The 282,703-nt window shown below is 36.1% G+C and overlaps 19 protein-coding genes, 3 long non-coding RNA genes and 2 pseudogenes across 31 annotated transcripts; 17 read left to right on the plus strand and 7 right to left on the minus strand.

The window, feature by feature from the left end:
• The first annotated feature begins 3,961 nt into the window (after positions 1-3,961).
• LOC110631626 (galactinol synthase 1) lies at positions 3,962-5,780 on the plus strand. The gene is made up of 4 exons (XM_021779523.2): positions 3,962-4,431; positions 4,745-5,065; positions 5,207-5,341; positions 5,454-5,780. Exons 1-4 carry the CDS (start codon positions 4,093-4,095, stop codon positions 5,679-5,681), a joined length of 1,023 nt encoding a protein of 340 aa, XP_021635215.1. The 5' UTR covers positions 3,962-4,092; the 3' UTR covers positions 5,682-5,780.
• A 1,093-nt stretch (positions 5,781-6,873) lies between these two features.
• Positions 6,874-18,637, minus strand: LOC110631625 (type 2 DNA topoisomerase 6 subunit B-like). The gene is made up of 12 exons (XM_021779522.2): positions 18,485-18,637; positions 18,265-18,373; positions 18,082-18,165; positions 17,898-17,924; positions 17,565-17,673; positions 17,400-17,475; positions 17,259-17,279; positions 16,341-16,537; positions 8,759-8,906; positions 7,821-8,011; positions 7,574-7,703; positions 6,874-7,257 (listed from the first exon to the last, which is right to left on the minus strand). Exons 1-12 carry the CDS (start codon positions 18,521-18,523, stop codon positions 6,958-6,960), a joined length of 1,431 nt encoding a protein of 476 aa, XP_021635214.2. The 5' UTR covers positions 18,524-18,637; the 3' UTR covers positions 6,874-6,957.
• Positions 18,638-38,251: 19,614 nt separating this feature from the next.
• On the plus strand, positions 38,252-44,987 carry LOC110631643 (pantothenate kinase 1). Of its 5 annotated transcripts, none has more exons than XM_021779554.2 (11): positions 38,252-38,616; positions 38,906-39,115; positions 39,992-40,038; positions 40,530-40,646; positions 41,901-42,020; positions 42,129-42,223; positions 42,311-42,404; positions 42,557-42,688; positions 43,854-43,966; positions 44,448-44,547; positions 44,650-44,987. In XM_021779554.2, exons 1-11 carry the CDS (start codon positions 38,529-38,531, stop codon positions 44,668-44,670), a joined length of 1,137 nt encoding a protein of 378 aa, XP_021635246.2. In that variant the 5' UTR covers positions 38,252-38,528; the 3' UTR covers positions 44,671-44,987. The 5 variants fall into 5 exon arrangements, with proteins under 5 accessions (XP_021635246.2, XP_021635245.2, XP_021635244.2 ...); XM_021779553.2 differs by having other exon boundaries at positions 44,655-44,987; XM_021779552.2 differs by having other exon boundaries at positions 38,253-38,440; positions 38,499-38,616; positions 44,448-44,987.
• A 691-nt stretch (positions 44,988-45,678) lies between these two features.
• On the minus strand, positions 45,679-47,020 carry LOC110631652 (uncharacterized; the record flags this gene model as incomplete). The annotated part of the gene is made up of 2 exons (XM_058128985.1): positions 45,679-46,236; positions 46,871-47,020. Coding segments are annotated over 2 exons (471 nt in total), but the record flags the coding sequence as incomplete, so codon positions are not given.
• A 2,341-nt stretch (positions 47,021-49,361) lies between these two features.
• Positions 49,362-52,591, minus strand: LOC110631658 (probable nucleoredoxin 1). The gene is made up of 4 exons (XM_021779567.2): positions 52,309-52,591; positions 50,968-51,447; positions 50,386-50,865; positions 49,362-50,243 (listed from the first exon to the last, which is right to left on the minus strand). The coding sequence occupies exons 1-4, from the start codon at positions 52,399-52,401 to the stop codon at positions 49,569-49,571; spliced, it is 1,728 nt and encodes a 575-aa protein (XP_021635259.2). The 5' UTR covers positions 52,402-52,591; the 3' UTR covers positions 49,362-49,568.
• Positions 52,592-53,634: 1,043 nt separating this feature from the next.
• LOC110631654 (uncharacterized) lies at positions 53,635-56,583 on the plus strand. The gene is made up of 5 exons (XM_058128788.1): positions 53,635-54,330; positions 54,423-54,569; positions 54,937-55,107; positions 55,246-55,404; positions 56,026-56,583. The coding sequence occupies exons 1-5, from the start codon at positions 54,205-54,207 to the stop codon at positions 56,473-56,475; spliced, it is 1,053 nt and encodes a 350-aa protein (XP_057984771.1). The 5' UTR covers positions 53,635-54,204; the 3' UTR covers positions 56,476-56,583.
• Positions 56,584-57,670: 1,087 nt separating this feature from the next.
• On the plus strand, positions 57,671-59,011 carry LOC110631614 (glucan endo-1,3-beta-glucosidase-like). The gene is made up of 2 exons (XM_021779499.2): positions 57,671-57,779; positions 57,994-59,011. The coding sequence occupies exons 1-2, from the start codon at positions 57,695-57,697 to the stop codon at positions 58,953-58,955; spliced, it is 1,047 nt and encodes a 348-aa protein (XP_021635191.2). The 5' UTR covers positions 57,671-57,694; the 3' UTR covers positions 58,956-59,011.
• Positions 59,012-60,433: 1,422 nt separating this feature from the next.
• Positions 60,434-62,117, plus strand: LOC110631615 (1-aminocyclopropane-1-carboxylate oxidase homolog 1-like). The gene is made up of 3 exons (XM_021779500.2): positions 60,434-61,087; positions 61,322-61,643; positions 61,748-62,117. The coding sequence occupies exons 1-3, from the start codon at positions 60,561-60,563 to the stop codon at positions 61,997-61,999; spliced, it is 1,101 nt and encodes a 366-aa protein (XP_021635192.2). The 5' UTR covers positions 60,434-60,560; the 3' UTR covers positions 62,000-62,117.
• A 3,659-nt stretch (positions 62,118-65,776) lies between these two features.
• On the plus strand, positions 65,777-67,406 carry LOC110631670 (1-aminocyclopropane-1-carboxylate oxidase homolog 1). The gene is made up of 3 exons (XM_021779581.2): positions 65,777-66,391; positions 66,625-66,946; positions 67,048-67,406. The coding sequence occupies exons 1-3, from the start codon at positions 65,865-65,867 to the stop codon at positions 67,297-67,299; spliced, it is 1,101 nt and encodes a 366-aa protein (XP_021635273.2). The 5' UTR covers positions 65,777-65,864; the 3' UTR covers positions 67,300-67,406.
• A 151-nt stretch (positions 67,407-67,557) lies between these two features.
• On the plus strand, positions 67,558-69,295 carry LOC110631671 (uncharacterized). The gene has a single exon (XM_021779582.2). It carries the CDS (start codon positions 68,691-68,693, stop codon positions 69,123-69,125), a length of 435 nt encoding a protein of 144 aa, XP_021635274.2. The 5' UTR covers positions 67,558-68,690; the 3' UTR covers positions 69,126-69,295.
• A 756-nt stretch (positions 69,296-70,051) lies between these two features.
• Positions 70,052-74,154, minus strand: LOC110631620 (proline-rich receptor-like protein kinase PERK13; annotated as a pseudogene).
• A 1,345-nt stretch (positions 74,155-75,499) lies between these two features.
• Positions 75,500-78,557, plus strand: LOC110631619 (probable inactive poly [ADP-ribose] polymerase SRO2). Of its 2 annotated transcripts, none has more exons than XM_021779505.2 (6): positions 75,500-75,652; positions 75,856-76,355; positions 76,725-76,963; positions 77,051-77,190; positions 77,295-77,390; positions 78,246-78,557. In XM_021779505.2, exons 1-6 carry the CDS (start codon positions 75,629-75,631, stop codon positions 78,282-78,284), a joined length of 1,038 nt encoding a protein of 345 aa, XP_021635197.2. In that variant the 5' UTR covers positions 75,500-75,628; the 3' UTR covers positions 78,285-78,557. The 2 variants fall into 2 exon arrangements, with proteins under 2 accessions (XP_021635197.2, XP_021635199.2); XM_021779507.2 differs by lacking the exon at positions 78,246-78,557 and adding an exon at positions 77,763-77,909.
• Positions 78,558-78,855: 298 nt separating this feature from the next.
• On the minus strand, positions 78,856-176,181 carry LOC110631655 (serine/threonine-protein kinase BLUS1). The gene is given in 19 exon segments (XM_058128986.1): positions 78,856-79,045; positions 79,228-79,279; positions 79,358-79,419; positions 79,713-79,793; positions 79,885-80,004; positions 80,224-80,285; positions 80,364-80,413; positions 80,854-81,111; positions 81,323-81,405; positions 81,510-81,656; positions 81,800-81,868; positions 119,641-119,706; positions 119,803-119,973; positions 120,051-120,119; positions 120,588-120,669; positions 120,937-120,981; positions 121,117-121,241; positions 121,497-121,751; positions 175,228-176,181. Coding segments are annotated over 19 exon segments (2,004 nt in total). The 5' UTR covers positions 175,396-176,181; the 3' UTR covers positions 78,856-79,006.
• Positions 92,101-94,062, plus strand: LOC131169712 (uncharacterized). Its single transcript, XR_009140612.1, has 3 exons — positions 92,101-92,776; positions 93,219-93,277; positions 93,843-94,062. It is a non-coding gene; the product is annotated as an uncharacterized LOC131169712 (long non-coding RNA).
• A 277-nt stretch (positions 176,182-176,458) lies between the features above and the next one.
• Positions 176,459-180,803, plus strand: LOC131169713 (uncharacterized). The gene is made up of 4 exons (XR_009140613.1): positions 176,459-176,756; positions 178,312-180,404; positions 180,482-180,548; positions 180,632-180,803. It is a non-coding gene; the product is annotated as an uncharacterized LOC131169713 (long non-coding RNA).
• A 3,591-nt stretch (positions 180,804-184,394) lies between these two features.
• LOC110638859 (uncharacterized) lies at positions 184,395-185,728 on the plus strand. Its single transcript, XM_058128987.1, has one exon. It carries the CDS (start codon positions 184,641-184,643, stop codon positions 185,517-185,519), a length of 879 nt encoding a protein of 292 aa, XP_057984970.1. The 5' UTR covers positions 184,395-184,640; the 3' UTR covers positions 185,520-185,728.
• A 2,181-nt stretch (positions 185,729-187,909) lies between these two features.
• Positions 187,910-194,313, plus strand: LOC110638855 (carbonic anhydrase 2). 4 transcript variants are annotated; one of them, XM_058128988.1, is made up of 9 exons: positions 187,910-188,265; positions 190,395-190,465; positions 190,701-190,841; positions 191,726-191,774; positions 191,985-192,101; positions 192,313-192,366; positions 192,745-192,830; positions 193,352-193,461; positions 193,911-194,313. In XM_058128988.1, exons 1-9 carry the CDS (start codon positions 188,212-188,214, stop codon positions 194,069-194,071), a joined length of 843 nt encoding a protein of 280 aa, XP_057984971.1. In that variant the 5' UTR covers positions 187,910-188,211; the 3' UTR covers positions 194,072-194,313. The 4 variants fall into 4 exon arrangements, with proteins under 4 accessions (XP_057984971.1, XP_057984972.1, XP_057984973.1 ...); XM_058128989.1 differs by having other exon boundaries at positions 187,950-188,265; positions 190,398-190,465; XM_058128990.1 differs by lacking the exon at positions 187,910-188,265 and adding an exon at positions 189,782-189,972.
• A 1,623-nt stretch (positions 194,314-195,936) lies between these two features.
• Positions 195,937-198,178, minus strand: LOC110638856 (2-methylene-furan-3-one reductase). Its single transcript, XM_021789576.2, has 4 exons — positions 197,737-198,178; positions 197,212-197,535; positions 196,456-196,615; positions 195,937-196,277 (listed from the first exon to the last, which is right to left on the minus strand). Exons 1-4 carry the CDS (start codon positions 198,160-198,162, stop codon positions 196,012-196,014), a joined length of 1,176 nt encoding a protein of 391 aa, XP_021645268.2. The 5' UTR covers positions 198,163-198,178; the 3' UTR covers positions 195,937-196,011.
• A 1,028-nt stretch (positions 198,179-199,206) lies between these two features.
• On the plus strand, positions 199,207-201,388 carry LOC110638857 (uncharacterized protein At4g28440). The gene is made up of 3 exons (XM_021789577.2): positions 199,207-199,377; positions 200,240-200,473; positions 200,868-201,388. The coding sequence occupies exons 2-3, from the start codon at positions 200,251-200,253 to the stop codon at positions 201,056-201,058; spliced, it is 414 nt and encodes a 137-aa protein (XP_021645269.2). The 5' UTR covers positions 199,207-199,377; positions 200,240-200,250; the 3' UTR covers positions 201,059-201,388.
• Positions 201,389-217,292: 15,904 nt separating this feature from the next.
• On the minus strand, positions 217,293-218,638 carry LOC131169474 (uncharacterized). The gene is made up of 3 exons (XR_009140417.1): positions 218,553-218,638; positions 218,047-218,104; positions 217,293-217,473 (listed from the first exon to the last, which is right to left on the minus strand). It is a non-coding gene; the product is annotated as an uncharacterized LOC131169474 (long non-coding RNA).
• A 20,661-nt stretch (positions 218,639-239,299) lies between these two features.
• On the plus strand, positions 239,300-242,256 carry LOC110638830 (chalcone synthase 2-like; annotated as a pseudogene).
• Positions 242,257-249,675: 7,419 nt separating this feature from the next.
• LOC110638848 (polygalacturonase 1 beta-like protein 3) lies at positions 249,676-252,380 on the plus strand. 2 transcript variants are annotated; one of them, XM_021789559.2, is made up of 3 exons: positions 249,676-249,793; positions 249,968-250,196; positions 250,329-252,380. In XM_021789559.2, the coding sequence occupies exons 2-3, from the start codon at positions 250,131-250,133 to the stop codon at positions 252,150-252,152; spliced, it is 1,890 nt and encodes a 629-aa protein (XP_021645251.2). In that variant the 5' UTR covers positions 249,676-249,793; positions 249,968-250,130; the 3' UTR covers positions 252,153-252,380. The 2 variants fall into 2 exon arrangements, with proteins under 2 accessions (XP_021645251.2, XP_057984976.1); XM_058128993.1 differs by having other exon boundaries at positions 249,777-250,196.
• A 15,520-nt stretch (positions 252,381-267,900) lies between these two features.
• Positions 267,901-271,212, plus strand: LOC110638849 (uncharacterized). The gene is made up of 3 exons (XM_058128998.1): positions 267,901-268,169; positions 268,708-268,826; positions 270,978-271,212. Exons 1-3 carry the CDS (start codon positions 267,973-267,975, stop codon positions 270,995-270,997), a joined length of 336 nt encoding a protein of 111 aa, XP_057984981.1. The 5' UTR covers positions 267,901-267,972; the 3' UTR covers positions 270,998-271,212.
• A 1,454-nt stretch (positions 271,213-272,666) lies between these two features.
• LOC110638850 (uncharacterized) lies at positions 272,667-275,276 on the plus strand. The gene is made up of 4 exons (XM_021789563.2): positions 272,667-273,740; positions 273,907-274,098; positions 274,187-274,278; positions 274,374-275,276. The coding sequence occupies exons 1-4, from the start codon at positions 272,967-272,969 to the stop codon at positions 275,095-275,097; spliced, it is 1,782 nt and encodes a 593-aa protein (XP_021645255.2). The 5' UTR covers positions 272,667-272,966; the 3' UTR covers positions 275,098-275,276.
• Positions 275,277-282,703: the final 7,427 nt, after the last annotated feature.

The raw sequence follows: 282,703 nt of genomic DNA on the forward strand, positions 1-282,703 counted from the left end.
TGGTCATGTAAAGCGTAGACATACGGAGGCTCCAGTTAGACAAGTAGAGTACATTAGGTTAGATGATAGAAAGAAAAAAAGAGGTAGACCTAAATTGACTTGGAGGAGAGTAGTACAACATGATCTAGAAGCATTACACATTTCTAAGGATTTAACTCAAAATCGTTTAGAGTGGAGAAAGCGAATCCATATAGCTGATTCCAAATTTTTGAGATAAAAGCTTAGTTGAGTTAAACTGAGTTGTATTGCAAGTTTTTCTGTACTGTTGTGTGTAGCACAATTTAATATTTTTATATAATTTTTTATTATTTTTTTGTATGATATAATATTATTATAATATATTGATTATTATTATGATACTATAATAATTTTTCAATTTTTCATGACATGTTATATGTGTACTCATTATTTTTAAATTAATTTAATGAAAATAAAAGTATATCAATATAAATAAGAAATTATAGAGGTGAAATTTATTATAAAAAATTTATTGTTTAATATTTTTTTTATAATTGCAAGTATTTTATAAATATATAAATTTAATTATTTATTATTTTATTGATTTATATATTTTTGTGTTGAATTTCTTTAATGATAAAGTGATTGAGTTTATAAGAGTAATTAATTTTTAGAATTTTATAATTTTTTTAAAACATATATTATTAATGAAAAAAAAAATCTAAACTTTTTCTAACACTATTTAAAAGTTTATACATATAATAGTAAAATAAGTTTAATTTGGTATAATTTTAATACATATTATTCTTTTTTATTTTTAGTTATTTTTTATTCAATTTTTTAATTTTATTTGATAAAATTATCTTTTCACACCCATATTAACAAGTATTAATATTATTAATTTTATTTGATATATAATATTTTACATAATTTCATATTTTCTTATGATATGGAGAAAAATATTAAAAATAAAATTGAAGAAAATATGAAGAAAACATTAAAAATAAGATTAACAAATATATTAACATTAATATATTATTTATAAATAATAAATTAATAACTGAAAACTTATTTCTGTATAAAAAAAATAAAAAATCAATATAATAAAATAAAAAATATTGACATTAGTATATTATTATTTTTAATTGGGATAATTATAGAAAAAAATATTAACAATTATTCGGTTTACAATAAAATACTTTGTCAAATTAACTTATAACGTATTTTTAAATTAAATTTTTTATAATTATTTTTTTAAAAATAAATATCAAATTTTAATAAATAAAATTATTAAATTATATAATGCTTGTATTCAAACAAAGTAAAAAAGCAAAGTAAGGATGGTGGTGAGTGTGACGCAATGAAGTATTATGTTTTGGTTACCTTTACAAAAGTAATGGAAATGAAAAGCTACCAAATCCCATAATCAATGGAAGCTGTGTGGAGCCATTTATAATAGATTTGAAGGAAGCCAACAATAGCATAATATACCAGTGTGGCGTCTGCACAGTAAAAAGCTTAGAGAAAAGGGAGAATTAGTTATAAGAACACACACCAACGTCATAAAAGTTGACATTAAAATCTCCATTGATGCTTCTTCTAATTCAATTATGGTTATTAGCAATACAACTTAACTCAACTAAACTAAACTAAGTTTTTATCCCAAAAATTTGGGGTCGGCTATATGGATTCGCTTTCTCCACTCTAAACGATTTTGGATTAAATCCTCAGAAATTTGCAATGCTTTTAGGTCATGTTGTACTACTCTTCTCCAAGTCAATTTAGGCCTACCCCTTTTTTTCTTTCTATCCTCTAACCTAATGTGCTCTACTTGTCTAACTGAAGCCTTCGTATGTCTACACTTTACATGACTAAACCACCTCAATCTCCCTTCTTTCAACTTATCCTCAATTGGTACCACTCCTACTTTTTCTCTAATACTCTCATTACGGACTTTATCTAGTTTAGTATGGTCACTCATCCACCTTAACATTCTCATCTCTGCAACTCTTATCTTAGACGCAAACGACTCCTTCAATGCCCAACAATCACTACCATATAACATAGTCAGTCGTATGGCTGTATGGTAAAATTTTTCTTTCAACTTACTAGGAATCTTGCGATCACATAAAACTCCCGTGACACCTCTCCACTTCAACCATCCGGCTTTAATCCTATGACTAACATCCTCCTCACATCCCCCATCTACTTGAAGGACTGAGCCGAGATATTTAAAGTGATTATTTTGGGACAGTACCACTCCATCCAAACTAATTTCTTCCCTATCACCAGTTTGGTCTTCACTGAACGTGCAATGCATGTATTCTGTCTTCATTCTACTTAACTTAAAGCTCTTTGACTCTAGAGTACTTTTCCAAAGCTCTAGCTTTCTATTGACTCCTTCTCGCGTCTCATCTATCAAAATAATATAATCCGCAAATATCATGCACCAAGGAATACTCTCTTATATATGTTTCGTCAATTCATCTAAAACTAATGTGAAAAGGTAAGGGCTTGTAACTGATTCTTGGTGTAATCCAATTGAAATCAGAAAATCTCTTGTGTCTCCTCCCACTGTGCACACAATAGTAGTTGCTCCTTCATATATATCTTTCAACACTTGTATGTACCTAATAGATACCTTTTTTGTTCTAACACACTCCATAGAACATCTCTTGGAACATTATCATAAGCCTTCTGTAAATCAATAAAAACCATGTGTAAATCTTTCTTCATATCTCTATATTTCTCCATCAAGCTTCTAATGAGAAAGATCGCTTCCATAGTTGAACAACCGGGCATGAAGCCAAATTGATTGAGAGAGATAGAAGTATCATGACGTAGTCGATGCTCCACAACTCTCTCCCACAACTTCATAATATGGCTCATGAGTTTAATTCCCCTATAGTTCAAGCAACTCTGTATGTCTCCCTTATTTTTAAAAATAGGTACTAAAATATTCTTCCTCTATTCATCAGGCATTTTCTTTGAGTTTAGAATCTTATTAAAGAATTTAGTTAACCATGCCACTCCCATATTTCCCAAACACTTCCACACTTCAATTGATATTCTATCGGGTCTACAGGCTTTACCCACTTTCATTCTCTTCAATACTTCCTTACTTTTAAAGATCCAATCCTTCTAGTATAATTCACATTCTTTTCTATCGTTCTATAGTCTATATTCACGTTATTACCATTTTGACTATTATTAAAGAGATCATTAAAATAATTTCTCCATCTTTCTTTAATGTCCTCATCTTTCACCAACAATTTTCTTTCTTTATCCTTAATGCACCTTATTAGCAATATTTTATTAAAAATTATAAAATATTAAAGATCAAAATTAAATAATATAAAAATTATTAATAAAATTTGCATAAAGATAAAATTTTTAAAGAGACAAATAGTATTTTTTTTTAAAAAAAAAACTAAAATTTTTAGGGGCAATTTTTTTTTTTGAATAATATATTATTATGAGTAAAACTTAAATTTTCAAAACTACCCCAAGCTGTACTGTAGTTTACGTCTGCACTTCTAAATAGAGATAATATTTAGTTATCATATTGATGCGAAAAGTCGAATCGAGGTGAGACAATATCATATTTTCAAGTTAACCACAAAACTACTACTCTTAGCAGTAAATTGTTGCGTTTCACACTAAAGTTATGAGTGATATATATATATATATATATATATATATATATATATATATAAAATTTAGTGGCCTCATGAATTAATTGATTATGATCATAACCCATCAAATCTCAACCGTCCATTTTGTTGATAAGGCTAGATGAATATTAGCTGCATAAAAGAAAAGTGGTTTTCATTCATTTTTCTGTTCATGAGAAAATACGTACCATCCTAAAACAAAATTGATATATATTTTACAAGCCCTTGAAAGGGACCCAAACATGGAACTTTAATTTGAGTCTCATTTAGAATTCATTTGGCATGAATTTACTCCGCGTTTTACTTCTATTTAAGCAGTAAGTGTAGTATTGAAGAACTCAGGAATTAAAGGTTAGTAGGGTTGGCATCCTTTAGTGTTGCTAGTTTTTACTTTCCCAAAAATTCCTCTTAGCTTCTGCCTCAAAAATCCTCCATTGAACTCACAATAACCTATCTAACTATGGCCCCAGAAGTGCCTGTAGACGTGTTTTCAGGTTCAGGCAAGGTCTCGACCACCCTCAACACAGGCTACTCCAGGAGGGCCTTTGTGACTTTTTTAGCTGGCAATGGGGACTATATCAAAGGAGTGGTTGGTTTGGCTAAAGGTTTACGCAAGGTGAAGAGTGCATACCCTCTTGTGGTTGCAATCTTGGCTGATGTCCCTGAGGAGCATCGTCAAATCCTGAAGTCTCAAGGCTGCATAGTGCGTGAGATTGAGCCCATTTATCCACCTGAAAACCAGATTCAATTTGCCATGGCTTACTATGTTATCAACTATTCCAAGCTCAGAATCTGGAATGTAAGTAATATCATTAAAACATAGCAAAAATCATTCTTCTCTTATCTTGCACTACAAGACAAGCTCTCAATTGCTGGGTTCCCAATGCAATGATAGATTAATCATCCATTTCCTAATATGGGATTCGTATGAAACCTAAACCACCTGTGGTACTATACTGCTATATAAAGGTAGAGGACGAAATATATAGGGTTCACCACATGCACGTACCCCACAACTTAAATTTCTTTGGACCGGCTCTGTAATCATTTTGCAAAATGGCATTAATTAGAACAAATTATGCTTAATTAGTGTGTTGTACTTAATGTTACAGTTTGAGGAATACAGCAAAATGATGTATTTGGATGCGGATATCCAAGTGTTTGAGAATATAGACCATCTTTTCGACACTCCAGATGGCTACTTCTACGCAACTATGGATTGCTTCTGTGAGAAAACATGGAGCTATTCCCTTCAACACAAAATTGGGTACTGCCAGCAGTGCCCTGATAGAGTCCCATGGCCAGCAGACATGGGCTCTCCTCCTCCCTTGTACTTCAACGCTGGAATGTTTGTCTTCGAGCCTAGTCGTTTGACCTACGACAATCTTCTTCACGCTCTCAAGATCACCCCTCCGACACCCTTTGCAGAGCAAGTGAGTTATAGTTTATCCTAACCTAATCACCATTATAATTTTTAAAGACTGCACTATCACTAAGCTAATATATAGAGAGATAGAAGGACATTACAATGTAGTTCGTTAATTGGTTTCTTTGTGATGGAACAAACATGACAGGATTTCTTGAACATGTTCTTCGAGAAGACTTACAAGCCACTTCCTCTGGTTTACAACCTAGTTTTAGCCATGTTATGGCGCCATCCTGAGAACGTGGAGGTGGAAAAAGTGAAGGTGGCCCATTACTGTGCTGCTGTAAGTATTAAGATTAGTCTCATGCATGATCTCATTTCTTTGTTTAAATTCTTTGTTAATTTTATGCTAATCATTAGGCTTTGTTCTTTCATTATTCTGAATATATAAACAGGGCTCAAAACCGTGGAGGTATACTGGGAAGGAAGCTAACATGGACAGGGAGGACATCAAGATGCTAGTGAAAAAATGGTGGGATATATACAACGATGAGTCGCTTGATTACAAGCCCGAAAACTCAGTAGCAGCAGCAGCAGAAGATGAAACTTTCTCAAGGACATCCATTATGGCTTCCATGCCTGAGCCTGCCATTTCCTACATCCCTGCACCCTCTGCTGCTTGATAAATTTATAAGGAGAATATTTAAAAGTTTGGTGTAATCCTACCCTTTTCCTTTTTTCTTTGTTTTATATATAAAATAAATAGTTATATATACCTTTAATTTCTTTTTTCTTTTCCTTCTTTTTTTAAGGCTACTTAGCCTTTTTTTTCTCCCCTTGTGTTACCTAACTTCACACAAAATACTTATAAAGTGTGGACAAAAGAATGTATTACTTTTGTCTGGAATATATATTTGAGCAACTTTTATCTGTAGAAAGGAAATATTTATTAGATGTTCTCTACTGTACATTCCATGGCCAATTGTTTCCATCCTGTGAGTCCTGATATTTTCTTGGTATATTCTAGTGATATTACTTCTTAATTTGTTTTTTTTTTCGTAATATTAATTTTTAAAAAATTATTAATATCAAAATTTTCATTTTCTTATATTACAAAATAAACCCCCAACGCTCAACCACTCCTTAATCTGTGTTTGATTTCATTGCTTTCTGATATATTGTAGAATTTTTAAGACCATATGGTTATAAAAATTGGTGAGCCTTTCATAATCAGTAATAATGAAATGTAAAGCACTTGTAGCATTTTTTGTGTGACCTTGATGTGGATGGCTAGGGCTGGACCATCTTGCCACCAGCACATGACCGATCCCTATTGGTGATCATAGATTCCCGAATCGGGCCCGCTTAAGGAACGTTCCACATGTGAAAGAAGATACTGCCAATGAGGCTAAGAAAGAGAGCAATCCAAGTGGGAGTCTTAAAAAATTGACACATTCCACTCCGTTTGGTATTAAAGGCAACGGCCCAATGAATGGTGAAAAGATAGACGACCCAAGGAACAAGGGGAGACATCTGAGGTGAAATAAACCCACGTATCAATTAGACTAATTCTAAATGTTTATCCAAGGTATGAACGTATTTGCTATAGGTTCTTGCTTCTCCCAATACTAAATATGTGTATGAGATTCAAAGTTTATCCACAAATTATCCTATAATATGCAAGTATTATTAAGATAAACCAAAATCTCTGTTCTGAATGATGTTTGATTTAATTCTTGACACTTTCGTTACTAGTAAACATAAAGATTAATTTCCTTTTCATGCGAGGCTTTAACGCCAGACTATATTATTCACTTTTAAGATGCAGCGCCTCTTTCAATTCCATGCTGCTGATCTCAGAGAAAATCTTCAGTATGTGCTAACATATCTTTAATTGTAGGTGTCTCAGTAGTTGATAATAATATTCAATGTAAAATATATAATTGCTAATCCAAGTCACTAAAATTCATCCTCACCTTCGTATTCCTCATCTTGAAATTTTGAATTCCAACAGCGGTTGTCTTCAAAAAGAAGAGGTGCAGGTGCTACTGCCACTTCTTTGCTTCTCTGGGACTTCCTATCATTCATATCTATAACTGAAATGATCTTCTCCTTAATACTTTCTTCAACAGTTTCCTCTCCAATCTCTCTGGACTGCAAACCAAGAAGAGAAAAGCATTCTTTTTGGAAGTCTGAATCATTAGATGACAAGATGAGGCCCGCAATAGATCTTGCAAGGTCAGGGGCATAACTGCGAATCTGAGATTGAAAACAGTTGCAAACTTGAAGTCTAGTGTGGAGATAAAAATTACTAGATAAGAGATATTTTTCATTTTTGAAATGCCTAAACAGTAATTTTGAATATAAAAAACTAACTACATAATAAGACTTAATCCCTAATGTAATAGTATTCATTGCTTTGGTTGTAATAATATGAAAAAAATGACTTTGGAGTTTGCAAATGAAGGCCAAATGAAATTGAACATTTTATGTGCCTTTCTGTTTCTATAATAACCGTGCATTATGTAATGAATATGAGAGAGAGAGAGAGAGAGAGAGAGAGAGAGAGATTTACCTTGAGGGCATTTGCACTTACAAGAATTCCAGCATGTTTCTCTTTCAGATCATCCAATGCATGTTTAACTGCTCTTTTTATAAGACAACGATCAGTTTGAGTCCTAGACCTTGCTGGTGGTATTATGTCCTTGGCAAAAAGTCAAGAAAAATGTAGCAAACATGTAGGCACGTGTAGGAACACCAATTATGAATCTAAGACAAAGTGAAGATAATGAAGCATATATTTCAATAAAAATATTGGATATTGTTTGTTATAGCTGTGAAGGACCATGGTTAGACGAGTATGAGGTGGTAAGTTCTCCCATCCTAGCAAGTCACCTCCTCTATCCACAATGTTCCCTCCAGCCAAACCATAACTTTTCCAGTCAATGCTAGCCAATGCATTTAGGATTGATTCGGAAATTGTGCAAGGTTTGTAATCTTCAAAATATAATACCTAGAAATTAATGTAGCACGTCAACAAATGTATTTAAGAAAAGCAACAAATATTACAAACTTCAAAGTAATCACACATGCAACATTTATGTACCAAAAAGAGGGGGAAAAGAGGAAGCAATGCATCACTCAAGTCCCCAAAAACCGGAGACTGCCCCTCTTTGCAATGGAGGGAGTGATCAATTAGGTGTTAAGATTTACTAGCATTCCATAAATTTGGAGAAGAGATTGAGATAACTTGGGCATGTCTCCCTCAAGCCTTCTGTCTTCAGTTTTGGTTTTTTCTTGAAATCTGAGTCATCAAATTTCAGTTCATTGTTCACAGTTTAGAGTTGTAGAACCCCTATAGATCAAGAAAATCCATTTATGTTACAGCATTTGATGTTACAACAGCCAATATGCTTTCACACACATCTAAACATTAGACATTCTTTAAACAACCCATAAAAGTATGCTTAGAAGTCTCAAACACACAATATGAGAATGCTTACTTGCAGAGTCACATATGTTCTCAAAATCAGCTGATAATGTTAGGCCCAAAATAATGAAAACTAGAAATGATTGTCACATTTAATTTTCTCTATTTAGCACCACACATGCAGTATTAATTTAATTTTGCCAATCCCTCTCTTTAAAAACGGAACTTTCCTTTTGCTGAAACTTCTTATCAAAATATATCTGACAACATTATAAATAGAAAAAGAAAATCATAAAGAAGCAGGGGAAAAAAGAGGAAAATGATATAGACCTCTGTTTTTGAGATGCATTCCCTAAATGAAGGACAAGTTGGCTCTAACTCGCTTAATATAATTACCACTTCCATCATCAGCCCAGATCCAGAATTCTTATGGCTTTCCAGGCTGCATGCTGTTCCACTTCCAACCTTAAGATGCCCCCTAACAAGAAATTGAGAAAGGAAGTGAAACATCTCCGACATTGTTTAAGGCTACACTACCTACATCTTTATGATTACGCGTTCATTTTTTGCCCAAAAGAAATTTAAAAGGAAGGTTCAATATTGATAATAACCCTACTAAAAGCAAAGCAAAGCAATCCATCATCAGGAACACAAAATGTCAACAAAATAGAACTAAAAATAAGAAATTAAGACGAGACTAATTAAAATTAAATACATTCTCAACAAGGCAAACAGGAACAACAAACAGAACAAATACAGATACGAAAACAACAACCATACACCAAACAACAAATACATCAAAAGCAAAAAGAAGAGAACAACAAACCCGACAAACCCAACAAGAACAAGAACAAGAACAAGAACAAACCAACAAATCTCAACAAATTCAAGCACCCAGCAAAAGAAGGACTCTAAATAGGGGAAGGGACTGGGACTTGGTTGATCTCTTGTCACCATTCTTGAACATCAAACAAACTACCGTAAGATTTGAGATACATGCAAGTAACGATGATGGAAAGTAGAGAATGAAGAGTCAATGGCAAGTGGAGAACGATGAGTTGACGGGAACTAAAATGGCCTGATATTGCTTTGTCAGATTGTAGAAAGAGATGATTCTCTTTAATTTCAATTAATCTGTACATGGGTATATATATACAATTGATTCCTATAATTGTGTTCTACTAATTAGGAAAAAATACTAAATAAGAAATCCTAAATAGGAATACAGAATACAGAATATACAGAGAAATAATATAGTGATTGACTTTTTATAACACTCCCCCTCAAGTTGGAGCATAGATGTTAATCATGCCCAACTTGTTACAAATGTAGTCAATCCTAGCTCCATTCAGAGCTTTTGTGAAAATATCTGTTGTTGAATCTTTTCACGAATAAAGTGACAATCAATCTCAATATGTTTGGTCCGCTCATGAAACACCGAATTAGAAGCAATATAGAGAGCAGCTTGATTATCACACCACAATTTCGCAGGCAGAGAGGTCTTAAAACCTGTCTCATCTAGTAATTGAAGTATCCACATTACCTCACATACTGATTGTGCCATGACTCTGTATTCGGATTCAGCACTAGATCGAGAAACTATATTCTGCTTCTTGCTTCTCCAAGACACCAAATTTCCTCCAACAAAAACGCAATATCCAGTAGTTGACCTCCTGTCAACCTTAGATCCAGCCCAGTCGGCATCTGAAAAAATTCAACATTCAAATGCCCATGATTACCATATAGCAAACCTCTTCCTGGAGCGCTCTTCAGATAACACAAGATTTTTCCAAGGCTTCCCAATGAGCAACAGTTGGGGAAGACATAAACTGACTTATCACACTAACGGCATAAGCAATGTCAGGGCGAGTGACTGTAAGGTAGTTCAATTTTCCTACCAATCTCCTGTATCTCTCTGGATCTTCAAACAACTCACTATCCCCTGCTAACAGTTGTAAAGTTGGAGTCATTGGTGCACTACAAGGCTTAACACCTAATTTTCCTGTCTCTGTCAATAAATCAAGGACATATTTTCTTTGAGACAAGAAAATACCCTTCTTACTTCTCATAACTTCGATACCCAAGAAATACTTTAACAATCACAAGTCTTTGGTCTGAAACTGGGTTTGGAGGAAGGTTTTAAGAGATGAAATACCCGCAGAGTCACTCCCAGTGATGACAATGTCATCCACATAAACTACCAGGAGAATTAAACCAACCTCAGATTGCCTATAAAATACTGAGTGATCACACTTACTCTTTTGCATACCAAATTCCTGTACTGCTTCACTGAATCTCCCAAACCATGCCCTAGGACTTTGTTTCAAGCCATAAAGAGACTTCCGAAGCCTACAAACTTTACTCAACTCCCCCTGAGCAACAAACCCAGGTGGTTGCTCCATATACACCTCCTCCTGAAGATCACCATGAAGGAAAGCATTCTTGATATCCAATTGATGCAGGGGCCAATCATATGTAGCTGCTAAAGAGATAAACAAGCGAATAGAAGTAAGTTTAGCTACAGGAGAAAAAGTGTCAGAGTAATCAACCCATATGTCTGAGCATGTCCTTTTGCTACAAGGCGTACTTTTAACCTTAGCCACAGAACCATTAGGATTTACCTTTACTGTAAATACCCATTTGCAACCAATAGCTTTCTTACCAGTGGGTAAAGGCAATAGTTCCCATGTACCATTAGCATCTAAAGCCTCCATTTCCTCTTTCATAGCATCACACCATGGAGATGAGAGGCTCACCTCACACGGGTATAGGGAGGGATAGGAACAGAGTCTAAAGAAGTAACAAAACACCGAGAACAATAAGACAATTGATTATAAGAAACAAAAGAAGAGATAGGGTAAGTACATGAACGTTTACCTTTATGAAGAGCAATGGGTAAGTCTAGATCAGAATCATGATCAGTATGAGGTACAGGATCTCCCAACGAAGTAGCTGGTGGAGGATCTGAGTCAGGAATTTCCAATCTCCAGGAATAAACATGAACAACGGGAGGTCGAGTAGGTCTAGAGACAGAAGGAACAGGCTGTTGGAGAGGACTAGACATTGGTTGGACAGTATATATTAAGAGATCATCCTCCTCCCCCTGACTCTCATACACAGATGATTGAGAAAAAAATGGAGTGGACTCAAAAAATGTGACATCTGCAGAAATAAGATAACGATTAAGAGTAGGAGAAAAACAACGGTACCCTTTTTGAAGCCGGGAGTACCCAAGGAATACACATTTGAGAGATTTTGAATCCAATTTAGTAACCTGTGGACGAATATCACGCACAAAACAGGTACAACCAAAAATACAGGGTCCAATAGGGAATAAAGATTTTGCAGGAAACAAAGCAATATAAGGAATATCCCCATTAAGGACAAAAGGCGGCATACAATTGATCAAAAAATATGCCATAGAAACTACATCCGCCCAAAAGTGTTTAGGAACTTTCATCTAAAAAAGAAGAGTACGAGTTACCTCAAGAAAATGCCGATTTTTTCTTTCGGCCACGCTATTTTAGGATGGGGTATCCACACAGGAAGACTGATGAAGAATGCCATTTTATGTCATATAAGACTGAAATTGTGCTGAAAAGTATTCTTTGGCATTGTCACTTCTTAATATGCGCACAGAAATATTAAATTGAGTTTTGATTTTATTACAAAAGGCACAAAAGATAGAAAACAACTCAGAACGATCTTCATTAAATATAACCAGGTAACACGAGAGTAATCATCAACAAAAGTAACAAAATAACGAAATCCAGTTTTAGAAGTAACAGAATAAGGACCCCAAACATCAGAATGAACTAACTCAAAAGGGAATGAAGCCCGTTTATTGACTCTAGACACAGAAGGCAAACGATGATGTTTTGCAAATTGACACGACTCACATTCTAGTGCTGATAAAGACTGAAATTGAGGACACAACTTCTTCATGGTAGACAAAGAAGGATGACCCAATCTACAATGAGCTTCAAGAGGTGTTAAGGTACTGGAGCAAACAAACGATCATGTACATGATTTTCCGAATGTAGAGACCACGACTAGCGTCCTCTACCAATAATCATTTCGTAAGATCCTGAAACAAACACCGGTCGGAAAAAGGAAACAGAACAATTTAAGGTACGAGTAAATTTACTAACAAAAGTAGATTAAAAGAGAATTTTGGTAGACACAAAGCAGAAGACAAAGAAATTAACGAAGTCGGGTTTCAGCCTAACCCATGACACAAGAAGTAGAACCATCACTAAAGTAATGAGAGGAAGTGAGATTAGACCAAAAGCGGATAGAAGACTAGAATTACCTATCATGTGATCTATCGCACTGTAATCAATAACCCATTTGGATGAGGAAGACACAAGGCATGTAGTGGATTTACTCACTCAACATCGCAGATGACAAGGAACCGGTAGGCTTTAGAGATACCGACATCGGGAAAATTGTGCAAAATTCTCTGTAGATATCAAAATAGTTTTCTCGGAGGAAGATCTCAGAGAATTCTCTCACGCATATTTGCCATCTGTGATCGCTGATTTTTCCTCTAAAGTTGCGGACAATTATATTTTGTATGGCCAGGCTCATGACAATAATAACAAATAACTCCTCTTGAGTCCTGATTAGAACTAGCCTCTCCATTACGCTGACATTACGTTGTCCATAATTCCTCATCTACTTCCTCTTCTATTACTTTGTTGTCCATTTGGATTACTGGCTAATAAGAGCACTACCGGCTAGTGTGTGAAGATTGGGTACTCTGCATTTAAGGACCCGTGTGAATGTTTCATGCAAAGAGAAAATCTCGAATCGATAGAATCGAGATTTAGCGATCTCATACTCTGAAGGAAGGCCTACAAGAAAACTCATAATGACCATTGCTCGTTCTCTGGCCTGCTGAACTTTCACATCAGGACTAAAAGGCAACAATACATTAAGTTCCTCATATACCCGTTTAAAATCCATAAAATAAGCCGTGAGAGACTTATCCTCTTTCTCAGCACGGTAAAATGCCTTATAAACATCATAAATACGGGAGATATTCCCTTTACCGAATCTGAGAAAATCTAAGTAATCCATCAATTCCTTAACAAATTCACAGTGATTAATTAAACTAATTACCTCACTATGAATCGAGTTCCGAAGCTGTAAAAACAACCGAGCATCCTCCCTTAGCCAAATTTGTCATGTATTATCAGTGGGTGGATCTTTAGTAAGGTGATCATCCTTATCAATGCTACGCAAATAGACCCTAACAGTCTTACTCCACTCCAGCTAATTCGAACCATTAAGTTTGTGTTCCGTGATTTTAGTCATCACCGGAATCACATCAGAAATAACATTCTTATTGTCTGCCATTTGTTGAGACAAAGAAAACTAACCGAAACGCTAATCTAAAGTGCTTATAGCAGCAAAATAACCCAAAATCACAAATCAAGCAAATACCGAAATAGGATCTGAGAGCCAAACCTTAGAAGTCCTTTAATGGTGTACTGGATCAGGCAACAGCACACAGTGGTGGAATGAGTGGTTGAGGCGACGCCGGCGATGTTGATCGGGGTCGAAACGGCCGGTTGGCGGCCAAAGTCTCTCCTGAGCTAGGTGGTGAGAACAAATAGTCATCCTAGATTGATGACCTGCTCTAATACCATGTAGAAAGAGATGATTCTCCTTAATTTCAATTAATCTGTACATGGGTATATATATACAATTGATTCCTATAATTATGTTCTACTAATTAGGAAGAAATCCTAAATAGGAATACAGAATACAGAATATACAGAGAAATAATATAGTGATTGACTTTCTATAACAGTCAGAAATTAGAAGGACTGGGAGAGAAAAGAAACAGCTTGTTTGGGAGGAAATTTTTTGACGTAAGATATGAGTTTTAAAAGTACCATGCTTGTTTGGGAGGAAATTTTTGGAAGTTTCAAAACCTCTAAAATCCTCACTTTTTCAACCCACCAAATTGGTAGGTTAAGGAGGCTTTGATACTTTGCCTTTCATTACCTTATTTTAAAAAGCCTCCATACACTCCATCCAAACACACTGTAAGAGGAAGGGAGAAAGAAGAGCTGAAACTGAGGAAGAGAACAAACTGAAAGGGAGCAGCCGGCTGTGAGAAAATAGGCACACACACAGATGAAAACAGCCACATTTTAAGTAAACCTTCGGTTCGGTTTGGTTTTTTTACTGAATTAACTGAACCAAAAAACCCAAATTTTTCTAAAATTAAAACCAAAACTGAACTGAACAACTTAAAAATCAACCAAAAACAAAATTAGATTGGTTCGGTTCAGTTTTTTTTGTTATAACCAAACTTTGCTCAGCCCTAAATTCAACATCTACACAAAAAAAAAAAAATCCATGCTCCATGTTAGTTAGAAAAAATGATGCCATGACCTACAGTCCATGGTAACCAAAAGAATTTGGGATGCAAATTTGTAACAGGAACAGGAATGTAGACAAATACAGGGCAGCAAATGCTGATGGTACATACATACTCATCAAAATTGACTCATACTGGTATCTCAAGTCACTGGATTTACTCACGACATTTGCAGAGTTGTATGCAATGCAAATATTGAAGCATAAAACTTTTAATTCTGAATCATAAAATCATTAATGTATATTAACTGAGATGTGAACCATCACACCAACTTATTAGTGAATGCAGCGGAGTCCCATTATGAGCAAGAAGCTTGCATGGATGGACTAAAAGCTTACCAAGTTGAGAAGCATGACTTGCAATTGTGATTTAACCTATGTCCATGCTTTAAAACATAATCTTCAAGGCCTGACTTCAGACACTCAACGCTTGAAGTTGAAAAAGTTAAGTGATTGCTCTCATTTGCTAGAAAGACCTTTTCATATTGTGATCCAGGGACATCCTCACATCCAGCCACCAGTTCAAATGCAACATTCTGGGAAAAAAATTGAAGCTGATCAGAGATGCAGCACCACAATTTACTGTAATAGATGGCAAAATTTTCCGTGCACCTAAAAGACAATGCAACTATTTTTTACTATCTCATCTCTTTAGGTATTGAATTTTGATGATTAACACTTATATGTGTCAAATAAGATTAAACCTTCTAGTAAGCCTTCCCCATAACCTCTGTGCATATATTTAGTTCTGTCATTGCAATTTTGCAGTCTTTGAGATAAATTACTATCTCTTTTGGCCCATTGATTCAAGCCTTATGTCCAAACTATGTAATATTCAGGTGTTCACTCTTCCATTTTATTTGTCCAAAAGAAATTTATGACTAATCTTTCATCAAGTGACGTTCAGATCAATTAAAAGCATAAAGCCATAAGTGTGAATTTTAATGGCAATATAAACTATCATAGGTCATCACTTAATATAAATCACAATTGGATGCCAATGCCACATCAAATTTTTCTAAAATTAAAACCAAAACTGAACTGAACAACTTAAAAATCAACCAAAAACAAAATTAGATTGGTTCGGTTCAGTTTTTTTTGTTATAACCAAACTTTGCTCAGCCCTAAATTCAACATCTACACAAAAAAAAAAAAATCCATGCTCCATGTTAGTTAGAAAAAATGATGCCATGACCTACAGTCCATGGTAACCAAAAGAATTTGGGATGCAAATTTGTAACAGGAACAGGAATGTAGACAAATACAGGGCAGCAAATGCTGATGGTACATACATACTCATCAAAATTGACTCATACTGGTATCTCAAGTCACTGGATTTACTCACGACATTTGCAGAGTTGTATGCAATGCAAATATTGAAGCATAAAACTTTTAATTCTGAATCATAAAATCATTAATGTATATTAACTGAGATGTGAACCATCACACCAACTTATTAGTGAATGCAGCGGAGTCCCATTATGAGCAAGAAGCTTGCATGGATGGACTAAAAGCTTACCAAGTTGAGAAGCATGACTTGCAATTGTGATTTAACCTATGTCCATGCTTTAAAACATAATCTTCAAGGCCTGACTTCAGACACTCAACGCTTGAAGTTGAAAAAGTTAAGTGATTGCTCTCATTTGCTAGAAAGACCTTTTCATATTGTGATCCAGGGACATCCTCACATCCAGCCACCAGTTCAAATGCAACATTCTGGGAAAAAAATTGAAGCTGATCAGAGATGCAGCACCACAATTTACTGTAATAGATGGCAAAATTTTCCGTGCACCTAAAAGACAATGCAACTATTTTTTACTATCTCATCTCTTTAGGTATTGAATTTTGATGATTAACACTTATATGTGTCAAATAAGATTAAACCTTCTAGTAAGCCTTCCCCATAACCTCTGTGCATATATTTAGTTCTGTCATTGCAATTTTGCAGTCTTTGAGATAAATTACTATCTCTTTTGGCCCATTGATTCAAGCCTTATGTCCAAACTATGTAATATTCAGGTGTTCACTCTTCCATTTTATTTGTCCAAAAGAAATTTATGACTAATCTTTCATCAAGTGACGTTCAGATCAATTAAAAGCATAAAGCCATAAGTGTGAATTTTAATGGCAATATAAACTATCATAGGTCATCACTTAATATAAATCACAATTGGATGCCAATGCCACATCAGCATATTTTGAATTTAAAAAAAGCGGGAGTGGGAGGTAAATGATCAAAGTGGCTAAGAAATCAGCTTGCTTGAGTACTTTCAATATAGACATATCCTCCCCCCATCAAACCCACCAAAAAATAAATAAATAAATAAACCCATAAAGAAACATGCCTTCAGCTCCATTAACAAATTCCCTGAGAGAAATAAGACAACTAAACACAAATCATTAAAAACAGAGCATTAGAGTTGTAAGTTCAACTTACAGGTATCTTTAGAATGAGAACCTGCAAAAGAAATAAGAAGAAATTTGAGGTAAACAGGGATCCATAATTACTCTTAGAAAATATAATTAAAATATTCAAGTAAACATGAGATACAAAGTCCTCAAAGTACAGCCAGCAAACCTTTTGAAAGAAATCATTGATCTCTGCAGTTAAAACATCAATGCTCTCAGAAATGGACAGACATACTTCAGTTCCACTGGAGAGGAGTATCGTACCAAATATCTCAGTTGGGATAACGAAAACTCAATAACCTGAAAAACTCAGTAGCTAAAGAATGTTTGATGCCTGAATTTTACGCCATTCTTAGGATTTGAAGGTAGCCGAGTCAGTCTTCTGCCAGAAATGGTTTCTCTTAAATTTAAAAGAAAATGATGCACCTCATTATCACAAAAGCCTGCAATCCCCATAGAAAATGGTAGCCAGAAGTGAAAATTAAATAAGAAGAAGAATATGCATCATCAATTAAATCATACCTTTTGCTAGTAGACCATTAACTGTGATAGAAAATAACCTCCCTAGGAAGGGAAGGAAAAAGAAAGAGAAGAATATATGCCACACTTATTCAGCAACTCTATGGGTTCTAATCACTACAATATTATCATTCTTATGAGAACTTACTGGTAGTTGTGGCAGAGAGCAACCCATCTGCACCAGAAGGATTAACGTCAAACAATCAATTAAAATTTAAAATGAACCGGTACAAACTGAAATGGATTTGATGTTCTTTACAATGAGAAAAGAGATTTACATTTTTTTTTTCTTAAAATTATAACTACAATGATTCAGAAATGTGGCTGTTTACCCCATTTTTCCACGCCAATGCCTTCCCAGGAGCACCTCAGGTTCTGAAACTCTTCCAAGCTGCTCCCAATACCAGTATCAGAAACTGCAAATAATAAACAAAAATGAATCGCCAGAAATTGGAGAAAAATGCTCATAACGTTGAAATTAAAACCAAAAATCAAACAGATGGACGGCATTTTACTTGAAATCCGAATGATGGGAGGATCGGAAGCTGGAGAAGATTTGAGAACAACAGATAGTCTACAAATATGTTCAGACACACGGCATCTTTGAAATGCAGATGAAATCAACTGCAAATTACATGAAATTTCGGCTTTAAAATTGTTAAAATAATAGAAGAAGAAGAAGAAGAAGAAGAAGAATAAGAAACGAGAGTGAAGTGATAGTGATTTTGAACTGACGTGAAAACAGAGCTTTGAAACTGAAGAAGAAATATCCATCGGAGAAATTAGTGGGGACTGGGGAGCTAAACCAAAGCGACAACAATTACATAATTTTTCAGAATTAAGGACTTTCTTTTAATAATTAATTATATTTTATTTGTATCATGAAAATATTGAATAATTTTGTTTTTATAAAAAAAAATATATATTAATAATAAATTAAATAAATAATAAAATTAAAAAATAATATTTAAAAAGGATGAGCTGTCATGATAATAGTGAAACAATGCCCAATCAAATGAAATTTAAATTTTTTTATTCCATTTACATACAAAAAAATTTAAATATAATAAATAAAAATAAATTAATTATAATTTATTAATAATAAATTATTATCTTAATAAAAATTTATAAATAATATTTAATTAATATTTATAAAAAAAATTACAATGAGAATTCAGCCTATTCAATCTATTCATTTTAAAATTTAATGAAACCAAATGTTCATTTTGTTTAGACAGAAAGCTAAATTAAATTAAATTAATAAATAAAATAAATTAGTTAATTAAGTTTTTATACATAATTTTAATCTTTGTTTAATTTAATATTTAATTATAAAAATTAAATTGAATTGTATTAAAAAAATAAAATTTAAATTAAAATGAATCGAATTAATTAAAATAATTGAAAAAAAAATCAATTTAAATCAAATAATGTTTATATATAAATTTAGCAATTAATTAGACTACTAGATTTTTTTTTTTTGCAAATATATTAGAATATTAATACAATAATTGAATATTTGACAACATAAGAAAATTTAGAAAAATTACAATGTATAATATATATCTACTAGTTTTTTATAATGAGAAGCTTCGTGCAGGTTTTTTTTTTTTTTTTTTTTAAGTGGACATCATTTGGGTTCAAAAGTTTAATATTTCACAAGGGAAACATATATAATTATAAGGACTCATATTATTAGATAAATCTACACTAATTTAAACGGTTGAATATAATATTTAATTTTTTTTATCGAAATATATTTATAGATTGCATTTAAAAGAGAGAGTTATTATAAATATGGGTATATAAACAAACAAAAATAACAACAAAAGGCCTCACAAAAACTAAGCCAAACAAGAAAAAAAAGCCATAACATAACCATAACCACCAAAGCCCCCTACTAAAAGTAAGGCCCAAAACCCAGTCAAGAGAACCCTAGGACTTGGTGGATCCGATTTGCATAGACCTGGAAGACAAAAAGGAAGCAGATATTCAGTTGCTAGCAATGTCGAAACCCATTATTAGTGCGTGGGATGAAGTAATCGAAGGAGATATCATGTAGAGGAAACCTCAAGCCATTGCCTAAAACAAAACCAATCAGAACTTCAAAGCAGCTAAAGGAGACCTCAGCAAAAACCAACAACACCCATACATCTCTATGCAGGTGACAAATGGGATAAGGTTAGAATTCCTGAAGTAATATAACTAGTAATCAAGATAAAACTAAGAAATAAAATGAAAGTTAAAGTTGATGATGAGATGGACATCCTTGAAGGAAAAAGGTGTAAGAGTGAAATAGGACTAAGATTAATGAATAAGTGCAGCAGGTTGAAAAGATATCAACAATAGTAGAAACAGGAAAAGGAAGTGGATAAGATTCAAAAGATAGGAAGAAAGCTTGGTAGAGCTAATTATAATGATGAAGATAAGAATGAATAGGTATGCTAGGAACACACTAAGAGATGTTTGAAACAAGTTATTATGAGATGATAGATTAAAGGAGTAGTGGAGCCTCGATCTAAGTGCCAATGTGTGAAAAGTAGGCCACATACTAAGAAGCTTTAGGAAGAAGTCTAGATATTTCTATTCCAGAGAAGGAGTGGGAAACGATAAAGTTGCACTAATTAGGTTGTCAGAGAATATAAACACTTTTGTCATATAAGAGAATAAACCCAGTTCGCTTTCTAATGTTGATAAATGGTACACTTAGCCCTTGGAGGGAACTCTACCTAACTAGTTATATAAGATGGACAAAGGTTGGTCTAAGTACCTTAGTAATGACACAAATAGATTGGAAATTTGAAGTATCATAAAAGTGAGAAGATACACAGATGCCAACCATTGAGGTCAAATGATAAGTAAAGATTTAGAATAAGATGCCTATGATAGGTGCTATAAAAAACATCTTATAGAACATTATAGGATAAAGAACATAAGTCCTGTCCTTGGAAAGAAGAAGGTTGAGAGGTAAGCGCCAAGGTTGATTGAAGTTATGAGACATCAAGTCAAGTATAGAGAGATATAGTGAATACTTGAGATGTCAGAAAAATGATCAATGAATAGCCAAGAGATAAGAGCATCTCTAGGAAGAGATGATGACAGTTAGGACACTATAGTAGAATCAGAGAGCAGTAGAATGTCATCTATAATATATGAAGAGTTTGAAGAATAAATGTTTTACTAATCTCTGTATAGCTGAAGGAGTAATGATTGCACTTGTTCTAATAATCTTCTTTTCCTTATCTCTTATTTATTCGAAAATTCGAGGACGAATTTTTCTTAAGGGGGAAAGAATGTAACAACCCAAAATTTTTAAATTATAAATAAAATGAAAAGGAAATATTATATTATTAATAATATAGGATTTATTTGAATTGATTTTAAAATAAAGGAAGATAATAATAATAAATAAATTAATAATAAATAATTTAATTAAAGTTAATTTATTAAATGAGAATAAAATAATTAAATTTTCCTAGATTATATTTATTTTATCATTACTAGAGTTTTATTAAACTTTAACATAATAAAATAATTTTGGACCTAATTGTAAACCTCTAAGAAATTGAGGGACTAATAGTATAATTAGAAGTTAAAAAACAGAAACCCCAAACGCAGTGCACAGGCCCCCCCCTCCCCACCTTTCTTTATCTCTCCTCGATTCCATTGTTCTCCCTCCCTTCTCCTTTGCTTCCGGCCACCACCCCCGCCACCCATCTTCGGCCAGTGTTTCCAACCACCACCCCCGACACTAGTGACCTCCGGCGATGCCCCGATGGCGAGCTCTCGCCGTGAAAACGTGAGGAAGGATGAGAGAGAGAAGCCGCGCGCCGTCGGAGCTTTGGGCCTCGATTCCCAGCATTTCCGACACCGGACGGCTGTAGTGCCACCAGCGTTCACCTCCTCATGACTTGGTGCACTTTTCCCTACCGATGGTGCTTCAAACCGTCGCCGGCAACCATAGTTCCAAGGAGAGAGAAAGAAGAGAGAGAAAGTTTTGGGCAGTGTGTAACACCCCTGATTTTATATATTATTATTGGGCTTCGTGTAGGTATCCTCAATTCGCGAAAATTTGACAGTTGTCCGGATCTGTGAATTTCCGGCCAGCCAGACTAGCTACCGGAAAAGTCTCCGAATTGGATCGAGGTTTTGGCTACCCCACCATTGTCAGGCATCCCGAGCGCGTTCCCGAAGTCGGAATCGGCAAAGGTAAACCCGAACCTTGTTTTTACGTAATTTTCTAGTGCTTAAATAGGATTAAAAATCCGTAAAATATTCGTGGTAGCTTAGAAAATTATGATTCTTTTTGCAATAGCTTAGTAATATTGCTAAGGACCGCGGGGCAAAGTTTTAGAATTTTTAGAGCTTATTTGGGCAGTTTTTGCAAAAATGGTCAATTATAAGGACTAAATTGAAATATTACATACTGTGATGGATGATTGATTTGATGGGCCCAGGAGGGGCTGTGTGATATGATTGAGCTGTGGATATATGGATTGTAAATATAGAAGTGTGTTTTGAGCCATTTTGCAGGTTGGGTAGGTCCTAGGTATAGGGGAGACTCTGCCAGATTTTCGGCACTACTTAGGACGTATTGATCTTTTTCTTTGTTTGTATTGAGTCAAATTTATTAAATGATTGTAATAAAATTGTCGTGAGCCGATGCCTTCTTCCTCCTCCGCTACCTCGGTGACCATCACAAGTCTGTGAGTAAAATATTAATTTTAATTGTAATTTCGATATTATTATATGTTCAGATGCCCATGCATCACTTATATGCATATATTTATGTAGTTAAACTCTAGGCACGATTTATGATGCATGATAACCATAAAGTGCCATGATGTTGTTGTGGTAATTTGGAGCAGCGTGCGTTGGCGTGCGTGATGTGGTGTGGACTATGGATAGACGGGTAGTCACGCTTGAGTAATTCAGGGACCCGATCCTTCGAGGGGTAGTCACGGCTTGAGTAATTTGGGACCCTCGATTTGGTTATTAAGTGGAAGTCCGAGCTTGAGTAATTACCGCACCAAAGTTGGATTTAAGAGAGTCAGATAGAGATCGCTCCCATATGTTATGATTGATACTACAGGTGTGTGAGCGCTCCAAATTACCGTTTTGATGTTATGATGTGAAAATGATGTTGATGTTGCATTTCACTCTACAGGTTGCATTATTTTTAGATAGTTATATATATTATTGTTAAATTTGATATTATACTCTCTGAGTCGAAAGATAACTCCTGTTCAAAAATTTTTACAGTCCACAGGAGGATACTTTTTGAGGTTAACTCGCTTTCTCCTCGCAGTCAATTATTACCGCTTGTATAAACTTGTTAAATCTTAGAATTTCCGCATGAGTTAGGAATGTTTATTTGATTTGGGTCCAGAACTAAATTATTATTTTTGGACCTGTAAACTTAATATTCTATGCATGTTGGATGGATTGGATGAGGGAGCTGAGCTCCCATTTATTTTTATGCTGATGAGTATGTGGAGGGTGAGCTGAGCTCCCCAATTGAGTATTTATTGTGTTTACAGGTCGGGTGAGTCGAAAACTCCCCGTTGGAAAGTCCATTTTATGGCCGGACTCTGTCCGTTTGTTTTCTTGAAATTGGGCCCAAATGGGCCTTAGAATTGGGTAAATGAACAGTTAGGCTTACTACGGGCCTCGGGGGCTTTAGGCTGGCCCAGGTCCTAGTGCCGGTCCGGCCCATAGGTTGGGTCGTGACAGATGTGGTATCAGAGCTTAGGCTCCAGATTCATAGGGAAAAATTATCTAAGTGTTGGGAAGAGTCTACTAGGAGTCACATGCGGAGTATAGGATTCTGTTTCATCTTTTCCTGTAATTCTTTGTTTCTAGATTCTACGTTATATCTCGGGAAATATAAGATTACCTCAGTTAGTGTCTTGATTTTCGTGGAGTACACAGAAATGTGAAATAGAGTTAGTAGACATGTGAGGTCTATCATGAGGATACGTACTCCAAGAAATGTTATATTTTTGTCTGTATGGGTTTAAATGGTGTGCCCATTTCGTGTAAGACACGAGTACATAAAAGTGAGTCTTAAAAGTACAGTTGCCCTAGATAAGGATGAGGATACCACTACTGGCAGTCATCAGTAGATGACCCAGTCAGAATAAGTTTGTGATAATAGAAGATTCAGGAGAGATAAGAAATTAGGAGACCTAGTCTGTCAGGACGTATCGTAGTAACTATACAATGTTCTCGATGTCTGCTCTGTAGTCGCAGACACTGCATCGACATGAGATTATTGTGTAGAGTCGCGTACTTCCTCAGTAGTGCTTATGATGAGGATGTTGCGAGAGTCTGCTTTGGTACAAGAATACCGCAATGAGTTTTATATCTGCAGAGGAGTTGGGAACTCCTGGTTAAGAGCCTAGAGCTAGAATATCGAAAGGTCACAGTTGGGTGGTAACTAGAGTCAGTGACTCAGTTACCCTAGCATGAGCTAGAGTTACAGTAAGAGTTGCCATCAGACCAGAGGTTTCGGACTAGTTGCAAAGTAAAGGTGACACCTATAGAGTGAGAATAGTATACTTTGTGTGTATCAGTATGGAATAAAGTACAACCCTACTACCTAGGGAAGGTCGAAACTATGAATTGATGATTTACGGAGCTATGATATAATAAATGAGACATTAATTTGACATGGTTTTGGGCAAGGTGGTAAATGTAGTACCTTTGTTGCAGCAAGTTATGGTATAGTCCTATCTTTTCAGAAGGGATCGAAAGTTATTACTAATAATGGTGACCAATAAAATAGTGTCCCAGATGGGACTGTAGAGTGTGGTAGAGAGTAGTTGGCTCGGGTATCCTGGAGAGGATACAAGTTCCATTATAGGAATCATATATAATCAGATCATGATGGATGTAAATCCTTTGAATTGGATGACAGGTTTGGGTGCCCGGAATCTTAAGTTTTGGGCTAGTTGAGTAAACATGGAAAATAATAATAATAATAATAATAATAATAATAATAATAATAATAATAATAATAATAATAATAATAATAATAAAATTACTGCAAAATTAGTTCTCGAGGTAGTAAGGGTATTATGTAAGCTAAAGGATAAGAATAGAGATCATACAATAAAAGTATGACTGTAATTTGCTGAGTTCCTTTCTAATTTCAAATTATTCAAAACAATAGTATAATCTAATTATAATAGTGTTAAGAGTAATAAATTAGCAAAGATAAATTATAGAAGGCCAATGGATAGAGAAAGTGCAGAATGAAAGTTTGGACAAGTGATTGTAGATACAATATAATCTAAATGCTAGTGGAAGTACTAGCTAGAGTGGTCAAAGGACCAAATCTGAGTAGCACAGATATGTGATAACGCGGTAGAGACTCTGAAAGATATAGTTAGCAGGTACAGCTGTCATGTTAGGAAGAAGAATGGAACCAGGAATAGAATAGTTAAGTTCTATTTTGGGTAAGACAAAAGAAATAAATGAAAGGACAATCTGAATGGCGCATAATAGAAGGAACAAAGTTAAGATATAGGGTAGGCTAAGTGTTATTCTTGGCAAGGTGAATGACAAGGATGGAGAACCCAAAATGGGACCATATTAGCAAGAATAGTGATGGAGGTATGGAATACAATAATAATGAGTAAATGTTAGAAGGTGTGCGATGGTATTGCGGACTACCTAAATAGGTAGAGAAAGAGAAGTTAGTAAGCAGTAAGTTGAATAAAAGTCACCTAAGGGATCAAATAGGTATGATGAGAGGAAAAGAATGATAGATAATGACACATAGGTTTTAGGTTAGACTTTTGAGATAGTGAGAAGGTAGTTAGAGGTTCGTTATGAATGTCAGCAAACATTTTTAGTGTGATCAACGTAATCACTTTGTAGTGAAGCAATAACGACAGGACAATAGTAGGGGTAGAACGAAAAGTGACAAGTCTGGATGGTTATAAATCACTAGAAAGTTCAAGGATCAAATTAATGACCCTAGATAAGGGTGGAATTAGTGTTGGAAGAATTTATTAGTGAGAGAAATCTTTCAGGAATCAACAAAAGTTAAGGGCACAATATAAACGATGATAGATATGAATCATAGGTCGAGTATAAGTAAAGTTAATAAATTAAAAAAAAAATATTATGGCAGAAGGACGATGGTACAAAGAAAGGGTTCATGCAGATGATACCTTATAGGTAGAGCACAATTGTGCTAGGAGATGATGAAATTTGAAGAGAAAGACTAAGAAACATAGGTTAAACATTATTATATGGACAATCGGGCGTAGTTGAATATAAGAGGATATTTTCTTTCTTTTCAAGTTTAGCTTGTGCTTTTGGTTCTAGAAGGTTATATAAGGAAAAGAAACAGAGACAAGGAGACCTAGTTATTGAGAGTTTGGTAGGCACAAATTCATACATAATTTCCTGATATGAGAATGACAGTAAGTGCATACCTAGTGTTAAGTATGAAAGGACGATCAGAGTAATGACAGGAGTTAAATTGAGTTAGCTACTAAGGCTTGCGACTGTTTTAAACTATGAGCTAGATGAAGTACTATTTATGGATGAGTTTCAATAGATGAAATTGTTCGATGGGTAATTTGAGGTTGAAGTTTAGAAAGCTATGGGCAGTATATATGATTATATTAAGGAGAATGAACACGTGAAGTATCTTATTTGGAATTAAGGCATGACACATATTTCCTACAGCCGTGTTAGTTCAGATGGAACTTATAGTTTATGGGGCTCATATTCATCCAGGATAAGCAATTTCCTACTAAGGCTGGTAGGGAATGATAATGTTCTGATAGTTAAGTTGGAAAAAAGGTGATACAAGAAAAATTTTCTATGGGTAATTATAAGTGTTACATAAGGTGAAGAATGTGCTGGTAGGAGTAAATCATAGGGTTAGAATTCTTGAAGTAATGAAACTAGTAATCAAGATAAGACTAAGAAATAAAAAGAAAGTTAAAGTTGATGATGGGATAGACATCTTTGAAGGAAAAGGTGTAAGGATGAGATAGGACTAAAATTAAGGAATAAGTACAGCAGGTTGAAAAGATACCAACAATACCAAAAATAGGAAAAGGGAAGTGGATAAGATGCAAAGGACAGAAAGAGAGCTCTATAGAGTCAGTTATAATGATGAGGATAAGGAGTGTCTAACCACTGCCCCTGTGTTGGCACTACCTGTGAGTGGTGAAGGATACACCGTGTATTGTGACGCCTCCAGAGTTGGCCTTGGGTGTGTTTTGATGCAGAATGGAAAGGTAGTGGCTTATGCTTCAAGGCAGCTGAAGAGGCATGAGCAGAACTACCCCACCCATGATTTGGAAATGGCGGCTGTAGTCTTTGCACTGAAAATCTGGAGACACTATCTCAGTATGGTGAAGTGTGCGAGATATACACCGACCAGAAGAGTAAAAAGTACATCTTCCAACAGATTAAATAAAACTTGAGACAGAGGAGATGGAGTGAGCTACACAAAGACTATGATTGCACCATCCAGAACCACCCTTGGAAGCCCAATGTTGTATAAGTTGCTTTGAGCAGGAAATCTACTGGCAGGTTCGCGCACATTTCAGCAGAGAAGAGACCGTTGATTCAGGAAGTACATGAGTTGATGGATCAAGGTTTAATCCTAGATCTTTCAGATGAGGGGGTATTGTTGGCTCACTTTTCAGTGAGGCCAGACTTGAGGGACAGAGTTAGAGTTTCCCAGCACAGAGACCAACAATTGATGAAGATCATAGAAAGAGTACAGCAAGGTGAAGGTGGTGAGTTTGGATTTGCCAATGATGGCGCCCTAGTGCATGGTTCTAGGATATGTGTGCCCGATGTGGACAACCTCAGGAATGAAATCATGCGAGAGGCACACTACACACTTTACAGTGTCCACCCAGGTTCCACCAAAATGTATCATGATGTGAAAGATAGCTACTGGTGGAATGGCATGAAGAGAGACATAGCAGACTTTGTGTCCAAGTGCTTGACTTGTCAGAAGGTGAAGTTTGAACACAAGATACCGTCTGTGAAGCTGAAATAGCTCCCTATCCCATATTTGAAGTGGTAAATGATTACTATGGATTTTGTGACTGGGTTGCCTCGTACCACGCGAGGATATGATTCGATATGGGTAATTGTAGACCGCTTAACTAAATCAGCTCACTTCTTGCCAGTGAAGATCACGTATTCTGTTGCACAGTATACCCGACTCTACACTCGAGAAATAGTCAGATTGCATGGAGTTCCTGCTTCCATAATATCCGAGAGGGCCCTGATTCACTTCTGGTTTTGGAGAAAGTTGCAGGAGGCACTTGGCACACAGTTGAACTTCAGTACGGCATTCCACCCTCGCATGCAGACAAATTGAAAGGACAATCCAAACATCGAAGACATGCTTCGCATGAGTGTTTTGGATTTTGGAGGTCAATGGGATGAGCGGCTAGCTTTGGTGGAGTTTGCCTACAACAACGATTATCACTCCAAAGATAGGGATGCCACCCTATGAGGCACTATATGGAAGAAAGTGTAGGTCTCCTCTGTGTTGGACGGAAATGGGGAAGCGAAGGTGCATGATGTAGACCTAGTGCAAGACACTTGAGGTAGTTCCTTTAATCGTGGAACGATCAAAAACAAATTTTCAAAGAGGCGTAAGAGTTATGCACCCAGACGGAGGGATGTGGAGTTTGCGTGGCGACTATGTATTCTGAAGGTTTCTCCAATGAAGGAGTCGTGAGATTTGGAAAGAAGGGCAAGTTGGCTCGGTATATTGGACCTTTTGAGGTTACTGATAGAGTTGGAGCAGTTGCCTACCGGTTGGAGCTACCACCCAACCTTTCTCACGTTCATCCCATGTTTCACATCTCCATGCTCAGGAAATACATTCCCGATCCTTCTCATGTACTACAACCAGATGTAATAGAGCTAAAAGAGAACTTGACATTTGAGGAGCAACTCAGAGCCATAGTGGACTACCAAGTGAGACAGCTGAGATCAAAACAGATCCCTATGGTTAAGGTTTTGTGGAGGAGCCAGTCAGTGGAAGAGTGCACCTGGGAGTCAGAACGGGACATGCGTAGCAAGTACCCTTATCTGTTCAATGTGCAATCATGTACTTTATTCTGCCTTGTGTAAAATTCGAGGACGAATTTTCTATAAGGGGGGGAGAATGTAACACCCCTGATTTTATATATTATTATTGGGCTTCGTGTAGGTATCCTCAATTCGCGAAAATTTGACAGTTGTCCGGATCTGTGAATTTCCGGCCAGACAGACTAGCTACCGGAAAAGTCTCCGAATTGGATCGAGGTTTTGGCTACCCCACCATTGTCAGGCATCCCGAGCGCGTTCCCGAAGTCGGAATCGGCAAAGGTAAACCCGAACCTTATTTTTACGTAATTTTCTAGTGCTTAAATATGATTAAAAATCTGTAAAATATTCTTGGTAGCTTAGAAAATTATGATTCTTTTTGCAATAGCTTAGTAATATTGCTAAGGACCGCGGGGCAAAGTTTTAGAATTTTTAGAGCTTATTTGGGCAGTTTTTGCAAAAATGGTCAATTATAAGGACTAAATTGAAATATTACATACTGTGATGGATGATTGATTTGATGGGCCCAGGAGGGGCTGTGTGATATGATTGAGCTGTGGATATATGGATTGTAAATATAGAAGTGTGTTTTGAGCCATTTTGCAGGTTGGGTAGGTCCTAGGTATAGGGGAGACTCTGCCAGATTTTCGGCACTACTTAGGACGTATTGGTCTTTTTCTTTGTTTGTATTGAGTCAAATTTATTAAATGATTGTAATAAAATTGTCAGGTGAGCCGGGACAGCCTTCTTCCTCCGCCCAGCCACCTCAGTGACCATCGTCAAGTCTGTGAGTAAAATATTAATTTTAATTGTAATTTCGATATTATTATATGTTCAGCATGCCCATGCATCACTTATATGCATATATTTATGTAGTTAAACTCTAGGCACGATTTATGATGCATGATAACTGTTAAAGTGCCATGATGTTATTGTGGTAATTTGGAGCAGTGTGCGTGCGTTGGCGTGCGTGTGATGTGGTGTGGACTATGGATAGGACGGGGTAGTCACGGCTTGAGTAATTCGCTGGGACCCGATCCTTCGAGGGGTAGTCACGGCTTGAGTAATTCGTTGGGACCCTCGATTTGGTTATTAAGTGGAAGTCCGAGCTTGAGTAATTCGGCACCAAAGTTGGATTTAAGAGAGTCAGATAGGGATCGGCTCCCATATGTTATGATTGATACTACAGGTGTGTGAGTGCTCCAAATTACCTTTTGATGTTATGATGTGAAAATGATGTTGATGTTGCATTTCACTCTACAGGTGCATTAGTTTTAGATAGTTATAGAGATTATGGTTAAAATTGATATTTTACTCTCGAGTCGAACGCTCACTCTGTTCAAAAATTTTTACAGCCACAGGAGGATACTTTTTGAGGTTAACTCGCTTTCTCCTCGCAGTCAATTATTACTGTTTGTATAAACTTGTTAAATCTTAGAATTTCCGCATGTGTTAGGAATGTTTATTTGATTTGGGTCTGTAAACTAAATTATTATTTTTGGACCTGTAAACTTAATATTCTATGCATGTTGGATGGATTGGATGAGGGAGCTGAGCTCCCATTTATTTTTATGCTGATGAGTATGTGGAGGGTGAGCTGAGCTCCCCAATTGAGTATTTATTGTGTTTACAGGTCGGGTGAGTCGAAAACTCCCCGTTGGAAAGTCCATTTTATGGCCGGACTCTGTCCGTTTGTTTTCTTGAAATTGGGCCCAAATGGGCCTTAGAATTGGGTAAATGAACAGTTAGGCTTACTACGGGCCTCGGGGGCTTTAGGCTGGCCCAGGTCCTAGTGCCGGTCCGGCCCATAGGTTGGGTCGTGACACAGTGGGCTTTTCGGCAAGTTTCCAGTCGATCCGACCGTCGGATCGGAAATCCAAGACCACCAATGGACTCGGGACGGCAAAATCTTCGAGATAGGACCGGTCCCGCTCCGATGGGACATCGTTTGAAAAAGGCGATAATCGAACGGTCCAAATCGCTTGGAGAGATTTTTGCACTTTTTCGATTTCTAAAATTTAAAAATAATTTTATGATAATTATTAACACAATTTGAACTTAATTTAGGTGCAATCGGATCGAGGATAGCTCACCGGCATCGGGACTGCATTTTCAGCCAGATCCGGCTGCCCGGCAGCCCGTCTCAGTACGTGGTCGATATTATAGTCAATCCTAGCATTTTCAAACGTTTTGGACGCGTTCCAGGTGTCAGAATTGTCATAGGTAAACTCGAACTCCAAGTTGCTCATTTTCTACTAATACCGATTTAGAATAAAATTCATAAAATATTCATGGGTAATTAGAAAATTACAATTCCTTTTGCGATTGCTTTATAACTTTATTAGGGACTGCAGGACAAAATTTTAGAATTTTTAGAGCTTGTTTGAATAGATTTTTACAAAATGTCAATCATCGGGACTAAAATATAATTTTTCAAATTTATGACTATTGTCTGATTTGGAGGGCCCAAGAGGGGCCATATGAAGTTGATGAGATGTGATTATGAAAATTGAGAATTTAGAAGTGTTTTTCGAGTTTTTTTGCAGGTTGGGTAGGTCTTAGGTATAAAGAAAACTCTGTCAAATTTCCGGTATGAATTAGGCTGTATGTTATCTCTTTAGAGTTTTATTTTGACTTAGTACTAATAAATTTATAATATAATTATTTAGGTGATCGATATCAGCTATTTTCCTCCATCCAGTAACCATAATAGTCTTCGGTGTACTGTGAGTAAAATATTAATTTTAATTATAATTTCGATATTATTATATGTTCAAGCATGTCCATGCATCACTTATAAATATGTATCTATGTAGTTAAACACTAGGCACATTTTATATTGCATTCATAATTGATGAAGTGCCATGGATGTTGTTTATGGTAATTTAAAGCAGTATGCGTGTGTTGGCGTGCGTATGGTATGATATTAGATATGGACAGGACGGGTAGACACAGCTTGAGAGACACTCACTGGGACTCCGTCCTTCATGGATAAGTCGGGTAGACAAGACTTGAGAGACACTTGCTGGGACCCCACATTTGGTTTATTAAGCGAAAGTCCGGTTTGAGAGATACTCGCTGGCAAAGGTTGGATTAAAAGGGCTGTATAGGGGATCAGCTCCCATATATGTACTATCTGTGTCACACCTTACCCCTCCGTAAGGCATAACATGATCCCATAGAATACTTAATGAACTATCGAACTTCACCTACCAATAACTCATTAAGTACCCTACAAGGGATTTTAAAACGATTTTCTTACATTCTGAAAGTGGTGAGCATTTTGATGAGAATTAAAAACCATTTATTCAAAGCTTTAATACTAGTAAAAATTTTTGTCCATTTTACTTTTGCCGCATTTTTTATAAAAATTTTGACAGAGTTCCCTCTGTATTTTGAGAAACCAGTTCTTCAAATACCTGAGAAAAACACTCCAAAAAATGTTTCACAACTCCCAACCTCCAATAATTCACAATTCAACTCAAATCAATTCATTCCAAAACAGTTCCACAATCCAAATCAAATTTGTCAACTCAGAATATTTAATGATTCCATTCACAAAACATAAAGCAGGAAATTCATATGTACAAATATTAAATTTACAGAAGAGAATCCAAAATAATATTATTACAATTTATTTACAACTGCTCAACTATATTGATACATACAATATTTTTATATTTACATCAAGATTATCTACAAGGGTATAAAATAATACCCGTACAAAATGATCAGAGTAGTCCTCGATTTAACAGCAGCTCACTCTGCTGCTTTCTCCTTGCTCTTATCTGCATGACAAAGAAATAAGCCATCACGAGTATAAATACTCAGTGGTGCACAATAAAAATTTAAAATGCAATAAATAAATCATTCATTGCCAAACACAATTCAAATGTTTCTCAGTCACATTTTGCAAATATCAAAGTCCATAATGATACCATTTTGTCAAATAATCCATTAAACACAGTTTAGTCAAACAATTTCATAAACACAGTGTTGCCAGAGTCATACACAACTTAAGTCATGACACAAAATTTTCGATCAATGCCGCGTTGTACACCACGACAAAGCAATCTACAACCCCATTAATCGAAATCAATGAGGGAGGTGGCTAGCTAGCTAATGAGTACTCATTCGATCTACAACCTCAACTAGCAAGTCAGAGAGGGAGGAAAATAAACGATCTCAACCCCATAAATGGAGGAGGAATAATAAGTAACTGTCATGCTAAGTGTGAATCAAAAATTCATTTCAAACATTTCATTCAAATATTGCATACAAAAATCAAATCAATTTCCAAAGTTACAATTTGATCACAAAGTGGCAACACAAAAATTCATAAATTAATAATGCGTACTAAATCAATTTTTCAAGGATAAAATGCTTAAATAGGGTTTATTGTGCACAAACCTCAAGCAAGTCGTCCCTTAGCCTCGACTCGGTTCCTCGGGTTCCTTCCCGATATTCTTTTCAGCTGAAACACACAATTTTACAATGTTTCAGTACTAGAACTTAACATAAATCCAAAATAAATTTAGCTTCACAATTACCTAGCTCTAACGTGCTAAATTCGACGTTCTTTAAGTTTTGTGTTTCGAGTTACTATTTACTACACTATTCAAGTCAAATAGTTGACTTTCTAAGGCTTAATAGGTATGAGAATTCCAACTTCACCCACATACCACATTTTGGTCACTAAACTTGTTGGTTTTGGTCATTTTCTCAAAGCTTAAGTCATTTTGGCAAAATTGCCAATTTTCGGTTTTGGTGCTCCAAAGTTGCACTATTCCATTGGTCAATCTACTGTTGGAATTTGGCAAAACTTCCTTCATAGAAAATGTTCCTTATTGTCTTAAGTGTATTCTCATTTTTGGATCACCCCAATCAGAGTTTTGTAGCTCAAGTTATAGCCAAAATACAGATTCGCTCACGCAATCGCTCATACTGCAACTATGGTTCTGGCAGGTTTTTGATCCAACTTTATTCAGTAATTTGATCAAGTTAAGTTCATAATTTGGTCTAACTTTCTCCATATGAAATGTTCTACTATGTCTTAGGTTTCCATTGGTTTAAGAATCACCTAAATCAGAGTTTTCTAGAGAGAGTTATAGCCATTCAAACATTACTGCTCAAATGGCAATCCTGCAGTTTTGTAGGTACAGTAACTCAACTTTGCTCAATAATTTGAATGGGTTAATGACATAATTTGGGTTGGTGTTCTTCATGAAAGTTTTAGATCTATATCTTATCTAATTGCTGGTAAAATTTCAGGTCAATTTGACCTGTCTAGCTCGAATTATGACCAAATGAACAGTTACTGTTCATTTGGTCAGTTTGGTGCAGTGGCAGCCTGCTCTCATTTCACTTTGGTCAATTGGTTCACCAAGTTTTAGTCAATTTTTGGCCATGGTTCCTTAATGAAAATTGTGCTATTTTATGTCTATTTTGATCTCCAATTGGTGGCATATCAATTAGGCTTGTAAAATTCCCGTTTTGGTCCTTCAAAGTAGGTTTGGTCATGCTGCCAGCAGCATGACCAATTGACCTACGAATTTGTCTTCCATTCTAACACTTCCCATACATTTCCTTTGGTCATTATTGACCATTTTTCAGTCCACAATTGGTCAAAGATATCATTTATACATTTCTCTAAAATTTGGTTCACAAACCCTTACATTCAAACCCTAACTCACTTAATTGTTACAATTAATCACATTTATGCATTTCCATCTTACTACTACACTCATGTAAGTTTACTAACACCTTTAATTCATTTCTAACACATCAAATTCTTATACATCCATGGGTGGCTGAAATTCACTAAAAGTCCCCCAACAATTGTTTCCTTTGATTTTTTGATTAAAATCTAAGTTAAATTAACTTAATACATGTGAATCAAAACCAAAATTTCAAAGTAAATTACTTACCTTCACTTGAATTCCAATTCTTCAATTTCACTCCCTTTTTCCTTTTCTTTTCTTCAAGTTTTTTCTTCTCCTTTTTACTCCCAAGTGATGTATCTAGGTCTAAGAGTGTGATTTTGAGTTGGAGTTTAAGAAATTTATGGGAAGAAACTAGAGAAAAGCAAGCTTTCTAAGTTCAAAAATGGTGGAAATGAAGAGAAAATGAGAGAGAGAAATGGGAGAGAGGGAGTGACGGGAATGGAGAAGTAAAAAATTTTTTTTTTTCTTTTATTTATTTTGGTTTATGGAAGACTACAAAAACTTAATTAATTAATTAAATTAATTAATTTATTTATGGCATTATGCATGAGGTCATGCATGATGTCATCACCTTTTTACCTTTTTCATTTTTCTCCTTTTTTTTTATTTTTCTATTAGTTCTTTAATTTAATTCTCGAGTCTGAAATTTTCTTTTCTCCGATTTTATTTGACAGTTAGGTCAAGAGTCAGCTCTCAGGGTCAATTGACCAAATTGCCCCTCGCCGGTTCATCCCGGTTTGCAAATAATTCCATATTTCTTCCGGCTCCCTGAACTAATTATTTGACTGGCTTAACAGTTTTTTTTCGTGATTTTCTCTTTTCCACTGTGTTCATAAGGGTCCTAAGGACAGCAACGTCACTTTTTACGGTTCGAAATTTGAGTTTAAAATGACTTCGCAGTCGTTCCCGAGGAGGTCACTCATCGCTGTGACTCTCGGCTCGTTTAACTTCTTATGTTCTGTTTTTCTTATTTATACTTAACTAATTGGAAATCACTAATTATTGGTGTTTATGGTTTCTCTAGTTGTCTTAAGTATGGTTCTAATCCCCTTAATTGTCCGGACCGACACCGGTCTCTGGAACAGTGAAATATACCAGGCTATACAAATATGGGTGTTACAATCTGAATATTACTGGGTGTGTGAGTGCTCCAAATTACCTTTTTACTGTTATGATGTGACTTGTATAAAAATTATGATAATGTTACATTTCATTCCACAGGGTGCATTAGTTTTAGATAACTATAGAAATTGTAATTAAAATTGGTATTTTACTCTTTGAGTCGAACGCTCACTCCTATTCACCTATTTTTCCAGGCTACAGAAGGAGTTCTTTTACAGAGCAACCTGCTTTCTTCCTTGCAAGTTTAACGTCGGTTATTTAATTTTTTTTATTATTTTTTTAAAATTTGAAATATAGAACTCCGCATGTATTAGCAATAGTATAGACCCTATTAGGAATTGTGTTAATTAAATTCTTAAGGTTAATAAATAAATATAATTTGAGTTTCTTATAATTATTGGGTTAAGTTTGCCGGAAATAAAATTATAATATTTTAATTTAAATTATTTTTATATGCATGTTGGGCCTAAATTATGGGTCTGGTTATGAATTTGAGAATAGTAAAACTTACTACGGGCCTCAGGGGCTTTATACCGGTGCAGGTCCTAGTGTCAGTCCGGCCCATAGATTGAGTCTTGACACAAGGATAGACCATCCCCTACCTAGAGAGGCGGAGGATAGTCACAGCTCAGCAAATGGAAGGGACCAAGTGCCCAAAAGCTAAAGACCAAACAGAGAGAAATTTCTCTCTAAAACTAGACAATAAAGTGTTTTCATATTATTTGATGCTGTTTGGTGGTTTCTTTTGTGTATGAATTTGCAACGCATGAAATAACATCAAGTGAACATACTTCATTAGTAGATACTTATCACTGATTTAATTTTATGAGTGTTTTTATAAAAATTATTAAACTTAAACTTTTTTTTTTCTATAAAACTCACTAAACTTCAATTCTATAATTTTAATTTTATTTCAAAAAGTTATTGTAACCTAAAATTAAAAGTTTTTTGTTTAACTTGTTAACTAGTTAACTATTTTACAAATAAAATTACTAATGAAAACGATGAGGGGTTTGATGGTAACACGAAATAATTTTATTTATAAAATAATTAGCAGATTAATCGAAAGACTTTTAATTTTTTTGTTACAATAATTTTTTTAAAAAATTCAATAAATTTTATAAAAAATTGAGTAATCACGTATAATATTCACTCGTTAATTAGTAAAAGCTAATCTCATGTGAAAAATAGTGAATGAGCTGAGAAAAGGAAACATATCCGATTGATGTCCTTTTATAGGTATCGAATGAAATTATATTAGAATTAAGAGTATAGTCATTGAAAATTTTTGTTTGGGATAAATAATAATTTGAGTGAGATTTAAAATCCAAATAAAATAGAATAGAGTTATTATTTAATTAAAAAATTAAGGCGAATATTATGATTTCAATAAGCATAACATATTATCATCCAAATCACAATATGATCCGAAATGTGAGATGTTTTGAGTTACAAACCCTTGCATAGTCTTCGCATCATAAATTTAAACATTTATTTTTATAGAATAAAATTTAGCTGAGGGAGGCTTCCAAATCGAGAGCCAGGACATATTAATGACGAATTAATTTTTTTTTTAAAGTCAATATATAAATAATAATAAAAAACATATTATTAAAAATTAAAAATATAATATTAATATCTATTAAAATTATGACTTAAAATCTTAATGAGATTTTAAATAGAAATTTTTTTTTAATTTAAGTGTAAAAAATATTTGTCAGTAGAATAAATGAATATTTTCTATAATAAATAAAACTCTTATTTTAGTATTATTTTTAAATTGAATGGATCTAATTAAATAAAAATTAAAAAAAATTAAATAAAAATTAAAAAAAATAAGTTATATAAATATTAATATTTTATATATTTATTTTAATTTTTATAATTTATACACTTACGCTGTACAATAATATCTTATAGTTAAATTCAACTATCATTACTCTATTGTTTGTCAAAGATCAACTGGCACATATCAAAGCCATCACGGGCCCCACTTATATAAGAATACTTCTCAATAATGTCAAACAACTACCATCCAACAAAACAATGCCAGCCCATTTCCCTTTTAATTTTTTTAACTGAGTAGTCAATAACATTTTATTTTTTTATTTTTGGAATATTATCATATTCTCAATTGTTACCCAAATTGACAATGATAATAAAATTAAAATAAATAATAATAATAATAAGTTATTTTTTGATTGATAGTTTATATAGTTATTTTTAAGTAATATGTATTTTATAAAACAACTAGCTTATAAAAAATTTATTAAATTAATAAAAATATTGATACTTTATTTTTTTATTAATAATATAATAAATATGATTAATATTAATACTAATAGTATTATATTTTTATTTTTAAAATAAATAATTCAATTCATTATTGTTAATATAATGTTTTAAAAATAAATAAAATGATTATTTTCTAAAATTAAATATTAAAATTTCAATAAAATTTATTTTTTTAAAAAGTAAATAATTATATTTTATTTAAAATAAAATAATAATAGGACCCCTTGGTAATAAATTTAAGGAAAGTGAAAGAAGAGAAGGTGAAGGACAAACCAATGGAAAATGAAAGAAAATAATTTTATAGAGCAGGACAAAAAATTGCACTTTTCCGTCGATAATTCATTCCTTTAGCATTGAATTCACGCAATTATTGTTCTGTTGACAAAAACTATGTCTTCTGCGGATGAGAACCCTCCATTTATATAGTGGGTCAGTGATGGATTAGATGATGGAAACGTGGAGAAGGGTAGTTTCAGTTTCTGGATTTTAATTTCAACTCTCTGTAATACTCTGAGAAGACACAGTTCAATTTTTTGACAGAAAGATAGAGGAAAATGGATCTAAGACACAATGAAATTGAAGGGAATTCAGAGCCCACCCAATCCCTTGGTCAAACATCTCATTTGGCCCTCGATATTGGAGGTGATCTTGTAGCTTCTATTACCTCTGATATAATTTTTTTTCCTTTAATTCAAGTTTAATTCACTTTTGCTTACTCTTTAACTCGAGTTCTTTATTGCATGGAATTTGGGTTCCTTCAACAATCAATTACTTGTCACATTCCTTTCTTCTCTATCTTTTTTTTTTTTTTTAATTCAGTAGTTGGAATATGAGGAGAAGCATTTAAGTGAAGTGAAAATGCATGATACTCTAGCTAAATGATCATTAGACTTGTGGTTTGTCCGCTATGATAACAAGCTCTTGCTTGTAGGATCTCTGATCAAGGTGGTTTATTTCTCAATAAGTAGAGATAATTGTATTGACCGTGAGCAGGAGAGCTCTGCAAATGATACCCTTGGATTTTCCAACGGTAATTGCAAGCATCCTATTCTTCAGGGAAGGCTCCATTTTGCAAAGTTTGAGACAAGCAAAATCAATGATTGCTTGGAGTTCATTAGTTCCAAGAAACTTCACCTTGGTGGTAAGTATTTTGTTTATGAGTTTTTTATTTATTGCGAATCTGGATGATATTTTCTAGCAGATGTCAAATTGTCAACATATTTGGATCCATTATTGGTTTGCTTTATACTTCATACAAGATGGTTTTTCAGTAGTTTCTTTTGGGCTGCGAATAACTCTACCTCAGCTTGGTAGAGTTTGTGTGGAATTCAAGAAGCTGAATCTGATCTTGATTTAGGCTCAACCAATCTTTTCAAGTTTGTTATATGTGCACTGGTCAGGCCCACTTTGTTAATGAGATCAAATTTGCTGGTTTTGTAGAACGATGCATCCATTGGATCTGCTTCAGGTTTCTAGATTTCTAATTTACTAATATAGCTGAGAATACTGTTGGTTATGCATGGCTATATCATCGGCCTTACTTCTAAGCTTGGGATTAGTTGGCAAATGAGCTTCTTAAATTCAGCCTAATAAGCTAGCACTTTGGTTTGGTTGCTTTTGGATCTGCAAACGTAATTTTTATACAACAATGGGAGTACCAGCATTTCTGGAGCTACCAAAAAAGGGTGGATTTTCAAATGGGAAAAAGAAAATATATTTCCAAAGTAGTTTGTGACATTTTTAGGGGTATTAGGAATTGGCAGGAGGACCCATTATATGTAAATGCATTTTTGTCAATATATATACTGCACTAAGTCTTTGGAAAAGTGTACCCTCTTATTAAACGAAAGTTAATTTTAAGAATTATTTCAGGCTTTAATAAAAAAATTACTTGCAATAACTTGGCGGATAACTCATTTTGTGGCTATTACTTAATAGAGTAATTTCACGTGCACACTTTTATGTGTATTCTTTTGGCTGCTGCTATTCATTTGCTTATAAATGAAGATGAATTCAGGTTTCCAGCATCATGAAAATCCTGGGAAGAACAAGAACTTCATTAAGGTATGGGTAACTTTTGGGTGTTGTCAAACTCTGATTTTTGAAGAAGCTGAAAGACTAGATGCTGTGTCTTATTTAGAAGCTAGGCCTTCTTGTCATAATATAAACAAAAATTAATTGATGAACAAACGTTTTTTTTTTTTTTTTTTTTTTTTTTTTTTTTTAACTGTTTGTTTGTTCCAATATTTGCTCTATCTACAAGCTCTGTTTTCCTTCTCGATTCTCAGTGTGATCATTGGCCTTTCAATTCCTTGTTTCATTGTATGCCATATTCAAACTAAATACCATGCCAAACTAGCGACAAAGTATTTCAGAAAATGTTAGTCAAAAGTATCTTTAGCTATTTGAGATCTATTAGTAAAATGAATATGAAATTTGGAAAATTGTTTAGTATTTTGTGTGTTAGCACAGTTATTTTATGTAAACATTTTTGTGCATATAGTATGGACTTTTAATGTATGCAAATCGTTTAATTAATTATTATTTATGAGAAGGCCACAGGTGGTGGGGCATACAAATTTACTGAACTTTTCAAAGAAAACCTTGGGATTGATCTTGACAAGGAAGATGAAATGGATTGTCTTGTGGCAGGAGCAAATTTTTTGCTTAAGGTGAGATCTTAAGCCACAAACATTTGGCATGAGCAAATTGGTAAATTTACTTTGAAAATTTTGAAGTCATCTTGGGGTGACAGGGTTTCCTGTCCCTTGTCTATCTTGATCCTTATGTTTCTTGTTAACTTCAATTGAATATGAACATCAATATATGTAGCCTGCATGCAATTTTCTAGAAAAGTTGTTTTGTAAATGAGATTTCTGTTTTTGTTGATAAAATTTTGTAGACTATGCATTTCTTCTGTAGTTCTTTTTTCTGCAAAAAACAAGAATACAGTTTTTTTTTTTTGCTTACATTTCTCCTCTGCACTATGGGTATTTCTGTTTATTAGTTGCGCAGGGAGTATTTGACTCACAATTGAGCATTGAATCAATTTTTTAATTGAACAATGTATCTAATCTTCAGAAACATTTGGTATGATTTGAATATCATTAATACATGCAGTTCCAGAATGCTGTTGAACCATTGGAAGACTAATCTTCAAGTCACATTATACATTAGGTGGCAATTTGATAAGGTGGTCTATTCTTTATTTTGGTAAAAATTGATAAGATAGTTATTCCTAGCATAAGAGTTGTCAAATCCATATCTCTTAGGAAATACTTTTTATTTATGAGAATATTTGTAATGGATCCTGTTCTAGGTTCTTATCTTTCAAAGAAGGTAAAGAAAGTAATATTTTTAAATTATTGTTCATATATTCATCATAAAAAAGGTCCAAAATTTCTGATTCTTGTTTCTCTTTTGTAATCCATTCATCTAAAAGAATAGTTAATGAGGATAGTAATAGTATGACACAGCTACCGTTGGTATAGTAATAGTATGACACAGCTACAGTTGGTGTTGGAAATTTTGTGTGTATAACTACGTCCCCACCTTGCCTTCCCTCTTCAAGCAAAAGAAAACTTTTCTTTTTGCGTGTGTGTGTTGCAGGTGGGAGGATGGTGTACTATACTTGTTCTGTACTACATGCATATGGCACTATCATAGCATTTTAATTTTTGTTACTATTCATTTATTAGATGATGATTTGAAATGAAGGGGTATTTGAATTTGATATTAATATTGTTCTTTTTTACATATGATTCTCCACTTGAAACATAAATTCAAATCCACTTTCATTTTAAATGCACATCTATCCAAACGAACCCTTTAATTTTTTATTGTCAATTTTCTAGAAAAACGAGTCTCAGTATTTTTTAGTTTATCTTAAAAATGTGTAACCTATATCGGGATTGTTCTTTGAGTAGGCAGTTCATCACGAAGCTTATACATACATAGATGGTCAGAAGGAATTTGTGCAGATTGACCAAAATGATCTGTACCCATACCTACTTGTGAATATAGGATCTGGTGTTAGCATGATAAAGGTACTCTTTATCAGATTAGATTAGTTTCATTCACAATGATTTATTTTGTATATCTAAACTTTCATCCTTTTCATATTTTAATATATGTTCAGGCTTGTGGTTATATAGGTGGATGGAGATGGCAAATTTGAGAGAGTTAGTGGAACAAATGTTGGAGGTGGCACGTTTTGGGGTTTGGGAAGGTTATTAACAAAATGCAAAAGGTAAATTGATTCTTTCCCTCTCCTTTGTCCAATTTAATATTCCCTCAGTGTGCAGTTTCTCATTGAGGGATGTAAATTTTTTCTTAGTTTTGATGAGTTGTTGGAGCTAAGTCATCAGGGAAATAACCGAGTGATAGACATGCTTGTCGGCGACATCTACGGTGGAATGGATTATTCAAAGGTATTAACTTTTGGGATGATGAGTTGTTGCTGATTCATATACTTTTGTTCATCATTTTGATGTGTTTGCTCAGGATTACAACAATCTCCTGCTTTCCTTGTTGTTTCCCATCTTATAATGCTTAACTGCATCATGTATTTATTATACGACAGATTGGCCTTTTATCAACAACTATTGCTTCCAGCTTTGGGAAGGCTGTTTCTGACAATAAAGAGCTTGAAGATTACAAACCTGAAGATGTCGCCCGATCTCTTCTTAGGATGATTTCAAATAATATTGGACAAGTAAGTGTCAGCAGGACAGGTCTTTTCTATACAATAGATTGAATATTTATGTTAGCAAGCCTGGTCTTCTGAGCTCTTTCTGGGAAAATGTTAATTCATTGTTGACATTAATATTCTATAAAGATATAAAGAAAACCTTTTTGCCCTACCATGTATACTGGAACTAGGTTGCCTATCCTAGTCATTTTGGTGCTTTTTTCATCTGTATAATGTGTTTCATTAGAAAAGTTTGATTCAAACCATCTTGGCCAATTCTTTTGTTTCTAGATTCCTTTTTGTTGTGCATAATGTCGGAAGTTAATTTTAAAAATTGACCCCATTTTCTTTAATGGTGTGGACATCACCTTGAGATGGACAATTGGACATATAGAATAGTTCAGGGCTGGAAGCCAAATCGAAATTGCAACTTGACATTTCCTTTTCCTGTGTTTTAGATGCACCATATTAAGGTTGCCTCCTCCTGCCTCCCTCCCTCTCTCCCTCTCTCTCTTAAATGGATTCAAAAATTTTGGTTCCATAATGATTTATTTTACTGTTCTGTGTTGATCGGTTGCTGAAGAGAGAACAAATTGGTCTGTTCTTTTTGTGTTTCTGGTCTTGATCATTACATATACTTGAAATAGAACCATGGAAAGACACTCGAAAACACAAATAGAAAATGCAACACTACTCTAAATTTCAATTTCAAGTTTAATCATTCAAGTTACCACCTAACATTAGAAGAGGTCTATATATGCTAATATAGGTATAGTAAAAATAACCCTAACCTTAATAACAAAGTCAGGTATCAAAACTACCCTAAATAGTTAAAATACTGAAAATTTACCCAAATGAACCATTTTTTAAAAATTCTTTATAAAATGTGTAGTCCTAAATTCCCTAACAAGTGGTAGTTGCATATATGTTGAACCTAAGAGACTCAGAATAAAAAAAAATCATCCCTAACAAGTGGTCCCATGTCAATATTTCTTTTCCTGCTTCTTTTGTTTTAGTCTAAGATTTTCCATTGTGCATATTTTGCTTTATAAAGTGATCCTTAATCTGTTACTGTCTTTCTCTCAGAGCATTAGTCAATGAAAAGTTTGGTTCATACCTTCTTGCATACTGTTTCTCATAGCTTTTTTTTTAAAAAATTTTTTTTATCTCTCTTCTTCGGTGCTTCCAGATCTCTTACTTGAATGCACTCCGATTTGGGCTCAAGAGGATATTTTTTGGAGGATTTTTCATACGGGGCCAACCTTATACCATGGACACAATTTCTGTTGCAGTTCATTTCTGGTAATTTTCTGGCACTGCATTCCTTGTGTTGACATCTAAATTGTAAAATATAGTTCTTTGGGAAGTTTCTTTGCATGTTTTGGCAGAGAGCAATGTCGAGCTGTAGAGAAGTTCAGGTGGATCTTAGAGTGCCTTCCATTATCTGTATTATTAGTACCCATCAGTATCGTTGTTGATGGAGTTGATACTAAAAGTTAAGAAATGAAAACTACTAATAGAAAACAACTTGGGAAATAAAGGCGCCACGAATAATGGTAAATGAAAAGTTAAAATGGAAAATCAAGTACCAATCATAGTGAATGAAAAATGAAATATCATGAAAGCATCCTGAAGTTTCCATGCATTCCTTTCACCTGTGAGTTTGTTTCATTTTCATATATATATATATATATGTTCTTTGCTAGCTACTCTCATGGCTTTCGTCTCAGATATCTTCTAAGATATGCTTTAACCATTTTCTTTTTCCTTTGAATTTACAAAGGTCTAAAGGGGAGGCAAAAGCAATGTTTTTACAGCATGAAGGATTTCTGGGAGCTCTAGGTGCATATGTGAGCTATGCAAAGCACAGCATTGATGATTTGGTATGTAATCAATCCATGCAACTGCCTGTCAGTGCATCATACACTGCAGATCCAAATTATAACCCACTAAATGGGGATTTTAATGATAATGAAAGTATACAGTGCAGTGTTTATGCAGCTTAACTTGGGCAGTGCCTTTCTTTCTTGCACTTGGGCATGAGTGAGAAATTGCTGGTAGCCAGAGCACCATGTGCAGGTTAGAAAAATTTGTAGAATGTGTACCATAGTTGAAACATGACAGGACTAATAATTTATATCAGAAAGATCATAAGACTGATACCGTTAAGTATCAGGGGAAGCATAAAAGAGATATTGAGGAGTCCAAATAAACCTTTTTTACTTTACCTGATTGCTTGTATAACATGTGTCTAGATTTTGTTGTAATTCACAACCATATTCTGTAGATTCAAATAAATCCTGTAACTCAATTGTTTAGTTAATCCGGTTTCTTCCATCATTGGATGTCTTTTCACATTCAATTATAAACTTCAACTCCTACGATTCCCAATTTTATCTGCAGTGTTCAATAGGTAATATACCAATCTAAAAACATTATTATGTCCATATACTGAGGTCAGATGCACTTGAGTATGGAGAAAATCTCGTCAGATTATGGCTGGTTATTGAAAGACTTTGTGTCTCACTGCCCAGGAGCAAAATAACTATAAGTGCTGTACCAAGATGCCTCCAACGGGATTTTGTTCTTCGTCCCATGTATGAGGAGGCCATGTATTTGAGTTTGACACATGGTCTTATTACCAAAAGGTTATCTGAATGGATTCTAATCTTACAGCGGTAAGCAAAAGTGTTGGCTGCCATCCATTTGGGACCGCAAGCAACTTGGTATTAACTTGGGTGATCCTGCTCTAGACATTTGGATGCCTTATGTTCAAGCATATTTAAGGAACTTAAATGCTTTACAATATTCTTATCACATAGCAAACGCAACATTAAAGAATAAAGAGGGATTGACCAATGACTTCGTGAAAGCCATATGCAAATACAGCAATAGAACAACTGAAAGTATCAGTGTTCCTCAATTGATATGAGCAGTGCACTTGCTCTAGCAGTTATATCAGCTGATTTCAAACATGGCTTACAGTTAATTGATACAACCTAAAAGTTGAAGAGTGGTGAAAAAGAACAACGATCTTTAGATAGATATAGATGTTTGATGAATATTGCTATCCAGTTCCAATATTACAAAAGAATACAGAACAAAACTAACAATTAATTAGATCATTCAGCAGTCAACAATCTTCTGTGATGCTTCTTTATATTTCTCCTATGCTGCGCCCATCTCTCTTTAATATCAGATGACTTGTCATTTCCTTGTTCATCGTATAAGTCCTGAGATGTTTTAGATCCTTAGGACCCTGCAGTACTGAAATCTCCCCCGATTCTGGCAGCTTCAGCAAGCAGATCATTTACAATCATTTCAGTGGTCCTAGAGGTGATTCCTATTAGATACCAGGAAATGGGTGGTGGTGGAACTAGTGCTGGCTGGATTAACTGCTCCAAGCTCAGCTTTGATCCTATTCTTCCTTTGCCTCCTGGACATGAATAGTAGTCTGCCCATGTTTTAGGTTTCAATGGATGGCAGAGACCTTCATCAATGAACACAAGTTCTGCTCTCCAGCATCCTTCAAATTTTTTGATGAAACCAGTCTTCGCTTGCTTGAATTTCATCTGTCAAGCAAATCATCAGTTATGGAAGAATCACCAATCTGCTACATTGAATTTTTCGGTGCTTAACATAACCAAGGCGATATAAAGTAAATTTACCAATATATGACCCCTGAATAAGACTTGGAGCCACAAAACTCAGAAGCAATGGTAAAAGATGAAGTTAGGATGAAAAATCAAATATCGATGAGGCAATGTACAATGTAATAAAAGATACTCTAACCCAATATGACTAGAAATAGAAGCATTATAAGGCCATGGAGAGAGGTATGTTCAGCCAGCCAAATTTCTGGAAATGAACTCCAAAAGAATAAATGAATCAGAGAATTTATTGCCAGCAAGGTAGCCAAAATGCACCCAATATAACAGGTACAAACCAAAACCAATATAATAAACTTCCAATTTGCACCCAGCCTCTGCTTTCCTACAACACACCCTTGTCTCTCAGCACTGAAATCATTAAGACCAGATCTGCTTCTTATGCTTAAGAAATTCTATGAACATATGAGGCTGATATAATAGAAAATGAAGAGGAAGAAAAAAAAAAAAGCTTTCCTCAGTGAGCAGAATTAAACACATGCTTCATATTATTTGTAGCAACAACAGCAATAGTGTAAAGAGAAATGCGAATCCTTACCGTAAGATCTTCTCTGTTCTGGTCGACTAAAACATGAACTGAAATGGTCCCAGACCACCAAAGAAATTTCCATACAGCTGATTGTTCCACTTCAACCACCTGCCTTGGACCCTCATCAAGCAGAACTTTCCTGGATATTACTTTTCTTTTTTCCCCTCAAATAAAAATAAAATTTTGATAAATGCTTAAAATTTCAAATAAATAGTCACAAGAATAACTATTGTGAAAAATAAAACAAATTACAAACAACTAAAAATAGAATCTTTTTTGACTATCTAATAATTTTTCTAAGGAATCACTTTGCTAATTGAAAAGAAAGAATACTCAACTCAACTCAACTCAACAAAGCTTTTATCCCAAAAATTTGGGGTCGGCTATATGGATTCGCTTTCTCCACTCTAAACAATTTTGGGTTAAATTGAAAAGAAGGAATAGAGAATGAAAATTTCAATTTTACCTTGATGTTTTTGAAGACTATCCTATTGTCAGGGTCAGTCACAGTATCATACACTGCAGCTGGAGGCAACCCAACATTAACTTTCACATTCAGGTTGCATAGAGAACCTTTTGGTACACTGACCTGCCAAGATAACATCAACTCCAAGTATATTGCGACTCAATCAACCCTAGGAGATAAGATGCAACATATTTTCCAGCCTATTCTTTTTCCCTCAATCCTGTGATCTGGGAATTATTATCATATATAACAATGTAAATATGCATCACACTCCATCTCACATCAGAATGTGCAAATAATGAAAAATGAAATGGTGTATGTACTGAGAAGAAAGTGTCTGAAAGTCCTTCAAGATTATCATGATCCATCCAAAAAGTTTCAAAGTGCTTTTTCTCTTACTATTGATTTATATTTCAAGCCAATTATCACCAGTTCTAAGAAAATCAAGTCTGTACAAAACAGCATATTTTCTTTGCTTAACTCTCCCATACCTTTATATCTGGAGGCTGATCAACCCATGTAGGATTTTCTCTCCAACTTTGTAATTGCCTCTCAAGATCAATCCTCAAAGTGGCAGATGATCCTTCTTCCTTCCTTACTGAGGTTGCTTGCTCTTTATCTTTTACTAATTTCCTGAGCTGTCACTGTAACAAAAATTAAATTTCACCTTTCTCCTCTAACTCCTAGATTCAATATTTTATTGTACAGTACTACAATAAAAATGACTAACCTTTAAACAATTTTGAAGCTTGTTTGGTAGCTGCACAAGAAATGATGGATCAATTGCCTTGTGTCTTCCATTTCTCATGCTACTGGGAGCACCCACACTTGTCCTTTCCACATCTGTCTTACAAATTAAAGTCTGAAATGAATGCAAAATGGGAGCTTATTTGATTTTCACCCATTAAAGTCTCAAATGAATGCAAAATGGGAGCTTATTTGATTTTGTTCTTTCTCTCTCTCTCTCTCTTATGTTTTACCAGAAGTAGATTTGTTGTTGAACTATACTACTCAAATTTCCAAAATTTTCTGCCAGAGTGCAGAAGGATGTATTATTGTAGAGGACAGAAAATACATTAGATAATCAGAACATATTCAAGATTGACTTGTATAATTAAATTAGTGAGAACAATCAAGGGCAGAACTATGAGTTAAAAGGACCAATTGAATTGCAGAATAACAAAATCTCCATTGAGTAGCAGAAAAATAAGTAAAGTTTTCAAGTGCATTTTGGTAAGTGAAACAATAAACTTGTGGGAATATACCTACAGCTCAATCTACTATTATAAGAATCAACTACCCAGTTAAAAAATTTCATAAAATAACTGTCTGGCAAAAATATGTAAGGGACTCTAATCAAATTATAGAGTCTTCAATTTCTAAGTCAAGCAAGCAATTGAACACCAAAAATCCTCAATTACATAGCAGCAAAACCCAGAAAGCAAGAATTAGAATAACAGCAGAAATTTAATGATGCTGAGAGAATGGATTCACTTACAGATGGGATCTAAAACCAAAAGAATATCCTTTAAACTGTGGAATCTTCAACCTCCTTCCTTCCTTTCCTTATTGAAGCCCTATTTCTTCTTGATAATCCAGAGGGTGGCCAGGCAAAGCAACGCCTAAAAAACTGTGTCCAGTGTCAAGTGCAGAAGTTCCCACCAGTTTATGTGGACCAAAAATCACAACTATTTGAAAATATCACAACTTTTTTAATCATTTTAATAAATTTACTTATAAATTAAAAATTATATTTTAATTCAAAAATTAAAAGTAAATGATCAAACTAAACAACCTATTAAATCTCAAGACCATGCTTGATTTCTTATCTTTGTTTCTTTTTCACATATTTGATTCCTTAACTTTTAATCTTTTATTTTCCCAAATCTGTCTATAAACAAAAATGAAAAAAAAGAAAAAAAATTGCATAAATAATTTAGCCCCATATGAAGCAATAACTTAATGAATATATATATATAAAACAATAATCTTGGCCTAATACTAGTGCTTTGATATAGAAGAGGAAGAAGGACATGAATTTTCAATGCAAATGATTTCATTGATAGGAACATAATACACATAATTAAATCTTCAGGGGATACCTCCAAGCATATGAACTGAGGTGTCTCTCAAAGATGATAATACAATAAAAAGAAAACAAGGAAAAGAAAAGACACACTTTAATACGTATAGATTAATTAATCTGTTGATCTCAGCTGAAGGCATTAAAACCCTGATTTCTCAGGCTTTGTAACAGACCTCCCCATCACAGTCCCATCCTTCTCCAGGTTTTGCTTCATCCTTTTCATCCTCCTTTCCATCATCTTTAGTTTCCTCACCTTCTTTCAGAGCACATTTTGGATGAAGATCAAAGTCACACTCTTCGCAGTAGAAGGACCAGATATTTCCTTCTTCACCACAACCATCACAATTATAAAATGTTCGACGAGAAGGTATTAACTCATGTTCCTCATGAAGTGCGTGCTTTATCTTCTCAGGCCACCCCTTTGCCATCTCCTCATATTTTGCTTCTACCTCCTTCAAATGCTCATCAGTGAAGGGATAAGCATCAGCACCATGAACCATAACAAGCATTCTGGCTTCTTTTGTGATAGTTCGCCCAGTTGGTCCAAGAGCTACGAGCATAGGTATACCTTGAACCTTGAATTTGTGATTCAAAGATGCCTTCCTCTCATCTCCAAAGGGAAGTGCCAACCATGGCATCTCTGAAAAGAATTTATCAAAAGAGGCTTGGTCCCCATCACTGGAGATGAAAATCACTTCAAATGCATCATCTTTTGCCTTAATCTCATGGTATGCCTTAATGAGTTTAGGCAGAAAGGCTCGACATGGAGGGCACCAATGTGCTGAGAAATAAAGGAGGATATTCTTCCCTACTAGATCAGACACCAGAATCTGAAATAGAAGATGGATGGCATCATTAGCCACAGAACAAAAGCTGGAAATTGAGAACCCCAAACTATGTGGGGCAAAAAATTAAAGGAGATTTATTTGATGGTGCTTGTATACAGTTGGCATTTAAAAAGTAGGACTTTACCTTTGCTCCATCTTTCCCAATGACAAAATTCTGGCCCCCAGAAACCAAAACCGATTCCAGGGTTTGGGCAGCTTCTCTTGCTTTCTCCATCTCTGCAAGCTTCGCAAACTTTTCGGGGGTGAATGGGTATGCCTGAATTCCATGTTCTTCAATGGCTTCAGCAACATTAGAATGGAGAGTTTTTCCATCTGGTCCAATAACAACCAGAGTGGGAAGAGTTGAGAGCTCAAAATACCGGACCAACTTCCCGCAGCACTTGTCCTTGAAAGGAATTGCTAACCAAGGCATGTTTCTGAAGGACAGCTGGAAAGCTTCTTCATCATCATCAAGTGAAATGAGCACAACCTCAAAGTCCTCTCCCTTTGCTTTTAATTTCTCATAAACTTCAGCAAGCTTTGGAATAAAATCATCACATGATTTGTATGAAGACAAAGAGAAATACAGGCCTACTGTCTTCCCTTCAAGTTCAGAGACAGGTACCTAACACATAAAAGGAAAAACAAAATCACCTCAGCTGAAAACTAACAGATATCAAACCATCTACATAAATAAAAGGATTTCAAATAACATCCTTGAGCTAACCTTCTTTCCATCAGGTGAAATTACGTAGTCACGAGAACGGAAGACCAAGATAGATCTCAAAGATTGATCCCTCCTGGCTGATTCTTCTTGCTCTTTTAGTTCTTTGATTTTTTCTGGTGTAAAAGGATAACCTTCAACTCCATACTCCCGAATGATTTCCACACCACTTTCACATGAAGCTTTACCATTTTCGTCAAGGATCACAAGGCAGGGTATTCCCTGCACCTTGAATAGCTCATCCAAGCGATTGCGTATCTCTGAATCAGAGAACGGGATTGCAAGCCATGGCATCTTTGAAAAATATGTTTTGAATGATTCATCATCTTCATCAGCTGAGATAAAAACAATCTCAAAGTCACCTTTTGGAGCAAGTTCATTGTAAGCCTCCACCAAAATTGGGGTGAATCGCTGACATGGGCCACACCATGATGCTGAAAAATATAAACCCAGCTTCTTCCCCTTCAAGCTGTCAATCTTAACCTGCAAAAGCAGAATTTGATGAATGACTCCTCAGTAATCCTAGTCATCCCAGCAACACGAACTAAAGCCACATCAATTAAACTATTTTGCTGCTTAAATGCAAGATATGCATTCACTGGTCAAATAAAATCAGGGCAAATTATGAAACCAACCTAAAAAAAAAAAAAAAAAGATGGTTTAATCCTAGGAAAACTGAGCCCATCTCCATGAAAACCAATTAATGCTTAAACTGATAGAATGATTAAACAAATGCTATAACTTTACACATAATTTTTACTCAAAATGATGTATAATCACTTTGAACTCTAGTACAGGTTTTCAAAGACACCATCTGAATTCTAAGCACAGTCCCCAATGCATTACACAGTTGAGAAAACCACCTAGCGTTCAACGTCCAAACTCTCCAGTTCAAAATTTCCCAATTCCACTTTGAATGTTATATCCGTGGCTAGAAATAATCGAACGTTCCAACTATCAATGATCAAGTCACCCCTCAAATAGCCATCGTCCTAAAACATCGAACAACAAGTAGAACTAAAACCAAACCCCTTCTTTCTAATCAATAAAATTCTGAATTTAGTAAGTTGGACTAAAGTTTTCGACACCGATAAGAACCCAAATCAATCAAACAGTAAATAATTGAAAAGATTGCTTCTGTTTTCACAGAAAATCATTATAAAGAAACCCATTAATCACCTCTTACAAAAATGAAAAAACACTCTTCAGGCAAGTAATCTCACGTAACAGAAACAAACCCAACAAAAACAAAGTCGAGTAGAAACTAAAAGGGTATCTCTTTCCAAACAATACCGACAGCAATAATCAATCAGACAAAAAGAATGAAAGGGTGAATCAACTGACATGATCACCGTTGTTCCGAATCAGGTAATCCCTCTCAGAAGAAGAAAGTAGAGAGGCAAAATCATGAGAATTGCCGTTAGCCACGTCTGCCATTGCAGTGAGTAGTGAGGGTTGGAGTGATTAGAAGTATAATGAAAATTGTTAGAGCTAGTTTGGCTGAAGGTGAAGCCATGCATATATAAGGATTTTTTTAACTTCGCCAAGAAGAAAGGTTGGCCAATTAGAGCTCTGCGTGAAAACTCCGTGTCTGGATTTGGTTGACAAGCCTCAACGACTTCCGTTGCTTCCAACCTTGTCCTTCGTTCGCTCCTTTTATATCTATTTACTTAATTTCTTTTTTTTTTTATTTGTTAATAATAATTTCAATTTTTATATTTTTTAATATTTATATATAAAAATTAAATAATGTGTTAAATTTGTTGGTAATTACTCATATTTTATTTTTTTAATTACTTTTATGTAAATTAAATTTTTTATTTCTTAAATTTTTTAATAATTTATATAATTAAAGAAATAATAATATTAAACTGAAATAATAATATTAAAGTAAATTAAAATTTATTAAATATATTATCTTAAAAAATTATTAAATAAATAGAAAGAAAAGATGGCAAGATTTTTAAATGCTCCATGTTATATCTTTTTAGAATGCTGCATGATAAGTTTTTGAAAAGTTTAATTAGCTAAATGCTCATGTTATGTATAATATATTTAAAATTTTAATTTTTATAATATAATTTTAAATTATTTTATTAATTTTGAGATATTTAATGAAATATTAAAAAATTAAAAAAATATTAAATAAAAAAAGTATAATTAAATAAATATTAATTAAATATAATTAATATGAAAGTTAACGTTGAAAATGGAAGGCGATTAGATATACGTAGCTTCAAATTAATTAAAATATTAATTATATGCATTGGGTTTGATTTTGGTTTGGAGATGGAGGTGTGCCTTTCTCTCATAAAATGATTTCCAATTCCACTAGGATCATGATACGTGCGTTCCCATCAGACGCATGATCTCAAGAATTTCCTTTTTTGTCAAAAGTTAATCGCTGCTTGTCATTTGCCACTTGACACAATTGAGCCGTCCTCTTCATAAAATTGGCGACGAGTAGCGATTTTTGGGCTCTGTTGTTTAGGGCCTGGACTGTTTGGGCTTTTTTATTGATAGTTAGAAGTCTTGAAAAGCAATTTTGGTGGAAGTTGCAATCAAAGAATTAATGTCATTGGCGTCAAGGGAAAGGAAGGAAGGAGGTTGAAGATTCCACAGTTTAAAGGTTATTCTTTTGGTTTTAGATCCCATCTGTAAGTGAATCCATTCTCTCAGCATTATTAAATTTCTGCTGTTATTCTAATTCTTGCTTTCTGGGTTTCGCTGCTATGTAATTGAGGATTTTTAGTGTTCAATTGCTTGCTTGACTTTGAAATTGAAGAGACTATAATTTGATTAGAGTCCCTTACATGTTTGTGTCAGACAGTTATTTTATGAAATTTTTTAACTGGGTAGTTGATTGTTATAATAGTAGATTGAGCAGTAGGTATATTCCCATAAGTTTTTTGTTTCACTTACCAAAATGCACTTGAAAACTCTATTATTTTTCTGCTACTCAATGGAGATTTTGTTATTCTGCAATTCAATTGGTCCTTTTCACTCATAGTTCTTCCCTTGATTGTTCTCACTAATTTAATTATACAAGTCAATCTTGAATATGTTCTGAGTATCTAATGTATTTTCTGTCCTCTATAATACATCCTTCTGCACTTTAGCAGAAAATTTTGGAAATTTGAGTAGTATAGTTCAACAACAAATCTACTTCTAGCACAACATAAAAGAGAGAGAGAGAACAAAATCAAATAAACTCCCATTTTGCATTCATTTCAGACTTTAATGGGTGAGACAGATGTGAAAAGGAGAAGTGTGGGTGCTCCCAGTAGCATGAGAAATGGAAGACACAAGGCAATTGATCCATCATTTCTTGTGCAGCTACCAAACAAGCTTCGAAATTGTTTAAAGGTTAGTCATTTTTATTGTAGGATTGTACAATGAAATATTGAATCGAGGAGTTAGAGGAGAAAGGTGAAATTCAATTTTTGTTACATACGCAGCTCAGGAAATTAGTAAAAGATAAAGAGGAAGCAACCTCAGTAAGGAAGGAAGAAGGATCATCTGCCACTTTGAGGATTGATCTTGAGAGGCAATTAAGAAGTTGGAGAGAAAATCCTTCATGGGTTGATCAGCCTCCAGAGATAAAGGTATGGGAGAGTGAAGCAAAGAAAATATGCCATTTTGTACAGACTTTATTTTCTTAGAACTGGTGATAATTGGCTTGAAATATAAATCAATAGTAAGAGAAAAAGCACTTTGAAACTTTTTGGATGGATCATGATAATCTTGAAGGACTTTCAGACACTTTCTTCTCACTGCATACACCATTTCATTTTTCATTATTTCCACATTCAGATGTGAGATGGAGTGCGATGCATATTACATTGTTATATATGATAATAATTCCCAGATCACAGGATTGAGGGAAAAAGAATAGGCTGGAAAATATGTTGCATCTTATCTCCTAGGGTTGATTGAGTCGCAATATACTTGGAGTTGATGTTATCTTGGCAGGTCAGTGTACCAAAAGTTTCTCTGTGCAACCTTAATGTGAAAGTTAATGTTGGGTTGCCTCCAGCTGCAGTGTATGATACAATGACTGACCCTGACAATAGAAGAGTTTTCAAAAACATCAAGGTAAAATTGAATTTCTCATTCTCTATTCTTTCTTTTCAATTAGCAAAGTGATTCCCTAGAAAAATTATTAGGTAGTCAAAAAAGTTTCTATTTTTAGTTGTTTGTTATTTGTTTTATTTTTCACAATAGTTATTCTTGTGACTATTTATTTGAAATTTTAAGCATTTCATCAAAATTTTATTTTGATTTGAGGGGAAAAAAAAAGTAATATCCAGGAAAGTTCTGCTTGATGAGGGTCCAAGGCAGGTGGTTGAAGTGGAACAATCAGCTGTATGGAAATTTCTTTGGTGGTCTGGGACCATTTCAGTTCATGTTTTAGTCAACCAGAACAGAGAAGATCTGACGGTAAGGATTCGCATTTCTCTTTACACTATTGTTGTTCTTGCTACAAATAATATGAAGCATGTGTTTAACTCTGCTCACTGAGGAAAGCTTATTTTTTTTCTCTTCATTGCCTATTATATCAGCCTCATATGTTCATAGAATTTCTTAAACATAAGAGGCAGATCTGGTCTTAATGATTTCAGTGCTCAGAGGCAAGGGTGTGTTATAGGAAAGCAGGGGCTGTGTGCGAATTGGAAGTTTATTATATTGGTTTTGGTTTGTACCTTTTATATCGGGTGCATTTTGGCTACCTTGCTGGCAATAAATTCTCTGATCCATTTATTCTTTTGGAGTTCATTTCCAGAAATTAGGAACATAGCTCTCTCCATAGCCTTATAACACTCCTATTTCTAGTCATATTGGTTTGAGTATCTTTTATTACATTGTACATTACCTCATCCATATTTTATTTTTCATCCTGTCTTCATCTTTTACCATTGCTCCTGAGTTTTGTGGCTCCAAGTCTTATTCAGAGGTCGTATATTGGTAAATTTACTTTATATCACCTTGGTTGTGTTAAACACAGAAAAATTCATTCTAGCAGATTGATGATTCTGCCATAACTAATGATTTGCTTGACAGATGAAATTCAAGCAAGTGAAAAGTGGTTTCATGAAAAAATTTGAAGGATGCTGGAGAGCAGAACTTGTGTTCATTGATGACGGTCTCTTTCATCCATTGAAACCTAAAACATGGGCAGACTATTATTCGTGTCCAGGAGGCAAACGAAGAATAGGATCAAAGCTGAGCTTGGAGCAGTTAATCCAGCCAGCACTAGTTCCACCACCACCCATCTCCTGGTATCTAATAGGAATCACCTCTAGGACCACTGAAATGATTGTAAATGATCTGCTTGCTGAAGCCGCCAAAATCAGGGGAGATTTCAGTACCGCAGGGTCCAAAGGATCTGAAACATCTCAGGACTTATACGATGAACAAGGAAATGACAAGTCATCTGATATTAAAGAGAGATGGGCGCCGCATAGGAGAAATGCAAAGAAGCATCACAGAAGATTGTTGAGTGCTGAATGATCTAATTAATTGTTAGTTTTGTTCTGTATTCTTTTGTAATATTGGAACTGGATAGCAATATTCATCAAACATCTATATCTAGCTAATGATCTTTGTTCTTTTTCACCACTCTTCAACTGTTAGGTTGTATCAATTAACTGTAAGCCCTGTTTGAAATCAGCTGATATAACTGTTAAAGCAAGCACACTGCTCATATCAATTGAGAACACTGATACTTTCAGCTATTCTATTGCTGCATTTGCATATGGCTTTCACAAAGTCATTGGTCAATCCCGGTTTCTCCTTTAATGTTGCGTTTGCTATGCTATAAGAATATTGTTAAGGCATTTAAGTTCCTTAAATATGCTTGAACATAAGGCATCCAAATGTCTAGAGCAGGATCACCTAAGTAAATACCCAGTTGCTTGCGGTCCCAAATGGATGGCAGCCAACACTTTTGCTTACCGCTGTAAGATTAGAATCCATTCATATGACCTCTTGGTAATCAAACCATGTGTCAAACTCAAATACGCGGCCTCCTCATACATGGGACGAAGAACAAAACCCTGTTGGAGGCATCTTGATACAGCAATTATAGTTATTTTAGATAATACTTAGTTAAAAAAATATATATTAGATAATACCATTTTTAGAAATGGACAAAAAAAATCTGCTAGAAAGATGATGGTGCCATTGTAAATTAACTCTCTGTAGTTGTTGTGGCTTCTGTTATTCATCCTTGAGACGAGAGGAGCTGGCCTTGACGCCAATGAGTTAACACTTTGATTGCAACTTCCGCCAAAATTGCATTTCAAGACTGCTAACTATTAATAAAAAAGCCCAAACAGTCTAGCCCCTACCCAACGGAGCCCAAAAATCGCCACGTGTCGCCAATTTAATGAAGAGGATGGCTCAATTGTCTCAAGTGGCAAATGACAAGCAGGAATAAACTTTGACAAAAAATGAAATTCTTTAGAACATGTGTCTACTGGGAACACACGTATCATGATTCTAATGGATTTGGAAATCATTTTATGAGAGAAAGCACACCTCCAACTCCAGACCAAAATTAAACCCAATACATATAATTAATATTTTAATTAATTTAAAGCCATATATATCCAATCACCTTCTATTTTCAACTTACTCTATACCTTCTATTTTATCACATAATATATATAAATCTTCACTCCATTTAAAATCTGGGTACATCTCAGATTTAGATTTCAAAATAACAACCATGCTCATGTGGATTCAACATTTCTTCTTTCTCTATCTGTTTCCACCGGCTTCCCTCCTCTTCATCATTCTTCCCAATTCAATAGGTAACAAAAGCTCTTTTCTTCTAAAAATTTTTATATAAACTTAGTGCACAAGATATAAATATATTGGATTCATGTATTTAATATATAGATTTACAGTAAATCAAGTCTAAATAAAAAAAAATTCTTAATTTTTTACAAATTTTAATCTAAATTCATAGATTTAAGTGTTCATATGATTTTAATCTTCCTTATGTGACTATGATAATATTTACAGTTGGTGCACCTGTTGGAATATGCTATGGACGTGTAGCGAGCAACCTCCCACCACCATCGACCGTTGTTAACCTTCTCAAGTCCAATGGCATCAATGACGTTCGCATTTTCGATGCTGATCCTGAAACACTACTGTCCTTTTCCGGCACTGGAATCAGCCTCATGGTTGGCGTCCCGAATGAAAGTCTCCCATCCCTTGCCAATGGCAATGCAGATACCTCTGCTCAATGGCTACAGTCCAATATCTTCGCCTACATTCCAGCCACCCAAGTGAAGTACATTGCGGTTGGCAATGAAGTGTTTCTCAAAGATCCGTTCTTCACTCCCTACGTAGTCCCTGCCTTGTTGAATCTTTATCATGCACTAGAGATTCTAAATCTAGGAAATAGTATCAAGTTATCTTCACCTCAAGCTGCTTCTGTGCTATCTAGTTCATATCCTCCATCATCAGGAATGTTCGATCCTTACCTTGAATCGGTTATAGTTCCTCTCTTGCAATTTCTATATGATAGTAGATCACCTTTCATGGTGAATGCGTATCCTTACATTAGCTACGTAAATAATTTGAAACATGTAGAACTAGACTATGCCTTGTTCAAAAGCAGAAATCCAATGCAGGATGGTGCATTAGAATACAGAAATCTTTTGGATGCGAGTGTTGATGCATTAGTGTATGCTATGGAGAGAGAAAGGTTTTCAGGAATTAAGGTGGTTGTGACGGAGACAGGGTGGCCGACGGCTGGTGGTGAAGCGGCAAGTGTGGAGAATGCATTGGCGTATAATAAGGAGGTGGTGAGAAGGGTGGTAAATGATGTTGGAACCCCAAAAAGGCCTAGGGAGGGGATGGAGGCATACTTGTTTAGTGTTTATGATGAGAATGGGAAAAATGGTGAGGATTATGAGAAACATTTTGGCATTTTTGGGCTTGATGGGAACAAGGTTTATGATCTCAGTTTCAGCTGATAATTTTATGTTATACAAGTAAATTATTAGGTATATCTACTATATGTGCACTTTTACTCACAAGTTTCATTTTTCTAATTTTATAATGTAATTTTTTTTTAAGTATTTAATATACTACTTCTTAATATAAACTAAATCTTTAGAAGTTTACAATTAATTTTTAAAATTTTAATATGCTAAAAAAACATCCCTTCTCTTATTCATCTACCTACAAATATGAAGGCTTATACACCTGAGTATGTGCACATAATTAATTAAAAAAATATAAATATGGAGTCTTCATACACTCAAGTGATAATTTAAAAAAAAAAATCATATTATTTTAACCTGCTTAAAGAAAAAAATATACATAATAATTTTAATTACATTTATATTAATTTTAAGAAATTTATTATTATTATTATTGTTAATCAAATCAATTAAGAGTTTTTATTTTTAATTAATTATAATCATTATATTAATTTTTTATTATTTTTTTCTTTTTAAAGTAATATATTAACTAATAATAATCAAAGTTAATTAGGATTTCTTTTTAATTATTCAAATATACAAGGGAAATAATTGTGATTATTCAAATATATGTGTTAAAATAGAAGGTATAGAGTAAGTTGAAAATGGAAGGTGATTAGATATATATGGCTTCAAACTAATTAAAATGTTAATTATATGTATTGGGTTTGATTTTGGTGTGGAGTTGGAGGTGTTCCTTTCTCTAATAAAATGATTTCCAAATCCATTAGGACCATGATACGTGTGTTCCCATTAGACACGTGTTCTCAAGAATTACATTTCCTGTCAGATTTATTGCTGCTTTTCATTTGCCAGTTGACACAATTGAGCCGTCCCCTTAATTAAATTGGCGAAGGATAGCGATTTTTGGGCTCTGTTGTTCAGAGCCTGGGCTGTTTGGGCTTTTTTATTGATGGTCAGCAGTCGTGCAAAGCAATTTTGGTGGAATTTGCAATCCAAGCGTCAATCCATTGGCGTCAAGGCAAGAGCATCTCATCTCAAGTAGGCGTGGGTAGTCGATTGAAATCAAATTAAATTGAATCAAATCATGAAAATTAAATTATATATTTTAAAAATTAAATTAAAAATAAATAAAAAATTAAATTAAACTAAATTATTTTATTTTGATTTGATTCGATTTAAATTGATTAGTTTTATTTTTAATTATTTTTTAAATTAAACTTGATTTTTAAATTATTTAATTTGATTTTTATCTTAATTTAAATCTACTAATCATTAATTAATGAAATTAAATAATTTATATATATATATATATATAATTACATATAATTCATAAATTTTCCATAAAAGTAAATCAATTTAAAAATCAATAAACATATTCGGTTCTGTTTGGTTTAACCAATTATTTCAAATTTCATTTAAGACAATTTAGCATGGGCCCTTCATATCGGAGGCACTTATCACTCAACATGTTGAAATCTACATATTTATATAATATTTGTATGTTCATCCATTTAATTCATCCTGATCCAAAGATATACCATTTATATTATTTTGTGGACCTTAAGGTTTCTTCTTGAATTATGAGTTGAACAGCTAGCCAGCATTTCAAGCTTGTCTCACTCAACAGACAAAATGGACTCTGCAATCAACTCTGGATATTGCCGAACAAGTGAACTAAAAGCTTTTGATGAAACGAAAGCTGGTGTTAAAGGACTTGTTGATGGCGGAATTATCAAAGTCCCTCGCATTTTCTATCGATTGCCTGATGATTTCGACAAAATTTCATGTGCTGAGACTGATTTTGGCGCCAGCTTCACTTTCCCTATCATAGACCTTGAAGGCGTCGATAAAGGTTCAATTTCTCGCAAGGAGATTATTGACAAAGTACGAAATGCTTCAGAGGACTGGGGATTTTTTGAAGTTGTTAATCATGGGATTCCTGCAAGTGTCCTGAAGGAGATGATGGATGGTGTCAATAGGTTTTTTGAGCAAGATATGGACATTAAAAAAGAATTCTTCTCTCGTGATTACACCCAAAAGGTCGTCTACAATAGTAACTTTGATTTGTACAGTTCACCATCAGCTAATTGGAGGGATACAGTCTTTGTTCAAACGGCTCCTGATCCTCCCAAGCCAGAAGAGTTGCCAGCCGCATGCAGGTAAGTAATTAAGCAGCACTAATTTTGCATTAGATTACCATTATTTCAATAATATCTAGGCTTGGAAATATCTCGGTTACAGCCACTTATCTACTTTAATTTCTTGCCTGCAATTAATGGGCAGCCAAGACTATTTCAGGTTCCTATTTCTTTTGCAAGTCTTTTATTATTTCTTGAAGTTTAACATAAACTGAACTTTGAAATGCTACGTCGTATTTTGAATTTTTTCTGCAGAGATGTACTAATGGAGTACTCCAAGGAAGTAATGAAATTAGGAAATTTATTGCTTGAATTGTTTTCGGAGGCTCTTGGTCTGAACCCAAACCACTTGAAAGACATGGATTGCAGTGAGGGGCTTGTAATTTTGGGGCATTACTATCCACCATGTCCCCAGCCAGAATTAACATTGGGCTCAAGCAGGCATGCGGACAGTGATTTCTTTACAGTGCTTCTACAAGACCATATTGGTGGTCTCCAAGTTCTCCATCAGAATCAGTGGATCGATGTCCCTCCTACGCCAGGGGCTCTAGTGGTTAACATTGGAGACCTTCTACAGGTAAGTCAACAACTGGTTATCCATTTCTAGTCCTGGAAGAGCAGATTTAAGTTTCCTTCAGCAAGGCATATGCTGAAAACCCTTTTTTTTTTTTTTGGGTTCAGCTCATAACAAACGACAAGTTCATAAGCGTGGAGCATAGGGTGGTGGCAAACCGTGTAGGACCAAGAATATCTGTGGCTAGCTTCTTTAGCACTACTCTGAAGCCAACATCAAGACTCTATGGTCCTATTAAAGAGTTGTTATCAGAAGGAAATCCTGCTAAGTATAGGGAAACCAGCGTGAGAGAGTACTCTGACCATTTCAAAACCAAAGGCATCGATGGGACTACCGCTTTGCTGAAATTCAAGCTTTGAAACTTAATTAGGAAATACAAAGAAGGAAATAGCATGATAAATCTGTTAAGAGAAATAAATGCGAAAGAATAAAGAGCCTTTTTATTGAATGAAAATAAATTTTTTATAGTGCTATTAATATCATGTACTTCACTTGGGTGGCTGGAATGTGGGCAAGGATTTTGGATTGTAGCCATTGAAGAGAGGTATTTGCATTGCCATTGGCAAGGGATGGGAGATTTTCATTTGGGACGCCAACCATGAGGCTGATTCCAGTGCCGGAAAAGGACAGTAGCGTTTCAGGATCAGCATCGAAAATGCTAACGTCGTTGACGCCATTGGACTTGAGAAGGTTAACAATGGTCGATGGTGGTGGGAGGTTGCTCGCTACACGTCCATAGCATATTCCAACAGGTGCACCAACTGTAAATATTATCATAGTCTAACGAGAAAGATTAAAATGACATGAACACTTAAATCAATGATAATTCGGATTTAAATAAATTTTTTTTTTATTTAGACCTAATTTATTATAGATCTACATATTAAACACATAAATCCCATATGTTTACATCTTGTGCACTGATATTAGATAAAAATTTTTAAAATGAAAGAGTTTTTGTTACCTATTGAATTAGGAAAAATGATGAAGAGGAGGGAAGCCGGTGGAATTAGATAGAGAAGGAAGAAATGTTGAATCCTCTTGAACATGATTGTTATTTTGGAATCTGAAACTGAGATCTACACAGATTTTAAATGGGGTGAAGATTTATATATATATTGTGTTAAAATAGAAGATATAGAGTAGGTTGAAAATGGAAGGTGATTAGATATATATGGCTTCGAACTAATTAAAATATTAATTATATGTATTGTGTTCGATTTTGGTCTGGAGTTGGAGGTGTTCCTTTCTCTCATAAAATGATTTCCAAATCCATTTGGATCATGATACGTGAATTCCCATTAGACACATGTTCTCAAGAATTTCATTTCTTGTCATGTTTATTGCTGCTTTTCATTTGCCACTTGACGCAATTGAGCCATCCCCTTCATTAAATTGGCGACGCGTAGCCATTTTTTGGCTCTGTTGTTTAGGGCCTGGACTGTTTGGGCAATTTTTATTGATGGTCAGCAGTCTTGCAAAGCAATTTTGGTGGAAGTTGCAGTCAAAGTGTTAACTCATTGGCGTCAAGGCCAGCGCATCTCATCTCCAGGATGAATAAGAGAAGCCACAACAACTGCAGAGAGTTAATTTACGATGGCACCATCATCTTTCTGGTAGGTTTTTTTTGTCCTTTTCTGGAAATGGTATTTATCTAATATATGGGTGAAAGTGATTATATTTTATGATATTCGAATCTGACGCAGCCTTGGGAAAAAAAACAAAGTAGTTGTTGGACTTGTGGAAATTACTTGCCCTGCGAACGACATTGATTAGAAGGGATAGCTAGGCTGAATTTTTTTCAAAAATGCACTTGTTGATTACTTGAGGAATTATCGCCGTAATACTGCATCAATAATTAGTAAAATTTATTTTATTTGTAAATAAATTTAATGATAAAATTTATTTATAAATTAATTTTTTTATTTGCTATATTTTATATTTAGAATAAATAAAATAAAATAAATAATATATAATAAGAAAATAAATAATTTTAAATTTTAAATTTATTTATAAAGTTTATCAATTTTAATGAAATTTAGTTTAGTTATAATAAATTTTATGAAATTGATTATTAAGAATTCTAAATGAATTTTTATTTAAACCAAACATTAAAATTTTAGAATTACAAATGAATTTTATAAAATTTGATGAAATTCATTTATATCAAAACACTACTTTAAAGAATTTGAGCTATTGAGCTCTTTTCTATTTATGGGCAAGAGAATATGAATTCAGCCAAAAGCTTATTTTTGCATCTCAACTTTTTGTCAATGTCTAGTTTTAGGGGGTATTTGATTCACCTGTTAAGTATAGCTGATAGCTGATAGACACTCAAATAAGTGAATTAGAGTATTTAACAAGCTTAAAAAAATAAAACTGCTGACGGACAACTGATATAGTACCCATCAGCTGCAGTTTGTATAGCTCTATTTTTAGAGCTATTTCTTATCAACTGATTTGGTTTTATTTTTTATTTTGACAATATTATTCTTTTTTATTTAACTTGAAAATTAATATTATTAATACTTTTATCTTTTTTATTTATAATTTTAACATTTTAATTAACATATTTCAATTTTGTTAAAATATTTTTTATTAATAACATAAAATATACAATATTTATTTATATCTAAATACTTAAAATTAATTATAAATTTTTTTTATTAACACTGCTTTATTATTTTATCTATATTTTTAAAGTTATTTATTTTTTGATATAATTATTTTCTAATTTCAATAATAAAATAAATGATATTATACCATAGATTAATAATTATATATTTATTTTAATAATATAATAAATAATATAATATATTAATTTAATAATTATATATTTAATTTAATAATAAAATAAATAATATAATAAATTTATAATTTTATATTTATTTAAATAATAAAATAAATTATATGATATATACCCTTATTAATCATTTCATATATCAACAGTAATAGTTAAATATAATTTTATCAAATACTTAATATAAATTAACTCTCATCAGCTATCAGTTGTATTTAACAGTTAGACTAAACAGGCCCTTACTCATTTTCTCAATTTACCCAAACCTTTTTATTTAAATTCAAATTTCTCCCTCCCCATTTAAGTGCATAGCCCGTGCCCAATCAAAAAAAATTTATTATTTTTTATTTTTTCATATTAAAATATTATTTTAATATTTTAATTTTATTAAAAATAATTCAAATATTTTATTTAATTAAATATCAATTTTGTTTTTGTTAATAAAAAAGAATTATTTTTTTAGGTAAATGATAATTTAGTCTCTGATATTTGGTAAAATCTATAGATTAGTCTTTATATTTTTTAAATCCACCTATTTAGTCATTGACATTTTAATAAATCTACAAAAATAGTTTCTAATGGGGCAAAATTAAATATTTATACAATTATAAATTTTTTATTTTACAAATTAAAAGTTTGTAAATTACATATTAAAATTTTTAACATAATTAATATAGTTAATTTTAAAAAATAAATATTAATTATAAAATTAACTATTTATTAAAATCTTAAGAAATAAATAGGTGGGTTTTAAAAATATAGAAACTAATATGTAGGTTTCGCCAAACCTTAATGAATAAATTGTAATTTATTCAATTTTTAAATAGGGATTATTTGTAATTAATCAAAACTTTTAAGGATCTTAAAGTAGTTATTATTTTATTTTTTTTGTAAAAAAAAGAATATTTTTAATTAGGTGCTTATTTGTTATTAACTAAAATTTTGAAGGATTGTAAAGTAATTAACCTATATTTTAATTAATTAATATTAAAAAAAAAAAACAACTGGCCAACATTGCGTGAAGTTCACTTTCATAGAGAAGGGTAAATTTGATTAAAAATCAAAAGATTTAGATAAATTAAACAAAAAAAATTAAAATTAGGTAAAATTATGCATTCAGATGCAAAAATCAACTTTGTTCCATTTGAATTCCCTGACTTTTGTGCCATCGATTATCTAAATAATAGGCGTGAATTCCAAATTCCATTGAAGACAATTTAGCATGGGCCCTTCATATTGGAGGCACTTATCAATCAACATGTTGAAATCTACATATTTATATAATATTTGTATGTTCATCCATTCAATTCATCCTGATCCAAAGATATACCATTTATATTATTTTGTGGACCTTAAATTTTCTTCTTGAATTATGAGTTGAACAACTAGCCAGCATTTCAAGCTTGTCTCACTCAACAGAAAAAATGGACTCTGCAATCAACTCTGGATATTGCCGAGCAAGTGAACTAAAAGCTTTTGATGAAACTAAAGCTGGTGTTAAAGGACTTGTTGATGGTGGAATTATCAAAGTCCCTCGCATTTTCTATCGACTGCCCGATGATTTGGACAAAATTTCATGTGCTGAGACTGATGTTGGCGCCAGCTTCACATTCCCTGTCATAGACCTTGAAGGCGTCGATAAAGGTTCAATTTCTCGCAAGGAGATTATTGACAAAGTACGAAATGCTTCAGAGGACTGGGGATTTTTTGAAGTTGTTAATCATGGGATTCCTGCAAGTGTCCTGAAGGAGATGATGGATGGTGTCAATAGGTTTTTCGAGCAAGATATGGACATTAAAAAAGAATTCTTCTCTCGTGATTACACCCAAAAGGTCGTCTACAATAGTAACTTTGATTTGTACAGTTCACCATCAGCTAATTGGAGGGATACAGTCTCTGTTCAAATGGCTCCTGATCCTCCCAAGCCAGAAGAGTTGCCAGCCGCATGCAGGTGAGTAATTAAGCAGCACTAATTTTGCATTAGATGACCATTATTTCAATAATATCTAGGCTTGGAAATATCTCGGTTACAGCCACTTATCTACTTTAATTTCTTGCCTGCAATTAATAGGCAGCCAAGACTACTTCAGGTTCCTATTTCTTTTGCAAGTTATTTATTATTTCTTGAAGTTAACATAAACTGAACTTTGAAATGCTATGTCGTATTTTGAATTTTTTCTGTAGAGATGTACTAATGGAGTACTCCAAGGAAGTAATGAAATTAGGAAATTTATTGCTTGAATTGTTTTCTGAGGCTCTTGGTCTGAACCCAAACCACTTGAAAGACATGGACTGCAGTGAGGGCCTTGTAATTTCGGCGCATTACTATCCACCATGTCCCCAGCCAGAATTAACATTGGGCTTAAACAAGCATGCAGACGGTGATTTCTGTACAGTGCTTCTACAAGACCATATTGGTGGTCTCCAAGTTCTCCATCAGAATCAGTGGATTGATGTCCCTCCCAGGCCAGGGGCTCTGGTGGTTAACATTGGAGACCTTCTACAGGTAAGTCAACAACTGGTTATCCATTTCTAGGTCTGGAGGGGCAGATCTAATTATCCTTCAGCAAGGCTCATGCTAAGAACAATTTTCTTTTTTGGGTTCAGCTCATAACAAACGACAAGTTCGTGAGCGTGGAGCATAGGGTGGTGGCAAACCGTGTAGGACCGAGAATATCTGTGGCTTGCTTCTTTAGCACAAATCTGAAGCCAACATCAAGACTCTATGGTCCTATTAAGGAGTTGTTATCAGAAGAGAATCCTCCTAAGTACAGGGAAACCACCGTGAGAGAGTACTCTGACCATTTCAAAACCAAAGGCCTAGATGGGACTTCTACTCTCCTGAAATTCAAGCTTTGAAACTTGATTAGGAAATACTGGAGACGGAAATTGCATGATAAAACTGTTAGAAAAATAAATGTTGAAGAGCAAAGAGTATTTTTATTAAATGAAAAGAAACTTTTTATGCAATCGACTCAAATACTAATTGAATGTGCCATTTATATTGTGCACCTCTCTCATAAAAAATTATATCCACCACAATCAATAGGAAGCTGCCAGCTAAAAAAGCTTGGCAGAGTTTGAGTGGCGGATATTCCAATATTCATACTATCAAGTCGCAAACTTAAAGTATTTTGAGGAATATCGTATCATACGTAATTTTTAATTCTCTGTAAATTATAGCTAGCAAAGGTTGTTAGGAAAAGGGACGAGAGCACCTCACTCTCTAAGTTTTGAGATAATAGATATTCAGATTGCGTATTCTTTTGAGAGGGCTCAAAATGCATTGGAATACCCACCAACCTATTGCTAACTACATTAATGTTCCAATCATACCAAAAAAAAAAAAAAAAATCAAAAGCAACGAGATCAAGCTCTGGGTCTGCCCATTCTTCCCGAATCCTTCTTTGGAAAAGCGAGGAATAAAGGCAACAATTAAACATGGAGTGACCCCATTTACCACATAAGTTTGTGGTTGAGTATACCAATGCAAGATTTCTTCTTACGCAAATCCCAATATTCAATCCATATTTTGTCTTTCTTAATTGCTGCTACACTGCAATTTGGACCAAAAATCCTGTTAGCAGAGCCAACATTTTGGCAGATTTTCCTTTCCTTTTTCTTTTTCTTTTTCTTTTCTTCTTTCATATTTACCATATCATTCATAATTTCATTTTCTTGGGTCTCATGAGCTAATAAAGTGTCAAGAACCTGTTAAAATGGCTGCTAGCCTGCACTTGCACCAAAATCCAAGGTAGTGTCCACAAAGATTTTTTTGCTTTTCTTCTTCCACTTCGATTCACATTCATATTATTGCTCAGCTTGTCTGCTGATTTAGTGACAACAAAAATTAAAACATACCCTTTTAAGTGTATATATAAGCAGTGCTTTTTCCATAAGCCTTTGCTTGTGTATATCCAAAGAGTCCGAATTCTCAATCTCTCATAACAAAGCAAAGGAAAGTGCCCCTTGTCCGCGGTAAAGAACACATAATATCTTTATTAAAGAGAGTCCTTCCCTTCAGTGAATTTCAAAAGCTACATACGCATTCACTTTGAAAACAACCCGATTATATATTAATTTGTGCATAACCTCATTTCAGGGCAATTTCTTGCTTGTGACCTGAGTCCACCTTAGTCTTTCCCTTGGTCTGCACTCCAAGAACATCACCTGCAAGCTCATATACTAAACCCAAACCGCAAACTCATTCATCTTTTCTCCCACACCTACCAAAACAAAAGAAAAAGAAAATGTCCATACAACCACAACAACAGCCTGTTGTCGTTTACCCCAACACCGTTACTGGGCAGCCACCACCGGCTTTCCACTCTCACTCAAATGGATCATTTGGGACTGTTTTTATAGTTCTTGCCATGATTAGTGTTATATCAGCTATTGCTTGTTGCCTTGGCAGGCTCTGCAACAAGCGTACTCAAGGCAACACACACAGTAAACCCAGTAAGCAGAGCCAGCCAAACCCTAATGTTCGCCCCAAAGAAAGGGGAAAGGAGAGGGAGAGGGGAAGAGAAAGAGAAGGAGACCTTGAGTTTGGGTTTGAGAAGGGATTCCCAAAAGGTAGGCCAGGTGGAAATGGAGATGGTAGAGGACACAAACCATCTGAAAATGGTCATATGAAAGCTGCAAGTTACACTGTTGATGCTGGCCATCTAAAGCCTGGTCCATAATTATAGATCATTATGATGGGTTATTTTCTTCATGTATGTTACTTTAATCTCTGTTGGTTGCCATTTCTATCAAAATCCTTTTTTTTTTCTTTCGCTTTTCGCTCTTATATATTTTTCTAGTTTCAACTACAGCTTGAAATGTGTAATTACTGAGATTTGATCAATTACAGTATTTTTTTTTTCTTTCTAAGTCATATGAAATGGTTATAACGAGAGATCTATTGTGCCACTTTGTTGGTCATAGACGGGAAGGGGTGCTTTCTATTGTAAGAAACCAAGCATGCTAAGTGAAGACACTTAACTAAAAGAAAGACTGATTATAGTCCGACGGATTGCAAAAATTTCAAATCAAATTAAAAGTTACAGTTTTTGAATTCTTCAAACTGAAATTAAATTGATAAAAGTGAATTAAATTAAACTGAAAAAATAATTTTCACAGTCCAAAAATTATAAAATTATGTATTTAGTTTTTTTTTACAAACTAAGAATTATAGTTATAAATTATATAAATTAAAAATCTTTTTTTTTTTCATTGGTCATTGTAATTATAAAATTATGTACTTAATTTTTTGCAATAAAAAATTTATAATAATAATTATACTTTAATAAATATTAGAAAAATTAAGGGTTATTATTATATAAATCAATATCACTTATCAAAATCAAATTAGCCACCTTCTAATGCAATAGAAAATATAATATTCAACCAAAATTTTCTCCCAAACCTAATTTACTTACTAATACATTAGAAGTTGAAAAAATATTTATACAAATATCACTAAAGCAATCTTTATCTTTTAAAAAATTATTTATATATACTTTATTTTTTGTATTTATTCTCAATTTATTTTTTATTCTTCATATAAAATTTTTTATATATTTATACGATTTCTTTTACAAACATTTCTCAAAATATTTTAAATAAATTAAATATAAATACAAAAATATTATATAATCATATTTGTATTTAGTTAAATAATATATCGACAATGATTATATCCACACAGCGCGAGTGAAAGTCTAGACACCTATGCACTAAAAACTGAATCCATCTTGCTCTAGTATCCCTGACTGATGGTATCAGTGATGCCAAAAAGAATAATATATAAAATTCTTGAGTTGGACTCACACTCTACAAGCTTGAAACTCCATTGCTCATTTGATCACTTGAAGCAGCTAAACACTGTAGTTAATTTTTAATTCCAAGTGCAGGTTCATTCAGGTATGGCCTCCTGTGGTGTTGCAGGTCTGATGCAGGTGTCTGTTGCCCCATCACCTTTACATATTCCGACGACTGCCTAAGTTGCCCTGAGCCCCTCCATATCTCTCGTCAACACCATCTCTTATGGGTTGAGTTTCCAACTCTGCACTTGTGAAATTCGAAATTGGCGGTCCATGGGATACTTCTCTTGAGCGGTATTCTCCACTGACTGTGTTGAATTCGGAGCTATCATCACTGCTAAAGGCCATCCTTCTGAATCTCTTAATCTCCTGATTGTACTGACCAGAATCATATGCAGTGCTTTGGCCATACTTCACACCATTAGTGAGATCAGACATTTCTTCACTGTCCAATGCTCTCACCACCTGCATAAGGGTAGACAAGAAAGTTTATTTTTTGCGAGTGTTCAATTTGATTATATTTCCCATAATTGCATTATCATTAAAATCAGCTGAAAGAGAATGAATCAGACAACTGACTCTTGAGGTTTTTAAAAAATTGTCACCTGCACCATTCGTGGCCGTTTTGGAGCAGAATGACGAACACAAGCAGTTGCTGTCTCGATCATCTTGAACATTTCGCTCTCCATGTAACGCTTTTCAAGCCTAGGATCAACTAATTCACCAAGATCACCAGTTTCAATTGCTTGAATGAGGTGTGGACGAGCCTGCCATCATCACGTTCAGAAGGAAATGAAGATATATATTACTTTTGGTAACTAGCCAAGGTCGATCTTGAAAAGGATAAAGGAAATTTCTTGCTCATACCCATTCAACCAAACTTTCTTCCCCCAAAGGCTGAGTTGGATCGACAGGTTTCCTTCCAGTTATAAGCTCTAGAAGTACAACTCCAAATGAATACACATCAGATCTATCTGTCAATTTTCCACTTGATGCATATTCTGGTGCCAAGTACCTGAAAGTCAAATTGAACGATAATAAAGACCTGGAAACTAGCGCATTGTTGACCCGTTGTTGTTTAAGTTACAATGGATTGATTGAACACAAATTTTTAGGACACCCTTTCTTGGAGAGGTTTTGTAGGGACAGCCAGTATGTCATGGAAACAGATAACAATTTTTGGGCTTAATTAACCTCATAAAATTAAACTTTCTGGCATGCTGTATGCCAAAGAGCTAAAGAAGATGGATCTCAAAATGTGAAAACAGGTGACAATAAAACAAAAGACATTGAATCTGAATGAACTCAGATGTTACACACAATCAAAACCTACCCAAATGTCCCCATGACTCGAGTTGATACATGGGTCTGAGACGTATCATTTAGCCTGGCAAGTCCAAAATCTGCTACCTGCAGTTAAAGCAGTTATACAATAATATTGCAGGACTGAAGAATACATAGTTAGAGAAACCAAATATTGAGTTGCAGGGGAAGAGGAAGAAAGCTGTGAACACTTGCCTGTGCTTCAAAGTTATCGTCCAACAGAATATTTGCCGACTTAATGTCTCTGTGAATGATTTTCGGATTACCTACAATTGGTCACAGAATGAAAAGAAATTAGTCATCATTATTTTTTAGACGTTCAATAAACTGTGTAATTAAAGTTTAAGAGCATATGCTTACTAAAATCTACCGTGATCTAGGTACATAAAGTGACTTGCACATTTAAACATGAATTGGAGTACTTACAATCTTCGTGCAAATACGCCAAGCCCTTTGCAGCACCTATAGCGATTTTGAGTCTTTTAGGCCAATCCAACACAGGCATTCCTTTTGCTGTTGGCACGTATAAGAATCACACAAGCATAAGAACTTAAAATTTTCTATAGACAAATGAAATAAACAATAAGAAAAGAAGAATGATCACCTTACCATGCAAATGATGCTCAAGAGTTTTGTTTGGAACATATTCATAGAGAAGCAAACGTTGATGATCACAGATGCAATAGCCCACTAATGAGACCAAATGCCGATGATGAACCCGACTAATTATCTCAACTTCAGCCTTAAATTCTCGGTCGCCCTGTCCACTACCTATCTTAAGCTGCTTGACAGCCACTGCTCTACCGTCCTGCACTTGCCCCTTGTAAACACATCCAAACCCACCCTCACCCACAATATTTTGACGAGAAAAACCGTTTGTCATTTCCATCACCTCTTCATAGCTGAAATGGGTCTTAGTACCCCCTATCATACCGGAATCTCCAATGTTGTTTTGACTCCCATAGCTATCTGGTGATTGTGAAATTTGCGAACCATATGAGTAATTTGGCTGGCCAGAGAAAGGTGAAAAATTTGGCAGCTCTCCGTAGTAATATCCATCTGCATTAAGAAAACGGAAGAAAGCCCACATTAAATCAGAATAAGTTACTAATTAAAACAATGGAGGAGCCTCAAAATGGACATAGACTTTACCTGTTTGCCCAGCAAAACTTTTAGGGGCCATGTAATGGGCTGCATAAGGATCATGTCTTTTCTTCCTGTTCCTCAAAGCAAAAAAGATTGCAACTACTGCAATGAGCACCGCACCCACCAGCACTGCACCAACCAATACATTGGTTGTGGTATTGTCAGTACCACTGGTGCTGGCCGTGTATGATTGTTTCGTAGTAGAGGGAGTTGAAGATGAATTTCCTGATGTTGAGGCCCTAGAGGCACTAGGACTAGTAGATTGTGTAGGAGGGGACGCAGTTGATGATGAAGTCACATTTGAATTTGATGATACAGTTGTCGCATTGGAAACTGGAGGAGGAGGAGCTATAAATTCTGTCGGTGGAGGTGGAGATTCTACCGCTCCTGGTGAAGCAGGTGGTGGAACAAATTCACTAGGGGGTGATGATTTTGTTGAGGATTTATCAGGAGGAGGAGGAGGAGGAGATGAGTGGCCAGATATAGGGGGCGACTCATTCTTTGCCGGGGTAGGAGGAGGAGGAGAAGAGGAAGATGATGGTGGTGGTGACAAATTGGGCGATGGAGATGGCGGTGGTGGTGAGGCTGCAGGAGGATGTGAATTTGTTGGAGGTGGCGGACTATGAGGAGGAGAGCTGGAAGGCGGAGGTGATGATGGTGGAGGTGAAGGAGGAGGAGAGCTTGAACTTGTTGGAGGTGATGGTGATGAACTATTCACCTCAGTGTTAGAAGGTGGAGACGCTGATACAAGACTTTCCAACAACGGCTCTGGTGGTGGGGCCGTTGAGCCTTTAGGTGGGAGTGAAGAATTTGTTACGGCTGACAAAGGAGGAATTTCTGAAGAACTCGGCGTCTCCGCCGAATCAGACATTATCCTTATGGAAACAAAAATTCTCCTTCCTTTTCTATTATCTCCCCTTTATTTAATTCAATGGGTTGTGTTTTCAGAATTCTCTCAATCGGTTTTCCACAAAATTTTCTGGGGTAAACAAATCTGCAAATGTTCTTCAAGTTTCCTTTATTGATTAAGAGAAAATGTATCCAAATCTGTCCAATCCAACCAAAACCAATCTACAGAAAACAAAAATCTTGAAACAACCAAAGAAAGAAATAATAAAAGGGTATGAAAATGTGTCTCCAAGAACAACAACACCACCACCACCACCACCTTCAGAAAGCTATCCTGCAAACCAAAAAAAAAAAAAAATCTGTTTTTTGAGTGTAATATTTGTTGGGTTTTCTTTCAGACTAATAATAGTTGATGGGTTTGGTTGATTGTGTGTTGTAAAAGTGTAATCTTTGTCTTCCACCCTCTCAATCTCTGTCTCTGTGTGTTTCCGTTGCTTGTAGCCACGATTTCCGTTATTTCCGTCGCTCGCCTTCTGTCCTTGAGTCTCGGGTTACCGCGAAGTTTGAAACGCGGCGTCTGTTGTTTTCGGGTAGAGGCCCAACAACCCGATTCCAGTTTTCTGTTTGGCCCAACTCAATGGCCATATCGGTTATAGAGCTGGCAACCGAAGGCCAACAAAATATTTATTTTATGTGATTTATTAAATTAAATATTTATATTAAAATATATAAAAAATTAATTAACATATTTATAAAGTATACGAATTTATATATAAATATTTAATTTAATAATATAAATTTATTTTCATATAAGTTTAAATTCTTTTATATGTGTACCCTTTTATGTTTTAATGCTCTTTTTTATTAATTAAATCATAAAATTCTCGTATATTAATAGCTTAATAAGTCTATAAAATGTCTTAGTAAATAAAAAAAATTAAATTAATAGCTGAATAATAATAATAATAATAATAATAATAATAATAATAATAATAATAATAATAATAATAATGGAAACCGTCTTATCCTTGCCCTCTAAATAAGGTTAATTACTTAACTCTTAATCTCAATATTAAATAGTATAATTAATTATATCAAAAAATAAAAGTATTGGTAATACAATTATATTTTATGACTTTATTTACAAAAGTTATTCACAAATCTAATAAAAAATTTAAAAATTGATTTTTTTTAATTAATTAAATAATAGAATATCTTTGAAAATAAAATTAATTAAATAAAAAAATTTAATAAGTTTGTATTCTAAAAATTTAGAAAATTATGTTTTGTTAGTCTAACTAAATGTTTTAAAAAAAATTAATAATTTATACTTTTTAAAATTTTTAAATAATAAAAATATTAAATTCTAAATAAAATACATTAAAAAAACCATATAAATCTAAATAATACATTCATCACTGACCTATTAACCTTCATCATCTTCTATTCAAGGAATCTATGCTTTTTCAAAATTAATTTATCATATCGTGCAATACATGCAATGGAAAAAGACAAAGAAAGAGGTTCTCCTAGTCTTCGAAAAATTTAATGTAATATCAAAAGTCGGTGTGGCAGAAGAAATAAAAGTAACATTTCTTAAAAAGGAAAACTTCCTCTTCTCACACAAAGCGCATGGATTTAGATACAACCTATAAGCTTGCATTCTAAGTAAGCCAAACACAATCTTTACACGTCCTCCTGACTAATTCTTTAATCATAATTAATTAATTTTAATTTTCTTATACGAAATTCCCATAACGCCCTCACGTTTTTCAGCTCTCTCTCTCCTTGTGTTTAGTCAATTGGGGTTATTTATGTAATTTCGACACCTTTTCAAAGAGCAAATTCAACCGGGTCAAGAAAGGCTTGGGACCGACTCCAAGCTCCATATTTGCAAATCCGATTACGTCTTGGATGAGCAACTGCCGCACGAAAAAGTATTCAACCGCCAGAAGAACAGCCAACTATAAATACCACACGAAAGAACGGTTTTTTATTCTTTACAAAATCTTGTTCTCCTCCTTTGTTCAATTCTTTTTTGCTTCTTTTATCACCAAGTAATCATGTCTTCCACCCTCATTCTCCAGGTAGCTTCTCTTCTTGATTCTTGATTTTTTCTCTTGTTTCTTTCTCCACTTGCTGGAACTTTTTTTTTTCTTGTTTTGTTGGCATTGTGGGATGTGGGATGTTTAGTTTTGGAGTTTCTTTAATGTTTTTTATGTGAATTTGGTTGATGGGGGGGTTTATTCGGTTTTTGATTTGTGTGGTTTCTGATTTCGACTGAACACAGAAGCAGAAAGTGCAAGTTTATATTGAAGATCGAGGGTCTGTGATAATTGACAATGATGAAGACAAAATTTTGGATGCTGATGCTGAAAACTGTGAGGCTCATTCGGGTTATAATAATAATATTAATGACAGTTTCGAGGATTTTACTCGCAATGGAATGGTCAAGATTGGAGAAGGAAGCGCTGAGCATGACTTAATCAAGAAGACATTGCTTGAGGGTCTTGGAACACATGCAAAGGACACTAGGATTGTTGCCATACACAAAAACTCAGTGTCTGGTTCAGCAGGGAAAGCTCGGTGGCTTACTTTCAGGATTTTTTCACAGGCGGTGGCTGAAAGGCGCTCTGGGAATGCTAATCTGCGGTTTGCTTGGTTTGGTGCTTCCAGAGAGGAGATTTGTCAAGTCATTTCCCATGGATTTAGTCAGTGCGGTGAAACTTCTAATGGTCAATCGCATGGTGTTGGCATTTCTCTTTCTCCTGCAAAATTTTCCATTGATAGGTAAATTTGATTTTATTAATGATACCATTCTCTAGGATTTTTAGAGTTATTGTTTATTTTTATGCTAAAAATTCTTGAATATTTATAAGGTGGTTGAATATGTTCTGGTGGTGCTCTGTTTGATTGCCAAGAAACTGTAGGAAAAGTGAAGAAACTGAAACTCAATAGGAATAAGAGATACAAATACAATAATCTCTAACCCAAATGTTCCTAATCATCTACTTTGGATTTGGGAGCAAATTGGGGTACAAACGTTGACCATATTGCAATCGCTGTACTTCTCCTCTGGTTTCTTGGCAACCAAACAACAGCAAAACTGGAACAAGAAAGTTAGATTGGTGATGATTTTACTTTCTTTGCATTTCACAGTGTGGCATCATCGGCTGTTGATGAAAATGGTCTAAGGCATATATTGTTATGCCGCGTAGTACTGGGAAAGATGGAAATGATTCCTGCAGGTTCCAAGCAATTTCAACCGAGTTCAACAGATTTCGATTCTGGTGTTGACGATATTGTAGAACCTAGAAGATTCATTGTGTGGAGTGCTTTCATGAATTCTCACATCTTCCCTAGTTATGTCATCAGTATTAAGGCCCCCTCCTTCAATTGTAAGCAAATTCAGTACTTCGAATCTTTAATTTATTTCTGCTTCCAATCTGAGGATGACCTTCTTTTGTTTGTGAATTATTGTTCAGGTTTGAAGAGAAATCAAGTGAGGCTCTCCAGAAGACCCACCTCACCATGGATGAGCTTTCCCGCTTTGTTGTCTATATTGTCTAAGTTTTTAGATCCTTCTCAGATGGCTTTGATTTTCAAATCTCATGATGACTTTAAAGTAAGTGTATTATATTATAATCATATCCATCTTTTTGCATCTATTTCTTGTCTTGGATATAGATATTAGATATGCTTATTTCTGCAAATATTTTCAATCTGCAGAAAAACAAAATTACAAGACTGCAACTAATCCGAAGGGTGAGGCAGATGACTGGAGACAAGCTCTTGATTGATATAATTAAATCTTGTAAAGAAAAGGTGTGACTTTCTGAATCAATTCACTAATTTAGTGGTCTCATTCAAATTTTAAGGTGTTTCGTCTGATTTATTCTTGTTTAAACCACAATTTTGAGCGAATTGGTGTACATGCTGGGCCATCTTAACAAGTAGATATCTTGATTTCTTAATAACATAATAGAAATACTAATAGAGGCAACTATCTGGCAGCCATTAATGTTCCGGTAGGAATATGAAAAGGGTAAAATGTTAAAAAAATGTAAAAGGTATAGCTGAAATCTTGAATTTTGGACGTCTGGTTAGGTTAGGTAGATGGAAAAGTATGACTAGGAAAATATTTCAGTAATTTCCTGCCTAAGCAATGTGTGTTCACAGAATTTACTACTTTGACAGGAAGTAAGCTAGTCTGCGTGAAAGAGAAGAACTGTGAGTTTTTTTCATTTATTATTGTAAAAGAGAACTGTTGAGATTCTTGCTATTAAGAACCCTACAATCTTGGAAATTCTCCAATATTGCAAGAGTCAAAATTTTTCCTGTGCACTGCCTGTTATTTATTTTACTCATTTCCTCTGAACGCTTATACCTACAAAACGATGAAAAATAGGGGGTTGGATTAACCGTTTTCAGATTATACCATTTCTTGAAATTAAAATAAATAAATAAAGAATCACTTTCACTTTTGCTATGGACCAGGGAATCCAATTGTTGAAAGAGATTTCCAAATGAAAGCAATATTTAACAGGAAAAAGAAAAGGCAAAGGAATAGAAATAAATTCCTTTGACAATGTGAACACGGAATCCACTAAATACCTTATGATGTTATGGTTCAGTTCTGTACTTCTCCAACTAAAAGATTGAAATCTTATTCTAATGCAGCTTGTGATCAGAACATCTAGCAGGGGCACCAAATATTGACATTCTTACAATCTGCAGCCAGCTTTTGTAGCAGCATCTAGAAGCAGCAGCAACAACTAAAACAAGAAGAAATGTGATATAGCTGACGGTGATAGCATTCTTTTAGAATGTTAGATGTTACAGCTAAGCTTTTTCCATAGTTTCAAACTTAAACCAGAAACTAAAAGCAGTTGTAAATCCCTTTTCCAGCAATTATGTCAATTTACAAGATTGTTTACTTGGACTTTATTCCAATTATCAATTTACAAGATCATTTGATTGGATTTTGGTTCAGGTTCCAGTTTATACCGTTGAATTCTTATTATCCTTTTTTTTTCAGTCACAAAAATGAATGGATTTGACTGCAGAATCAGATCCTACTTTGGTTGAAGAAGTGTTTTTGCCATTTTATCCTATTTAAACCTGTCATTGAATAATCTCCAAGAGATCTCTCACTGGCCCAACAAGAATATTAACAGTTACTTAAACAGGCCTCATTGAACCCACCAAATTCAGAATCTGCTTGCCAAGTACATAGTGATCAATTCAGATTTTCTGAGAACCTGAGAGGCCGAATACATAACATACAAACTTAAAATTGGAAAACTTATGGTTGAAACTTAAATTGGGTCTTCCGACCCTTTTTTCCTTTTGTAGCTTCTCACAAATATGATGGAGTATACATGCAGGGGATTCCTTTTTATACTTTGGGGCAGGTGAGGCGTAAAAATGGTCTGCTGCTCCTAGCCTTTGTTGAACAAAATGCTTAATTGTCCTTCCAGCTGTGTAACATCAGAATGGAACCTGTTATGATGAGATCTAAAGTTTTCAAGAACTCTAAGGACAAGTTACCACCTTCCAATTGATGCGTTTACTTGTCCTTTCCAAGGCATTGAATATTCAAAATTGAAGCAGTAAAGTGCAACACATGTTTCAAGCATACCTTTAAAGGAAGTAGACGTACCTCAGAATTTTTATTTTTCTGTTCCTGCAAGTCGTCAAGAAGCTGCCTAATCCTGGTATAGAAAAGCACAATAAACAATGAGAGAAAGAAATCAAACATTCTTTTAATGGGAAGGAAACATCTCACATACCTTAGTTGCATATTGATAATCTGAGATTGCAGTTCCCTTCCCCTTGCAGAAGCAGAAAGCATCTGCGATTGTGAAAGTTCAACCATGCCCGACAACAACAGAGCAAAATAAAAAAATAAAAAAAAATTAGAGAGAGAGAAGGAAAACATAATGCCGCAAGTGCCTCATTGTAATTCTCCCTTATTTTAAATGCCAACTTAAATTAGCTGGATGTTTTGTGTTGTAGGGAAAAAATGGCCACTTCCATATTTAATGTTTCAAGTCAATAAGGACCACACAACCTCCCACTTAAGTCTATAAGCAATTTCATCATGCAGACTGAAATTTTGCTTACGTTCAGAAGTATATATCATACCTGCAAGTACTCATTGCGGCTTGTGGCCTTCATAAAATCTGTTAGATTATCCACATATCTTATCAATCTTAAAGTTTGCTCCTGCCAGAAAGATTTGAGAATGACGAGAAATGCCAAAGCATGATGTTTATCAAACACAGCAACAGGAAAAAGAAAAAATTTCAACACACACCCTTTGCATAGTGTTCTGCTGCAATATTCGCTGCAACGAGGATAATAATGAAACAGATGTGCTTGTCATAGAATTCATGGATCCTCCAACAAATGAGTTAATTGACCCCATTGGACAACCCTGCAAGAAACAAAAAGTACCATTGCTTATATTGGTCAAACTACTAGCTAAAGAAAGGAAATCCCTTAAAAAAAATAACATTAAACCTTGGCTACTGATACGCTGAATTTTTTGCAAAAATATGCTAGCCCTCATTTTGTTTTCAGAAATGTTTCATTCTATGCAGTTCAAAAACCATAATTTCTGTTTTTGCATGTAATATATACCATACCAGCATACCTTTGGACTGGAATCTGCCAATGGGGCTTTGAACTGCTGGCTGCATTGAAAATCCTGATCACCTGATGTATTTTCACTAAATTAATAAACACAGCAAATTCTAGTGTTTGTGCAAACTAGCTAGAGTGCAAATATGTTACCAGATGGAGAACTACCGTTGTCCTTCTTCTGATGGTGTAAAAATTGATCACTGCACATAATGAACAACTGCATTATTAATTCTATTAATGATATCATCTCTCTGAAAATTTCAGTAGTTTTTACCATGCATATCCTTTTTTTTTTCGACATGACAAGGATAAAAGTAATAGAAATAAGAAGCAAAATATGGAGGCCTAATTTTCAGTGCTTAAATTCCAAGATTCACATAATTGGCAAATTTTAGCTTCATAAGCATGCTCGGATTAATAAAAACATGGCGGTGAGAAGAGCAGATGATGTGGAGCCTTCACACGCAGTATTTGCATGGCAATAAGGGAACATGAAATTAAACATCACAAGGGGAAAAAAAAGCATCCAAACACATACCCTAGTTCTGTATTAGATCTGTGTTTACGAGTTAATATGCATAAGTGGTTGAATTAGAAAGTCCATAAAGAAGCCAATAATGTTCTGGATTCTGGAACTCACATTTCACTGTCATAACTGACTTTATTTGGAGGAACGTCATTCTTTAATTGTACTGACCAACTGAAGGATGAACTTTCAGAATTTACATCGCGTGGTAGAGAGCTAAAAAACTTCAGATCATCACTTCCAAAGCTTCTAGTTCCTTTGTCATTGATTGATGATAATACCAACATGGAACCTTCACTAATTGAGTGGTTAGCTCCTTGCAGATCGAAACTATATCCGTTGACATTATCTGGATGACTATCAAAGTGGCCGCTGCAACAAGGGAATTGGCAATATAAATGAATACTTATACGCCATATTTGTTTAAGATGGACATTATTTATGTGTCATATTGAAAGAATGCCTTTAAGCATCGAACAATCGAACATGAAGCACAAAAATTATCCTCGAGGCAGTAAGCATATTTGAAATTGAGGATGATTATTAACTATCTGAATCCATGGGAAAGGAAAATTAGACGTACTTGAGCGCTTGTAGAGGACAAACGGGATAAGAAGCCAGTGAACTCTCAACAATTTGAACACTATTTCTCTCTTTTGAGCCATCCTGAAACCAATGGAAGGTAGACAGTAACCATCCAGATAGGAGCTCATGACTCAGAGGCTGAAACCATAGAGCAAGCTAAGTTCATTGTTAATACGTTATATTACCTCTGGCAAGAGGCTTGTTTTTTCAAAATTAGAATTATTTTCCCTTTGCATTGACAACCTATCTCCAAGTACAGCTAAATTATCTGATCCCCCCTGCTTGCTGCTCAAATCTCGATTAGCAGTTGAAATGCCATCATAATCCTGAATCTATATGTGAAGCAGTAATCTTGCAAGAGTAAGAACATCATCTGATTTGTTTACATACCATATCAAACCTAGTGGGGAAAAAAAAAGGAAAAAAAAAAAAAACTAGAACAAGGTATATAATTCAAAGGCATGAACCTACTTACAAGAGCAGCCTGTTTTTTCAAATCCTCCAGATCAAAATTCCATTCACTGATTCCTCGTATATACTCTTGCTGCAAAGTCAATAAGAGCTTAAATTACGTTAAAGTTCTATCCAGTTATGATTATTATTAATCTGGCTGATTTTTTTTTTTTTTTGTCACATATGCAAATTTTTTTTTTGTCACATATGCATGCTAGACTAGATAAAGTCCGTAACGAGAGTATTAGAGAAAAGGTAGGAGTTGTGACAATTGAAGATAAGTTGAGAGAAGGGAGATTGAGGTGGTTTGGTCATGTGAAGCGTAGACATACGGGAGTTCCAGTTAGACAAGTAGAGCACATTAGGTTAGAGGATAAAAGGAAAAAAAGGGGTAGACTTAAATTGACTTGGAAGAGAGTATTACAACATGACCTAAAAGCATTACACATTTCTGAGGATTTAACCCAAAATCAAAATCGTTCAGAGTGGAGAAAGCGAATCCATATAGCCGATCCCAAATTTTTGGGATAAAGGCTTAGTCGAGTTGAGTTGAGTTGAGTTTGGTCACATATGCAAATTTTGTGTTAGTTGATGTCAACAGAGAAGAGCATTGGTATGAGACTTCAAGTTATATCACTGCAGCATGGACAATAAATACTCAAAAAAAAAAATAAAAAAAAAAATATTTTAATTAGGTGGTGCACAAATGATTCACAGACCAGAGGCATTTGTAGATGTCAGCGTGTAGAAAGCTGCATAGATGTAACACCCTTGATTTTTTATATATTATTATTGGGCTTCGTGTAGGTATCCTCAATTCGCGGAAATTCGACAGTTGTTCGGATCTGTGAATTTCCGCATGACATCAACATCGGAAAAGTCTCCCAATTGGATCGAGGTTTTGGCTACCCCACCATTGTCAGGCATCCCGAGCGCGTTCCCGAAGTCGGAATCGGCAAAGGTAAACCCGAACCTTTCTTTTTACGTAATTTTCTAGTGCTTAAATAGGATTAAAAATCCATAAAATATTCGTGGTAGCTTAGAAAATTACGATTCTTTTTGCAATAGCTTAGTAATATTGCTAAGGACCGCGGGGCAAAGTTTTATAATTTTTAGAGCTTATTTGGGCAGTTTTTGCAAAAATGATCAATAATAAGGACTAAATTGAAATTTTGCGTATTGTGATGGATGACTGATTTGATGGGCCCAGGAGGGGCTGTGTGATATGATTGAACTGTTGATATATGGATTGTGAGTATAGAAGTGTGTTTTGAACCCTTTTGCAGGTTGGGTAGGTCCTAGGTATAGGGGAGACTCTGCCGGATTTTCGGCACGACTTAGGACGTAATTGGTCTTTTTCTTTGTTTGTATTGAGTCAGATTGTATTAAATAAATGTAATATGATTGTCAGGTGAGCCGGGACAGCCTTCTTCCTCCGCCCAGCCGCCATTGTAATTTGTCGTCAAGTCTGTGAGTAAAATATTAATTTTAATTGTAATTTCGATATTATTATATGTTCAGCATGCCCATGCATCACTTATATGCATATATTTATTTAGTTAAACTCTAGGCACGATTTATGTTGCATTCATAACTGTTAATATGCCATGGATGTTGTTGTGGTAATTTGGAGCAGTGTGCGTGCGTTGGCGTGCGTGTGATGTGGTGTGGACTATGGATAGGACGGGGTAGTCACGGCTTGAGTAATTCGCTGGGACCCGTTCCTTCGAGGGGTAGTCACGGCTTGAGTAATTCGCTGGGACCCTCGATTTGGTTATTAAGTGGAAGTCCGAGCTTGAGTAATTCGCTGGCACCAGGTTGGATTTAAGAGAGCTGTATAGGGGATCAGCTCCCATATGTTATGATTGATACTACAGGGTGTGTGAGTGCTCCAAATTACCTTTTTGATGTTATGATGTGAAAATGTTGTTTATGTTGCATTTCACTCTACAGGGTGCATTAGTTCAGATAGTTATAGAGATTATAGTTAAGATTGATATTTTACTCTCTGAGTCGAACGCTCACTCCTGTTCAAAAATTTTTACAGGCCACAGGAGGATATTTATTCTGGGTTAACCTGCTTTTATACTTCGCAGGTTGTTTATCGATATTTGTGTAATTTTATTTACTCCTAGAATTTCCTCATGTGTTAGCACTAATAATATGAATATGGTCTCTAATATTATATTCATGTTGGACCTGTAAACTTAATATTTTAAGTCTGTTTTGATGGATTGGATGAGGGAGCTGAGCTCCCATTTATTATTATGTTGATGAGTATGTGGAGGGTGAGCTGAGCTCCCCAATGGATGGTTTATTGTGTTTACAGGTCGGGTGAGTCGAAAACTCCCCGTTGGAAAGTCCATTTTATGGCCGGACTCTGTCCGTTTGTTTTCTTGAATTTGGGCCCAATGGGCCTTAGAGTTGGGTTAATGAACAGTTAGGCTTACTACGGGCCTCGGGGGCTTTAGGCTGGCCCAGGTCCTAGTGCTGGTCCGGCCCATAGGTTGGGTCGTGACAAATGTGGTATCAGAGCTTAGGCTCCAGATTCATAGGAAAAAATTATCTATGTGACACCCCTTACCCGTGTACAGTATACCCGAGTAAGTAATGCCACCTGGTGTACCGGCACACTCTAATATTCCTCAATTAATTTAGACAATGCTTTTGCATATAATTTATGAAATACAATTTATTTAAACCATTCATCAAAAGTATCATTCATTTAAGGTTCCGAAAATTTTAAAGAAAATCCGGCGGAGTACCGGCTAAAAATGGAGAAAACCGTTCTTCAGAACCTGTTAAAAACACTTCCAATAGACAAATTCATTCATTCTCAACTTCAATATCATCACAAAACTCAATATCAAGGTTTCAACAATTTTTCAGTTTCAGGTTTCAACAACCTTTTCATTTCTCAACATCCATTTCTCATATACAAGCAATAAATACATGCTCAAATCTTGCATTCATAGTCATAACTTTCGTTATTTACATAAACATCAAAATATATTACATGAGTTCAAATACATGTGAGAAAATACAAATCTGCTACAAAATATCAAAATGACAAAATGACACCTAGTGCCCTACCGATGCAATCGCAGTAGTGAGGTGACACAGACATCGAGCGTAATCGGATGGACTCACCCACCTGTGGTCTACTGGGCTCACGATCGGAATCTCCAGTACTCACGCGTGGCAAAGCAACGCGCTAAGCAATAATGCTTAGTGGTGCAATAATATAATAGAAGAAATTGGCAAGAAAATAAATGTGTATGCAAAGTGTATGCTTTCTTTGTTTGATTTTGGTATATTCATTAATTCATTAACTCTATTCACTTTTATTCATTTGGTTGCCCCAAGTAACCTACACTAGACGATCGGATCGATAACGGGTAAATCGCACCGGGTACCTAGTACCTCGGGCCGTCACACCATCGGTCACATACGTATCTCGGCAGGTAAAAGCGGCTAACAAGTCAGTAAATAATATCCGCACAAGGCCAAGTCTCAATACAAAGTCAGAATGGCTAAAAGCCATGAAATCACGAAATGGCATTTTTGCCATGTGCAGTACAGCTAACTGAACCCTATTGACATGCCAAACTATCCAAACCAATCTTGTTAGGTATACTAGGGCATTTGAAACTCTTAAATTTGTCAATTGTGAATTTCAATTTTTTTGGTGTTACTATTCATCATTGGTCAACAAAAATGTTGACTTTTAGAATAAAAATGTGTACATCAACTTTGGCACTCCCAACATACCACATTTGGTGTTTAAAACTTGTTGGCATTAAGTGTTTTTACCATTTCTAAGCATTAAACCAAAGGAGCAGATTTTTCAGATTTTGTACCATAATTTCACTGTTCCATTGGACACTGTTACTGTTGGAATTTGAAGAAATGTAAAACATAAAAGTTGTTCCTTATTTTGTCTAGTTGAATTTCTTTTTTTGAATCACTCCATTTGGAGTTTTGTAGCTCCAGATATGGCTCAAAAACCCAGGCTGTCCGGATATGCAGTCTGCAGAATTTTACCATATCTACAGTGCATGAACAGTGACTTGAGTCACTTGGTTGACTGGGTTCTGGCCATAATTTGGGGTAGGTTCCTTCATGAAAGTTGTTTTTCTATGTCTTAACTTGTTGCTGTAAAAATTTCAGACCAATTGACCAAATATACAGTGACTTATGGCCAAATGAACAGTTACTGTTCATTTGGTCAAATTCTGCAGAGGTAGTTTCAGGGTTCCGGATTGTGGCTGAGTTTTGACCCTTTTGCTTTGGTCTTTCGGGCATGGTTTCTTCAGCAAAAATGTGCCATTATAAGCCTAGTTTCATGTCCAATTGGCCAAACATCAATTGGACAAACACAGCCCAAGTTATGGCAGTGCAAAGGGACTGAAATTTCAGTCCCTATGCTGCTGTCCATAGGGCAGATTTCACCTCACTTTGCCATAGCATTTTTCAGTCCCATTTATGGTCAACATATCTAAAATGGTCACTAATTGACCATTACAATGTGCCCTAACAATTTCCTAAGCCAATTCACACTTTCACCTTTCCAAACCCTAATTTCCATATGAATTTTTCACAACATGCTTTAATTAACTATCTCTTTCAATAATCACATGCATACATGGTTTAATCTTGATATCTAGTCCACTTTAAGCCCATCAAAACACTCATACCTTTTCATTCAATAGGGCTGCCAAAACTTAGGGCATGGATAGACATAGATTTCATTCATTTTAGTTATAAATTCCTACTTATTCCAAGTCTCTAACATAGAATTTAAAAAGCTTTAATTGTATATATGCACTAACCTTGTTTGGGCAGAATTTTCCCAAGCAATTCCTTCACTTTCTTGGCTTTTCTTGGCTGCCAAAGGCTTTAGCAAGGTGCTAGGGCAAGTTTTAGTGAAGCTAGGTTAGGATTTTATGGTGAGACAAGGTAGGAAATCAAGCTTGCTTGATTGAGCTCCAATGGAGGGTGGAAGGAAGGGTTCACGTTTTTGGTGGAGAAGAAGGAGAAGAAGAGCAGCTGATTTTTGGTCCTCATTAGTCTTCATTTATCTCTTTAACTTGTTAGTCAAAGGATGGCTTATTTGTGATTGGTCCACATTTCCTTAATGACATCACTTTGAGGTCATAATTTGCATTTGTTGCATTTTTCTTTTCTTTCCTCCACTACTCATTTTCAATTTAATTTCTAGCAATATTTCTTCATATTTTATGTCATATTAATTATTTACTCAACTGGACAAGTCGGCCAAAAATCACCTCGGAAGGCGAAATGACCAAAATGCCCTCCGTTTGGCTTAACGGGTCAAAATCGTCTGTACCGATTGAAAAATTTTTCTAGGTATTTTCTTGGCATTCTAATGCCATGGGAACCTCAATTACCCTTCTCTGGAGTCCCAAAAATTATTTTATAATTTTTCCCCCGGGTCTAGGGCTCCTCGTTGCGAGAACCGCAACTTCCCTCCGGTGACCCATCGCTTGGGCACCGGCTCGTTTGACTCAGTTGTATTTTATTTCTAAAATTTTTACTAATTTTTTCTTATTAATATTTGAGTTAATTAGGGTTCCTAACTTTAGTTTAAATATTTTTCCGGACGTTCTAGCTGTCCGGACCGACACCAGTCACCGGAACAGTAGAATGTACGGAGTGGTTACCGGGAGGGTGTTACAATATAAGTGTTGGGAAGAGTCTACTAGGAGTCACATGCGGAGTATAGGATTCTGTTTCGTCTTTTCCTGTAATTCTTTGTTTCTAGATTCTACGTTATACCTCGGGAAATATAAGATTACCTCAGTTAGTGTCTTGATTTTCGTGGAGTACACAGAAATGTGAAATAGAGTTTGTAGACATGTGAGATCTATCATGAGGATACGTACTCCAAGAAATATTATATTTTTGTCAGTATGGGTTTAAATGGTGTGCCCATTTCGTGTAAGACACGAGTACATAAAAGTGAGTCTTAAAAGTACAGTTGCCCTAGATAAGGATGAGGATACCACTCACCGGCAACATCGTAGATGACCCAATGTAATAAGTTTGTGATAATAGAAGATTCAGGAGAGATAAGAAATTAGGAGACCTAGTCTGTTAGGACGTATCGTAGTAACTATACAATATTCTCGATGTCTGCTCTGTAAGCTGCAGATTACAGTACCGACATGAGATTATTGTGTAGAGCTGCGTGCATCCCCGTGGTGCTCCATAATGAGGGTGTTTGAGATGGCTTCTGTTTTGGTACAGTTATGCGCAACGAGTTCTATATTTGCAGAGGAGTTGGGAACTCTGGCTAAGAGTTTAGAGTTAGAATATTGAAAGGTCACGGTTGGGTGATAACTAGAGTCAGTGACTCAGTTACCCCAGCATGAGCTAGAGTTTCATCAAGAGTTGCCATCAGACCCGAGGTTTCGGACTAGTTGCAAAGTAAAGGTGACACTTATAGAGTGAGAATAGTATACCTTGTGTGTATCAGTATGGAATAAAGTACAACTCTACTACCTAGAGAAGGTCGAAACTATGAATTGATGATTTATAGAGCTATGATATGATAAAAGAGTCATTAACTTGACATGGTTCTGGCAAGGTGGTAGATGTAGTACCTTTGTTGCAGCAAGTTAGGATATAGTCCTATCTTTTCAGAATGGATCGAAGGTTATTACTGATAATGATGACTTATGGAATAGTGTCCCAGATGGGACTGTAGAGTGTGGTAGAGAGTAGTTGGCTCGGGTATCCTGGAGAGGATACAAGTTCCATTATAGGAATCATATATAATCAGATCACGATGGATGTAAATCCTTTGAATTGGATGACGGGTTTGGGTGCCCGAAATCTTAAGTTTTGGAATTGAGTAAACATGGAAAATAATAATAATAATAATAATAATAAAAATAATAATAAATAAAATTACTGCAGAATCAGTTCTCGAGGTAGTAAGGGTATTATGTAAGTTAAAGGATAAGAATAGAGATCATACAATAAAAGTATGACTGTAATTTGCTGAGTTCCTTTCTAATTTCAAATTATTCAAAACAATAGTATAATCTAATTATAATAGTGTTAAGAGTAATAAATTAGCGAAGATCAATCACAGAAGGCCAATGGATAAAGAAAGTGCAGAATGAAAGTTTGGGCAATTGATTGCAGATGCAATATAATCTAAATGCTAGTGGAAGTACTAGCTAGAGTGGTCAAAGGACCAAATCTGAGTAGCACAGACATATGATAACGCGATAGAGACTCTGAAAGATATAGTTAGCAAGTACAGCTATTATGTTAGGAAGAAGAATGGAACCAGGGATAGAATAGTCAAGTTCTATTTTGGGTAAGACAAAGGAAATAAATGAAAGGACAACCTAAAGAGCGCATAATAAAAGGAACAAAGTTAAGATATAGGATAGGCTAAGTGTTATTCTTGGCAAGGAGAATGACAAGGATGGAAAACCCAAAATGGGATCACATTAGTGAGAAAAGTGATGGAGGTATGGAATACAATAATAATGAGTAAATGTTAGAAGGTGTGCGATGGTATTGCGGACTACCTAAATAGGTAGAGAAAGAGAAGTTAGTAAGCAGTAAGTTGAATAAAAGTCAGTCTAAGGGATTAAATTAATGACCCTAGATAAGGGTGGAATTAGTGTTGGAAGAATTTATTAGTAAGGGAAATCTTTCAGGAATCAACAAAAGTTAAGGGCACAATAAAAACGATGATAGATATGAATCATAGGTCGAGTATAAGTAAAGTTAATAAATTATAAAATATTATGTCAAGAAGGAAAATGGTACGGTAAAGGGTTTATGCAGATGATAACTTATAGGTAGAGCATAATTGTGCTAGGAGATGATGAAATTTGGAGATAAAGACCAAGAAACTTAGGTGAAACGTTATAATATGACAATCGGGTGTAGTTGAATATAAGAGGATATTTTCTTTCTTTTCAAGTTTAGCTTGTGCTTTTGGTTCTAGAAGGTTATATAAGGAACAAAAGCGAGTCAATGAGACCTAGTTATTGAGAGTTTAGTAGGCACAAATTCATACATAATTTCCTGATATGAGAATGACAGTAAGTGCATACCTAGTATTAAGTATGAAAGGACGAACAGAGTAATGACAGGAGTTAAATTGAGTTAGCTACTAAGGCTTGCAACTGTTTTAAACTATGAGCTGGAGGAAGTACTATTTATGGTTGAGATTCAATAGATGAAATTGTTGCTGATGGGTAATTTGAGGTTGAAGTTTAGAAAGCTATGGGCAGTATATATGATTATATTAAGGAGAATGAACACGTGAAGTATCTTGTTTGGAATTAAGGCATGACACATATTTCCTACATCAGTGTTAGTTCAGATGGAACTTATAGTTTATGGGGCTCATATTCATCCAGGATAAGCAATTTCCTACTAAGGCTGATAGGGAATGATAATGTTCTGATAGTTAAGTTGGAAAAAAGGGGATACAAGAAAAAAAAAAATTTTCTATGGGTAATTATAAGTGTTACATAAGGTGAAGAATGTGCTGGTAGGAGTAAATCATAGGGTTAGAATTCTTGAAGTAATGAAACTAGTATTCAAGATAAGACTAAGAAATAAAAAGAAAGTTAAAGTTGATGATGGGATAGACATCTTTGAAGGAAAAGGTGTAAGGATGAGATAGGACTAAAATTAAGGAATAAGTACAGCAGGTTGAAATGATACCAACAATACCAAAAATATGAAAAGGGAAGTGGATAAGATGCAAAGGACAGGAAGAGAGCTCGATAGAGTCAGTTATAATGATGAGGATAAGGAGTGTCTAACCATTGCCCCTGTGTTAACACTACCTATGAGCGGTGAAGGATACACCGTGTACTGTGATGCCTCTAGAGTTGGCCTAGGGTGTGTTTTGATGCGGAATGGAAAAGTAGTGGCTTATGCTTCAAGGCAGCTGAAGAGGCATGAGCAGAACTATCCCACCCATGATTTGGAAATGGCGGCTGTAGTCTTTGCACTAAAAATCTGGAGACACTACCTGTATGGTGAAGTGTGCGAGATATACACCGACCATAAGAGTTTGAAGTACATCTTCCAACAGAGGGATTTAAACTTGAGACAGAGGAGATGGATGGAGCTTCTGGAAGACTATGATTGCCCCATCCAGTACCACCCTGGGAAGGCCAATGTAGTAGCAGATGCTTTAAGCAGAAAATCTTCTGGCAGTTTGGCGCACATTTCAGCAGAGATGATTACCTAGATCTTTCAGATGAGGGGGTATTGTTGGCTCACTTTTCAGTGAGGCCAGACTTGAGGGACAGAGTTAGAGTTTCCCAGCACAGAGACCAACAATTGATGAAGATTATAGAAAGAGTACAGCAAGGTGAAGGTGGTGAGTTCGGATTTGCCAATGATGGCGCCCTAGTGCAAGGTTCTAGGATATGTGTGCCCGATGTGGACAACCTCAGGAATGAAATCATGCGAGAGGCACACTACACACTGTACAGTGTTCCACCCAGGTTCCACCAAGATGTACCATGATGTGAAAGATAGCTATTGGTGGAATGGCATGAAGAGAGACATAGCAGACTTTGTGTCCAAGTGCTTGACTTGTCAGAAGGTGAAGTTTGAACACTAGAGACCGTCAGGGAAGTTGCAAGAGCTCCCTATCCCAGAATGGAAGTGGGAAATGATCACTATGGATTTTGTGACTGGGTTGCCTCGTACCACGCGAGGATATGATTCGATATGGGTAATTGTAGACCGCTTGACCAAATCAGCTCACTTCTTACCTGTAAAGACTACATACTCTGTGGCACAGTATGTCCGGCTCTACATTCGAGAAATAGTCAGATTGCATGGAGTTCCGGCTTCCATAATATCTGACAGAGGGCCCCAGTTCACTTCTCGGTTTTGGAGAAAGTTGCAGGAGGCACTTGGCACACAGTTGAACTTTAGTACGGCTTTCCACCCTCGCAGGCACAGACGGACGGTCGAAAGGACAATCCAAACATCGAAGACATGCTTCGCATGAGTGTTTTGGATTTTGGAGGTCAATGGGATGATCGGCTAGCTTTGGTGGAGTTTGCCTACAACAACGATTATCACTCCGAGATAGGAATGGCGCCTATGAGGCACTATATGGAAGAAAGTGTAGGTCTCCTCTGTGTTGGACAGAAATGGGGGAAGCGAAGGTGCATGATGTAAACTTAGTGCAGTACACTTCAGAGATAGTTCCTTTAATCGAGAGCAGTAGCTTGACTTTCGATGGCGAGAAAAGTTATGCGGACCCAGACGGAGGGATGTGGAGTTCTGATGGCGACTATGTATTCCTGAAGGTTTCTCCAATGAAGGGAGTCATGAGATTTGGAAAGAAGGGCAAGTTGGCACCTCGGTATATTGGACCTTTTGAGGTTACTGATAGAGTTGGAGCAGTTGCCTACCGGTTGGAGCTACCACCCAACCTCTCTCACGTTCATCCCGTGTTTCACATCTCCATGCTCAGGAAATACATTCCCGATTCTTCTCATGTACTACAGCCGGATGTGATAGAGCTAAAAGAGAACTTGACATTTGAGGAGCAACTTGTAGCCATAGTGGACTACCAAGTGAGACAGCTGAGATCAAAACAGATCCCTATGGTTAAGGTTTTGTGGAGGAGTCAGTTAGTGGAAGAGTGCACCTGGGAGTTAGAACGGGACATGCGTAGCAAGTACCCTTATCTGTTCAATGTATAATCATGTGCTTTATTCTGCCTTGTGTAAAATTCGAGGACGAATTTTCTGTAAGGGGGGAAGAATGTAACACCCCTGATTTTTTATATATTATTATTGGGCTTCGTGTAGGTATCCTCAATTCGCGGAAATTCGACAGTTGTTCAGATCTGTGAATTTCCGGCCAGACAGACCAGCTACCGGAAAAGTCTCCGAATTGGATCGAGGTTTTGGCTACCCCACCATTGTCAGGCATCCCGAGCGCGTTCCCGAAGTCGGAATCGGCAAAGGTAAACCCGAACCTTTCTTTTTACGTAATTTTCTAGTGCTTAAATAGGATTAAAAATCCATAAAATATTCGTGGTAGCTTAGAAAATTACGATTCTTTTTGCAATAGCTTAGTAATATTGCTAAGGACATGAGGCAAAGTTTTATAATTTTTAGAGCTTGTTTGGGCGGTTTTGCAAAAATGATCAATAAAAAGGACTAAATTGACATTATGCGTATAGAGATTGATCACTGAATTGATGGGCGGGAGGGCTGTGTGATATGATTGAGCTGATATATGGATTGTGAGTATAGAAGTGTGTTTTGAACCCTTTTGCAGGTTGGGTAGGTCCTAGGTATAGGGGAGACTCTGCCGGATTTTCGGCACGACTTAGGACGTAATTGGTCTTTTTCTTTGTTTGTATTGAGTCAGATTGTATTAAATAAATGTAATATGATTGTCAGGTGAGCCGGGACAGCCTTCTTCCTCCGCCCAGCCGCCATTGTAATTTGTCGTCAAGTCTGTGAGTAAAATATTAATTTTAATTGTAATTTCGATATTATTATATGTTCAGCATGCCCATGCATCACTTATATGCATATATTTATTTAGTTAAACTCTAGGCACGATTTATGTTGCATTCATAACTGTTAATATGCCATGGATGTTGTTGTGGTAATTTGGAGCAGTGTGCGTGCGTTGGCGTGCGTGTGATGTGGTGTGGACTATGGATAGGACGGGGTAGTCACGGCTTGAGTAATTCGCTGGGACCCGTTCCTTCGAGGGTAGTCACGGCTTGAGTAATTGGGACCCTCGATTTGGTTATTAAGTGGAAGTCCGAGCTTGAGTAATTCGGGCACGAGTTGGATTTAAGAGAGGCGTATGGGATCGGCTCCATATGTTATGATTGATACTACAGTGTTTGTGAGTGGTCCAAATTACATTTTTGATGTTAGGATGTGAATATGTTTTTTATGTTGAATTTCACTCTCTCAGTGCATTAGTTGAGATAGTTATAGAGATTATAGTTAAGATTGATATTTTACTCTCTCGAGTCGACGCTCACTCCTGTTCAAAAATTTTTACAGGCCACAGGAGGATATTTATTCTGGGTTAACCTGCTTTTATACTTCGCAGGTTGTTTATCGATATTTGTGTAATTTTATTTACTCCTAGAATTTCCGCATGTGTTAGCAGTAATTATTTGAATTTGGTCTGTAATATTATATTCATGTTGGACCTGTAAACTTAATATTTTAAGTCTGTTTTGATGGATTGGATGAGGAGTGAGCTCCCATTTATTATTAAGTTGATGAGTAAGTTGAGGGTGAGCTGAGCTACCCAATGGATGGTTTATTGTGTTTACAGGTCGGGTGAGTCGAAAACTCCCCGTTGGAAAGTCCATTTTATGGCCGGACTCTGTCCGTTTGTTTTCTTGAATTTGGGCCCAATGGGCCTTAGAGTTGGGTTAATGAACAGTTAGGCTTACTACGGGCCTCGGGGGCTTTAGGCTGGCCCAGGTCCTAGTGCCAGTCCGGCCCATAGGTTGGGTCGTGACAATAGATGGGAAATAACATTAGCCTGAAGCATATAACTACCTTTAGAAGTTTCGTCAGCCCCAAAAACAAAAGAAAGATCACTTCAGAAAAGCAATAATACCCAATATACATGGAGCACTGAGCACTGAATACCCTTATTTTGTGGTGAATATGTGCTTTGGGAAATAAGATGATAAAAAATTATATGATTATAAGATATTGGAGGCATGGAATTGAATTATTAATTCGTGGCATCATCTTGAAAAAATATATATATATATTTTTTGAGAAATTAATTTAATTAAATTTAAATAAATTTTTGTTTTGCTTAAATTTAATATAGGTAGTTCTTAAATGTACCTAATCAAGTTTAATTAAACTCCATAGGTCTAAGAAAATCTAATTAGTAATTTTAAATAGAACCCATTTAATTTATTTTCTGAAAATTAAAATAAGAAAATATCTTTTTCTCTATACCTCTCCCATACAAACTATCTCTCTCCCTTGGCCCTACTCTCTTTCTCACTCCCTATTGCTGCTGCCCCCTTTACTTCTCTCTCTATTGGTTGGAACACTTCACCCATATCCCAGTCTCACCTAAATTCTTCAATCCCAGTTGTTTAAGTTATCTAAACCTTATCACCCTAATACTCCAAACCCTATCACACCTCTTTCCCAAAATCCTATAAATACCCTACTGGGGTAGAGGGAAAAAAAGGGGACAGAGAAAAAAAAAAAAGAAAAGAGAAAAGAAAAAGAAACAAGGAAAAGGACGAAAAAAAAAAAGAGGAAAGATTGAGAATATTCAGGACTATTTAGAGATACCTTAGAGTTAAAGAAAAAATTTAGAGATATTCAGAAACTCTTTTAGTTCTTTCTTATTTCTTTTTTTTTTTTTTTCAAGAAGATTTTCATGCAACATTTCTTGAAGTTTGGTTTTTGTTCTTTTCTTTTCAAGATCTATGCCATGTAATATTTAATTTTATGCTCTTTGTCTTTTAATTTATCTTGCATGTTCATGTGAATCATGTAATCATGTTTAATTTGAGGAGATACACAACTATGTACATATTCAGTTTTCTATCTCTCATATTTTTATTATTTTTTGTTATTTTCTGAATCTGTAAAAATTTTATGAAAATTATATTCATATTCTTCACGAAATTCTATTAATTTTAGGCTCAAGAATCACTGAAAAAGGTTTTGTATTTTATAAGTTATGGCTGTTTAAACTTAGGGTTCCTGCAAAATCTGATTTGCAGTATACCCGACTTGTGAAGCCCATATCTCTCTTGTTTCTCAATAATTTTATATGAATCTGGTGTCTAAAATTGATTTCAGAATCTTATGAATCTTTTTCGATTGATTTTGCATTTATATTTATTGTGGTTAATGAGTTATGAATTTTACAAAAAAGTAATATGATTCTATTACTTAGAAAAGTTACTATTTATGTAGACCATTCGGCTAAGGTTTTGTTTGGTTTATAAATTTTATAATCTTGTATGATGTGCTAGCTGTCTTTTATAATTTTTTCATAATTTTTAGGTATGTCTAGCTATTTTTCAAAAATCAAATTTCTTACTACTGTCAATCTGCCAAAATCTAAAAATTGTATGTTTATGCATGTTCTTGTGTGTTATTGGATTCTAATTGATATTTGATCTATTTTTCTGTGTTCTTTTAATTTAAGAGGTGTTATGAAGTGTTTGAATCATGTTAGAAGACTTAGACCATTAGTTAGTTGTAGTTGATTAGGAATTTCAACCCTTTTAGGAGACAATAGTTAGAATCCAATGTGAATTGTTATTAGTATTTTCTTATTTTTGTTAGTTTCTTTATTTTTTTTATTACAAACAAAATTGGTAAGTAGCCCTAAGATAAGTACCAAAGAGGGCATTTGCGTGAAGCTTACATGTAGCTAAACGGGAGTAAGCCAGGGATATCAATGTCATATTAGAAGAGAAGACCCTTTTTAAGGGTAGTTTGCCCCAATGGCAACGGCAATTACTAATAAGTAAATAATCCTAAATTCCTAGAATAACCATTGAAATGAAACTATAGTAATAATAGGATTTTTATTTGGTAAATTAAAATTAACTTTGTTTTTAATTTAACTGATTTTTGCATGTAATTAATTAAAATAAATACTTTGTAAATTAAAATTAATTTTGTTTGTAAATTAAACTAACCTAGACATGTAAAATATGTAACACCCCTATGTTCAGTAGTTCTGTACATTCCATTGTTTCGATGATCAGTGTCTGCCCTGACAGTTGGGATGTGTAAAACCATATTTAAGTCACCTAGAAAATCCATAAATGAAAAATAACAACTAAATGAATATGAAATACAAATAAGAAAAATAAGGCATAATGGGTTAAATGAGCCGATGCCACAGCGATGGGTGACTGAACCGGAAAGTGACTGCGAGGTCAGTCGTTGCCCAATTTTCATGTGGGACACTGTGACACCCCAGGCCTAAGAATTATTGTGAAGCTAAGGGTAATATAAAAATTACATAAAAGAATCAAAAACTAATTCAAAAAATTGAATCAGGGTTTCGGAAGTAATATAGTACTATTAGTAAAACGGATTAGACCGGTCAAAGGCAATTTGGTCAATTCACCCTTAGAGATGACTCTTGGCCTAAATGTCCAACGAAATATAGGAAATTAATAGTTTGAAAAATAAATTAAAAGTGGAGAGGTTAATAAGAGAAAAGGGAAAGAAAAGAAATTGGAATAAAAGTTTTATGACATCATTAGGGTGAGGTAAGCATGACATCATAAATAATTATAATTTAATTAACCATTTTGGATAAGTATATAAAGTAGTAATTAGAAATAAAAAAAGAAAAAAAATTGGTCTTCATTTCTTCTTCTTGCCGTCCCTTCTCTGTCTCTCTTCCTCTCACTCTCACTTCCACCATTAAAGCTCATTTTGAGCTTGAATAACCACCAAAATTAGCCATTAATTTCCTAGTTTCTCAAATTAGACCTTGCTTTTGAGTCTTGAAAAGAAGATTAAGAGCAAGAAGAGTGGAAAATATTGAAGGAAAGAAAAGACTGAAGAATTGTCAAATTGAGGTAAGTGATCTTTAAGTCTTCTTTCTTCTTTTATCTTTAGAATTAAGTGAATTAAGTGTGGGATTGATGAAATTAATGAGGAAATCGAGGCAATTGTGCATGAACCCTATAACCCATTTTCGACTAGCCATAGAGGTTTATGAAATTGGTGTGTTTTAATTCAATTAAACTTATCTTCATGTTTAAGTGACTAAGGTTAAATGATTAGTATGCTTAGATTGAGTGAATTGTGTTAATTGTAAAGTTAGGGATTTTGGCCATTAGGGTTTTAGGGAAAAATTTGAAGATTTGGTGAATTGATACAGATTGACCTAATTGATGCTTAAATTGATCAATTGGTGTGGTTAAGAGTATGATTGAATGATTGAAATTGGAATTGAGTTGTGAATGGTAATGTCCAATTCTGGATAGCCTCACCATGGTCCACTCAAACGGCCATAAGTTGAATTATGTTGCTCCAATTGGTGTGAGGCCAATTAGAGATGAAAATTAAAACCCAAAGCAACAATTTTCATGGACAAACCTTTCTAAAAAATTGACTAAAAGTTGGTGTAAAATTTGGTTAAATTTGGATTAGGTACCCTACCACTGGGCAAAACTGACCATATGAATAGTTAATGTTCAAATGGTCATAACTTGGTGTAGAAAGGTTCAAATAATCTGATTTTTATACCATTGGAAAGCTATGATATAGTAGAAAACCTTTCATGAAGAACACAATTCCAAATTCTGATCATAACCAAATCAAATATCCAACCAAAGTTGGCTCACCAAATCTGCTAGAACCTAAAATTTGTCCAAAATTCTGGAATTGACCAATCCGGCCAGTTATGGTTAAATGGCCATAACTTGAGCTACAAAATTTCAAATGGAGTGATTCAAAAATGAAATTAAAGCTATTAAAGCTAAGACATAGAGAAACAACTTTGATGAAAGAAAGTTGGCCAAATTTCCACTGTACAAGGTTTAATGGAATAGTAGAACCAAGAGACCCAAAACTGAAATTTTAGAATTTCACTTAGGGAATTTGGAATTTCTTTGTAAACCAAAATATGGTATGTGGGAGTAATTAGAACTAATATACCTATTAAGTATGAAAAAGTCAACATTTTAGCCGATTGGTCAAATGAATAATAACCACAAATACACCTAATGCAAAGGATTCAAATGTATAAATCGTATTGGATAGATTAAGGTTATAAAAATTTTAATTGTCAGATTACTTATTAAAAGTGATTTAAATAAGTACTAAAACACTTTAAATTGTGCTTTTCAGTAGAACGAGACACTGGGAAGGATAAAGAAAAAGTGAGTCAAGGCCAAGAAGCGGCTCATTTGAGGTTTGTGCATAACAATTAACTTCTATTTGATTTTCGATTTGAATTTTTAATTGAATGATTTATGAAATTTATTTATGACTTCATGGATATTGAATAATTTGGTTGACAAAGAATTTTATGCTGTTAGCTCAAAATTTTGGGAAATTAAATTATATGTGAATTGATGGATATTTTGAGGTTTGGATAATTATTAAAATAGTTTGAAACCACAGTTTTCATGACTATTTGTTTGAATTCCTCACTAGCTTACCTAGTGAGATGAATTAGATTGTATTCCCTCTCTGGCTGAAGTGTTGAGGTGTGTGCTAGTTGAGAACGAATTGAATGAGTACTCATATAATTGTGCTAGCTAGCCTTGGTATTCCTCATTAGCCTTTGGCTAGTGGGATGAATTAGATATTGGAGTCATGATTAAGCTGTGTGATTTTTCAAAATTTATTTTGTGATTATGGAATAGAATTTGCTTTATTTAAGAAATTTTCTGGCTTTAGAAATAAAACATGATTCTATATGTGTTAATATTCAAATTGATTTACCTTGAAAAAAATTGTGATTAATTATTATATAAATTATTATTTTCTTTAAGTTGTACACTACTGAGTCTTTAGCTCAGCGATAGCTTTTTATTGCTATCACAGGTAGAGAGGTAGATAAAGCAGCAGAGTAGGCTACTTGTGACTTGAAATGACCAGCATTTTGAATTTTTACCGGGTATATAGATTATACCCTTGTAAATTTTATTTTGATGTATATGTCACTGTATGTATGTACATTAGACCCAAGCAGTTATATAATAAATTTTGTAAATTATTTTTTATTTGTGTAAGTACTGTAATATAAATTTTTTATTTTGTTTAATGAAATGCTCAGTTTATTTGAAATATTTTTTTATTATGAATTGCTTGAAATGGTGTTGAATTGAGAATTGATTGTGATAAGAATACTGGAGTTGGATTTTAATTGTATATTGGGAGTGTTTTATAGGTTTTTGAAGAACTATTTTTTTAAATTATAGATGGCACTCTACAGAATTTTCTGTAATATTTGTGGAGATTTTTAATTAATTACACCTTACAGAATGACACCTGCAGAGTTGAAAGAGTTGAAGGTGCAGTTACAAGAATTGCTTGATAAGGGCTTCATCCACCCTAGTGTGTCACCTTGGGAAGTGCTAGTGTTGTTTGTTAAGAAGAAAGATGGTACTCTCCATCTGTGTATCGACTACAGATAGTTGAATAAGATGACAATAAAGAATAGATATCCGTTGCCCTGCATAGATAATTTGTTTGATCAGTTGAAGGGTGCAGCTATATTCTCCAAAATTGATTTGAGATCGGGCTATTATTAGTTGAGGGTGCAAGAGCAGAGTATTCCAAAAACTGCTTTTAGAACTCGATATGTCCACTATGAGTTTCTGGTTATGCCATTCAGGTTAACCAATGCTCCAGCTGCTTTTATGGACATGATGAATACTATCTTCAGGCCATATCTATATCAGTTTGTGGTGGTTTTTATTGATGACATTTTAGTGTATTCAAAGAATGCAGAGGCGCATGATAGGCACCTGAGGGTTGTGTTACAGACTTTAAGGGAGAAACAATTGTATGCCAAGTTATCAAAGTGTGAATTTTGGCTAGAAGAAATTTCTTTCTTAGAGCATATTGTGTCAGCTCAGGGCATCAAGGTAGATCCCAGCAAGGTTGAAGCTATCCTTAATTGGAAGCCACCTAAGAATGTTATAGAAGTTTGCAGTTTTCTGGTTTAGCTGGATACTACCATCGTTTTGTTAAGGGATTTTCTATATTGGCATCTCCATTGACCAAGCTTGTCACGACCCAACCTATGGGCCGGACCGGCACTAGGACCTGGGCCAGCCTAAAGCCCCCGAGGCCCGTAGTAAGCCTAACTGTTCATTAACCCAACTCTAAGGCCCATTTGGGCCCAGTATCAAGAAAACAAACGGGCAGAGTCCGGCCATAAAATGGACTTTCCAACGGGGAGTTTTCGACTCACCCGACCTGTAAACACAATAAATACTCAATTGGGGAGCTCAGCTCACCCTCCACATACTCATATCCTCATAATAATAAATGGGAGCTCAGCTCCCTCATCCAATCCATCAAACATGCATATCATTATACGTTTACAGGTCCAACATGATAATAATATTACAGACCATAATCAATAAATACTTCTAACACATGCGGAAATTCTAGGAGTAAATAAAATTACACAAATATTGATAAACAACCTGCGAAGTAGAAAAGCAGGTTAACCCAGAATAAAATATCCTCCTGTGGCCTGTAAAAATTTTTAAAGCTGAGTGATCGTTCGTCTCAGAGAGTAAAATATCAATTTTAACCATAATCTCTATAACTATCTAAAACTAATGCACCCTGTAGAGTGAAATGCAACATCAACAACATTTTCACACCATAACATCAAAAAGGTAAATTTGGAGCACTCACGCACCCTGTAACATCAATCATAATATATGGGGTGATCCCTATCTGACTCTCTTAAATCCAACCTGGTGCCAGCGAAGAACTCAGCTCGGACTTCCACTTAATAACCAAATCGAGGGTCCCAGCGAAGAACTCAAGCCGTGACTACCTCTCGAAGGATCGGGTCCTAGCGAAGAACTCAAGCCGTGACTACCCGTCCTATCCATAGTCCACACCACATCACACGCACGCCAACGCACGCACACTGCTCCAAATTACCGCAACAACATTCATGGCACTTTAACAGTTATCAATGCAACATAAATCGTGCCTAGAGTTTAACTACATAATTATATGCATATAAGTGATGCATGGGCATGCTGAACATATAATAATATCGAAATTACAATTAAAATTAATATTTTACTCACAGACTTGACGACAATCACTGTGGCGGCTGGGCGGAGGAAGGAGGCTGTCCCGGCTCACCTGACAATTTTATTACAATCATTTAATAAATTTGACTCAATACAAACAAGGAAAAAGACCAATACGTCCTAAGTCGTGCCGAAAATCCGGCAGAGTTTCCCCTATACCTAGGACCTACCCAACCTGCAAAAGGGCTCAAAACAAACTTCTATATTCACAGTCCATATGTCCACAGCTCAATCATATCACACAGCCCCTCCTGGGCCCATCAAATCAATCATCCATCACAGTATGTAATATTTTAATTTAATCCTTATAATTGACCATTTTTGCAAAAACTGCCCAAATAAGCTCTAAAAATTCTAAAACTTTGCCCCGCGGTCCTTAGCAATATTACTAAGCTATTGCAAAAAGAATCATAATTTTCTAAGCTACCACGAATATTTTATGGATTTTTAATCCTATTTAAGCACTAGAAAATTACGAAAAAACAAGGTTCGGGTTTACCTTTGCCGATTCCGACTTCGGGAACGTGCTCAGGATGCCTAACAATGGTGGGGTAGCCAAAATCTCGATCAAATTCGGAGACTTTTCCGGTAGCTGGTCTGTCTGGCCGGAAATTCACAAATCCGGACAATTGTCGAATTTCCGCGAATTGAGGATACCTACACGAAGCCCAATAATAATATATAGAAAAATCAGGGGTGTTACATTCTTCCCCCCTTACAGAAAATTCGTCCTCGAATTTTACACAAGGCAGAATAAAGTACATGATTACACATTGAACAGATAAGGGTACTTGCTACGCATGTCCGTTCGACTCCAGTGCACTCTTCCACCGTGGCTCCTCCACAAAACCTTAACCATAGGGATCTGTTTTGATCTTAGCTGTCTCACTTGGTAGTACACTATGGCTACAGGTTGCTCCTCAAATGTCAAGTTCTCTTTTAGCTCTATTACATCTGGTTGTAGTACATGAGAAGGATCTGGAATGTATTTCCTGAGCATGGAGATGTGAAACACGGGATGAACATGAGAAAGGTTGGGTGGTAGCTCCAACCGGTAGGCAACTGCTCCAACTCTATCAGTAACCTCAAAAGGTCCAATATACCGAGGTGCCAACTTGCCCTTCTTTCCAAATCTCATGACTCCCTTCATTGGAGAAACCTTCAGGAATACATAGTCGCCCACTGCAAACTCCACATACCTCCGTGCAGGGTGCATAACTCTTACGCCTCTTTGAAAGTTTTGATCGTTCCTGATTAAAGGAACTATCTCTGAAGTGTACTGCACTAGGTTTACATCATGCACCTTCGCTTCCCCCATTTCTGTCCAACACAGAGGAGACCTACACTTTCTTCCATATAGTGCCTCATAGGGTGCCATTCCTATGCTGGAGTGATAACTGTTGTTGTAGGCAAACTCCACCAAAGCTAGCTGATCATCCCATTGACCTCCAAAATCCAAAACACTCATGCGAAGCATGTCTTCCAGTGTTTGGATTGTCCTTCAATTTGTCGTGCATGCGAGGGTGGAAAGCCGTACTGAAGTTCAACTGTGTGCCAAGTGCCTCCTGCAACTTTCTCCAAAATCGAGAAGTGAACTGGGGCCCTCTGTCAGATATTATGGAAGCTGGAACTCCATGCAATCTGACGATTTCTCAAATATAGAGTCGGGCGTACTGTGCAACAGAATATGTAGTCTTCACAGGCAAGAAATGAGCTGATTGGTTAGGCGGTCTACAATTACCCATATAGAATCATATCCTCGCGTGGTACGAGGCAACCCAGTCACAAAATCCATAGAAATCATTTCCCACTTCCATTCTGGGATAGGGAGCTCTTGCAACTTCCCTAACAGTCTCTGGTGTTCAAACTTCACCTTCTGACAAGTCAAGCACTTGGACACAAAGTCTGCTATGTCTCTCTTCATGCCATTCCACCAATAGCTATCTTTCACATCATGGTACATCTTGGTGGAACCTAGGTGGACATTGTACAGTGTATAGTGTGCCTCTCGCATGATTTCATCTCTGAGATTGTCCACATCGGGCACACATATCCTAGAACCTTGCACTAGGGCACCATCATTGGCAAATCCAAACTCACCACCTTCACCTTGCTGTACTCTTTCTATGATCTTCATTAATTGTTGGTCTCTGTGCTGGGAAACTCTAACTCTGTCCTGCAAGTCTGGCCTCACTGAAAAATAAGCCAACAATACCCCTTCATCTGAAAGATCTAGGATTAAACCTTGATCCATCAACTTATATACTTCCTGAATCAACGGTCTCTTCTCTGCTGAAATGTGCGCCAAACTGCCAGAAGATTTTCTGCTTAAAGCATCTGCTACTACATTGGCCTTCCCAGGGTGGTACTGGATGGTGCAATCATAGTCTTCCAGAAGCTCCATCCATCTCCTCTGTCTCAAGTTTAAATCCCTCTGTTGGAAGATGTACTTCAAACTCTTATGGTCGGTGTATATCTCGCACACTTCATCATACAGGTAGTGTCTCCAGATTTTTAGTGCAAAGACTACAACCGCCATTTCCAAATCATGGGTGGGATAGTTCTGCTCATGCCTCTTCAGCTGCCTTGAAGCATAAGCCACTACTTTTCCATTCCGCATCAAAACACACCCTAGGCCAACTCTGGGCGTCACGATTACCAGTGTATCCTTCACCGCTCATAGGTAGTGTTAACACAGGGGCAGTGGTTAGACACTCCTTATCCTCGTCATTATAACTGACTCTATCGAGCTCTCTTCCTGTCCTTTGCATCTTATCCACTTCTCTTTTCCTATTTTTTGGTATTGTTGGTATCTTTTCAACCTACTGTATTTATTCCTTAATTTTAGTCCTATCTCATCCTTACACCTTTTCCTTCAAAGACGTCTATCCCATCATCAACTTTAACTTTCTTTTTATTTCTTAGTCTTATCTTGATTACTAGTTCCATTACTTCGAAAATTCTAACCTTACGGCTTACTCCTGCCAGCACATTCTTCACCTTTTGTAACACTTATAATTAACATAGAAAATTCGTTTTTGTAACCACTTTCCCAACTTAACTATCAGAACATTATCATTCCCTACCAGCCTTAGTAGGAAATTACTCATCCTGGATGGATAGGAGCTCCAGAAACTATAAGTTCCATCTGAACTAACACGGCTGTGGGAAATGTGTGTCATGCCTTAATTCTAAATAAGATACTTCACGTGTTTATTCTCTTTAATATAATCACATATACTGCCCACAACTTTCCAAACTTCAACCTCAAATTACCCATTAGCAATAATTTCATCTATTGAAACTCATCCACAATTACTATTTCCTCTAGCTCATAGTTTAAAACAGTTGCAAGCCTTAGTGGCTAACTCAATTTAACTCCTGTCATTACTCTGTTTGTCCTTTCATACTTAATACTAGGTATGCACTTACTGTCATTCTCATATCAGGAAATTATGTATGAATTTGTGCCTACCAAACTCTCAATAACTAGGTCTCCTTGACTCAGTTTCTGTTCCTTATATAACCTTCTAGAACCAAAAGCACAAGCTAAACTTGAAAAGAAAGAAAATATCCTCTTATATTCAACTACACTCGATTGTCATATTATAACGTTTCACCTAAGTTTCTTGGTCTTTCTCTCCAAATTTCATCATCTCCTAGCACAATTATGCTCTACCTATAAGGTATCATCTGCATGAACCCTTTACCGTACCATTTTCCTTCTTGACATAATATTTTATAATTTATTAACTTTACTTATACTCGACCTATGATTCATATCTATCATCGTTTTTATTGTGCCCTTAACTTTTGTTGATTCCTGAAAGATTTCTCTCACTAATAAATTCTTCTAACACTAATTCCACCCTTATCTAGGGTCATTAATTTGATCCTTGAACTTTCTAGTGATTTATAACCATCCAGACTTGTCACTTTTCGTTCTACCCTACTATTGTCTGTCGTTATTGCTTCACTACAAAGTGATTACATTGATCACACTAAAAATGTTTGCCTGACATTCATAACGAACCTCTAACTACCTTCTCACTATCTCAAAAGTCTAACCTAAAACCTATGTGTCATTATCTATCATTCTTTTCCTCTCATCATACCTATTTGATCCCTTAGACTGACTTTTATTCAACTTACTGCTTACTAACTTCTCTTTCTCTACCTATTTAGGTAGTCCGCAATACCATCGCACACCTTCTAACATTTACTCATTATTATTGTATTCCATACCTCCATCACTTTTCTCACTAATGTGGTCCCATTTTGGGTTTTCCATCCTTGTCATTCTCCTTGCCAAGAATAACACTTAGCCTATCCTATATCTTAACTTTGTTCCTTTTATTATGCGCTCTTTAGGTTGTCCTTTCATTTATTTCCTTTGTCTTACCCAAAATAGAACTTGACTATTCTATCCCTGGTTCCATTCTTTTTCCTAACATAATAGCTGTACTTGCTAACTATATCTTTCAGAGTCTCTATCGCGTTATCATATGTCTGTGCTACTCAGATTTGGTCCTTTGACCACTCTAGCTAGTACTTCCACTAGCATTTAGATTATATTGCATCTGCAATCAATTGTCCAAACTTTCATTCTGCACTTTCTTTATCCATTGGCCTTCTGTGATTTATCTTCGCTAATTTATTACTCTTAACACTATTATAATTAGATTATACTATTGTTTTGAATAATTTGAAATTAGAAAGGAACTCAGCAAATTACAGTCATACTTTTATTGTATGATCTCTATTCTTATCCTTTAGCTTACATAATACCCTTACTACCTCGAGAACTAATTTTGCAATAATTTTATTATTATTATTATTATTATTATTATTATTATTATTATTATTATTATTATTATTATTATTATTATTATTATTATTTTCCATGTTTACTCAACTAGCCAAAACTTAAGATTCCGGGCACCCAAACCTGTCATCCAATTCAAAGGATTTACATCCATCATGATCTGATTATATATGATTCCTATAATGGAACTTGTATCCTCTCCAGGATACCCGAGCCAACTACTCTCTACCACACTCTACAGTCCCATCTGGGACACTATTCCATAAGTCATCATTATCAGTAATAACCTTCGATCCATTCTGAAAAGATAGGACTATATCCTAACTTGCTGCAACAAAGGTACTACATCTACCACCTTGCCAGAACCATGTCAAGTTAATGACTCTTTTATCATATCATAGCTCTATAAATCATCAATTCATAGTTTCGACCTTCTCTAGGTAGTAGAGTTGTACTTTATTCCATACTGATACACACAAGGTATATTATTCTCACTCTATAAGTGTCACCTTTACTTTGCAACTAGTCCGAAACCTGCAGTCCGATGGCAACTCTTGATGTAACTCTAGCTCATCTTTGAGGGTAGAGTCAACGACTCTAGTTATCACCCAACCGTGACCTTTCAATATTCTAACTCTAGACTCTTAGCAGAGTTCCCAACTCCTCTGCAAATATAGAACTCTGTTCGCATAAGCTGCCAAAAGCGAAGTCATCTCAAACACCCTCATTATGGAGCACCACGGGGATGCACGCAGCTCTACACAATAATCTCATGTCGATCTTAGTCTGCAGCTTACAGAGCAGACATCGAGAACATTGTATAGTTACTACGATACGTCCTGAAAGACTAGGTCTCATAATTTCTTATCTCTCCTGAATCTTCTATTATCACAAACTTATTCTAACTGGGTCATCTACTGATGACTGCCAGTAGTGGTATCCTCATCCTTATCTAGGGCAACTGTACTTTTAAGACTCACTTTTATGTACTCGTGCCTTACACGAAATGGGCACACCATTTAAACCCATACTGACAAAAATATAACATTTCTTGGAGTACGTATCCTCATGATAGACCTCACATGTCTACTAACTCTATTTCACATTTCTATGTACTCCACGAAAATCAAGACACTAACTGAGGTAATCTTATATTTCCCGAGGTATAACGTAGAATCTAGAAACAAAGAATTACAGGAAAAGACGAAACAGAATCCTATACTCCGCATGTGACTCCTAGCAGACTCTTCCCAACACTTAGATGATTTTTCCCTATGAATCTGGAGCCTAAGCTCTGATACCACATTTGTCACGACCCAACCTATGGGCCGGACCGGCACTAGGACCTGGGCCAGCCTAAAGCCCCCGAGGCCCGTAGTAAGCCTAACTGTTCATTAACCCAACTCTAAGGCCCATTTGGGCCCAGTATCAAGAAAACAAACGGACAGAGTCCGGCCATAAAATGGACTTTCCAACGGGGAGTTTTCGACTCACCCGACCTGTAAACACAATAAATACTCAATTGGGGAGCTCAGCTCACCCTCCACATACTCATATCCTCATAATAATAAATGGGAGCTCAGCTCCCTCATCCAATCCATCAAACATGCATATCATTATACGTTTACAGGTCCAACATGATAATAATATTACAGACCATAATCAATAAATACTTCTAACACATGCGGAAATTCTAGGAGTAAATAAAATTACACAAATATTGATAAACAACCTGCGAAGTAGAAAAGCAGGTTAACCCAGAATAAAATATCCTCCTGTGGCCTGTAAAAATTTTTGAACAGGAGTGAGCGTTCGACTCAGAGAGTAAAATATCAATTTTAACCATAATCTCTATAACTATCTAAAACTAATGCACCCTGTAGAGTGAAATGCAACATCAACAACATTTTCACATCATAACATCAAAAAGGTAAATTTGGAGCACTCACGCACCCTGTAACATCAATCATAATATATGGGAGCTGATCCCCTATACAGCTCTCTTAAATCCAACCTGGTGCCAGCGAAGAACTCAGCTCGGACTTCCACTTAATAACCAAATCGAGGTCCCAGCGAAGAACTCAAGCGTGACTACCCCTCGAAGGATCGGGTCAATGAAGAACTCAAGCCGTGACTTACGGTCCTATCCTTAGTCCACACCACATGACACGCTCGCCAACGCACGCACCGCTCCAAATTACCGCAACAATATTCATGGCACTTTATGATTATCAAGGCAACATAAATCGTGCCTAGAGTTTAACTTCATAATTAGATGCTTATAAGTGATGCATGGGCATGCTGACCATATAATAATATGGAAATTACAATTAATATTACTATTTTACTCACAGACTTGACGACAATCACCGTGTGGCCGGGCGGAGGAAGGAGGTCATCGCTCACCTGACAATTTTATTACAATCATTTAATAAATTTGACTCAATACAAACAAAGAAAAAGACCAATACGTCCTAAGTCGTGCCGAAAATCCGGCAGAGTTTTCCCTATACCTAGAACCTACCCAACCTGCAAAAGGGCTCAAAACACACTTCTATATTCACAGTCCATATGTCTACAGCTCAATCATATCACACAGCCCCTCCTGGGCCCATCAAATCAATCATCCATCACAGTATGTAATATTTTAATTTAATCCTTATAATTGACCATTTTTGCAAAAACTGCCCAAATAAGCTCTAAAAATTCTAAAACTTTGCCCCGCGGTCCTTAGCAATATTACTAAGCTATTGCAAAAAGAATCATAATTTTCTAAGCTACCACGAATATTTTATGGATTTTTAATCCTATTTAAGCACTAGAAAATTACGAAAAAACAAGGTTCGAGTTTACCTTTGCCGATTCCGACTTCGGAACGTGCTCAGGATGCCTAACAATGGTGGGGTAGCCAAAATCTCGATCAAATTCGGAGACTTTTCCGGTAGCTGGTCTGTCTGGCCGGAAATTCACAAATCCGGACAATTGTCGAATTTTCGCGAATTGAGGATACCTACACGAAGCCCAATAATAATATATAGAAAAATCAGGGGTGTTACAAAGCTGCTTCGGAAAGATGTGAAATTTCAGTGGACTGACAAATGTCAGCAGAGTTTTGATGAATTAAAGAGATGTTTGACTGAAGCTCCAGTCCTAACTTTACCTACTCCGGGTAAAGAATGCACTATTTATAGTGATGTTTCTCACAAATGGGTTAAGCTGTGTACTAATGCAATACCGAAATGTCATTACTTATGCATCTCGTCAGCTAAAACCCTATGAGAGAAACTACCCTACACATGACTTAGAGCTTGCAGCTATAATATTCGCTCTGAAGATCTGGAGACACTATTTGTATGGAGAGAAATACTACGTCTACACAAATCACAAGAGCTTGAAGTATTTGGGCACACAGAAAGAGCTAAATTTGAGACAGAGGATGTAGTTAGAACTGATAAAAGACTATGATTATTTGATAGACTACCAACTAGGGAAGGCAAATGTGGTCACTAATGCTTTGAGCTGTAAAACCATGGCTAGTTTAAAAGTTTCTCCTTTGTCTATGGTGCATGAATTAAAAGCATTGCATGCTAGTTTGGAGGTTAATGATGAGGGGTATATGAAAGTTACTTGGCAAGTGAAACCAGTATTGATAGAACAGATCCAAATGGTTGCACAAAGTGATGAAAAATATCAAAAATTGATGGAGGAAGCTCGGGATGGCAAAAAACCTAGATTTTCGAAGAATGATGATGGCTTACTGTTACACCAAAGCAGAATGTGTGTTCCAAATGATGTAGAATTGCGACAAATCATTATGAAGGAAGCACATGAGTCTCATTTTGTTATGCACCCTGGTGGAACCAAGATGCATAGAATCGTGAAAGAGCATTATTGGTGGAATGGGATGAAGAAAGATATATGTAATGGCTCGGCCCACTAGTGATATTGTCCACTCTGAGTCGAAGCCCTGACAGTTTTAAAACGCGTCAATAGGGGTTACGAACCACCAACTTATAAACCCAGCATCTCTCCCGTGTTTTGCCGATGTGGGATTTGCCTAGGGTGTTACAATCCACCCCCTTTATGGGACTCAGCGTCCTTGCTGAAGTATGCCCCACCATCGCTCAAGGTTGCACGCGGAGTGGCTCTGATACCACAAATATAATGGCCCGGCCCACTAGTGATATTGTTCGCTCTGGGCCTAAGCCCTCACAGTTTTAAAACGCGTTAATAGGGGTTACGAACCACTAACTTATAAACCCAACATTTCTCCCGTGTTTTGCCGATGTAGGATTTGCCTAGGGCGTTACAATATAGCAGAGTTTGTAGCTAAATGCTTAACTTGTTAGCAAGTAAAGGCAGAACATCAAGTGCCAGCTGGGTTGTTACACCCATTGCCAGTACTTGAGTGGAAATGAGAAAGAATCACAATGGACTTTGTGATGGGACTTCCAAGAGCATAGAATAATCATGACGCAATATGGGTCATTATGGACAGATTGACAAAGTCTGCATATTTTCTGCTAGTGAGAATGGATTATAGTTTGGATAGATTGGCTAAACTGTACCTGGATGAGATAGTGAGACTTCATAGGGTACCGATATCGATTGTGTCAAATAGAGATCCAAGATTCACTTCTAAATTCTAGGGTAGTTTGCAAAAAGCCCTAGGAACTAGATTAAACTTCATTACGGCATTCCATCCACAGACAGACGACCAGTCTGAGAGGGTGATTTAGATATTGGAGGATATGCTACGGGCTTTTGTGATTGAATTTGAAGGTAGTTGGGACACACACTTGCCTTTGATTGAGTTTGCTTACAAAAACAGTTACCAATCAAGCATCGGGATGCCTTCATATGAAGTTCTGTATGGTAGGAACTACAGAACTCCTCTGTGTTGGGATGAAGTGAGTGAAAGGAAGCTGATTGGTCCAAAGATTATTCAATAGACAGAGGAGAAGATTAAGCTTATCAGAGATCTACTCAAGGCTACATCAAACTGGCAGAAATCCTATATTGATTTAAAAATGAGGGATATTGAATATGCAGCAGGTGACAAGATATTCCTCAAGGTTTCTCCTTAGAATAAAATTATGAGATTTAGCAAAAAGAGGAAACTGAGTCCTCATTTTATTGGACCATATGAGATTCTGGAAAGAGTGGATCCTTTGGCATATAGATTGGCACTACCTCTAGAGCTAGAAAAGATATATAATGTCTTTTATGTGTCTATATTGAGGAGGTATAGATCAGACCTATCACATGTTCTACCTGTTGAGGAGATTGAGGTAAATCCAGACCTCACATATGAGGAAGAACCCATTGAGATTCTAACACATGAGGTGAAGCAGTTGAGAAATAAGCAGATATCATTGGTTAAGGTGCTATGGAACCATCACTTAGGCTAGGATGCTACTTGGGAGCGCGATGAGGATATGAGGAGGCAATACCCACAGCTATTTACAGACTAATATCAGGTAAAATTTCGGGATGAAATTTATTTTAATGGGGGGGGGGGGGAGAATTGTAACACCCCTATGTTCAGTAGTTCTTTACATTCCATTATTCCGATGACCAGTGTCTGCCCGGACAGTTGGGATATGTAAAACCATATTTAAGTCACCTAGAAAAGCCATACATGAAAAATAACAACAACTAAATGAAGATGAAATACAAATAAGAAAAACAAGGCATAATGGGTTAAATAAGCCAAGGCCACAGCGATGGGTGACCGAACCGGGAAGTGACTGCGATGTCAGTCGTTACGCAATTTTCGTGTGGGACACTGTGACACCCCAAGCCTAAGAATTATTGTGAAGCCAAGGGTAATATAAAAATCACAAAAAAGAATCAACCAGTTCGAAAAATTGAATCAGGGTTCCGGAAGTAATATAGTGCTATCTGTAAAATGGATCAGACCGGTCAGCGGCAATTTAGTCAATTCACCCTTAGAGATGGCTCTTGGCCTAAATGTCCAATGAAATATAGGAAATTAATAGTTTGAAAAATAAATTAAAAGTGGAGAGGTTAATGAAAGAAAAGGGAAAGAAAAGAAATTGGAATAAAAGTTTTATGACATCATTAGGGTGAGGTAAGCATGACATCATAAATAATTATAATTTAATTAACTATTTTGGATAAGTATATAAAGGAGTAATTAGAAATAAAAAAAGAAAAAAAAAATTGGTCTTCATTTCTTCTTCTTGCCGTCCCTTCTCTCTCTCTCTCTTCCTCTCACTCTCACTTCCACCATTAAAGCTCATTTTGAGCTTGAATAACCACCAAAATTAGCCATTAATTTCCTAGTTCCTCAAATTAAACCTTGCTTTTGAGTCTTGAAAAGAAGATTAGGAGCAAGAAGAGTGAAAAATATTAAAGGAAAGAAAAGATTGAAGAATTGTCAAATTGAGGTAAGTGATCTTTAAGTCTTCTTTCTTCTTTTATCTTTGGGAGTGAATTAAGTGTGGGATTGATGAAATTAATGAGGAAATAGAGGCAATTGTGCATGAACCCTAAAACCCATTTTCGGCCAGCTAAATGGTTTGAAACCACAGTTTTCATGACTATTTGTTTGAATTCCTCACTAGCTTACCTAGTGAGATGAATTGGATTGTATTCCCTTTCTGGCTGAAGTATTGAGGTGTGTGCCAGTTGAGGACAAATTGAATGAGTACTTATATAATTATGCTAGCTAGCCTTGGTATTCCTCATTAGCCTTTGGCTAGTGGGATGAATTGGATATTGGAGTCATGATTAAGCTATGTGATTTTTCAAATTTTATTTTGTGATTATGGAATGGAATTTGGTTTATTTAAGAAATTTTCTGGCTATAAAAATAAAGCATGATTCTATATGTGTTAATATTTAAATTGATTTACCTTGAAAAAAATTATGATTGATTGTTGTATAAATTATTATTTTCTTTAAGTTGTGCACCACTGGGTCTTTGGCTCAGCGATAGCTTTCTATTATTGTCGCAGGTAGAGAGATAGATAAAGCAGCAGAGTAGGTTGCTTGCAACTTGAAGTGACCATCATTTTGGATTTTTATTGGGTATATAGATTATACCGTTGTAAATTTTATTTTAATGTATATGTCACTATATGTATGTACATTAAACTCGAGCAGCTGTATAATAAATTTTGTAAATTATTTTTGATTTGTGTAAGTGTTGTAATATAAATCTTTTATTTTGTTTAATGAAATGCTCAGTTTATTTGAAATATTTTTTATTATGAATTGCTTGAGATGGTGTTGAATTGAGAATAAATTGTGATAAGAATACTAGAGTTGGATTTTAATTGTATACTGGGAGTGTTTTTATAGGTTTTTGAAAAACTGCTTTTTCAAATTATAAACGGCACTCTGCCGAATTTTCTGTAATATTTGCGGAGATTTTTAATTAATTAAAAATTAGATTTATGACTTAACTTCAATTAAAGGTTTTTAATACCTATTCAAAAGTATCCACCACTTTAAAAAGAAATGGAAATTGATTTAAAATCCCTAATAGTATATTTAATAGGTTATTGGTAGGTAAAGTTTGATAATTTATTAAGTATACTATGAGATCATGTTATGCCTTATGTAAGGATAAGGTGTGACATATTTTAGTGGTATCAGAGCTAGTTTTTAAAGCATATTTTGAACTGTGAAATTGAATATTTTTCTTTGATAAGTACAACTGCTCAATGTCATTGTCTGATACGTACTGTGTATTACATTATGAATATGAACTGATCGAGGGAAATTTCTTTGTGTTGTTTGTTCAGGAGGTAGAATACCCTCTAACTGACGATGGAAGAAGGGGATCGCTTAATTGAGCAATCAGTTGAAGCTGAAGCACAAGAGGAAGTCCTAGCTCTTCAGAATGTGAGTGGGTCAGCCACTTCAGCTCCTCCATTGTCACAATTTCCTACTCAGTTTACTCAGAAGATGGCTGCACTATTTCAATAAATAGCTAGAAACATGCCTACCCAAGCCCCAATGCAAACACCAGTAGTGCAACCGTAGCCTCCAGTCAGGCAATATGACAAGTTGATTAAGTATGGTGCTACTGAATTTAAGGGTACAGTGGACCCATTAGAAGCATAGCAATGGTTGGAGAGAATGGAAAGAGTGTTTAAGAAGCTGCACTGCACAGAAGAGTTGAAGTTTGAGTGCTCAATTTAACTTCTACAGGGGGATGCATATGACTGGTGGAAAACCATCCTCCATAGTTTGGTGGAACCCCCGGTATTGACATGGGATGACTTTCTCAGAGAGTTCAGACAGAAATATATCCCGGATGCGTATGTGGATATGAAGCTACAGGAATTCTTAAGATTGAAACAGGAGAGCAGAATAGTGGCAGAGTATGAAAGGGAATTTTCCTGCCTGAGACACTATGCTGGGAGTCTACTTACTACTAGTAGAGAAAGATGCAAAAGGTTTGAAGCCGGCTTGAAACCCAGTTTGAGAATGCAAGTAGTGGGGTTCAAACATGAAAACTTCTCTGAACTCATATCACAAGCACTGGAGCTAGAGAGGATTGAATCAGAAGGGGCACCTGAGAAAGAAAAGACAAAAAAAGAGAAGAGTGGGAAGCCAGTGGATCAGAATTCCAATGGCAATACTGGAAAGAGAAAGAACTTCAAAGGACAGAGCAGTAGAATGTCTGGTAGAGAGAGATTTTCAGGACAGAGACCCCCTCGATCTGATCAGAAGACGATCAGAAGTTCTTTCCCTCCACATCCTTGTGAGACTTGTGGTAGAAACCATGGTGGGGTATGCTACAAGGCTATCAGTGCTTGTTATAACTGCGGTGGTACAGGACATTTTGAGAAGGATTGCACTAGCCCCTGGGTATATAGATTATACCCTTATAAATTTTATTTTGATGTATATGTCACTGTATGTATGTACATTAGACGCGAGTAGTTATATAATAAATTTTGTAAATTATTTTTGATTTGTGTAAGTGTTGTAATATAAATCTTTTATTTTATTTAATGAAATGCTCAGTTTATTTGAAATATTTTTTTATTATGAATTGTTTGAAATGGTGTTGAATTGAGAATGGATTGTGATAAGAATATTGGAGTTGGATTTTAATTGTATATTGGGAGTACTTTTATAGGTTTTTGAAGAACTGTTTTTTAAAATTATAAACGGCACTCTGCCAAATTTTCTGTAATATTTGTAGAGATTTTTAATTAATTAAAAATTAGATTTATGACTTAACTTCAATTAAAGGTTTTTAATACCTGTTCAAAAGTATCCACCACTTTAAAAAGAAATGGAAATTGATTTAAAATCTTTAGTAATATATTTAATGTGTTATCAGAAGGCGAAGTTCAGTAATTCATTAGGTATACTACGGGATCATATTATGCCTTATGTAAGAATAAGGTGTGACATATTTTAGTGGTATCAGAACTAGTTTTTAAAGCATATTTTGAACTGTGAAATTGAATATTTTTCTTTGATAAGTACAACTGCTCAATGTTATTGTTTAATACATACTGTGTATTACATTATGAATATGAACTGACGAAGGGAAATCTCTTTGTGTTGTTTGTTCAGGAGGTAGAATACCCTCTAACTGATGATGGAAGAAGGGGATCACTCAGTTGAGCAATCAGTTGAAGCTGAGGCATAAGAGGAAGCCCCAGCTCTTAAGAATGTGAGTGGCTCAGCCACTCCAGCTCCTCCAATGCTGCAATTTTCTGCTCAGTTTACTCAGCAGATGGTTGCACTATTTTAACAAATGGCTGGAAACATGCCTACCCAAGCCCCAATGCAAACACCAGTAGTGCAACCGCAGCCTCCAGTCAGGCAATATGACAAGTTGATTAAGTATGGTGCTCCTGAATTTAAGGGTCCAGTGGACCCATTAGAAGCAGAGCAGTGGTTGGAGAGAATGGAAAGGGTGTTTAAGAAGCTACACTGCACAGAAGAGTTGAAGTTTGAGTGCTCAATTTCACTTCTACAAGGGGATGCGTATGACTGGTGGAAAACCATCCCCCATAGTTTGGTGGAACCCCCGGTATTGACATGGGATGACTTCCTCAGAGAGTTCAGACAGAAATATGTCCCGGATGCGTATGTGGATATGAAGCTGCAGGAATTCTTAAGTTTGAAATAGGGGAGCAGAACAGTGGTAGAGTATGAAAGGGAATTTTCCCGCCTGAGTCACTAGACTGGGAATCTACTTACTACTAGTGGAGAAAGATGTAAAAGGTTTGAAGCCAGCTTAAAGCCCAGTTTGAGAATGCAAGTAGTGGGGTTCAGACATGAAAACTTCTCTAAACTCATATCACAAGCACTGGAGCTAGATAGGATTGAATCAGAAGGGGCACCTGAGAAAGAAAAGATAAAAAAAGAGAAGAGTGGGAAGCCAGTGGATCAGAGTTCCAGTGGCAATACTGGAAAGAGAAAGAACTTCGGAGGATAGAGCAATAGGAAGTCTGGTAGAGGGAGATTATTGGGACAGAGATCCCCTCGATCTGATCAGCAGACGATCAAAAGTTCTTTCCCTCCACATCCCTATGAGCCTTGTGGTAGAAACCATGGTGGAGTATGCTACAAGGCTATCGGTGCTTGTTATAACTGCGGTGGTATGGGACATTTTGAGAAGGATTGCACCAGCTGGGTATATAGATTATACCCTTGTAAATTTTATTTTGATGTATATGTCAATGTATGTATATATATTAGACTCGAGTAGTTATATAATAAATTTTGTAAATTATTTTTTATTTGTGTAAGTGTTGTAATATAAATCTTTTATTTTGTTTAATGAAATGCTCAGTTTAATTGAAATATTTTTTATTATGAATTGCTTAAAAGGGGGGACAGAGGGAAAAAAAAAAAAGGGAAAGGAGGGAAAAAAGAGAGAGAGGAAAGATTCAGAAATATTCAGGGTTATTTAGAGGTACCTTAGAGCTATAAAAAAAAATTTAGAGATATTCAGAAACTCTTTTAGTTCTTCCTTATTTCTTTTCTTTTCTTTTATTCAAGAAGATTTTCATGCAAGATTTTTTGAAGGTTGGTTTTTGTTGTTTTCTTTTCAAGATCTATGCCATGTAATATTTAATTTTATACTCTTTGTCTTTTAATTTATCTTGTATGTTCATGTGAATTATGTAATCATATTTAATTTGAGGGCATACACAACTCTGTACATATTCAGTTTTCTATCTCTTATATTTTTATTATTTTTTGTTATTTTTTGAATCTGTAAAAATTTTAGAAAAATTATATTCATATTCTTCACGAAATTCTATTAATTTTAGGCTCAAGAATCACTAAAAAAAGTTTTGTATTTTATAAGTTATGGCTATTTGAAATTAGGGATCTTGTAAAATCCAATTTGTAGTATACTCGAATTGTAAAGCCATATCTCTCTTGTTTCTTAATAATTTTATGTGAATCTGGTATCTAAAATTAATTTCAGAATCTTATGAATCTTTTTCGATTGGTTTTGCATTTATATCTATTGTGGTTAATGAGTTATGAATTTTACAAAAAAGTAGTACGATTCTATCATTTAGAAAAGTTATGATTTATGTAGACCATTTGGCTAGAGTTTTGTTTGGTTTATAAATTTTATGATCTTCTATGATATGTTGGCTATCTTCTGTAAATTTTTCATGATTTTTAGGCATGTCTAACTATTTTTCAAAATCAAATTTCTTACTACTGTTAATCTGCCAAAATCTGAAAATTGTATATTTATGCATGTTCTTGTGTGTTATTGGGTTCTAATTGATATTTGATCTATTTTTCTGTGTTCTTTTAATTTAAGAGGTGTTATGAAGTGTTTGGATCATGTTAGGAGAATTAGACCATTAGTTAGTTGTAGTTGATTAGGAATTTTAACCCTTTTAGGAGACTATAGTTAGAATCCAATGTGAATTGTTATTAGTATTTTCTTTTTTTCTTTAGTTTCTTTATTTTTTTTATTACAAACAAATTTGATAAGTAGCCCTAAGGTAAGTACAAAAAAGGGCATTTGCATGGAGTTTACATGGAGCTAAACGAGAATAAGCCAGGGATATTATTGCCATGCTAGAAAAGAAGACCATTTTTTAAGGGTAGCTTGCCCCAATGGCAACTACAATTACTAAGAAGTAAGTAATCCTAAATTTCTAGAATAACCATTGGCATGAAATTGTAGTAATAATAAGATTTTTATTTGGTAAATTAAAATTAATTTTTTTTTTTAATTTAACTGACTTTTGCATGTAATTAATTTAAATAAATACTTTATAAATTAAAATTAATCTTGTTTGTTAATTAAACTAATATTGGCATGTAAAATAAATTTAATTTAATACTTGGTAATTGTAAAATAAATTTACATGTTAGAAATCTTTATTAGGTTGTGATTGTTTGGGCCTTATGTGATATTAGAATAAATTACACATGCATATGATTAATTTAGTTTAATTATCCTTATGGCAACTTGGTGAAAAATTAATTAATTAGGTTAAATAGAAACTTAGAGTTATTTGAAATTGAATTTGTTTGTAAATTAAATTCTCAATAATGAATTAATTTTAGTTATCTAGTAAATATTATTTAAATAATTAGCAATTCTATAGATAAGAATTACTTGCGCATGAAAATTGTTTGTAAACAACAACCCTTTTGTGAATTACTTGCATGTGTATGATTAGAATTGCATTTTTAGGATAAAATTTAATAGAGGAATAATAAACAATACTTCTAGAAACATTAGTAGAGAACTGGCACTCGAATTAATGAGGTTAGACTAGGCGTAAAGGGTGCCTAACACCTTCTCCTTACGTACCCACTATCCCGAACCTAGATATTGGGCTATGTTAATGATGGTTGTGGAAACTCTGCAAGGAGTTAGTTGCCATCCACGACCATCAGAAGAAACACTGAATATGTTCCAGTTATTACCCGGGTGGTGATTCCTGTTTATCTATGCCTTTGTGGCATAAATTCTTAGTACGGTGGTAGTATTATGGGAAGACGGTATTACCGGTGGTTTGATTCTATTAGAATTGTATAAATTGCATGTCTAAGAAATGTTGTCTAAGGAGGTGATACTCAAGTAAGAACATTGTGACTCCAACATCTTTGGCATTACCTGGTACATTTTATATAATTTTAGTGGATGATATTTTGTCTCACGACCTTCCTTCTTACAAGCACCATGTTCTTAAGAATTTTAAATAACTAAAATAAAGAGCATCACCTGCGATAATTGCTCTTTGTCCCCATGTACAGCTTTGTTTTGTGCTAGGAATTCAGAATCTTTCTCCTGAGCAAAGAACGCAAATCAGAAGATAAAGAATAAATCGATGCCAACTGCCTAAGTGACATGGAGACTGAACCAAACTTATGTGGTAGATTAGACCTTCAGCATCTTAAAACGATCTCCAGGTGGAAGAAGGCCATCAAGAATTGTCCGAGCAAAAAATTCATTTGACCGTGAATGCATAAAGAAACGATGCTTCAAAAGCTTCTCTTAGGAGGGATGTTTCTTTGGATCCTTGACCAAGCAAGCAGCCACTATTTCCTTAAATGACTACAAAGGAAATCCACTTTCAGAACTTCACATCGAATTTGTCATATTGCATGATGCTGCAGGCAGATTGTACATACCTTTGAAAACTTCTTGTCTCTTTCATAGTCGAGACCAAGTGGTGCATTTTGTAAGGTCATCAGTAACACCTGGAAAAAAAAGTGTAAAATTAAAAAATAAGCATACTAAAAGGAAATAAAAGAGTTTTAGCAGAAGGGCAGAGACTTCTAAAGTATCCATAATTAATGAAGTCATGACCTTAGACAATATAGGATGATAGGTGATCATCACTACCCACCATTCTACTGCTTGAGCAGGGTCCTAAGAGGTGTGATCTGGACAAAGCCCTCCCCCTCATCCTTAAGATGATGGCATGTGTGCCCTTAAGTAAAAAATTTTAAAGAAAAAACACTCCAGTAAATTACAGAAACTCCCCTTTTGGTATCCTCAAATTACATGGATTTCTCTTCTAATTTGAATAATCTCTGCAAGAGTCAAATTTTAGTAATACAATCTGTTTTTTTTCTTATTATTATAAACAATAATTCTAGTTGCTGTTTTAGCAGTCACAAATTGCTATTTTGGGTGCATCAATACCAGTTAAGGGGAAAGATTACCTTCATTGGTGGATACTTGGAAAATGGAGCATGACCATTAGCAAGTTCTAGAGCTGTAATTCCAAATAACCAAATGCCTGCTCTGTTTATATGATTGAAAGGACAAGATTAACTTCTTGAAGGGCAACATTTGCAAAACTTTAAATTCTTAAGAACTCAGCATTCCGCTTCAGTTTTTGCCACAAGTGGAATTAAAACACTTATAGCTGAGGGAATACCTGAAAATTACTTAGCTTAGCAAGAAAAATCAAAGAATAAACTAAAAATCAAGAAAACTGTAGATATTGGTTGTTATTAGTTCAAAATATAGTTAGAAATGAGTCCTATTGTGAATGAATGGCCCACTTACTTAAAGTCATATCCATGCAATTGCTGCATCACTTCAGGAGCCATCCTATGAAAGGGGTTAAAATTGATCGATAAAAAAACAAGTTGTCAGTAACAACCAAGAGTTTAAAATCAGAAATGAACAGATCAACAACTGATTAAATTTGAAGAATTAAATGGCAAGAATGTTATGGTAAGGTACCAGCATGGAGTTCCAACAAATGTAGTTCTTGAACGTTGTCTATCGCCAGTATCAAATATACTTGCTGAAACTCCGAAATCTCCCAACTTAACTGCACCCTTAGAGTCAATTAATATATTTCCAGCCTGCAGATAGCAGTTTAAAAATGTGAGATTAAGTATAAATCAAGCAGGAAAAAAGAAAGCACCAAGAACAATCTTTCAGCATTTCACAGCTGTCTGCAAAAATCACATATGCACAAAAATCAACAATTCTCTAGTGAATATGGGCATGGAAATTAAACAACTAGAAGTACAGACTAAAGAGCTTATCTTAATCTTAGATATCAGCCAAGGAAAAGAGAATTTAGGGACCAAAACCACCAAAACTTAATGGGATACCTTTACATCCCTATGAATGTGTCCTTGGGTGTGAAGATAAGCCAGAGCTTTGAGTATTTCATACAACACAGTAGCAATAACGGGCTGCTCAAAACCCTCTGGACAAACAGACTTCAATATGTGAAAACAGGATCCACCAGCCATGAAAGGCATCACAATCCATAGACTGCTACCAGAAATGAAAGAGCAATGTGCCCTCAACAAATTTGGATGACTTATCAAGCTCATGGTGTGTACTTCTCGACGAATATTGTCCTGCAAATTGTTGACCCCGTGTAGCTCAAAATGAGCATTGATTTTGATGATAACAAAACTTAAAGAGAATCTATCTAACCTAACCTTAAAGTGATGTGTAGATTCTTTGTCTTATGCATAAAGAACCTTTGAAGTTGTATCTAAGGAGAAAGGATACTCAAAGGTATTTCAAGACAAATCCAAAATGAGAAAAAGGCTATGGAAATCAAGACTCAAAGCAAAGGTATGAAAAGCATAGTGTTAGAGTCTTAGGTCTTTTTGTGAAAAAGAATAGATGAGAATTTAGTCATATGGAGCTAAAAAATGAAAATTTATTTTCTGATTACTTTTTCTCATCATAACCTTGAACACAACTGTCGACACCATATTTTGGCCGATCCCTAGAATCAATAAAAATTGAACAGCTAATCACGTTTCCGATCCCTCTTTGATAGACGGTCACATTTCCGATTCTCTCCTCACAAAGAATTGAATTAATGCTGAGTCCTCATATTCATCAGGGCCTCGCCGATCTCTCAAATCATTTACCGACCTCTCAAACCCGTTGTCAAATTTCCGGACCTGTCAAGTATATTCCTGATCTCTAAGATGAACTGGCACTAGATCTTTTCCTACCAGTTTTATTGCCGACCTCCTTTCCGAAAGTTTAACAGTTAAAGTTTGGGTTTGGTTTAATGAGGGTTCCGATCTTAAGTGTTCGAGTTAAATTTTCAATCAAGTTCCGTTCAGCATTTCCTCCCTACCGATCTCATGCTTAAAGTGCTTTCCGATCTCTCATACTTAGATTAATAATCACATTTAGTTTTTGTTTTGTTGTGCTCATGCAATCAAATACTTAGGCAATTCAAAGATTTTCCAATCACATCCATTCATTGAGCAAAGAGGCATTTCATTTCATGTCATAATTTGTACAAGTTATTCGGCTGGGGGATCGCCCCCAGCCTGATTTACATTCTGCTCACTCTCTCTCTCTTCCTCGCCCTCCTCCTCACTATCTTCACCATCGCCCCCGGGAGCCAGGTCGTCCATCCAAGAGAAGTCCTCTTCAGGATAGCGCTTTTTAAGTTCGGCCAAGAGATCCTTATGCGCATTCACATAGGCTCCGGCTATCCCTGTCACCATCTCTTCATCTTTCGCCTTAAGCTCCTCGTCTTTCTCCTTAAGCTCTTCGATGAGTTGGGCGACCTGAGCGGCTTCGTTGGCCTGAAGTGCCTGGACTTCTCTGAGAGCCCGTTCACTTTCAGCCAAGTCACGAGACCTCTCGGCCAGCTGGTCTTCATGGTACTTCGCCCGTCCCTCGACTTGAGATATATAATCCCGAGCGGATGAGAGTTGGGATCGGAGGGAAGCCAATTCCTGATTTTTCTTCCCGACCTCCTTACCCAGACGTTGAATCTTTTCCCGAATCATGGTCTGGTTCACCAGACACTCCACATTCAAGCTCATGGTTCGAGTCAAGATATCATCGAGACCATTCAGGATAGCTGTCCGATCCTCTTGAAAGAAGATGGTAGATCCCGTGACTTTGGCAAAATCGGGTTCTCCCTAACGATCGGTTATTCTTCAAGCGATCGGTCAAGATTCTGGCGCCACGAGAAGAGGTCCTCCCAGAAGATTGAGAAGGCTCCCTTTCCGTGCTTGGAATGACTGAGATAGGCGGGGGCTGTTCTTCCGATCTAGGAGGAGATCTGACAGCCTCAATGGTCGGCGGACCCGAAGGTTGAGACGGGTCTCTTTGCATCTCCCGTGTTCGTGGCCAGGGTGTTTGAAGACGTTCGAACGCTTCATCTCCTTTACTTTCCGAAGATCTCTTTGTCCTTCTTCCGCTTCCTAGAACCCTCACCACCCGCCATACCGCATGTAAAAGAGGTTAGTGAGATCGCTAAGGTCCCGAGGATCGAGATATAGAAAATACCAATGCCGAGGTCGAGAGCGGAAGTTCGCGATCTCGGCGGTGATCGATTGCATGGTCCAATGGTGCGATTCGCGATCACCGCATTTGGACAGAATATTTTAGAGTGGTGGCACGACTTTTCACTCCATCACTATCAAGCTTTCCTCTTGACTCGTGGTAAAGTGCTTGAGCGAGGCCCTTGGTACCACCACTACGAGGAAAGTCCTCAAAGCGGCTCGGATCTTTACTCCTCGGAATGAAGAACCGGTTCTTCCAATTCTTAAGGGATGAGGCGGTCGGAAAAGAGTCCGCAACGAGGCTTCGCCTAAAAGAACCGATGTTCGTCATCCTTTCGGCGAGTTAGTCCATGTAGCTCGGCGAACACACCTTAGCCGTAGGTCTGATTCCCTTAGCTCGGCATAGACCTCGGAAAGCAACCAAGATCCGCCACGAGTTGGGGTGGATTTGAACAATGGATATTCGGTGAAATTTTAGGACCTCCTTATAGAAATCGGCTAGAGGAACCTCGGGCCGGCCTTTAATCGTTCTTCGTACACCATGACCATGTCATCCTCTTCAAAAGAGTGATCGACACGAAGATCGCCATGGCACTTGATCACTCATATGAATCGGGACAAATATTGTATTCTTGAACAAGCGATTGCGGTCGGTTCCCGAAGAACCGATGGAAGCTCGTCTATAGGAAGGGTCTCTCCTTGAAGGTGGTGCAAGCCTTGATGGTATGACCCGACCAGGCACAGGCGAGACCCTAGGGGGTTTAGGTTGCACTGGGCCCGATCGCCTCTTCTTCATCGACGATGACCATGAGAACTGAATAGAAGGAGGGCTCGCGCTCTCGACCTTCTGCACCTCTCATTTTCAAGAAAAACAAAGAACTTAAACTAAAAAGAGGATTAAAGCCCTTACCGAGTCCGATCGGCGTCGGGAGAAAATGAGAGAACTTGAAGTTGTGAGCGAGGATTGAAAATGGAATGAGAGAACAAGCGGCTAACCCTCCCTATTTATACTAGTCCGAGCATTTAATGCTCGCGAGGTTCTAGGCAAGCATCGATTGGTGGGACTCGACAAATTTTCGACACTTCTCTCAAATATCCGAATGTTCAGAGATCGGTTAATTGGAGATCGGCATAATAAGTTAAATATTTTGAATAAAGGATCAGTTAAGTGTCATTCAGGTAAAGAACCAGATCGGATAACCACATTAGAGATCGGAAAATAATCAATGCAAAAATAATAAGATGATAACCGACAAAATAAAGTCTTTATTTTCAAAAGTTCGGATTACATCATTTGGGCGATCTCTAGGGATCGGATTACACTAACATTGGATCACATCATTTCTGTGATCTCTAGAGATCGGATTGCATTGAAGATAAAATACATCATTTGGGCGATCTCTAGGGATCAGACTACAATAAAGGTCTAACTACATCATTTGGGCAATCTCTAGAGATCTGATTACATTTCAGGATTACATCATTTGGGCGATCTCTAGAGACCGGTGGAACATCCTATCTAAAAGGCCTATGTCAAAGCCTAGTCTTGTGGCTGAATCAAAAGATGTGTTTGATCAGGAGACCGGCTATTGACATCGGACAGATGTACAGCTCAGATGGGGTGATTATGACTCCCATGAAGATGAGAGACATCGTCACCGATGTTACCACTCGAAACCGACCCGCTGTCGGAACACCCAATGTGGAGGAAAGACGCTGTCGGAACACCCAATGCGGTGAGAAGACGAATGAACTCAGTTGAGCGACTCAAGATCGGTACAACTGAGGTGCACAATCTGGTCGGTCAAATCGGTTCTCTCACCATCATAAGTTAAGGTCATGCGATCACCGGATCATAAATTTTCATCGGTGAGTAAAGGAGTCCATCGGAAAAGATCAAAGCCACGATTATAGCGAACTTCCACGGGCGGCTAGAAACAGGAAAGTAAGAAAAGAAGAGAGGAAAGTCGATGAAGAAAATGTCTCGTCAGCGGTATATATAGGGGAAATGGGCATTTAATGTTGGCGGAAAAGCAGCGGGCCTTGAGAATCGAGATGCAATTAATGCTTGGACCGAATCGGACTAATCAAAGGATAAAAGAGATCGGAGATAGGAGATCGGCATGAGAGATCGGAATAGGAGCTAGGGAGGGATCGGAAGACAAAAAGAATAAGACAAATCCCAATAACCGTCGTCGAGAATCGGTAGAGGTAGTTAAAGCGTGGCGACGAGATCTCCACCGCACGCCTAAGAATCGCACGCAATCTTGACAGTGCCGTGGTATGTCATGCGATCCTGTACATCCCAATCTCCACCGTTGATCTCACTTGTAAGGATGAATCCGAACCCTTGGATCAAAAGAGAAGACGACAATACCAGCGTTTTCACTCTTAGCCCTCAGTTGTTCCGACAAGAGGATTCAAGACCGTCAGTTAAAAGAGGAAAAGGACAAATATTCGGGAAGCGATCTCACCATTCGTTCTAATTCTCTTTAATTCCTGAACATCCGATCATGTACTTCAAAATCTTGACCCTCCATCTCCTCAAAATAAATCCCGACCCTTCATGGGAGCACCGATTCCTATAAATACTGCATGAAAAAGCTGCTCAAAGAGGGACAAAAATATAGACAAGAGGTCGCTATTATCGTGGAGGAACTCAAACTTCATTCGATTTGTTACTCTGCTGTTTTGTAGTAATCAAAAGACTTTTGAAACTAGTTTTTGAGTGTTTTCTTGGAAGGATTGTGAATACTGGAACTCTACATTTCCAGTTTGTTCATTATCCGTCATACTCGCCCTCTTTGCTTTCTTTTCTTCTCGCTCAAACTCAACTTCCTTCCACCGTTCTTACCCTGTTACCTTTTAGCTAAAGCATCTCTGGTTTCACGATAGACATCAACTCTCAGCTGGTTAATCCGCCATCTTCATCACTATTTACCACCTCATATTTATTTCAATGCATTTGGCTCCTCACAGACATCAACTCTCAGCCGATCAATCCGCCATCTTCATCACTATTTACCACCTCGCTTATTTCAATATATTTGGCTCCTCACGGTAAGAGTTCAAATTATCGTTTTATTAAGTATTTGCGTTTACTTTTCGCACTTTCTTTGTTCTCTTTACGCACGCGTTTGCTCTTAGTTTATTCTTAGCGAAAAATCTCAAAGAACGTTACTCTCGAATTATCTCTTTAGTGATCGGTCCATCATTTCACAATTTTCGTTATTTCAATACGAGCTTTTAGCTCCTAGTAGCGTGTAAGTGGTCGTGCAAAATATAGGTATCTCAACTTAAGGGCCTCTTTTACAAGAGAAAGTTTGAATGACACGTCAGAAAATAGCCAAACTATTAGGGTGACGTGAACGGAATCCGGCAAGATACCATGAAGAGGAATAAAACCAAAATAAACTAGACAGTAATGCATCGGACATTAATAGGTATGCGTGAAATGACTACATGGAAGGTCGGTAAATCAAGTTTAGTATTACCCATTTAGTCATAGGGTATCAAGAAACCTAACCTCCAAGATTTTTGAATGCCGAAACCTTAGTTTTAGGTTCTTCCGACATGTAGCTGAAATTGAAATTGAGATCGGCAAAGCCCCTCCTGTGCTCCTGCTAATCCGAAAGAGATCGGAGGAGAGTTCTTATCCTGGTCTCACTTAAAATACTTAAAAGAGGTCGGAGGAGAGTTCTTATCCGACCTCAATTCAAAATTTTTAATAAATATTTAAAAGAGATCGGAGGAGAGTTCTTATCAGGTTTCACTTAAAATTTTAATAAATAGAGATTGGAGGAGAGTTCTTATCCTGTCTCGACTTAAAATTTTAATAAATACTTAAAAGAGGTCGGAGGAGAGTTCTTATCCGATCCCAAATTAAAATCTCTAATAAATATTTAATAGGGATCGGAAGAGAGTCCTTATCCGATCCCCAACCAAAATTCTAATAGAAGATTGGAGGAGAGTTCTTATCCGATCTTCTAAATTAAACCTTAAATAAAACATTCCTTTTAAGTAAAATTAACATGCAAAAGTAATTCACTAAGGTTGTCTCATTTACTTATGTATCTGGGTGATCCTGATCGGTGAAAAATCAAACATTCCTTTTACCAAAAGGACTAACATTCCCATCCGAGCCCTTCTAACTAATTTATAAAGGACACAAAATTAAATCTACCTACCCTTATTAAGGGACGAGGTGGGGTGCCTAACACCTTCCCCACCCGTTTACGGACCCCGAACTTAGAATCTCTGTCTTGAAGTGGTTCCATTCTTTATTCATCTTCTCAAATGGTTTTCTTTAGTTCCCCTCAAAACTAAGGTGGCGACTCCTCACTCTTTCCCACTTCGGTGAGTGATCGTCCGGGCGACCGCAAAATCCCATTGCGACAGCTTGGCGACTCCACTGGGGATTATACCGACTTAACCCCGGTCTAGTGGTCCAAAATTAGGTTTAATTTTTGTCCGATCAAATTATAGTTAGATGGGCTCACTCGGCGTTGTCTTATATGTTAATTATTATTGCTGCTAACTATTTTGTTTTGCCTGTTCTATCTCCTCTGATTGCTCTTCATTTCAAAGAAAAAGAAAAGAAGAAAAAAATGGAAAAATAAAATCCCCCTGAATTGGGAAGAGGTAAAAGTGTCCCTTCACACACTGAACACTTACACAATGTCCTCACACACTATGGTCCTAACCCGGGCTTTCTTACCCTTTTAGGAAAATAGGAGGTCATGTAGCGGTGCAGTGGGTTTTACCCCGTTAGTATCCGTGAAGGCTTCTGCTCAAATTGAAACTTGTTCTATTTACCGTGATACCCGTGGAATTTTCCCGACAATATCATGGGGGTAGAATGGGGCTCTACTATTTACAGTAGGGGCAATTTGGGAACCTGTGGCTATTAGAAAAATTAGATCCTGAGCTAAACCGTCACGATAGCTGAAAGCCGTAGTAAACTGCCTCATAGGATAGAACTATCCAGATAGGTAGCGCTTACCCGGTATCAGGAGTCTCCCTATTATAGGACAAAAAGGGACATGTTTACTCTTACCTTGTTCTGCTTTGATTTCCTTTTGTTCATTTTATAAGGGTAATCTTGAATACTACTGAAACACCTACACATTTTCCTACTTTGATAAATGTGTATGTGTCACCTTGTCAACAGTATGATTCAAAATTACCCCAATTTATCTTGCTAACGAATTTTTTCCACAGGCATCACCAAAATAAGGTCTGTAAAAGGATAAGCATCATTTTTAACATGGCATCCTCGAGTCAGTCGGCAGAGGAAGTTTTTTTTAGACCAGAACAGAATGCTAAACCATTGTTGAACCTATGAGGCGGTTCGGGCCATGGTTTAGCAAAATTGTGAATGAATAGTATGACTCCCGTAGGAACCCCCTCGCTAGGGTTATGCAAAAAATTGAATGCGCCATATGGACAAGTACCATAAATGCGCATTCAATCCAGTCATTCACCGTCGGACTATCGAACGATGCCATGATAAAAGGGATGCAATTATCCCTCTGCAGATTTCGTCTTGGCTCTCAGATGCCATCGTATCCTTTGTCCACACCAGGACCCTTTTAATTTTTAATTCAAAATTCATTGAAAATTTTCCTTTTTACTCCCCCCAGAAAATCAAACATTACTTCAAACAAGGCAAGTCTGACCAAGCACGCGATTCAACCCCAGCGAGTGTACTTAATAAGATCTCGAACAAGAAAACTAATGGAAGATCAGGAACAAGTACAGAACCTACAGGGGCAAGTTTCTGAACTAAAAGACCAGGTTTCAGAACTTATGAAGCTGATGAAGGAGATGTCCCAAAATACGCCAGCTTCAGACCTTAACCTACTATTACCTCCTCCACCACCTCCAACAAATGATCCTCACCAAGCTTCAACTTCTTTTACCGTTCAATCCCCATCCGGACCCGGCCGATCCTTTGTCAATCCGGTCGTCATGACTAATGAACCTCCTTTCTCTTATTATCCAGCCATCCCGAATCTTTGAACCATCCCTTCGGTCCCGAGCCCTCCAATTCATTCGCCCTTCATTTCCCGGTTGGGATCACCTCACACAACAGGAGGATAAATTAAGATGAGAGAAAATGAGAAGCTGTCATCTCTGTAAGAGTGATTTAGAGCTATATAGTGACTGTATATGTATGGCTCATTTGAAGTGGCATCACTAAGATTGGTTCCCGATGTGGTGGTGCCGCCCAAATTCAAGGTCCCCGATTTTGACAAGTATCTGGGAATTCGGACTCGAATTCATTTGGCCACCTATATTGCCAAGATGTCCTCTATGACAGATGATGACAGACTGTTAATCCACTTCTTTCACGATATCCTCTCTGGAACAGCTCTTAGGTGGTGTGTTCAATTAGACAGGAGCAGACTGCGCTCATGGAAGGATTTAGCAGAGTCCTTTTAAGCAAGACAAATTTAATCGCAATGTGGCCCCACAAGAAGGGACCTCGAACTCAGTGCAGAGAGACAGGGAAGGCTTCAAAGAATATGCCCAAAGATGGAGAGAGAAAGCAGCGGAAATATACCCTCCAGTTATTGACAATGAGCTTTGCTCTCTCTTCATTGATACCTTGAAAGCTCCTTATTTCTACTTGATGATCGGGAACACCTCCAACAACTTTGCTAACATTATACAGACTGGGGAGAGAATTGAGGCAAATTTGAGACTAGGGGAGGTTACAGAAGTGGTAAGAGAAAATTCAGTGAAAAGTACGATAAATTCTGAGAAGAAAATGGAAGGGGAGGTGCACAATGTGATGTAACAAGCCTATCAACCATGCCCCCCCACAAAACCCCTACCGTTCTCGATTTTCTTCCCAAAACCTAATGGTAGCCAATTTTCCACCAAAATTTCTTCTTATCCAACCACAATAGGTCCCATAACCAATTGCTTACACTTCACGTCTGCCGACTCAAACAAATTAGTTCATCTAAATCACCCACTTCCCAATCCCGACCCACCACTGCCTATGCCCTTAAGCGAGATTTATTGTTACCTTTTGAGCATAAACCAGATAGTCCCCATACCACTCGACCTTTTACAATCCCTATATCCAATAAGGTGTGATCCAAATGCTCATTGTGAATACTATAGGGGGGGGGGGGGGCAATTGGTCACTCAACATACAATTGTGGAGCTTTCAAAGGTAAGGTACAGTCCCTTATCAGAAATGGGTGGTTGGAGATGGAAAGTGAAAGAGCAATTCCTAATGTTGAAATTAATCCATTGCCTAACCACGAAACTGGTAAAAGAGGCAATGTGCACATAATAGAATGCATAGGAGATGCGTTGGAACCAGAAATGCTGATTGTGCAAATAAAAAGAAATCAAGAGCTTGATACTTGGGGGGCAAAGGATATCCTTATACTTTTCTCTGAGTAATGAATATTTGGTTACCTACACTTGACCACTTTGTCCATGGTGTTAAGTGGTTTGTGAATGGACCTTCTCTCATGATTAAGTATTAGTAAGTTAATCGCGCATTTTTCCAAACTTTCATATCCGATTACTTCTTTTGTTTAGCCTTTTCTTTGCCTAATAAAACCACTTAATTCTCCTCTTGTAACCGCACCATTTCCAACCAATACATAATGATTCAATCAACTATGATATTCATGAAGTTAACTTTGAAGGACCAATAATTGCCCTGAATACTAGTGATTCTGATGAAGGGAAACTATGCCACGCAAGCTAACGAACACGATGGCTAAGAAAAACTGTATCGAGTATGTTTGAAAATGTCACAAGTGCTGTACATATGTTGGCTGGAAAAACGTCCCATGATCGATTGCAATGCGGGGCATCGATGTCATCGGAAGCCTCCGGGGTGATTCATCTTAATTCATCACCTTATCGGCCCCAAATGAACAACGCCATGGAAACTGTAAACAAGAATCTCAAATGAATGATCGAAAAGATGATTGATTAAAGCAACTCCATATTCGTTAGTATATGGCATGGAAGCAGTTTTGCCAATAAAGATGGAAATTCCTTCTCTGTGAATCTTAATGGAGAACAGAGCTAGATGAAATCGAATAGGTCAAAACAAGATTCGAAATCTACCATGGACGGTTATACCAAAGAAGAAAGGCCAGGGTGCTTGAATAAGAATGAACAATCTCGGGAGCTCCAACCAAGAGATCTTATATCGAAGGAAAATACTACAAAATGTGGGACTTGAAAAAAAAAAAAAAAATAAATAAATAAATAAATAAATGAGGGAAAGAGGGTGAAAACCCGAGAGGGTGAAAATTTATAAGGGCGCTCCTAGTAAAATGAGGGAAAGAGGGTGAAAACCCGAGAGGGCGCCTTCTGCAAAATGAGTGAAGGATGAAAACTCGAGAGAGCATCCTGAAAAAGTGAGTTATCGGGATTGAAAACCTCAAAGGATGCGCCTAGCAACATGAAGCCTTATTGAGAATGTAAAACGGAGTCAAAAGGTAGCAAGGGACCATGGCACAAGGATTCTTCTCAGACTATTAGTATTTGGGGCAATAAAGGGTCTAGAAAAGTTAATAAAGGAATTCGTGAGATTTCTCTTTCTTCCAAATTCATATCCTTATTCTTTGTTATTTTAAACCATATTTTTCTCATATTCCATCAGCCCATTTACCTTGGAACATGCGCTGTTAACTTGTTAATGCTTTATTATGAGTTAAGAATTTAAACACAGGTAACTTTATATACATTGCATTGAGAATTATAGGGAATGACTAAGCAGTGAACACACAACCTATTGATATGGGAAGTTGGGACTTGAACAAAAAAGAAGAAGAAGAAGAAGAAGAAGAAGAAAATGTAGGAATGAAAACCCGAAAGGGCGCTCCTAGTAAAATGTGTGAAAGAGGGTGAAAACCAGAGGGCGCTCAGAAATGAGTGAAGGATGAAAACCCAAAGGGCATCCCAAAAAGTGAGCTATCAAAAATAAAAAAAAACAAAAAAAAAAGCTAGGAGTGAAAACCCGAAGGGGCGCTTCTAGTCAAAAGGGCAAAAGGAAAGTGAAAACCCAAGGGCGCTTTTTGAGGAAAGTCAAGAACAGAAAAGGGGCATCCGAAGAAATGAGGTCGTAGGCCAAGTCTTGTAACTCGTCCTCCATTAATCATCGATTTTCGGGATCCTGTTAAGTACACTTCATCGGGGAAGAACTTCTTGTGTCGAGATTAGGTTTGCTTTGTAAGTTGATTTTAATTTCTTGCAATTTACATTTCCACCATCAACCTCTGGTTCCTTGATCTAAGTTGATTTTAATTTTCTGCAATTTAATTTTCTGCTATCAACCTCTGGTTCCTCGATCTAAGTTGATTTTAATTTTCTGCAATTTACATTTCATGCTATCAACCTCTGGTTCCTTGATCTAAGTTGATTTTAATTTCATGCAATTTACATTTCCTGCTATCAACCTCTGGTTCCTTGATCTAAGTTGATTTTAATTTCATGCAATTTTAATTCCTGCTATCAACCTCTGGTTCCTTGATCTAAGTTGATTTTAATTTTCTGCAATTTAATTTTCTGCTATCAACCTCTGGTTCCTCGATCTAAGTTGATTTTAATTTTCTGCAATTTACATTTCATGCTATCAACCTCTGGTTCCTTGATCTAAGTTGATTTTAATTTTCTGCAATTTAATTTTCTGCTATCAACCTCTGGTTCCTCGATCTAAGTTGATTTTAATTTTCTGCAATTTACATTTCATGCTATCAACCTCTGGTTCCTTGATCTAAGTTGATTTTAATTTCATGCAATTTACATTTCCTGCTATCAACCTCTGGTTCCTTGATCTAAGTTGATTTTAATTTCATGCAATTTTAATTCCTGTTATCAACCTCTGGTTCCTTGATCTAAGTTGATTTTAATTTCATGCAATTTACATTTCCTGCTATCAACCTCTGGTTCCTCGATCTAAGTTGATTTTAATTTTCTGCAATTTACATTTCATGCTATCAACCTCTGGTTCCTTGATCTAAGTTGATTTTAATTTCATGCAATTTACATTTCCACCATCAACCTCTGGTTCCTTGATCTAAGTTGATTTTAATTTCCTGCAATTTAAATTTCTGCTATCAACCTCTGGTTCCTTGATCTAAGTTGATTTTAAATTCCTGCAATTTTAATTTCATGCAATCAACCTCTGGTTCCTTGATCTAAGTTGATTTTAATTTCATGCAATTTTAATTCCTGTTATCAACCTCTGGTTCCTTGATCTAAGTTGATTTTAATTTCATGCAATTTACATTTCCTGCTATCAACCTCTGGTTCCTTGATCTAAGTTGATTTTAATTTCATGCAATTTTAATTCTTGTTATCAACCTCCGTTCCTTGATCTAAGTTGATTTTAATTTCATGCAATTTAAATTCTGTTATCAACCTCTGGTTCCTTGATCTAAGTTGATTTCATGCAATTTTAATTTCTGTTATCAACCTCTGGTTTCTAGATCCAAGTTGATTTTGATTTTCGAGGTCATTAACTTAGGTGTGCTTTAGTTCCCTAATTTCGAACACCTAATCGTCCAAAATATGAGTCTGAATCTTTACATAATTCATAAAATGAAATTTTTCCTTTAATAGAAATTATGTAAAGAGGGGCAGCTGTCGACACCATATTTTGGCCGATCCCTAGAATCAATAAAAATTGAACAGCTAATCACGTTTCCGATCCCTCTTTGATAGACGGTCACATTTCCGATTCTCTCCTCACAAAGAATTGAATTAATGCTGAGTCCTCATATTCATCAGGGCCTCGCCGATCTCTCAAATCATTTACCGACCTCTCAAACCCGTTGTCAAATTTCCGGACCTGTCAAGTATATTCCTGATCTCTAAGATGAACTGGCACTAGATCTTTTCCTACCAGTTTTATTGCCGACCTCCTTTCCGAAAGTTTAACAGTTAAAGTTTGGGTTTGGTTTAATGAGGGTTCCGATCTTAAGTGTTCGAGTTAAATTTTCAATCAAGTTCCGCTCAAGATTTCTCCCTACCGATCTCATGCTTAAAGTGCTTTCCGATCTCTCATACTTAGATTAATAATCACATTTAGTTTTTGTTTTGTTGTGCTCATGCAATCAAATACTTAGGCAATTCAAAGATTTTCCAATCACATCCATTCATTGAGCAAAGAGGCATTTCATTTCATGTCATAATTTGTACAAGTTATTCGGCTGGGGGATCGCCCCCAGCCTGATTTACATTCTGCTCACTCTCTCTCTCTTCCTCGCCCTCCTCCTCTCTATCTTCACCATCGCCCGGAGCCGTGTCGCCCATCCAAGAGAAGTCCTCTTCAGATAGCGCTTTAAGTTCGGCCAAGAGATCCTTATGCGCATTCACATAGGCTCCGCTATCCTCGCCACCATCTCTTCATCTTTCGCCTTAAGCTCCTCGCCTTTCTCCTTAAGCTCTTCGATGAGTTGGGCGACTGAGCGCAACCGTTGGCACAAGTGCCTGGACGTCTCTGAGAGCCCGTTCACTTTCAGCCAAGTCACGAGACCTCTCGGCCAGCTGGTCTTCATGGTACTTCGCCCGTCCCTCGACTTGAGATATATAATCCCGAGCGGATGAGAGTTGGGATCGGAGGGAAGCCAATTCCTGATTTTTCTTCCCGACCTCCTTACCCAGACGTTGAATCTTTTCCCGAATCATGGTCTGGTTCACCAGACACTCCACATTCAAGCTCATGGTTCGAGTCAAGATATCATCGAGACCATTCTGGGATAGCCTGTCCCGATCCTCTTGAAAGAAGATGGTAGATCCCAGGACTTTGGCAAAATCGGGGTTCTCCCTAACACCGGTTATTCTTCAAGCAATGGTCAAGATTCGAGCGCCACGAGAAGAGGTCCTCCCAAAAGATTGAGAAGGCTCCTTCCGTGCTTGGAATGATCGAGATAGGCGGGGTCGTTCTTCCGATCTAGGAGGAGATCTCGACACTCAATGGTCGGCGGACCAAGGTTGAGACGGTCTCTTTGCATCTCCCTGTGTTCGTGGATCGGGTGTTTGAAGACGTTCAACGCTTCATCTCCTTTACTTTCCTAAGATCTCTTTGTCCTTCTTCCGCTTCCTAGAACCTCACCACCCGCCATACCGCACGTAAAAGAGGTTAGTGAGATCGCTAAGGTCCCGAGGATCGAGATATAGAAAATACCAATGCCGAGGTCGAGAGCTAAGTTCGCGATCTCACGGTGATCGCTGCATGGTCCAATGGTGCATTCGGCCACCGCATTTGGACAGAATATTTTAGAGTGGTGGCTCGACTTTTCACTCCATCACTATCAAGCTTTCCTCTTGACTCGTGGTAAAGTGCTTCTGCAGGGCCCTTGGTACCACCAAACCACGAGGAAAGTCCTCAAAGCAGCTGATCTTTACTCCTCGTAATGAAGAACCGTTCTTCCAATTCTTAAGGGATGAGGGCAGATCGGAAAAGAGTCCGCAACGAGGCTTCGCTGAAAGAACCAGTGTTCGTCATCCTTTCGGCGAGTTAGTCTGTGTAGCTCGGCGAACACCTTAGCCGTAGGTCTGATTCCCTTAGCTCGGCATAGACCTCAGAAAGCAACCAAGATCCGCCACGAGTTGGGGTGGATTTGAACACTGGATATTCGTGAAATTTTAGGACCTCCTTATAGAAATCGGCTAGAGGGAACCTCGATCGCCTTTAATCGTTCTTCGTACACCATGACCATGTCATCCTCTTCAAAAGAGTGATCGACACGAAGATCGCCATGGCACTTGATCAGCTCATATGAATCAGGACAAATATTGTATTCTTGAACAAAAGATTGCAGATCGGATTCCCGAAGAACCGATGGAAGCTCGCCTATAGGAAGGGTCTCTCCTTGAAGGTGGTGCAAGCCTTGATGGTATGACCCGACTGGAGCAGAGACCCTAGGGGTTTAGGTTGCACGCTGGGCCCGATCGCTTCTTCTTCATCGACGATGACCATGAGAACTGAATAGAAGGAGGGCTCGCCGCTCTCGACCTTCTGCACCGCTCATTTTCAAGAAAAACAAAGAACTTAAACTAAAAAGAGGATTAAAGCCCTTACCGAGTCCGACGGGCGTGAGAAACCGGAGAAAATGAGAGAACTTCAAGTTGTGAGCAGGGATTGAAAATGGAATGAGAGAACAACCGCTAACCTCCCCTATTTATACTAGTCCGAGCATTTAATGCTCATGAGGTTCTAGGCAACGCATCGATTGGTGGGACTCGACAATGTTTCGACACTTCTCTCAAATATCCGAATGTTCAGAGATCGGTTAATTGGAGATCGGCATAATAAGTTAAATATTTTGAATAAAGGATCGCTAAGTGTCATTCGTAAAGAACCAGATCGGATAACCACATTAGAGATCGGAAAATAATCAATGCAAAAATAATAAGATGATAACCGACAAAATAAAGTCTTTATTTTCAAAAGTTCGGATTACATCATTTGGGCGATCTCTAGGGATCGGATTACACTAACATTGGATCACATCATTTCTGTGATCTCTAGAGATCGGATTGCATTGAAGATAAAATACATCATTTGGGCGATCTCTAGGGATCAGACTACAATAAAGGTCTAACTACATCATTTGGGCAATCTCTAGAGATCTGATTACATTTCAGGATTACATCATTTGGGCGATCTCTAGAGACCGGTGGAACATCCTATCTAAAAGGCCTATGTCAAAGCCTAGTCTTGTGGCTGAATCAAAAGATGTGTTTGATCAGGAGACCGGCTATTGACATCGGACAGATGTATGTACAAGATGGGGTGATTATGACTCCCATGAAGATGAGAGACATCGTCACCGATGTTACCACTCGAAACCGACCCGCTGTCGGAACACCCAATGTGGAGGAAAGACGCTGTCGGAACACCCAATGCGGTGAGAAGACGAATGAACTCAGTTGAGCGACTCAAGATCGGTACAACTGAGGTCTGCAATACAGATCGGTCAAATCCAGTTCTCTCACCATCATAAGTTAAGGTCATGCGATCACCGGGATCATAAATTTTCAGTCGGTGAGTAAAGGAGTCCATCGGAAAAAGATCAAAGCCACAGTTATAGCCAGAACTTCCACCGGAGCAGCTAGAACAGGGAAAGTAAGAAAAGAAGAGAGGAAAGTCAGATGAAGAAAATGTCTCCGTCGACAGGGGTATATATAGGGGAAATGGGCATTTAATGTCGAAGCGGAAACGGCGGACGCCGAGAATCGAGATGCAATTAATGCTTGGACCGAATCCGCTAATCAAAGGATAAAAGAGATCGGAGATAGGAGATTAGCATGAGAGATCGGAATAGGAGCTAGGGAGGGATCGGAAGACAAAAAGAATAAGACAAATCCCAATAACCGCCGCCGAATCGTGAGCCGAGGTAGTTAAAGCGTGGCACGAGATCTCCACCGCACGCCTAAGAATCGCCCGCACGCCGACAGTGCCGTGGTATGTCATGACACCCCAGACATCCCAATCTCCACCGTTGATCTCACTTGTAAGGATGAATCCGGAACCCTTGGATCAAAAGAGAAGACGACAATACCAGCGTTTTTCACTCTTAGCCCTCAGATTGTTCCGGACAAGAGGATTCAAGACCGTCAGATTAAAAGAGGAAAAGGACAAATATTCTGGGAAGCGATCTCAGCCATTCGTTCTGATTCTCTTTAATTCCTGAACATCCGATCATGTACTTCAAAATCTTGACCCTCCATCTCCCTCAAAATAAATCCTGACCCTTCATGGGGAGCACCCGATTCCTATAAATACCTGCATGAAAAACTGTTCAAAGAGGGACAAAAAATATAGACAAGAGGCTGCTATTATCGTGGAGGAACTCTGAAACTTCATTCAGTTTGTTACTCTGCTGTTTTGTAGTAATCAAAAAGACTTTTGAAACTAGTTTTCAGGAGTGTTTTCTTGGAAGGGATTGTGAATACTGGAACTCTACATTTCCAGTTTGTTCATTATCTGGTCATACTCTCGTCCTCTTTGCTTTCTTTTCTTCTGTTCAAACTCAACTTCCTTCCACCTGGTTCTTACCCGGTTACCTTTTAGCTAAAGCATCTCTCGGTTTCACGATAGACATCAACTCTCAGGCTGGTTAATCCGCCATCTTCATCACTATTTACCACCTCATATTTATTTCAATGCATTTGGCTCCTCACAGACATCAACTCTCAGGCTGATCAATCCGCCATCTTCATCACTATTTACCACCTCAGTTATTTCAATATATTTGGCTCCTCACAGGTAAGAGTTCAAATTATCGCTTTATTAAGTATTTGCGTTTACTTTTCGCACTTTCTTTGTTCTCTTTACGCACGGTTTGCTCTTAGTTTATTCTTAGCGAAAAATCTCAAAGAACGTTACTCTTGAATTATCTCTTTAGTGATCGGTCCATCATTTCACAATTTTCGTTATTTCAATACGAGCTTTTAGCTCCTAGTAGCGTGTAAGTGGTCGTGCAAAATATAGGTATTCTGAACTTAAGGGCCTCTTTTACAAGAGAAAGTTTGAATGACACGTCAGAAAATAGCCAAACTATTAGGCGACGTGAACGGAATCCGCAAGATACCATGAAGAGGAATAAAACCAAAATAAACTAGATGTAATGATCGGACATTAATAGGTATGCGTGAAATGACTACATGGAAGGTCAGTAAATCAAGTTTAGTATTACCCATTTAGTCATAGGGTATCAAGAAACCTAACCTCCAGCATTTTTGAATGCCGTAAACCTTAGTTTTAGGTTCTTCCGACATGTAGCTGAAATTGAAATTCGGAGATCGGCAAAGCCCTCCTGTGCTCCTCGCTAATCCGAAAGAGATCGGAGGAGAGTTCTTATCCTGGTCTCACTTAAAATACTTAAAAGAGGTCTGAGGAGAGTTCTTATCCGACCTCAATTCAAAATTTTTAATAAATATTTAAAAGAGATCTGAGGAGAGTTCTTATCCTGGTTTCACTTAAAATTTTAATAAATAGAGATTGGAGGAGAGTTCTTATCCTGGTCTCACTTAAAATTTTAATAAATACTTAAAAGAGGTCTGAGGAGAGTTCTTATCCGATCCCAAATTAAAATCTCTAATAAATATTTAATAGGATCTAAGAGAGTCCTTATCCGATCCCCAACCAAAATTCTAATAGAAGATTGGAGGAGAGTTCTTATCCGATCTTCTAAATTAAACTTTAAATAAAACATTCCTTTTTAAGTAAAATTAACATGCAAAAGTAATTCACTAAGGTTGTCTCATTTACTTATGTATCTGGGTGATCCTGATCGGTGAAAAATCAAACATTCCTTTTACCAAAAGGACTAACATTCCCATCCGAGCCCTTCTAACTAATTTATAAAGGACACAAAATTAAATCTACCTACCCTTATTAAGGGACGAGGTGGGGTGCCTAACACCTTCCCCACCCGTTTACGGACCCCGAACTTAGAATCTCTGTCTTGAAGTGGTTCCATTCTTTATTCATCTTCTCAAATGGTTTTCTTTAGTTCCCCTCAAAACTAAGGTGGCGACTCCTCACTCTTTCCCACTTCGGTGAGTGATCGTCCGGGCGACCGCAAAATCCCATTGCGACAGCTTGGCGACTCCACTGGGGATTATACCGACTTAACCCCGGTCTAGTGGTCCAAAATTAGGTTTAATTTTTGTCCGATCAAATTATAGTTAGATGGGCTCACTCGGCGTTGTCTTATATGTTAATTATTATTGCTGCTAACTATTTTGTTTTGCCTGTTCTATCTCCTACAGTGCTCTTCATTTCAAAGAAAAAGAAAAGAAGAAAAAAATGGAAAAATAAAATCCCCCTGAATTGGGAAGAGGTAAAAGTGTCCCTTCACACACTGAACACTTACACAATGTCCTCACACACTATGGTCCTAACCCGGGCTTTCTTACCCTTTTAGGAAAATAGGAGGGGGTCATGTAGCGGTACCCGTGGGTTTTACCCCGTTAGTATCCGTGAAGGCTTCTGCTCAAATTGAAACTTGTTCTATTTACCGTGATACCCGTGGAATTTTCCCGACAATATCATGGGGGTAGAATGGGGCTCTACTGTTTACAGTAGGGGCAATTTGGGAACCTGTGGCTATTAGAAAAATTAGATCCTGAGCTAAACCGTCACGATAGCTGAAAGCCGTAGTAAACTGCCTCATAGGATAGAACTATCCAGATAGGTAGCGCTTACCCGGTATCAGGAGTCTCCCTATTATAGGACAAAAAGGGACATGTTTACTCTTACCTTGTTCTGCTTTGATTTCCTTTTGTTCATTTTATAAGGGTAATCTTGAATACTACTGAAACACCTACACATTTTCCTACTTTGATAAATGTGTATGTGTCACCTTGTCAAGATGATTCAAAATTACCCCAATTTATCTTGCTAACGAATTTTTCCACAGGCATCACCAAAATAAGGTCTGAAAAGGATAAGCATCATTTTTAACATGGCATCCTCGAGTCACTACAGAGGAAGTTTTTAGACTGAGCAGAATGCTAAACCATTGTTGAACCTATGATGCTGTTCGGTCCATGGTTTAGCAAAAATGTAAATGAATAGTATGACTCCCGTAGGAACCCCCTCGCTAGGGTTATGCAAAAAATTGAATGCGCCATATGGACAAGTACCATAAATGCGCATTCAATCCAGTCATTCACCGTCGGACTATCGAACGATGCCATGATAAAAGGGATGCAATTATCCCTCTCAGATTTCGCCTTGGCTCTCGGATGCCATCGTATCCTTTGTCCACACCAGGACCCTTTTAATTTTTAATTCAAAATTCATTGAAAATTTTCCTTTTTACTCCCCCCAGAAAATCAAACATTACTTCAAACAAGGCAAGTCTGACCAAGCACGCGATTCAACCCCAGCGAGTGTACTTAATAAGATCTCGAACAAGAAAACTAATGGAAGATCAGGAACAAGTACAGAACCTACAGGGGCAAGTTTCTGAACTAAAAGACCAGGTTTCAGAACTTATGAAGCTGATGAAGGAGATGTCCCAAAATAAGCCAGCTTCAGACCTTAACCTACTATTACCTCCTCCACCACCTCCAACAAATGATCCTCACCAAGCTTCAACTTCTTTTACCTTTCAATCCCCCATCCCGGACCCGACAGTCACTGTCAATCCGGTCGTCATGACTAATGAACCTCCTTTCTCTTATTATCCAGCCATCCCGAATGCTGAACCATCCCTTTCGGTCCCGAGCCCTCCAATTCATTCTGCCCTTCATTTCCCAGTTGGGGGAGCACCTCACACAACAGGAGGAGAAAGTAAGATGAGAGAAAATGAGAAGTCATTCGCCTGGAAGAGATATTGAGAGCTATAGAGGGACTGAATATGTATGGCTCAGTTGAAGTGGCATCTCGAAGATTTGTTCCCTATGTGGTGGTGCCGCCAAATTCAAGGTCCCCGATTTTGACAAGTATACTGGGAATTCGGACCCTCGAATTCATTTGGCCACCTATATTGCCAAGATGTCCTCTATGACAGATGATGACAGACTGTTAATCCACTTCTTTCACGAGAGCCTCTCTGGAACAGCTCTGAGGTGGTGTGTTCAATTAGACAGAGTGCATCGCGCCTCCGAAGGATTTAGCCGAGGCCTTTTAAAGCAAGACAAATTTAATCGCGATGTGGCCCCACAAGAAGGGACCTCCGTAACTGCACAGAGACAGGGAAGGCTTCAATTAATACGCCCAAAGATGGAGAGAGAAAGCAGAGGAAATATACCCTCCTGTTATTGACAATGAGCTTTGCTCTCTTCATTGATACCTTGAAAGCTCCTTATTTCTACTTGATGATCGGGAACACCTCCAACAACTTTGCTAACATTATACAGACTGGGGAGAGAATTGAGGCAAATTTGAGACTAGGGGAGGTTACAGGAAGTGGTAAGAGAAAATTCAGTGAAAAGTACGATAAATTCTGAGAAGAAAATGGAAGGGGAGGTGCACAATGTGATGTAACAAGCCTATCAACCATGCCCCCCCACAAAACCCCTACCGTTCTCGATTTTCTTCCCAAAACCTAATGGTAGCCAATTTTCCACCAAAATTTCTTCTTATCCAACCACAATAGGTCCCATAACCAATTGCTTACACTTCACGTCTGCCGACTCAAACAAATTAGTTCATCTAAATCACCCACTTCCCAATCCCGACCCACCACTGCCTATGCCCTTAAGCGAGATTTATTGTTACCTTTTGAGCATAAACCAGATAGTCCCCATACCACTCGACCTTTTACAATCCCTATATCCAATAAGGTGTGATCCAAATGCTCATTGTGAATACTATAGGGGGGGGGGGCAATTGGTCACTCAACATACAATTGTGGAGCTTTCAAAGGTAAGGTACAGTCCCTTATCAGAAATGGGTGGTTGGAGATGGAAAGTGAAAGAGCAATTCCTAATGTTGAAATTAATCCATTGCCTAACCACGAAACTGGTAAAAGAGGCAATGTGCACATAATAGAATGCATAGGAGATGCGTTGGAACCAGAAATGCTGATTGTGCAAATAAAAAGAAATCAAGAGCTTGATACTTGGGGGGCAAAGGATATCCTTATACTTTTCTCTGAGTAATGAATATTTGGTTACCTACACTTGACCACTTTGTCCATGGTGTTAAGTGGTTTGTGAATGGACCTTCTCTCATGATTAAGTATTAGTAAGTTAATCGCGCATTTTTCCAAACTTTCATATCCGATTACTTCTTTTGTTTAGCCTTTTCTTTGCCTAATAAAACCACTTAATTCTCCTCTTGTAACCGCCCCATTTCCAACCAATACATAATGATTCAATCAACTATGATATTCATGAAGTTAACTTTGAAGGACCAATAATTGCCCTGAATACTAGTGATTCTGATGAAGGGAAACTATGCCACGCAAGCTAACGAACACGATGGCTAAGAAAATCAGACGAGTATGTTTGAAAATGTCACAAGTCTGTACATATGTTGGTGGAAAACGTCCCATGATCGATTGCAATGCGGGGCATCGATGTCATCGGAAGCCTCCGGGGTGATTCATCTTAATTCATCACCTTATCGGCCCCAAATGAACAACGCCATGGAAACTGTAAACAAGAATCTCAAATGAATGATCGAAAAGATGATTGATTAAAGCAACTCCATATTCGTTAGTATATGGCATGGAAGCAGTTTTGCCAATAAAGATGGAAATTCCTTCTCTGTGAATCTTAATGGAGAACAGAGCTAGATGAAATCGAATAGGTCAAAACAAGATTCGAAATCTACCATGGACGGTTATACCAAAGAAGAAAGGCCAGGGTGCTTGAATAAGAATGAACAATCTCGGGAGCTCCAACCAAGAGATCTTATATCGAAGGAAAATACTACAAAATGTGGGACTTGAAAAAAAAAAATAAATAAATAAATAAATAAATAAATGAGGGAAAGAGGGTGAAAACCCGAGAGGGTGAAAATTTATAAGGGCGCTCCTAGTAAAATGAGGGAAAGAGGGTGAAAACCCGAGAGGGCGCCTTCTGCAAAATGAGTGAAGGATGAAAACTCGAGAGAGCATCCTGAAAAAGTGAGTTATCGGGATTGAAAACCTCAAAGGATGCGCCTAGCAACATGAAGCCTTATTGAGAATGTAAAACGGAGTCAAAAGGTAGCAAGGGACCATGGCACAAGGATTCTTCTCAGACTATTAGTATTTGGGGCAATAAAGGGTCTAGAAAAGTTAATAAAGGAATTCGTGAGATTTCTCTTTCTTCCAAATTCATATCCTTATTCTTTGTTATTAAAAACCATATTTTTCTCATATTCCATCAGCCCATTTACCTTGGAACATGCGCTGTTAACTTGTTAATGCTTTATTATGAGTTAAGAATTTAAACACAGGTAACTTTATATACATTGCATTGAGAATTATAGGGAATGACTAAGCAGTGAACACACAACCTATTGATATGGGAAGTTGGGACTTGAACAAAAAAAAGAAGAAGAAGAAGAAGAAGAAGAAGAAAATGTAAGAATGAAAACCGGAAAGGGCGCTCCTAGTAAAATGTGTGAAAGAGGGTGAAAACCCGAGAGGGCGCTCAGAAATGTTTGAAGGTTGAAAACCCGAAAGGGCATCCTGAAAAAGTGAGCTATCAAAAAAAAAAAAAAAAAAAAAAAAAAAAACTAGGAGTGAAAACCCGAAAGGGCGCTTCTAGTCAAAAGGGCAAAAGGAAAGTGAAAACCCGCAAGGGCGCTTTTTGAGGAAAGTCAAGAACAGAAAAGGGGCATCCGAAGAAATGAGGTCGTAGGCCAAGTCTTGTAACTCGTCCTCCATTAATCATCGATTTTCGGGATCCTGTTAAGTACACTTCATCGGGGAAGAACTTCTTGTGTCGAGATTAGGTTTGCTTTGTAAGTTGATTTTAATTTCTTGCAATTTACATTTCCACCATCAACCTCTGGTTCCTTGATCTAAGTTGATTTTAATTTTCTGCAATTTAATTTTCTGCTATCAACCTCTGGTTCCTCGATCTAAGTTGATTTTAATTTTCTGCAATTTACATTTCATGCTATCAACCTCTGGTTCCTTGATCTAAGTTGATTTTAATTTCATGCAATTTACATTTCTGCTATCAACCTCTGGTTCCTTGATCTAAGTTGATTTTAATTTCATGCAATTTTAATTCCACAATCAACCTCTGGTTCCTTGATCTAAGTTGATTTTAATTTTCTGCAATTTAATTTTCTGCTATCAACCTCTGGTTCCTCGATCTAAGTTGATTTTAATTTTCTGCAATTTACATTTCATGCTATCAACCTCTGGTTCCTTGATCTAAGTTGATTTTAATTTTTACGCAATTTAATTTTACGCTATCAACCTCTGGTTCCTCGATCTAAGTTGATTTTAATTTTACGCAATTTACATTTCATGCTATCAACCTCTGGTTCCTTGATCTAAGTTGATTTTAATTTCATGCAATTTACATTTCTGCTATCAACCTCTGGTTACTTGATCTAAGTTGATTTTAATTTCAAGCAATTTTAATTCTGTTATCAACCTCTGGTTCCTTGATCTAAGTAGATTTTAATTTCATGCAATTTACATTTCCTGCTATCAACCTCTGGTTCCTCGATCTAAGTTGATTTTAATTTTCTGCAATTTACATTTCATGCTATCAACCTCTGGTTCCTTGATCTAAGTTGATTTTAATTTCATGCAATTTACATTTCCACCATCAACCTCTGGTTCCTTGATCTAAGTTGATTTTAATTTCCTGCAATTTAAATTTATGCTATCAACCTCTGGTTCCTTGATCTAAGTTGATTTTAAATTCCTGCAATTTTAATTTCATGCAATCAACCTCTGGTTCCTTGATCTAAGTTGATTTTAATTTCATGCAATTTTAATTCCTGTTATCAACCTCTGGTTCCTTGATCTAAGTTGATTTTAATTTCATGCAATTTACATTTCCTGCTATCAACCTCTGGTTCCTTGATCTAAGTTGATTTTAATTTCATGCAATTTTAATTCTTGTTATCAACCTCTGGTTCCTTGATCTAAGTTGATTTTAATTTCATGCAATTTAAATTCCTGTTATCAACCTCTGGTTCCTTGATCTAAGTTGATTTCATGCAATTTTAATTTCTGTTATCAACCTCTGGTTTCTAGATCCAAGTTGATTTTGATTTTCGAGGTCATTAACTTAGGTGTGCTTTAGTTCCCTAATTTCGAACACCTAATCGTCCAAAATATGAGTCTGAATCTTTACATAATTCCTATACGGAAATTTTTCCTTTAATAGAAATTATGTAAAGAGGGGCAGCTGTCGACACCATATTTTGGCCGATCCCTAGAATCAATAAAAATTGAACAGCTAATCACGTTTCCGATCCCTCTTTGATAGACGGTCACATTTCCGATTCTCTCCTCACAAAGAATTGAATTAATGCTGAGTCCTCATATTCATCAGGGCCTCGCCGATCTCTCAAATCATTTACCGACCTCTCAAACCCGTTGTCAAATTTCCGGACCTGTCAAGTATATTCCTGATCTCTAAGATGAACTGGCACTAGATCTTTTCCTACCAGTTTTATTGCCGACCTCCTTTCCGAAAGTTTAACAGTTAAAGTTTGGGTTTGGTTTAATGAGGGTTCCGATCTTAAGTGTTCGAGTTAAATTTTCAATCAAGTTCCGTTCAGCATTTCCTCCCTACCGATCTCATGCTTAAAGTGCTTTCCGATCTCTCATACTTAGATTAATAATCACATTTAGTTTTTGTTTTGTTGTGCTCATGCAATCAAATACTTAGGCAATTCAAAGATTTTCCAATCACATCCATTCATTGAGCAAAGAGGCATTTCATTTCATGTCATAATTTGTACAAGTTATTCGGCTGGGGGATCGCCCCCAGCCTGATTTACATTCTGCTCACTCTCTCTCTCTTCCTCGCCCTCCTCCTCACTATCTTCACCATCGCCCCAGGAGCAGTCGTCCATCCAAGAGAAGTCCTCTTGGGATAGCGCTTTTTAAGTTCGGCCAAGAGATCCTTATGCGCATTCACATAGGCTCCGGCTATCCCTGTCACCATCTCTTCATCTTTCGCCTTAAGCTCCTCGTCTTTCTCCTTAAGCTCTTCGATGAGTTGGGCGACCTGAGCGGCTTCGTTGGCCTGAAGTGCCTGGACTTCTCTGAGAGCCCGTTCACTTTCAGCCAAGTCACGAGACCTCTCGGCCAGCTGGTCTTCATGGTACTTCGCCGTCCCTCGACTTGAGATATATAATCCGGCGGATGAGAGTTGGGATCGGAGGAAGCCAATTCTGATTTTTCTTCCCGACCTCCTTACCCGGACGTTGAATCTTTTCCCGAATCATGGTGCGGTTCACGGACACTCCACATTCAAGCTCATGGTTCGAGTCAAGATATCATCGAGACCATTCAGGATAGCTGTCCCGATCCTCTTGAAAGAAGATGGTAGATCCCGGGACTTTGGCAAAATCGGGGTTCTCCCTAACGATCGGTTATTCTTCAAGCGATCGGTCGATGTCTGGCGCCACGAGAAGAGGTCCTCGAGAAGATTGAGAAGGCTCCCTTTCCGTGCTTGGAATGATCGAGATAGGCGGGTGTTCTTCCGATCTAGGAGGAGATCGCGGACCTCAATGGTCGCGGACCGAAGGTTGAGCAGGTCTCTTTGCATCTCCCGGGTTCGTGGCCGGGTGTTTGAAAGACGTTCGAACGCTTCATCTCCTTTACTTTCCGGAAGATCTCTTTGTCCTTCTTCCGCTTCCTAGAACCCTCACCACCCGCCATACACACGAGAAAAGAGGTTAGTGAGATCGCTAAGGTCCCGAGGCGAGATATAGAAAATACCAATGCCGAGTCGAGCGGAAGTTCGCGATCTCGGCGGTGATCGATTGCATGGTCCAATGGTGCGATTCGCGATCACCGCATTTGGGCAGAATATTTTAGAGTGGTGGCACGACTTTTCAGCTCCATCACTATCAAGCTTTCCTCTTGACTCGGGGTAAAGTGCTTGAGCGAGGGCCCTTGGTACCACCAGCTACGAGGAAAGTCCTCAAAGCAGCTCGGATCTTTACTCCTCAGAATGAAGAACCGGTTCTTCCAATTCTTAAGGGATGAGGCGGTCGGAAAAGAGTCATAGCGAGGCTTAGCTGAAAGAACCGATGTTCGTCATCCTTTCGCGAGTTAGTGCATGTAGCTCGGCGAACACCTTAGCCGTAGGTCTGATTCCCTTAGCTCGGCATAGACCTCAGAAAGCAACCAAGATCCGCCACGAGTTGGGGTGGATTTGAACAATGGATATTCGGTGAAATTTTAGGACCTCCTTATAGAAATCGGCTAGAGGGACCCTCAGACCGGCCTTTAAGCGTTCTTCGTACACCATGACCATGTCATCCTCTTCAAAAGAGTGATCGACACGAAGATCGCCATGGCACTTGATCGACTCATATGAATCGGGACAAATATTGTATTCTTGAACAAGCGATTGCGGTCAGATTCCCAAGAACCGATGGAAGCTCGTCTATAGGAAGGGTCTCTCCTTGAAGGTGGTGCAAGCCTTGATGGTATGACCGACCAGGCACAGGCGAGACCCTAGGGGTTTAGGTTGCCTGTTGGGCCCATTGCCTCTTCTTCATCAGACGATGACCATGAGAACTGAATAGAAGGAGGGCTCGCCGCTCTCGACCTTCGGCACGCTCATTTTCAAGAAAAACAAAGAACTTAAACTAAAAAGAGGATTAAAGCCCTTACCGAGTCGATCGGCGTCGGGCTGGAGAAAATGAGAGAACTTGAAGTTGTGAGCGAGGGATTGAAAATGGAATGAGAGAACAAGCGGCTAACCCTCCCCTATTTATACTAGTCAGGAGCATTTAATGCTCGCGAGGTTCTAAGCGCATCGATTGGTGGGACTCGGCAATGTTCGACACTTCTCTCAAATATCAGAATGTTCGAGATCGGTTAATTGGAGATCGGCATAATAAGTTAAATATTTTGAATAAAGGATCGGTTAAGTGTCATTCGGGTAAAGAACCGGATCGGATAACCACATTAGAGATCGGAAAATAATCAATGCAAAAATAATAAGATGATAGCAGACAAAATAAAGTCTTTATTTTCAAAAGTTCGGATTACATCATTTGGGCGATCTCTAGGGATCGGATTACACTAACATTGGATCACATCATTTACGTGATCTCTAGAGATCGGATTGCATTGAAGATAAAATACATCATTTGGGCGATCTCTAGGGATCAGACTACAATAAAGGTCTAACTACATCATTTGGGCAATCTCTAGAGATCTGATTACATTTCAGGATTACATCATTTGGGCGATCTCTAGAGGCGGTGGAACATCCTATCTAAAAGGCCTATGTCAAAGCCTAGTCTTGTGGTGAATCAAAAGATGTGTTTGATCGGAGGCCGGCTATTGACATCGGACGGATGTACGGCTCGGATGGGGTGATTATGACTCCCATGAAGATGAGAGACATCGTCACCGATGTTACCACTCGAAACCGACCATTGTCGGAACACCCAATGTGGAGGAAAGACGCCGGAACACCCAATGCGGTGAGAAGGCGAATGAACTTCGATTGGCGACTCAAGATCGGTACAAGCGAGGTGCACATATCTGGTCGGTCAAATCCCGTTCTCTCCCCATCATACGTTAAGGTCCTGCGATCACCGGGATCATAAATTTTCAGTCGGTGAGTAAAGGAGTCCATCGGAAAAAGATCAAAGCCACGATTATAGCGAACTTCCACCGGGCAGCTAGAAACGAGGAAAGTAAGAAAAGAAGAGAGGAAAGTCGGATGAAGAAAATGTCTCCGTCGACGGTATATATAGGGGAAATGGGCATTTAATGTCGGCGGAAAAGCAGCGGGCGCTTGAGAATCGAGATGCAATTAATGCTTGGACCGAATCGGACTAATCAAAGGATAAAGAGATCGGAGATAGGAGATTAGCATGAGAGATCGGAATAGGAGCTAGGGGAGGATCGGAAGACAAAAGAATAAGACAAATCCCAATAACCGTCGTCGAGAATCGGAGCCGAGGTAGTTAAAGCGTGGCGACGAGATCTCCACCGCGCCTAAGAATCGCGCTTAATCTTTGGCAGTGCGAGGTATGTCATGGCAGTCTGTACATCCCAATCTCCACCGTTGATCTCACTTGTAAGGATGAATCCGGAACCCTTGGATCAAAAGAGAAGACGACAATACCAGCGTTTTCACTCTTAGCCCTCAGTTGTTCGGACAAGAGGATTCAAGACCGTCAGTTAAAAGAGGAAAAGGACAAATATTACAGGAAGCGATCTCGACCATTCGTTCGATTCTCTTTAATTCTGAACATCCGATCATGTACTTCAAAATCTTGACCCTCCATCTCCTCAAAATAAATCCGACCCTTCATGGGAGCACCCGATTCCTATAAATACCGCATGAAAAAGCTGTTCAAAGAGGGACAAAAATATAGACAAGAGGTTGCTATTATCGTGGAGGAACTCGAAACTTCATTGATTTGTTACTCTGCTGTTTTGTAGTAATCAAAAGACTTTTGAAACTAGTTTTGAGTGTTTTCTTGGAAGGGATTGTGAATACTGGAACTCTACATTTCCAGTTTGTTCATTATCTGGTCATACTCTCGTCCTCTTTGCTTTCTTTTCTTCTGTTCAAACTCAACTTCCTTCCACCTGGTTCTTACCCGGTTACCTTTTAGCTAAAGCATCTCTCGGTTTCACGATAGACATCAACTCTCAGGCTGGTTAATCCGCCATCTTCATCACTATTTACCACCTCATATTTATTTCAATGCATTTGGCTCCTCACAGACATCAACTCTCAGGCTGATCAATCCGCCATCTTCATCACTATTTACCACCTCAGTTATTTCAATATATTTGGCTCCTCACAGGTAAGAGTTCAAATTACTGTTTTATTAAGTATTTGCGTTTACTTTTCGCACTTTCTTTGTTCTCTTTACGTACGCGGTTTGCTCTTAGTTTATTCTTAGCGAAAAAATCTCAAAGAACGTTACTCTCGAATTATCTCTTTAGTGATCGGTCCATCATTTCGTCAATTTTCGTTATTTCTGAATACGAGCTTTTAGCTCCTAGTAGCGTGTAAGTGGTCAGGCAAAATATAGGTATCTGCAACTTAAGGGCCTCTTTTACAAGAGAAAGTTTGAATGACACGTCAGGAAAATAGCCAAACTATTAGGCTGACGTGAACGGGAATCCGGCAAGATACCATGAAGAGGAATAAAACCAAAATAAACTAGACAGAACAGATCGGACATTAATAGGTATGCGTGAAATGACTACATGGAAGGTCGGTAAATCAAGTTTAGTATTACCCATTTAGTCATAGGGTATCAAGAAACCTAACCTCCAGCATTTTTGAATGCCAGAAACCTTAGTTTTAGGTTCTTCTGACATGTAGCTGAAATTGAAATTCGGGAGATCGGCAAAGCCCCTCCCAGGCTCCTGCTAATCCGAAAGAGATCGGAGGAGAGTTCTTATCCGGTCTCAGCTTAAAATACTTAAAAGAGGTCGGAGGAGAGTTCTTATCCGACCTCAATTCAAAATTTTTAATAAATATTTAAAAGAGATCGGAGGAGAGTTCTTATCCGGTTTCAGCTTAAAATTTTAATAAATAGAGATTGGAGGAGAGTTCTTATCCGGTCTCAGCTTAAAATTTTAATAAATACTTAAAAGAGGTCGGAGGAGAGTTCTTATCCGATCCCAAATTAAAATCTCTAATAAATATTTAATAGGGATCGGAAGAGAGTCCTTATCCGATCCCCAACCAAAATTCTAATAGAAGATTGGAGGAGAGTTCTTATCCGATCTTCTAAATTAAACTTTAAATAAAACATTCCTTTTTAAGTAAAATTAACATGCAAAAGTAATTCACTAAGGTTGTCTCATTTACTTATGTATGCAGGTGATCTGATCGGTGAAAAATCAAACATTCTTTTTACCAAAAGGACTAACATTCCCATCCGAGCCCTTCTAACTAATTTATAAAGGACACAAAATTAAATCTACCTACCCTTATTAAGGGACGAGGTGGGGTGCCTAACACCTTCCCCACCCGTTTACGGACCCCGAACTTAGAATCTCTGTCTTGAAGTGGTTCCATTCTTTATTCATCTTCTCAAATGGTTTTCTTTAGTTCCCCTCAAAACTAAGGTGGCGACTCCTCACTCTTTCCCACTTCGGTGAGTGATCGTCCGGGCGACCGCAAAATCCCATTGCGACAGCTTGGCGACTCCACTGGGGATTATACCGACTTAACCCCGGTCTAGTGGTCCAAAATTAGGTTTAATTTTTGTCCGATCAAATTATAGTTAGATGGGCTCACTCGGCGTTGTATTATATTTTAATTATTTTTGCTGATTTCTATTTTGTTTTGCCTGTTCTATCTCCTACAGTGCTCTTCATTTCAAAGAAAAAGAAAAGAAGAAAAAAATGGAAAAATAAAATCCCCCTGAATTGGGAAGAGGTAAAAGTGTCCCTTCACACACTGAACACTTACACAATGTCCTCACACACTATGGTCCTAACCCGGGCTTTCTTACCCTTTTAGGAAAATAGGAGGGGTCATGTAGCGGTACAGTGGGTTTTACCCGTTAGTATCCGTGAAGGCTTACGCTCAAATTGAAACTTGTTCTATTTACCGTGATACAGTGGAATTTTCCGACAATATCATGGGGGTAGAATGGGGCTCTACTATTTACAGTAGGGGCAATTTGGGAACCTGTGGCTATTAGAAAAATTAGATCCTGAGCTAAACCGTCACGATAGCTGAAAGCCGTAGTAAACTGCCTCATAGGATAGAACTATCCAGATAGGTAGCGCTTACCGTGTCGAGTCTCCTATTATAGGACAAAAGGGACATGTTTACTCTTACCTTGTTACCTTTGATTTCCTTTTGTTCATTTTATAAGGGTAATCTTGAATACTCTTTGAAACACCTACTAATTTTCCTACTTTGATAAATGTGTATGTGTCACCTTGTCAACAGTATAATTCTAAATTATCCGTATTTATCTTGCTAACGTGTTTTTCCACAGGCATCACCAAAATAAGGTGCAGTAAAAGGATAAGCATCATTTTTAACATGGCATCCTCAGTCGATCGTGAGAGGAAGTTTTTTAGACCAGAACAGAATGCTAAACCATATGAGGCGGTTCGGGCCATGGTTTAGCCAAATTGTGAATGAATAGTATGACTCCCGTAGGAACCCCCTCGCTAGGGTTATGCGAAAAATTGAATTCGCCATATGGACAAGTACCATAAATGCGCATTCAATCCGATCATTCACCGTCGGACTATCGAGCGATGCCATGATAAAGGGATGCAATTATCCCTCTGCGATTTCGTCTTGGCTCTCAGATGCCATCGTATCCTTTGTCCACACAAGGACCCTTTTAATTTTTAATTCAAAATTCATTGAAAATTTTCCTTTTTACTCCCCCCAGAAAATCAAACATTACTTCAAACAAGGCAAGTCTGACCAAGCACGCGATTCAACCCAGTAGTGTACTTAATAAGATCTCAAACAAGAAAACTAATGGAAGATCAGGAACAAGTACAGAACCTACAGGGGCAAGTTTCTGAACTAAAAGACCAGGTTTCAGAACTTATGAAGCTGATGAAGGAGATGTCCCAAAATAAGCCAGCTTCAGACCTTAACCTACTATTACCTCCTCCACCACCTCCAACAAATGATCCTCACCAAGCTTCAACTTCTTTTACCTTTCAATCCCCATCCGGACAGGCGATCCTTTGTCAATCCGGTCGTCATGACTAATGAACCTCCTTTCTCTTATAATCCAGCAATCCCGAATGCTGAACCATCCCTTTCGGTCCCGAGCCCTCCAATTCATTCTGCCCTTCATTTCCCAGTTGGGGGAGCACCTCACACAACAGGAGGAGAAAGTAAGATGAGAGAAAATGAGAAGCTGTCCGCTCTGGAAGAGAGATTGAGAGCTATAGAGGGCCTGAATATGTATGGCTCGATTGGCGTGGCATCACTAAGATTGGTTCCGATGTGGTGGTGCCGCCCAAATTCAAGGTCCCCGATTTTGACAAGTATACTGGGAATTCGGACCCTCGAATTCATTTGGCCACCTATATTGCCAAGATGTCCTCTATGACAGATGATGACAGACTGTTAATCCACTTCTTTCACGAGAGCCTCTCTGGAACAGCTCTGAGGTGGTGTGTTCAATTAGACAGGAGCAGACTGCGCTCCTGGAAGGATTTAGCCGAGGCCTTTTTAAAGCAGTACAAATTTAACTGCGATGTGGCCCCCACAAGAAGGGACCTCCAGAACCTGGTACAGAGAGACAGGGAAGGCTTCAAAGAATATGCCCAAAGATGGAGAGAAAGCGGAAATATACCCTCCAGTTATTGACAATGAGCTTTGCTCTCTCTTCATTGAGACCTTGAAAGCTCCTTATTTCTACTTGATGATCGGGAACACCTCCAACAACTTTGCTAACATTATACAGACTGGGGAGAGAATTGAGGCAAATTTGAGACTAGGGGAGGTTACAGGAAGTGGTAAGAGAAAATTCAGTGAAAAGTACGATAAATTCTGAGAAGAAAATGGAAGGGGAGGTGCACAATGTGATGTAACAAGCCTATCAACCATGCCCCCCCACAAAACCCCTACCGTTCTCGATTTTCTTCCCAAAACCTAATGGTAGCCAATTTTCCACCAAAATTTCTTCTTATCCAACCACAATAGGTCCCATAACCAATTGCTTACACTTCACGTCTGCCGACTCAAACAAATTAGTTCATCTAAATCACCCACTTCCCAATCCCGACCCACCACTGCCTATGCCCTTAAGCGAGATTTATTGTTACCTTTTGAGCATAAACCAGATAGTCCCCATACCACTCGACCTTTTACAATCCCTATATCCAATAAGGTGTGATCCAAATGCTCATTGTGAATACTATAGGGGGGCAATTGGTCACTCAACATACAATTGTGGAGCTTTCAAAGGTAAAATCTGATCCCTTATCGAAATGGGTGGTTGGAGATGGAAAGTGAAAGAGCAATTCCTAATGTTGAAATTAATCCATTGCCTAACCACGGCTGGTAAAAGAGGCAATGTGCACATAATAGAATGCATAGGAGATGCGTTGGAACCGAGAAATCTTGATTGTGCAAATAAAAAGAAATCAAGAGCTTGATACTTGGGGGGCAAAGGATATCCTTATACTTTTCTCTGAGTAATGAATATTTGGTTACCTACACTTGACCACTTTGTCCATGGTGTTAAGTGGTTTGTGAATGGACCTTCTCTCATGATTAAGTATTAGTAAGTTAATCGCGCATTTTTCCAAACTTTCATATCCGATTACTTCTTTTGTTTAGCCTTTTCTTTGCCTAATAAAACCACTTAATTCTCCTCTTGTAACCGCCCCATTTCCAACCAATACATAATGATTCAATCAACTATGATATTCATGAAGTTAACTTTGAAGGACCAATAATTGCCCTGAATACTAGTGATTCTGATGAAGGGAAACTATGCCACGCAAGCTAACGAACACGATGGCTAAGAAAAAGCGTATCAGTATGTTTGAAAATGTCACAAGTCTTTGTACATATGTTGGTGGAAAAACGTCCATGATCGATTGCAATGCGGGGCATCGATGTCATCGGAAGCCTCCGGGGTGATTCATCTTAATTCATCACCTTATCGGCCCCAAATGAACAACGCCATGGAAACTGTAAACAAGAATCTCAAATGAATGATCGAAAAGATGATTGATTAAAGCAACTCCATATTCGTTAGTATATGGCATGGAAGCAGTTTTGCCAATAAAGATGGAAATTCCTTCTCTGTGAATCTTAATGGAGAAACGAGCTAGATGAAATCGAATAGGTCAAAACAAGATTAAAATCTACCATGGACGGTTATACCAAAGAAGAAAGGCGAGTGCTTGAATAAGAATGAACAATCTCGGGAGCTCCAACCAAGAGATCTTATATCGAAGGAAAATACTACAAAATGTGGGACTTGAAAAAAAAAAAAAAATAAATAAATAAATAAATGAGGGAAAGAGGGTGAAAACCCGAGAGGGTGAAAATTTATAAGGGCGCTCCTAGTAAAATGAGGGAAAGAGGGTGAAAACCGAGAGGCGCATATACAAAATGAGTGAAGGATGAAAACTCGAGAGAGCATCCTGAAAAAGTGAGTTATCGGGATTGAAAACCTCAAAGGATGCCTAGCAACATGAAGCCTTATTGAGAATGTAAAGCGAGTCAAAAGGTAGCAAGGGACCATGGCACAAGGATTCTTCTCAGACTATTAGTATTTGGGGCAATAAAGGGTCTAGAAAAGTTAATAAAGGAATTCGTGAGATTTCTCTTTCTTCCAAATTCATATCCTTATTCTTTGTTATTAAAAACCATATTTTTCTCATATTCCATCAGCCCATTTACCTTGGAACATGCGCTGTTAACTTGTTAATGCTTTATTATGAGTTAAGAATTTAAACACAGGTAACTTTATATACATTGCATTGAGAATTATAGGGAATGACTAAGCAGTGAACACACAACCTATTGATATGGGAAGTTGGGACTTGAACAAAAAAAAGAAGAAGAAGAAGAAGAAGAAGAAGAAAATGTAAGAATGAAAACCGGAAAGGGCGCTCCTAGTAAAATGTGTGAAAGAGGGTGAAAACCCGAGAGGGCGCCTTCTGTAAAATGAGTGAAGGATGAAAACCCGAAAGGGCATCCTGAAAAAGTGAGCTATCAAAAAAAAAAAAAAAAAAAAAAAAAAAAAACTAGGAGTGAAAACCCGAAAGGGCGCTTCTAGTCAAAAGGGCAAAAGGAAAGTGAAAACCCGCAAGGGCGCTTTTTGAGGAAAGTCAAGAACAGAAAAGGGGCATCCGAAGAAATGAGGTCGTAGGCCAAGTCTTGTAACTCGTCCTCCATTAATCATCGATTTTCGGGATCCTGTTAAGTACACTTCATCGGGGAAGAACTTCTTGTGTCGAGATTAGGTTTGCTTTGTAAGTTGATTTTAATTTCTTGCAATTTACATTTCCACCATCAACCTCTGGTTCCTTGATCTAAGTTGATTTTAATTTTCTGCAATTTAATTTTCTGCTATCAACCTCTGGTTCCTCGATCTAAGTTGATTTTAATTTTCTGCAATTTACATTTCATGCTATCAACCTCTGGTTCCTTGATCTAAGTTGATTTTAATTTCATGCAATTTACATTTCCTGCTATCAACCTCTGGTTCCTTGATCTAAGTTGATTTTAATTTCATGCAATTTTAATTCCTGCTATCAACCTCTGGTTCCTTGATCTAAGTTGATTTTAATTTTCTGCAATTTAATTTTCTGCTATCAACCTCTGGTTCCTCGATCTAAGTTGATTTTAATTTTCTGCAATTTACATTTCATGCTATCAACCTCTGGTTCCTTGATCTAAGTTGATTTTAATTTTTACGCAATTTAATTTTTACGCTATCAACCTCTGGTTCCTCGATCTAAGTTGATTTTAATTTTCTGCAATTTACATTTCATGCTATCAACCTCTGGTTCCTTGATCTAAGTTGATTTTAATTTCATGCAATTTACATTTCCTGCTATCAACCTCTGGTTCCTTGATCTAAGTTGATTTTAATTTCATGCAATTTTAATTCCTGTTATCAACCTCTGGTTCCTTGATCTAAGTTGATTTTAATTTCATGCAATTTACATTTCCTGCTATCAACCTCTGGTTCCTCGATCTAAGTTGATTTTAATTTTCTGCAATTTACATTTCATGCTATCAACCTCTGGTTCCTTGATCTAAGTTGATTTTAATTTCATGCAATTTACATTTCCACCATCAACCTCTGGTTCCTTGATCTAAGTTGATTTTAATTTCCTGCAATTTAAATTTCTGCTATCAACCTCTGGTTCCTTGATCTAAGTTGATTTTAAATTCCTGCAATTTTAATTTCATGCAATCAACCTCTGGTTCCTTGATCTAAGTTGATTTTAATTTCATGCAATTTTAATTCCTGTTATCAACCTCTGGTTCCTTGATCTAAGTTGATTTTAATTTCATGCAATTTACATTTCCTGCTATCAACCTCTGGTTCCTTGATCTAAGTTGATTTTAATTTCATGCAATTTTAATTCTTGTTATCAACCTCTGGTTCCTTGATCTAAGTTGATTTTAATTTCATGCAATTTAAATTCCTGTTATCAACCTCTGGTTCCTTGATCTAAGTTGATTTCATGCAATTTTAATTTCTGTTATCAACCTCTGGTTTCTAGATCCAAGTTGATTTTGATTTTCGAGGTCATTAACTTAGGTGTGCTTTAGTTCCCTAATTTCGAACACCTAATCGTCCAAAATATGAGTCTGAATCTTTACATAATTCCTATACGGAAATTTTTCCTTTAATAGAAATTATGTAAAGAGGGGCAGCTGTCGACACCATATTTTGGCCGATCCCTAGAATCAATAAAAATTGAACAGCTAATCACGTTTCCGATCCCTCTTTGATAGACGGTCACATTTCCGATTCTCTCCTCACAAAGAATTGAATTAATGCTGAGTCCTCATATTCATCAGGGCCTCGCCGATCTCTCAAATCATTTACCGACCTCTCAAACCCGTTGTCAAATTTAGGACTGTCAAGTATATTCTGATCTCTAAGATGAAGCGGCACTAGATCTTTTCCTACGGTTTATTGCCGACCTCCTTTCCGAAAGTTTAACGATTAAAGTTTGGGTTTGGTTTAATGAGGGTTCCGATCTTAAGTGTTCGAGTTAAATTTTCAATCAAGTTAGATTCAGCATTTCCTCCCTACCGATCTCATGCTTAAAGTGCTTTCCGATCTCTCATACTTAGATTAATAATCACATTTAGTTTTTGTTTTGTTGTGCTCATGCAATCAAATACTTAGGCAATTCAAAGATTTTCCAATCACATGCATTCATTGAGCAAAGAGGCATTTCATTTCATGTCATAATTTGTACAAGTTATTGGTGAGGATCGCCCCGACTGATTGTCTGCTCACTCTCTCTCTCTTCCTCGCCCTCCTCCTCACTATCTTCACCATCGCCCCCGGGAGCCAGGTCGTCCATCCAAGAGAAGTCCTCTTCAGGATAGCGCTTTTTAAGTTCGGCCAAGAGATCCTTATGCGCATTCACATAGGCTCCGGCTATCCCTGTCACCATCTCTTCATCTTTCGCCTAAAGCTCAACGTCTTTATCCTTAAGCTCTTGATGAGTTGGGCGACTGGTAACCGTTGGCACGAAGTGCACGGACTTCTCTCGAGAGCCGTTCACTTTCAGCCAAGTCACGAGACCTCTCGGCGGTGGTCTTCATGGTACTTCGCCCGTCCCTCGACTTGAGATATATAATCCGGCGGATGAGAGTTGGGATCGGAGGAAGCCAATTCTGATTTTCTTCCCGACCTCCTTACCCGGACGTTGAATCTTTTCCCGAATCATGGTGCAGTTCACGGACACTCCACATTCAAGCTCATGGTTGAGTCAAGATATCATCGAGACCATTGCAGGATAACTGTCCGATCCTCTTGAAAGAAGATGGTAGATCCCAGGACTTTGGAAAAATCGGGTTTCTCACTAACGATCGGTTATTCTTCAAGCGATCGGTCGATGTCGGCGCCACGAGAAGAGGTCCTCCCGAGAAGATTGAGAAGGCTCCCTTTCCGTGCTTGGAATGGCCCGAGATAGGCGGGTGTTCTTCCGATCTAGGAGGAGATCTGACAGCCTCAATGGTCGGCGGACCCGAAGGTTGAGACAGGTCTCTTTGCATCTCCCCAGGTTCGTGACCGGGTGTTTGAAGACGTTCCGAACGCTTCATCTCCTTTACTTTCCGGAAGATCTCTTTGTCCTTCTTCCGCTTCCTAGAACCCTCACCACCCGCCATACACCGCACGAGAAAGAGGTTAGTGAGATCGCTAAGGTCTGAGGTGAGATATAGAAAATACCAATGCCGAGTCGAGAGCGGAAGTTCGCGATCTCGGCCGGTGATCGATTGCATGGTCAATGGTGCGATTCGCGATCACCGCATTTGGGCGAGAATATTTTAGGGTGGTGGCACGACTTTTCAGCTCCATCACTATCAAGCTTTCCTCTTGACTCGGGGTAAAGTGCTTGAGCGAGGGCCCTTGGTACCACCACTACGAGGAAAGTCCTCAAAGCGGCTCGGATCTTTACTCCTCGGAATGAAGAACCGGTTCTTCCAATTCTTAAGGGATGAGGCGGTCGGAAAAGAGTCCGCATAGCGAGGCTTCGCTGAAAGAACCGATGTTCGTCATCCTTTGTGAGTTAGTGCGTGTAGCTCGGCGAACACCTTAGCCGTAGGTCTGATTCCCTTAGCTCGGCATAGACCTCGGAAAGCAACCAAGATCCGCCACGAGTTGGGGTGGATTTGAACAATGGATATTCGGTGAAATTTTAGGACCTCCTTATAGAAATCGGCTAGAGGAACCTCGGGCCGGCCTTTAAGCGTTCTTCGTACACCATGACCATGTCATCCTCTTCAAAAGAGTGATCGACACGAAGATCGCCATGGCACTTGATCGGCTCATATGAATCGGGACAAATATTGTATTCTTGAACAAGCGATTGCGGTCAGATTCAGAAGAACCGATGGAAGCTCGTCTATAGGAAGGGTCTCTCTCCTTGAAGGTGGTGCAAGCCTTGATGGTATGACCCGACCAGACTGGAGCGAGACCCTAGGGGTTTAGGTTGCACTGTGGCCCGATCGCCTCTTCTTCATCGACAATGACCATGAGAACCGAATAGAAGGAGGGCTCGCTTCTCTCGACCTTCTGCACCGCTCATTTTCAAGAAAAACAAAGAACTTAAACTAAAAAGAGGATTAAAGCCCTTACCGAGTCCGATCGGCGTCGGGAACGGAGAAAATGAGAGAACTTGAAGTTGTGAGCGGGGATTGAAAATGGAATGTGAGAACAACGCTAACCCTCCCTATTTATACTAGTCCGAGCATTTAATGCTCGCGAGGTTCTAAGCGCATCGATTGGTGGGACTCGGCAATTTGTTCTGACACTTCTCTCAAATATCCGAATGTTCAGAGATCGGTTAATTGGAGATCGGCATAATAAGTTAAATATTTTGAATAAAGGATCAGTTAAGTGTCATTCAGGTAAAGAACCAGATCGGATAACCACATTAGAGATCGGAAAATAATCAATGCAAAAATAATAAGATGATAACCGACAAAATAAAGTCTTTATTTTCAAAAGTTCGGATTATATCATTTGGGCGATCTCTAGGGATCGGATTACACTAACATTGGATCACATCATTTCTGTGATCTCTAGAGATCGGATTGCATTGAAGATAAAATACATCATTTGGGCGATCTCTAGGGATCAGACTACAATAAAGGTCTAACTACATCATTTGGGCAATCTCTAGAGATCTGATTACATTTCAGGATTACATCATTTGGGCGATCTCTAGAGACCGGTGGAACATCCTATCTAAAGGCCTATGTCAAAGCCTAGTCTTGTGGTGAATCAAAAGATGTGTTTCATCAGAGACCGGCTATTGACATCGGACGGATGTACGGCTCGGATGGGGTGATTATGACTCCCATGAAGATGAGAGACATCGTCACCAATGTTACCACTCGAAACCGACCATTGTCGGAACACCCAATGTGGAGGAAAGACGCCGGAACACCCAATGCGGTGAGAAGGCGAATGAACTCGATTGAGCGACTCAAGATCGGTACAACCGAGGTCCGCAATCTGGTCGGTCAAATCCAGGTTCTCTCACCATCATAAGTTAAGGTCATGCGATCACCGGATCATAAATTTTCACGGTGAGTAAAGGAGTCCATCGGAAAAGATCAAAGCCACGATTATAGCGAACTTCCACCGGAGCAGCTAGAACAGGGAAAGTAAGAAAAGAAGAGAGGAAAGTCAGATGAAGAAAATGTCTCCGTCGACAGGGGTATATATAGGGGGAAATGGGCATTTAATGCTGAGCGGAAAACGAAGCGGACGCTTCGAGAATCGAGATGCAATTAATGCTTGGACCGAATCCAGACTAATCAAAGGATAAAAGAGATCGGGAGATAGGAGATTAGCATGAGAGATCGGAATAGGAGCTAGGGGAGGGATCGGAAGACAAAAAGAATAAGACAAATCCCAATAACCGTCGTCAGAATCAGAGCCGAGGTAGTTAAAGCGTGGCAGACGAGATCTCCACCGCACGCCTAAGAATCGCCCGTCTAATGACAGTGCCGGGTATGTCATGTGATCCTGTACATCCCAATCTCCACCGTTGATCTCACTTGTAAGGATGAATCCGGAACCCTTGGATCAAAAGAGAAGACGACAATACCAGCGTTTTTCACTCTTAGCCCTCAGATTGTTCCGGACAAGAGGATTCAAGACCGTCAGATTAAAAGAGGAAAAGGACAAATATTCTGGGAAGCGATCTCAGCCATTCGTTCTGATTCTCTTTAATTCCTGAACATCCGATCATGTACTTCAAAATCTTGACCCTCCATCTCCCTCAAAATAAATCCTGACCCTTCATGGGGAGCACCCGATTCCTATAAATACCTGCATGAAAAACTGTTCAAAGAGGGACAAAAAATATAGACAAGAGGCTGCTATTATCGTGGAGGAACTCTGAAACTTCATTCAGTTTGTTACTCTGCTGTTTTGTAGTAATCAAAAAGACTTTTGAAACTAGTTTTCAGGAGTGTTTTCTTGGAAGGGATTGTGAATACTGGAACTCTACATTTCCAGTTTGTTCATTATCTGGTCATACTCTCGTCCTCTTTGCTTTCTTTTCTTCTGTTCAAACTCAACTTCCTTCCACCTGGTTCTTACCCGGTTACCTTTTAGCTAAAGCATCTCTCGGTTTCACGATAGACATCAACTCTCAGGCTGGTTAATCCGCCATCTTCATCACTATTTACCACCTCATATTTATTTCAATGCATTTGGCTCCTCACAGACATCAACTCTCAGGCTGATCAATCCGCCATCTTCATCACTATTTACCACCTCAGTTATTTCAATATATTTGGCTCCTCACAGGTAAGAGTTCAAATTACTGTTTTATTAAGTATTTGCGTTTACTTTTCGCACTTTCTTTGTTCTCTTTACGTACGCGGTTTGCTCTTAGTTTATTCTTAGCGAAAAAATCTCAAAGAACGTTACTCTTGAATTATCTCTTTAGTGATCGGTCCATCATTTCGTCAATTTTCGTTATTTCTGAATACGAGCTTTTAGCTCCTAGTAGCGTGTAAGTGGTCAGGCAAAATATAGGTATCTGCAACTTAAGGGCCTCTTTTACAAGAGAAAGTTTGAATGACACGTCAGGAAAATAGCCAAACTATTAGGCTGACGTGAACGGGAATCCGGCAAGATACCATGAAGAGGAATAAAACCAAAATAAACTAGACAGAACAGATCGGACATTAATAGGTATGCGTGAAATGACTACATGGAAGGTCGGTAAATCAAGTTTAGTATTACCCATTTAGTCATAGGGTATCAAGAAACCTAACCTCCAGCATTTTTGAATGCCAGAAACCTTAGTTTTAGGTTCTTCGACATGTAGCTGAAATTGAAATTCGGAGATCGGCAAAGCCCTCCTGTGCTCCTGCTAATCCGAAAGAGATCGGAGGAGAGTTCTTATCCGGTCTCAGCTTAAAATACTTAAAAGAGGTCGGAGGAGAGTTCTTATCCGACCTCAATTCAAAATTTTTAATAAATATTTAAAAGAGATCGGAGGAGAGTTCTTATCCGGTTTCAGCTTAAAATTTTAATAAATAGAGATTGGAGGAGAGTTCTTATCCGGTCTCAGCTTAAAATTTTAATAAATACTTAAAAGAGGTCGGAGGAGAGTTCTTATCCGATCCCAAATTAAAATCTCTAATAAATATTTAATAGGGATCGGAAGAGAGTCCTTATCCGATCCCCAACCAAAATTCTAATAGAAGATTGGAGGAGAGTTCTTATCCGATCTTCTAAATTAAACTTTAAATAAAACATTCCTTTTTAAGTAAAATTAACATGCAAAAGTAATTCACTAAGGTTGTCTCATTTACTTATGTATCTGGGTGATCCTGATCGGTGAAAAATCAAACATTCCTTTTACCAAAAGGACTAACATTCCCATCCGAGCCCTTCTAACTAATTTATAAAGGACACAAAATTAAATCTACCTACCCTTATTAAGGGACGAGGTGGGGTGCCTAACACCTTCCCCACCCGTTTACGGACCCCGAACTTAGAATCTCTGTCTTGAAGTGGTTCCATTCTTTATTCATCTTCTCAAATGGTTTTCTTTAGTTCCCCTCAAAACTAAGGTGGCGACTCCTCACTCTTTCCCACTTCGGTGAGTGATCGTCCGGGCGACCGCAAAATCCCATTGCGACAACAACTATTGAAACATTTTTTAAAGGTCTAAATCATTTTGCATTGCAAGTTGAGACATGCAGCTATTGACTTAGTTTCCTAACTGGTTTGCTAAAATTTTTGGTTTGCTAATGTGTTTGCTAAAAACGTTAGTTTACTAACTAGTTTACTGACTGCTCCTAAAATTTCATTAGTTTGCTAATTTATCAGAGCTGCTCAACTTCGCACAAAAGGATAAAATAACGGCTATTTTGTCTTGGGCAGTGTGTATAACGTTCCAAAAGGGTTTCAAACGGTCTAAAATGATTTGGGACTATAAAACACATTCTCTACTTCATTTACATTTAATGAAAGCTTACATTTGAACTCCAACATTGATTTTTCATTTATTGCTTTCATTCAAGAGCTTTAAAAATTTTGAGCTACCATTGGCAAATCAACTCATCTCTTCTTTATAGTTTGATTTGTATTGAGTAAGAGTGAGTGTTGAAACATTGAATTGCATTCAAGAGAGGTTGTACAAGCACCTATTGAAGCTTGGGAGAGTTAGTGCTTGTGATTGCACTTGAGAAGGTTTCAAGCTACCTTGGTGTAAAAGCTTGGTGTTGAGAAATTGTAAAGGGCTTTTGGTCTCTTGCCTTCAAAAGAGCAAATAGTGGAGAGAAGACTCAAAGAGGGTTCTTTGAGAGAGTGGATGTAGGCTAGTTAAGCCGAACCACTATAAAAATCCTTGTGTTTGATCTCTCTATCCTTTACCCTTTTACTTATGTGCAATTTTAAATTTTTCTTCATATACATGATATTGAATGTTGGTTAAATAGATTGAGTTGATAAATTTGTGGACATATTAAGAGACTTGAGAAATCAATTGTATATTGTATGGTGCATGCCTTGTTAGATATTGCCATATACATTGATTGAGGGTTAAATTGCATCTTAGGAACACATTGTTGAAGCTCATATTGTTTTCATTACATATAGAGAAACACTTAGTTGAACATAGCCACAATTTTTCATTAGGCTACAAGCAAGGGCCGAAAAATTATTAAAGTCCAATTCACACCCCCCCCCCCCTCTTGGACTATTTTTGGGACAACAAATTGGTATCAGAGCCTGACTCTCTTGTTTAGGGTATTACAACCTTAGAGTGATCCATAATGGCTAGTTCATCTAGTAATACTGCCGGTATACCTGCACCTTTAGTTGAAGGCTACTCAATCACTAGACCACCACTTTTCAATGGCACTAATTATTCATTTTGGAAAGTAAGAATGAGAAATTTCATACAATCTGTAGATATTGATGCATGGAGAATTATTAAAAATGGTCCACATGTTCCTCAAAAGAATGGTACAGGAACTACAAAAGTTCCAAAACATGAAGATGAATATGATGACAATGATTGGAAGAAAATCTCTATAAATGCTAAAGCTATTAATATTTTGCATTGCTCACTTGACCTTAATGAATACAATCGTATTTCAGGATGTCAATCTGCTAAGGAAATTTGGGATAAGCTTGAAGTGACTTATGAAGGAACTGATGTTGTTAAAGAGTCCAAAGCAAACCTTCTTATTCGAGATTATGAGCTGTTTGAAATGAGGCCAGGAGAATCAATTGCGGATATGAGTACAAGGTTTACTGATCTTGTAAATCTTCTCAAAGCGCTTGGTAAAAAATTTGAGGAAGTTGAACTTGTGAAGAAAATTCTTAGATCACTTCCAAAGTCTTGGGAAGCAAAGACAACAGTTATCCAAGATACCAAAGATTTCAAAACATTCACCTATGATGAACTCATTGGTTCTCTCATTGCACATGAGATGGTATACAAGAAAGATGAAGTTGAAAATGAGCAAAAGAAGAAGAAAAGCATTGCTCTCAAGTCAAATAAGGATGAAGATAAGAAGAAAGGAGTTGCATTCAAAGTTGACTCAAGTGACAACTCAAGTGCTTCGAGTGAAGATGATGATGAAATGGCTATGCTTGCAAGAAAATTTAAAAGAGCTTTCAAGAAAGGAGGAAGCAAATACAAGAAATTCTTGAAAAAGTATACTCCCAAGGATAAACACTTCAGAGATTCAAAAGAAGAAATTGTATGTTATGAGTGTCACAAACCTGGACATATCAAGCCTAAATGTCCATTGCTCAAAAAGAAGATAGGAGCAAGAAAGCTATGAAAGTAGTATGGAGCAACAGTGAAGAATCTTCAAATGATGAATCAAGTGATAAAGAGGCTGCTCTTCTTTGTATGATGGCACTTGAAGAGAAAGTCGAAAGTTCACAAAAGGAAGAAGAAAGTGACAATGAGGTAAACTCTTATGAATCTCCTAATGTAGAAGAACTTGAACTTGCATTTGCTAGAGTATATGATGAGTATAGAAATTACAAGAGAAAGTGCACTAAAATGAATTTAGAGATTGAATCATTGAGATCACAAAATATTGCCATGTCCAATGTGTATAAAGAAAATGAATTTTACAAAGGACAAATTGCCATGTTTAAAGAACTAGATTTAGAGTTGAAAATCTCAAAAGATACTTGTGAAATGCTCATTGAGAAAAATAAAGTTCTTGAAACTAAAGTAGAGTCTTTGACAAATGATTTGGAAAAATTTACAAAAGGAAAAGAAACTCTAAATGTACTTCTTGGAAACCAAAGAATTTCGAGTGAAAAATATGGAATTGGTTTTGATGGTTTCATGAACTATGACAAGTACAAGAATCATTTCATTAAAGCATCTACATCTTCCTTGCCTAATGTTACATGCTATTATTGCAATAAAAGAGGTCATATGATTAGCTCTTGTGCATTTAGGAAAGGTCATCTTAAGGTAAAGAAGGTATGGGTACCAAAGGGAACCTTACCTAAGGTCACTAACCCCCAAGGACCCAAAGTTGCTTGGGTACCTAAAGCTAAATGATTAAATTTCAGGTTTGTTGCAAAGGGATGAAGGAAAGTGGAAAATGGTACATAGATAGTGGTTGTTCAAAGCACATGACTGGTGAAAAGGGCAAGTTTTCAAAAATCACAATGAAAGATGGAGGATACGTAAAATTTGGAGATAAAGGGAAAGGAAAAATAATTGGAAATGGCACAATAGGAAACAAACCTTGTATTGAAGATGTTTCACTTGTTGAAGGTTTGAAATACAACTTGCTAAGTGTAAGCCAACTCTGTGATAAAGGTTTTGAGGTAAAGTTTACTTCTTCTCCATGTACAATTAATAACTTAGATAATGATACATTGTTCATTGCAAATAGATCCAATAATGTTTACTTGCTTGACATGAATAATTTTGAAACTAATCATGGTACATGTCTAGTATCTCTTGATAACTCTAGTTACTTATGGCATAGAAGACTAGGTCATGCAAGCATGCATACACTCTCAAAATTGTCTAAGAAAGAACTTGTTAATGGTCTTCCTAAGATTAAGTATGAAAATGAATTTCAATGTAGAGCTTGTGCACTAGGAAAGCATACTAGAGCATCTTTTAAATCTAAAAATATTGTGTCTACCACTAGGCCATTAGAATTGCTTCATCTTGATTTATTTGGACCCGTAACTCCTACTAGTCTTGGTGGAAAGTCATATGCTTTAGTTATTGTTGATGACTATTCAAGATATACATGGACATTTTTCCTTGCTCACAAAGATGAAACTTTCGAAAAATTCACCTCTTTTAGTAAAATGGTTCAAAATGAAAAAGGCTTTTGCATCTCATCTATAAGAAGTGACCATGGAACTGAATTTGAAAATCATTTGTTTGAGAAATATTGTGATAAACATGGAATTAATCATAATTTTTCAGCTCCTAGAACACCACAACAAAATGGGGTAGTGGAAAGGAAAAATAGGACTTTGCAAGAAATGACTAGAACTATGTTGAGTGAAAATAATTTGCCAAAATACTTTTGGGCTGAAGCTGTTAATACATCTTGCTATGTGTTGAATAGAGTTTTAATTAGACCAATTTTGAAAAAGACCCCCTATGAGCTATGGAAAGGAAGGAAACCAAATATCTCATATTTCAAAGCATTTGGTTGTAAGTGCTATATTTTAAACAACAAGAAGGATAACTTAAAGAAATTTGATGCTAAATCCGATGAAAGAATCTTTCTTGGGTATTCAACAAAGAGCAAAGCCTATAGAGTGTTCAATAGAAGAACTTTGGTTATTGAGGAAACTATTCATGTTTTGTTTGATGAGACTAACCCTTCTATTAGAAGGAAAAATGCTTGTGATGATAATAATGAGCAGATTTTTGGAAAAGAAAATTCAATATCAAGTCAAGAAATAGAACAAGTTGATGACAAAGAAGATGAAACTCAAGGAGAAACTACAATAGATGTCCATGATGCCAATGAAGATCAAATTAATGAAGAAATGCCAAATTTGGAAGAATTACAAGTAAATGAGCCCCAACATGAAGATTTACCTAAAGAATGGAGATTCCATAGAAATCATCCTCAAGAAGACATTATTGATGATCCATCTCAGAGGATGATGACTAGAGCTCAATTGAGAAGATATTTTGGTAATGTTGCTTTTGTTTCACAAATTGAACCTAAATGTTTTGAAGATGCTCAAAATGATGAAAGTTGGATTATTGCTATGCAAGAAGAACTAAATCAATTTAAGAGAAATAAAGTTTGGAATTTAGTGCCTAAACCAAAAGATCATTCAATTATTGGTACTAAATGGGTTTTAGAAACAAAATGGATGAAAAAGGCAATGTTGTTAGGAACAAAGCTAGACTAGTGGCTCAAGGCTACAACTAAGAGGAAGGGATTGATTTTGATGAAACCTTTGCTCCGGTTGCTAGAATTGAGGCAATTAGGATGTTGTGTGCCTTTGCATGTTTCAAGGATTTTATGCTTTATCAAATGGATGTCAAGAGTGCATTTTTAAATGGTTATATTGATGAGGAAGTGTATGTTGCACAACCACCAGGCTTTGAAAATCATGAGCATCCAAATCATGTTTATAAACTCACTAGAGCTTTATATGGTTTAAAGCAAGCTCCTAGAGCATGGTATGAAAGGCTTAGTAAATTCCTTTTACAAAATGATTTTCAAAGAGGCAAAGTGGATACAACACTTTTTGTTAAGAAGCATCATGATGATATGCTCATTGTGCAAATTTATGTTGATGATATAATTTTTGGTGCTACTAACGAATCTCTTTGCAAGAAATTTTCTAAGATTATGCAGAATGAATTTGAAATGAGCATGATGGGTGAGCTCACATTCTTCCTTGGACTTCAAATTAAGCAAATGAAAGATGGCATCTTCATAAATCAATCAAAGTACATCAAGGATATGCTAAAGAAATTTAAAATGGAAGATTTGAAGAGCATGAACACTCCTATGAGTTCAACAATTAAAATGGACAGTGATGAAAAAGGTAAAGAAGTAGATACCAAGCTTTATAGAGGTATGATTGGCTCTCTTTTGTATCTCACTGCATCTAAGCCAGACATACACTTTAGTGTTTGCTTGTGTGCAAGATTTCAATCATGTCCAAAAGAATCTCATCTAAGTGCAGTTAAAAGGATTTTTAGGTATCTCATTGGCTCACAATCAATTGGTTTATGGTATCCAAAGTGTGAATCATTTAATCTTGTTAGCTATAGTGACTCTGATTTTGCTGGAAGTAGACTGGATAGAAAAAGTACTTCAGGTACTTGTCAATTTCTTGGTCTTGCACTAGTTTCTTGGCACAGTAAGAAACAAACTTCAGTAGCTTTATCCACAGTTGAGGCAGAATATATAGCTGCTGGTAGTTGTGTTGCTCAAATCTTATGGATGAAACAACAATTGGAAGATTTTGGTCTAAAATATAATCTTGTCCCAATTAGGTGTGACAACACTAGTGCCATAAACTTGGTCAAAAATCCAGTCCAACATTCAAGAACTAAACATATTGAGATCAGACATCATTTTATTAGAGATCATGTTCAAAATGGAAATATCAAAATTGAGTTTGTTACCTCTGAAAATCAACTTGCTGACATTTTTACAAAGCCTCTTAATGAAGAAACATTTTGTAGAATTAGAAGAGAAATTGGTATGTGTGAACTGTTTGTTTGAAATTTAATTCATAATAATTTCATGTTTTACATTTTGTTTAATATGTGAGTGAACTGCTGTAATATAAGTTTGCTAAGAAATCTTTAAAGAATATTAGCTAACTTGTTTGTGTACTCGTAAAATTAGTTTACTAAGTTGTATGCTAATATTGCGTCACGAAAATTAGTTTGCTATATCTTGTACTGTTCAAATTTCAAACCGAAAGGTGATTGTTCTTGAAATTTTTCTGCATGTCCAGCAATGCATTTATCTTTTCACATTTGATATCACATTCTCAGTGCTGTGTCAGTCATGTAAAAATGTTTATGTGTGCATATAGGGACAGATAAACTTGTTTGAAATATAGAATAAAATAAAATAAAAAGTAAGAAAACTGGTTCAGTTGAAAGTACAGTGACACTGAAAAGCGCGGGACTCAAGAGGACTTAAACCCTCTGCCACACGAAACCCACACGCGTTCTCTCTCTCCTCTGTTTCGATTTCCGACACCTCCCAAACCATACCCGATACCTCTATCCGGCGAAACATACCCTAACTCACCAAAAATCTCGAGTTTCCTTTCCTCTTCCTCTCTTCACTCACCGAACCATCATTACCCGATTTCATTTTTATTTCAATGGCTCGCACCAAACGAAAATCCCCTGTTGTTGCAGCTGCTTCATCTTCCTCGTCAGCCTCTGACGATGTTCCTGTCGCGGCATTGCGGAAGAAAATGAAAGGAAAGCAAAACGTGCTGAAATCAAAATCAGCTAGTGAGTCTTCTCACTCGTCCAAGGGTGTCGAATCCCCTAAATCGACGCCAGAAAAGAAAAAGACAGTACAGATCAAGGGATGGATGCCAAAAGAAAAATGGGTATCGAAAAACTTTCGGGTTCAGTGGATAAAGCACTGTTGGATTGCAAATTCATCAAATGGGAGAACTTTAATCAGGTAAACTTTCAATTTAAAGAGCTTTTTGAGTTTCAAGGATGGTTGGATGTATGTGAATGTGCGAATGAGTACTACCCTAGGCTTGTTCAAGAGTTTTATAGAACCATGAGAACTGTTGATGATAAGGATCGATTTGAAGTAATTTTAAATACAAATACATATAGTGTTTCTGTTGAACTGATAGCCACGGCTTTAAAATTGCCCAATGATGGAAATAGAATTTCCACACATAAGGATGTTGCTAGAGTAGCAGGATTCAATCTGGTTGAGTTTGAAAATGAGGTGTTCCCTGCTAACACTACCAAAAATGAGAAATCCACCAGTACCAAAGCCCTCCAGCATATCAAAATTATTCATAGTATGGTGAACTATGTGTTCTGTCCGAAATCTGGCAGTTATGGCTATTTGAGTCACTTGGACATGTGTATTATGTGGCACATTGTGAATAAAGTTAGGTTGAATTTAGCTTACTTAATTTTCAAAAACATGTGCAAAGCCTATGGGATTGGAAAACTGCCTTATGCACATTTGTTAACTGCTGTGTTTAAAGAGCTAAAGGTGAATGTCACTAAGGAAAGCTCTAGGGCTGACTTGATAGTGCTTAGAGAAATACATTCAGACACTGATGGGAGAAAAACAAGATTTGAAAAGGGTGGTTCCTCCTCTGCTAAGGTTGATTCTGCTTCTGCTAGTGAAGTTTTGAATGAAATTCAAGGGATAAAAGCTACTGTTAATGAACATTTTAGTTCAACAAATCAGTCCCTTGACATTCTCAGAAAGTTTGTGGATGTGGTTGACTACAAAGTGAGTCACTTGCTCACTCAAAATGAAGAATTGAAAAAGTTGATTATGGATCTTCAACAGGCCAAGGAAACTGGTGTTCCAACTAAAGTTGAGGCTGCTACTCAAGTCTCTGCTGATCAGGGAGAAAGCAACAAAGTTGATGAGTCTCCTGCTGCTATGGCACATGAAAGTGGCCAAGTAGCTGAACCTGACCTTGAACCTGCAGTGGAAACCCATGTTGAACATGCTGGTCACCAAGTCATTGAACCTGAGATTGGTACTACAGCTGATGTACCTACTGAGCTTGATGGCAAAAAGGTTGTAGAAGCTGAAAGTGAGTTACCAAAGGAAGGTGAAAAAGTTCTAGAATCTGAAAAAGTTGTTGAACCTCAAATTGCACGACCAGTTGAGCCAGCTGCTGCCCCTATGCAGCACCAGGAAACTTCTTTAAAAGATCACCAAGCTAGTGCTCAAACACAGCTATCTGCAGCTGCTGCCCCTGCAGCAAAGAAAGGTAAGAAAAGGTACAAGTCAACCGTGTCAAATCCATACCAGACCCTCGCTGCTGCTCTTCAACCACAATCTGAAGAAGATGAGTCCGAGAAAGATGATCAAGTGGCTGAACAAGCACCTCAGCCCCCTGTTATTAAACTCCCTAGGAAGAAAATGGTGCCTTCAAAATCCACTCGCAGAAGTAACAGACTTAAATAGCATCTCATCTGGATTTTTAGTTTACTGATTGCATATTTAGTTTACTACTCTATTTGCTGCTATTGGTTTTTAGTTTGCTACTGTCTATCTTACTGCATTTATATTCTGGCTCACATGATTCTTTTTGGGTACTTTCTCCTGTTTCCTTTTTTATTGATGACAAAAAGGGGGAGAATGGTTATGGATATGTGAATATGTGTTGATGACCATGAAAATATGGAAATGTGTTGATATATATATACTTGTGAAGTGTGGTGATATATATATGTGATGATACTTGTGTTGCTGGATATATGTTTATACTTGTGATTGATACTTGTGAAGTGTGAATATGTTTTATAGCATAATTTCAGGGGGAAGCTTATGTACAGAAAATGGATTTCTTGGATATTATGTGCATATATTTAGGGGGAGCATTTTCGGTATACTATACTTGGATTTACATACTCACATAAATTCTCACACACTTTTATTTTTGACTGATTGATTCAGTTGAGTTTTGTCATCATCAAAAAGGGGGAGATTGTTGACCCCGTGTAGCTCAAAATGAGCATTGATTTCGATGATAACAAAACTCAAAGAGAATCTATCTAACCTAACCTTAAAGTGATGTGTAGATTCTTTGTCTTATGCATAAAGAACCTTTGAAGTTGTATCTAAGGAGAAAGGATACTCAAAGGTATTTCAAGACAAATCCAAAATGAGAAAAAGGCTATGGAAATCAAGACTCAAAGCAAAGGTATGAAAAGCATAGTGTTAGAGTCTTAGGTCTTTTTGTGAAAAAGAATAGATGAGAATTTAGTCATATGGAGCTAAAAAATGAAAATTTATTTTCTGATTACTTTTTCTCATCATAACCTTGAACACAACTATTGAAACATTTTTTAAAGGTCTAAATCATTTTGCATTGCAAGTTGAGACATGCAGCTGTTGACTTAGTTTCCTAACTGGTTTGCTAAAATTTTCGGTTTGCTAATGTGTTTGCTAAAAACGTTAGTTTACTAACTAGTTTACTGACTGCTCCTAAAATTTCATTAGTTTGCTAATTTATCAGAGCTGCTCAACTTCGCACAAAAGGACAAAATAACGGCTATTTTGTCTTGGGCAGTGTGTATAACGTTCCAAAAGGGTTTCAAACGGTCTAAAATGATTTGGGACTATAAATACACATTCTCTACTTCATTTACATTTAATGAAAGCTTACATTTGAACTCCAACATTGATTTTTCATTTATTGCTTTCATTCAAGAGCTTTAAAAATTTTGAGCTACCATTGGCAAATCAACTCATCTCTTCTTTATAGTTTGATTTGTATTGAGTAAGAGTGAGTGTTGAAACATTGAATTGCATTCAAGAGAGGTTGTACAAGCACCTATTGAAGCTTGGGAGAGTTAGTGCTTGTGATTGCACTTGAGAAGGTTCCAAGCTACCTTGGTGTAAAAGCTTGGTGTTGAGAAATTGTAAAGTGCTTTTGGTCTCTTGCCTTCAAAAGAGCAAATAGTGGAGAGAAGACTCAAAGAGGGTTCTTTGAGAGAGTGGATGTAGGCTAGTTAAGCCGAACCACTATAAAAATCCTTGTGTTTGATCTCTCTATCCTTTACCCTTTTACTTATGTGCAATTTTAAATTTTTCTTCATATACATGATATTGAATGTTGGTTAAATAGATTGAGTTGATAAATTTGTGGACATATTAAGAGACTTGAAAAATCAATTGTATATTGTATGGTGCATGCCTTGTTAGATATTGCCATATACATTGATTGAGGGTTAAATTGCATCTTAGGAACACATTGTTGAAGCTCATATTGTTTTCATTACATATAGAGAAACACTTAGTTGAACATAGCCACAATTTTTCATTAGGCTACAAGCAAGGGCCGAAAAATTGTTAAAGTCCAATTCACCCCCCCCCCTCTTGGACTATTTTTGGGACAACAAAATGGTAATTGCATTCATCCGATTACAAAGAATTCAAAAGCTGCACCGATTAAGGGATTAATTAAACTGGGAATTACAACGAAACTGAAGCAACCCCACTTACACAAACCAACAGAAAGAAAGAAAGAAAAATGTTACTAGAGGAAGAGATGATAGATGAAGAAAGAAACCAAAAATACCAAGTCATTATTGCACCTCTCCAAGTCCAAAACCTTTATAGCAACAATTTCGTTAAGTGGAATACAGAGAGCCCTGTACACTGTGGCACTGACACCTTCACCAACTTCCTCGTACAGCTTGTAATCTTGTGAACTGAGTGGGAACCTTTTTGTTGGCCAATACTCCATTTTCTTGTCCTATAGCTGTGGAACGTCATCAAGAATTCCCTGCTCTTCAACAAACTATGAACAAAGACGGATACTTGAATATGTGTTGGAGGTAAATATAAACCCGAAAGAGTGTTTTAGTTAGGAGTGAAGGTGATGAAATCAATAAGTGTAGTTTAGTATACTCCACCATAGATGGCCCTTGACAGATGCTCTTAGAAAGGCTGCCCTGTCTTTATCAATAAGGCATGTTTTGGCATTGCATGATCCAATTCTTTAAAATTTTCCTCTGGCCTCTAGTGTAAAAGAAGAATATCGAGAGTCGAGAAATAGTGTCAGGTGGAGAGGTTTTGAGCAAATTATGAAGATCAACCAGCAATGTGAAATCAAAATCTGGAAGTGGAGAGGCATACACTTGAAACACATGAAGTTATCCATGAGAAGTGCATAATTGATTTCTACTCATGCAAAGTATACACATGAAGATGAAGTTGCTTTGCGTTGCAGCTGCAACTACAAGCCCTTGAGCACCAAAAAGAATGGAAGAACAAGATGAAGAGACACTTCAAGCGGCCTAATATGACAAGAGAAGCCGAAACCAATGATTAGTTGAAATTTGGATGTCACCTATATCAGACTCATTTAATGGGTTGACGGGCCGAAAGGCCTTATCTAAACCTGTCCCAGCCCATCAAAAGAATAGTGCAATTCTATTTTTAATTAAAAAATATGTTCTAAAACATGTCTGGATCCACATATTCTTCTGGCTTGACATCTTTGCTGGGATAGCTTGAAATTTTTTCTTTTCAAGTTATGATCCTACTTTCTATGTAATCTCAGTCTCTTAGGTAGGGTTGAGCACTATTTGGTTCAAATCGAATTAACTGAACTAAACCGTTCTACTTCGATAATTTAGTTCGGTTTTGAGTGTGATTAATTTCGATTCGATTTTATTTTTATGAAATTTCGATTATTTCGATTCGATTCAGTTTTAGTGGATAAAAAGTTCGGTTGAATCGAACCGAACCGAAATTCACCAAAACTATGCGTTTTGGCCTTGAGAGTTAGGGTTAACTTAAGTAATATTCTTCTTCTCCAGATCCAGAACAGGCGCCGCACCATTCCCCTCCTCCAATCCTCCTTGACAGTCGACACTCACCCTGTCACCCATTTGGTCGGGTCATCAACTCATCGTCGGTTCTCAATCCTCTCTCTTCGATCGGTCTTTAGTCTTCACGCTTCTCTTCTAAGATTATCAGTCCTCATCACGACATCAACGACGTTTATCACTATCGTCGGCTCACTCACTCAATCCTGCTGCCCGCTTGGAGTGCGTCTCTCGCTGTCCTTCTTCTTCTCCAATTCACCATCCAAAGTAGCCGGTAGGTTCAACTCTTCTCTGTGATAAATTCCTCAATCAATTTTTATGCAAAATGCAATGAATGTCTTATTGCCCATAAATTGTTGGATTGTGTGGGTTAAAGAAATGTAGTATCTTACATCTTGGAGCGCTGTGATTTGATGACTGTGTATTTACATTATTACATATGAGCAGGGTCTATTATTATTTTTTTTTTTCAATTACGTCTAAGGTCAATGTTTGTCTACATACAGGATAAAGCATCTTGGAAATATTATCAGAAAGCATACGATTTCTCTTAATGATTCTTTTCCAAAAGCATAAATGCTTTAAAGTAATGAACTTATATTAATTGGATATGGCAATTTTCTTGCAAATTTTGTATGTGGGATGTAGATAACTAGTTATTAATAGATTTCTTAGTACCGAGAAATATTTTCCTGTGTGATACTCATTAATGTCACTGTTTGTGTAACAATTGTTGGGACATATTTCTTGCTCAATGTTGACAATAATCACTGGCAGTGGACATCTTTTTTCTCTACTGCCTCGACAACCATTGATGTTTACTTATACTTAATATATTACTACTCCGTGAAGACTAAGATGCCAGGTTTCTTCCAAATAAGCTTCTATTTTGGATACACTTTGATGTTCTTTCTTGGTTTAGGAATCCTCTATGATAAGTTTTTTTTTTTCCTGATTAATTTTGTATTAATGCCTAAATGTTTTTGCCTTCTGTTGCTTGTTTGTTCAAACCTGACTTCTTTCATAACCTGTCTTGCTTTGCAAGGTTGCCAAGGTAAGCGAATATTATTCTCTTGTGGATTTGTTATTCATTTTGTTAGTTAATCTTTTTGCGCTTGTAGGGAGCAGGGGCTTTGATGTTTAATGTTAATAAAGTCTGCTAAGTTTATATGGACCATGATATGGTTCTTTGAGCCAAGTTATCACACTTCTCTAGTGACTTGCAAAAGCATGGTGATGCAATTAGTTGCTTGTGAATGGCAAATGACAATATTTACTTTATTGCCTAGTAAAGAGAATAATAGTTTTATCTTGGCCTGCTAGTCCCTGGGCAACGCATTCCTCAAAATAACTTAACAGAATTATCACTGGCTGGGGACAACATTTTTCCTTTTGAACTCTCAAAATTATTCTGCTCTAAGTTGATTAGCTTTAGGATTGTCTATAAACAGAAAATAAGTTTACAAAAAGTTATGTTATACAATGAAATTCAAAGAATATGGAACATCATTCTATTTTGTTTAGGTACATGGCAAATAGCATTGGTTGTTAACTTGTTGAAAATCTTGAGATGCTAGGGCTTTATACCTCCTATGTCCAAATGACTGGAAAAGGTGAGCATCACAGGCATTAAGAGAAAGCACCATATAATTATTGTATATGCATATATGATGAAGATCATTTTAATAACTTTTTTATGTGTGTGTATTTTTTTTTTTTTTTTTGCAATATGCAAAAGTGGCATTCAAAGTTTCTTTCCTTCATAAAATATAGTAAATGACATGTAATTGTGTATTATTGGTAATTGTATATTTTTATTTCATACGCAGGTTAATTTTTAAATCTTAAAAATGGCACAATAAGAAACAACAAATGATCCTCCTATCGAACATTCCCATCCAGCTCCATTTGCTTCAAGCCAAATTGAAGTCGACGAAGCAACTTCCAAAATGAAGAGGAAGGGCATGAAGCCAAGATCAGCTGTTTGGGATCACTTTACAAAGTTTGTTGATGGTAGTGGTGTACGAAAAGGCAAGTGTAATTACTGCTACAAAGAATTTTTTTTGTGACAAAAAAAAAATGGCACTACTGCACTTAGAAATCACATATTTGCATGTACAAAGAACCCACATAGTATGACTACTAGGCAATCACAATTGTCTTTACAACCACCTTCTAGTACACAAGAGGGAGAGGGAAGTCATTGTGGTATGCTAAATGCTTGGAGTTTTAATCAAGAGATGTCAAGACGGAGCCTAGCTAAAATGATAATTGTTGATGAGCTCCCATTTATGTTTGTAGAAGGGGAAGGGTTTAAGAAATTTATGAAAGATACACAACCTAGGTTTCGAATTCCATCTCGTTGGACAGTTTCAAAGGATTGTTATGATTTATACATGGAAGAAAGGAAAAAATTAAAGCATTATTTTCAAAAATCTAATCAAAGGGTTTGCATTACAACAGATACGTGGACTTCGTTGCAAAGAATCAATTATATGTGTATCAATGTACATTATATTAATGATAATTGGACATTGCATAAAAAAAATTCTCAATTTTTGTCCAATCACTAGTTATAAGGGTGATGATATTGGCATAGCAGTTGAGAGTTGTTTGCTAAATTGGGGAATTAAAAGAGTGTTTACAGTGACTGTTGATAATGCAAGTTCAAATGATGTTGTTATTGCCTATTTGAAAAAGAAAATAGTTGGTTGGGGATTTAGCATTTTAAATTGCTAGTACCTTCACATGAGATGCATTGCACACATAATTAACTTAGTTGTTGTTGATGGTTTTAAGGAAACTAGTATTTCGGTGAAAAGGGTTAGTGAAGCAGTGAGATATATTAGGCAATCTCCTGCAAGGTTGCAAAAATTTAAATCTTGTTGTGAGATGAAGGGGATTGAAAGTAAAAGTTCTTTATGCTTAAATGTGTGCACTAGGTGGAATTCCAATTATTTGATGTTAAATGCTGCACAGAAGTTTGAAAATGCATTTGATAGATATGCTACTGTAGATCCATGCTTTAAACTTGATCTTCAGTCAGGTGATGGTTTGCTAGATTGTTCGAATTGGAAAAATGTTAGGAGAGTTATAGATTTGTTGGGCCACTTTTATGATCTTACCTTGAGAATATCAGGATCTCGATATGTCACTTCTAATATATTTTTTAATGAGATCAGTTCTGTTGATTGTTTATTGCAAGAGTGGCAAGGGAGTAATGATGTGGAATTAGCATGTATGGGTGATAGGATGAAGGTGAAATTTGATAAATATTGGGGGGATCCTGACAAGATGAATAAAATAATTTATATTGCAGTGGTGGTTGATTCTCGATATAAGTTGGAATTTATGGAGTTTGCTCTTTCAACTGTGTATGGGAAAGAAAAGGGTATAGAATTGGCAAAGAAAATTAAATTGGCTGTATATGAGTTGTTTGATGAATATAAGAAAATATATCAAGTTGAACATGGATGTGGTAGTAGTGTAACTGGAAATACAAGTGAAAATAATGAAAGTGAAGGAGTTAAAAAAAAAAAATTAGGTTGAATTTGGGGGATCAATTCTTGAAGCATAAAATAGAGACTGGAGAAGCTAACAGCAAGTCTGACTTAGATTCCTATTTGAATGAGGACATTAAAGTGGTAGATGAAAAAGAAGAATTTAATATATTAAAGTAGTGGCAACTTAATTCTAGTATATTTCTCATCCTTTCAATCATGGTAAGAGATATATTGGCCTATATCCACAGTTGCTTCAAAATCAGCCTTTAGCACTGGAGGTAGAGTACTTGATCCTTTTATGAGTTTTTTAACTCCTAAAATTGTTGAAGCCTTAATATGTGAACAAGATTGGTTGCAGAAATCTCATTACCACAAATCCATTGAAGAGCAAATTGTTGACCTTGAAAAGCTTGAAGAGAGTATGTGCTAATCTTAATTAATTTGCTTTTATTTATTTCTAATTTATTTTCTAAATTATTTTCAATTTATTTTGTAGCATCTTCGCTTTGTGAAATAAGTAACACCAATGATAATACTGTGAACCTAGATAATTAATAATACAGGTAAATATTGCTATAATTTTTTAGAGTTGTTATTGTTTATTTTGTTAATTTTTTTTATCAATTCTAATCTTTTTCATGTTCAGCTGATATTTGAAGCATTCAGGCTTGCTAGTTGGAAACAAAGTGGTGGAATTATTATAATATTTTAATTTGTAATTATATAACTTTTATGTTAGAAACTTGCTTATTTACTTTTATGTTTGATGTATTTTATGGAGTTTGTTTAATGTGAACTATATAAGGACTTTTATTTTATTGGTTTGGATGACTTTTATTTATGTATTTGGACTGTTAAAGGACTTTCGTATTTGCTTTTTGATGAATTTTCTTTTCAAATTATCTTATTTTTATAGGGATTTTGTGTATTATGTGTTTAATTTTATTGATTAATGTGAAATTAAGTCCAAAAATATGGTAAAAATCAGATTAAAAAAGTAAATCAAGTTCAAAGAGAGTGAAATCGGGCCCATAACAAAAGCCTATTTTAAGCCCAAACCGATTGAACCGAACCAAAATAATTCGATTAGGTTCTGTTCGATTTTTTATATATTTCAGTTCAATTTGGTTTATAATATTATATAATTCGATCTATTTAGTTTTATCAATTCGGTTTTATTCAGTTCGGTTTGAACCGAATTCTCACCCCTACTCTCAAAGCTTTAATAAAATATCTCTCCCGTTGCAAAGTTACAAAATAGAAAAGAAAAAAGAGGGTTGGGAGGAAATGCTATAAGATAATTGAAACTTACGAAGAAATGACATAGACAAGTTTTTGTCTTCGTCTTTTATATTTTCTCCTTTAAAGATTGGGGTCGCTCTCTTTATCTTTAAAATATAAAACGTGCTCTCCAACCATGCCTGGTAAATCCTTCTAGCCTGTTTGGACTTTTCTTCCAACATCAGAAGCCATATATTTAAGTTAAATTTAACAAAAGAAAATAAATTATTTTAAAAAAATAGGTAAAAATTATTATTTAATCTCTATATTTTAATAAAATTAATTATTTAGTACATATATTTTCAAAAATATACTATTTTATTTTTGTAATTTACTTCTATTAAATTATTTAGTCTTTTCATTAAATTTTTTATTATTTATACTATTCTAATTATTATTTAATCTCTCTATTTTAGTGAAATTAATTAGTTAGTCCATGAATCTTGAAAAATTAGTATTTTCAAAAATATATTATTAGATAAAATATAAATTTTACTATATAGAGACTAAATTTAAATTTATATTTTTTTTAATGTTCAATTCCTTGGATATCTTTTTGTGTTTTCACTATTAGAAAATAATTTTTCTTAATTGCTTATAAATTTAAGGAAATTTATTAATTTTTTTTATATAAACAGCTTGTATCATTTTTATCAATAGATGAAAACATAGAGAGAACAAGGGGAAGAAAGGTGCGAGTATAGAAAAGAAAAATATAATGAGAGAAAAATAAGGAAAGATAATAAAAAAATAAGAGATAGAGAATTATAATAATTTAGATATAAAAAATAATTATTAGACTAAATAATTATTGGAGTCAAATTATAGATATTAATTAATATATTTTTTAAAATATATGTATTAATTAATTAATTTTATTAAAATATAGAGGCTAAATAATAATTTAATTAATACTGATTAATAAAAAAAATTAATTAATTTAATAAAAATAAAATATTTAAATTAAATAATATATTTTTAAAATATATGAAAATTAAATAATTAATTTTATTAAAAATAAGAAGATTGAATAATAATTAATTTAAAAATTAAAATAATCGGAATTGAATTAGATGGGAGACAGTACTAACAGTTATTGCAAGCCACCAATCATTGCCTCCAAATGAATGAAAGGTAAATGCATAAGGATATGACCAAAAATTTCAAATTAGTTTGGCTCACATATACTTGGAATATTCAAATTTGAAAGTGACCGGAAGTTCTGGTCCAGCCAATGACAGACACAAGAGGAACTGGGTTGGCCATCTACCTTGAGTCTATGAGGTCACTTCTCTTAATAAAAACCCCCATGTACCTGCCTTCTTGTTCCACCATTCAATTTCACCATAATTTGATCATCATTTCCAATTTTTTCTTAATTTAAGTGATATATAATATATTATCCTAATTAATTAATTAATTAGACCATGGTAACACTATCAATTTAAAAAAATCCAAACATTTGCACAAACTTAAACACTTTAATTGACATCAATTAGTTAAACGCCAATTAAACAAAAAATATTAATTTTTTTTATCAATTACGTTTTAATTTTGATTTTAATATCTTAATGTTTGTCATTTTAATAAAAAAGTTTAACTATAATTATAAATTATTGTAAACTTTTTTAGCTTTTATATTTAACTGTAAATTTAATTTTAAAAATTAGATACAATTTCAATATCTAAATCAAAATTAAAATGTTAAAATAAAATTATAAATTGATAAAAATATTTAGTATTTTTTGTCTGATTGATATTATTTAAATCATTTAATTTTAAATTTTTTTAATCAAATTGAAAATTAATTTATCAATCAACAACATTACACTTAGTATATCCTTATGAATAATTAATAAAACACTCTTGAATCTTATTTTACAAAATTCTTACGAGCAAAATCAATATCTCTTCAAATTAAATTTTAATTTTATTTTTATAGTTAAAATATTTAAATAATTAATTTAAATTTAAAACGTTTAAATAAAATAATAAATTAACACAAATATTTAGATTTTTTTTTATTCAAAAGGCTTAATTTTTTACTAATAAATAATGAAAATATACAGCTTAACTATTGAGTTATAAAATAAAAATGAACTTGATAATTTTAATTTATAATGAATTATATATATATAATATAATTACGAAACTTCATTTATACATTTCATTTTTTATTTTTAACTCATGAGGAATTAAACTCGTCTAAAATTTTCTCTTGCAGTTGTATTTTTTTTTTCTTTTTTAAGCATTTAAAAATATTTTTAATTAAAATTTTAAATTAAATAAGATTAAAAATATTAATTTAATTGAGTGGGTAAGAGTTTTATTTTAAAGGTTAACAGTCGATTTTTAATTTTTAAATATAATGTAAATATAATGTTTAAATTAAATATTTTTAAAAATAAGTGATTAATGATTAAAATTATAAGATCACAACGACAGTAATCATAACCGCTAAATCAGACGGATGAGTCCAGGTCAACGACATGCTGGATTTCTTGCATCTCAATCCATATGGTAATGCCATTACATCATTTATGATGGTAGTGTCTAATATCATATAATGTCGTTTGCATCATCCATGATGTCTCTGGCTCTCCATCCGTTAACTAACCAGTCAAGGTCAACCATCAATTTTAGAATTTAAAAAAATAATAATAATAAATTGACCAAATGGACTTACGTATGGTTGGATTGAACCAAAAATTCGAAAAATTTTATAGTTTTTGTAAAATAAATATATAAAATGATAAATTATTAAAAAAATTAATATATAAATAAAAATAATTAATGAAAAATAAAGCTAACTGATAAATTTTTAATAAAAAAATTAATTACATTATTATATTACCTTATAATATGCCTTTAATTATTTAATTAAATCAGATTTCAAATATAAAGGAATACCGCATTAGCAAATACGGCTCTAGTGAATGGGAATGTCGTAGACTTGTATTATAATTTATTTATAAGCTAAAAATAGAAGAACACGTGGGCAATTAGAAGGCTCCGCGTAAACGCTTACATGTCAATTTTCACCCTTAATATATCGTCGATATATTCGGAACTCTGCACCCAGACATTTCGCTTCCCCTTTCCTTTCCCTTTCTCTCTCTCTCTCTCTCTCTCTCTCTCTCTGTCTCTCCCTCTCGTTTATTTATTTATATAAACGATGAACTTGTAGCAGCTTCGAGCGCGTAAAATTAACACGCAAAGCACCAAAGACTAAAACCGCGTTTAAAAAAAACTTCGTACGTCCCCTGCCTTCCTCTGCACCCAATCCAACCAGCTCCACAGCCACCGCTAAATCTCCTCTTTCACTCCTCTGTGACACCAGCAGGTCGATTGGAAGGAATAGAAGCGTTAGAGAAATGCAGGAGATTAGTTCGAGCTCGGTTCTTTCCGTACATCAATCTTTCAATTCTTGCTCCTCTACCCAATTAGCGGAAATCGCCGGTAAGTTTGAGGAGGATTTTAGCTTGAAATTGAAACTAAATGAAGCCACGGTAAATGAATTAGAGAACGGCAAGGATGAGAAACCGCTGCCTGAGGAAGAAAGAGAGGTTGAAGTGGTAGAGGAGGAGGAGGAGGAGTTTAGTTTTGTTTGCTTGAATCCCAATGGATCGCCGATATCTGCCGACGAAATATTCCAAAACGGTCAGATCCGACCCGTTTTTCCTTTGTTTAATAGAGATATCCTATTCGCCGACGGTGATTCGGAGTCTAAAAACTCCTCCACGATAGTTCTCCGGCCTCCGTTGAGAAATTTGTTCGTGGAAGAGCGCGACCACGGCTTGTCAACTTCGTCTTCGGAAGCGGAGGAACCGGAGGGACCGTTCTGCGTTTGGGAAAGAAAAGCCGTGGAGGCGTCGCCTAATGTCTGCAAAAAGAGCAACTCCACTGGATTTTCAAAGCTAAGGAGGTTTCGAGAATTGGTACTCCGAAGCAACAGCGACGGGAAGGATGCCTTCGTCTTCTTAAATCATCACAACCATAACGATCATCCTCCAACGCTAACAGCAGCAACAGCAAGTACAAAACCAAAAAAGGCAGAGAAAAGCGAAAAAGCCATGGAGAAAAAGCGAAAGCCAGTGGCGAAGAAGGATGAAAAAGCTTCGTCGGCGCACGAGAGACTCTACGTGAGCAATAGAGCGATGAAAGAGGAGGGCAAACGAAAATCGTATTTGCCGTATCGGGTCGGGTTCTTCACAAATGTGAACGGGTTGAGCAGGAACTTACATCCCTATTAAGTTCGTACAATGGGGCTACAGTCAACGTTCTGTTTTTCATTTTTGAGAGTTAATTTATTATTATTTTTTTTTAAATGTAAACTGTAAATTAGATTGGATATTAAAAATCACGATCTGAAGAGGTTTAGTGATAACTGGACTCCTTTCTTTGACTCCATTTTTAGGTTGTTTTCTCGTTCAGAACCTTATTGAAGGTCTGTTTATAGCCATTGAGTTTTTGGGTTTCTTTTCTTTTTATATCATAGTGCAAGAGTTGTTAAACAGGGAGAGAGACAGCAAAACAAGGACTTTCAAATTGTAAATTCCTATCCCCTTAATTTTGCCTAAAGCTTCTGAATTTTAATTTTATTGTAAAAAAATTTCTTCAACCTGTTATGCAGTTTTTTGATTAAAAATATTTATAAATATAATTTTAGCATGTATTTTTTGATTGGGTGTGATTTTTTTTTTAAAAAAAAAATAGATTTTGAAATGAGTGTCAAAGAAAAAAAAATAAGTCTTCAGGTTTTTACATAATGAATATGTGTATTAATTTATAAGTATTATTAAAATTTTTTTTAATAAGTAATTACTTAAGTGGGTGTTAATATAATAAATTTTATATTATCGTGTGTATATATATTTTTTTTAAAAAATAAAAAATAATTTTTTATTTTTTATTTTATAAATTTATTATAATTAAATAAAAAAATTTATGAAATAAAATTAAGGTTTGAAATTTTTTTAATAATAAATTAAAATTATAGAATAAGATTAAGGGAGGGGGCTATAAAAATTAATCCTTTCTCTCGTTGTCAAGAGTTAATGCGTGGAGACGTTTCTAAGGCTCCAAGTGAAAGCAGCCACCGAGAAAGAAGAACCGGATGAGACGGGAATAGATGGGACAGATACCGTCACACGATAAATTTGTAAAAAAGTTAAAAAGAAGTTTTCAAGAAAATGGAGCTTGAAACTGCACCTTGGAATGGGATTTGACATCAAGTCCTGTGTTTTCAGGGAAAGCAAGGCAGGGGGGTTGGTGGGTCATTGCAAACACATGAGCAATTACCACACTGCATGACAAACGAAAGCCTGTAGGAATTGCGAATGTCTATGAGCGTCTACCCATCCACACACACATAGAGGGACCATCTTTAACTTTTTACTGCAAAAAGGGCCTGACCGACCATGCTCTCTTCCTAGAAGCTCCCATTATTGCTTGCTTATATCATCCTTAAACACGCAAGCATTCCAAGTCTACCCACCTAGTTAGTCTTTCATCAACCTTTTATCAACATTATAAACACCATTTAAGTCAAAAAGATTGGCAGGCCATGGAAACCCATAGAAGATAAATTTCCAAATTATTGCACTTAATTGTACTAAAGTTTTTCTTATTCAAGTGTATTTAAAATTAAATTTAATATACTTTAATACAAATACAAATCATATTTATTTTTCTTCCTTCCATGTTAACTAGCTTGGGGATTTTTATCTTTTCTCTGGGCTTGGGCCTTTGTTATTCCTTTGGGCTCCTGTGTCTGGGTTATCCTTTAAGCCCATGTTGTATTTTAAACCCAGATCTAGCTTTCGCTAAAAAAACCACACAGAGAATACAACAAGAATTTGAAGGACAACATAAGAAAATTAATGAGGCAAGAATTCTGTGCTTCAATGGGAAATACTCCAAGTCACTCACAATGCAGCACGGGATACACTCGGTCTACCATGGATTCAAAGTATAAATATATGGGACATTTAATGGTGCAACTTACAAGCTAAGCAAGAATGATGATATCAAAGATGTCTTTCCTGCTCAGGCATCAAGTGCTGCTTGACATTTAAAAGCTTAGTGAACATTGGAGTAATCAAACCTATAAATCTGTTACTTTTTTACAAATTTTCTACTGAACTTGTGTCAATTGAATGGTGCATTGATATAAAACAGTCTTGTATCAGTTACCTTGATGCACAGAATTAACCAACATCTGCAACCCTCCATTTCCTGATGTATGCTGCACTTGATGTTCCCTTGATGTAAGAACAACCTCCGTTGTACCTTCCAGTTTCCAAGTACTTTGACGTTGAGACACTTTGCTTGTGCCTCAAAGTACCTCTTCTCTGACAATGCATAAACAAACATTACTTAATTGATGTGTACAATTCTAGTGTAAGACAGACATCATGATATAACTAAATGGGAAACAGAAATTTTCCTTTTCTTTTCACTCTTCTTTGTTGGCATATGAATGAGAATTTATTACAGAACACATATGGACATGATTAACATCAAATTGAATTTGTCTTTTTCGATCGTAAGACTGAGACTAAAGAACAAGAAGCAGAGAATTAATGTCCACAACATAAAAAGATTCTCATCCACAGGATAGATGCTCTTACTATTACCTCATCTTTCACTTTCTTTATCCAATATTGAAGAAAACTTGTTTCCTTTACATCCTCTTGTTCTTAAAACTTTTATCCTTCCCTCTCCCTATTGTATGGTCTACCATTCCACATTCTGGAAAGAAACCCAACTCCTCAAATTTTCAGCTGCCCCCTCTACTGCCTTTGGTGCCCAATTTTGCAGCCCAAGAGCTAATCATTTGGCTTCCAATTAGACTTAAAATAGAACAGCTTCCGCATTTCATCATTGATGTTTGCTTATTGAACCTGTTTGGCAGGTGGGAAAGGAAGAGCACTGAATAGAAGCATGGCTGGAAATTTTAGAAAATGTATGATGTTATGTTGTTCAAGAAAGGTCTCGGTAAGTTGCAAAACTTGACTCTCTGTAACAATTTTTTCTTTTTTGAATCTTTTGGTAAAAATGTATCATACTAGTTCAAGTGTTCAACAATAAGTTAACAAAACAAATGGCAGCCGGCCGGCCTCCAGCCTCCTGTCATTTACAAAAACTTTATTGAAGACGAATGGATAGTTTTTCCAATCCTAAATAAAAATATCAGCAAGAGATCATTATCTAAATGAGTTGAGTGGAGTTAATATAATATCCTATATTTTACTCTTTATCTCTACTAAATTTAATAAATATTTATACAAATTTTTAAGTAAAATAAAAAAAATTAATCAATTACTATTATTTTTTTTGTAAAAATAGATAAAAATATTTTTTTTTCTGGACCTCTATCTAAGCAGGTGGAAATGGAAAAATGTGAAGCATTATATTATTTTCTATGTTCACAAATAGAATTATTCCACCTTGGTCTTTGGATTTAATTTTTTTCAAATCCATAACTAGGTTTAGAATCTCCATTTAAACAATAAAATAAAATTCGTACACAATTGCCTAATGGGGAATTATTTATTTGTCCCATCCAGTTTATTTAGTTTGTTATATTCGAATATTATTATTATTATTATTTATTTGTTAGAAGTGAAATAAATATATTTATTTTTATTTTATTTATAAAAAGAGGGATAAATATTATAAAGCTCTATTTATTTAAAAAATAAATTATACATAAAAATATATATTTATAATTTTTTTAAAAAACTATTTTATATAAAAATATTTTTTTATTTAATATATGTCATTATTTACAAAATTTATTAAATTTATTTGTAAAAATTAAAAAAAAAAAAAGTTTAGGAAAATATCCTCTTATTTTAAAGATAAGAGGTCATCCTTTCTTACTTTGAAGATATTCTCTTTTATCTTCTTATTTTAAAGATGAGAAGTCATTCTTTCTTACTTTGAAGATATTCTCTTTTAATTAATAATTTATTTTTTTATTAAATTTTTAAATATTTTTAATATTAAAAAATAAAAAAATATTTTCACATTTTTTTAAATAAACAGAGCTTAAATAAAAAAATTTGTTCAAATATTTTAAAATTAGATATTTTTTTATAAAGAATTTGTGAGGCGTATATTACTTTAATTAGAATTTAAGAAACAATGGAAGTAATCATTTCAATTGGACTCTCCTCAGAAACTGATGCGCATTACGGTCACGTTGCTTCCTGCCACGTGTTAACATCATACGTTCTCTTCTCGCCATTGACCTACCCGTCGAAACTCCGGCTACACCGTCGTCGCCTTCTTTCCTTTTCCTCCCTATTTTTCGCATCCTTTATTGAACGGGTCCAAACATGCCATTAACATAATATCTCTAATTATAAATATTTTTTTAAAAAATTACCATAAGAATTTAAAATTTTTTTTTACTCAATATATAAAAATAATAATAATAAAATATTATTAATAAATATAAAAATATAATATTAATATCTTATAATTACGAAAAAAAAAAAACAATGGATTGCAATAATTTTCCCAAGTGAAAGAAAATGGGAATACTTGGTCCGTTGGTCAAAGAGAAAGTGCGGTATTTATGTGAAGCCACAAGCATGTGAGTTAAGTGAGGTCCTTAAATGGAGCCTAGCTGATCCCTTCCTAAACATACAGAAGGAAAAAGCCCAACCGGAATCTCACATTCTCTCAGAGAAAAAGGTCCGTAATCAGATATGCTTCTTCCACTGCTCACTACTATATGCACCGATCCCGATTCTGATTTTGCATCGTTTTTCGTTCTTCTCTTTTCTAATTCAATCAGCTTCCACACTTCATCCTTGGCTTCCTCACTTTTCATGGATATAATTAATCATTTCCTCTTCTCTCATAACTAATCTTTTTCTTATTATATTGTTTCTGGTTTTTGACCAATCTTTTTCTTATAATCTTGTTTCTGGTTTTTTACCTTCATTTTTGCTGATACTGTGGAATATTTCAGAAACGCAGCGTTTTTGTTCTTTTTCCCTATTTTCTGATATGGCTTCTGGAATATGTGATGCTAGAAAAGTCCAAAAGGAGACAATTAATGATTTATTTTGCTTTCTCTGTGTTTTAATGTATGGAATATTCATCATCATCAGCAGAAGGAAGAAGACGACATGGCAAACGACTCGTACGAGGAAGCCATTGCAGGACTGTCCAAGCTTCTCAGGTACTGTGGCGTGTGTGTCCTTTCAGCGTCCAAACAAACAAATCCTTAGCAGAGAATGATTTTGAGTCGTCGTCGTCGTCATTTTGAGGACGCGTTATCGGGTAGTTATGTTACCACGTGGGACCCATTGAATGAGCGGCTTGTATCAGCGCTCCGTGAAGATGGGTCCCCGCTTTTAAACACCGCGATTAACTGATTGTTGTTTTTTCTGTTTTTGATCTGACCTCGTTTGCAGTGAGAAAGCTAACCTCGGGAGCGTCGCCGCCGCAAAAATCAAGCAGATAACGGCCGAGTTAGAGGCGGCCAGTACGGCAGCGTTTAGCCCGGAGGAGAGGATGAAAACCGGGTTCATCCACTTCAAGACAGAGAAATATGAGTACGTATTTTTCCTTAGGTGGGGTTGTTAGTTGGTGGAGTATGCTGTCCGTCTGATACCTCTCATGAATTACATAATTGAAATGTTTTAATTGAAATTCTATACAAATTAAGAGATACTCCTAACGTCAAGTTTTTTTTTGAAATGCTCCTAACGTCAAGTTCAAAATTTATGAGTGTTAAATCAAATTATAATTTGAAAAATGTAATGTTCCAAACAATATTATCCTAAAAGAATCATTGGTTGAGTTTAGTGTATAAGTTTATATTATATGAGACTTATATTTTAAATTTAAGAAAGAAATTATTTTTTATTTATATAATAAATATTAATATTATTTTTTAATACTCTCAATATATTTTAAAATCTTTTATATGTTTGGGTGTGTTTGTACCAACAAGGCAACAAACTTTAAACTCAACTCAACTAAGCCTAAAAATTTGGGATCGGCTATATGGATTCACTTTTTCCACTCTGAACGATTTTGGGTTAAATCCTCATAAATGTGTAATGCTTCTAAGTCATCATGTTGTACTACTCTCCTCCAAGTCAATTTAAGTCTACCTTTTTTTTCTTTCAAGGCAACAAACTTTAATTTAATAATATTTAAGTTGCTTTTTTAAATTATATAATTTAATTAAAAAATTTAAGTGATGTTTGTTGCTGTAATTAAGCTCTACGTTTATATATACTATTATTGGAAGCTTTTAACTCTTTAATTATGCCGCAATGAAATCCTCTCTTTGAAATGGAAACGTTGAAATGAAATCAAGACATTGAAATGCCAAAGGGTAATAGTGAACATAAAAGTTGAAAACATGACAAAAAGTCACTGCAACAGCAGCAGCATAATTGGGCTAATAATGGCACTTGTCTCCTTTCAGGAAAGATCCCAACCTGTACGGTGCACTAGCCAAAGGCCAGAGCCCCAAGGTTAGTGTGTATACATGGGCACTTCAATATGATAGCATTCCAGAATTTTTGTCAATTTGTTTCCATCTTCTAGCTGTTATTTATCTAGCTAATCAAGTGGGGTTTTCATATAATGACTTGTTTGCTATTATCTTTCGATTATTTCAATTTGATGCATGAATCATCATGGGACATACACAATTGAGCTAACTTAACGTTTTATATATGCAGTTTATGGTATTTGCTTGCTCAGATTCTCGAGTTTGCCCTTCTCATATCCTCAATTTCCAACCAGGAGAGGCCTTTGTGGTCCGCAACATTGCCAACATGGTCCCTCCATATGAAAAGGTTTGCTTAGTAATAATCCTTTGGTAATCAATCGTTTTGGTGTGGGCTTCAGACAATTTAGAAATCAAATATGCCCCACATATTCTTTCTTAGATAAATTTAACAAAAAGTTCATCTTCTTGGCCAATACATTAAAAGTTGACTTCTTAATTAAATTTTCAGAAGTATAATTGATTTACTTTGAATTAATTATCTGTTTGTTTGTCGGCAGACGATGTACTCAGGAGTGGGGGCTGCCATTGAATATGCAGTGCTGCATCTAAAGGTGAATAGTCAATTAACCTTTACTCTTAACGCATCATTAGGTTAATTAATTCTTTAATGGTGCTGGCTCTTTATATTGACAATTATGGAGAGGAACGTGAAATCCAGTCATTACTCTTCTTACCCCACATGATTTTTCACTGATACTGCCAATTGCCAAATGGCCCCAAGCCAACCACCAAACTGAGAGATTCATGTGTCTTCCACTTCAGTTTATTTTTATCTACTAGATATAAGAACATTTCTTGGATTATTCATTGTCATATGCTGTAATACTCTTTTGTTGCCTGAACTGCATATCAAAAAATAATGGATAAATACTGTAAGTTTTATTACTCGATCGCTTTCTTATCATCTTTTCCTTGGAATGAGAGGTTAGGTGGAGAATATTGTGGTTATTGGCCACAGCTGCTGTGGTGGTATAAAGGGGCTCATGTCTATCCCAGATGATGGAACCACTGCTAGGTAAGACTTCAAATACGCCTAGTTTGTTATATATGTACAAAGAAAATAAACGTAAGCAATAAGCATTATTACGCATTTTGGCTTTTATTAGGTTCTAAAAGCTAGGTTCCCCTCCCATGTGCTGTTGTTACATTTCTTATTCGACTTGTAACAATACATTCATTATTAGTTTCTCTCCAATCATGTCTAGTCCAGATGAATAATCTGGAATATATAGCTAAAAAATACTTTGTTGACTGGTGCCATATTCTTGGAGAGGAATCTAGAGAGCAATAAAAAAGCAATTACTGTAACTTTCGAACTTCAAATTTGCTTTCGGATAATAATTTCAGTATACCACTCATAGCTGCTTTTCTTTCCCCTAGCCATGGCAGATGGTTCTTTACTTAAAAAGTGTATGACACCATTTGTTTAAATTCTTATTACCTAGTACACCTTAAAGTATTAGAAAAGTTCATTTATATATGGATTGGTGTGTTGCAAATTCAGGGGATCATTTAGTTTTTTTCATTAATATGCAGTGAATTTATAGAAAATTGGGTTCAAATCTGTTCGATCGCAAAGACCAAGGTTAAGACAGACTACAGCAGCTTAAGTTTTGAAGAACAATGCCTCAACTGCGAGAAGGCAAGTTATATTTGGTGCAGCTTAATTTTGAATTTGTTTGTTTATTTATAATGTATTATTATATTAATCACGTTTGGTTTAAAGGGAAATCTTCAAATAAATAAGAGACAAAGAAGAAGGTTCCCTTTATCCTTCATGCTCAACCCTTTTTTCTTCTTCTTTTTTTCAAATGCCTTTACCTTAACTTCAATGTTTAAAGGCTACCGACAAAATGCAACTTGGCATCAGATTCTAGTAGAGCCATGTGACTCATAGCACAAGGCTGATGAAGCCTATTAATTTGATAATGGACAATTAATTTAAATTTGATCATATGCTGTTCAAAAGTTTCCTCAGTTGAGTTGGGAATCAATTTTTAATTAAATGGGTTTCAAATAAAATTGTAGGAACTAATTAATCAACCTTATGGTGTCTATTAATTAATTATAGTTGTTACTGAACAAATGCAGGAAGCTGTGAATGTATCACTGGAAAACCTGTTGACATATCCATTCGTGAGAGAGGGACTGCTGAAGAAAACTCTGGCACTGAAAGGTGCACACTATGATTTTGTCAAGGGAACTTTTGAGCTCTGGAATCTTGATTTTAAGGTTACGCCCGCTGTAGCTTTATGAGTTATTCCTGCAACCTCATGACCCTTCTTCAATATCAAATATATAAGAGTGTTTCTCTCTTGCAGTGAATTCTGTAAATCTCCTAATCAATAATAGTTTGATAAAATGAAACTGTGCCTGCCTTGTAATTTAATTTGAGTTCATTTTTCCCTTCAAAGTCTGGTTTGTAATTTTTTTGTGATCTTGCAATGTTGGACTTTGTATACACACTACAGAATAATATCGTCAATCTCTTCCAAATATACTCCCTAAGCATTGAGTATTTTTATCGTGGAAAGGTAAATATCGTATATCGTATTGGCAAGCCCCGCCATTGGTAGTATTAAAATTAATGTGGACACATCTTATGATTATGAGCCTTCAGAAGCAGGTTATGGAGTGATTGCCCGCAATTCACAAGGTCTTTTGTTGGATGGATGCTTGGCCTCCTTCATTTGCTCCTCCACTTTAAGCACAAGGTCTGGTTATGAAAGCAGCTGTTCTTTTTGCTATTTCCAGAGGTTTTTTCTCAATGTTGTATTGAATCAGATTCACTACAAATTTGTAATATTTGATTGAATCCTGCAGCTCCAATTCCATGGGAATTGCAGGCTATCATTCATAATGTTTCTGCTTTCCTGTTAGCAGACCAGGGCCTCAAGATTGCTTTTACTAATAGAGTAGCTAATTGGTGTGCAGATTGGGTTGCTGTTTCAGCTAGGAAAAGAAATCTTGTAATTGGGTGGACTACAAATCCCCCACCTCATCTTATATCCCTTTTAAGTATTGCTGTTGTTGGCCATGAATGATAGTTTTTTTTTTTTTTTGGGAAAAAAAAAAGTAGTAGGCCAATAAATTTCCATGGGAAAAGTATATGTGCTTGTGAATTGAAGACCATGTATGGTGGATAATTTGACATTGAAAAAGGGCTTCCATGATCCATCACCTATTTTATCATCTTGGACTACAGGACAAAAGTAAAATAAAATTTTGAAGGCCAGTATTGACCTAAATATATATGTGGCTAATATTTCCTTTTTTTAGTGTCAAAACAAACCAATAGGAAAAAGAGAGAACATTATTTGAACAAATTTATCTATTTTATTCAATCTGTTTATTGGAGGAAAAATGAAAGAAAAGAAAACTAAAATTTGCAAAATTCATTAGGTGAAAAGAATATGCATCTAGAAAATCCAAGAAACTAGGCTCTTCTAATAGAAAAAATTCATCTTTACACAGAGATTCAGCCTTATTCTGTCGATGATACAGTAGATGTGCTCTTCATCGACGCTTAATGCTATTCTTTACATTCATCAAGGAAATTCTTGTAAGCTTCCACCATATATATCATTTTTTAAATTCATGAATTTTTCTTTTTAGACTTGATTCATCATGGACTCAAAATACAATATATATAGTAAAACTTACTTATTAAATTCATAATTCTTATATATTTATTTTTTAAATTTATAATAAATCAAATATAAATAAAAAATTTCTTTAAATTCATATCAAATCGAATTTAAGTAAGAAAAATGCTATCCATCCATCTCTAATGCATTCATTTTTGGGCTTAGCACAATAAATTTATTTTAGTTTCATTAGATATTTTTCTTTTTTTTAATCTTGAGAGCAATGCAAGTACTAAAATTAGCAGCAATACACAATAATTTGAAACCTAGCTATCAAATATCTTCTTTCCATTTATCTTGGATGGGCTAGACTAGGCCGAGACAGAACCTTTTATGCCCAGCCCATCTGACGAGCTCTTCGGCCTAATGGCACTTCCCCCTTGCCAAGATAGGTAAGTCACCGAAGGAATCAGCACTTACCCTGCATATTTCTAAGGTAGAAAGTAGAAACCACCAATCCATCTGACATTGGAATTGAGCATTCAAAGTCTGTAACTCGAATTATATATATATATAGTGCATTACAAAATGGCCCCATTTTCTACTTCATCATGGAATTGGATGTATAACAACCTTGCCAGTAGCTCGGTTAGTTTCAATGTATGAGAAAGCTTCAGCAACCTTGGAAAATGGGAATGGCCCTTTTGGATCAATTACTGGCTTTATCTTTCCACTCTCCAAATATGGGTTTAGTTTCTTAAGAACTTCTCCATTGGAAGTCAACACAAATCTAAAACCAGGGGGTGTGACTGCACCAGTTAAGGCCACTACACTGCCCCCTTCTTTCACAGCCTTCACTGCCCTATCACATTGCCCTGTCATCAACATTTGAATAAATAAAAATAAAGACATTGTTTCATCAAATTGAATGCAAACCAAAACTTTTCCAAAATTTAATATGAATTACTTATTTTGGCTACTTTCAAAGTGATGGACAAAGATCAATGCATTAAGCTTCCCAAAACCAGCATAGCAGTTAGTACAAAAGCTTACCAATAGCATCATATACCACATCAAACTTTTCTGGCAAATCTTCAAAGTTTTCCTTAGTGTAGTCAATAGCTAAATCAGCACCCAAGCTCTTTAACTTCTCCAAATTTCTAGTGCTTGAAGTAGCCGCAACTTTAGAAGCACCAAACACATGTTTTGCGAGCTGCACCAAGCAGATCAAGATTTTATACACATATATGTGCAAGTATAGGATACATGTTTCTTTCTAGACTAATCATTACAAAAGTATATTCATGTTCCAAGAATTTGAGGTTGTTGGCACAAATCCTGTTCCCAATTCTAGTGAACTCAGTTTAATGCAATTCTTCATTTTCTTTTGGTTTCATTCCTCTACCCATGAAGATTAGCCTGTTCATTGCATGATTTTAACAGCCCACAGGATGCTGTAATTGACAACCTAAACAAGTTCAATAGGAAACACAAGCTGAGGAAAGCCAGAGACAATCACAAGCTATAGATAATTAAAGAAGTCACAACAAACATGAACAGGAAATAAACAACTATATGATTGATACGAAGCTTGTAAAATTCTGACAACAATCAAACCCATCTATGGATGGTGGAACATACAATGGATTTACACTTTCATAGTTGCTGAAACTGAAAAGTAAAGGTCTTTCTTCAAACAACTTGCTATTAGATAAGAAGCAAACACAAGCATTTATCTTTCACAATAACTGTCAGTCATGAGTCAACTCATGGTATTAGAAGAGGAAAATTGAATCCAAGATTGCATACCTGAATCACTAGGCTTCCAACACCACCAGAACCATTTAAAACAAGAATAGATTTACCAGCAGAAAAACCAGTCCTTTCGAGACCCTCATATGCTGTCTCTATGGCAAGAGGAAGTGCAGCAGCCTGTACAAAATCCAGATTCTTGGGTTTCAATGCCAATAACTTCTCTTCCACAGCAGTATACTCAGCTAACGAACCAAACTGTTTAGGGCCTTCCAACGCTTTCTCATTTATGTCACCATATACTTCATCCCCTTCCTTTAGTTCCTTTACTTGACTGCCAACTTTTACCACCACCCCAGCAACATCATATCCTGGAACAGTCTATGGGGCAAAAATTACAATCCTGTTAGCCCATAACTTTGCTGCAGTCAACCTCAATTAGAAATTGGAAAAGCAAAAGGTTATAGACGAGTAAAGAAAATTCATTACCACTCAAGAAACCAGAGGGAAACAAAACCAATTTAAGTAACGTTTCCTCAGAAACCAATCACAGGTAAGTGAAATAAAAGAAGAAGAAAGTACCGGAAGAGCAGAATCAGTGGCCTTGAACTTGCCCTGCCTTCTCTTGGCATCAACTGGGTTAAGAGCAGCAGCAACAACCTTGATCAAAACCTGGTCCTCTTTCACTTCAGGCACAGAAACTTTCTCATCAAACTTCAAAACATCCACACCTCCATATTCGCCATATACCCAGGCCTTCATTTCAGGGGGTATGGAGGAGACTTTGGTAGCTTGGGTTGAAGCAGGGGCTGCTTGGGAATTTGCAGACACTCTTAGGCGAATGTGAGAGATTGAAGAAGAAAAAGTTTGCCTAAGAGTGGTGGATTTCTTTCTACTAGTTTCTGGGAAAGTGAGGGAAAATCTGAGAGAAAATGGTGGTGTGAGTGTGAGGTTGGATGAGAGTGAGTGAAAGGCTCCGAGTTTGAGGTTTGGGATTGTGGCTTCCATGTTTCCAACTGTTACAACTTATCTCTCCCATTTTATATATATATATATATATATATATATATATATATATATCATTTGACAACATTTGCAAATTTATAATAAAATCCATATATTAGTTACTGCTTAAATGTATATGGGCGTAAAATATTCAGATTTATTTTTTATTTTTTAATTATAAAATAATATAATATAATAAAATTTTCAATTATATTTTTGTAATTTAAATATATAATATAATATTGATAAATTAAAATAATAATATTAAAATTAAAATAAAATAATAAATATTATAAAACATAGGGGCTATTTAAAAATAATGTATCATAATAAATATTTTAAAATAAAAAAATGAATCTAGACTTTTTTCTGTCTATTTATATCAAAGTAATTGCTGATTTATAAATTTATTAAAATTTTAAATCTTAAATGAATAAATTTTAAAAATATATGAAATAATTTAAAGATTTTACTGAATCGAATAAGAGAAGAACAACATCAATTAGCATTTTACTCTAAAAATTATTATTTTATAAATTTTATGGAATTTATTTTAAATTTTATTAAATTTAATAAAAATTAATTTTAATTATAATTAATTTCATAAAATTGAATTTATAATTAATTCTAATTTTATAAAAACTAAGTATATAAAATATATAATTCGATTAAATTTCACAAAAATTTCGTGAAAAGGAATTAAATCAAATATAGTGTTAAGATAATAGAAAATACTCTTTTATGAATATAGAAAATTAAAGGAATCATAAGATGGTAAGGGCAACTTACTGTATATGATATTTTATAAAGTATTATATGATTGTAAAAAAGATAATAAATCTATTTATTTTATAAAATTAATTAATTTATAAAAATAAATAAAATGCTGCATCTAGTGCAATCGTCAGGTATACCCACGGCATCATACATTATTGACTCTCTAACCGGGAGGAGGATAAGCCTATACAAGGTGAGTAACAAGGGTAAACGAAAAACCAAACAAAGGAGGATCCTAACTTCGAAGGGAAGGGAAGGGAATGGTAAGTCAGACTCAGATCCCAGTCATGTTGTCCAATCAAAGAGCAGTGGTCCCTATTCACTCGCCACTAAAACCCTCTTCACTTCTACACTTCTAGTCTAGAGCCGACCAGAAGCCCACCTCTCCTCATCTCTCCATCAGATCTCTCTCAAACCAATTCTACTTTCTTTTCCAAAGAGGTGATCCCAAACCCTAGCTTCCTCTATTTCACTCTATTCTCTTATAATTTTTCCCCCTTTTTCAGCTTTTGATTGTAGTTATTATTGATGATCATCTTTAACCCTAAAACATTTATGGGTGTTATGGCTTTTTTTTTATCTGTCGTGGATGCGTTATTTTCCTTTTCGATCCGTTTCCTGACCATGAAATTTGCGATTTGTTGTGCTATAGAGATAAATGTCGATTGTTTAACTTGTAATTTTATCTTGTAGTAGTGAAATTTGTGGATTTTTTGTTTGTATTTATTTATTTTGTTAGCTTTTGATATATATTTTTTTATCCCCAAAACATTTATATTTGTTTTGAGCATTAGATGATCATAAGTTCTGGGTCGAAGGCGGGATTTTAGAATTTACTATGCCTTTCGGTGTCAATAGCCTTCAAGCGTTGAGTTGCTTGGTGATGTATTTTGGGTGTGAACTATTGATGTCTAATGCGAGCTTCATTTTTTTCTTTTGTTATAATTTTTGAGCTGAGTTGGTTTGCATTGACCTTTGATTTTTGTGAATGATTCAATAATCTGATAGTTGTAACTTTGCTGGGGATGCAGTGGTTTCTTATAGATGTGTTGCATTTGGACCAGCATACTTATAGCTTCACTTTCTAAATGTGGTCATTTTAAGTTTCTTAACAGCCAAACAAATAATTTCTTTTCTGTCTTTTGGAATATTTAATTTTGTTTTGTGGGGATGAATAGTTAATATTTCTCTCATTCTTTCTTGTGGATGCAGCTATTTCGATGTATTTAGGGGGTTTTAACTTTTCAAGTTTTAATCTCCCACTTTGTCAAAGTTATTCACTTTACTACTCTTGCCAATGTAGGTTTCTTGAAAATGGCTGAATCAAAATCAGGATTGCGGAAACCTGTATTCACCAAGATTGACCAGCTCCGCCCAGGCACCAGTGGGCATACTCTCAATGTGAAGGTTGTTAGTACAAAGATGGTCTTGCAGAAGGGCCGTTCTGATGGTCCTCAAGTACGCCAGATGCGAATTGCTGAATGTTTGGTAGGAGATGAAACTGGAATGATTATCTTTACTGCTAGAAATGATCAAGGTATTTTATATTTTTTCTTTGGATCTGTATTTAGGTTTATGCACATCAAGTAATCAAATGTTATGTGAATGGCAATTAAAAAATTTAGTTGTTCTAGATATTTAGCATATTGGTCTTGGCTCTTTCCAAGAAGTATGGCTGGTCTTAGTTCTTGAATTGGTGGTGGTTAGGCTATCCCATTCTTTTTTTTTTGTTAATTTTTTTTTTATGTTTTAACGGTTAAATATAAATATATTCAAAGGCCTCTTGTATTGTTCGTCACATTATGGCAATGCAATTGGCATCAGCTCAAGCAATAATAAAACTAAAGCAGCTATCCTCATGGCATTTCTACTGATACATAGTTTTTACAACTGATGTTTTATTTAACATTTTTATTTTTTATCTTGATTAGTGGACTTGATGAAAGAGGGAACTACTGTAACCCTTCGCAATGCAAAAATTGACATGTTTAAAGGATCCATGAGACTTGCTGTGGACAAATGGGGACGTGTTGAAGTAACTGAACCTGCCAGCTTCACTGTGAAGGAGGATAACAACCTGTCACTGATTGAATATGAACTTGTGAACGTAGTTGAAGAGTGACTTCTTTGTGCAACGTTGCCAGCATTACTAGATGATGATATGAGAATAAAAAACAAATCCAGCAAAGCAAATTACTGGACGTGTCTTGTCCAAAAATGCCTGTGAAAGTTCACATTTAGGAAGAAGAAATTTGCAAGTTAGTACCGCACTAGTTGCTTTTACTTTGACGGCAGATCCAGCACAACCCGGCGAGTTAAAGCAGTTGCCTTTGGAAACTTAGCATGGTTTGCTTGCTAATCGAACTTATTACAGATATCAAATTTATCAAGTGTATGTTGCTGTACTCGGTTTATTATGGTTCAATGCTTAATCTTTCTATTTAAGGTAGCATTTTTCGATCTTATTTCTGCGCATAAATTTTTTACTGGTTGGTATTGTAATGTTTTTGGTTTTTGTACAATGGTAAGATAAATATAGGACAAATTATAATTTGAAACAAAATTATCTGTGGTGCAATTAAGTCTGTAAATTAGCCCTGTTAAAGTTGAACTTAAATTAGCAGGTTTTTCCTCTCTTTAAAATTTCCGATTGTACTTTTCTTTAATATAGGAAAACCCAATAATTTCTCTTGCTTGACATTCTTTGTCCTCTTAGTTGAGGATGATTTGTTTGGACTTCCAAACAGTAATCTTTTTTGTTCAGCCTAGGATGACTTGTGCACTGTTACAAATTGCAATTTGCATCCCAATTCACTTTGTCTTTTATAGCCATTTCTAGCATTTGTGATTTCTGCTGGCGGCATTTGCTCGATGGGTTTTGATGAAACTGGAAACGAGGAGCTTTTTTGCCTTTATGTTAAAGAGCATACACTTTAATAATGTGCTTTTTAATTATTTGTTATTCTAATTATAATTTTAACTAATTATCTAAATAAATTAAGTAATTGCTCACATAAATTTACGCAAAGCGCGAGATTACTAGCATTAATATACATGTATATGAATATCAACTGCCCTTACTGTTGGAATAATACTTTACTTCACTATTTATTGGGCTAATTTTTGTTAGCCATCTTCCAATATTTGAGGTTATTACATTTTCATCATTCGTCTTTAGTTTATGTCTTTAGTTTGTTATCATAAAATTTCTCGACTTTAAAATTTGTTATACTAAAATTTCTCAATTTCAGAATTTATTACACTTCAGTCTCTTAACTTTTGAAGTTGTTATATTTTCATTCTTCATTCTCAGTTTATTACCATAAAATCCCTTAATTTTAGAATTTGTTACACTTCAGTCTCTCACGCTAAAAGCTCCTTATATCTCCGGCTAACTTTATATGTGACAATACCACAATGTAAAATAAAAAGAAACTAAAAAATGTCACATATGAAATTTATATCACTCTTCCTCCTCACTCTATTTTTCCTTTCACGAACTCTCTCTCTCTCTCTCTCTCAACTCTCTATCTAATCCCCCTTGTGCTCTCTCTTATCACTCTCCCTCTCTATTCTCTATCTCGAGGACAAGTTATTAAAGGGGTGATATTGAAAAATTAAATTACCAAAAGAGGGTGGTATATAAACTATTTACTAAAAGGGGATGAAAATTGATGAGTTGGAAGAGAGAGAGAGAGAGAGAGTGTAACACTCCAAATTTTTAAATTTTTTTTTTGTAAATATTGATATTTTATTTTATTTGAATTTTAGGAAATTATTTGGAATTTTTTCGGATTTTAGAAACCGGGTTCGATTTTCTAAAAATATAAACTTTGATGATTTTTAAAAATTAATTTAAAGACTACGTGGTAAAACTAAAAATATATTTGTGGTCTACGCATTTTTCTCAGTTTTCTATAATTTTTTCAGAATTTTTGGGCCTCATTTTTTGTCCCAAGGCAGAGTAAAAATTCAAAATTTTGTATTTCGAATCGAATCAGCCTAATCGAACTGGACCGGATCGAACCGGTCGAATCGAACCAGCTCCTTTTTCTTCTTCTTCTCTTTTTCTCCCGCGCACGTTTCTTCCTTCCTCTTTTTCTTTCTCGTTTTCTCTCTCCTCTCTCCTCCCCTTGTCGCGCCGCCGCCTCCCCTGCCACCCCAGCCCGCCAGCGCCCGTCCCAAGCCGCCCCAGCTCGCCGACCGCCGCCGGGAACGCCGGAAAAAGGTGCCCGAAGCGACGCGACGCGCAAGCGCGCTGCTTAGTCTTTTCGACCGAAATCCTACCGATCTGACCACCAATCGGACCGAATCTTGTATCTAAATCCATCTACTCGTCGAGAGCTTTCCATAGACACTAAGAACACCGAAATCCATCGAGCAGTTTGTCCAATTTTTGCCCGGGAAGTTTTAGCCAATTTTGACTTTTGGGCTAGATTTCTCGCAAACCGTGAACCCCACGAGAAAACTGAGAGTACCGGAACGCTCCACTCGTCGAGAGCTTTGCGGCAATATAAATTTCAAATTTTTCCGACATCGTTTTTCGGTTGGTCCCACGAAACTTCGCAGTATTTTTCCAAGCATTTAATGAGCTTAGAAATTTTCGTAAAATTTATGTACTAACCCCCGTGTTGTGGGCTTCGTGTAGGTATCTTCAATTCGTGGAAATTCGACAGTTGTCCAGGTCTATGAATTTTCGGCCAGACAGACCGATTACCGAAAAAGTCTCCGAATTGGATCGAGGTTTTGACTACCCCACCATTGTCAGACGTCCCGAGCACGTCCCCGAAGTCGGAATCGACATAGGTAAACCCGAACCTTACTTTTTCATAAATTTCTAGTACTTAAATGGGATTAAAAATCCATAAAGTATTTGTGGTAGCTCAGAAAATTATGATTCTTTTTGCATTAGCCTAGTAATATTGCTAAGGACCGCGGGGCAAAGTTTTAGAATTTTTAGAGCTTATTTGGGCAATTTTTGCAAAAATGATCAATTGTAAGGACTAAATTGAAATTTTACATATTGTGATGGATGACTGATTTGATGGGCCCAGGAGGGGCTGTGTGATATGATTGAGTTGTGGATATATGAGTTGTGAATATAGAAGTGTGTTTTGAGCCCTTTTGCAGGTTAGGTAGGTCCTAGGTATAGGGGAGACTCTACCGGATTTTCGACACGACTTAGGACGTATTTGGTCTTTTCTTAAGTTTGTATTAAGTCAGATTTATTAAATAATTGTAATAAAATTGTCAGGTGAGCCGGGACAGCCTTATTCCTCCGCTCAGCCGCCACAGTGACCGCTGTGAAGTCTGTGAGTAAAATATTAATTTTAATTGTAATTTCACTATTATTATATGTTCAAGCATGCCCATGCATCACTTATATGTATGTATTTATGTAGTTAAACTCTAGGCACTTTTTATGTTGCATTCATAACTGTTAAAGTGCCATGGATGTTGTTGTGGTAATTTGGAGCAGTGTGCGTGCGTTGGCGTGCGTGTGATGTGGTGTTAACTATGGATAGGACGGGTAGACACGGCTTGAGTTCTTCGCTGGGACCCCGATTTGGTTTATTAAGCGAAAGTCCGGCTTGAGTTCTTCGCTGGCACAGGTTGGATTTAAGAGAGCTGTATAGGGAATCAGCTCCCATATATTATTATTAATATTAATGGGTGTGTGAGTGCTCCAAATTACCTTTTTGATGTTGTGATGTGAAATTATTGCTGATGTTGCATTTCACTCTACAGGGTGCATTAGTTTTAGATAGTTATAGAGATTATGGTTAAAATTGATATTTTACTCTCTGAGTTGAACGCTCACTCCTGTTCATTATTTTTCAGGCTACAGGAGGATTTTATTGTGGTTAACCTACTTTTCTCCTTCGCAGGTTGTTTATTAATATTTGTGTAATTTTATTAACTCTTAGAATTTCCGCATGTGTTAGAAGTATTTATTTAATTGGGTCTGTAATATTATTATCATGTTGGACCTGTAGACGCATAATTTTATGCATGTTTGAAGGGTTGGATGAGGGAGCTGAGCTCCCATTTATTTTATGATGATATGAGTATGTGGAGGGTGAGCTGAGCTCCCCAGTTGATTACTTATTGTGTTTATAGGTCGGGTGAGTCAAAAACTCTCCATTGAAATGTCCATTTTATGGCCGGACTCTGTCCGGTTGATTTCCTGAAATTGGGCCTAAATGGGCCTTAGAGTTGGGTTAATGAATAGTTAGGCTTATTAAGGACCTCGGGGGCTTTAGGCTAGCCCAGGTCCTAGGTCCGGCCCATAGGTTGGGTCATGACAAATGTGGTATCAGAGCTTAGGCTCTAGATTCTTAGGGAATGTTCGTCTAAAATGTTGGGAAGAGTCTACTAGGAGTCACATGCGGAAAATAGGGTCCATGTTCGTTTTGCATTGTCATCTTTGCTTCTAGTTTTTGCTTCATATAATTATGTATAAATATGAGTCTATAGAGCTGTGTAACATGCTGTTTTGAATTTTGTGGGCTAATGCTGTTGAATTTCAGGAAAATACGTAGAAGCAGGAGAGTTGCCACTGCACCAGAACCAGATGTGCCTGACGAGGTGTCAGCACAGGATGAGGCGCCTGCCCCAAGGAGGCGGGGTAGGAGGCCTAGAGCTACTCAAGTAGAAGAGCAGCTGCCAATAGTTCAGGATCAGTCTTTTATGGTACAGGGTCCCATGGACCCAATGGCAGCTACTCTAGCTGGGTTGCAGAGAACCATCAATATGATGGCGCAGTATATGGTCCACCCTCCATAGCAGCAGCAGTCTACCGCACCAAGAAGAGAACCTTACAAATAGATAATCAATTTCAAGAAGTTGGTGCCTGGTACTTATGAAGTGTCAGACGATGCATATCGGTTTTTGGATTCCTGCAGACAAGCAGGAACAGAGTTGCAGTTCACTGATAGAAGACTTATAGAGTGTATGCAGCATGTCATGGGGCCTATGCCTAGACAATAGATGAATGACTACAAATTACCTCGGAAGGACGGTTTGTTGTGGACTCAGTTTGTGGAACTGTTCATCAACCGGTTTGTACCAGAAAGTTTCAGAGATCAAAAGCAGTGGGCCTTTGAGGCCTTAAGACAGAATGGCAGGTCTGTAGATGAGTATGCTATAGAATTTTTGGAATTGAGTAGGTATTCCCCTACAGCAGTAGCTACAGAAACTATGAAGGTGAAGAGATTCCTAAAGGGGCTTGACAGGAGGTATGCAAACCTAGCCATGATGTCGGATCAGTCTTTTGATGTGGTGGTTGATCGAGCCAGACAGATTGAGATTAGCTATGCTGTGGATGACAGCGGAAGGGCAAAGAAAAACAGAGCAGAGGGTTCTTCAGGTGTTCCCATATGGGTGCTTCGGATAGTGGTGGCCAGAGTAATTACAAAGGAAGAAGTAGGAACAAGAAGAGTGGTTTTAGACACAAATCCCAAGGGTCTGCACTGTGGTACGGATCCAAAGAAGTGGTCACAGCCTGGGTACAGCAGCCTGGTCCTGGTCTAGATCTTCCTTGGCACCTTGTGCACAGTGTGGAAGAGGACATTCAGGACCTTGTATGATGGGTTCAGGAGTATGCTTCAGATGTGGCCAACCAGGTCACTTTGCTAGGGAATGCCCCGTGTTCAGTGAGTCACAGATGGGGTCACAGGATTCTATTGCAAATGTTCCTTGACAATTGTATCCTAGTGCTCCAAAGATGGCAGTGGGGCCGATACAACAGGCCGAGGACAAGAAGGACATGGATTTGGAGGCGGTCAGAGGTAGAAGTCAAGACGTGGTTCTCGCCACTCAGGTAGGGTCAAGCTCGGGTTTTCACCCTGACCCACCAGGATGCTCAGGCTTCCAATGCAGTTGTGGCAAGTATTCTTCTAGTCTGTTCCTATGAGGCTCGTGTTTTGATAGATCCGGGTGCTACGCACTCATTTGTCTCCCCTGTGTTTGCCATGAGGTTGGGTAGAAACCCTACCACTTTAGAATGCCCTTTGTCTGTAGCTACCCCGCTTAGTGACAACATAGATGTAGATATGGTTTTTCCGAGTAGCCCAGTAGTAGTGGATGGAAAGATCCTCTCAGCAGACTTAGTTCCTCTACCAGTGATAGATTTCGATGTAATTTTGGGAATGGATTGGTTGGCAACTCATTATGCCACTTTAGACTGCAGGAATAAAAAGGTGTATTTTCACATACCTGGTGTGGAAGAGTTTAGCTTTGATGGTGACAGGAGCGTGGCTCCATATAATTTGGTGTCAGCAATTAGTGCTAGAAAAATGTTGAAGCGTGGATGTCAAGGGTATTTGGCATTAGTGAGAGATACATCTGTAGAAAGTGTCAGCATGGAAAATGTTCTTGTTGTCAGAGAATTCATGGATGTCTTGCCTGAGGAGCTTCCAGGGTTGCTGCCAGAAAGGGAAATAGAGTTTTACATTGATGTTGTGCCGGGTACAAACCCCATATCAATGCCGCCTTATAGGATGGCGCCAGCAGAATTGAAAGAGCTAAAGGAGCAACTACAGGAGCTTCTGGACAAAGGTTTTATACGTCCGAGCACTTCACCCTGGGGTGCTCCTGTTCTATTTGTGAGAAAGAAGGATGGGTCATTGAGGTTGTGTATCGACTACAGACAGCTGAACAAGGTGACTGTGAAGAACAAGTATCCACTTTCTCGGATCGATGATCTGTTTGATCAGCTCCAAGGGGCTAGATTCTTTTTCAAGATAGACCTGCGATCAGGCTACCATCAGTTGAGAATCAGGAATGAGGACGTGTCCAAAACAGCATTCAGGACAAGATATGGTCATTAGGAGTTCTTGGTGATGTCTTTTGGACTCACTAATGCACCAGCAGCCTTCCTGGACTTGATGAACCGGGTGTTCAAGCCATTTTTGGACCGTTTTGTCATCGTATTCATAGATGACATTTTGGTATACTCTCGGACCGAGGAGGAACACGTGTGGCACTTGAGAATGGTGTTGCAGACTTTGAGGGAGCACCAGCTATATGCTAAATTTTCAAAGTGTGAATTTTGGCTAGAAAGCATCTCATTCTTGGGACACGTGGTTTCTAGTGAAGGTGTTCAAGTGGATTCCTAGAAAATTGAAGCTGTAACTGATTGGCTTAGGCCTATAACAGTCACTGAGGTACGAAGTTTTCTGAGCCTAGCAGGCTACTATAGGCATTTTGTGCAAGATTTTTCCAGGATAGCGGCTCCCCTAACTAAGTTGACTCGGAAGAATGTTCCATTCATTTGGACAGATGACTGTGAGGAGAGTTTCCAGAAGCTTAAGGAGTGTCTAACCACTGCCCCTGTATTGAACTACCTATGAGTGGTGAAGGATACATCGCGTATTGTGACGCTTCCAGAGTTGGCTTAGGGTGTGTTTTGATGCAGAATGGAAAGGTAGTGGCTTATGCTTCAAGGCAGCTGAAGAGGCATGAGCAGAACTACCCCACCCATGATTTGGAAATGGCGGCTGTAATCTTTGCACTAAAAATCTGGAGACACTACCTGTATGGTGAAGTGTGCGAGATATACACCGACCACAAGAGTTTGAAGTACATCTTCCAACAGAGGGATTTAAACTTGAGACAGAGGAGATGGATGGAGCTTCTAAAGGACTATGATTGCACCATCCAGTACCACCCTGGGAAGGCCAATGTAGTAGTAGATGCTTTGAGCAGAAAATCGTCTGGCAGTTTGGTGCATATTTCAGCAGAGAAGAGACCGTTGATTCGGGAAGTACATGAGTTGATGGATCAAGGTTTAATCTTAGATCTTTCAGACGAGGGGATATTGTTGGCTCATTTTTCAGTGAAGCCAGACTTGCGAGACAGACTTAGAGTTTCCCAGCACAGAGACCAACAATTGATGAAGATCATAGAAAGAGTACAGCAAGGTGAAGGTGGAGAGTTTGGATTTGCCAATGATGGTGCCCTTATGCAAGGTTCTAGGATATGTGTGCCCGATGTGGACAATCTCATAAATGAAATCATGCAAGAGGCACACTATACACTGTACAATGTCTACCCAGGCTCCACTAAGATGTACCATGATGTGAAAGATAGCTATTGGTGGAATGGCATGAAGAGAGACATAGCAGACTTTGTGTCCAAGTGCTTGACTTGTCAGAAGGTGAAGTTTGAACACCAGAGACCGTTAGGGAAGCTGCAAGAGCTCCCTATCCCAGAATGAAAGTGGGAAATGATTACTATGGATTTTGTGATTGGGTTGCCTCGTACCACACGAGGATATGATTCGATATGGGTAATTGTAGACCGCCTAACCAAATCAGCTCACTTCTTGCCAGTAAAAACTACATATTCTGTGGCACAGTACGCCCGGCTTTACATTCGAGAAATAGTCAGATTGCATGGAGTTCCTGCTTCCATAATATCTGACAAAGGGCCCCAGTTTACTTCTCGATTTTGGAGGAAGTTGCAGGAGGCACTTGATACACAGTTGAACTTTAGTACTGCTTTCCACCTCGCATGCATCGGACAAATTGAAAGGACAATCCAAACACTGGAAGACATGCTTCGCATGAGTGTTTTGGATTTTGGAGGTCAATGGGAGGATCAGCTAGCTTTGGTAGAGTTTGCCTACAACAACAGTTATCATTCTAGCATAGGGATGGCACCCTACGAGGCACTATATGGAAGAAAGTGTAGGTCTCCTCTGTGTTGGACGGAAATGGGAGAAGCGAAGGTGCATGATGTAGACCTAGTGTAGTACACTTCAGAGATAGTTCCTTTAATTAGGGATCGATTGAAAACAGCTTTCAGTAGGCAGAAGAGTTATGCATACCTCAGAAGGAGGGATGTAGAGTTTGCAGTAGGCGACTATGTATTCCTGAAAGTTTCTCCGATGAGGGGAGTCATGAGATTTGGAAAGAAGGGCAAGTTGGCACCTTGGTATATTGGACCTTTTGAGGTTACTGATAGAGTTGGAGCAGTTACCTACCGGTTAGAGCTACCACCCAACCTTTCTCATGTTCATCCTGTGTTTCACATCTCCATGCTCAGGAAATACATTCCTGATCCTTCTCATGTACTACAGCCGGATGTAATAGAACTAAAAGAAAACTTGACATTTGAGGAGCAACCTGTAGCCATTGTGGACTACCAAGTGAGATAGCTAAGTTCAAAATAGATCCCTATGGTTAAGGTTTTGTGGAGGAGCCAGTCAGTGGAAGAGTGCACCTGGGAGTCAGAACGGGACATGCGTAGCAAGTACTCTTATCTGTTCAATGTGTAATCCTGTACTTTATTCTGCCTTGTGTAAAATTCGAGAACGAATTTTCTGTAAGAGGGGAAGAATGTAACACCCCAAATTTTTAAATTTATTATTTTTTTGGGTAAATATTGATATTTTATTTTATTTGAATTTTAGGAAATTATTTGAAATTTTTTCGGATTTTAGAAACCGGGTTCGATTTTCCAAAAATATAAACTTTAATGATTTTTAAAAATTAATTTAAAGACCATGTGGCAAAATTAAAAATATATTTGTAGTCTACGTATTTTTCTGAGTTTTTTAAAATTTTTTCAAAATTTTGGGCCTCGTTTTTTGTCCCAAGGCAGAGTAAAAATTCAAAATTTTGTATTCCGAATCGAACCGGCCTAATCGAACTGGACCGGATCGAACCGGTCGAATCGGACCGGCTCCTTCTTCTTCTTCTCTTTTTCTCCCGCGTGCGTTTCCTCCTTCCTCTCTTTCTCTCCCATTTTCTCTATCCTGTCTCCTCCTTGCCGCCGCTTCCCTGCCACCCCACGTCGGCCCGTCCCACCGCCCACCGCAGCCGCCCGAATCGCCGGAAAAGGCGCTCGGGCGACGCGATGCGCGCCGCCGCCTTTTCCCGGCCAAAATTCGGTCGATTCGGCCACCAATCGGACCGGGTCTTATGTCTAAATCCATCTACTCGTCGAGAGCTTTCCACAGACACCAAGAACACCAAAATCCATCTAGCGGTTTGTCCAATTTTTGCCCGAAAAGTTTTAGCCTATTTTGACTTTTGGGCTAGATTTCTCGCAAACCGTGAACCCCACGAGAAAACTGAGAGTACCGAAGCGCTCCACTCGTCGAGAGCTTAGCGGCGATATAAATTTCCAATTTTTCCGACACCGTTTTTCGGTGAGTCCCACGGAACTTCGCTGTATTTTTCCGAGTATTTAATGAGCTTAGAAAATTCCGTAAAATTTATGTACTAACCCCTGTGTTGTGGGCTTCGTGTAGGTATCTTCAATTTGCAGAAATTCGACAGTCGTCCGGGTCTGTGAATTTTCGGCCAGACAGACCGATTACCGGAAAAGTCTCCGAATTGGATCGAGGTTTTGGCTACCCCACCATTGTCAAATGTCCCGAGCGCGTCCCCGAAGTCGGAATCGACATAGGTAAACCCGAACCTTACTTTTTCGTAAATTTCTAGTACTTAAATGGGATTAAAAATCCATAAAATATTTATGGTAGCTCAGAAAGTTATGATTCTTTTTGCATTAGCCTAGTAATATTGCTAAGGACCGCGGGGTAAAGTTTTAGAATTTTTAGAGCTTATTTGGGAAATTTTTGCAAAAATGATCAATTGTAAGGACTAAATTGAAATTTTACATATTGTGATGGATGATTGATTTGATAGGCCCAGGAGGGGCTGTGTGATGTGATTGAGGGTGAGCTGAGCTCTCCAGTTGATTATTTATTGTGTTTACAGGTCGGGTGAGTCAAAAACTCCCCGTTGAAAGGTCCATTTTATAGCCGGACTCTGTCCGGTTGATTTTCTGAAATTGGGCCTAAATGGGCCTTAGAGTTGGATTAATGAATAGTTAGGCTTACTACGGGCCTCGGGGGCTTTAGACTGGCCTAGGTCCTAGTGCCGATCCGGCCCATAGGTTGAGTCGTGACAGAGAGACTTAACTATGACTAGCGTTTAAAAGTCAAAATGAAATTAAATTAATTTACGTGGATTGAAATGGAAAAAATAATGTTTAAAACAAGAAAAAAATTAAAAAAAATGCATGTGGTAGCAAGGTGCTACCATAAGTAGCGACTGACTTGACATCTAACATATTCTACTTTATCATTTTGCGTGAAGTTGATAAAATGAAAACAAAAAAAATTACTAGTATGGCGTGAGATAATAAAGTGAAAATAGAAAAAAAAATAATTAAAAATGTTACTTAGTAGCTAAGCGCTGCTATAAGTAGCGACCAAACGCCTGACACCCTCATCTCACGTGAAATTTCAAGAGTGAAAAAAAAAAAAAAAAACTAAAAAACCTGTAATAAGGCACTACTAATGATAACGACCAAGGTAAGCTGATAGATTCTTTCGTCTGTAGCCTTGGTCACTACTATTAGTAGCGCCTTCCTGCAGGTTTTTTTATTTTTTTTTTCTGTTTTCACTCATGAAATTTCAAGTGAGATGAGGCTGTTAGGCGCTTCGTCGCTACTTATAGCAATGCCTAGTTGCCAAGTAACATTTTTATTTTTTTTTCTATTTTTACTTTATTAGCTCATGTCAGATGAGTAATTATTTTTTTTTTCACATTATTAGCTTTGCACCAGATGATAAAGTAGAATGTGTCAGATGTCAAGTTGATCGCTACTTATGGTAGCAACGCCTAGCTGCCAAGTAACATTTTTAATTATTTTTTTTTTTTCTATTTTTACTTTATTAGCTCATGCCATATGAGTAATTTTTTTTTTCACTTTATTAGCTTTATGCCAGACTTTAAAGTAGAATGTGTCAGATGTCAAGTTGGTCACTACTTATGGTAGCACCTTGCTACCACATGCATTTTTTTATTTTTTTTTCCTATTTTCAACATCAGTCAACATAAATTAATTTAATTTCATTTTGACCCCTAGATACTAATCATAATTGAGTCTCTCTCTCTCTCTCTCTCTCTCTCTCTGCTAACTCATCAATTTTCACATCTTTTTAATAAATAGTTTATATCTCACCCCTCCTCCGTTTTGGTAATTTAATTTTTCAATGTCACCCCTTTAGTAATTTGGCCCTATTTTGATGAAAACAAAAATTAAATCACTATCTACACTTTCTCTAAAAAATGTCACATGAAATTTATATAACCCTCTCTCCTCACTCTCTCTCTCCTTTCACGCACTCTCTCTCTCTCTCTCTCTCTCTCTCTCTCAACTCTTTATCTAATCCTCTTCGTGCTCTCTCTTATCACTCTCCCTCTCTGTCCTCCATCTCGATGAAAACATAAAGTTAATCACTATCTATTTTCTCTCTTTTAAAACCAAAAAGAAAATTCCTAAAAATAACTTTTTAGAGTTTATTTTCTAGTCGATTATTTATTTGTTTGTTAGTCATCTAAAATGCTTTCCTGTTGCTTTTCAAATTTGTTACAGACAATACCCAATTTGAAAAATTGAGGAACTGAAGTGTAACAAATTTTAAATTTGAGGGATGTAGTGTAACAAATTCTAAAGTTGAGAAATTTTATAACAACAATATGAAGATAGATAATAAAATTGTAACAACTTAAAAATTTGAGGGATTGAAATGTAATAAATTGTAAAATTAAAAGATTTTATGGTAACAAATTAAAAATAAAGAATGAAAATGTAACAACTTCAAAAATCGATTGAAATTTAAGGAACTAGCCTGATTTATTGGACATATTATATTATGAGCAAATCACATTGAAAACAATCCTAATCATTTTTTAAAATGTGATTATCACGTGATCCACAGTATAATTCTTAATTAAAGAGCATACACTTGAGCTGTGAGATCCAAATTAAGTATAACATGAATATTAATTATTAATTATTAATTATATTACATTTTATTGGATCTCTAATCGCTCCTTCATACTTTCTAATTTTTTAATTTCATCCCTCTAAATGAAAAGAAAAATTAATTAAATAATTCAAATATTTTTTAAAGAAGGCAAATTTCATTCAAAAATTCAGTTAAAAATTTTAAAATTTAATGTTAATGAAAACTTAGATTTCTATAGGACAAAATGGCATTAAATTATTATTATATTATACTAAAACACACAATATTTTCACTATTCTTAAGGAACAGTGAAAAATCAATTTTGTCCTTCTCACTTTTTTCTCTCATAAAATCTCCTATTTTCTACGCGATTATTATTATTTAAATTTTAAATCACGTAAGTGTTCGTATACTAATTCAAATTATTTTTTTATTATTTTTTATATTATTTTCTTTTTAATTATTTTTTTAATTATTTAATTATTAAATTTGCTTCATTTAACTAATGTTAAGATGATTTATTTTATGATAAAATAAATTTTATTTTATAATTCAATATTACGTTAAGTAAATATAAGACCTTCACATCAATATAGAAAAATATAATAATAATAAATTATTGATTTATTTTAATAATATTTATTGTGCTTTTTTAATTTTTTTTCTTTATAAACACTACTTAAAGTAGCAAGATTTTGATTATTATTATTATTATTATTATTATTATTATTATTATTATTATTATTATTATTATCTAAAAAATATTAAAAAATATATATATCTATAGACTTTTTTTATAGCATTTATTTAGAGTTTTTTCTTTTTTAGAATAGCATCCATTTAGAGTTATTAATCTATTAAATTGTGTAAATTTAATTTATAAATAATAAATACTTAAATTTACTTTGCCCTTAAAATCTAATTTAATCGTAATACATTTAACTTAATTTTAAATAATTAAAAATCTTTAAAAATAATGTGAATATAATTTACTTTTAAATACTAGATTAATTACCGTAAGAATAATGTTATACTTTTTTTAGATGGATTAATTAATTCACTTTTTTAACAAGTGTTATTATTATCTTCTTTTATTACTACTCTATGGTTAAATATTTTCTATCATCAAATTATTCTTTGTTCAATTTATTATAATATGTAACACCCCAAAATTTTAAATTTTATGAGCATTTTTGGTATTTTAATTTTATTAAATTTTTGGAATTTTTTTGAGATTTTTCGGATTAAAAAAAAAATCGGGTTCAATTTTCCGAAAATATAAACTTTGATGATTTTTAAAAATTAATTTAAAGACCACGTGGCAAAACTAAAAATATATTTGGAGTCTACGATTTTTCTCGAGTTTTCAAATTTTTTCGGAATTTTTGGACCTCGTTTTCAGTCCCGAGGCAGAGTAAAAATTCAAAATTTTGTATTTCGAATCGAACCGGACCGGATCGGACCGGTCGAATCGGACCGGCTCCCTTCCCTTTTTCTTCCTCCCGCGCGCGACGTTCCCTATTCCTTTTCTCTCTCTTTTCTCTCTCCTCCCTCGCCACGGCCACCACCTCCCTCGCCACCCCAGCCGACGGCCGCCACCCACCTCCCCACCCGGCCACGCCCTAAACGATCTGAAACCGCGCGAATCCCTCCTCCTCGCGCGGCGTTCGCTTCCCACCAAAATCCGGCCGATCCGGTCACCAATTGGACCGGGTCTTGTATCTAAAATCATCTACTCGGCGAGAGCTTTCCTTAGACACCAAGAACGCCGAAATCTATCGAGCGGTTTGTCCAATTTTTGCTCGGGAAGTTTTTAGCCCATTTCGACTTTTGGGCTAGATTTCTCGAAAACCGTGAATCCCACGAGAAAACCGAGGGTACCAGCACGCTCTACTCGTCGAGAGCTTCGCGGCGACATAAATTTCAAATTTTTCCGACACCGTTTTTCGATGGGTCCCACGGAACTTCGCAGTGTTTTTCCGAGCATTTAATGAGCTTAGAAAATTCTGAAAAATTTATGTACTAACCCCCGTGTTATGGGCTTCGTGTAGGTATCCTCAATTCGTGGAAATTTTCGGCTGATTGTCCGTGAAATTTCGCCGATTGCACTGCACGGAAAAGTCTCCAATTGGACCGAGGTTTTGGCTAGCCCCATTGTCGACGTCCCAGCGCTTCAAGTCGGAATCGGCAAAGGTAAACCCGAACCTTGCTTTTTCATAATGTTCTAGTGCTTAAATAGGATTAAAAATCCATAAAATATTCGTGGTAGCTTAGGAAATTATGATTCTTCTTGCAATAGCTTAGTAATATTGCTAAGGACCATGGGCAAAGTTTTAGAATTTTTAGAACTTATTTGGGCGCTTTTTGCAAAAATGGTCAATTATAAGGACTAAATTGAAATTTTACATATTGTGATGGATGATTGATTTGATGGGCCCGGAGGGCTGTGTAATGTGATTGAGTTGTGGATATATGGATTGTGAGTATAGAAGTGTGTTTTGAGCCCTTTACAGTTGGGTAGGTCCTAGGTATAGAGGAGACTCACGATTTTCACGACTTAGGACGTATTGGTCTTTTCTTTGTTTGTATTGAGTCAAATTTATTAAATGATTGTAATAAAATTGTCGGAGTGAGCTGACCTTCTTCCTCCGCCTACCACCACGGTGATTGTCACAAGTCCGTGAGTAAAATATTAATTTTAATTGTAATTTCAATATTATTATATGTTCAGATGCCCATGCATCACTTATATGCATATATTTATGTAGTTAAACTCTAGGCACGATTTATGTTGCATTGATAATCATAAAGTGCCATGAGTGTTGTTGTGGTAATTTGGAGCAAAGCGTGCGTTGGCGTGCGTGTGATGTGGTGTGGACTATGGATAGGACGGTAGTCACGCTGAGTTCTTCACTGGTCCCGATCCTTCGTGGGGTAGTCACGGCTTGAGTTCTTCACTGACCCCGATTTGGTTATTAAGTGGAAGTCCGAAATGAGTTCTTCACGCACCGAGTTGGATTTAAGAGAGTCAGATAGGGATCACCCCATATATTATGATTGATGTTACAGGTGCGTGAGTGCTCCAAATTACCTTTTTGATGTTATGATGTGAAAATATTGTTGATGTTGCATTTCATTCTACAGGGTGCATTAGTTTTAGATAGTTATAGAGATTATGGTTAAAATTGATATTTTACTCTCTGAGTCGAACGCTCACTCCTGTTCAAAAATTTTTCTAGGCCACAGGAGGATATTTTTGAGGTTAACTCGCTTTCCCTCGCAGTCGACATTACTTGTCACGACCCAACCTATGGGCGGACCGGCACTAGGACTCAGGCCACTTAAAGCCCCCGAGGCCCGTAGTAAGCCTAACTGCTCATTAACCCAACTCTAAGGCCCATTTGGGCCCAATATCAAGAAAACAAACGGACAGAGTCCGCCATAAATGGACTTTCCAACGGGAGTTTTCGACTCACCCGACCTGTAAACACAATATATAGTCAATTGGGGAGCTCAGCTCACCCTCCACATACTCATCAACATAATAATAAACGGGAGCTCAGCTCCCTCATCCAATCCATCAAAACAGACATAGAATATTAAGTTTACAGGTCCAACATGATAATAATATTACAGACCAAATTCAAATAATTACTGCTAACACATGCGAAAATTCTAGGAGTAAATAAAATTACACAAATATTGATAAACAACCTGCGAAGTAGAAAAGCAGATTAACCCAGAACAAAATATCCTCCTGTGGCCTGTAAAAATTTTTGAACAGAGTGAGCGTTCGACTCAGAGTAAAATATCAATTTTAACCATAATCTCTATAACTATCTAAAACTAATGCACTCAGAGAGTGAAATGTAACATCCACATCATTTTCACATCATAACATCAAAAAGGTAATTTGGAGCACTCACGCACCCTGTAGCATCAATCATATCATATTGGGAGCTGATCCCCTATACAGCTCTCTTAAATCCAACCTGGTGCCAGCGAAGAACTCAAGCCGGACTTTCGCTTAATAAACCAAATCGAGGGTCCCAGCGAAGAACTCAAGTCGTGACTTACCCTCGAAGGATCGGGTCCCAGCGAAGAACTCAAGCCGTGACTACCCGTCCTATCCATAGTCCACACCACATCACACGCACGCCAACGCACGCACACTGCTCCAAATTACCACAACAACATCATGGCACTTTAACATTTATCAATGCATCATAAATCGTGCCTAGAGTTTAACTACATAAATATATGCATATAAGTGATGCATGGGCATGCTGAACATATAATAATATCGAAATTACAATTAAAATTAATATTTTACTCACAGACTTGACGACAATCACTGTGGCGGCTGGGCGGAGGAAGAAGGCTGTCCCGGCTCACCTGACAATCATATTACATTTATTTAATACAATCTGACTCAATACAAACAAAGAAAAGACCAATTACGTCCTAAGTCGTGCCGAAAATCCGGCAGAGTCTCCCCTATACCTAGGACCTACCCAACCTGCAAAAGGGTTCAAAATACACTTCTATACTCACAATCCATACATCCACAACTCAATCATATCACACAGCCCCTCCTGGGCCCATCAAATCAATCATCCAGCACAGTATGTAATATTTCAATTTAGTCCTTATTATTGATCATTTTTGCAAAAACTGCCCAAACAAGTTCTAAAAATTCTAAAACTTTGCCCCGCGGTCCTTAGCAATATTACTAAGCTATTGCAAAAAGAATCGTAATTTTCTAAGCTACCACGAATATTTTATGGATTTTTAATCCTATTTAAGCACTAGAAAATTACGTAAAAACAAGGTTCGGGTTTACCTTTGCTGATTCCGACTTCGGGAACGCGCTCGGAATGTCTGACAATGGGGGCTAGCCAAAACCTCGGTCCAATTCGGAGACTTTTCCAGAACGGTCCGTTCGACCGAATTTTGCATCTTGGCCAATCGTCGAATTTCTGCGAATCGAGGATACTTACACGAAGCCCATAACACGGGGGTTAGTACATAAATTTTTCAAAATTTTCTAAGCTCATTTAATGCTCGAAAATACACTGCGAAGTTCTGTGGGACCCACCGAAAAACGGTGTCGAAAAAATTCGAAATTTATGTCGTTGCGAAGCTCTCGACGAATGGAGCGTGCTGGTAGCCTCGGTTTTCTCGTGGGATTCACGGTTTTCGAGAAATCTTGCCCAAAAGTCAAAATGAGCTAAAATCTTCCCGAGCAAAAATCGGACAAACCGCTCAATGGATTTCGGCGTTCTTGGTGTCTATGGAAAGCTCTCGCCAAGTAGATGATTTTAGACACAAGACCCGGTCCAATCGGTGGCCGGATCGGCCGGATTTGGCCGGGAAGCCGCGGAGGCCGCGCGCCGTTGGAGCGTTGCCGGCCATTGGGCGCGCCACACTGGCTGGTCAAGGGCGGACTGGCCCGCTGGGGCTGGCCGTGGTCGGCCGGCGGGAGGAGAGAGAAACGAGAGAGAAAAGGGAGAGGGCCATCGCGCGCGGGAGGGAGTAGAAAAAGAGAAGAAGGCCGGTCCGATTCGACCGGTCCGATCCGGTCCGGTTCGATTCGGTCGGTTCGATTCGAAATACAAAATTTTGAATTTTTACTCTGCCTCGGGACCGAAAACGAGGTCCAAAAATTCCGAAAAAATTCCATAAAACTCAGAAAAATACGTAGACTCCAAATATATTTTTAGTTTTGCCGCGTGGTCTTTAAATTAATTTTTAAAAATCATCAAAGTTGATATTTTCAGAAAATCGAACCCGATTTTAAAATCCGAAAAATCTCAAAAAAATTCCTAAAATTTAAATAAAATTAAAGTATCAAAAATACTCATAAATAATAAAATTTAAAATCTTGGGGTGTTACACTAATGTTTGTATAAACTTGTTAAATCTTAGAATTTCCGCATGTGTTAGAAATGTTTATTTGATTTGGGTCTGTAAACTAAATTATTATTTTGGACTTGTAAACTTAATATTTTATGCATGTTGATGGATTGGATGAGGGAGCTGAGCTCCCATTTATTTTTATGCTGATGAGTATGTGGAGGGTGAGCTGAACTCCCCAATTGACTATATATTGTGTTTACAGGTCGGGTGAGTCGAAAACTCCCCGTTGAAAAGTCCATTTTATGGCCGGACTCTGTCCGTTTGTTTTCTTGAAATTGGGCCCAAATGGGCCTTAGAATTGGGTAAATGAACAGTTAGGCTTACTACGGGCCTCGGGGGCTTTAGGTCGCCTGTGTCCTAGTCTTGGTCCCCCATAGGTTGGGTCGTGACAAATGTGGTATCAGAGCTTAGGCTCTAGATTTTTAGGGAATGTTTGTCTAAAGTGTTGGGAAGAGTCTACTAGGAGTCACATGCGGAAAAATAGGGTCCACATTCGTCTTGCATTGTCGTCTTTGCTTCTAGTTTCTGCTTCATATATTGTGTGTAAATATGAGTCTATAGAGCTGTGTAATGAGCAGTTTTGAATTTTGTGGGCTAATGCTGCTGAATTTCAGGAAAATGCGTAGAAGGTGAGAGCCGCCATCGCACTGAGCCAAATGTGCTCGACGAGGTGTCAAGACAGATGAGGCGCCGCCCGAGGAGGCGGGTAGGAGGCCTAGAGTCGCTCAAGTAGAGGAGCAGCCACCCCTGACAGATCAGGCTTTATGGCACAGGGTCCCATGGACCCCATGGCAGCTACTCTAGCTGGTCTGCAGAGAACCATCGACATGATGGCGCAGTAAATGGTCCACCCTCCACAGCAGCAGCAGTCCACCGTACCAAGAGGGGAACCTTATAAACAGATAATTAATTTCAAGAAGTTGGTGCCTGGAACTTATAATGTGTCAGACGATGCATATCAGTTTTTGGATTCTCAGAGACAGCAAGAATGTAATTACGCTTGGATCGATAGAAGACCGATAGATTGTATGCAGATGTCATGGGGCCTATGCCTAGACAATGGATGAATGACTACGTGTTACCGGATGGAGGGTTTGACATGGGCCTCGGCTTTGTGGAACTTTTATCAATCGGTTTGTGCGTAAAGCTTCAGAGATCGGTGGGCCTTTGAGGCCTTAAGACAATGGCAGTGTCCAGTAGATGAATATGCTCTGCATTCTGGAATTGAGCAGATATGCCCCTGCAGCAGTAGCTACAGAAACTATGAAGGTGAAGAGATTCCTAAAGGGGCTTGATAGGAGGTATGCGAACCTGGCCATAATGTCTAATCAGTCTTTTGATGTGGTGGTTGATCGAGCCAGACAGATTGAGATTAGCTATGTCATGATGACAATGGAGAGCAAAGAAAAACAGAGCAGAGGGTTCCTCAGGTGTCCCTTCCATGGGTACTCCGGATAGTGGTGGCCAGAGTAATTACAGAGGAAAGAGTAGGAACAAGAGAAGTGGTTTTAGACACAAACCACGAGGATTCAGACCAGGGTACGGATCCAGCAGTGATCACAGTTCGGGGTACAGCAGTTCTGGGTTTGGTTCAGGATCCTCCTTGGCACCTTGTGCACAGTGTGGAAGAGGACATTCAGGACCTTGTTTGATGGGATCAGGAGTATGCTTCAGGTGTGGCCAACCGGGTCACTTTGCTAGAGAATGCCCCATTTTCAGTGAGCCACAGATGGGGTCACAGGGTTCTGTTGCAAATGTTCCTCGCCAGTTGTATCCAGGTGCTTCCAACATGGCAGGCAGTCAGTTCAGTGGCCAACAGGGCTGAGGACAAGGGGGACGTGGATTTGGAGGCGGTCAGAGGTAGAAGTCGATCGTGGTTACGCCACTCGGGGTAGGGGTCAAGCTCGGTTTTCACCCCGACCCACTAGGATGCTCAGCTTCCAATGCGATTGTGGTGTATTCTTCTGGTCTGTTCTTATGAGGCTCGTGTTTTGATAGATCCGGGTGCTACGCACTCATTTGTCTCCCCTGTGTTTGCCATGAGGTTGGGTAGAAACCCTACAACTTTAGAGTGCCCTTTGTTGGTAGCTACCCCGCTTAGTGACAACATAGATATAGATATGATTTTTCTGGGTAGCCCAGTGGTAGTGGATGGAAAGATCCTCCCAGCAGACTTGGTTCCTCTACCAGTAATGGATTTCGATGTAATCCTGGGGATGGATTGGTTGTCAACTCACTATGCCACTTTAGACTGCAGGAACAAAAAGGTGTATTTTCACATACCTGGTGTGGAAGAGTTTAGCTTTGACGGTGACAGGAGCGTGGCTCCATATAATTTGGTGTCAGCAATTAGTGCTAGAAAAATGTTGAGGCGTGGATGCCAAGGGTATTTGGCATTGGTGAGAGATACATCTATAGAAGGTGTCAGCATGGAAAATGTTCCTGTTATCAGAGAATTTATGGATGTCTTCCCAGAGGAGCTTCCATGGTTGCCACCAGGAAGGGAAATAGAGTTTTGCGTTGATGTTGTACCGGGTACAAACCCCATTTCAATGCCACCTTACAGGATGGCACCAGCAGAATTGAAAGAGCTAAAGGAGCAACTACAGGAGCTTTTGGACAAGGGTTTTATACGTCCAAGCACTTCACCTTGGGGCGCTCCTGTTCTATTTGTGAGAAAGAAGGATGGGTCATTGAGGTTGTGCATCGACTACAGACAGCTGAACAAGGTGACTGTGAAGAACAAGTATCCACTTCCTCGGATCGATGATTTGTTTGATCAGCTCCAAGGAGCTAGATTCTTTCCAAGATAGACTGCGATCGGGCTACCATCGCTTGAGAATCGTGAATGAGGACGTGTCCAAAACGGCTTTCAGGACAAGATATGGTCATTATGAGTTCTTGGTGATGTCTTTTGGACTCACTAATGCACCAGCAGCCTTCATGGACTTGATGAACAGGGTGTTCAAGCCATTTTTGGACCGTTTTGTCATTGTATTCATAGATGACATTTTGGTGTACTCTCGGACTGAGGAAGAACACGTGTGGCACTTGAGGATGGTGTTGCAGACGTTGAGGGAGCACCAGCTATATGCCAAATTTTCAAAATGTGAATTTTGGCTAGAAAGCATCTCATTCTTGGGACACGTGGTTTCTAGTGACGGCATTCAAGTGGATCCCAAGAAAATTGAAGTCAGAATCGATTGACTTAGGCCTACAACAGTCACTGAGGTGCGAAGTTTTCTAGGTTTAGCTGGCTACTACAGGCGTTTTGTGCAAGATTTCGCCAGGATAGCGGCTCCCCTAACTAAGTTGACCAGGAAGAATGTTCCATTCATTTGGACAGATGACTGTGAGGTGAGTTTCCAGAAGCTTAAGGAGTGTCTAACCACTGCCCCTGTGTTGACACTACCTGTGAGTGGTGAAGGATACACCGTGTATTGTGACGCCTCCAGAGTTGGCCTAGGGTGTGTCTTGATGCTGAATGGAAAGGTAGTGGCTTATGCTTCAAGACAGCTAAAGAGGCATGAGCAGAACTACCCCACCCATGATTTGGAAATGGCGGCTGTAGTCTTTTCACTAAAAATTTGGAGACACTACCTGTATGGTGAAGTGTGCGAGATATACACCGACCACAAGAGTTTGAAGTACATCTTCCAACAGAGGAACTTAAACTTGAGACAGAGGAGATGGATGGAGCTTCTGAAAGACTATGATTGCACCATCCAGTACCACCCTGGGAAGGCCAATGTTGTGGCAGATGCTTTAAGCAGGAAATCTTCTAGTAGTTTGGCGCACATTTCAGCAGAAAAGAGACCATTGATTCAGGAGGTACATGAGTTGATGGATTAAGGTTTAATCCTAGATCTTTCAGATGAGGGGGTATTGTTGGCTCATTTTTCAGTGAGGCCAGACTTGCAGGACAGAGTTAGAGTTTCCCAGCACAGAGACCAACAATTGATGAAGATCATAGAAAGAGTACAGCAAGGTGAAGGTGGTGAGTTTGGATTTGCCAATGATGGCGCCCTAGTGCAAGGTTCTAGGATATGTGTGCCCAATGTGGACAACCTCAGGAATGAAATCATGCGAGAGGCACACTACACACTGTACAGTGTCCACCCAGGTTCCACCAAGATGTACCATGATGTGAAAGATAGCTACTGGTGGAATGGTATGAAGAGAGACATAGCAGACTTTGTGTCCAAGTGCTTGACTTGTCAGAAGGTGAAGTTTGAACACCAGAGACCGTCAGGGAAGCTGCAAGAGCTCCCTATCCCAGAATGGAAGTGGGAAATGATCACTATGGATTTTGTGGATCGGTTGCCTCGTACCACGCGAGGATATGACTCGATATGGGTAATTGTAGACCGTCTAAGCAAATCACTCACTTCTTGCTCAGAAGACTACATACTGTGGCACAAGATGCCCGCTCTACATCCGAGAAATAGTCGATTGCATGGAGTTCCGCCCATAATATCCGATGAGGGCCCTATTCACTTCTCGATTTTGGAGAAAATTGCAGGAGGCACTTGGCACACAGCTGAACTTCAAGACGGCTTTCCACCTCGCATGCACGGACAAATTGAAAGGACAATCCAAACATCAAGACATGCTTCGCATGAGTGTCTTGGATTTTGGAGGTCAATGGGATGAGCAATAGCTTTGGTGGAGTTTGCCTACAACAACGCTTATCACTCCAAAGATAGGGATGGCACCCTATGAGGCATTATATGGAAGAAAGTGTAGGTCTCTCCGTGTTGGACAGAAATGGGGAAGCGAAGGTGCATGATGTAGACCTAGTGCAAGACACTTGAGGTAGTTCCTTTAATCGTGGAACGATCAAGACAATTTTCAAGAGGCGTAAGAGTTATGCACCCAGACGGAGGGAGGTGGAGTTTGCACTGGGCGACTATGTATTCCTGAAAGGATCTCCAATGCAGGGAGTCATGAGATTTGGAAAGAAGGGCACGTTGTCACCTCGGTATATTGGACCTTTGAGGTTACCGATAGAGTTGGAGCAGCTGCTCACGGTTGGAGCTACCACCAAACCTTTCTCACGTTCATCCCGTGTTTCACATCTCCATGCTCAGGAAATACATTCCAGATCCTTCTCATGTACTGCAGCCGGATATGATAGAACTAAAAGAGAACTTGACATTTGAGGAGCAGTCTGTAGCCATAGTGGACTACCAAGTGAGACAGCTGAGATCAAAATAGATCCCTATGGTTAAGGTTTTGTGGAGGAATCAGTCAGTGGAAGAGTGCACCTGGGAGTCAGAACGGGATATGCGTAACAAGTACCCTTATTTGTTCAATGTATAATCATGTGCTTTATTCTGCCTTGTGTAAAATTCGAGGACGAATTTTCTGTAAGGGGGGAAGAATGTAACACCCCAAAATTTTAAATTTTATGAGCATTTTTGGTATTTTAATTTTATTAAATTTTCGGAATTTTTTTGAGATTTTTCGGATTAAAAAAAAATCGGGTTTGATTTTCCGAAAATATAAACTTTGATGATTTTTAAAAATTAATTTAAAGACCATGTGGCAAAACTAAAAATATATTTGGAGTCTACGTATTTTTCTGAGTTTTCCGAATTTTTCGAATTTTTGGACCTCGCTTGGTCCCGAGGCGCAGTAAAAATTCAAAATTTTGTATTTCGAATCGAATCGCCGAATCGAATCAGACGGATCGGACCAGGCCGAATCGGACCGCTCCCTTCCCTTTTTCTTCCTCCGCGCGACGCTCCTCTTCCTTTTCTCTCTCTTTTCTCTCTCCTCCCTCCCCGCCACGGCCACCACCTCCTCGCCACCCCAGCCGACCGGCGCCGCCACCCAGCCTCCCCAATCGCCGCATCCCCAAACGGTCGGAAATCCGCGTGAATTTCTCCTCGCGCGGCGGCGTTCGGCTTCCCGGCCAAAATCCGCCGATCCGCCACCAATTGGACAGAGTCTTGTGTCTAAAATCATCTACTCGACGAGAGCTTTCCAGAGACACCAAGAACGCCGAACTCCATCGAGCAGTTTGTCCAATTTTTGCTCGGGAAGTTTTTAGCCAATTTCGACTTTTGGGCTAGATTTCTCGAAAACCGTGAATCCCATGAGAAAACCGAGAGTACCAGAGAGCTCCACACGTCGAGAGCTTCGCGCGACATAAATTTCAAATTTTTCCGACACCGTTTTTGGTGGGTCCCACGAAACTTCGCAGTTGTTTTTCCGAGCATTTAATGAGCTTAGAAAATTCTGAAAATTTATGTACTAACCCCGTGTTATGGGCTTCGTAGGTATCCTCAATTCGCGAAATTCGACGATTGACCGTCTATGAAATTCCGCCGCATGCACTACATCGAAAAGTCTCCGAATTGGACCGAGGTTTTGGCTAGCCCCCATTGTCAGACGTCCCGAGCGCGTCCCCGAAGTCGGAATCGGCAAAGGTAAACCCGAAACTTGCTTTTTCGTAATTTTCTAGTGCTTAAATAGGATTAAAAATCCATAAAATATTCGTGGTAGCTTAGAAAATTATGATTCTTTTTGCAATAGCTTAGTAATATTGCTAAGGACCGCGGGGCAAAGTTTTAGAATTTTTAGAACTTATTTGGGCAGTTTTTGCAAAAATGGTCAATTATAAGGACTAAATTAAAATTTTACATATTGTGATGGATGATTGATTTGATGGGCCCAGGAGGGGCTGTGTGATGTGATTGAGTTGTGGATATATGGATTGTGAGTATAGAAGTGTGTTTTGAGCCCTTTTGCAGGTTGGGTAGGTTCTAGGTATAGGGGAGACTCTGCCGGATTTTCGGCACGACTTAGGACGTATTGGTCTTTTTCTTTATTTGTATTGAGTCAAATTTATTAAATGATTGTAATAAAATTGTCAGGTGAGCCGGGACAGCCTTCTTTCTCCGCCTAGCCGCCACAATGATTGTCATCAAGTCTGTGAGTAAAATATTAATTTTAATTGTAATTTCGATATTATTATATGTTCAGCATGCCCATGCATCACTTATATGCATATATTTATGTAGTTAAACTCTAGGCACGATTTATGTTGCATTGATAACTGTTAAAGTGCCATGAGTGTTGTTGTGGTAATTTGGAGCAGTGTGCGTGCGTTGGCGTGCGTGTGATGTGGTGTGGACTATGGATAGGACGGGTAGTCACGGCTTGAGTTCTTCGCTGGGACCCGATCCTTCGGGGGGGTAGTCACGGCTTGAGTTCTTCGCTGGGACCCCCGATTTGGTTATTAAGTGGAAGTCCGAGCTGAGTTCTTCGCTGGCACCAGGTTGGATTTAAGAGAGCTGTATAGGGGATCAGCTCCCATATATTATGATTGATGTTACAGGGTGCGTGAGTGCTCCAAATTACCTTTTTGATGTTATGATGTGAAAATGTTGTTGATGTTGCATTTCATTCTACAGGGTGCATTAGTTTTAGATAGTTATAGAGATTATGGTTAAAATTGATATTTTACTCTCTGAGTCGAACGCTCACTCCTGTTCAAAAATTTTTCTAGGCCACAGGAGGATTTTTTGAGGTTAACCTGCTTTCTCCCTCGCAGGTCGATTACTAATGTTTGTATAAACTTGTTAAATCTTAGAATTTCCGCATGTGTTAGAAATGTTTATTTGATTTTGGTCTGTAAACTAAATTATTATTTTGGACCTGTAAACTTAATATTTTATGCATGTTGATGGATTGGATGAGGGAGCTGAGCTCCCATTTATTTTTATGCTGATGAGTATGTGAAGGGTGAGCTGAGCTCCCCAATTGACTATATATTGTGTTTACAGGTCGGGTGAGTCGAAAACTCCCCGTTGGAAAGTCCATTTTATGGCCGGACTCTGTCCGTTTGTTTTCTTGAAATTGGGCCCAAATGGGCCTTAGAATTGGGTAAATGAACAGTTAGGCTTACTACGAGCCTCGGGGGCTTTAGGCTGACCCAGGTCCTAGTGCCGGTCCGGCCCATAGGTTGGGTCGTGACATAATAAGTAAATAATAAATAGTCTATTGTTAATATTAATTAGTCTTAAATTATAATATACATAAATAACCAATACATAATATATATAATGCTTAAATTTTAATTTTATTTAAATTTATATTAAATATTATTATCTATTAATAGATAATAATTTTGTTTACAAAATATAAACATAATATTTTATATTATTATAAAACAGAATTTAATATATTTTTAATAGAAATATTTTATTTATTAATTACATTAATATAATAAAATAAAATAAAAATATCCACAGCATCGCTCGAGGGGCTTTAATGCTTGTTGTTTACTAAACCAGTAAGCTTTAGTCTAATGATATTAAATTCATTTTAACCCTGACTGTTTTCCCTCGCAGGCCAGAGTCCATCATCATCGCAAAGATAAAGCAATGGCCTTGGCCTTGCACTAAACTTTTGGCCCTTTTTGAAGAATCATCAACTCAGAATTTTCAACAAACACTTTATTTGCGCCAACTAAAATTCCTAATTGGAATCAACAAATGACATATTAATTAAAATTATAGTAAATTTTATAAATAAATACATTTGGATAATTTTTTTTTCTAATTAAGTGTATAATCAGGTAAGAATTTTTTCTATTATTTTTTTCTAATTAACACAATGGCATTAAGCATTGCAGATGTAAAAATTAAAAAAAAAAATTAATATTATTTTAATATTTGAAAATTAAGTAAAAAAAAATTCAATGGCCTTTCTCGTCCTTTCCCGCTTTCTTTGATTGGCCTTCACTGTGCTTCTTCAAACCTTAGATTTTGGCTTTCTAGTCCACAGTGGACTTATCGCTCCACAGCTTCTTCGATGTATCGCCATTAATGGTAGAGAAGGTTTGAAGATGAACGCAAGTTGATAACGTTGAATCCAAGCAAACAAAAAATTGTATCTAATATAAGTTTCATTTTATATAAAAATAAATTTAATAATTATTAAATTAAATATTTATATTAAAATTTATATATTATAAATATTTAAATATAAATATTTAATTATTTTTAAATTTATTCTCGTATGAGTTGAATCTCCTCGTCACTTCAAAACTCGCCATTTATGTTCCAAGTTGGAGAGAGTTTCCACCTTTATTTTGCCATGTTTTAAAGCGTGTACGTTTTCTGGTGCATCATTCCCAAGCCCAATAATTCAGATGGTATTGATACTGACTGTGCCCACTTGGAGACGGACCAGTGAAGGTGAGGCAAACCACCGACAATGCACGGCAAAATGGGTACCGCCACTTGTTGCAGGAGATGCTGGAGGGTCCGGAAATAGGCAAGGTAACGATGCCCCGGGAAACGTGCCATTGGAAAACGGTTTATAAACGCCAAGCTCTATGCCTCCCGTGAGGCTTGATCACCAAGAATGACTAACTTTGATAGAGGTAAATAGGCTCTATGCCACCCGTGAGGCTTGATCTGTAAAATAAATTTGAATAGATCATAATAATTATAAATATAATATGAATTATAGATATAAGATTTAATTATCATTTTAATAATAGATCTTGAATAAATAAATTTTTACATATTTAAAAAGCATAAATAATATGGAGTTTAATTAAGTCATACTAATAATTGAGAGTGACTCTTTGATTTAATAAACTGATTTCTCCGTCTTGATCCTTCTTGATCCACACACAAGACTTTAACGATGGAAGATTTTATTGAAATGATCTTATTATCTCTGACTTTATGAAAAAGAATGTGCGTAACCTTTTAGGTAGAGAGAGGACCAGCTCATATATATATATATATATATATATATATATATAAGACTTAATCTGGTACGTCCATCAAGTATCCTTATATAATTAGAATTAGGATTTACTTCAATTAAAGCAATCCTTGTATAATTAGGATTTGTATTAAGTAAATATCAATTAATATTAGGTCACATTAAAGGAATTGATTTCGGCCTATATGGTAATATTAATTACCAAATAAAATTTTATATTCTCCCACTTGTCACAATAATTAAGTGATATAAACTTTAATAACATAAACATTAGGCGCGCATAAAATAAACTAATCCTTTCCATAATGTATTTCGTAATTACCTTCGTATAATAAATTAATAAGTGTGGGTTATGGCGGTTATACATTGTTTAATCACATACTCCATTCCATATACCACAACACTAGCAACTTACCATAGTACATACATAATGGATATATATATATCACATCATGGTCCACAATAATGTCTTGAAAAGACTTTTCCTATTATCATTCACTCAAGATATTATGTGTACACAATTATAAGAAAACAAAAAATCCATTAATATATGTCAGAAAACACATCAATGAGCTCAGAGTGTCAAGGTATATACATCATTAATTAATACAACTAAGACCCATTCTAAGCACATGTTATTTAAATGTCTTAGGTTGTAAACCTTTAGTCAACGGATCTGCAATCATGAGATCAGTATTAATGTGCTCAATAGACACTCTTCGTTTCTGAACTTCCTCCTTAACGGCAAAATACTTTATTTCCATATGTTTCGCACCCTTCGAATATTTGTCATTCTTGGAGAAAAATACTGCTGCGAAATTATCACAATAAATTCTCAATGGCTTGCTAATGGTGTCGACTACTCAAAGTCCTGAGATAAAGTTCTGCATCCATAATGCATGAATTGTGGCTTCAAAACATGCCACAAATTCTGCTTCCATAGTGGATAAAGCAATAATAGATTGTTTAACACTTTTCCATGATACTGTCCCTTCAGCTAATAGAAACAAGCAGCCAAAAGTAGACTTTCTACTGTCAACACATCCAGCAAAATCTGAATATGAGTATCCAACCACTTCTAAATAATTGGATCTCTTATAAGTGAGCATGTGATCCTTAATTCCTTGCAGGTATTGTAAAACTTTCTTCGCAGCTTGCCAATGATGGATTCTAGGATTGCTTTGATATCTAACAAGCATTCCAATGGCAAAGCTAATGTCGGGTCTTGTGCAGGTTTGAGCATACATCAAACTGCCCACAACTAAAACATAAGGAATTGATTCCATTTCTTTACATTCCACATCATTCTTTGGGCATTGATTGAGATTGAATTTGTTCCCTTTTTGTATGGGAACAATTCCTGCTGAACATTTATGCATATTAAATCTCTCTAGAATTCTATCAATATAGGCTTTCTAAGATAATCCTAATAGTTCTTGTGATCTATTATGGAATATTTCTATTCCAATCACAAAGGAAGCCTCTCCCATATCTTTCATTTCAAAATTCATTGAGAGAAAATCTTTAGTCTCACGTAATATGCTTAAATCATTTGCAGCAAGTAAAATATCATCAACAAATAGAATTAAGAAAATAAACTTACTCCCACTGATCTTTTGATATATACATCGATCAACAACATTTTCCTTAAAATCAAAAGACTTTATGGTATCATTGAACTTAATATACCATTGGCGGAAAGCTTGCTTAAGTCTGTATATTGATTTCTTAAGTTTACACACCATATGGCCTTTTCCTTCAACTGAGAAACCTTCAGGTTGGTCCCTATAAACTTTCTCTTCAAGTTCTCCATTTAGAAAGGATGTTTTCACATCCATTTGGAGTAACTCTAAGTCATAATGAGCCACCAATGCCATGATAATTCTTAATGAGTCTTTCTTTGAGACTGGTGAAAATGTTTCTTTATAGTCAATGCCAATGCCATTATTCTGAGTATAACTCTTGGCAACAAGTCTTGCTTTATATCGTTCAATTTTGCCATTCGAGTCATGCTTGGTCTTAAAGACCCATTTATACCCAACTCGTTTAGATCCTTTAGGCAATTCGACGAGATCCCACACTTTGTTTTGTTCCATAGATTTTAACTCATCTTTCATGATATCTAACCACTTATCAGACTCATTACTTTCTATAGCTTGTGAAAAGGAAATTGGGTCTTTATTAATTCCTATATCAAAATCTGACTCTTACAAGTAAATCACGTAATCATCAGCAATTGCCGATCTCCTTTCTCGTTAAGATCTTCTTAATGGCATTTCTTGTGGTTCACCTTCATTAGCTCTTTGTGGGTTAGCTTCTTCAGAATGTGTTTCATCATTATGTTGTGTAGCATTGTTAGGTCCTTCAACAACTGCTGGAACAACATGTAGAGTTGGAGTGGATATTGGAACTTTAATAGGCACATGAAAATCAACTTTATTTTCTTGTATATCCACATCCTATCTCTCAACACTCCCACTAACTTCACCATTTTCAAGGAATCTTGCATTACCAGTTTCCACAATTCTTGGACTATGGTTTGGAACATAAAACCTATATCCTTTAGATTTCTCTGGATAACCAATAAAGTATCCATTTGTCGTTCGAGAATCTAATTTCTTTTCATGTGGATTATAAATTCTTGCTTTCGCTTGGCAACCCCAAACATGCAGGTGCCTTAAACTAGGTTTCCTTCTAGTCCACAATTCATAAGGTGTCTTTGAGACTGCTTTGCTAGGAAACCTATTTAACAAGTATACGGCAGTTTTAAGTGCATACATCCACAAAGATATAGGTAAAGTAGAGTTATTCATCATACTCCTAACCATATCCATTAAAGTCCGATTTCGCCTTTCCGCCGCCCTATTTTGTTGAGGAGTACCTGGCATAGTATACTGTGCATATATGCCACGACTTTCTAAGAATTTTGCAAATGGACCAAGACATTGTCCCATTTCAGTGTGTTTTCCGTAGTATTTACCACCTCTATCTGACCTTACTATTTTCACTTTTCTATCTAATTGCCTCTCAACCTCATTTATGTACACTTCAAGTGCATTTATTGATTGAGATTTTTCATTAAGCAAATAAATATATCTATAACGTGAAAAATCATCAATAAAGGTAATAAAGTACTTTTCTCTATCAAAAGATAGTGTATCAAAAGGCTCACATATATCAGTGTGTATAATTTCAAGAAGCTGATTGCTTCTTGTGGCTCCTTTCTTATTGCGTTTGATTTGCTTTCCCTTAATGCAATCCACACACACATCAAGATCAGTAAAATTTAGATTCAGTAGAATCTCATTCTTTACTAACCTCTCTAATCTTTCTTTGGATATGTGACCCAAATGTTTATGCCACAAAAAAGCAAAATCTTCATTCAGTCTACTATGCTTAATCCCAATATTACTATAAGTGATAAGCAAGGATTCAACAAAATTATCATCAAGTTTCAGCAAAATTATCATCAAGTTTCAGCCTATATAAACCATCAATAAGAATTCTAGAACCAATAATATAATTATTATTATTATTAAATAAACTGAAACATCCATGTCCAAACTTAACATTAAACCCAGATTCATCAAGTTTTGAAATAGAAATAACATTCCTAGAAATTGAAGGTACATAGAGAGTTTGTAAAAGATCTAAGTGATAACCATTGTCCAAGATCAAACGGTAAGTCCCTATGCCTTCAATTGGGGCCTTCATCCGGTTCCCCATAAATAGGAAGTCTTTAGTTGGGTTTGTGGTTTGGATGGTAAGAAATCCCTGTGTCAAATTGGATAGATGAGTAGTAGCACCAGAATCAAGCCACCAAGTATTATTAGGAACTTCAATTAAGTTTGATTCAAAATATACATAAGCATAAGGATTACCTTTCTTTTCGAACCAAGCTTTATGTTTCAGGCAATCTTTCTGATAGTGTCCTACTTTCTTATAGAAGCAACACTTATCTGCCATTTGTTCCCTTTTTACAGTTTGAGAAGCATTTGGAGATCCTTTCTTTTTCTTCTTAAACTTGTTGGCTTTTGGTTTAAGTCCTTTACCAACTCCTTGACCCATAATGTTGATAGAATGAATCCCTTGATTTTTTAATCTCGTTTCCTCCTGAACTAGCTTACTAGCCAATTCATTAACATTCCACTTATTCTTAATAATGTTGTAATTAATTTGAAATGGCCCATATTTAGGAGGTAGTGAATTCAGAATGAACTGCACTAAAAAGTAATCATCCACCGCCATCCCTAAGGTATTTAGCCTTGCTGCAATATCACTCATCTCTATAATGTGCTCATGCATACTCTTCGACCCATTATACTTCATGGTCGTGAGTTGTGCCATTAGAGTACCAGCGAGTGACTTGTCTGTAGAACGAAATCGTTCTTCCACAAAATTAAGGTATTTTTTTGCATTTTCAGTTTGTGGAATTGTTGTCTTAATGTTGTTGACAATAGTCATTCGCAGAAACATAAGGCTTAATCTGTTTGACCATTCCCATTACTTATGGTATAACTTCTCTTCTTCACTGCTTGTATCTGTAATGGCAGTGGGTTTGTCTTCCAATAATGCTAAGTCAAGTTCCAAGACACCTAAATGGAATTTGACTTACTCACACCTTTCATAGAAGTTTAGCCCATTGAATATAATAACAGACGAAGCTTGCGAATGAAGATTAATAGCTGCAAAATATTATACACATACTCAAATTAAAATAGGTTCAGACAATTCAAACAATTAGAGTATACTACAGTTCTCCTTTGGGTAGATACTATAATATACTTTCCTAAATTAAATGCCTTTAAACTTGATTGGACAATAATTAACTTACATCAAATATACATGTTGCCTTTGGACATCCAATATATATTTGATAAAATATTATTATTTTCATAATTCTCACTATCATAGAATAATTGATTTACCTTTGGGTAAAATCCTTAAGTTCTTATGACTAGTGGGTATCAATTAATCCATTTTCATCATAGACATTTATTAGTATGAATAATTGATAATTTTTATATGCATGTAAATATCATTCATAGTTAGGCTACTTTAGTGACTAACAAACTATTAATTTTATTTTATTTTAATTTGGCCATTTTGGTGACTAACAAACTAAAACAAATATTATAAGACACGCATACAAATTATTTACCTTAATAAAACCTATTATTTATTCAATAATTTGGTTTAACTATAATTCTTAATTAAATTGGGTAAAAAACATAATTTATTTTCTTTAAGGGATTAAATTCCCACTTACAACACAAATTCATGTGTTTTTCTTATTCTTAAACTTTAATTAATTACTATTATCATTACTATTTTATTTGGCTTCCATTCGGGAATCGAGTTCCCAAGTTCAATACACATACAAAAAGAATTTCGGCCAAATCATAAAGTAAGCCCTTTTAATTAATTTTTTTTTTATAGGAAACCATCTTCCTTCACAACACGTTTTTTCACGTGTTCATCTCATGGCCGAAATTCGATTTTAGAGTTTCAGTTAAACTTAATTAATTATTTTAATCATTAACATTAATCATAAAATTTTCACGATCTACACTTTAATCCTACCCATAATAAGTAATATCTTTAATATTATGTTCATCACCATAAATTTAATGAAGAAATTTAATTGTTCAAAATCTAGGAATAGAGAGAGGGCCAGCTCATATATATATATATTCAATACTTAATCTGATATGTCAATCAAGTATCCTTATACGATTAGAATTAGGATTTACTTCAATTAAAGTAATCCTTACATAATTAGGATTTGTATTAAGTAAGTATCCATTAATATTGGGCCACATTAAATGAATTCATTTTGGCTCATATGGTAATATTAATTATCATACAAAATCTTACATGATCATCGGGAATGACTAATTTTGATAGAGGTAAATAGGCTATGTCTGGGAAGTTTATTAGGGTGAAAAGAAAATAAAGTAGGAAAAATAAGAAAGGAAAATAAAAATAATATAAAAATTATTTTTTTATTTGTATATTAAAGAAAAAATAAAGAGGAGAAATCAATTTTTAAATAGTAAAATATTTATTTTGTCATTTTTATTTAAAATTAAAATAAATAATTATAAGTATAAAAAGGTAATTTTATTTATTTTCTATTCACTTTCTCTCCAAAATGGAAAGAAAATGAATAATAACACTCATTTGTTATTTTCCATCTTTATTTTTCATTCCTCTCAAATTTTCCTCGTTACCAAACAAAACAAAAGAGAAAATATTTTTGTTTTCCTTCATAATTTTCCTTCTTTCTTTATTTTCCTCCAATCCAAATATAACTTATTTGATAAATTATTGAGAGTATGATCTTTATATAACAATTCATAATTTTTTTTATATGCTTTCATTTATTCAGAATCTTGATTCATCATAGACTCCATTGCTATTAATATCTTAAAATTGATGAGATAGTGGGTATAGAATAAGTTTTAAGGTGTAATAAATTACTATCTATATGCATTAATTGTTTCTATTAAACTGCTGTAAAATTATGACAATATACAAGAAAGTTAGAAATCTCCAGATAATAACTTTTAAAGATTTTCTTTAAGTACTTTTTATGAATTAGATTTAGAGAGACAAAAAGAGAAGAAGAGATGAAAGAAGTGTATATGATTAGAACAACTTATCTATATTTATAGAAAATAAAAAGTTATGACACCTTTATAGACAGATACATCTGTCTATTTCTAATAGATACGACTATTTACTTTAATTTAATAACTCTTCTAACAGACGTGACTGTTTATGTATAATATATGTATTTACTATAATAGACATATTTATTTATAGCAAACACATTTATTATGAAATATCTCTTAACAGTTATAATTGTTTGTGTGTAATAGATATATTTGTTTATTAATAAATATATTTACTTTTTAATAAATATATGTTTTAGTAATTTAATTAAAAAATAAAATAATTATTTATTTTATACACATAACTGTCAAATGATAATATAAAATAATATATATATATATTTATTTATTTAAATATATAAAATTTTATATATTTTATTTTTTTTATTTTAATAATGTAAAAATTCCTTATTATCTAATATATAAGTTGTTTATAACGAGAAAAACAAACAATGGATTCCACCACTTGTTGCCTCTTGAGTTGGTCTTCTAAAATAGTTAATTATTAGTTAAACTATTTTATTGACAAGTTTTTCTTTTTAAAAAAAAAAATTCATTGACAAGTTCAGATTTAATGACAAGGGTCCCTATTTCATAATAAATAATATTAATTAATTATTTTTTTACTCTAAGTCTGTAAAAGTCTGCGCTTGCTAACGGTCATGACACAGGGTACAGAACACTAGTTGAAAAAGCATTAAATCGCAGGATTTTTTTTTTAATAATTTCTCCTTAATATAGTTTTTAATTATTTTTAAAGTATTAAATTTAATTGAGTGTAATTAGAAGATATTAATATTATATTTTTAATTTTTTAATAATATTTTATTATTTTTTATATATTAAATTTAAAAAAAATAAATATTGTAAATTTCACCTATTTTAATATATTAAAAAATTTTGAGTAAATTTACGATCATACTTAAATTTTTTTTTAAATAAATATTTTATAAAATTAAAATAATTAATATAAACTTTAAAATCAAATTATGTGAGTCTTACATATATTTAATTTATAAAAAAAAAATCTAAATTTGCCAGTGTACATAGCTGAGCAGGTCTGGCTTTTGTTGCTCGTAGTGTGACATGGTACTTTTCATAGTGGCGTGGCGTGGCCCACGTAGCCATCGACCATCGCTCCATCTAAATCAACCACCCTCCCACAGGATATCACTGTCGGCAAGTATTTTATAAAATTCAATTAATTAAATAATAATATAAAATTCAATTAATAATAATAAAATAAAAAAAATATGAATAAAATTTAATTTGAGATAAGTACGGAGAATCTTTTAGCCATGTTTTGTGTGATACCTCAAACAGCTTCAACTTTAATATCTGAGCTTTATTCTTCTGCTAATTTAGTTAATCTAACATTCTCTCTATTTTTATTCCATTCTAGTAGAAGAATTTTGTCCTCTGAAATAGATAATTTTATTGAGATTTCTTATATCTCTAAAGTTGTTCAGGTAAAATAATCTTTCCTTTCCCTTTTACGTATTTATAATATATACAGAAGATTTAGTTTTTTTACCATAAATATTTAGCCTCTAATCTCTCTAAGAAGATTTGTTACCAAATAATATGTATGAACTTCTCATCTTAACCATTGTGCCCTCAGATCTATTATCGTAGAACAGTATGTCACTCTGGAGATTCCTTCTCCTTTTATCCCTCAATGAAAAAGACAATGGTGCACTCATTTGCACTTTGGAATTGTCAGAATAGCTCTCACTCTACATGGACGAAGATGATTGTTAGTTACTGCTAAACTTTCTTTACTGACTATCAAATTTCTCAAATATGAACACGCTGTGATTAGTATTTGCATATTCACTCTCCATGCTAGGGGTGTGATATTTACCTTTTTCTCCAATTACAACATGTCTCTGCAAGATCCAAATATTTCTACGACCCTTAAAGTTCAAGTTTAGCTAGTTGGAGTTGAACAAACGGTATTCTCTATTACAGCAACTCTTCACCACCAAATTATTTATCACCTCCAAGATCATGCTGTTGATTTGTCCCAACCAAGAGTCTCTTCAGATGCTCTATACATCTTTTCAGATACAGAGTCAACTCCTACAATTGTTCAAATATCGCAATAGTTATCTAGAGATGAGTTAGTAAAACTGATCCCCACGAAATGGCCAACTAACTATGAGAAACTTCACAATAATTCTCATATTGTATAAACCACAGAACTTTCGTTTCATAGATAATTTGATGGAACTATTAAAACGGTGTATTTATTTATTTTTATCATTTTATAAATATTTTTTTAATTCATATTAAATTATAATTCACTTTTTTTTTTCAAAATTAGTTGAATTTATTAATTTTTTAGTATGTCTATATTTAATATATATTTTTATTAATAAATATATTATTAATTAATTATAATTAGAATAATTAATATAAATTATTTAATATTATTGAAATGTAAGATCTTTTATTATAACTTTATTTTTTATAAAATAAATTTACTTTAGCAGTAAATTAAAAACAAAGTAATAATAAAAAAATATTTAAAAAAGAATAAGCAAAATTTATAATTTTTATATATATTTAAATCTCTTTTGTAATGGGAATAAGACGTAAAAAAATCACATATTCAAAAGTATATTTTAAATATTATTAGAAAAAATATTTAAATATTTTATAATTATTATAATTAAAATATATTAAATTTAATTATAAATTAATTTTTTAATAATCTTTAACTAACCTATTTAAAAACGTTTTTTTTTTTCACAATAACCTCTTACTAACATATTTTTAAAAATGTATTTTTTATAATGACACATAATATATATTTTAAACACATAAACATAAATTTGAATTTTTGATAAATAAATATATTTACTAATATATATATATATTCTTCCATCTAATATATTATAAGGGACGGAGTAAGGGGTGAGATAAGAAGGGCATTGACCCTTGAAATTTTGAAAATTTTCAAAAATTTAATTGTAATTTTTAATTTTTTTTATTATTATATTAAATTTTGATGAGTATGGGATTTTAAAAATTTTAAAAGTTTTAAGTGAGTTTAATAATAATTTTATATAAATTTTATTTTATAATTATTAAATAGTTATTATCATTATTTGTTCAATCCTTTCAATTAATACTTAAATAAATAATTTATTAATAAATCATATATTTTAATTGAGACTACAAACTAAAATTCTGACTCTCGCTATATAACCACCCCCTTGAGCTTCCCATTCTTCCACCAGACCTGTGGCTCTCGTTAAACTAGCACCTACAACGCGATCAAATTCCTTACCTCTTTAATTCTTAGTTCTTCTCTGGTTGTTTTCTTGTCAAGTAATTGAAAATAATAATCGATGGCTGCATCAGTGGAGGAGATAAGAAAAGCCCAGAGAGCCCAGGGTACGGCCACCATCCTCGCCATTGGCACTGCCACTCCCTCTAACTGTGTCAACCAAGCTGATTATCCTGATTTTTACTTCAGGATCACCAAGAGTGAGCACATGACTGAGTTGAAAGAAAAGTTCAAGCGCATATGTACGTTCATTTTTCTTCTTAAATATTTTATTGCAATATTTTCTTTATATATATATATATATACCATCACTACCTTTATTGCTAGTTTGATTTTATTAATTAGTATTTATTTATTTAATTTTGAGGTTAATTAATTTAAGTCACATTTAAAAGGAGTGATGCCCTTGATGCACCTGGTGTGGAGTTTTTATCTCCTTAGCTAATATGGCATTTTAGGCCCAACTTCTTCTACCCAAATGCACTTTTGTCCCAACCTCAAGGACTTCAATTTCCCTTTTACTTTCTTCACATTCCTGCTTTTGTTGCTTTTTATGATCAAATGTTATAGTTGGCGACCTGCCCGACCCAAAAGTATCTTCGGCTGTGGACCACCCTTGGTGGCCGGATTGGTACTACTGGGTTCTCTGGATGTTGATGAAGGGAGCGATGGTGGTGGAATGGTGATTTGATGCTCTAAGGATGGTTTGATAGAATCTGTTTCTCTCTTTTTCACCCTCTCATATATGTCTCGTTCTCTGTCTCTCATGATAACGAAATGGAGATCTTGTGGATCCAGCAGCAGATCCAAATCTCACCCTATCTATTTATATCTCCCACAGATAACACAAAAATAAGGATATAAAAGGAGTAACACTATAATTATGAAGAAATGCACCAAAACAGGTTTGGAGCAGAAGCAAAGCTTCAGAGAAAAAAAGCTATCGAATGACTTCCCTTTGGATATGGGCAAGAGGGTCAAGAAGGCATGGGTAATATTGTCAAACACCCACATATATGACCAAAAATTATATAGTAAAACAGTTTTATGTAGGATATCTTACATAATTTTAATAATGGGTGAATATGAAAGCATGTGTGAGTCTAACAAATAAATATATATGTATAGGTGAATTCCATATTTTATAACCATCTTTTAATTTAAAAAAAAATTATATTTGTATATTTATTTAAATATTATTTATTTTCATTTTATGTCATATGCTATATAAATATGATACAATTTCTCCGTACATGAGACAAAGGATATCTTTGAAGGAAAAGACAATAAATCGAGACATTGAAAAGGCCAAAAAAACATGGAACAAAGGGTGAATTTATAAATGGTCCATTACTAAAAAGCCCTCCGATATGAACATAATAACAAAATCAACCTCCTCATTTTCACGGATTCACGGCTATTATTATAGATATACAGACTTGGCAATCTCGTTATGGTATATTATTATGTTGCAAACGTTATAACTATAGTTCGTTATCTAGCCATAATTGAAAAATCACGTGTGATCTATTCCTCATTATGGGTCTCATTCGTGGTAACAGGTGACAAATCTATGATCAAGAAACGCTACATGCATTTAGACGAAGAAATCTTGAAAGAGAATCCCAACATGTGCGCTTACTGGGAACCATCTCTTGATGCCCGCTAAGACATTGTAGTCGTGGAGGTTCCAAAGCTAGGGGAAGAAGCAGCAACTAAGGCCATCAAAGAATGGGGCCAACCCAAGTCCAAGATCACCCACCTCATTTTCTGCACAACTTCTGGTGTCGACATGCCTGGTTGTGACTACCAGCTCACTAAGCTGCTTGACCTCCGTCCCTCAGTCAAGCGATTCATGATGTATCAGCAGGGTTGCTTTGCTGGCGGGACGGTCCTTCGTTTGGCCAAGGACTTGGCTGAGAACAATAAGGGTGCTCGGGTTCTTGTTGTGTGCTCTGAGATCACTGCTTTCTTTTTCCGTGGTCCTTCTGATAACCACTTTGATTCTTTAGTGGGTCAAGCTCTTTTTGGTGATGGAGCTGGAGCTTTAATTGTTGGGTCTGATCCTGATACTTCCATTGAGCATCCATTGTTTCAGCTTGTCTCTGCATCACAAACAATCATTCCGGACTCTGATGGCGCCCTTGATTTACATTTACGTGAAGTGGGTCTCACCTTCCACTTGCTAAGAGAAGTTCCAGAGTTGATTTCAAAGAACATAGAGAAAAGCCTAGCGGAAGCATTCAGTCCTATTGGTATCAGCGATTGGAACTCCATATTCTGGATAGCTCACCCAGGTGGTCCAGCTATTCTTAACCAGGTTGAAGCGAAATTGAGTCTAAAACCTGAAAAAATGAGAGCAAGCAGGCATGTTCTCAGCGAGTATGGAAACATGACAAGTGCTTGTGTGTTATTTATCCTGGACGAGATGAGAAAAAAGTCTCTGGAGGAAGGGAAGTTCACCACCGGAGAAGGGTTGGAGTGGGGTGTTTTGTTCGGGTTTGGGCCTGGTCTAACAATAGAGACCGTCGTGCTACATAGCATCCCCACAGAGATGGCAGCTCAATGAATTAATTAGATATTCAGAAGCGAGGAAAATAAAGATTCATATGAAGAGTCAAGCATGAAATAAATGAGTGTATATAGATAAATATGTAATATTAAGAATATGTGTGAATATTTGAATTCAGAGTGTTGATACGTGTATCGTAAAGAGAGATTATTAGGTGCACCCGATATATATGCATTCTCTCTCTATGAACATGGGTCTCACTTTTCTATAAGTAAGGGAAACTGTTTTATCGTATCTAAATGAGCACTATTTTTTAGTGCTCTTGATGTATTCAATAATTAACCGTATCATAAGTGTTATATATATGTACCTATATAAAATATTATTTTATGTAGAATGAAGTGATTCTTATCTTATATGTTATCCCCCCTCCTCTCCAATTTAGTGGTATGCTTCTAATAAAGTAGCAGTAAGGAATCAAAATTTTGGCTCCAAAATTCTAAAGGACGTGGAAGAGGCAATTGGTCTAGAAGAGGTGGTGGCAAAAGTCTGGAGTTTGTTGCTTCAATTGTCAAAAACCTGGTCATTATGCAACAAAATGTAGAAGTAATTCATAACAAACAAGGAAAAGTTAATTGTGCTGAAGTTGGAGAAGATGAAGAGTTGACGTTGCTATTAACTTGCATTGAAGATTATTTCTACATTTCATTGCTTAACTTGCCTTAGCGAGATTGTTGAAGGTATATCATTCATTTGATAGATTTAAGTTTGAGTTCTCACTCTCTCAATCTTCCTGTTAAAAAAACGTCGACATTACTATTAACTTGTACTGAAAAAAGTATTTCTTTTGATGATAAAACTAAAGTTTCAATCATGAATGTGTGTTTATCTATCTATCGGCAAAAAAAAAAAAATCATTAACAGTTGCAAAAGATTAACTGCACACAACTTTATTTGAGAAGAACAAACACTTTACTTGGGTCATTTTGAGTCACAAACATGTCAAGCTAGAAGGTGAAATGAATTGCTCGGCTGAAGGCTTGTTACTCAGATTCAAGGCATGCAATTGATACTACCCGGATTAATTAAAAAGGAAAAATGAAAAAAAGAGAGAAATTTACTTGTGCTCAAACCTCCTATAATTTATTATATTAGATCCTTATTATAGTTGATTTTTTTTTCTTAATTATAATTTATTTAATTTATGAATTTATATAACAAGTTAAAATTATATTGTTTTATAAATGTTCATTTTTTTTAATTTTTTTTATTAAAATATTAATTAATTAAATATTGCAATATCACTTAAATTTAATAAATGGCCCAAAATTAGCTACTTTCATCACGTCAAGAATGAGAAAAAACTCCTCATTTATTGCTTGAAGATTGAATCTTCTACAATTTTTGAAAATCACCATGTATTTATGGCGAAGATCTCACATTGTAATTAAAATATGGAATCTTAAATAAATCTTTGCAAATCTTGATCAAGCCTTCTCATTTATATCATGGGACCATATTGCAAAGAGAAGCCACAGTGGTGAAAAGTATTAAGTGAGAAGAAAGCGAGCCATGCAAGTGGTGGGACAAAATTTACAAGTGGTTGAACCCATGGTTGTCAAAACTGAATCGTTTTAATCGGTTGGACCATTCGATTTATGCTAAAATCCTTAAAATCAAAGAATCGAAATTAAACCGATCAAACTGGCCGAATAACTGGCAATCCAGCCCGATTTAGAAGAAAACCAATCTGATATGATCTAGCATAATCTTCATGCAAAACATTTAAAGGTTGTTGTTATGGGAAATTCAATCCTTGACTTCATGGATACAGCCACAACACAATAAGCAATTGAGCTACCCACATTTTATGTCATTCACTTTTGTATAATTTTCTTACTAATTATGATATGTAGAATATATTAATTTTTATTTTTATGATAATAAAAATTTGATAATTATATTTTATATTTTATCAAATTAGAAATTTTAAATGTTTAAATAATTTATGAAAATAAATATATTTTATTTAAAATTTTTATTATTATTTAATAATTTACTTATAATATTAATAAAGTTCATATTAATATTTCTTCCAAAATTAAATTTTAGAATTATTGTTAACATAAATATAATTAATATCCATTACTAGCTCCAAAATCAACCAAATCACACCTTAATTCTTCATTCTTACTCAAAAATCTTAAGACTTTAAAAACTTAATTCAATTTTCATAATAGGGAAACATCAACTTTTAATATTCACCTCTTAAAGAGCACACATAGTTAAGAATCACATTTGTATTAGTCCATAGAAACCTATTATTTCAAAATAAAACTTTACCTTCTGATCTAAATCAAAATATATCTCCCTCGAGTTCTCTTGTCATAGAAATCACCATAAAACAATAAATAAATAAATAAACTACAATAATTAAAACAAGAAAAAAGGAAGAAAACCCATGTAAAAAAAATTTGTATTTAGTGCTTTTGAGAGTGGGAAATGGGTTTTGGATTGGGGTATTTGTTGAAATGGAGATTTAACTAAAGATTTGTATGTTTATGGGTTAATTAAGAAATACAAATGTAGATGGAGGGAGGAAGAACAATTTTTTTTTAGTTCCCCTGCTACTGTACAAAGAAGAATGGTAACAATGGCTTCTCGCCCACTTTAAGCTCATTCTCTTATTGTTATTATTATTATTTTAAACTTATTCTAGAGAATTCTTCCTAGGGACCCTTTTCAATTTGCTTTATGGGCTTTTAGTAATTTATTTTATGAGCCCTATTCATTTTATTTAATGGGCCAAGAATGTTACATGTACTCTCATATTCACATTCGTTCCTACACTGAGAGTTTCTAGATTGTTAGATATAGAGTTCCCTCCTACTCATACACCAAATAGGTAAGTAGAAAGTTAACCACCCAACATGGTTGCTTAGTGGTAATGCATCTAACCTCAGTTTCATTTTTCTTTCTCTTTAAGTCTAAATATTGTCTTCCTTTGTCAGTGGTGGGCAAATTGACTACACATTAAGACTCACTATGGCTTAGTGGGTTAAATCATGGGTAATAAAATTATTTAGTTGCAGATTCTGGGTCTGGGGGCAGTAGCCATTATATCTGTAAAACTCTTTTTATGCAGTTAAGTGGAAATTTATGGTATTATAGTTAGGGATAATGTTGTTTAAAGAATATAGCGTAGAAATTATCAACCAAGATCAAGGGTACTCTTTTGTCTTTCTGTGTGCTAATGCCTTCTGTTTAACTAACGACAAACGCAAATTGAGATACTCTGCAATTCTATAGCAGAAGAAACTGTAAGAAAAATAGAAAATATATGGTAATACGGACACGGCTCTTGTGATTGTTAGAATCATTCTTAGCTCGACCATAGATGTTACTTGAATATTTTAGAATGAGTTGTCTTTTCTTGCAGCAAATGAGAGTACATGTGAGAGCACGAGTTTAAGAAGCTAATTGAAATTTTTAGATCCATATCAAGAACTCTCTGCTGCCAGGCAACTGGAGCTTTATTTACTTCTAGGAAGTGAGTGATTACTTGTAAATCACCATTAATTCACCTACTTGTTGAAATCCAATAATTAAGTTGTATGCAAATTAAAGAAGTACCAATAAACAATTGCTGCTACTTCTTTACTCTTCATAAGAAAATTAAAGAATTTAACTGTTGATACCAGGTGCCTGACGATAGGTTAATTAGTTTTAATTCACCCTTCTTGACAAGTTGATTATTTGTTCTTGCTGTAGATAAGCTACACTGACAAACATGTGGGTTCAACAGGTTCAATATTTATAATGGGTTACTGAGGAAGCTGGTGAGAGTCATTAGTCAAACAAGGTGGACCTTTTTCTGTACAAAAATGCAGAATCTCACTAAATAAACAGGAAAAATTTCTTGCTTGAGTTGCGGATTTTAAGGAAAAAAAGAAAGAAAGAAAGAAAGAAAGAAAGAAAGATGTAATCCAATGCCCAAAAAGATAAAGCCATTCCTCACCAGTAAAAAAGCCAATTGACATTATATCATTTCTATATCCATGTTAGGGGCAAAATGAGTGCAAGAATCAGGTTCCTTTTATGTATTGAAGTTTCTGGAAGAGAGAAAGGAAGAGAAGATTGAAGCATATGTGAGTGGGATATTAATCTACACCTGGAATTACTATTACTGGCAGGAGAGATATACAGAAAAGCAATTTCCAATATCATGAATATACTTATTGCCAATGAAAAGGGCAGGGGCCTGGAATCATCATTGGAGCAAATGCATGCCCAAAAACACTAATAGTCCCCACAAAGAAAAGCTCCACTCTTTGGGGATTCTCTGGACATTACTTCTCCTATGTAATAAACTTCTTTAATTTCCTGCAATTTTCACACAGCAAAAAAAGATAAATAAAGCTATTGGAGATTGGGATGAATCTGCTTTACATATACATTCTTTTCTTGAATTTGTCTTTAGAATTTAGTAGGTAGCACATTCATTATTGATTATTTTTTTAGGCTCCCCATATCCTGAAAATGGCAAGGGACTCCAAATATCCATCCAAATCTTCTTCCACTCTAGTGGATCAACAGGCATGCCCATTATCTCTCTCGTCCATAACCCCTAAGCTATTAAAAAAATTATGCTTGTTATTACAAAATATGGTAGCATATGCTTTTGTTTCTTTCCAGCTACCTCAAGAACTTAAGTGACTTTTAATTAGGTGTGATAGTGAAAGATGTTTAAAGCGTAAATCTGGTCCTAAAGTTGCCTAAAAATTGAGATAAATTCAGACCTAGATATTGCATATCTAAATAAAGCTAACCAAAATCTGCAAAAGGTTCAAAGACGTTACAGCTTTTTTAGAATTTTAATATCACTGGCCTAACAACAAATATGACAACGTTTTGCTAAAGAAATGAACTTTAGGACCACACAAGGATTTTGAAATTTTAGAATTCATCAATATGGTTTTCTAGTTAAATGATATTGCTGCGTCATTCAGAAGTAATGGATTTGGGTTGAGAATATTAATTTTTAGTAGGGTCAGCAAGTATTTTTACAGCAGAAGAACAGTTTTGCATCCATGGAGTAAACAGAATAAAACTTTTTATACGTAAATTATTATGGAAAATAATAGTACAATTTTATATAAATGGCATTAAATGGTGCATGGCCACTGGTACTAGCTGTCTAGCAAACACTTGAAAAAGAAATGGTTTTTACCTTCAAGTTTAATTCCCATATCTGAACTTCATGATCTTCAGCTCCCATGTGCAGTCAAGGAACATTGACAGGACTGAGAAGAAGAAATTTTTAAAAATTGCAATAATTTGATGGCATCACAGCTGGAAAATGTTCAAATAATATAAGAATAGTCAAATGATGAACATGGATAACGTACCTAACTAGTCAAGCAACAGTTTACAGGAAAATTCAAAGGGATGATTGTTTCTTAATTCAATATTACATTGTGCTTAATACAATTTTGGCTTTACTATGTTTAGTCACATATATAGCATGTTCTTATTGGGCTTCATGGTGGGCAGCCTCCTGTTTCAATCTTTTCCCATTTGGGGATTTGTCTTCAAGGAGAGATACAGTCATAGTTATTGGTGTTTTGAAGTTAGCTGAACTTTAATTGCTATTTTTTCAAAAAAAAGTTGTTCTTTTATGCTCTGAACATTTCACATCTTGACTGCATTATACTCTGCATTCATTTTTTAAAACCATTACAGAAGCTTTCTGGAATTGAAGATTGGGATTGAAAAAGGACAATTATATCTATAACAAAACAAACCCAATTGTTCATTTTTGAGAAAAGAATTAAGTTTATACTTGTTTCTTTCCATGGAATTGAATTAAATGGAGAGGATATTTGAACTGTTCATGGGGTAAAAAACTATAATAGAGGATCAATACGCCAGAGCTGGACAAGAGCCTGCAGGCCACTAAAGATGGAAACAAGTAAATGTACCTAATCAAATCAACATCAGAAGATGAGCTGCCCCAACTGGAAAATTAATATCTCATGTGCAAACCATTTAAACATAACTAGGAGTCCAAAAAAATTGGTGGAATTGAATCACCATGTTTATTGTATTGATACAATTCTAAAAGGATGTGCTATGGTAGAGAGCTTCATTCCCTCATTGCAAAATATCATTTGGGAAATAAGAAGAACATCATAATATATTCTTATAATCAAAGTTTTGGTAATTATCAGCCAAAACTTTATACTGTAAAAAAAAATGAATTTTCAGGCAGAGTTTATGAGCTATAAAATGGTGTTCTGCTCATGTATTAATGGTGAACTTATTATTAAGAGACAACATGTGCAGAACTTACTTGGAGATCTTCTTAGTGCTCTAAGCAAACAATATAAACATTAATCATTGAACATCAACCTAACTGTTTTAATTGCTAATTTTATTATTATTGAGCCATCCTCATCCACTCTCTTTTACAAATATCCAACTAGCTTCCTGCCAGCAAGCTGTAGGATATTATCGTTTTTCACCTTTAGTTTTTCTCTTTCTAAAAGAAACTAATCATGATAAAGATATCAAGGTCTTAAATTGATTTGGGATAAGAGGCAATGTGCCTTGAGCACTTCTCCCAGTTGAGCTAACTTCAACAAGAAAATTTTGCTTCTAATTTTCTGGCTAACAAAGCTGCTTCTCTAGTGTGAAACACCTTTGTTCCATTTAATGCTAAATCCGCTTATTAATGAAGCCAGCAAGTATAAACTAAATACCGTTAGGTTACGCACTAATTACTACCTTTTTATCCCAAAAGCAATCTGAGAAACTGCACTCAGCTCTAATGATAGCCGACATCAAGCTAACAAGCTTAATTAATTAATTAATCTTCAAAAATGGGTAAAGTTTAATATTTACTAAAATGGGGTAGTGCTTTAGGTGGAATTACAAATAGTGCCATTATCAGGAGCCTTCTCACTGTCCTTGAAGAAAATGCAGCCAACAGCCAACTGCTTAATCACTCCAATAATGTATTTCGGTAAGGAGGATCACGAAATGATACTCATAATAAGCTCTAAAGAACTACATTGTTCAACAATATCATGAGCAGAAAAATCTTATTTTAGTAGAAAGTTAAAAAATCAAAGGTTAAATGTTATTCTTATAAATTTTAATCTTTATGGAGAGTAATATTTCGATAAGATTAAATGTTAAAACTTACAAGGATAACATTTAACTTTTATGGAGAGTAATATTAACCTAGACCTCTCAAGTTTAACATTTAACCTTTCAATAAAGTATAAATATCAATGAGGTGAAAAGTTGACCTATTCTTTTTTAAGTATCCAAATAAAATTAATAAGGGTTAAAAATTATAAAAGTAACAATTACTCATTATTAATCTCGTACTAAACACCCAGAGTGACATTAGACTAATCGGATGTCGACGCGTGTAATTTTACGCATACTTTTAAAACTTTTTTTAAAATTTTATCAAATTAAAATTTGAATTTAAAATTTTATAGTTTTAAAAAATATTTTAATATCATTAAATTAAAATTCATTGATTAATGCTAATTATTAATTAAATAATTTGCAATTTCCTTTTTTCATCAAATGATTTTGTTATTAATATTTTTGAAGTTTGGGTTTGGGGTATCCTATATATTTATTCGAATAAATTGCACCATGCATGCTCTATCTATTATTTTATTGATTGAAGTGACATTGGATTTTGGATTACATGAAAATACATTATAGTAAATTTTTTTTGGAGCTTTATTCCATTTGATAGATATTTTTTAATATACTTCTAGAAAGCTAATTACATGGAATTTTAGAAGCTACTTTTGTAGTTGCAGAGTTCGTTCAATAGAGGCTATAAATAGTCCCATTCATGCTCATTCCTCTTCAGAGTTCCAACAAGATCCTATGGGTAACTCCTGGTATCAGTCTTTTAAGCCGTTAGCATTCTCTTCTTTCTATTTTCTTTATGTCTTGGCTGTTTTCCTTCATTGCCGCATCAACGTCAATATTTGCATTCACACACAATCTTTCGCAATCACTGATTTGAAGCTGCCAAACCATTTTAATCAATCATGGACTTTGCTTTGCTGCAGGTGAATGGTGATGCTTAACCGAGGAGAGGAGCCTCATTGTCAAAGCTCACCAACCAGACCCCAAAATCCACTCCTGAAAAAATGAACTCTCTTTCTCTATCCCCATCCGTCTAAACCTTCTCATATACTTCTTCACTCTCACTCGTCTTTGCTTGAAAACAACATGCAGACTCACCTCATCAGCCCTCTCTTCTTCTTCGTCTTCCTTTGCTTCCCATTCTTGCTCAATGTAAGCTCCCCTTTTGTATCATTTACTCTTCTGAATCGTTTCATATTTTTTTTTATTCCTTACTTGTTTTCGTTTCTAATTATTGTTCATGTTTTTGTATTTATGGTTGGTTTGGTTTCTTGAATAATGCAGGTGAGTTTAGCCGGTGCTGCTAGGGTGCTGCTGGCCGGGGACAACCCACTTACGCCAAAAGCATTTCTTATTCGGTATTGGGACAAGGAGATCCACAATAATTTACCGAAATCTCCATTCATTCTATCCAAGGCATCCCCATTGAACGCCGTGGATGCCGCCACTTTTACCAAACTCGCAGCCCAAAACGCACTCTCCACTAAGTTCTCCGCTTTCTGCTCCTCCGCCAATCTCTTCTGCTTCCCAGATTTAGCGCCCAGCTTCGAAAATCACAATGGAAACTCCAACTTTGCTGTCTACCTCAACAAGAACTTTACCAATTATGGCACGGGTGTGGTGAACGGAGTCGACTCGTTCAAGAACTACTCAGATGGCGACAATCTTCCTGTCGACTCTTTTCGCCGATACGGCCGCACCTCCATCGATAACAACGAAAAATTTTCAACTTATGGCTCTGAAGGGAACGTCGTCGACCAAAGCTTCAACACCTACGGTGCCCATAGCAGAGGCGGCGCCAGCGAGTTCAAGCAATACAATGAGCAAGTAAATGTCCCAAATCTCCGGTTCTCGTCTTATTCCGATGATGGGAATAAAAAGGCCCAAAGTTTCTCCAGTTATACAGGGGACACAAACTCCGGTAGCGAATCATTCACCAGTTATGGGAAGAACGGGAATGCAGTCCCTAATGAGTTTACGAACTATGGAGAGAACTCGAATGTGATTCAGTCGGTTTTTACGAATTACGGCGAGAATAGTAATGGAGCTAATGATACCTTCAAGTCTTATGGGTTCAATGGGAATGTCCCAGAGAACAACTTCAAGAACTACGGTGCTAAAGGAGATGGTTTTGATACCTTCATCAGTTACAGAGAAAAATCCAATGTGGGTGACGATTCCTTCCAATCGTATGCTAAAAGATCAACTCAAGGAAATGTCAATTTCAATAATTATGGGAAATCATTCAATGAGGGGAGTGATACCTTCTCAGGATATGGTGAAGGAACAGATGGGCAGAAGATTGGGTTCAAAGGCTATGGAGTGAACAACACTTTCAAAGATTATGCCAATAAGAAGACTGTCTCTTTTTCCGAGTACAGCAATATAAGCTCTACAGCTACTACAAATAAGCTCAGTGGTAATTTGGTAAATAAGTGGATTGAGCCTGGCAAATTCTTCCGTGAGTCTGAGCTGAAGAAGGGTAACGTGATGCCAATGCCGGACATTAGAGATAAAATGCCACAAAGGTCGTTTTTGCCCCGGTCGATCACCTCAAAATTACCATTCTCCACCACCGAGATCACCCTACTCAAGGATGCTTTCCACGCTGCAGAAAATTCCACCATGGAGAAGATAATTATGGACGCTCTTAACGAGTGCGAGAGAGCCCCTAGCCCCGGCGAGACCAAGCGCTGCGTGGGCTCTGCCGAGGACTTGATCGACTTCGCCACCTCCGTCTTAGGCCAGAATGTGGTGGCAAGTACGACGGAAAACGTGAACGGATCAAAGAAGGACATCATGATCGGATCAGTCAAAGGGATAAACGGTGGAAAAGTGACCAAGTCCGTATCTTGTCATCAGAGCTTGTTCCCTTACCTGCTCTATTACTGCCACTCGGTTCCCAAAGTTCGGGTTTACGAAGCGGACATCTTGGATCCAAATAGCAAGGCAAAGATCAACCACGGCGTTGCCATTTGTCACTTAGATACTTCCTCTTGGAGCCCCACCCACGGAGCATTCTTGGCTTTGGGTTCGGGTCCGGGTCGGATCGAGGTGTGCCACTGGATTTTCGAGAACGATATGACTTGGACCACCGCGGATGAATAAGCTTGGCGAACTTGGTTTCGGTTGGCTTTTGTATTATCCTTGTTTGGGTTCGAACCCCCGGCTAAAAAAGGTTAGCCGGCGGCTCGATCTTTATAAAGCTTGGTTTAAATATCAGAGTATTTATAAGTTGTGGGTTTCTTAATTATTAGAGACAGGGTTAAGTCGTTTTGGGAAAAGCTTATTATTATCAACCATAAATCTCTTAAATAATAAATCTCTAATTGATTATGAGATCTAGTTAAACCCTTTATGCTTTTACTATTGATTTCACATTAATTTGTTATTTTAATTGAATTTTTAAGCAGTCAACTTGCACCTTGACAGGAAGCAGTGCAGATTAGGATATGCAGTAGCACAAACTTTCATGAAATAACCCTGTAGATTGGATTAACAAAGTTAACTAATAGATTGGATTCTGCAACTCTTTTATCGTTTTAATTTTGATATAAATTAAACTTATTAGTCTTAATTTTGATCTAATAATTAAAAGCATATCACTCAATTTAATAAAATTAAAATTAATTAATTAAATAACTAATCTTTCATTCTTTATAAGCTTTTTAAAATATTTATAATATTTCGATATAAATTATTGCTCAAATTTTTGTTTAATTTTAGACAATATAACATGCAATGTCTTTGATAGTTTGAACTTTGAAGTTAAAGAAGAACTTCTTGTCCCATATGGGTTTCTAAGTCGTTGTACTTTTTCTTGGTTCTCTGTTTTTAGAATAAAAGATGATGACAAGGCTTATCCATCTTTTGACATTAGATGTGTGCTGTCACTACCAGCTTCTCCCAGTTGACTATGACGTCCATGGCTGCTAGTGGTAGTTCCTTTTTCCTTGGAGCAGATTAATAGATGATGAAGGAGCGACTGAGTGAGAGAAAGAGTTCGAGTTTTGTGCTAAATTCGTTTTAATCAATTTCATTTTGAGTTATTATATCGATTTCTTAGAAGGAGATTGAAGATTGGAACATAATTTTATCTTAATAAAAACTTATTTAATTTCTTTTAATTTTTTGTGTTGTTTTGATTCAATATTGTGAATGGGTTTTCCATCTTAAACCTTAATCATGCTTGAGTATATTATTTTACAAAATATTTGTTCAATAATAAACAATTTTATTTTAAAGGCTTAATCCACTAAAACCAAAAAAGGCTCCCCCTTCATCATTTTCCTTTCAGTGTTGTAGCTTTTTATTTGTGTTCTTCTAGTCTTTTCTCAATTTTAATTATAGAGTTTTTAGTTCCTTTCTTTAGGATGGGGCTTTTGTTAGATACAAAAGGAGACTCTGCATGTTGTAACTAGTCCCTTTATGGGTTATTGTGTAACTCTTCGAAGCAAGTATTGGCTAACAGTTGGATGTCGGTACCATTCCTAGGCACCTTTGCCAAGCTCTTCCTGGTATCGTCTAGCATGACCCTAGTCCCATTTGCTCTCTAGTTTGCTACTTTTTCCTTATTTTCTTTGGACTTGCATGTATTGAGTAGGGTAATGTTGCTCCCTTGCATGGTTAAACTACAATTGCCTTGCTAATCTCCACAGAAGTTGATGAAGAATCTACCGGAGAAGATGATGTTGAGATTGGTGGCCAATAAAGGTTGGATAATCAGGTCTGCATAGGGTTTTAAAAATTGAAATTTTTTCATTTCTAGGGTTGGGTTTAATGTAACAGTTTTTTAATATAGGCTTGGGCATTGTAATCCATTTGATATACATTTTCTACTAAAAATAATTGTATCTACCTAAGAAAGTAATTTATAATATACTAAAGTATATAAAAAATATTTTTTTTAACCGAAAATGCTATTAGAAAGTATGAAGTATAAATTAATTAATTTTTCTTAAACTTGATCTATTATGAATATAAGATATGAGATGTATGATAAGGCCTATCTATTAAAATCTAAGTATTATAATAAATTTATAATGTAAGATCTTAATATGAAGAGCAGAGCAAATGGAAATAGGATGAAATTTACTAAAGCACAGCTGCCTGCCAATGTCCTTAGATTTAGCAGCTGCAAGAAATCACACGTTTCTAAGGACTCATTAGTCAAACTTGGCAAATTGAAATACCAAACAGGAAAGTTTGGTCTCCCAGCTGCACAGTTGTAGAGAATGTGAAAGAAAAGAAAATGCAGGCCACAATTAATGGCATTATCTTGGGAAGGCATCATCATCATCTCATTGAATTTAATTATCTATGCTTCCTTGTTTTTCCTTCATAGTTTGTCACATTCTTTGACAAATCCTATTCTTTAATGGGAATTTTTGCAATTTGGGTACAGGTTAATTTACTAATTAATTATTTAATTTCATTATTTTGTCTAATTTGCTTGCTTATTAATCCAATAATTAACGTATTTTTTATTTACTAATTAAATACAAACTTTAGAATAGGGATTTTATTACTGTGTATTTACACTTTATTTGTTTCGAAATATATATATATATAAAATATTTTTTTATATTATTTTCTAAAAAAATATTTTTTATGAAAATATTTTCTGTTATTTAGCTGCAATGTTAAATTTATTATAGATGCTTATTTTATGTATATATAAATATTTTTACATTTTAATAAAATCATCAAAATTTAGAAAATGAAAAAATGACTTCCATTTAAAAAAAAAGAAAGTTATTTTCTTTAAAAATAACTTAATTTTTCTTTTAACTAAGAAAATATTTTTTATTGACTAATTTTCTAAAGAGTCATAAATATTAAAAAATATAAAAAATATAATTTCAAGTAAATATTTTTTCATGAAATAAATAGAGCCTTAATGATAAAATAATTAGCAAATGAAAGATAAGTCACCAATGAGATTGTTATGATTAGCACTATACATTAGTAATTTTGTCCATTTTTATCTATTATATTTGAGTTTTTTTTTTCTAAAATTATTTGTTATATTTAGAAGATAAAAAAATATTAACTATTTTTTAAAATTTTATCCTTTATCTCAATTAAATATAATAAATATTTATACGAAAAGTAATTTGGTGAAATAAAAGGCAATTTAATTAATTATTAGTATATTTTTATGAAAAATAATATTATCTAATCATTTTTTTAATTGCCTAGTAAAATCCAAACACGATGAATAAAAATGAATGGAAGGAATATATGTTAAAAAATAATAAATAATTTAATGAATTTTAATTCAATAATTAAAATCACTTTTAAAACTATAAGATTTGAAAAATGAGATAATACACCCATTAATAAGACTTATTTATTGAGCGATCGTAATTCACATTTAATGGGTATTTAGTATCAGATTAATAAATTATAATTATAATTATAATTATTATAATTTTAAACTTCTTATTAATATTATTTAGATGCTTAAAATGATTTTATTAATTTTTAACTTAATTACTATTTATTTTTTCTTTAGAAGCTAAATATTAATCTTCGAGTTAATTAACAAGACCTTATACCAAACATATCTTAATATTTAACTAAGGATGGATCCATATGAAAGATAGTGGGTCAATTGATCCATGACTTGTCAATATATATATATATGGAAAAATTCTAAAAAAATATTAATAACTCCATTTAAAATTAATAATAAAAAATAATAATTTATATAATTTTTTTATAATGATATAAAAAGTAAAATATCATCAAATAAAAAAATACAAGAAATTTTTTTTTTTTGTTTGTGTGAAATTTTATGTTAATTGAAATAAAAAAAATAAAAATCTTTTTAATATTATATTTTGAGGAAGACTTAATTATTTACTTTAATACGATTTTTCGTCTTAATTTCTTATTTTTCATATTTATAAGAATCACATATTTTTTTATATATATATTTTTTAATTCTTTTTTATTTTATTTTCCATTAATTGTATGTGTGCTGATTAAATGTGTTGCTTTGGAGATGAGTTGTCAGAAAGGAAATTGACAATATCTAAGCTAATCTAGAAAGCAAAAAATGGATAAAACAATCAAATTACAGCTGATATTTGCTCAATATGCTTTTGTATCAACGACTTGTAGCACATGCAAACCCAACATGATTGTCGGAGGACCAACTCTCTTCTGCCTTCATTTTCAACTTTAGTTCTTTTCATGCACACATAAGGAAGGAAATCCCATCACTTTTGAAAAAAATTTCACATTTATATTTCAAAATTTAGGGAATGTAATTAATAAGTATCCCTTCAATGTTTTACAAGTATGTTTTCTGCTGTCATCCTTAAAAGTGAGGTATTTATATTCATTTTAAATTTTATTTTATTTTCTCTTATTCCTAATAGTGGTAAATGGAAATGTACTCCATTAATTAGGGCTGTGCTTAGTTTTTGAGATGTTTGAACTAAATTGAAGAATTGTATCAAATTGAAGCTATTTTGATACTTTAATTTGATTTTAATTTTAATATAAATTAAATATAACATAATATTATATTTTATTTCTCTATATTTTTTTAATAATTTTAATTATAAATACATTAAATTACTCTATAATTAAAAATTATAAATGTATTATTATATATATTAATTCATAATTATATTTATATCTTACAGTTAAATATTACATAATTAATAAATATTTAAAATATATATTATATGATATTTTTAAACTATTATATTATATAATATATTTAATATTAAATTATATATGTACTTTATAATTTAGGATTGTATAATTTAAAAATAGCTAAAAATATATTATATAATATATTATATATTAATAATTCTATTCAAAGGACCAAAAGGAGAATATGCAAGTTCAGAGGTAGAAAGGAAAGGATTATGGGTCATTTGAGTGGAAAATGGGTTGTAAGAAACAGTAGCCTCTGTTGCCTTACGCAAGTTTGCTTCAACTTGGGCTAACTGTTTTCTTAACCTTCTGATTTCCTGTTCCTTCCGGTTAAACTCCGCGCCAAATCTCCTTTGCTGAATTGTACCAAACATGGCTTGTCAAACACCTAACCCTGTTGCTGAAACCCATCTCCAAACCCCTTCTCCCTCTGATATTGTTAATCTCACTTCTTCTCTCTCTTTTTCTTCACCTATACGAAGGACCTTGTCTTCCCGAATTGATAATCTTGTAGAAATATCTACATTACCTGAAGATGCTCAAGTTGGAGAATCTCTCATACCTCTTATCAGTCCCTACAATATTTACAGACGATCTAGATCCCTAACCAGATCTATTAGTTCTCTCATTTCCTCCAAAAGATCTTTATCAAAAGAATACGTTCAGGCTTCCAGAATGGATCAGTGCTCTCTTCAGAGCTCATCTGCTGAACAGTATGTGACCTTAGAGATTCCTCCTAAACTTATCCCCAGATGGAGACAAGAAGGATTTTCTCACCTCCACTTTGGAGCCGTTAGACTTATCCTCAGTCTACATGGAAGACGTGGGCTTCCAGTAACAGCAAGAGTGTCTCTCCTTGATACGAGGTTCTTACAGTATGAACATGCAGTGATAGAGACATGCCTTACCACTTTGCATGCTGGAAGTGTAGTGTTAACGTTTTTCCCAAACTACAATCTCTCACTCAGAGATCCACATCTCAGCACCGCCTTAAAAGTCCAAATTCAACTCACTGGTGCAGCTCAAGTCACATCCTCCATGATGGCTACATTACACCATCAAATTATCTACAGGCTGCAAAATCATGTAGTAGATCTATCTCAGTCATCCGTATCAAATGACGCTCTGCTCGTGTTAGCAGATACTAAGACCACCCTAACAATTGTTCAGATACCTAGGCAACTGCCTAGAAATGAGCTTGAGCAGCTCATTCCGAAGGATTGGTTAACCAATTATGAAAGACTTCATTCAACCTCTCAGCCAATCCAGATCACAGAATCCTCTTTCAGGAGAAATCCTGATGGAATAGTACAGACTTCCTTTCAGCCACCACGGCATTCTATAGGATCTTTGCCTGTATTCCAGACCATGATGGTCCAGCCATTAGAAAAGGAACAAGAAGATTTTCCCATTGGAGCAGTAACACCTGACAACCATTACATCTATCCTCAGAAAATAGATGGTCACTGTCCCTGGGATCTCCCAGGATCTGGAATGTGCAATGAAGACTGTGATTATTGTGATAACTATTGGGAAAATGAATATGACCATCCTTTGTCTAATAAAAATTGGAGGAAGCTTATCAAAAGCATGAGAAAGCCTCTTCCCGACCTCAGTAAGTTCTCAGAAGAGACTATCTAGATAATAGCCCATGGATTGATATCCATGAGGAAACTAAGTAGAAAAAGCCTCCTCCCATCTATGAGCTTGCCCTTGAGATCATCAGAAAAGAAGGAAAGAAACTACCTACTCTTAACCCAGTTCTTCTCCTCCTCCTGCACTTCCTTTGGTGCAACCCTGTATGATGTTCTCACCTACCTCTTATGAAGTAGATTTCCCCCATTAGCACAACAGACAGACCAGCAAATCAAAATCTCTACCAGACCTTTCATTCACTCAACTAAGGTTGATAGTAAAGGTCAGATAACCCTGATCACTCAAGCTGAAGAAGTTCTGAATTGGCAAACAAAGAATGCAGCTGTTCAGAACAAAACATTACAACGAATTGACTCCAAGATTGACCAAGTTCTTACTAGAACTCAGCATATTGATCAGAAGGTCGATTCTTTCACTGCATTTGCCCAGAACATGTATAGAGATTTGCAAGGCAGAATTGCCCAGCTTGACAAGGATTTAAGATCCTCAATCCAGCAAAGGAGATTTGGCGCGGAGTTTAACCAGAAGGAACAGGAAATTAGAAGGTTAAGAAAACAGTTAACCCAAGTTGAAGCAGACCTGCGTAAGCCAACAGAGGCTCCTGTTTCTTACAGCCCATTTTCCACTCAAATGACCCATAATCCTTTCCTTCCTACCCTGACCTGCATATTCTCCTTTTGGTCCTGTTAACTACTCATATGATCCACCTCCAATCACATACCACCCTTCTCCTTTGTTCAGACCTGCTCCAACACCTACCAGATATGAACCAAAGAGCCCATCTTCCTCGGAAGAGTCTCATCCACCAAAAAAGCAGATTGATAAAGGAAAAGATAAAATGTATCCTGATCCTCCTCCACAGCATATGGTGTCTATACCATCTGAATCAGAAGACAGCTCTTCAGATGCTTCGTCTGACAGTGAGGATGGACGAATGGATATCACTACATTGCTCATGGCTGATCCTCAACCAACTGCATCTCAAATAGGCCCTTCTCCAACTACAGATTCCACTAGTGGCACTACAGGCCCTCCCACTGGGCCTCCTCAAGCCCAAGACCCACATGTGGAAATGCCAGAAGATGATCCAATCCTGGATTTTAATCTTCCAGGAGCCCCACACCAAGCTAGGCCCAGCTCCGGCCCATGGTTCACACTAGACGACATTCCCTCTTCAAAATGGAGAGATCGTCTTGCAGAATTTAAAGCTTGGCTCGATGTTCAGATGCTTCGAGAGGATGCTAATTCTCACACTGTCCTCAGAGAATTTATCTCTCGAACTACTGGCACATTACAAGACTGGTTTGCCTCCATTGGAGAATATAATAAAGCCCAGTTTTGCCATCTGAATATTATACAAGCTGTCAATGCTATTTTTGCTGAGTTTCTTGGAGATGCGTCTTTATATAGCAAACAGCTACGACAGGAGTTCTTTGACATGCGTTGTTGCTCTTTAAAGAGAACAGATATTGAAAGGCATTATCAGCGCATGGCTCAGCGCTATTATTTATTAAATGGGTATAATGATGTCAATCTCAGGCATATATACATTGCTTTTCTCCCAGAAGTATTACAACTTGAACTCCACAGGAGCATCGCTGCTACCAGAAAAGCAATAAATGCCATCACCATTGGAGAAATCCATCAGATGACCTTGGCTTGCTTAGATAAAATGTGCGAGCAACAGAAGTTGTTCAAGGACATCATTGACAATAGCAAGGCCTTGAAGAATATATGCCAGAAGTCCCACCTTGCCATCAAATGCAAGGAAAAGAATTGTGAATGCAAACCAAAGAAGAAGGGACATTATAAGAAGTATTCTTCTGGGTTCAAACCCCCTTTCAAGCAGAAGAAGGGAAGAAGATCAGTCAGATACTTTCAAAAGAAAAGAAAGGGTACAAAGAAGTCTAACAGGTGCTACATCTGTGTCAATCAAGGTCACTATGCCAAGAACTGCCCTAAGAACCCTAATAAGGCAGTCAAGCTTCTACAACATATACAGCAGGCTTCTCACATCTCCCTGGAGCATGATAATGTTGAATCCCTGTTCTCTAAACAAGATGAACTAGATGAAGATACAGTCTTTGCCCTCGGAGTAGACACTGGTTCAGAACAAGACCATTCTTTCTCTTCAGAAGAATCAGGATCAAATACTGAAGCCCATTACCCATCCTACCTGGCCTAACATATCCAATCCTCCCAATCGACTCACGGCCCAGACACTATTCCTATTCTTTTAGTCCCGCTTCATATTCTTCCCAGCAAATATGAAAGGCCCATTAGTGTCATTGGTTTTCTAGATACCGGGGCTCACAAAAGCATGATGAACCCAGCTATTTTACCTTCAGAATACTGGGTCCCTCATGAAGAATACTTCAAAGCAGCAGATGGGAATGTTTTCAAAACTAGCCTCATCACCAAGCATCTAATTGGAATTCAGTTCTTCCCCACTTGTATCATCTAGACCAGGGTTATCGGGTCGGATCTTCCTGACAAAGATTTGCTGATAGGCTTTGACTTGTATCAACAAGCGAAGCATTTGAAGATCCTACCAACAGGATTAAAATATAAGAGGAATTTTCAGCCATTCACCTTTGTCCCAAGGTTATATTCTCTGGCTGATGCCTCAGCTGAGTTCCAAGAACACAAGGAGCTCTTCTTAAGATCCTGTGCTGATTTCCATGCACATTTTCACCATCACCACCCCCTGTGGAAAAACCCAAAATTTTTTGTCAACCTTCCATTCAAACTCAATGAGGATATCAACCCAACAAAAGCATCACACCCGGGGATGAATCCTACAGACTTGGCTCTAGCCCAAGAAGAGTGTAAACACCTTCTCTAACAAGGTCTCATAGAACCCACTTCCTCTTAGTGGGCCTGCCAGGCCTTTTATGTTGAAAAAAGATCAGAACGACTAAGAGGAAAGAAAAGACTTGTCATTGATTACAAGCCCCTCAATCATTTCCTTCAAGATGACAAGTTTCCATTACCAAAGCCTGAAGCCTTGTTCGCTCAACTTCACGAGGCCCATATTTTCTCTAAGTTTGATCTCAAGGCTAGTTTTTTGCAATTGGGTATTAACCCCTCTGATAGGCCCAAAACTGCTTTCTGCATTCCTATGGCCCAATACCAATGGACAGTCCTTCCATTCGGCCTTAAGACGGCCCCATCAGTTTTCCAAAAGGCCATGACAAGGATATTTGAGCCCATACTTCATAGTGCTCTTATCTACATAGACGATATTCTTCTTTTCTCAAAAGATGTTACGGCCCATAGGACACTTCTCTCTACATTTCAATAATTGATGGATTCCTATGGAATTATGCTATCAGAAAAGAAGAGCTCATTGGCCCAGACTGGTATCGACTTCCTTGGAATGAAGTTTAAGGATGGAAAATACCAACCGAGACCTCATATTGCAGAAGAATTACTGAAGTTCCCTGATAAGAACTTGACAGTAAAGCAAATACAGTAGTTCCTTGGTATAATCAATTACATCAGGAAGTTTATTCCACATGTGGCCACCCACACTTGCCAACTGTAAAAAAATGCTTAGAAAGAATACTCCGCTTTGGAAGGAAGAACAGACATGTGCAGTCAAAGCATTAAAAGAAGTGGCTCTGAATCTGTCACCTCTAAAGATTCCTAGCATTGGATACCGAATCCTTCAGATTGATGCTAGCGACACCCACTGGGGTGCAGTCCTCATCGAAGAAATACAAGGAGAAAAGCATATCTGTAGACATGCTAGTGGAGAATTTCCAGAGCCTCAGAAACATTATCATTCGGTCTACAAAGAGATATTAGCTGTCAAATATGGGATAAAGAGATTCGAATTCCATCTCATTGGCCACCATTTTACTGTGGTCATGGACAACTCATCCTTCCCAATGGTTATAGACTTCAAAAACAAGTCTCTTCCTGAACCATAATTACTGAGGCTAAAGGACTGGTTTGCCAAGTATAAATTCACGGTCCAACACATCAAAGGGAAACATAACTTGGTTCCTGATCTTCTATCCAGGCCCAATAACCTCCATCTCATTCAATCTTTCTCTACACTCCCTTTGATCCTTATGGCATTGTCATCATCTTCTCCACATATTCCTTCCCCAATGCACAACTTCTTGGTACCTACTCCAGACAGTTTTCCCCCAGGATGCTCACCCAACCAGCCTATCACAAAAATGGCTAAGTTCGCAAAGGATCATCTGTTTCACTATCTAAGTGCCAGAAACACTCTGAGAGGGTTGCTCCCATCCTCATCTATCTATATTCCTGATAACCCTTTCCTCACCTGTTTCAGTATCCATCCTGACAGAGAGCTCATCCTAGAAGAACTATGGCTCCTTTGGTGCATGATTACCCTCTATTCCACTGGGATAGAATTCTCACTCATGGCTTTGTACTAATATGTTATGTGCAACACCAACAGGACTCTCCTGTCCAGATTTCTAGAATGGTTCAAGCCCATTTCAGCATGGCGATACAGTCTGAAACGTATCATAGACACACATGGGATTGAAGACAGGCCCATCGGTACTCAGCCCAATATCAGAACCATGTTCATTATGCATAGGCCTTTCTCTAGAAGGCCCGATGGACTCCTCTGGACCCAAAATACTGAGTACGAATGGAGAACTTATGAGGGATCAATTACTGAAAAGAATACCATGGGACCCCTGAGAAGACAACTTGCCGAATATCTCTGCGAAATCAACAGCTATCAGTGTCTGGTGCCTCCCCATGTGAATTGTACATCACTTGGTCCCATCCGGTCTCTCACTGAAGAACCCATTGATTGGACTCATCCCATATGGCAAGATTCCCAGGATCCAATGGACACCGAGTCACGGGATGCCATTCAGAACGCTGACCCACCATCACCTGTACACCGACAGTGGCCAAAGGACTTTTTTGGAATCGACTCTGATGACTCTGACTTTGATACTCTCAATCTGTCCACCACCCCATGATTAAAGTTACAGCCTGTCGGTCAATAATGTAATAAAGTGTCATTCTTTGTTTTGTTTTACTTTATTACTTAAAGAGTGTCGGTAGCCAGTTTCTAACCGGTTGCCTGTAATCCTAAGAACCTCCAGGTCTATATAAGAAGTTGCTTTTTTCAGTTGTAAGCAGACTTTAGCCTCCTCTGAAATAATATTTTGAGACTCTTTTCTCATATGGCTTTCTAAATTCTTCTCTTTCTCTCCGAAAACCTTTGAACGTGTATCATACTCTTATAATCAGAGATACGTATGCTTTACACTTGTCTCTCTGAGAGGATCCTGTGTATCAGAAATATCTTTGTTTTGACATTAAGGTGCGACGGTCCCATTATCACATATATGATGAACAAAAGGACACAACCAAAGAGTACCTGTGGAAAGGGAATAGGCATAGCATGAGTTCATTATATATGTGGTAAGGGCTCTCAACTTATCTTGGTATCAGAATTTTGAATTGCACACTCCTACCATTACTATTCAGTGATAAGTCGTGTGGTACAACTCTCATGCCTTTCAGTTAATATTTGGGCGCCACTATGAAATCAACGAGACCCATCCCACAAATCAGAACCCACTTTACATTATTAGTGAGGGAGTTGCAATTAAAAAAAGAAATCCTAATTAATAATAACATGTGGGTTTTTCTGCAAAACTACTTTAGCTTTTTGTGAAATCTAAGTACTGCTTGCTTTAGTAAAGGCAGTTGATGCTTGGTAGAAGAAAAGGTTCCATTATGTATACTCTTTCGCCGCTTCTCTATGCAATGAAAATTAATGAAAATGTCATGTATTTCAACTACTTGTACAAATAATTGTCATAATACATTAATAGCCCACATTTATTTTCTTCTGCTTCTTTATCTCTCCTTAATTAATTATTTGCCACCTTCCAATTGTAATTGTCGGTGCATGTTGTACCCATTTTAATTTTTTTTTAAAAAAAATCAAATAAACTCTTTATCTTGTATTTTCAATAATGGTTAAATAAGTTTAAAATTAAATATTGAGTTAAATAAGTTCTTATAATTTCTAATTAAATAATTTTTTATTTAATAAAATATTTTTTAATAATTTTATAAATATTATTTATTATTTTTAAGTAAAATAAAATTAAAAAAAATTGAAAGACATCGTGAATAAAAATTATTTAACATTAAAATTATTACTTTTAATATTTTATTATTGAAAAATAGAGAAAATAATATTTTATTAGATAAGACTTATTTATCCTTATGAAATTATTTAAGCCAAAGTTTAATTTTAAACTTATTTGACCCTTGACTAAAAGTATAAGAGTTTATTTGAGTTTTTTTTTTATTTTAATTTTTTTATTTATATTATAAAATTTTAATTTAATAGTATTAAATAACAAAGTAAACTTTGTTATTACTGTTACTTAATAATATTTTTTTATTTATTTTCTGCCAATCTTTTAAACAAATAAGAATGTACATGTATATATATCATAGAGATTATGCATAGTGTTAAGATCTCTCATATTACTTTTAAGAGTTGCCACTGAAAAGAAAAAAAAAATCATTTTTTTTAAATATGTCATTTAGGAGCTATTAAAAATTATTTTTAAGTTAAATTTGATATATTTTAATTATAAAAATTATAAAATTACTATTATAAACTTAAGATATAAATATATAAAATTTATATATTTAATAAGTAAGTCCTATCATATATCTTATATTTTGAGTTTATGATATATTAGGTTTAAGTAAGAAAAATCCCAAAAATAAGATTAAGAGGTATAAAAAAAGTAACAAATTGACCCAAGAAGAAGAAGCCAGAGCAAATACAAGAAAACAGAAAATCCTTCTTCAGTATTAGCAACCAAATCTAGATTGAGATCTTAATTAATCTAAGTTATATGTTATTGGACTAATAACATGCTTGTCTCACAATTGACGTGGTGCATAAATTTATATTTAGACTCAAAAATTATTTTTTCTTATTTTTACAAGAATTCCTAATTTTAATAGGATATTTTATTTTTTTTGAAATTACAAGTAAAACTAATGTAGCGTGTAGCGCAGAAAAAGATCGATACATGATTAAATTCTTGAAAAATAAACAAGATCTAATCCAAAATTTTAAAAAATATAAGATTTAATATAGAATTTAAAGATAAAATATAGCAAACATAACTTTACAAAGAAGAAAACTTTATTAAATGAGTTTGAAAACTTGTATATAATGAAAATATAATAGGTATTTAGGAATGAATTAAAGAATTCTAATCTAAAAAGAAAACATATTTAACGGCTTACATTAAATAAAAATAATATTTTAGAGTAATAGATAAACTAGAAAATATGAATAAAATCTATCTAAAAAATTAAAGAATTTTATTAGAATTAAAAATTCTTGTGAAAATATGAAAATGTGAATTTACACATTACGTCAATAATATTAAAAAAACAGAAATTATTCACCATGTTACAAGTGAAAATATCTCAAATTTGAGTTTTTTTTTTTATCAATGAGAAAAAAAAAAACCTTACATTATGTAGTCGTTCGCCGATTGTACATTATGCCTCTATTAAATCTAACCAAAAAAAAAAAATTCAAAATATATACAGAAGTTGGGATTCTCTCAACCAATTGCGTTGGACCACTGACATAAACAATATATCCAGGCCATCCCTTCATATAAATTTGGTAGCTGGGTCGCCATTAAAATTTTTCCTACTCAAAAGGGGAACTCTGCATTTCCTTTCCCAACAACGATAATAAGCCACGCCTCAATTGTTTTCAACGCTGAACCAAGACCAACTACTGCTAGCTGCTACTCTGTTCTAGCACATTAATCTCTGAAGATGGTAAAAAAGAGGCACAGTGCAGAAGTAGGTGAATGAGACAAGACATGAAAATAATAATGACCACATATATATATATATATGTATATGGTTAGGACTTATATTTTGTTTTGACCTAGTTAAATACAACTCTCTCTCTGACACTTTTGTCACCTTCTCATGATGTTTTGATTGCTTTGAATTTAAATAACTTGGTTTTATATATATATGCGTGTGATGCATTAAAAGTTGGTGGATTTTCTTTAATTTATTTATTTTTAATCGACAATAACAAATCGATAAACCTCATAGCTCATCGACGACGACGACGACGACGACGACGACGACGACGATGATGATGTTGATGATGGAGGAAGTTAAGGTACCACCATCTTAATAAAACAACAAAGGTAATGACATTAAGGAAGTTATATATATGAGTGGTCGTGTCAATCTTGCTAACAGCAATAACCATCTGCGCGAAAAGAATTTCGTCATTAAATCAAAGATTTAAATATTTATACTATAATTTAAGATTTAGGATCAAACGATTTATTGAATGAGAACAACTACTCTTTTGGATGAGGACCCTCCTAGCATTGATTATGAAGATGAGAGGAAGATACCTTTCACAGTCTCAATAAAATGCAGTGGCTAGGGTTTGGGTGGACTCTCTCTCTCTCTCTCTCGTGGGAACTGGGAAGTTGTGAGTGGTAAGATCAAGTTTAGTAAGAATAAATGTGTAATGACAATAGAAGATACATGGAAGCACTTGTAATTTTATAGAGCAAAAATTGAAGACATGGAAGCACTTATGGGTTTCGAGCAAGCCACCAGTTCCTGGAGAAGTATAGCACATAATAAATTGACGGGTTCACGTGAAGTTGATATGTATGTAAAGTTTTTATATCATGAGCGGTGAGTGTCCCCTAAACCCTAATGAGAAGTAGTTTTCGTATTGATTTCATGATTTAATTTAATGTACTGTGGCGAGGCGAAGACGAAGACGAAGAAGCCATTGGTCACACTCACTGCACCAACATGTATTTGTAAGCTCGCATGCCCATGCATCATGCATGCCTTGTCTCTCTGTCCTAACCAAACTCAAAACTCTCACCACATGAATATTTCTTTTTTTTTTTTTTTATAGCATATTACTTTAGACAAATTCATTCTATAATCAATGGGTATTTAATTTAACTTATAAATTAGTCAAAAAAATTATAAGTAATTTAATATTTAGTTTGATTTATAAATTTAAAAATTTATTTAAAATAAATAAAAAATTAAAATAAAAAATTTCTTATTTATTACATACCTACTTAAAATGAATTCTCAAATAAAATATTATATTACCATAATAACTTTTAAAAATATCAATATTATCTTATTTTAACAATTTTAATACTTAATTACATATCATTTTTATTAATTTAAATTAATTAAATTACTTTTAAACACTTTTTAACTAAATACTTAAGTTATTTAAAAATTTTTTTAAAATAATTTTATTAGATAATTAATTAATTATTTTTAATTTGATTCATAAATATATTTTAAGTGAAAAATTAAAAATAAATGGTGAAACTAAACACTCTAATAAAAACATAAGCCCAAAACAAGTTGGGTGGCTTGATAATGGGCTAAGTTAAGGGCCATAGTCCAATTAACTACAATCCAGCCCACAAACATCAACCCTTTCTCGCCGTGGAGCCGCATAGACGGGAAGACTGAAGAGTGGAAGGGGTTTTGCTTGGCGTCGTCACAGAAAGAAAGAAAGATGGCGGCCAATGGTGCAAGAAGAACCCTTCAGTTCTCTTCAACTTCTGCAAAAGCCCTCTTAACCCGTTCACCACCACCACCAACAACAAAAACGATATCTTCCCTTTTTGCTTCAAAAGCCGCTAGCTTGAGTGGACTCTTTCCTAAGCCCTCCTCTTGTAATCGCTTATCACTCCACAAGCTAAACTTCTCCAGGTTGGCTTGCGTTCTATGCATATATATGCATATAAGCGCATACCCATGTATTTCTAGTTTCTTATGTTCTTTTGCTGTTTTCTTGATTCAGATTAAAGGAATGTGAAATTTCATTTTTTTATTTTTCTTTATTGGTTTGCTTTGGTTTTTGAGTTATGAAATATAGGGATTCAGTGATGTAAATAGAGTGCGAAGTATAGCGTTCTTGTTTTTTCGTTTGGTTCTTTTTGTCATTGTGGGGATGCGCATTCAATTCCAAGATTCTGTATAAAATACCTCATTTTTAGATTTCATATAATTTCTACGAAGAGTTTTAGGGCTCAACTTCACACTCTTAGTCTCTTGATAGTTAAGATCAATTTGGATGTAGTGTATTTATCATTTCTCTAATGCTATTGTCTATTGCTTTGTCACAATATCACATTTTTAATGAGCAATAATTTTATTTCAATGTTTTGAATGTTGTCAAATAAACTTTGTGGATATTAATGACCCTGTTATAGTAATACTAAGAAGATTCACTGGATGGCTGCTTTAGGCTTCCTGTGGAGTTGGGTGGTGCGCTATCCTTGATACCATTGCATAGTGTTACAGCCTCCGCATTGTTTACCTCATTGCTATCATTGCACAATGACACTTGGGGATGTCTATCTGAAGGTATTAATCAAAACTATAATTTGTAATTTTTGTTTTTTAATTAATGTGCTGTGATCTCCAATAACATGGTATTCAGTGTGATCCATACATACTAGAATGTGTTAAAAGGTTTATTGCCGATGCCAGTTTGGGAAATGTTGAAGGCATTGGTTCATTTTATTAAGGTATTGAAATTCTCACAATTTTTAGGATAAAAAGAAATTGGCCCTTTTAACTTTAACCCTAATGTTCCTTTAAAAATTTTTCATAGTCAAATATCTTTATTTCTTAGTTGGTTTGGTTGAATACCTGATTAAGGAGCTGGACCCTAAAATCATATCTAAGAGGAAGTATTTGTTTTCTGTATCAGATAACTCAAACTTGTCATGGAAATGTCTCCTTGAAGGCAGTTTGATGGCCTTGTTGAAGACTAAATTATGCAAATATTTTACAAGAGTGTAAAGAGCATGGTTGATTTTTGGTGCCTCACTGCCTTGTTGGCCAGATAAATGAATTCTAAAATGATATTAAGTTTTGCTAAGAAAATATTTCGTTTGGGTGCATATTTTTTAGATGGAGATGTTGATGATGTTTGGACATGCATAATTGGATTTCATTTGTCATTTGTGCAACTGGTGTCTGGACGAGTTCTATGAAATTTGGATTGATATCTGCTGACGAGTAAAGCAATCCCAACTCTATATTTGCCCAACCTTTTTGTGAACAAGTCCAATCTTAGAATATTCAAATGGGTGAACAAATCCTTCGCACATATGATATTGTGACATGGCGGACTCTTCAAATTTGCTTCAGCAGCAGGGCTAGGTTTCCCTGTCCAGGTGTTATACACTACCACCAATTAATCTGTAAGAAACTAAGACTACAAGGACTTTTTTAGGAACTATTAGAAAGGAGAGAGAAAAGGGACATCTTATTTAGGACCTGTCATGATTTTCTTGTCCAGGGTGAGGGAGTATCTCACTTTAGTGAATTGGAGACTTTGCAATTATAACATTGCTGATTTATGGGATATTGCCTGGTTCTGTGCCTTATCATAGACTTTGCATATCCATATTGGTGCATTTTTGCCTCTCTACTTAACTCACCTTTGATACCGGAATTGAGTAGATGTAGGAAATGTTCACGCTTAGCTGTTCCAAAATTTGATATTTTTTTGAGAGCAAATTCCTGGTTTTAAGCTTATGTGGAAACTAGTGGGAAAATCTGGGGAGTTGTAACGTTTCTTAAGGTTTTTTATAAGACTCATGTAATGATAGGAACAAGCCAATTCAAACTTGACCAAGATCTACTAGAGATTTTTCTTGCATAATCTTAACACACTTTCCTGATTTCTTAAAATTATGTTTAATCATTTGTTTGATTCCATGTTTTCAGAACTTACATGTAGCCTTTTCAATCTTTGTACTTATTTTATGTACAATTTTATCGTCAACATAAAACAGGAACGCCATATTTATCACATTCCAATTTTTGTAATGACCTTTGCTGCATAGGAACTTTTCATTCATGTCTATTTTCTCTTTGTTTGATTACATGTTTTCAGAACTTTCATGTAGCCTTTTCAATCTTTGTACCTATTTTATGTACAATTTTATCATCAACATAAAACAGGAACGCCATATTTATCACATTCAATTTTTGTAATGACCTTTGCTGCATGGGAACTTTTCATACATGTCTATTTTTCTCTTTGTTTGATTCCATGTTTTCAGAACTTGCATGTAGCCTTTTCAGTCTTTGTACTTATTTTATGTACAATTTTATTGTCAACATAAAACAGGAACGCCATATTTATCACATTCAATTTCTGTAATGACCTTTGCTGCATAGGAACTTTTCATACATGTCTATTTTTCTCCCTTCTGGAACTTTAGCGCTTCAGAGGGCAAATGCAACTTGAATCTATTTGCAACCAGCTTCATAATATCTACTTAAGTTGCATAAAGTACTTGCCAACACATGGGATTTGACCACTTGTGATTGGTTTAGATTGCTGTTCCAGGTTAAAGTACCTGTCTTCTCAACTCCTTGGTAGGTCTTAGGATAGTATCAACCAACAATATCTCAAAGAAGCCTCCTCTATAATGTCCCAGTTTAGAATGGGGCATTCAAAGCTTAAGTTTCTTGACCTTTTATTTGTTCTTTTGGCAGGATTTGCAACACCTCTATAACATGGCCAGTGGACTTCTGTTGTAGCTACCAACAAGATGATCAGCAGAGGTGTTATGTAGTATGTTTGTTTTCACAATTAAACTAGCATTTTCAAACGGAGATGTTTATTTATTTCTTTGAATGATCTGATATTCACTGCTTTTCTCACCGGTCTCTGAGTTTTGAAAGAAATACAAATTGCTGAATAACAAGCCAATTTGCTGAATTAGTTTAATGTTTTTACATTTTGCATTACCTCTCTTCAAATTGCTAATCGTTCTGTATTCTATAAGTAGAGGATGAATGGCCACCGCTAATACCAATAGAAATAGAATTCGTATGTAATGAAAATAGTTTAAATTTGATATAAATATTATTCATTTTGGTTAAAATTGATAAAATTAAAAGAATATAATAAATTTTTAAAGAACTTGTAAATTCTTGTGCTTAATAATATTTTCATTCTTTTATTTGTATGTATTTTTTTCGCTTATTATATTTAAAAATATATATATATTTACATTACTTTTCAAGTTATAATAGAATTATTATTTTCCCGGGAAATATGACATGCTCATGGATTTGCTCCCAAGCTATTGTATGGTATTTGCTTGATCGAGAAGCGACTTCGCTAATAAAAAAGCAAGAGCAAGAGGGGAGATTTGGCATTCAAAATCTAATTCTCATATAAGCTCCAAATCTTTCTATTTGAACCCTAATTTATTTCTTAAATATTAAATACTCTTATAAAAAAAAACCAAGCATTTTCAGCTGTTAGGTGTTTGGCTGCATCAGCCTGTAACAATGGTCATGTAATGCTTTTCTTGGAATTTGATAGTATTGTCTGTTTTGGCTCAACGGTTTCATGATTTTATTCTTTTGACTCCTTTGATTTTCAAAAGCGTGTTATCACGTTAGAGATTTGCCAACTTATTAGGCCATTCACTTTCCCCTTCCTTTTAGATGTGTGATTCGATTTATTTTTGTCCTCTATTTAGATAAGGTCACCAGTGAGCTTTATCTGCTCCAGCCAAAATCTTCTTTTCTGCATGGATGTTGCAGGTCACCCCTAGTTTCTTTTTCATTTTTTTTTATTAAAAGCCATCTCCAACTTAAATTCTATAGACTGCCTAATTAATTAATTAATAGGATTTATTGATTTATTCTTCTAAGATTTACACTTGATTTAGTATGAAGAATGATATGGAATAAGATGGAAATAAAATAAATATTTATGTTAGAAATTACTTTTAAATTTGGTTTAAATTTAAAAATAGAATATCATTTTATAGAATAAATTTATAAATTAAATTTAAATTTTTAAAATTTATAATGATTATTAAATGCAAAAATAATAACTAATTCTTTTTTTTTAAAATACAATAATAACTCAATCTTAATTTTAAACTAATTGAGATTTATTCTCAGAGATTTAACAAGATATAAAAAAAATTTAAAAAAATAAAAACCGCAATAGCAATAAGCTTGTATTGTACTGTAAAGCCCATTAGCAAGAGTGCTTCCCATTTTTCACACAAATTAACAGGGAAAATACGTCTGAGAGCGAACCGACGACGTATTCGTTTCCCATTTACAATTCAAAATCATTGCGAATTGACGCACCACCACACCAAATGACCGTTGCCTCAACGCTCCTAAAATCTCAAAATTTTTAAAAAATTTAGGCATTTTTGGCCTCTCCTACTTACCGTTACCAACGCCCTCTTAGTAGCCACTACCCTACCACTCTATTCCTTTCTTCACTTCTTCCTTCCTTTCTTACCAGCAGTGAACTACCCCTGAACCTCAACTGAAAATCTAATGCCCTTTTCAACTGAAAAATACCTTTGTTTCCAGCATTCTTGATTTTTCTTTACGGTATTTGACTGAACCATTTATATTCTGTTTGCTTTTCTTGAATTCCTTGTTATCACCTGAATTTGAGTCTTATTTTTGGGCAATTCTTAAACCCTCTACAAAGGAAAGGACATGGCGGCATTGGCACCAGGAATTCTATTGAAGCTTCTCAATGGGATGAGTACAGGGACAAAACCCACGAGTGAGCACCGAAGCTCGCTTCTGCAGGTGACTGATATAGTCCCAGCTGATCTTGACGAGAAAAATCTGTGGCCTAAACACGGATTCTACATTAAGGTCTCTGATTCTTCTCACTCAATCTATGTCAGTCTTCCCTCTTACCAAGATGACTTTGTTCTCAGCGACAAAATGCAGCTAGGCCAGTTTATTTATGTCGATAAATTGGAGCCAGGATCTCCGGTTCCAGTTGTTAAAGGCGCAAAGCCACTTCCCGGGAGACACCCGTTTGTGGGCACACCAGAACCATTAATGGGTCTTAGAGAAAAAGGGGAGAGAGGCGAACAAAACCCAAATTCAAAGACTTCAGGTCACAGGAGAGGTTCTTGGGGAACAGGGAAAAATGGGGAAAGTGGGGTTTCGTCACCGATGGTTTTGAAGCCAGTTCCTCTGGATTTTGATCAGTGCACACCGGTGAAACAGCGGACAAGTTGTGGGAAACCCGCTTCTCCAATGATAAGAGCGAGAATGGGCAAAGATGGAAGTGCAAGTGGGGGAATTAGGTGTTCATTTGGCGGTGGTCTGCTTGCTAAAATGGTGGATGCGAATGGAGAGAGTCCTTCATTACTTAGAAAAAGTTGCGCTGTAACTTCAGCATCGAAGTTTCCAAGAAGCAAAAGCGTCTGTGAACGAGAGGCAAAGATCCCAGTTAGCCCCTTCAACTCATCTGTAGGTACATTTTTCCTCAATTATACATATCAAGTCTTGAACTTTTTCTGTTTTTCCAAGGGAATGTTCTGTTTGTCTGTATTTATCCAGTGCCTATGGAAAGAAGAATTTGAAGCTTTCAATTGTCTCTAATCTTCCTTAAAAAACAAATTATTGTCTTTTATAGGAAAATAAATGTTCTCCACCACCACGTTTAAGGAATGGAAAGGGGGTGGCTTCCCTCAAAATGGGTGGAGATTCACACAACTCTTACAACTCAAAGCCTGCCCCAGAGCCACAGTCCCAGTCCAGTAATTCTGCTTGTGATAGCACCAATCTATCCCTCTGTTTGCCAGGAAAGTTAAGCATACTTGGCAAGGTTGAATTCAAGATTCCTAGCACTTCTATTAATGACATAGATTTAACCATGTCCTTGGTTCTGCTTGCTAATTTGTTCCGCTTGACAGGGAGCCGTGCAGCAGCGAGAAACAGCCCAAAAGGCAGCCCTACAGGCCCTGAGAGATGCTTCAGCTACAGAAACTTTGGTCCGATCTATCAAGTACTAAAACATCTCTTATCCTTTCGCAGTTCTCTTGTTTGTTTAATTGCTTATCTTGTGGCCTGGAATTTTGAAATTGAGTTCTGCTATTATAGGATGTTATCCAACTTGTGCAAATCTGCTAGACCAGACGCTCCAGCGGCCTGTTTTGATAAGTTTCTGGAATTCCATCACCAAATTGTGCAAGCAATTACTGGTATGATGTCCATTCAAGCAGCTACTTCAGCTGCTGAAATTGCTCAAAACCACAAAGTTGTACAAAAAAATAAAAAGCCTGAGGAGGAGTTCCCAATCTTACACGAAATTATACACAATTCTATAGACCAATCCAAGAACTCAGAATTAAATTCATCCAAAAGAAAAGCAGCACTGTACAAATCAATTGCTGCCTTTCCTGAAAGAAATGAACAGAAGACAATTTTCGGAAAAGTCCTACGATCAAATCCCAACCAAAAGGTCTCTTCAGAAAGAAAAGGTCCATCCACTCCGCTTGGAAAACTTACCCTTGAAACTATCTGTGAGAATGACGAAAACAAGACGCCGACCTTGTGCAGTTTAAGCAATACAATTAGATTGGGTAAGCAGATTGAAACTGAAGCCGGAAATTGGTTTATGGAGTTCTTAGAAAAAGCTTTGGAAAATGGTATGAAGCAATCTAAAGGCACTGTAGATGGGGATGCTAATAAAGTTCCTCAATCTCTTGTACTCAAAGTAATAAATTGGGTGGAGGTAGAACAGTGTGATAGCAGTAAGCGGCCAGTTCATCCCAAGGCAGCACAGGTAGCCAGAAAGCTGAGGATCAAGATGAAGAACCCTTGAAAAATACTTCTTACCTTATGATCATTGTTGTGTTCCAATTGTTTGGGAATGATGTTGCATCTATTGCAGTTAAATTTGCACGCATAAGAGTTCTATTTCATATTATGTGTAAACACCATATTTTGGCCGACCTTTGAAGGCAAGGTTCTTTTAAAATTAAAACTTTATTATCCGTTCTCGATCGATGTCCCGATCACAGGTAGTTTTTTCGAACTTACCGATGGTTCGTCTCTGGAACAAATTGATCTCACGGTCAAGTTAGATTGTTTTCCGATCTCTTAGTCTTTATCAGATGAGTTTGAGTCAATATTGGATCTCCGGATCATCCAATCTTGCCTGCTATTGTTCTCCGATCTCTCTATGTACAAATACCGCAAAATTTAATTTGACTAATGTTATAATCGGGCTTTTCGCTTGAATTGCCCAGATATTTCTCAAATAAAGTTAAGGTTTTTATCGGGTCTAATAATGGTTCTGACCTTAAAAGTTCAAGTCAAATGTCAAATCTTTGCAATTCTAATATTCTAAAGTTTCATTCGATATTTGGTCATAACTCCATCTGATCTCATGTTCACGTGTAATATTTTTCCGATCTCTTAGAGTAATTTGATATCTTTTGATTAATAGTCGCTCTCAGTTTTAATGTTCAACTGCATTCAATCAATTAAGTACTTAGATAATTTGATTTGGATATTTTTCGATCTTATCAAGAAATTGAACATAAAAGACTTCAATTCATTTCAAAATAAAAATATACAAGTCCATTAGCAAGGAAGGTCTTCTCCGCCCTGCTCTTACATTTCTCTCTCTCTCCTCACCCTCATGCTCCTCATTGCTATCCTCTTCGGCTGCTGGGATGAGCTTATCCATCCAAGAAAAGTCCTTCTCAGGATAACGCTTCTTTAGTTCGGACAAGAGGTCATTATGGGCATTCATATATGCCCCAGCTTCTTTTGTAGTGCTCTCCTCCTCCTTTGCTTAGAGCTCCTCTCCTTTGCCCGAAGTTCCTCAGAAAAACGAGCGAGATCGGCAGATTGACCGGCCCAGGTGACTTCAAGTTCTCGCTCCACTTCAGCTATCCTCTCTTCGCAATACTTCACCCGATCTTTCAGTTTGACGATGTAATCATTGGCAATGGAGAGCTGAGCCTTCGCAGTCGACGCATCCTGGACCGCCTTAAAAATCTCATTCCTTAAGACGTGGGCTTTTTCTCTGATCACGTGTTAATTTGCAATAGCCTCCAAACCCAAACTCATTGTCTGAGTTAGAATATTGTCAATACTCTCCTCAGCCAACCGGTTCCGATCTTTTTGGAAACAGATAGAAGCGCCCATGACCTTGGCTAGACTAGAATTCCCTCGGGTTGAGCGGTTTCTTTCCAGCAATTGGATAAGGAGTTGAGCTCCTCGGGAGAGAGTTCTAACAGTAGGGCCAGACGACTCTCCTTCTATAATGGAAGAGATCGGAGGAGGTGGACATTCAATTTGCTGAGGTGGAGAGACGACGACCTCTACTTCTAAGACTGGCTGCTCCTGAGGTTGAGGAGGGGAGCTCGGTACTTCTACCAAGTCTCGTCGAGGTGTTTGAGCAGCAGCGGCACTTGCCTCTTTCATCGCTTGTACCTTTTGGAAGACCTCCCTCTTTCGTTTACGGCTCTCTTTGGAAGGGTCACCACCCACCATACCTGCACAAAGAAGAAGTCAGTGAGTTCGCTAAGATTGAGAGACTAGAGATCTGGATTATACCAGTCGCAGGACCGAGGTAAGAAAGTTCAAGCTCGTAATCTTCATGGGAGATCAGCCACATTATCCCCCATTTCAGTTCGGCCATAATTGCATCTAAGCATGAATATTTATGGGTGGCCGCCTGAGCTTTTAATTCCTTTACCATGGCGTCTTCGTCTTTATTTAAAGTAAGCTTCTTAGGGACTTGGGGGACCAAATAATTCTAATTACGTGGGATCCCCTCAAAGCCATTTCGATCCTTGCTCCTAAGGATGAAAAACCGATCCTTCCAGTTCTTCAGTGAAGAAGGGAGATCGGCGAAAAGCTCGCAGTTCGGCTTTGCCTGAAAAAATCAGAATTCATCATCCTTTCTTCGGGCAAGCATATGCAACTCGGCAAAGACCCTAACGGTGGGCTCCAGTCTCTTGGCTCGGCAGAGACCTCTGAAGGCTACTAAAGTCTGCCAAGAGATCGGATGCACTTGAGCTATCGAGACATGGTGGAATTTCAGGATGACCTTGTAAAATCCATCCAAGGAAAAACGTAGCCCGGACTTCAGCTGCTCCTCATACACTATGATAAGATCACATTCTTCAAAGAAGTGATTGGCCCGAAGATCACCATGGCACCTGATCAGTTCAAAAGAGTTAATCCGCAGATTGTATTCTTGACTTATAGATTGGAGATCAATTTCTCTAAGGACTGATGGCAGTTCATCAACTGGCTGGTTCTCCTTTTTCAAAGACGTTCCTCACTTCGGTCTGGTAGCAGGACTAGTAACTGAAATGATGGCTGTGTTGGATCGCCCGCTTGGTCTAATCGCGTCACCTTCTTTCGAGGTCTACGAAATATGGATGGAAGGCGGGCTCGCAGCTCTCTGACCCTCGGTACCACTCATTTTCACGAAATAAAAAGGAAAATTGATCGAAAAAAGATTAAAGCTCTTACTGGAGTGTTAGTCGATGCCAGAAAACTTGAAAACGGAGAGAAAATTTGATGTTGATGAGAGAAATCTGAAAGTGGCATGATTTGCAAATGACCGCCCCCTCCCTATTTATACCCGCTAGTGTATTAAATGCTACATCGATAAGCGAGATCTGACCAGTGCCCCGAGAAAATTCCAGAAGCACGGTTTAGCAGAATAGATCGGACACAATTAAAAAGGATCAGAGAATAATGCAATAATAAAACAAAATAAATATTCAAATAAAATTTTATTTCCAAAAGATCAGATTACATTATTTGGGCTATCTCTCAATATCAGCAATTACAAGTATCCCTACACTACATTCTATCAAACTCAGACTACTTCTGAACTCAAAATGTTGCACGATGGGCCTATGTCAAAGCCTAGTCTTGTGGCTGAATCAAAAGATATGTTTGATCAGAAAGCTAGCCACAAAAATTGAATAGATGTGCAGCTCAGATAGGGTGACTATGACTCTCATGATATCGAGCGGAGTCATCGCCGATGTCATTGACCATAACCGAGCTGTAGTCGGGACACCCGATATGGTTGGGAGCCAAATAAACTTTAAGAGGCAATCACCGACATCAAGATTGAAATTAGCGGTTCTCTTATCTGAGATCGATTTATCGATCGTATCGGTAGACCGATTCGAGATCGGCACGGTCTTCACTTTCGACCTTGATCGATAAATTAGTTCAGTTCTTTCGCTGTCATTAGATGACATTCTCATGGCTCTCCGATCACCGGGGTCATAAATTTTCAGGCGAGGGGCGAAGGAACTAGTCGAAAAAAGATCAAAATGGTCATCATAATTAGAATTATCGCTGGAAAAGCTAGAATTGGGGAAGTGGTGCATTGAAAATAAACTGAAAAAGGAAAAAGTGAAGTGAGAAGGTGATTTCCTATTACTGCATATATACAGTGTGACACCCCTTACCCGTCTACAGTGTAGCCGAGCAAGTTATGCCACTCAGTGTGTCGGAACACCAATTCATGTTTCAATTTCAATTAATCCCTTTTAATTCATTTATTTATAATTTCTGATAAGTCTAAATTTTTTCGCAAATTTTATAGAAAATCCGGTAGAGTGCCGGCTATAAATTGGAAAAACAGTTCTTCTGAACCTGTTAAAAACACTCCCAATAATATCATCACCTTATTCTCAAATCAACCTCCAATATATTCTCAACAATTTCTCAATTCACTTCAATATCTCAAAATTCAATTAAATTCAAACCACAGTCAACTCAATAAAAAAAAATGCTCAATTTATTACTGAACATGTTTCATAGATATTTACATCAAAAGCATAATTACATGAATTTATAATATACATTACAGAAGGTTACAAAATACAAAATATCAAAATATCAAAATGGCCTAAGGTCCTACCAAATGCACTGCAATGTAAGGTGACTCTGAACTCTGAGTGCAGATATGAAGGCTCACCCTGTATGAGGCCGGCTGGACTCTCCAGCTATGTCTCCAGTACCTGCGCGTGGCAAAAGCGACGCGCTAAGCAATTCTGCTTAGTGGTGACCATATAAAATAAAATAAAATAAAATAAAATAAAATAAAAACATGTGTACATAATGTATGTTTATATTTTTGAGTGAACTAAGTCTCAAATGTTTATTGCAATATTATTCAATTGAAATTTGGTAAGATTTATTAATACTGCCCGAGTAACCTATACTAGTTGGATCGGATCAGTATAAACGGGTAAACTGGTACTGGGTACTAAGTACCTCGGACCATCACACCATCGGTCACATTGTGTCTCCCGGTGTGCAACAGAACAACTAATAAGCTGTGATAATTATCGGGGATTAAACCCGAGTATAACAACTCAATATCATAGCCAAAGGCTATTATGTCACAGAATGGCATGGGAAGCCATGAAATACAGAATGGCATGAAGTCATATGCAGTACTGCTGACAGAACCCTATTGGCATGCCAATCCATCCAAACCAATCACATTAGGCCTACTAGGGCATTTAACACTTTTATTTATGTAATTCTTTGAAATTGAATTTTTATGATTATTATTCATTTTATTGGTCAACCAAAATGTTGACTTTTCCATAGAAAATAGGTACATTGGTTTTAATACTCTCAACATACCACATTTTGCATTCAAAATTTGTTGGTATTGGTTGCCAATACCATTTCTAAGTTTAAAGTTAATGGGGCAGAATTTTCAGTTTTGATACCTTATTTTTCCTGTTCCATTAGTTATTGTTGCAGTGGGAATTTGAAAAAATGACAAACATGAAAGTTGTTCCTTATTTTGTCTAGTTGAATTTCCTTTTTTGAATCACTCCATTTGGAGTTTTGTAACTTAAGTTATGGTCCAAAAACCACAACTGGCCGGATTGAAAATTTTCAGGGCTGACCATATCTATAGTGCAGTGAATAGTGACTGTAACTCAATTGTTGGATAGGTTCTGGTCATAATTTGGGATAGGTTTCTTCATGAAAGTTGTTGATCTATATCTCAGCTTATTGCTGATAAAATTTCAGGTCAATTGGACCTTTCTACATTGAGTTATGGCCAAATGAACAATCACTGTTTATTTGGTCACTCTGCAGAAACAGCCTGCAGGTCACCCGGATTTGAGCAATTTTTTGGTCCACTTGGTTTGGTTTTATGGGCATGGTTTCTTCACCAAAGTTGTGCCATTTTGTGTCTAGTTTCATGTCCAATTGACCAAACACCAATTGAACCTCTACAAGTCAAGTTATGGCTGTCCAAACAGGCTGGACTCACAGCCACACCTGCAGGTCACACAAGGCAGCCATATCCACCTCAAATCCCACAACCCAATTCATTTCATTTTTGATTCAAACCAAACCAAATGGTAAATAATTGACCATTAAAACCTACTTCCATCATCACAAGATCAAGTCTCATTCTTCAACCCAAACCCTAACTCAACAATTCAAAACTATGCATTATCATTGCATTTATCAATTCACTTATAAGTTACACTTTAAGGGCAGCCATACTTGCATGTTAGCTCCCCAAAAATTATCACCATATTACCCTAACCATGGCTGCCAAAATTTAGGATTAGCATACCAATGTCTTTCATCAAATTTCTTGGTCATTTGCTCACCTATATAGTTCTTAAACTTGAAATTAAAGTGAGATTCAAAGGTTTAGGTCACTAACCTCTTATGGAATGAATTTCAAACTTATCAAAGCTCCTCCTTTCTTCTTCCTTTTGCTGTATTTAGCTTTCCCAAAGTGTAGAAATAATTTTTTGTGAAGACCAAGATGAGTTTCAAGGAGGTTTAATGGGTTATCTCAAGCTTTCCTAAGCTCCCATGGAGGTTTCTCTTCTCTTTCTCTTTCTCTTTCTCTAATATTCCCGTTGGTTTGGGAAGAAAATGGTTGCTGGAATTTTTCTCTTTGTTTTCCAGCCCATTTGGGCTCTTTTAACTTAGTTTTTGCCATGTGTCACCATGTAATTGGGTGAAGGCACACTAATGACATCATGTGATGTCATAAATTTCCATTTAATTCTTTTTTTTTCTTTTCTTTTCTACTCATTTTCAATTCAATTTTTAGTAATATTTATTCACATTTTATGTCATAATAATTATTTACTTAACTGGATACGTCGGCCAAAAATCATCTCTGAAGACGAAATGACCAAAATGCCCTCCGTTTGACTTAACGGGCCAAAATTGTCTGTACCAATTGAAAAATTTTTCTAAGCATTTCCTTGGCATTCTAATGCCATAAGAACCTCAATAACCCTTCTCTAGAGTCCCAATAATTATTTTATAATTTTTCCCTCGGGTCTAGGGCTCCTAGTTGCGAGAACCGCAATTTCTCACTAGGTTACCCATCGCTAGGGTACCGGCTCATTTAACTTGGTTGTATTTTATTTCTAAAATTTTTACTAAATTTTTCTTATTAATATTTGAGTTAATTATGGTTCCTCACTTTAGTTTAAATGTTTTTCCTGACGTTCTAGCTGTCCGAACAGACACCGATCACCGGAACAGTAGAATGTACGAAATTGTTACAGGGAAGGTGTTACATATAGGGCCCTGACATTTATTGCAGAACTCGAAACGGGCTCATCGATAACCAAAGAATTTATTGCTTTGACAAATACAGGTCAGATTGAGTAGGAGGTTGGAAAATAGTGAGATCGGGAAATAAAAAAGACCGGATGCAAAAGAAGATAGAGATCGAAATAACAATCTTAAGATGCGTTAGTCACAACAAGATTGGAAGAAATAAGAGACGACCTATAGAGATCGGAGAACGCAAAGGGGTTAAAAAACTTTCGGTCAGAACTTTCAATTAACTCCCTTCACCATCAGATCCGAGTTAGTTAAAGCATTATAGGCATGATCAGATCCTCACCACACATCTCATTTGCAAGGATGCCCTCCTAGTCGCCAGACGCCAAATGGTTAAAGTAGCCCTGTATATCTCGATCTACACCGTTGATTATAATTGTAAGGATGGATCTGGAGCCCTCAGATCAAAAGTAGATGACAGATTCATTGCATTTGTTCCCAGCCTTTGGATCCATTTTGTAAGGCGAGATCCTTGACCGTTGGATTAAGGGATGAAAGGACAAATATTCTGAATAGAATCCTGACCCTCCATTTTGATTCTCTTTAATTCTCAGATATTAGATTATGTCCTTTTGAATCCAAGCCTTCCATCTCCCCCTGATAAGATCTTGACCGTTCATTTTGAACACTCATTCCCTATAAATACCTGCATGCAATACTGTAGAAAGGGGGGAGGTGGTGATTATTGTGGAAAAACTCTAAACTCTGATTTAGTCTTACTGCATTGCCATTCGAAGCTCTCAAAGTTTTTGAGAAACTTTAGAAACCAGTTTTTTGAAGTATTTCATCTAAAAGAGCTCTAAATCCTG

This window comes from Hevea brasiliensis, chromosome 10, assembly GCF_030052815.1.
Source record: "Hevea brasiliensis isolate MT/VB/25A 57/8 chromosome 10, ASM3005281v1, whole genome shotgun sequence".
NCBI classification, from domain to species: Eukaryota; Viridiplantae; Streptophyta; class Magnoliopsida; order Malpighiales; family Euphorbiaceae; genus Hevea; species Hevea brasiliensis.

Coding starts and splice junctions, on each gene's coding strand:
- LOC110631626 (XM_021779523.2), top strand. CDS start 4,093: ATGGCCCCAGAAGTGCCTGTAGACGTGTTTTCAGGTTCAGGCAAGGTC. Junction 5,066..5,206: donor CGACACCCTTTGCAGAGCAA/GTGAGTTATAGT, acceptor CAAACATGACAG/GATTTCTTGAACATGTTCTT. Junction 5,342..5,453: donor TGGCCCATTACTGTGCTGCT/GTAAGTATTAAG, acceptor ATATATAAACAG/GGCTCAAAACCGTGGAGGTA.
- LOC110631625 (XM_021779522.2), bottom strand. CDS start 18,523: ATGGATATTTCTTCTTCAGTTTCAAAGCTCTGTTTTCAC. Junction 17,280..17,399: donor TCAATGATTTCTTTCAAAAG/GTTTGCTGGCTG, acceptor TTTCTTTTGCAG/GTTCTCATTCTAAAGATACC. Junction 8,907..16,340: donor AAGTCATGCTTCTCAACTTG/GTAAGCTTTTAG, acceptor ATTTCTTGTTAG/GGGGCATCTTAAGGTTGGAA.
- LOC110631643 (XM_021779550.2), top strand. CDS start 38,529: ATGGATCTAAGACACAATGAAATTGAAGGGAATTCAGAGCCCACCCAA. Junction 38,617..38,905: donor TTTGGCCCTCGATATTGGAG/GTGATCTTGTAG, acceptor TCTTGCTTGTAG/GATCTCTGATCAAGGTGGTT. Junction 42,224..42,310: donor TTATTAACAAAATGCAAAAG/GTAAATTGATTC, acceptor ATTTTTTCTTAG/TTTTGATGAGTTGTTGGAGC.
- LOC110631658 (XM_021779567.2), bottom strand. CDS start 52,401: ATGGCAGACGTGGCTAACGGCAATTCTCATGATTTTGCCTCTCTACTT. Junction 51,448..52,308: donor TTCGGAACAACGGTGATCAT/GTCAGTTGATTC, acceptor CTGCTTTTGCAG/GTTAAGATTGACAGCTTGAA. Junction 50,866..50,967: donor TTTCACCTGATGGAAAGAAG/GTTAGCTCAAGG, acceptor TTTATGTGTTAG/GTACCTGTCTCTGAACTTGA.
- LOC110631654 (XM_058128788.1), top strand. CDS start 54,205: ATGGGTGAGACAGATGTGAAAAGGAGAAGTGTGGGTGCTCCCAGTAGC. Junction 55,108..55,245: donor TTTCTTTTCAATTAGCAAAG/TGATTCCCTAGA, acceptor ATTTTATTTTGA/TTTGAGGGGAAAAAAAAAGT. Junction 55,405..56,025: donor AGAACAGAGAAGATCTGACG/GTAAGGATTCGC, acceptor TTTGCTTGACAG/ATGAAATTCAAGCAAGTGAA.
- LOC110631614 (XM_021779499.2), top strand. CDS start 57,695: ATGCTCATGTGGATTCAACATTTCTTCTTTCTCTATCTGTTTCCACCG. Junction 57,780..57,993: donor CATTCTTCCCAATTCAATAG/GTAACAAAAGCT, acceptor TAATATTTACAG/TTGGTGCACCTGTTGGAATA.
- LOC110631615 (XM_021779500.2), top strand. CDS start 60,561: ATGGACTCTGCAATCAACTCTGGATATTGCCGAACAAGTGAACTAAAA. Junction 61,088..61,321: donor GAGTTGCCAGCCGCATGCAG/GTAAGTAATTAA, acceptor TTTTTTCTGCAG/AGATGTACTAATGGAGTACT. Junction 61,644..61,747: donor ACATTGGAGACCTTCTACAG/GTAAGTCAACAA, acceptor TTTTGGGTTCAG/CTCATAACAAACGACAAGTT.
- LOC110631670 (XM_021779581.2), top strand. CDS start 65,865: ATGGACTCTGCAATCAACTCTGGATATTGCCGAGCAAGTGAACTAAAA. Junction 66,392..66,624: donor GAGTTGCCAGCCGCATGCAG/GTGAGTAATTAA, acceptor TTTTTTCTGTAG/AGATGTACTAATGGAGTACT. Junction 66,947..67,047: donor ACATTGGAGACCTTCTACAG/GTAAGTCAACAA, acceptor TTTTGGGTTCAG/CTCATAACAAACGACAAGTT.
- LOC110631671 (XM_021779582.2), top strand. CDS start 68,691: ATGTCCATACAACCACAACAACAGCCTGTTGTCGTTTACCCCAACACC.
- LOC110631619 (XM_021779505.2), top strand. CDS start 75,629: ATGTCTTCCACCCTCATTCTCCAG. Junction 76,356..76,724: donor GCAAAATTTTCCATTGATAG/GTAAATTTGATT, acceptor TGCATTTCACAG/TGTGGCATCATCGGCTGTTG. Junction 77,391..78,245: donor TTAAATCTTGTAAAGAAAAG/GTGTGACTTTCT, acceptor ATTCTAATGCAG/CTTGTGATCAGAACATCTAG.
- LOC110638859 (XM_058128987.1), top strand. CDS start 184,641: ATGCAGGAGATTAGTTCGAGCTCGGTTCTTTCCGTACATCAATCTTTC.
- LOC110638855 (XM_058128988.1), top strand. CDS start 188,212: ATGGCTGGAAATTTTAGAAAATGTATGATGTTATGTTGTTCAAGAAAG. Junction 190,842..191,725: donor TTCAAGACAGAGAAATATGA/GTACGTATTTTT, acceptor GTCTCCTTTCAG/GAAAGATCCCAACCTGTACG. Junction 191,775..191,984: donor CCAAAGGCCAGAGCCCCAAG/GTTAGTGTGTAT, acceptor TTATATATGCAG/TTTATGGTATTTGCTTGCTC.
- LOC110638856 (XM_021789576.2), bottom strand. CDS start 198,162: ATGGAAGCCACAATCCCAAACCTCAAACTCGGAGCCTTTCACTCACTC. Junction 196,616..197,211: donor TTGGAAGCCTAGTGATTCAG/GTATGCAATCTT, acceptor TGCTTGGTGCAG/CTCGCAAAACATGTGTTTGG. Junction 196,278..196,455: donor TGTGGTATATGATGCTATTG/GTAAGCTTTTGT, acceptor TGTTGATGACAG/GGCAATGTGATAGGGCAGTG.
- LOC110638857 (XM_021789577.2), top strand. CDS start 200,251: ATGGCTGAATCAAAATCAGGATTGCGGAAACCTGTATTCACCAAGATT. Junction 200,474..200,867: donor TACTGCTAGAAATGATCAAG/GTATTTTATATT, acceptor TATCTTGATTAG/TGGACTTGATGAAAGAGGGA.
- LOC110638848 (XM_021789559.2), top strand. CDS start 250,131: ATGCAGACTCACCTCATCAGCCCTCTCTTCTTCTTCGTCTTCCTTTGC. Junction 250,197..250,328: donor GCTTCCCATTCTTGCTCAAT/GTAAGCTCCCCT, acceptor TGAATAATGCAG/GTGAGTTTAGCCGGTGCTGC.
- LOC110638849 (XM_058128998.1), top strand. CDS start 267,973: ATGGCGGCCAATGGTGCAAGAAGAACCCTTCAGTTCTCTTCAACTTCT. Junction 268,170..268,707: donor CACAAGCTAAACTTCTCCAG/GTTGGCTTGCGT, acceptor TGGCTGCTTTAG/GCTTCCTGTGGAGTTGGGTG. Junction 268,827..270,977: donor TTGGGGATGTCTATCTGAAG/GTATTAATCAAA, acceptor TTCTTTTGGCAG/GATTTGCAACACCTCTATAA.
- LOC110638850 (XM_021789563.2), top strand. CDS start 272,967: ATGGCGGCATTGGCACCAGGAATTCTATTGAAGCTTCTCAATGGGATG. Junction 273,741..273,906: donor TTAGCCCCTTCAACTCATCT/GTAGGTACATTT, acceptor TGTCTTTTATAG/GAAAATAAATGTTCTCCACC. Junction 274,099..274,186: donor AGTTAAGCATACTTGGCAAG/GTTGAATTCAAG, acceptor TCCGCTTGACAG/GGAGCCGTGCAGCAGCGAGA.